At 43.0% G+C, this 211,311-nt stretch overlaps 2 protein-coding genes across 7 annotated transcripts; one reads left to right on the top strand and one right to left on the bottom strand.

The window, feature by feature from the left end:
• Positions 1–30,272: 30,272 nt before the first annotated feature.
• On the bottom strand, positions 30,273–154,496 carry SRPK2 (SRSF protein kinase 2). 6 transcript variants are annotated; one of them, XM_069977758.1, is made up of 17 exons: positions 153,823–154,092; positions 153,664–153,724; positions 64,104–64,249; positions 55,419–55,527; positions 54,819–54,906; positions 53,501–53,588; positions 50,153–50,259; positions 49,351–49,516; positions 49,154–49,179; positions 48,159–48,387; positions 46,284–46,772; positions 42,226–42,326; positions 42,017–42,124; positions 40,711–40,780; positions 35,595–35,687; positions 35,153–35,245; positions 30,273–32,417 (listed from the first exon to the last, which is right to left on the bottom strand). In XM_069977758.1, the coding sequence occupies exons 1-17, from the start codon at positions 153,908–153,910 to the stop codon at positions 32,233–32,235; spliced, it is 2,247 nt and encodes a 748-aa protein (XP_069833859.1). In that variant the 5' UTR covers positions 153,911–154,092; the 3' UTR covers positions 30,273–32,232. The 6 variants fall into 6 exon arrangements, with proteins under 6 accessions (XP_069833859.1, XP_069833841.1, XP_069833832.1 ...); XM_069977740.1 differs by lacking the exons at positions 35,153–35,245; positions 153,823–154,092 and adding an exon at positions 154,336–154,496; XM_069977731.1 differs by lacking the exon at positions 35,153–35,245 and having other exon boundaries at positions 46,284–46,769; positions 153,823–154,091.
• PUS7 (pseudouridine synthase 7) lies at positions 153,671–206,786 on the top strand. Its single transcript, XM_069977771.1, has 16 exons — positions 153,671–153,749; positions 163,732–164,170; positions 167,563–167,647; positions 167,721–167,822; positions 170,335–170,479; positions 176,727–176,838; positions 177,742–177,819; positions 183,076–183,204; positions 186,698–186,823; positions 186,902–186,963; positions 192,034–192,194; positions 194,805–194,931; positions 199,698–199,799; positions 202,884–203,013; positions 203,918–204,009; positions 204,595–206,786. The coding sequence occupies exons 2-16, from the start codon at positions 163,803–163,805 to the stop codon at positions 204,729–204,731; spliced, it is 1,956 nt and encodes a 651-aa protein (XP_069833872.1). The 5' UTR covers positions 153,671–153,749; positions 163,732–163,802; the 3' UTR covers positions 204,732–206,786.
• Positions 206,787–211,311: the final 4,525 nt, after the last annotated feature.

Below are 211,311 nucleotides of genomic sequence, written 5' to 3'. Positions count from 1 at the left end.
CATTTTCATCAACTTTACTGTAATGTATAATGGGTGTTTTTTTTGTTTTGTTTTTTTTTCTCCCAAAAGTGGTAACTTTTTGCAGAGTGACACAGGGAGGGTAGAGTGGAAGGTCCAAAGGGAGAACAGAGATCTGTAGACTGGAATCTGGGAGCTTTTTAGAAATTAAATTATTTTTATATAGCGCCAACTGCTTCTGCAAATAATCTTATTGAATACTTAGTTCTTTACAAAGTTGAATGTGCTGACAGCACAATCACACAAAAATAATCAATAAAATCCAGGCCTTCATTGGTTCATAAATTTGATTTCTAAGTCACACACACATTTTAAAGTGGGAAAACACTACAGGCTGATCGCTTCTCAGTACCTATGCTTTCTGGCTGATGGTGTTGCTTTCACACTCATGGTGGCATGAGATCAACTTCTGTGGGTTGTAAAGTCCCTCAGGTAGTGCAGATCATCCAGGATGGCACATCAATGCGAGCTGTGGCAAGAAGGTTTGCTGTGTCTGTCAGCGTAGTGTCCAGAGCCTGTAGGAGGGTAACAACCCAGCAGCAGGATTGCTACCTCCACCTTTGTGCAAGGAGGAACAGGAGAAGCACTGCTAGTGTCCTGCCAAACGACCTCAAGCAGGCCACAAATGTGCATGTGTCTGCACAAATGGTTAGAAGCCGACTCTGAGGATGGTAGGAGGGGTCGATGTCCACAGATGGGGGTTGTGCTCACAGCCCAACACAATGCAGGACGCTTTCCATTTTCCAGAGAACAGTATTGGCAAATTCTCCACTGGCATGCTGTGCTCTTCACAGATGAAATCAGGTTCACACTGTGCACATGTGTCTGGAGACACCGTGGAAAGAGATCTGCTTCCTGCAACATCCTTCAGCATGACCGGTTTGGCAGTGGGTCAGTAATGGTGTAGGGTGGCATTTGTTGGGAGGGCTGCACAGCCCCTCCATGTGCTTACCAGAGGTAGCCTGCCTGACATTAAGTACTGAGATGAGATCCTCAGACCCCTTGTTAGATCATATGCTGGTGCGGGGTGGCCCTGGGTTCCTCCTAAAGCAGGACAATGCTAGACCTCATGTGGCTGGAGTGTGTCAGCAGTTTCTGCAAGATGAAGGCATTGAGAAGCTATGGACTGGCCCATCCATTCCCCAGACATGAACTGAATACATCTAGGCCATCATGTCTTGCCCCATCCACCGTCACGTTGCACCACAGACTGTCCAGGAGATGACAGATGCTTTAGTCCAGGTCTGGGAGGAGATCCCTCAGGAGACTATCCGCCACCTCATCAGGATCATGCCCAGGTGTTGTAGGGCGGTCATACAGACACGTAGAGGCCACACACAATATTGAGCCTCATTTTTACTAGTTTTAAGGATGTTACATCAAAGTTGGATTATAATATATATTTTGAATTCATCACCGGAATAGAGTTTGCAGTGCCGTTCTACACACTACCTGCTGCAGTGTCCCACTCTATATTAGACTATGTAAGTCTATGGTGCTGGATTTTTCACAGAAAACGTGAGCTTCCTAATCCGTCTCTAAAGGTTTCACTGTATGCGACAAGGGAGTCTCACACTGGTGGTGTACTTTGTCATATAAAATGTGTTTTTTTTGTTGTTGTTTTTTTTTACTATGACTGACTAAAGTACACCACCAGTGTATTTTTCTGAAATGACTATTGTGCAGCACTGTGCACTCATTTCTGTAATGTACATCTATTTTAAGTTTTGCACAAGAATAAAGTTCTGAGTGTCACTCTTCCCTGCCTCATACGGTATAACCTTTGGAGACACATTGGGAAGCCCCTGTTTCCTGTGAAAGCTCCAGCACCATAGACTCACTGCAGCAGGGAGTGTGTAGAATGGCAGGCCGAACTCTATTCCGGTGCCGAATTCAGAATAGATATGCATTACAGAAATGAGTGCACGGTTCTGCACAATAGTCACTTGTCATTATAAAGACATATCAACAGTTTTTATAAGACAGGATCTTAGTGCCTAGACCCTGACAAATCAGCAGAACTAGCTGGGAGAAGTCCATGCTAGCGCTCTGTGTAACATGACTCACACAATGTAAGTGATTGGTCAGGGTTAGAATAAGTTTCTTACATATCAAAAGTTTTTAAAAATGACATGTACTGTACTCTTTAAGTACCAGGACTGTCCAGAGCCTGCCACTTGACAGATAGAGTTGCAAGAAAGATGGTATCTCTGCTTACAACAAAATCCATGCAAGGATTAAAAAAAAAGTGTGCATATGTGTGTGTGTGTGTGTATATATAATTAAAATTATTATTATAATAATGTGCACACTTACCAATAGGTGGAGTATTTCACTACTAGGAATAGCAGAACAAATGGGTTAGAGATTAGTGAGATAAACAAAGGATTATACTTATCTAAGACACTTATGGCATTTCTATAGCCATCCCCACTGTAATACATTCTCTTTAAGGGTACCTTCACACATACCGTATCACTTCTTATTTCTCGGACAAAACTCGTATGAAAGTAGCTGTGTTTTTTGTGGTGTTAAACTCGCCTATGAAAATCAAAACTCACATGTAAAAATCGCACCAAACACTCAGTGAGAATACACATTGACTTTATAGCAATCAGTATCACTGTGGATTTATGTGCGAGAAATTCACAGTGATAAATACACAGCGATGCAGTACATGTGAAGGCACCCTAAGCGAGACAGGATTCTGATGCAAGTTTGGACAAACACACAGTTCAGGGGCTGGGCTTGCAGGTGTGCACAGATGCTGCCATATTCATGAAAACTTTAAAATCACAGCTGACGTGTGTAGGAATTTTATTTTTGTTCAATATGTTTTAGATGTAAAACCCCCCTAATCTAAACTGTTGACACTTAGGTCGAGACAATTGTTACCTTTCATATATACGTCTTTGCTTCCAAAACATAGAAAATAGTACAGTAAATTGAAGAGGAATCTCTGAGCTCTTTAAGTGCAGCTCTCTCCCCCCACCCATACCTGACACTGCTAGGGACTCAGCTTCCAGGTATTAAACGAGGCTGAAGTTGGTTTCTTATTCGGCCAGTTTCTTATTCGGGGCTGAAGTTGGTTTCTTATTCGGCAGTTTCTTATTCAGAGGATTTTTCTTTTTCCTGTTTTAGCTATTATTCTTACAGAAAATGTATAATATTCATACCCTACCGTAAGTGAGGGGCCCTGAGAGGACTGGTGATAAAAATGGCCAAAAGGACCCCACGGTTGGCATAAAAATGGGCATGAAAGTAAAACCACAAAATTATTATTTAAAAATAAAATTGACTTTGGGCCACTGATCTCACACTGATAATACACAGAGAGGGATGCCCCGCATCACACCCAAGAGAGTCCAGCCTGGCCCAAAGTGGTTCTGGCATCAAAGTGGGCAGATTGGCATTTTTTCCTAATTTGAATAAGTAACAGCTGTTTTCAAAGGGTTAAATGAGTTTGGGCCACGGATCTCACATTGATATTACACAGAGAGGGATGCCCCGCATCAAATCCAACAGAGTCCAGCCTGGCCCAAAGTGGTTCTGGGTATAAAAACTGGCATCAAAGTGGGCACATAGCCATTTTTCATGATTTGAATAAGTAACAGCTGTTTTCAAAGGGTTAAATGAGTTTGGGCCACTGATCTCACACTGATAATACACAGAGAGGGATCCCCCGCATCACATCCAAGAGAGTCCAGCCTGGCCCAAAGTGGTTCTGGGTATAAAAACTGGCATCAAAGTGGGCAGATGGGCATTTTTGTCCTAGTTTGAATAAGTAACAGCTGTTTTCAAAGGGTTAAATGACTTTGGGCCACTGATCTCACACTGATAATACACAGAGAGGGATGCCCCGCATCACATCCAAAAGAGTCCAGCCTGGCCCAAAGTGGTTCTGGGTATTTTGTGAATAAATGTTTAGCGCCGCACTACCCCTTTAAGCAAACAGGGCTAAAGTACTCAGGAGGCATTTGTCAGCATAACAGGATCCCAGAATTAGCTGTCTCATCTCGTCTTATTAAACATTTCTCGGCTAACCCTGAATACATTTCTATAATAACAATACCTGCAGCAATGTTTTCTGCTGACAGGTCTGCTTTAGGCTATATTAGGCCTCATTCACACATCCATAGTTCAGCCAGTGAATACGGACCTGTAATGGTGGACCGCACTATGAATGTGCAGTAACAGTGCTACGCAGTTTACGGAGCACTATGTAGAAGACAATGATTCGTGCCGCAAATGCAAGTCCGCACTATAATCTATCCTTTATTTTTTTGTAGCGCGGGACGTGGACCTGAACACTTGTACAGATGTGTGAACAGGGCCATTGAAATATATTTGTCCTATGTGTTGCCTGCAATGTCAGGGTCCCCTTGTAGCCATATAGGACCCCTTTGTAGCCAGTAAGACCGCCCTTGTAGCCAGCAGAACCTGATTACGGGAGCATTGATGTCCCTGTACCCAGTGGGATTAGCAGATGCATGCTGCAATACTAATGATCGCACTGCGCACGTGTAGGAAGGCCGTTCTGGGTACGAGAGATGGCTTTGCCCCCAAGTGCTGACGTCACCATACCCAAGAAGATGAAAGGAAGTAGGACTTCACTGTAAGAAAGGTTGCATCATGTGACTGGACCAGCAATCTCCAAGTAAAGCCAACAAGGAATATATAAGTTCTTTAGTTAAGGGTTAATTTTGGTTCTTTTTCTTTTCAATTTTTCCAGGAATACCCCTTTAGGCTATGTTTAAACAAAGTAAAAATAAGGGCAAATAATGACCATTATTAAAGGGGAACTGTCAGCCAGTTAGATTAATCTAAACTGCTGATAGCTCCCTATTGCACTAAAAACACCATGGATAAAGGTATGTGTTTTACCTTAATCCTCATTACCGTTTCAGTAAAGTTTGGCATTTGCTCCAAAGTCTGGTAAGGACCCACAGGGCATCCCTCTCTCTGTATATTATCAGTGTGAGATCAGTGGCCCAAACTCATTTAACCCTTTGAAAACACCTGTTACTTATTCAAATTAGGAAAAAAATGCCAATCTGCCCACTTTGATGCCAGTTTTTATACCCAGAACCACCTTGGGCCAGGCTGGACTCTCTTGGATGTGATGCGGGGGATGCCTCTCTGTATATTATCAGTGTGAGATCAGTGGCCCAAACTCATTTAACCCTTTGAAAACACCTGTTACTTATTCAAATTAGGAAAAAAATGGCTATGTGCCCACTTTGATGCCAGTTTTTATACCCAGAACCACTTTGGGCCAGGCTGGACTCTTTTGGATGTGATGCGGGGCATCCCTCTCTGTGTATTATCAGTGTGAGATCAGTGGCCCAAACTCATTTAACCCTTTGAAAATAGCTGTTACTTATTCAAATTAGGAAAAAATGCCAATCTGCCCAATTTGATGCCAGTTTTTATACCAAGAACCACTTTGGGCCAGGCTGGACTCTCTTGGATGTGATGCGGGGCGTCCCTCTCTGTGTAATATCAATGTGAGATCCGTGGCCCAAACTCATTTAACCCTTTGAAAACAGCTGTTACTTCTTCAAATCATGAAAAATGGCTATGTGCCCACTTTGATGCCAGTTTTTATACCCAGAACCACTTTGGGCCAGGCTGGACTCTCTTGGGTATGATGCGGGGCATCCCTCTCTGTGTATTATCAGTGTGAGATCAGTGGCCCAAACTCATTTAACCCTATGAAAATAGCTGTTACTTATTCAAATCATGAAAAATGCCTATATGCCCACTTTGATGCCGGTTTTTATACCCAGAACCACTTTGGGCCAGGCTGGACTCTTTTGGGTATGATGCGGGGCATGCCTATCTGTGTATTATCAGTGTGAGATCAGTGGCCCAAAGTCAATTTTATTTTTAAATAATAATTTTGTGGTTTTACTTTCATGCCCATTTTTATGCCAACCGTGGGGTCTTTTTTGCCATATTTATCACCAGTCCTCTCAGGGCCCCTCACTTACGGTAGGGTATGAATATTATACATTTTCTGTAAGAATAATAGCTAAAACAGGAAAAAGAAAAATCCTCTGAATAAGAAACTGCCGAATAAGAAACCAACTTCAGCCCCGAATAAGAAACTGGCCGAATAAGAAACCAACTTCAGCCTCGTAGGTATTAATCAGGTAGGAAGGAGGGAGAGATGAAACATTTAGCTTGCACCTTTTATGAGCTTCAAAAAGCTTTTTCCAAAAAGTAAAAGCATTTACCTAAACACCCATGACAACACCCCTGGAAAGAACCTCCCACTCAGGACAAGAAACATTAAAGATAAAAAGTCTGACATCTGCACACCTCAGTTCAGATTTTCTGCCCTGCTGATGTGAGGCATGGGAAGTGCTCCTGGCTTCCAGGAGAAAAGGGTACATTTCACCTCTCTGCTGTCAGCTGCAGGGGTCCCATCTGCTCTGCCTTGTGGGGCTCCCAGGTAGCATAGTTCTGCTTTTGGGGAGCAGCCAGTAGTCTGCTGGGGGTCCCCAAGATGTCTTCCTGTTACCCTGCTGTTGTCCACCTTTGTGTTCGCTCTCTAAACTGTCTGTTGCATGGAGCGGTGGACAGAGAAACATCCACGTGAGCTCTCCGCTGCTTCTGCTTGGTCTCAAATAACGACTTCCGGCCTGATGGTGTCAGGTTCAGCACGCAGTCTTGACACAGCCTATTTGGAGAGGAGGACCCAGGGCAGCAGCACCTGGAGTCTTTTTCTGTTCAGAGGCAACAAGGTTTCCCACCAGACGGCTTATCCGCCTACCGGTGGTAAATCCCTGCACCCAGCATGTCTGGCTGTCCAAGGGAGAAAGAACAGCAAGAATAGAGAAGTTCCAGAGCGTCAAGCCTGCCTGGTACCCGAAGGGCAGCGAATCTTGTAAGCATCTTTGTCTTTTACTAATAGGTTTGCTGTTTTCATAGGGGTCTCTATCCAGCTTCCAAATCTGAAAGTCCCCTTCAAATTAGACCAAAAGGAATGTGCAGAGTGCAAAGCTATGCTAGATGACGCATATCCAAGAGCTTTATGCTCCCAGTGTATTGACAACTTGGTGACCAAGGAATCTATTGCTTTGGCTAATAGTATCTAGCAGATAGTAAGTGAAGTAAAACTCTCCTTAAAACTTAACCTGCCACAATCTAGCCTCAGAAGACCCCAGGACCAATTCTGAGGCAGTATTAAAGGGAACCAACCAGAACGATTGTGCTGATATGGTGGGAAAGACATGGCATTAGTCATCTGGACAGGGATGATTGACAGGCAGAAAAACCACTAACTGGTCTCTTTGCCTGTCAATCATCCCCACACTACATACTAACAGAGAGCCATGACTAGTCTTGGGTTGCTCCCCACCCAGGTGACTTGTTGCCACCCCTTTCCAATCACCACATGGGGGAATAAAACATCTCCAATAGCTAGCACCGCAGCTGATAGCTTCGGAGAGCTGCACAGCAGAGCTATGCTGTGTAGCAGGAAACCATATACTTTCAATGGTGCTGGTTGGTTCCCATTAAGTGCTAGTGAGTCGAGGGACCTAGAGGTGGGTAAACTATATGCACCATCTTCTGACGAGTCAGTGGGTATTTCCTGTAGAACCCTATTCCTAGCAGAGAATACAGAAAAGCTCATAAAAGAATCTGTCAGCATGCAGGCCCTACCACTAGTGCTGACAGTATGCTGTTCTTGGTAGTCCCCTAGTGAGCATGTTACTTCTTCTTTATTTGTCCGTGGAGGGGAGCTGTGTTCTAGGGGTAAAATCACCTGTTTAGAGACCAGGAACAGTTTCTTTGATTCGATTCCACTAATTTAAAAATTATACCATAATGAGAAAAAAATAAAAAATAGCTAAATATTATTTCAAAGTGCAAAGAATTCCCAATCAGGTCCTAATTTGTTTAGTTTTGTATTACAATGGTGGAAAAAAATAAAAACAAAATATATATATATATATATATATATATATATATATATATATATATATATTCTCATCATTGTATAAAAAAAAAGAGGGAAGTATCCAGCTCTTTTAAATGAATTTATTTTACAATAAAGAATTGTTGATTTTATGAGAGCTGGAGACTTCCCTCTTTTCTGCAATACATACGTATACTGCCCCAAGGTCCGGGGTAATCTCTTGGTCTTTTGAGCTCCACTCAGGCAATCAGCCCAAGGAGATTCAAATATTCAAATTTATTAAGGCGTGCTGACCCGTTATTGGACTTTCTTCTATAAAAAAAAAAACAGAATTAAAACTAAATTAGGACTAGAGATGAGCAAATTTACAGTAATAAGGAAGCAAAACTGGGAGAAGTATCCCAGTTTTCCCAGCACCTGGGGAGGAGCGGCAGTCAGTTAAATGGAAGCAGGCTGATTAGCAGATTACAGAAATAAGGAAGTGCTTCACTTTAGAGATTACAGTAATTTACAGTAATAACAATTAGGACTCAACTATATCTGATTGCACATCAGTCCTCCGGAGTAAGGGCCCTATTCCACAGTAACGATAATCGGCCCCATTTGGCCCGATTCGGCTGATTATTGTTCAGTGAAATAGAGAGAACGATCAGCCGATGACACGATCATCGGCTGATCGTTCATTTAGGGCCAGACGTAAAATCATCGTTACGCCACCGCGCATCGCTACGGTTAAATAGCAGTGTGCGGCGGGCGACCGACGATTTCACAAGCAGCAGTATCATACATTACCTGTCAGGGCTGCTTCTCCGCGCGGTCTTCCTCCCCGGGTCCCGCTGACGGAGCGCGCAGCCAATCACAGGACGGGACTGCTCAATGTGTGGCCTGTCAGCTGACCGACCATTCTGAAGATAGAGAGTGCGGGACCCGGGGATGAAGACAGCGCGGAGAAGCAGCCCTGCAGGTTATGTATGATGCTGCAAGGGCATTGGTAACGATGTCCTTGCAGCCCTCGCTCAAAGATCATCGGGCCATGGAATAGGCCCAGTAAATGAGCGGCGATCTAGCAGATCGCCGCTCGTTTACATCGTTGATCGGGCCCTCCTCGGCCCATGGAATAGGACCCTAAGCAGGAGGCCCGGCATCATTGATTATTAATGAAGAAGAGGGAGGAGGAAGCAGTGGTGAAATGTGCTAGAGTGAGGCAAAAACACTGAGGTACAACAACTCCTCATTGATAATCCACTCCACAGACAAATTACCGAAAGGCAGCATGCTCACAAGAGGCCGGGCAACATTGATTACTAGTGAAGAGGAGGGAGGAGGAAGTGGTGAGATGTGCAAGAGTGAGGCACAAACAACTCCTCTTTGACACTTCATACAGTAGGGTTGTGCAAAATCCACTGCACGGACAAATTAACAAAAGCTACTATGCTCACTAGGGGACTGTCAGCACCTTAGGTAGGGCCTGGGTGCTGACAGATTCCCTTTAAGAATCCACTCTAGATCCTCTTTTACTAGCGGGAACAAAGAGATTTGTAGTCATAGAAACACAGAAACATAGAAGATTGTCGGCAGAAAAAGACCACTGGGTCCATCTAGTCTGCCCTTTTAGTATTTTCTTTCTTATTATCTTAGGATAGATGTATGTTTATCCCAGGCGTGTTTAAATTCTGTTATTGTAGATTTACCAACCACCTCTGCTGGAAGTTTGTTCCAGGTATCTACTACTCTTTCAGTAAAATAATATTTTCTCACGTTGCTTCTGATTTTTCCCCAACTAATCTCTCACTGTGTCCTCTTGTTCTTGAGCTCAGTTTTTTACTAAAAACACTCCCCTCTTGAACCTTATTTAGTCCCTTAACATACTTAAAGGTTTCAATCATGTCCCCCCTTTCTCTTCTTTCCTCCAGACTATACAGATTCAAATCCTTAAGTCTTTCCTGATATGGTTTATGTCTGACACCTTCCACCATTTTTGTAGCCAGTCTTTGGACCCGTTCTATTTTATGTCCTTTTTTAGGTGAGGTCTCCAGAACTGGACACAGTATTCCAGATGTGGCCTCACCAGAGCTCTATACAGCGGGATCACAATCTCCCTCTTCCTACTAGTTATACCTCTAGCTATACAGCCCAGCATACCATTTGCTTTCCCCACCGCCTGGTTGCACTGGTGACTCATTTTAAGGCTGTCAGATGTGCCGGGGCAGAGTACCCCGTGGACGAAGTCCCGCTCCCATTGCCGAGATATTGCCGTCATAAGCCCAGCGCATGCTCATAGAGAATGAATGGAGCCGTTATTCTCTATGATCGTCGGACTCATTTCTGATGAGCGCGCGCTGGGCTTCCGACGGCGATATCTCGGCAACGGGAGCGGGTCCAGGAGCGGGACTTCGTGCACGGGATAAGTATAAGGATCTCCACTGGGGGGTCAGCAGGGCTCTGCCCCGGCGCGGGGGTTGACAGGTTCCCTTTAAGTTAAATAAACAGTCAATCTCCACGTCATTGTGTTTGCATGCAGATATAGTTTTTCCTGTCTCTTGAGGGGACACTGCACACATACATAAGGGCAGGTTCTTCTGTTTAACACTAATATGTAGAATATGCTGGCTCATCCTCCTTGCTCAGGGTAAAGTGGGGCTAACACCCGTATAAGGACGACCACAAACCCGTACTACCCCTTGGTACTGTCCCTAGTTAGGTCAGACCCTTTTTTTTTATATGTCCACCTCCGATGTCTGTTTCAACCAATTTGTTGGTATCCACAGGGAGCGTGGGAATAATTTGCAGGTTATTTTTTGTTGTCAATATCTTGGTATTCAAGAAAACTGCTACTACAGTCGTAGTCAATCAGCTGTATACACTCACAATGGTGTGCGTTGAGCAGTGGAGTGTAGGGCAATGACTCCTCGCTCGTAGATGCTGTGCAGGGATTGAAATAATCACGCACGACTCACCATTGTCTCGGATATGTGATGTCACTTCCGTTTCAATCCAGTTCCTTTCTGCAGCATCCTGCATTGCTAGGGAATGGTGCACATGCGTTCCACCTCTAGCTATTCCTGTATACATTAAACGCAGTTATGTATTCATGGTGTACAATACGCCACCAAAAAAGCCATTATACAGAGTTTAAATGCGGAAACAATTTTTCTATATATACACTAGACCTAGATTCCTCTGATTCAAAATACCATGACAATTATGATATACACTCACCGGCCACTTTATTAGGTACACCATGCTAGTAACGGGTTGGACCCCCTTTTGCCTTCAGAACTGCCTCAATTCTTTGTGGCATAGATTCAACAAGGTGCTGGAAGCATTCCTCAGAGATTTTGGTCCATATTGACATGATGGCATCACACAGTTGCCGCAGATTTGTCGGCTGCACATCCATGATGCGAATCTCCCGTTCCACCACATCCCAAAGATGCTCTATTGGATTGAGATCTGGTGACTGTGGAGGCCATTTGAGTACAGTGAACTCATTGTTATGTTCAAGCAGAAATCGAGACTCATCAGACCAGGCAACGTTTTTCCAATCTTCTACTGTCCAATTTCGATAAGCTTGTGCAAATTGTAGCCTCAGTTTCCTGTTCTTAGCTGAAAGGAGTGGCACCCGGTGTGGTCTTCTGCTGCTGTAGCCCATCTGCCTCAAAGTTCGGCGTACTGTGCGTTCAGAGATGCTCTTCTGCCTACCTTGGTTGTAACGGTTGGCTATTTGAGTCACTGTTGCCTTTCTATCAGCTCGAACCAGTCTGCCCATTCTCCTCTGACCTCTGGCATCAACAAGGCATTTCCGCCCACAGAACTGCCGCTCACTGGATGTTTTTTCTTTTTCGGACCATTTTCTGTAAACCCGAGATGGTTGTGCGTGAAAATCCCAGTAGATCAGCAGTTTCTGAAATACTCAGACCAGCCCTTCTGGCACCAACAACCATGCCACGTTCAAAGGCCCTCAAATCACCTTTTTTCCCCATACTGATGCTCGGTTTGAACTGCAGGAGATTGTCTTGACCATATCTACATGCCTAAATGCACTGAGTTGCCGCCATGTGATTGGCTGATTAGAAATTAAGTGGTAACGTGCAGTTGGACAGGTGTACCTAATAAAGTGGCCGGTGAGTGTATAACTTCTTAACAGATACCAATAATCATTTTTGTCTATGACCAGTATGCCAATAAATAAAGCAGGTTAGTGTTAGTGTTTATGTGAAACAGAATAAGGATGGCACAATAAAATTAAAATGGTATTTCCAAAAACCATGTGAAATTTAACTGATCGTTCATGCCATTAGGTGTCGGTAAATCCATTATGATCCTTTTCCGAGTATAGCTTTATCCCAATTGCCTTTCCTAATGGGGGGGGGGGGGTCTGATGACCTCTATCCGGATGAATTTTAGGACCAATACATCCCCAACCATGATGACGATTCACATGCCTGGGGATGGGTTTGTCTTTTCCTAGTATCACATCCCTAATGGTCTCCCATATCCTCCTACACTCTCTAATTGTTTTGCCCACATACTCAAAACCGCATGCGCAAATAGCCCTATGCACAACACGTCTTATGTAATCTCTAAGATAGTATGTCTTTCCTGTGTTAGTACTTACAAAATTCTTGCCAGACTGTATAAACCTGCATGCCATACACCTGCTGCACCTTAAGCAGTCGATTACTGGTCTTTCCAGCCATGTACCTGTATGTTTTACAAAGGGTGAAAAGTGGCTCTTAACCAGTCAATCTCTGAGACTGCATCCCCCTCCTAAATGGAAACTGAGGTCTGGGGGCCCACCCATTCTCTCAACTCTGGATCTAATAATATGACTCCCCACACAAAATTTACACAAAATTTCCCCTACATGAACAGTGTCAAATGTCCCTATCAGTCGAGTTATGCCATTGTCCTTACCCATTTCTTTTGGTATTAGGAGGTCCATTCTATCTTTAAATCTGGCAGATTGGTGCGGTTCCCTAAGGACCTTATCTGGGTACCCCCTATTTAAAAATCTGTTCCTCAAGTCATCTCCCTGTCTTTTAAATTCCATATCTGTAGAGCAATTTCTCTTCATACACTGGTATTGGCTCTTCGGTATTTAGGCTCTAAGGGTCCTATTACATGGGCCAATAAAGGCCCGATCAATATTGTACATAAGCACCAATACATGTTCCCAGTCTTCTCCGGCGCTCTGCATTTATGTGATTTCATCGGCTGATTGTTGTCTCTATTACACAGAGTGATAATAGTCTAAATTGGGACAATTATCGCTCCGTGTAATAGGGCCCTTAGTGGTCTGGGGTGATGGCTCTGTCACAATAACAATGAATTGGTAGATGTGGCTTTTCGATACACAGATGTTTCTAGTCCCCTTTTCTGGTTGCGCACAATTAGTGTATCCAGGAATGCTATGTGGGTCTTGTGGATCTCATATGTATATTTTAATACTAGAGACTTCCTACAAATAATAATGAGACTTCCTACAAATTCCACTAAACCAGACTCTGGCCCATGAATGAATATATTGTCAATGAAACATGACCAGAGCCCATTCTGTTTAGTAAAGTGGGCATTTTCCCTGCTAAACATTCTAGTCCCCTCCCACTAGCCTAGGAAGAGATTAGCTATCGTGCGTGCACAAGGGCTACCCATGGCCACTCCCTTGATCTGGTGGAAGGTACGACAATCAAAGAGGAAAAAGTTCCTCATGAGGATAAACCTCAGGAGTTTGATGATGAAGGCATTGTGTGCATAAAACTAAAAAGCCCTACTCCTGGAGGGAAAAAAAAAAATCCACAGAGGTTATACCAAGATCATGGTCTAAGGAAGTATATAGGGCCTCCACATCTATGCTCGCTTAGAAAAGCATGATGACGATGACGTCAGAGCTGGGGGGCGGTCTGGGTCTTCTTCCTCCTTGGCGTCTTCATTGAAAGTGAATGGGAGAGAAAAGGCTGCTGGAGCACATGCGCACCAGCAGCCTTTTCATTGGCTGGAGTGCATCACATGGCTTCCAGCTTGCTCAGCCCTGATTGGCTGAGCTTGCTGGAAGCCATGTGATGCGCTCCAGCCAATGAAAAGGCTGGCGGTGCGCAAGCGCACAGGCAGCCTTTTCTCTCCCATGGACCCGGAAGTAAGAGACATCGCTGGACGGCGGACGCAGGTGACGGTGAGGCGTACGGCGGGCGAATGGAGTGGCGATCGTCACCAGAGGGATGGTGAGTATGGTGTCTGTGTGTGTCTGTTTTTTTTTTGGTGGGGGGGGTCCCGCCGGAGTTGTCCTTTAACTCCTTAAACGCAGGAGTCCCCTGTCACTTACCAATCGGGACCCCCGCAGTGTTACTGCGGGGGTCCCGATCGTTAAAACAGACTGCCCGAGGTCTCTCACTTGCCTCCGTGCGGTCCGATCAGCGCTCTGGTCACTAAGCCTGCAGGCTCAATGAGCAGAGCGCCGATAACACTGATCAATGCTATGCCTATGGCATAGCAATGATCAGTGTAAAAATCAAAGTACTGTATGTCCCCCAAAGGGACTTCAAATGTGTAAAAAAAAAAGTTAAAAACACCAATACACTACCCCAAAGCCCCTCCCCCAATAAAAGTTGAAATCACCCCCCCTTTCCCATTATATAAATGAAACATATAAAAATAAACATATAATATACCGTAGAGTGCTATTAAAATATAACAAGCGTCATTGCGAATGGTGAACGGCGTAGACGAAAAGAGGGAAAAATGTGAGCGGATTACCAATTTTATGTTAATTATATATAATATATATAATATATATATATATATATATATATATATATATATATATCTCCCCACTAGGAGGCACCCCTTTGCAATGGGCTTCCTTCTCTGGAGAGAGGGATATCTGGCTATTCCCGTGTTTTGAGACTCGTAACTGAGGCTCCACAGACCTCTTTTTGCATATTCAAATTTTGTATGGAACAATCAATGGAGACTCGTAAATGAGTACTCCATTGGAATTTTTCACTGTTCTCCCTGAGTTCAGTGATTGTTGTGTTTTGTTGGTCTATTTAACATTGCCCCAGTAGCCAGAATCCTACTCCACACTGACGAGGGGCAAATACCCCGAAACTGCAGTCTGTGGATGGATGCCTAGCCTTGGTAACCCTTGTCTTATGTCGTTATACTCGCCACAGAGTTAGACTTTGACTCATAGGGGCCACCCTGGTGTTTCCCTATTTGGGTCCCAAGGCTCGTAACAGAGTGAGGACCTGAGGGACTACGTATCAGGGTGGTTTGGTGCTCTCCCCACTAGGAGGCACCCCTTGGCAATGGGCTTCCTTCTCTGGAGAGAGGGATATCTGGCTATTCCCGTGTTTTGAGACTCGTAACTGAGGCTCCACGGACCTCTTTTTGCATATTCAAATTTTGTATGGAACAATCAATGGAGACTCGTAAATGAGTACTCCATTGGAATTTTACACTGTTCTCCCTGAGTTCAGTGATTGTTGTGTTTTGTTTATATATATATATATATATATATATATATATATATATATATATATATATATATATATAATCAATAAAAAGTGATCAAAACGTCCGGTCTTCACAAGTTTGGTATTAATAAAAACTAGAGATCATGGCAGAAAAAAAATGACACCCCATACAGCCCCGTAGGTGTAAAAATAAAACAGTTATAAGCGCCACAATAGGCCTATTTTATTAATAATTAATTGCCAAAAAAAGGATTTCATAAAAAAAAAAAAAAAAAAAAAAATTATATATATATATATATATATATATATATATATATATATATATATATATATATATATAGAAAAGAGTAAAGTCCTGCGGCACTCCTGATAAATAAAGGAGATTGGTGCCAGCTGTCTCACCCTGATCCTCGGGTGTACATTCAGATAAACGATAAACAACTGCCGCACTCGGAAGTGTGAATCAAATTGTGAAAAACGTGTTTATTCCAAAAAGCATCTGTGGTTACAAGCGCGACGTTTCAGTCCTTCCCATTTGGACTTTTTTCAAGCTAGTGAACATGTCTTACTATCAGGTGTTATATACAGCTCATACAAATCAGTGATTAAATACATCATTGTCAAAAATCTGTGAAAAAAATATATAAATGCAAATATATACAAAGTACGTAAATCAACATAAAGTGTGTATACAAGTAAGGAACCAATTAAGGTTCATAAACAATGTGTAAAGGGGTGTACAAGTGTACATAAATATTACAGAATCTTAATTGTAAGGTGATTGACAAATTTGGAGCAGATGAGTACACTCACCAGATACTATGACTACGGCATCTCACTGTCATGACTAAACGTGCTCATATGTGGAACGCACGCTAAGGTGGAACGCATATACTGCGCGTGTGTATAGAGGCACATTGACTAGTCATCAATACGTCATACGTGACGTCTGTAGGGAGGGGGGAATCCGTATCCCAGCAACCCATGTATACAAACATAAACAACCTGGTTACGGTAATGCATGCGGCAGTTGTCCGGATCAGACGTCGGCCAGTGGGCATCGCATCAGTCTCTCCAAGGACAGACAAGTTGCAATGTTGGCCGACACCCCATCGCCCCGGGGAAACTCCAGATGCGATCGGGATTGGCTTAACCCCTCTGGTGACCTCATCGTCAGACTCCACGCCATCATGTGCTACGCCGATTTCCAGGATATGGCAAGGCAATTAAATGTATTCTCTAGTCAATAGTGTGCCAAAAGGTGATACAAAGTTCTGCTAGGATGCCACACGTCTTTTCTGGTGGTGTCTTCATCATTCTGCTCCAACTGATGCTTGAGATAAATATATACTATAAAGAAAAAGAAAAAGAGATTTGTTAAGAATTATGGATATGAATAAGTACAATTATCAACATGTTCATAGGATATAGAGGCTGTGGAAAGAACAGTCATTTTGGCCCTGAGTGGACACATCCTATCTCCACTAAACTCTGCAATATCGTGGAAGTATTTTGTAGTCTACATTGAGACCATTAGGTTTTAAGGAATTTAATCGGTAGATCCATTGTAGCTCACGTTTTTTTAGTGAAGAGTGACGATCTCCACCTCTGGGAAGTGGTGGTATCTGGTCCACGAACATCACTCTAAGGTCACTTTCTCTATGTCCAGCCTCGTGAAAATGTTTAGAGACTGGAAGGTCCATTTTGTGTATGCAGATCGTGTACCTGTGTTGATTAAGTCGTGTTTTGGCATCATAGGTAGTCTCGCCTACATAAATCAATTTACACGGACAGATTAGTACATATATGATCCATTCAGAATTACAGTTTAAAAATCTGGAAATTTTCCAGCTAGTACCTGTTTTTGGATGAATGAACCGTTGTCCCTTTATTACATATCTGCAATTTACACAGTTTGCACAAGGGAAGCATCCAGTGGTTTTGGGGCCCAGAAATGTAGTTCTCACTGGTCTCGGTATAGATGTTTCTGTTTTGACGACATAGTCCCTAATGCTTCTAGCCTTTCTATATGACATCAGTGGCCTTAAGGAAAAGCTAGCAATGTTTGGGAAACTACGTGCTAGAATATGCCAGTGGTTGTTGACTATTTTGGCTATGTCCTTACTCATGGAGTTATGTGTGGAGACAAATGGAATTCTCTCATTGGTGTTTCTGTTGCTTCTAGGAATCAGTAAGCTGTCCCGATCTATTTCAGCAACTGTGTAAAGATGTTGTTTCACTAATGCTGTTGGATAACCCCGTTGTTGAAAATTACATGACATCTTCTCCATCGCATTGGAATTGGAAAAGGGTATTTTTATCAGTGGTTTTTACATAGAGGTCAGTGGTGAGAGCATTTCCTTGTATTTGTACTAACGTATCCAGGAATGTGACCTGTGTAGAAGAATACGACATTGTAAATTTGATGTTGATGTCCATTTGGTTTAAAAAGTCCACAAAATCATGTAGTTCATCAACAGTACCTCCCCATATGAGGAAGACGTCATCTATGAATCTCCACCAGCCAAGAAGATTCCTGGCATGGTGGGATCCATAGACGAACGTCTCCTCTAGGCTCTCAACAAATAAATTTGCATAAGTTGGTGCCACATTACTACCCATCGCGGTCCCCTGTAATTGTAGATAGTATTGTTTGTTGAAAATAAAAAAATTACATGTGAGTACCATTTCCAGTAATTCCAACAGAAAAGACTGACAGGTGGGTGACCATGTGGATTTCTCTAGAGTATGTAAAATGGCATTTATTCCTTATCATGGGGGATGGAAGTATAGAGGCTGGTTATGTCTAGAGAGGCAATGATGGCAGCACTAGGGATATAAATGTTCTTGATTTTGTCTCAAGGGGGTGTTGTCTCAAGTTCTCAATGTCTGTTTTGACTAATGAGATATATGTTTCAACAGGGTGGATTGTGTTGGTGGGTGTAAAATCACTCTTAGGATACAATTGCAAGTCATTGGCTGTTAGCTCATATGTATTAGTGACACTCTGGACATTAGCAACCTTGACAATAGTGTCACCCCATACCTTCAATTTAATTCTCCTAAAGAACTGGTAAAGATCCAATTCTAAGGAGAACCAATTGGTGGTAACATCAGGACAAAAGGTTAAACCTTTGTTTAATACTTTCATTTGTATATCATCTTATCTTGGCTGGTGGAGATTCATAGATGACGTCTTCCTCATATGGGGAGGTACTGTTGATGAACTACATGATTTTGTGGACTTTTTAAACCAAATGGACATCAACATCAAATTTACAATGTCGTATTCTTCTAAACAGGTCACATTCCTGGATACGTTAGTACAAATACAAGGAAATGCTCTCACCACTGACCTCTATGTAAAAACCACTGATAAAAATACCCTTTTCCAATTCCAGTCTAACCACCCTCCAAATATGATCCGTAACTTACCCAAAAGCCAACTATTACGGGTTAAACGTATAGTGGACAATCCAATTAAGCGGGAGGAGGCGATGGAGAAGATGTCATGTAATTTTCAACAACGGGGTTATCCAACAGCATTAGTGAAACAACATCTTTACACAGTTGCTGAAATAGATCGGGACAGCTTACTGATTCCTAGAAGCAACAGAAACACCAATGAGAGAATTCCATTTGTCTCCACACATAACTCCATGAGTAAGGACATAGCCAAAATAGTCAACAACCACTGGCATATTCTAGCACGTAGTTTCCCAAACATTGCTAGCTTTTCCTTAAGGCCACTGATGTCATATAGAAAGGCTAGAAGCATTAGGGACTATGTCGTCAAAACAGAAACATCTATACCGAGACCAGTGAGAACTACATTTCTGGGCCCCAAAACCACTGGATGCTTCCCTTGTGCAAACTGTGTAAATTGCAGATATGTAATAAAGGGACAACGGTTCATTCATCCAAAAACAGGTACTAGCTGGAAAATTTCCAGATTTTTAAACTGTAATTCTGAATGGATCATATATGTACTAATCTGTCCGTGTAAATTGATTTATGTAGGCGAGACTACCTATGATGCCAAAACACGACTTAATCAACACAGGTACACGATCTGCATACACAAAATGGACCTTCCAGTCTCTAAACATTTTCACGAGGCTGGACATAGAGAAAGTGACCTTAGAGTGATGTTCGTGGACCAGATACCACCACTTCCCAGAGGTGGAGATCGTCACTCTTCACTAAAAAAACGTGAGCTACAATGGATCTACCGATTAAATTCCTTAAAACCTAATGGTCTCAATGTAGACTACAAAATACTTCCACGATATTGCAGAGTTTAGTGGAGATAGGATGTATCCACTCAGGGCCAATATGACTGTTCTTTCCACAGCCTCTATATCCTATGAACATGTTGATAATTGTACTTATTCATATCCATAATTCTTAACAAATCTCTTTTTCTTCTTCTTTATAGTATATATTTATCTCAAGCATCAGTTGGAGCAGAATGATGAAGACACCACCAGAAAAGACGTGTGGCATCCTAGCAGAACTTTGTATCACCTTTTGGCACACTATTGACTAGTGAATACATTTAATTGCCTTGCCATATCCTGGAAATCGGCGTAGCACATGATGGCGTGGAGTCTGATGATGAGGTCACCAGAGGGGTTAAGCCAATCCCGATCGCATCTGGAGTTTCCCCGGGGCGATGGGGTGTCGGCCGACATTGCAACTTGTCTGTCCTTGGAGAGACTGATGCGATGCCCACTGGACGACGTCTGATCCGGACAACTGCCGCATGCATTACCGTAACCAGGTTGTTTATGTTTGTATACATGGGTTGCTGGGATACGGATTCCCCCCTCCCTACAGACGTCACGTATGACGTATTGATGACTAGTCAATGTGCCTCTATACACACGCGCAGTATATGCGTTCCACCTTAGCGTGCGTTCCACATATGAGCACGTTTAGTCATGACAGTGAGATGCCGTAGTCATAGTATCTGGTGAGTGTACTCATCTGCTCCAAATTTGTCAATCACCTTACAATTAAGATTCTGTAATATTTATGTACACTTGTACACCCCTTTACACATTGTTTATGAACCTTAATTGGTTCCTTACTTGTATACACACTTTATGTTGATTTACGTACTTTGTATATATTTGCATTTATATATTTTTTTCACAGATTTTTGACAATGATGTATTTAATCACTGATTTGTATGAGCTGTATATAACACCTGATAGTAAGACATGTTCACTAGCTTGAAAAAAGTCCAAATGGGAAGGACTGAAACGTCGCGCTTGTAACCACAGATGCTTTTTGGAATAAACACGTTTTTCACAATTTGATTCACACTTCCAAGTGCTGCAGTCGTGTATATAGATATATATATATATATATATAAAACATTAGAAAATCTGTGTAAACCTGCATATGGTTGTGTTCGGACTGACCTATAGAATAATGGTATCATGTCGCTTTTACCATATAGTGCATTACGTAGACACAGGAACCCCCCAAATGTTACCATATTGCATTCTTTTTTTTACGATTTCACCAATTTATATCTTCATAAATAATAATTTGGGGGGTCCATCATACGTGTTATGGTAGAATGAAAAACGCCATTACAAAGTACAACTATTCCTGTAAAAAACAAGCCCTTACATGGCCCTGTAGATCGAAAACTGAAAGTGCTAGAGCTCTTAGAAGGGGAGGAGGAAAAAACGAAAGCGCAAAGATCAAAATTTGCGCAGTCCACTGGGTCATTTAGGGCCTGGTCCTCAAAGGGTTAAGGACACGGTCAATATAAACCCCCAAATTTTGTGTCAGGTTATTAATACCTGACACAATTGGTCTTCCTTTGAGGGGGGAATGTGCCCTTATGTACTTTCGGCAAGGCATAAAATATAGCTGTCACTGGATGCTTTTAGACCAGAAAATCTGCCTCAGGTTCTGTCAGCATTTCCTAGTTCTCTTGGTCGAGCAACGGACATAGGCACATCTTGTATTGTTTAGCATCCAGGACAGCCACATTACCTCCCTTATCCAAAGGTTTTATCACCAGGGAGGGACCTCCATTTCTGCTTTTAATAGATTAGCTGAGTAGGGGGATAATTTTTCAAGATCTTTTATAACCAAATGAACAAATACATCCAAACAGGAGATATTCCCAACCAGGGACATTTTTGTCCATCTCTATTCTTGAAAATTTGTGAAAGGGCCTTCTCCTAATGTACTTTCCCCCTCCTCCATTAGACTCACTATTATGTTTGCCCCCTGTAGAATGTCCCTCAAAACTCCTAAATCCAGGCATCGCCTTTTTTCCTGGAGAACATGGTATTCATGCCACCGCAACTTACGAACAAAAAGATGCACATCCTTACTCCAATTATAGCAATTGCTGTTGATAGGCACAAAGCCTAAGCCCTTACTCAGGACACACATTTCATCATGTGTTAAAGCTCTCTTGGATAGATTAATTACCTGAAGATCAGAGGTTTTTTTAGATACGATTTTTCAGGAGGTCTAAAAAAGGCAATTTGTCTAAAAAAGGCAATTGAGCCAAAATGGTCTCTGAATCCACAGATTTTCAACATGGTGGAAAGAAGATTTGGTTCTCCATCTCTGAACGTATTTGCAACAAAGAATACCAAAAAGGTACAGAGGTTCTGCTCACTCAATATAGAACACTCAGAATCACCCACTTGCTGTAGATGCATGCTCTCTGCATGGGGGGAAGGAAAGGGGTTACACCTTTGCCCTCTTTTTCCTCATCCCCAAGGTAAACAAGAACATGAGGGAAGACAAAGCTTTACTTCTACTAATAGCCCCTTCTGGCCAAGAAGATCGTGGTTCACTACTCTGAACTCTGAGTCAGGCAGACATGGGTATTTCCAGAGGTGAATGACCTATTGTCACAAGGGCCAGTCCTGTATCCCAAGGCACTACACTTAACTATCTGGAAGCTAAAAGCCTTATCCTTAAAAAAAAGAGGACTTACTGGTCATGTAATTAACACCTTACTCGCCAGCAGAAAAGAAACAACTTTCTCTAATTACTTCAGAGTATGGAACACTTTTCTGAGATCCTCTCAGGGAAGACAGGACTCCTTAGCAATTCCAAATATTCCTCTCATTTTAAGCTTTCTGCATGCGGGGCTGGGTAAGGGCCTAAAACCAAGTACACTCAGGGTGCAAGTCTTTGCACTAAGGGGGAGATTTATCAAACTTGGTGTAAAGTGAAACTGGCTCAGTTGCCCCTAGCAACCAATCAGATTCCACCTTTCATTTCTCAGACTCTTTGGAAAATGAAAAGTGGAATCTGATTGGTTGCTAGGGGAAACTGAGCCAGTGTCACTTTGCATTATGTTTCATAAATCTCCCCCTAAGGAGATTGATAAATCTCCCCCCCCCCCCTTTTCTTCTGAACTAAAAAAAAACTTGCTAGTCAAAGATTCCTTATGATTGCTTCCTGGCTCAATCTCCTTAAGGGAATAACAGTTCCTTCATGGGATTTGAAATTGGTCCTTGAAGCCCTCACAAGCTCCCTGTTTGAGCCTTTGCATATCATAACCTTTAAAATGCTCTCTCTCAAACTTACCTTCCTATTAGCGGTAGAAGCAGTTATAAGCTAGAAGAGTTCGTGAAATCCAAGCTTTGTCAGCATTCCCACCATATACCCAGGTCTTAGACGATAGGGTTATTACGAAAACCCTACCAAATGAGGTCTCAGAATTTTATAAAAAATAAAAAACCAACAAGATTACCCTTAACCCCTTAGGGACCAAGCCTATTTGAGCCTTAATGACCAGGCTCATTTTTCAAAATCTGACCTGTCTCTTTTTATGCGCTTATAGCTCAGTGATGCTTTAACATATGCTAGCGATTCTAAGATTGTTTTTTTGTAACATATGGTACTTTATATTAGTGGTAAAATTTGGTCACTATCTTTTGTGTTTTTTGTAAAAAAAATAAAAATATCAGAAAAATTTGCACTTTACAAACTTTGAAATTCTCTGCTTTTAAGAAAAGAAAGTTGTATCACATAAATTAGTTACTAGATCACATAACCAATATGTCCTCTTTATTCTGGCATAATTTCGTAAACATATTTTACTTTTCTTGGGTGTTACGGGGCTTAGAAATGTATCAGCAAATTACCAATTTTTCATGAAATTTCCAAAACTAATTTTTTTAGGGACCAGTTCTTTTTTGAAGTGTGTTTAGGAGGCTTGTATACTTGAAACCCCCATAAATGACCCCATTTTGGAAACTACACACCCTAAGGAATTAATCTAGCATAATGAGCATTTTAACCCTACAGGGGCTGGAGGAAAGTATTCACAATTAGGCCACAGAAAAATGGAAAATAGAAATTTTCAAATATGTTCGCTCAGATTAAAGTATCTCATTTTCACAAGCAACAGGAGAGAAAAATGGTACAATGGTACCCCATATGTGGGCATAAACCACTGTGTGGGCACACAGCGGGGCTCAGAAGGGAAGGAGCGCAAATTAGCATTTTCAGTGCAGATTTTGCTGTACAAGTTTTCAGGCGCCAGGTGCATTTGCAGTGCCCCTGTAGTGCCAGGGAAGTGAAACACCCCCCAAAAGTCAGCCCATTTTGGAAAGATAACCCCTCAAAGAATACATCTTGGGGTGTGGTGAGCATTTTGACCCCACAGGTATTAGAGGAAAGTATTTAAAATTAGACAGTAAAAATGAAAAACTAGAATTTTTCCAATAATATGTATTTTTAGTTTGAAATTTCTCAATTTCACAAGGAACAGGAGAGAAAAGGCACCCCAAAATCTGAGACCGAGACTCGCTGAGGATCCCGGCCATGTGTACTCAATGGCAGACAAAGTCGCAGCAGGGATGTACATCCCTGCTGCGATTTTGTCCGCAGCTCGCCCCATTAACTCCCCGGCCGCCGGAGACTATACATCACCTGATCCCGGCTACAGGGCTCCCGACGTCTTCACTGCCCGTACAGCCAATCAGTGCTGCGGTGGGGGAAGCCCACTGATTGGCTGAGCGGGACGTCATCCCTGATGCGACTTTGTCTGCCATTGAGTACACAGGCAAGTGTGTTTGTACCCTAAGGAATTACTCACTGTGAACACTAAGGTTATTCCGGGGGGGACAGGGGGGGGGCATGTATTCATCTCCTCTCACTGTGGATTAACGGTGAGAGGACATGAAAGCATGCAATGCCCGTTACCGGTGTCCGCAGTTATACTGGTAATAACGGCGATCGGCGGTGCGGGGACTGGCCGGGACTGAGCCCACACTCTCCCCCAACTTCTCAGCGACCTCCGGTAGCTGAGAGGAGGGGGCTGCGAGCATTACCGGCGCTGCTGCACTATTCTGCGCCATCGCCATAAAGAGGTGATGGCAGCAGAATAGAGCCCATTAGTGATCGCCGTAAAAATTCATATCGGCGGTCACTAATAACATAATACATGTATTCTTTGGGTCACTACGGTTACGGCGATACCACATTTGTGTAGGTTTTTTTTAACTATTACCACTTTGGCGCAATAGAAACTATCTTCCTAGCAAAAACCCACAAAAACTGTCGCCACATTGCAAGATCCATAGCGTTCTTATCTTTTGCGCGACAGAGCTGGTTTTGGGCTTATTTTATGAGGGAAGATCTGTAGTTTCTATCGATACCAACTTTTATATGTATATGACATTTTGATCTCTTTTATGACGTATTTTCTAAAGCAGATTGATAAAATACAGCTATTCTGGTACTGTTTTTTTTATTTATTTTTTTACAGCGTGTGTCGTGCGATATAATTATTGATATCGTTTTATAGATTGGGTCGTTACTGACGTAGCGATACCAAATATGTATAGGATTTGTGTTTTTGATCACTTTTATGTAATGTTTTATAGTGTATGGGGAATGTAATGCATTTTTATTATGGGGGAGGGTGGGGCTGGAGGGATCGTGTTTGGTGCACTTTTTTTTTACACTAGTGTACATTACTGTATTACAGATTTTGGGGTACGTTTTCTCTCCTGATCCTCGTCAAATTGAGAAATTTCAAACTAAACCAACATATTGTTGGAAAAATTCGAGTTTTTCATTTTTACTGGCCAATTTTGAATACTTTCCTCTAATACCTGTGGGGTCAAAATGCTCACCACACCCCAAAATGAATTCTTTGAGGGGTGCACTTTCCAAAATGGAGTGACTTATTGGGAGATTTTACTCTGCGGACACTACAGGGGCACTGCAAACACACCTGGCGCTCGGAAACTTCTTCAGCAAAATCTGCATTGAAAAAGCTAATTGGCGCTCCTTTCCTTCTGAGCGCTCCTGTGTGCCCATACAGTGGTTTACGCCCACATATGAGGTACCTTTTCACTCAGGAGAACCTGCGTTACAAATTTTGGGGTACTTTTTTCCTCTTGTTCCTCGTGAAAATGAGAAATTTCAAACTAAACGAACATATTATTGGAAGAATTCGAGTTTTTCATTTTTACGGTCTTCTTTTGAATACTTTCCTGTAATACCTATGGGGTGAAATTGGTCACCACACACCAAGATGAATTCTTTGAGGGGTGCACTTTCCAAAATGGGGTGACTTATGGGGGGTTTTCTCTCTGCTGACACTACAGGGGCACTGCAAACGCACCTGGCGCTCAGAAACTTCTTCAGCAAAATCTGCATTGGAAAAGCTAATTGGCGCTCCCTTCCTTCTAAGCCCGGCTGTGTGCCCATACAGTGGTTTACGCCCACATATGGGGTACCGTTGTACTCAAGAGAACCTGCGTTACAAATTTTGGGGTGCTTTTTCTCTCATGTTCCTTTTGAAAATGAGAAACTTTAATCTAAACGTATATATTATTGGAAAATTTTAATTTTCCATTTTTTTACTGCCTAATTGTGAATACTTTCCTCCAGCCCCTGTAGGGTTAAAATGCTCATTATACCCCTAGATTAATTATTTAAGGTGTGTAGTTTCCAAAATGGGGTCACTTATGGGGGTTTTCAGGATACCAGACTTCTAAATCCATTTAAAAAAAAAAGAACTGGTCCCTAAAAAAATCAGTTTTGGAAACTTTCACGAAAATGTGATAATTTGCTGATAAATTTCTAAGCCCCATAACACCCTAAAAAAGTAAAATATGTTTACCAAATTATGCCAGAATAAAGAAAACATATTGGTGATGTGACTAATTTATGTGCTACAACGTTCTTTTTTTAGAAGCAGAGAATTTCAAAGTTCATAAAATGCTACTTTTTTTTAATTTTTCATGATATTTTGAGGTTTTTCACAAAAAACACACAAAGTAGTGACCAAATTTTGCCACTAACATAAAATGCCATATGTGACGAAAAAACAATCTCAGAATCGCTAGCATACGTTAAAGCATCACTGAGCTATAAGAGCATAAAGTGAGACAGGTCAGATTTTGAAAAATTAGCCTGGTCATTAAGGCCCAAACTAGCTGCAGCACGAAGGGGTTAATATACCTCCTTGCCCATTATAAAAAAAATATAATAATAAAAAAAAAATCTATCTATCTATATATATAAACACATTATATATCGCAGTGTGCGGAATTGTCCGATCTACTAAAATATTACATTATCGCTCCTGCACGGTGAGCCGCATAAATAGGAAAACAAACCAAGGATTGCTGAATTTTTTTTTTTTTAATTTATAAATCTTTATTTTTAAATTCTATATCAGAAAAAAAAATTAATAAAAAGCAATCAAAATGTTTCTGTTACATCAACATGATATTAATAAAAACTGGAGATCATGGCGCAAAAAATGACACCAACCCTGTAGGTGGAAAAATAAAAGCGCTATGGCTCTTAGAAGGCGAGGAGGAACATTGCATTAATTTGACTCGGACTTCCATGCATCAATGGGCTCGGTCTTGAAGGAGATAAAATTGCTTGTACTATTGATATTTATTGATTTCTGTAAAATGACATTTAAATGACAGTTACTCTTTAAATCAAATTAATATTTGGTGTGACCACCCTTTTTGCATCAGTTCTTCTAGGTACACTTGCAGAGTCAGAGATTTTAAAGGATTATAATCAGGTGTATGATTAACCAACTATACCAAACAGGTTAGATTGATCATCATCATTTTCATAAGTAAGTTCAAACACAGTCATTAACTGAAACAGACTAAAAGATTAAAAGATTTAAAACTGGGTATTAACCAAACTCAAGGTTGATATATTTATAAGTATATATAATTTCAAAACAGACTTTTATGATGTAATGTTAAAAGGAAGTGGCCATGTTTTTGTAGCTCAAAGAAACTGGCAATGTCAAGGACTGGGGATTCAATGACTAAACTATGCATAAAAATATAAAAAAAACTGAGGTACAGAAAATGACAGCAGGTGCTCTGTACTGAGGAGACAAATTTGGAATATTTGGTTGTAACAGATAGCTTGTTTTCTGATGGGCTAGAGAGAGGTATAATAATCAGTGTCTGTAGGCAACAGTGAAACATGGTGGAGCAGAATTTTAACAAATGCATAGAGATGAGCGAACCGGGTTCGAGTCGATCTGAACCCGAACGTTTGGCATTTGATTAGCGGTGGCTGCTGAACTTGGATAAAGCTCTAAGGGTGTCTGGAAAACATGGATGCAGCCAATGACTATATCCATGTTTTCCACATGGCCTTAGGGCTTTATCCAACTTCAGCAGCCACCGCTAATCAAATGCCGAAAGTTCGGGTTCGGATCGACTCGAGCATGCTCGAGGTTCGCTCATCTCTACAAATGAAGTTGGGAATTTGGTGAGCACTAATGGTGTCCTTATTGTTGAGAAATACAGGCAGATACTTATTCATCATGCCAAAGTTGTGGCTACCAAGCCCACGCTAGGAATTTGAGCTGGTTCTCCCTGATTTGTGGGAATCGGCGATTAAGATAGCAGGGAAGAAGTGGGATTCCTAGATTAGTTCCTTCTTTATCAAATTGTAAGCGTATCATTATGATGCACTTAAAAAGAAAATTACCAGTAGCCACTGGTGTTCATGAGCTATAGTTTTCTGGCATCAAATCATGGCAATTGCTCTAGGCCTTAGATACCCTAATCATGCGGATTCCATTATTATCTAGGTGCTAGGTTTGGCTAGCTGAGGCCAGATCAACACCTAGTGATTTATGCATAAAGAGCATTTTACAATATCTAACATTACATAAAGCCATCTTGTTCCATCTAAATAAACCCAAGTTAAAATCTATGTAAAACCTGAGCAAAAAACGCCACCCCTAATCTAAACCATTTTTTGTACCAGATTTTAATGTAACCTTTATTGAAAGGATTGTAAATAAAATGACAGAAAAGGCTACATGCTCAAATAAAACATTAATCTACCTCAGGGGTGGAAAACTTCTGGCCTGCAAAGTCCTCCAGTCTGGCCCCCGGCCCACAAGCTACTGCCAAAGTATGCCTGCTCACTTCTTTAGCACGATCCTTAGCAATCAGTGTGGGCAGTGTGGAGAGGGGTGGGCACACTGCTGTTGTCAGGTACCGCTAGGCCGCTGCGGCGCTATGCACACTTCCGCCTCAACACACACACCAGCAAGCAGGCACCAAACCAACAGCAACAGGTTGAGTTCATAATATGCAATTATTGATTAGCAATAGACTAATTCTGCCTGACCAGAGAATGGAGTCTACGGCAGAGGCGGAGATGTGAGCTGCGGAATGTTTGGGTATGTGCCCAGGTTCCTACCCTACCCTAAGAGTGTTGAGTGGACCTGTCAAATTGTTTGTTGGAGTGGACCTGTCAAACTGTTTGGGTTTGGCAACATAGTTTAAACCAAAACACTTGCCATTTGAACCCCCCCCCGGCTGCAGAAGTTGGATGCGGTATCCAATCTTTGCAGCTGCAGAGAATCAAACGCTGAGCCTTTAGGTTCAGAGAGTGTTGCTGAACCCAATTTGACATTTCCGCTCAAAACTATCTTTTTCACTAGAGATAAGCGAATCTCAAGCACACTCAAACCCAAAAGCTCAGCATTTGATTACCAGTAGCAAAAGAAGTTGAATGCAGCCGGAGGGTGCAGAGTGCTCAGGTTTGGACAAGCCAACAGCTGTATCTATGCTTACTAGACTAGACAAACCAGAGCGCGTTCGAGATCCCTCACACTGGTATAGAACACCTGCAAAACAGAAGGGCACTTTCCTATTTGGTGGCCCTGTAAACTTATTTTTTTTTGTTTTGGACTGCCTCTCACAATTTATACACCCAAAATTCAGGAGACTGCATTCTCTGGACTCCTCTATGGGGCTGCTGAACATTTCCAGCGACTAAACATGAAAATGATGAGCAGCCACATAAAGAATAAAGAGAGCGCTGGCTGTGCACCTTTTATTCCTGACAATTTCAACAACAACAACAACAACAACAAAAGTCTCAAACTACACCTGGTGCCCTAAAGGTTATTTTTGTAATGTTATATATTTTCTAATGTACTTTCTGTTATACTTCCTCACAGTTTTTAAGATTTATGCTTGCTGTAATCCAATAGGTACCTTAATTCTTTACTTTCAGTGGTGAAAAGTCTGTCCACAGACATTGATTTCTAGACACATCGCTAATACAGATATTGAAACTATGATCAGTCATGTACTGGTGTATCCATTACAAGACTAGTACAGATTCTATCCACTGAAAGCAACAACTATGCTTTCTGTTCCATTGGCTGTAAGCAGAAATCCTAAAAATGTACATAATTTACATTTGTATAATAAAAAATTTATTACATTCTTTCCAGTGATAACTTATATGTCATGGCATATAACTGCACAATAGAGGACTTTAGGTATTGTGCAGTTAAAATCCATAATAAGACCAGAAGACCACAACATATGAAAAAAACATACATTTTATTGGACAACTGCAAGCACCTTAATTCACAATTGGTTACTGTTACAACACGGGGTATTTTCACATCTAATTATTGCAAAGGCTTGTGATTAAACCGCAATGGATAAGTTGAGAAAAGAAAAAGTGGCACCATAATTTGTAAAACCAGAAATAAATTTACATTCAATCCACAGACTTCTAAAAGAGGTTAAACAGATCTCTGCTTACATTCTAAAATCTGCATCACCTATTACATTTTATTTCTACTCTGTATTATAAAGGGAGCACTTGAACAATCTGAATATTGAAAGGGAAAGTCATTGCTAGTAGTTTATTTATCCAAAATACAAGTAACCAGTGCATTTCTTTTAAAAAAATAATGCTGAATTATATGTACAACTAAGCAATTGTGGAATGGGCTATTTAATGCTCCGAATATTACACCAAATGATAGCTACTAAGCCCACTGCACTACATACTGAAGCATAAGGTTGGTTTTAAAATCTTTAAGTTATTTTGCATATGTGCAAAAATATAATAAAGGTAAACTTGGACATCATACACATCATGACCCCAGTGGCAATTTCAATAGCGAACGTAAATTACAACATTACTATGCTCTTACAAGAATACTAACTAGTTTTAGTTTAACACAAAAAGTTGAGAATTTATTTCTTACCTAAGATCCCTGTTAAACAAGATTTAATTTTGAAATTCTTCAAACTTCCCTCAACTTGAACACCACTTTTTTTTTTACTTACTTACTTTAAGTGGTATTATTAGATAAAAGAATTTATAATTTTCACACGTCTCCTCAACAAAAAGACATGCAATAAGTTTCCTACATATTCATCTGGAATAAGATTTTACTTCTCCCCTTTACAGACAAAAGGGTAACACAGTAGCACTCTTGTTGGAGGAGCATCATTTCATAGAAGTTTATCTTCTCAGTATACTCCTGTGCTCCGTGCCAAGGAGACAGATGGGGGCATGTTCATGGGGTATACAATGCAAATGGTCTGTCTGTCATAGACTAATGTATTTTGCAAAGAGGAGGTAGCTGAAAGTATACAGATATGGGCTTGGCCTCACCTGCACAGATGAAATGTTGCTGCAGCAATTTTAAAACCTACAAAACATTATGAGTGTTCTAATGTGCATACATTGATTTAATTACAAAGAAGTCAACTTCCCCTTAAGTGCCACTTGGGGTAATTGTTTAAAAAAAAGTGGAGCAGCTTCATTTAACAAAACTCAGGAGATGCTTATACACCTTCTAGAAAACAAAAAAAAAATTCATTACATGCACAATGCTAAAATTATGTTGGGAGAGTAATCTGCTTTGGAACTGTAATCCCCTTACCTGTAAGTAACCCTTCATTGCTAGATGGTGCTAGATAATATACTGTAGCCCTCTAGCACAATATAAGGGTGTTAATGAAAATAAACATTTACAAAGTGAATGTACATACACTATAGTACAAGTATGATAACTACTCAGTTAAGGTACAAAGTTTACAGGGTCCTTGTATTAGACCTGTTTTTTCTTTTCAAAAGCTTGGATTTACCCAACATCTGCTAAAACTTATCTTCATAAATAGTTACAAAATCTGGCAGACACATGAAAAAAATGTACTTCTTGTTCAAAAACTGGACATCCGAAGCCACGTAACATGAAAAACAAGACCAGATTTCATTTTTTTTCCTTAAATTTTTTTCCCAAGTCCCCATCCCCTGAAAAAGTGGGTCAGTAAAGCTTACAGCTGAAGACATAGAGGCTAATTTTTCCAATGACCACAGTGCACACCAAGCAAAGGAAAACAAAAACAGAAACAAAGTACAGTACTTCAAAAAGAAAGTCTGAGGCTAAAGCCAGATCACTCATAATCCTTTTATCGATACTGAGAAAGTCAGTGATTAGTTCCAAAGGAGCAGAGCAACTCTGAAGACCAAAACATATTCTAAGAACTTAACCAGGGATGTCTCAGACACTCGCCAGCAGATGCACGTTTTTCTGGGACCATTTCCAGCATAGGAGTGAGAAAATCTGTAAACTGTGCAGCATCTTCATGAGGCCACCCGTACTTCTCCACTAGAACGTCAAAAAGACTCCACGGCTTCAATTTAGTGATGTGTCGAAGCTCTCCTAAATGGTTTAAAGCACATTTTTAGTAAACGGATACAGATTTAGGCTGGGTTCACACTACGTATATTTCAGTCAGTATTGTGGTCCTCATATTGCAACCAAAACCAGGAGTGGATTAAAAACACTGAAAGGATCTGTTCACACAATGTTGAAATTGAGTGGATGGCCGCCATTTAATGGCAAATATTTGCTGTTATTTTAAAACATTGGCTGTTATATTAAAATAATGGCAGTTATTTACTGTTATATGGCGGCCATCCACTCTGTGTTTTTAATCCACTCCTGGTTTTGGTTGCAATATGAGGACCACAATACTGACTGAAATATGCGTAGTGTGAAGCCAGCCTCAGGCTGTGTTCACACACGTATGGCCATTTTTTAATGTAATTTCTATTAGTTCTTTTCTGCAATTTATTTTCACAACATTGTGGCAAAATAGTTACTACTTTACTGTAAATTGCACAAAAGGCATTAAAAACTATGTACCTTTTAAATGTCTGTATATGATACTAGCATAGTTCTCCGTGAGTAATGTAAACTTGATATCCTCAGTTTCTACCAGGTTGTTTTAAAATCCAAAAGTAGATGGCATAAAAACTAAACTAGGCCACAAAAAAATTTTTTGAGTCCAAAATGACATCCATTATTTTGAGGATTGGCTGGCCGTCAGTGCAATAACAGCTGCTGGTACATTATTCACGTTTGGGTTAACCAATTGCCCTTTGGGTGTGTCTTTAATTGAAAACTCTATTGCATTTAACAGTAAAAAAAGGAGAAAGGACTGTGAAAACGAAAAACTGTGTGAACAACTAAAAAATAATGTCTGCTGTTTGTAAAAGACGTCCGAAAATTTTTGTCATGATCATTATTTTGACATCCAAGCAGAAAACGTCTGTCATTTTATACACAGTGTGCATTGGACGCCCGTCATCCCATTGACTTCAATGTATTGCATTGAAATCAGTTAAATTGCGGCAATAACTGCCGTCTTTTTATATAGAAAAAACAAACGCATTTTGACGTTGTGTGTACATAGCCTTATAAAGGAATTTATTAAATTGAACATGCAATCTGAGCTGCAGGATTCATGTTAGGGCATGTTCACACTACGGAATCCGTGGAATTTCATGTCTATTGTTTGGGCGGATGGTGAACTTTGCATGAGACATCCTACTGAATCAATGGGACTGGCAGAACTTCAAGCGGAGTCCCTGGTGCGAACTCCATAGTGTGAACATACCCAAACAAAGCAGAATGATATATAGTTTTGTGGGAAAAGATTCAGTAGAACTTTATTCATTTTATTTCCTGGCCATTGTGCGCTGAGTAGTCCAGTGGGTGCCCTCATCCACTGATTGAATCTTCTCTGTAATAGTATCCATACAAAGACATCTGTCAATCAGCAGGTAAGTCCACCCACTAGACTTCCTTAGCCCCCTAAAATTCAGAGAAGAATTAATATGAAAGAGTGGATGATTTCTACACAAAGTTTCCCATAAAACTATCAATGTCCTAAGCAACTGCTCTATGACAGTCCAGCCAAAGGCTATTTTACCCTTCCAGCATAAGCCTGGTGAGGGTAAGCGGCTGCCCTGCTACCCCCAAGCTTGAGGTTCCATATTCACAATTCCAGTACCCGCTAATCCTGGTGTGACTAGCCAATTCACACTGGGGTTTTTTCGATGGAAAAAGGGGTCACTTTCATAATATAAATAAGACGCACTAAAACAAAAAATTGTTGTCACAAATAAAACCATCAGGGTCTAATAATGTTCCTTACTATTCTAGATCTATATTGTCTTTATATTGTTACAATATCTTGGTCGTTTGGTAGACATCTCTGGCAATGTATACAGTGGGAAATTATATACGGTTATGGTACTATATTATAGAATAACTCGCCAGTAATTCTATTTTAATAGAAATAAAAAAAGGTCTTATTTTAGAGGAATTTTTTTTTATTCTGATTATACTCACCGCGTTACTTCGGAAAGGATTTTTACAGTCCACACATTACTCCCTGAGTGAATAGGCATTGTTGTGGCCACTGGAGCCAGCAGTGTATAAGGGGAGGAGGAAGCAAGACAGCTGAGAGGGTAAAATCTCTCTTGCTTAAGTGTTGCTTTAAAGGGGTTGTGAAGGGACTATTTTTTATGTTTAAAAAATGACCAGGCTGGGCTTAAAAAGGGTTGTGCGGAAAAAAAATCATACTTATCCATGCTGCCAGGGCTGCGGGGGGACATGTCAGTAACATATACTTACTTGTCTGTCTATGCTGCAGATGCAGGTTTCTGGGCCGCCCGGTCTACATTACAGTTAGAAATTTTATAACATCCGATGAAGCCCCACTCCCATAGGAAATGGCAGTTCAGTCAAATGGCCATTGCTGCTGTGTGTGTGTGTGTGTGTGTGTGTGTTGGTGGGGGTGGTGGGTGCTCCATTGGATGGTATTAAAATGCTGACAGCTGCAAAGATTAGACGGCCCAGGAACTGCTAGCAGAGGAGGACAGGTAAGTATACATTTACTGACATGACCCCCACAGCTCTGGCAGCATGGCTATGTATGACAACCGCCTTATGCAAAAAGATAAATCAGGTACAATCTTACAAATAATGTGCTGTTATAATATGTAATGTTTACTAAAATGCAAGTCAAATTGGACAATATGTAGATTACTATATGATTTAGGATAGATTAAAATACATACTGCTCTGTGGTGTAAAAACACAGTTACCTTTTTTGTTGAAAAAATCCTTGGAATATTTTCCCAACATAGCAAATTTTCGAGGGATTTTTCCCAGCAGTTCAGTGATCAATGCTATGTGATCTGTGTTTGAAGAACATTGCCAGCAAAACAGAAACATACAACTTATCAGTACACTTCATACATTTATGAGTCAGGCCCGGCACAGACAGAATCAACTTGCATGCTGTCATATCACAGGTTCTGTGGAATCTGGATATGATGTGGCTGCAGCATCAGAGAAGCCTCCAATATATCTGCTGCAATAACATTTATTCCCCGAGTACTTAATGACAACCAAATTATGAATGCAAGTCTGTAGTTGTCAGACATAATGAACCAACTAAATGTAGCTTCTGTTACATCCAAAGAACAGCAGCAAGGATTTCACTCTGTCTGCATCACAGTGCCTTCTGTAGGGAAGAGGTACTACCTCTGCGATTGAAGAATTCCCGAGAATATTTTCCAGACAGAGCAAAGTGTCTTGGGATATTGCCTAGAAGCTCAATGATGTGTGCTATATGGTCTATGAAGGAGAGAAAAAGAGGAGTGAAGGAGTGAGAAAAAAAGAACAGAATGAAATAAGAAAAATAAAGGGAGGGGAAACAGAATTAATTACAAAAGAAAAAAAACCTCAAAACCAATTATGTGGCAAACCCATGCAAATCAGCAACACCATTAGTAGTATATGTGACTAGTGTTCATGTTGCAGAATAAATCAACCAAGCAATAAAGCATGGGAATGAATAAGTTCACAGACAGAAAATAGAAAAGCCTTGCTATGCCAGTTAGGAAATTAGTCCTTTAGTATGTTTTTTTTTAACCACTAGCCTGAATGCATTGTCTAGAAATAGCATAAAGAGAATAAAATTAGTACAATAAGCTGAACCTTCTATATGTTTAATTATAAAATGGTCAGAGCTAGTCTATATCTACTGTCTCAAAAAAAGAACATCCTGCACTATAATGATCCAGCTTACGCTTTATGGGAATGTACAACCAATTCTAACTTCTCATAACATTATTATTTTTACCAAACTCTAGTGAAGAGAATGGCGAAAAACGTCTGTCAACTTGCAATGGCAATGTTTTTCTTAACTCACAAAAAATTCCACTAGAAACATAAAATATGTATAAAACACACACATCCTACAGAGTGTCATGCAAAAGTCTTTGTGACTGTCTGGAGAGAAGCAAACAAGTGTGGCCTGTGTCAGAAAGAGTCTTGATGATATCAGAGCTCTGTGGAAGCCATACCATCCTTAATTGAGTTAGGCTACGTTCACACGTAGCAAAAGTGGCGGAATTCTCCGCCACAGAATGCCACCAGCCTCCCTGTCATAATGACAGTCTATGGGAGGCTTACGTGCCTCCTCTCTCTGAGCTGAAGAGCGGACATGTTCATTCTTCAGCGCGGAGAAAGGAGCCGCGCCAGCCTCCTATAGACTGTCATTATGACAGGGAGGCTGGCGGCATTGGCAATTCCGCCACTTTTGCCATGTGTGAACGTAGTGTTATCTAGGATTTGAAAAAACATTGCTACTTTCTTCCAAAACAGCATTACACTTGTTCTTAGGTTGTGTGTGGTACAAATGGGCTCCACTCACTTCAAAGGAGCCGGGCTGTAAAACCACACCCAAACTGAGGACAAGAGTGGCTCTAAGCTAGAATGTGCAAGAGTTGAATGATCCTCATAAGGGAATGGCACTCTTTACCCTCACCTCTCTCAGCTGTACTCCAGGAGACACTTTTGTAAGGATAGATTGCATTTTCTCAATAAGCCATGGGTTGGCACTTGCTATCATCCTTATCATACTGAATACTCTTGTGGTATTAATATTCTTATCCACAAAAATAGTCCCTTTCAGTACTTTCATAGGGGGCAGGTTTAAAACCCTACATTGTAAGCTGTAGTCTACAGAATGCATTTTCACTGAATTATACATTCACCCTTCGGATTTGGCTAAATTGCTTCTCAGAGGGGTCTATGTATAACTAGCACAATAATGTTTTTGATTGCGCACTTTTTTCGTTCTGCGCAAAAATCTGTTGGAATAAGTCCTATGAACTTAATGAACTAGGTCTCCATTCTTTATGGTGCATACTTCACTCTGATATACAACAATTTTGTGCTCCCATAGTGCACTTTCCTGTATTTGACACTGGGGTCAGATCTGTTTAATACCCTACCTAGGGGCTTATTATGATGGCAATAATTGCTGCGGGTCCTAGACTGTGGACTCCTAACCTTACCTGTGTGATAAGTTTTTACAGAATAATGTCTTAGCTGCCATGATAAAAACCTATCTAGGGATAGTGGGCTTCCAGAGGGGGGACATTAAAGAGAGGATAGCACTTTATGGTGATGACGCCCTGTTATTTCTAGTGAATGCCCCTGCCACACTTCCCATAGTCATGCCACATATTACTAGGTTTCTGGCCTTATCAATAATTGGTCTAAATTTACACGGACAGCTTGGTCGATACTCTTGCTTTCTGTGGTTTGGAGGGTTAATTTGCCTAAGGTAAAATGAATTTCGCAACTTCTCTAGCACTGGCAAGCACCCATCTATAAATGAATTTTTCGTGAACTAGCATGAAGGGACAGACATGCCTGTGTCAGATTAGAAACTTTGCAGAGAGGAAAGTATGATGGTGGCTTTGTGGCTTTGAACCCCTGTGTATATCATTTATCCTTGCAATTACAACACCTCTGTCGCTAGGATGGTGATAAGAATAAGCGGCCTACTATACTTCTCTATGGGATTCCCTATGGCTCCCTAAACTATTTTGCCTTGAGGTATTCTGTGGTTGGCAGTCTGCAGGTGTATGTAGAGTGTCTCATCCTCTACTGAAGGGTAACTTTATGACTTTCTATTAGCTAACGGACAGATTTTCTCTTCGACGGATACCTCCAAATGCACACATTTTGGTCAGATCCAGGGCTGGAGGTCATTACTATAGATAAAAACAAGGTTGTTACTAGTATTGCTTCCACCAGGAGCTCTGCAGGGTGATATCCACACATGAATCCTGTGTAACGTTCCCTCACCTGGCAAGAAGCATTGGGAGCAGACGATAGGACCTATTGAGAAAGATCATTGCCAATATTTTGGGTATGGTCCCGCAACTCTTTTTATGTCAAAACACATGGTGTGTCATATTTTTAGTCACAGAACTACAAAATTTTTGTGTGATACTGGTAGCAGATCTGACTCAAATTGCACTTGATACCACCTCCCCAATGCAGATCTCATCTGTATGATGTGGTCCTGCACTCATTTAAAATACTTCTTGTTCCAGGCCATATGTATTTTTTCTGATGTGCATGATGCAAGAAAGGATCTCTCCCAGCTCTTCAGCAGTGTCTCCTAGCATATGTGGATGATCTGACACTCAATGACCCACACAAACTAGTATAGGTATGATCTTTAACTGTATGATATGTTGTATATATTTGACACTCACAGATGCTTAATTGAATTCTATTGCTTTGCAAGTGTATCCCAATTCTAGTAATGAGGCTGGGGGGATGGCTTCTGTGTTGTATATTAATGCAAAAAAATCTTTAATAAAAAATGATTTAATAAAAAGTGTGGCACTGTTTTTGGAAGAAAGTAGCCATGTTTTTGTGAATCTTAGATAACTCCTTTAAAAGAGTTATACAGAATTATATAAATATAGTTGCTTTCCTTCAGTGCCTCTCTTGCCCTCAATATGTGCATGGTATTGCAGCTCAATTCCATTGAAGTGAATGGAACCCAGTTGTAATACCACACACACCTGAGGACAAGTGTGGCACTGGTTACATTAGAAAGAAACTATGATTTTCTAACTTTAGATAACCCCTTCAGGGTTCATGTGCTCCAGGTCTTCACTTTTCTGCATTACCAACTAATAAAAAAACTTTTATAATAGTATAACATTAAGTGCACATGTGGTGCATTTGCTCCAGAGACTTTTTACAGCAAATCTGCAGAAAGAAGCAGAGAGATCTGCAGAGAAAACTCCACTCCAGATTTTGGGCCATATTTGTCAATGCGGATTGTTCCTGTGGAATCTTATAAGGAAAAAATAAAAAATGTCAATGCGGTGAATAAATATCAGAGTTTTCTGAGCAGTTGCTCAACTGCACAAAACTACTATGTACTGAATACAGACAAAAATGGTTAATACTTTTAAAACACCAATATTATTGGCTGATATACATATGTATCTATGAAAATTTGTGAGTTAAGGCAACATTTCAGGTGGACTGACAGACCTACCCTATAGAACAGACTGTTTACTCTTTAGGCTGTGTACAGACTTTTTGCAACAGTATTTTTGCAATTTAAAACGCTACCTTTTAAAAATAAAAAATCAGCTTTTGCTGTAAAACATGTTTTTTGGACGTCTTTCCTGCTGATTTTTGGTCTGTAGCAGAATCCTGTCTTTCATTTTGGGCATATAAAAGCTAGACAAGTAAGCCATTTCCTGTTGTAGTCTGACTAATACTACTGCAGCTCAAGCAAAACCTTTCAAACCAATGCATGTCTTACACAAAGATTTAATGTCGTCTGAGTGACACTATGAAACAACATGAGCTTGCTGAACAATTTCCATCCACTTCACTCTTGATTGTGAGAAGAAATAAACACATTGAAACAATTACATGGAAACATCTGACAGGTCTGACAGCACCAAGTGTCCAATGAAATACAGCTTGATTACTTAAATAGACTATACTATAAGACACTGTGTTATAGTAAGAACGCCCTTTGTTGCCCATAGCAACCAAGAGAAGCTTACTAGAAGACAGCTTGATAAATCCCCCTGTGGGAATAATGATAAAGCTTTGCACAGTAGTGTAAAGTGTGCGGTCTTGGTTCAGTATAGTTATACTACATATGCTGCTATTTTCCTACACACGTTGAATCATAGCTGCATAATAGAAATGTTTCACAAAAGACATTTACAATAGTGAAACTTTTTTTTTGACTAATAACAGCAATAGTGGACTTTTTGTATAAACAATCAATCTTTTTATGAACTTGGTGCAAATAATAACAATCAATCAAAAAGGAGTTCAGAAACAGTGGAGCTTTTCCACCACAAATTCCGCACAAGATGCAGCCTGCTGCAATTCTGGAACATAACAGGCATGCTGGGGATCTGACAATCCGCATCATGACCTGAATTCCAGGCAGATTTCTGCCGCTAACCGAGGTTAGGATTTTCACAATCCCATTCACGTTTATTCTGCTTTCGTTTGTCACCAATTTTTGAAATTGCCACAAAAAATCTGCAGAAATGGATTATTAGGCTACTGAATTTTTATTTTTTTTACTTAATGAAAATAACCATTCCTTGAATGGTATAGTATTTTCCTCGCCCCTATTCATTTACATTTGTGGTAAAATATTTATGATGTGCTTAGAAATTACTAGGACTGAGGCAATGTGATTTTCATGTTTTGCAGAAAGAGTATTTCATATTTGAAATGAGGATTATTTCCATCACCAAAGTAGACAGACAGCAGCTCCTCCCAATGAGAGCAGTGTACGCACCTTCATCTCTAGAGTAGTCTTCTCCGGAATGTGGTTCAAATAAATAGTCTCCAGTTGCTAGTTCAAAAGCCTGGAGAAAAAAAACAAACAAGTCATAGAAAGAAAGACAAAGATAAATGTATAAAGCTGATGTTTTTTAATGGTACAATTCTAGATCTTGTGCTAGTGTATAATAATGTTTCTATACATATGTGTCGCACAATAGATGCCAGCAGTCCCTAACAGACTAGTCTCGCAAGTGTTATAAATAGAGATTTCTGCCCAGTTGTAGGCTTATTCAGACAAGGAGAGGCCATTGCTAGTGTGAGAATGCTAGAGTAGAGACCATGTCTCTGAGGACACCTTAATGTGGTGACATGGTACCCTCAATTTGATCAAATAGTTTGCTAAGATCCTCATTTTTAAATATCTATAGAGTAGGTTTTTATCGTGTGTATGCCAGGGGGTGTATATACGGTAAGCACTTGCACCTGTAGGTTGCTATTGCACTTTGTTTTTGTTTTTTTAATTGACTGCAGCAGTGTCCCAACCCAGTCACTGTTTGGCTGAGCAGGCAATCCATCAATAGGCTACATCACCTACAGTTGGAGGAGTTGCAGGACAGCTGGAAATCGGCAAGTCAGCGCTGTAGGGGCACAGGGATGGGTAAGTATGCTTTCTTTATTATGTTACCGCACCCCTCTGCTTGAGATTTTTAACTTTGGTGGGACTTCTCCTTTAAGTTACATTATCAGTTTGATCAGATCTTTTAGCCACACACATGTGCCACAGATCCAAAATGGACATTTCACTGGTAAAACTCCTGTAATACTGAAGTGCAAGCACTAAATGGCTGTCTAGTAGCAACTCCCAAAATAGAAGTCATGTGTTGCTATTTACTTGTGCCAAGACTCACTGCCCTTTTGGACACAAGGTGGTTGTGGGGGGTACTATTAAGTGTACTGTCCAGGACCATGAAGAAGCTCCAGTCCTCTACGTATAAACTGATTAACAGCTTCCAACTGGTCTTTCTGGCTTTTATATGTAAGGAATTGCTTTATTTGCACTAGTTATATAGTTAATTACTTTAATATTTTTTCTTATTGCGGGATGATATTTTGGAGCTTTAGATTTCGATTTGAAAAACCACTGTAAAATGCCTTTCCCATTGGCAGCAATACATTCAACATTTAGTAAGTATGAATGTCTTCTTATGCCAAAAGAAATCAATGAAAAGTTGGCCAAAGCCATAAAGTAGCACTTGTCCACAGCTATCTCACAGCCCTTAGCTATCTCCACAAACTTTCACATAAACATGCACTCTTACCATACAAGCTGTACTCCAGATATCAGCAGGAGTGCTATAACCTGCTCCTATGAGAACTTCTATTGAGCGATACTGTCTAGTTTGTATATCTTCAGTGAAGTGTTTGTGCTGCACAAAAAAACAAAACAAAAAAAAAACACCCATTTTTTGTAAGCAGTAATACATTTAAACATATACTCTTTGTAGGTAACAATGGCTACTGTACATACCACCCAACAAGCATTTCCAAGATCTGCTATTTTAACCCTAATGTTGTCAGCATTTCTAGGATCTAGTGGGTTCACCAGTAGATCTGCAGCACGCATTTTATCTGCAACATAAAAGAAATTACAAATTACAAATGCATACTTAAAAATGATCCTGTAATATCATGATTAATATGGGTTAAAAGTGCAGCCACATGTAGAGGACTATGACAGGAAATAGCAAAAAATTACTAGACAGACAATTATTAATGAAAGTGCACCAATGTTGAGCTAAAAAGTATAACACAAAGTTTGTTATCTTGTGTTTTTGTAAACAGTAAAATGGGCAATTTTGGGCAAAAAAAATTATGTGTGCATAGCCTGAAAGTGATGGAAAAGTCCTTGTCACATATACTGTACATATAGGCCTCCATTCAGTGGATGAAGGTCAAATGAGTATTCCTTTAGACTTTATAGGGGTATTATGTTATGGCTGGTGTACCTTTTCTTCTTGTACTGTATAGGAAAGGACACACTACATAGGCATTGTAGTGTGAGAACAGCCAGCGTGCAAACCGCCCTCCAAAGGGGAGACAAAAAAGGGGGTTAGAGGAAACAAACTGTTCCAAGTACCAAGTGGTGTGTTGGAACACGTTCCACAATTGCTGTTGAATTCAATTGGGCATAATTTGAATAAAGGAATCCCAAAGGAGGAAAAAGTTTTTAACTTTAGATTTTTTTTATACAGGGAAACAGGTAAAAAAAAAAAAAAACACTAAAGAAAAAAAAAAAGAATTTATTTTATAGAGTTCACCATGCAGAAAAATAATATGATGAGTTTACAATTCATGCCTGGTATGTCATGGCGGCATTATCATTCACTTACTCTGTGCCTGGGTCCATTCTGTGTATTCATGTGCACAGCAACCTCTAGTGACGATCATGTTAACCTCACTAGAGGATGCGATCATGTGACCATCACTAGAGGCTGCGATCATGTGACCATCACTAGAGGCTGCTGTACACGTGAATACACAGACTGGACCCAGGCAAAGTGAGAACAACACATCATTTTGGTGTTTTGCTCCTCTTAGGGGGTTAAAGGGTGATGCTGTGCACAGCATCACAATTTAACCCCTGCCTGGCTGGCAAACTGAGTCGGCTCAGAAGTACAGATAGGGCTCCCTCCAGAGCAGCAGTTTTCTGCTTCTGGCCAGGAAACCCTGTTTAGAGGAGCAGGAAATCTTGTCATAATGAAGGGATTCCCTGTTCTAAGTGGTACCCAAACACCTCTGGTAACTGTCGGCTGAACAATCGTTCAGCTGACAGTTATCTCCTCCAGTTTTATTCGGATACTGAGCAAAGTTTGAGTACCGAAAAAAACTTTGGGGGAAATTGTGGTTGGAGAAACAAAAATGGAGGTACCACTGTACTTGGACTGTAACACCTCTAATAGGAAAGCAAAAAGTCAGTTTGACACTAATTCTGCAGTGAGTGAGACTGGTTCACTGGGCTTCAGGGTGCCTAGCAATAAGGCACTTGAAGAAAGAAAGTGCCCAGTAAGATGGTATGGACCTACATAATAGATGTGGCACATATCACCAGAATGAGTGTTGGAATAAAAAGTTACCTAGGGGGTAGAAACATGCTCATGTTGAGCTTGGATCCCCTGGAGTGGCACTGGGCATAGCATGTGTTAAATAATGTGGAGCAGGATTGGTGAAGGAAGTCGGAAAGGTGAAAGAGTTAAAAGATATAAACAGAGGATAGGAAAAGTGGTAATGAGAGAACAGTCACCTAGAAATTAGCATTCTGGGTGCGGGTCTGAGGTGGAGGCTTGAAAAATCAGTCTTAAAAGTTTACCTGCCATTATTTTTCACATATCACAGAGACGTGACAAAAGTTTTGATCGGTCCGAGTGCTCAGACCTGTGCTGATCAGGAGTTAGAGCAGCTGCAGGGTGTCCTCTCCCCGCTCAAAAGAGTCCGAATCTTTTTTAAAATTCAGAACGGAGGGTGGATGGGCTGCAATGCATCTTCACACTCTATCTCCCGATTTGTACAGTTCTGAGCACTCAAACCCAGACCTATCAAAATTTTTTTATTATGACAGGTACACTTTAACCCCTTCATGTCAGCAATTCATAGATATACATTCCTGCTGCACATACCAAGTACAGCAGGAACGTATATGCACGTTTCTGACACTGAAGGGGTTTGATGTGTGCAGGACCGCTGCAGTGAGAGTGGCCCCACACACATCAGTGTCAAGGGAGCTGAGGGTAATGACCCCTTAAACGCTGCGATCTATAGCGATCGCAGCGTTTAAGGTACTCAGTGACAGAACAAGATTCTGTCACTGAGTGATCGGGACTCCCGCAGCCATGCTACGGGGGTACCGATAGCATGTAATAATGGGCAGGAGTAATCCTCTTACCTCCATCCTGTCAGTTTGGCGATGAGTGCATAGAGTCTGCTCTCAGGCAGGCTCTATGCATAAATTGCCGATAACACTGATCTATGCAATGCTATGGCATATGGCATTAGATTGCATGTTTTACTGTGGAAAAAAGTGTAAAAAAAAAAATAAATAAATAAACAAACATTATATATCGTAGATTGTGGAATTGTCAGATCTATTAAGATATTACATTATTGTTCCCGCTTGGTGAACGGTGTAAACAAAAAAAAAAAAAAAAAACACACCAGGATTGCTGATTTTTTAAAATTATATATCAGGAAAAAAAAGAAAAAACAATTAAAATTACGCCATAACATTAAGCCAATATGATATTAATAAAAACTAGAGATCATGGTGCAAAAAATGATACCCCAACCAGAAGTGTAGGTAGAGAAATAAAAGCGCTATGACTCTTAGAAGGCAGGGAGGAACATTGCATTAATTTGACTTTTGTGCATCAAAGGGCTCTGTCTTGAAGGGGTAAATGATAGATGGAAAATTGTTTAACAATATTGGGGAGTAGGGTGGTATGTGGGGTTTCAGTAAAAGCTATAGAATATTGGGTGGCGAACAAGAGTAATGCCCCATTGAGTAATAAGTTTGTTATTGTGAAATTAATATGGGCCTTGTTTGCAAAATGCTATTGTAAAGGTAATATTTATTCTATAAATGTAATTTAATGGAATGAAATGTACTTCCAAATGTTTATTTTAAATGTGAAGAAAATCAAAGATTTATAAAAATAAATAAATAAATAAATAAATAAATAAAAACTAGGCTTCAGTAGATGTCTAAATATCGTACTACAAGAGCAGCAAGCTAATAAAAACAACTATCTTCATGAAATCTCTTCCAAGGAAGCAGAACAAACATTACTGACCTCATTGAATGTACACGACAACCTCAGCTGGCAGTTTATAGTATGTTAAGCATTTACTTTCACAGTCTTCTCTCTTGCAACAAGACAGGGGGAGTTTCACTAGTGTAATTTATAGTTCAGGGAAAATCCGTCAATGAATTAACAAAAATAAATGTTTTGTTTCTGCTTCAGAAGAAGAGTAGTGAAATGTGTAATTTTCAAATACAATCTAACACGTTCACTTGTTAAAACCCCATGCATAAAATATTTAACAAAGAATACAAGTGATAAGGCAAGATACTTGCAGAATGGAAAAGTATTGCTTAAATATATATAGATACGGTATTACTCATTTTATCACTTGATAAATCACTCCCAAATTCCGCTTGTGTGTCTCGCAAACTTCTGGCAATCACATCTACTGTAAGGCCTATAGGCTGCATTATAATTCTGACTCTTGCAGCAGGAGCAGTGGCGAAGGGCCAGAGCACATGCTACTATGTGCTTCTGTCCCTTCGTTTTAAAAATCGGTTGGAGGTTTCAGCACCTGGACTGATAAACTCCTGACATGTGGCTATAACATGTCAGAAGTTTGTTGTAATTACAGGTACACTAGATACAATCAGGTAGGCCAGCTGCCTTCAAAAAATGTGGATGGTCTGTGTTAAAAATGGGAGATTAACACAGGTCTAACACTGTCTAACAATTACAAGATCACTGTAGACAGTTTTGGTAGAAGACACTGCAAGGTGATGAAACTTACTTTTTGGCATATCTCCAGTACTTGATGCGGAAACTGTCCTGCTTCTGTCTTGACATGGGCTACTCCCATCCCTCTCTATTACAGTGGAATCCTCAGAAGCCACCAAACCAGATTCTATGGGATCAGCAAACATTGCAGCTGAAAAATCGGAGAACTGTAACTCCGTATTTTTATGTTGTCCATTTGGCAATTCACTGTTAAACTGTTCATAAGAGCTACTGTATGTATAATCACTTTCAGCGTTTGACTCATCTAGGTTAAAGTCATCTGGATTTGGGCAGTCTTCCTCTTCCTCATCGTCATCATCTAATGGCTGTTCCAGTGAGAATGGACCATTTTCCAAATGACCATTTGTTTTTGGGGACTCTATCCATGTTGGATCAGTGTTAACCAGTTCTGGCTCAACATCATCTTCATCATCTTTTTCTACAATTTCTTTTTCAGTATCTTCTTTTTCATCCTGATCTTCTTCTGAAGAAACATTACCTGCTAAAAATGTAAAAATAAATTATTTTAGGAGAAACTTCCTAAACGCCAGTTATATTAATTTACTTTATAATGAAAGCCATGACAATAAGGCAGAATTGTCCTACTTAAGCCAAAACCAAACAAGAAAACCACAGTGACCCCAGCTTCTTAGATATCAACATGAAGGGAATCTGTGTAGGTAGGTTATGCTGTTCTGTTATGGTAGGTTATCATGTTATGCTGTAGGGCAGCATAACATGAAGAATGAATGAATTGGGGTCTGTTTCAAAATTGCAGGGGCCTTAAGGCCGTATTCCACGGGCCGACAGACAGGAGCAAACAAGTGATATTAGTCTTGTTTGCTCGTCGTTCCCCACTCGCTGCTGCCGCTATTCCACGCGGAAGCAAGCGGGTGAGTCGGGGGGGGGGGGGGGGACACCGAGGGGAGCTGCGGGGGGCTGCCCGGGGGAGCTCAAAACATTCGGACAGCCCATAGGATACAGCAGCGTCTGCTGCCGATGATCCTATTCCACGGAGCGACGGCAGCAGATCGTTTCTGTATCAGTCGTTTGTCTTTCAACATGTTTGAAAGACAAACGACACAACGGTCTGCCAACATGAACGATGGCGGCTGATCATTGCCTTCTATTCCACGGCCAATAATCGTTCCGTGGAACAGGGCCTTTAGTTACGCCCTATCCTGAGTTAGCCACTTTACAGCAAAATTGTTAAGTGTACTTACTGAAAACAACTCCCTGTATGCTCTATAGAGCTTGGTTGGCTGATATCAGCGCCAGAAGGCACACATTTACTAATACTGTACACTAAACAATTTTACTATAAAGTGTTCATGACATATATATATATATATATATATATATATATATATATATATATATATATATATATATATATATATTGCAAAATGGTGTCAATAAAAAGTCCCCGCAAAAAACTGTTACACCGCTTGGACAATGGAAAAAGGGAAACAATTACTTGGGCATTGAGGTCAAGAATGTATGCCAAGGTAAGTTAATAAAATAATAAAGTATCAAAAATAAAAATAGTGACTATATCTCCCCCCTCCCCCAACTTCTTCCACCCAAGAGAGCATGGGAGTAAAAAAGGTGTTTGTTAGTGAAAAACATTTTTTCCCTGCTGCCCAAATGACTATGATGTTGTTAGGTTGGATTTACATCTGTGTTGGTCCCAGTGGGTCCATTGTAAGATGGACAAAAATGGCGCACGAAAGACACTATTAACTGTAGAGTGTCCTGCAGCAACACAGGTGTGAACCCGGCCTTATACATTTTACACAGGCTCCCAGACAGGTGCTTATTGGATTTTTTTGTATTTTTTTATACTGCACAGGGAGTGTGAAATAATAACCAAACAAACCGTGCACACCAAAATCATTGACCGGCTCCTCATCAGTAGCATCCTCCAGACAAACACTTTTTAACTTGGCTTCTGGCTGGCTGTCAACATCCTGTTCATTTTCATTTACTTCAGTCTTTTTCCTTTCTGCTTCCCGCTCAAGCTCTTCAATTTCTTGAAGGCGTTTTTCAAGTAGTTCTGCTTGACGTTTTTGCTTTTTTTTAAGTTTTTTCTTTTTATTTTTGGAAATCTTACCAACCTGTGAAAGTAAAACAAAGTTCATCTAATAATAATTTTACTAATAATATGGAATGGAATAAAAAAAAAAAACCTACAAAATACTTTGAACTTATTAAAAGATCATTGACTAATTTTCTTTTAAAATTCCTTTTTAATATGGCTGACTGTCAAAAATTAGCAATATAAACAAATGTCACCAGCCCAATTACCTGGGTCGATGGACAACCTAAACAAGCACTGATCTTGTAGATAGGCATGTGTTTACGGAGTCTAAGGGCCCTATTACACCAACAGATTATCTGACAGATTTTTCTGAGCCAAAGCCTGGAATGGAGTATACACAGAGAACATGTAATAAAGGAAAGACTGAGATTTCACCTCTTTTCAAATCCATTCCAGGCTTTGGCTTAAAAAAATCTGTCAGATAATCTGTTGGTGTAATAAAGCCCTAATACAGGGTTCGACCATCACTTTGGTAGGGCCAAACAAGCGATAGGCGAATCCTCTAATACACAGGTAGATGTGCAGCTGATGAAAGTTAGTTTTTTTTAGCAGGTCAGAACAAAGCGATAGGCTGACAAACTAGTTCTTTTTCATTTGTCGGTAGATTGCTGGCCCTATTACACAGGGCAATATTGCGCTTTTTGGCTAATTTTAGTTCTGTGTAACGGGGCTCTTACTATACAATTTAATGCTAAGTGAAGGCAGAAAAAGTAAGAAATAAATATCGCCAACTACCATATATACATCCATTTATTATAAAAATTACATAACCAAATACTTACTGGCTTCTGTTGTGGAGCAGTACTCACTAGAAGAGAAAAGAAACAAGGATAACATTAGGGAGGTATTATAGAGTTGGTAACTCTTTCGTAACATGACATTTCCATTGTACTTGCCACAACCTAACATTAATGCCATAACTTAAAATTTATTATTTCTTAAATTTACTGAAGTTTGACATATTTCTACAAGCTTTTACCTGCTGAGCCAGATGGAGGAGGTGCACCTGCTTTCTGCCATTCTGTGGCTTCAGCTGCCATTCTACGGACATAAGCATCATCAACACACATCAGGATGTTTTCTGGTTTTATATCAGTGTGGATAATTTTACATTTGCTATGTAGATAGTCCAAGCCCTGAAGGACCTACAAAACAAAAGCAATTACCAGTTTATTTAGAAAGATTCTATATTCCGTGTATTCAGCACTGGTAAATAGACAATTTGTTAATCCCTATATGTTCAGGTCAAGTAATACTCTTTATGACAACCAAACACAATGATTACATATTAGTAATGTGTGTCCAGGTAAAAAAGCTGTAATATGCACCAATAATAAAGCGCATGTAGCTTCTACTTTTCTTACTCTCCCTTCCCTTTCCCCTTCAATTGATGACTGTTTAATGTGTCAACTCGAAAATCTTTAAAAAAAAAAAAAAAAAACACATTTCAAACATTTATTCAAAGCAACTTTATTACTGAAGCAGACAGATAGGAGGAGTAAGATATAGATAGGTTGAGCTGTATGTGTCAGACCAGAGAACAACTTTTCAAGGGTTCTGTTACAATACATCTATGCACAATTGGACAGCTATTCAAACAAATAGATGTCACATGAAACTACATTTCTTTTAGAATAAAACTACCTATATATGGAGTTTGGCTATATGGAAAATAGCAATAGTACAGATAAATAATAGTTTACTAGCATTCGATAGTAGCTATAGGATCTTCAAAAGTTTTGCAGAGGAAAAGAAAAAAAGTACAAAAAACTATAATCTACCTGACGTATAATACTTTTCACACAGCGAATAGGAAGACCCTGATAGTTTGATTTGATGATCCATTTTAACAAGTGATGACCCAGAACTTCAAACACCATACAGACATCTTAGAATATATTAAGGTTTTATACTAGGATGTAAATAAAATACGCCCGCAATATATATAGTCTCAATAACTCTTTTATTTGTCTCTCCCAGAAATGTTGAGTAAAATTCTGCTGCACAATGAGAAAAAGAATTTTTCCCAATTCAAAAAGAACAACAGTTAACATGGGAGTGATGAAGGCCTATGTCTGCTATGTTAACCCATTGCCATCCAGTGACCGCATTTGCAGAGGTGCCAATTGGTCTGACATGGTGGGAACTTGTCAGATAACCACCTAAATGCCACAAATGATTGTCGCATTTAGGGGGTTAAACAATGACAACAGGATTACCGATGTAGGTCATTAGTGGCAGACACCTGCCATGTATTGAGTGGACTCAGTTATTTATTTATTTATTTTTTTTAGGGTGCCTTCACACAGGACGACTTGTAGCGGAAATCTCACTGCGAGTTTTGCAGCTAGATCTGCTACGAGGTAAGGTCCTGGCAGGTCCCTGTGAATACATACTCGCAACGGTCTGAAAGACCGCCGCGAGTATGTAATTCACCCACCCCTTTGATTCCTTAACCGGCGGCCCGCTGTCTGTATGCATTACCGGTCTCCTTGCTGCACAGGGTCCCGGCTTCCTGCTTTGCCCTCAGCCAATCAGTGTGTTTGCCCAGCCACAGCCACTGATTGGCTGGGCTGGAGAGCAGGAAGCCTGGACCCCGTGCAGCAAGGAGACAGGTAATGTATACAGATAGCGGGAGCCGATTAAGGGGTTAAGGGGGCGGGTGAATTACCTATTCACATTGGTCTTTCAGACCACTGCAAGTATGTATTCACAGGGACCTGCCAGGATCTTACCTAGTAGCGGATCTAGCTGCAAAACTTAAAGCGAGATTATCGCTGTGAGTCGTCCTGTGTGAAGGCACCCTTAAACAAAATCTAAAAAAAAAAAAGATAGTTTTTCAGGTAAGACTTCAGAAGAGAAGGATTTAGGGGTAAAGATTTCTGAAGGCTTCAAAATGAGTCACCAGCACAGCCAGGCAGTAGGAAGAGCTAATCAAATGCTGAGCTGAATAGATAGAGGTATAACCAGTAGAAAGAGGGAGATTGTAAATGAGCTCACAGTGGGAATGCAAAAAGATACAGATGAAAAAGAAAGGGAACAAAGTAATGCCACAAAAATGGTGGGCAGTGAGTAAATAATTAGGAAAGTAATCAGGAATAAGTAAATCAGAAAAGACTTAAAATGGGTACTCCAGAGAATTTTCTTTTTAATCAACTGGTTAAAGGGAGTCGATTAGGGTACCTTTACACAGACAGATTTATCTGCCAGATTTTTGAAGCCAAAGCCAGGAGTGAATTTGAGAATAGGAGAAATCTCAGTCTTTCCTTTATGACCATAAATCTGTCTGTGTAAAGGCACCATAAGCTGCAATTCACATTCCAAACTGCTGATAATGCTAGACAGCTGTTAGGATAAAGAATATCTGTATCTGTCTGCGCTTCAATGAATGTAGAAAAATGCTTTTATTCTATAGTATAAAATAAAAAATCAGAGGCATTCCTAAGCTCCTGATCTGCGGTAACACCTCCTTCCAGACTGCAGCTTTTCAGAAACTTAGAAAGACTCTTTGAACGTAAGAATAAAAGCATTTTTCTATGTTCTGGAAGAACAGCTGGATATATGAAACGTACCTCCTTGACCTAACAGCTTTGTCTCCTTTACCTAAAAGCTATCAAACAGCATCAGTAGTTTGGAACTTAAATTAAAGCTGACCGATTCGCTTTAATGGTGCGTTCACACCTACAGGATCTACAGCTGATTTTCTGCAGCAGATTTCATTTAAATAACTGAACACAGCATCAAATCTGCTGCAGATCTGCTGCAGATCCTGTAGGTGTGAACGCACCCTAAAGAAATATATTTGTAAATTACATCTATTTAAAAAAAACCTCAATACTTCCAGTACTGATCAGCTGCTGTACGCTTTGGAGGAAGTGATGTATTCTTTCCAGTACAAATTGTGTTCTCTGTTGCCACATCTGTTCGTGTCAGGAACTGTCCAGACCAGTAGATGTTAACTATGGACATTTGTCACTGCTCTGGACAGTTCCTGACACAGAAATTGCAGCAGGGGCCACTGTGTCAGACTGCAAAGAATACACCTTTGGAAATCATACAAGTACTTAAAGACTTTTTAAATAGAAATCACTTACAACTTTTAAACACCAGTTTATTTAAACATGTTCTTTATCTCAGGAGTAACCCTTTAAGGAACTAGATCAAAACCTTTCAATATATTAAAAGGGCTAAATAAGGTTCAGGGAGGAAAGTCTTTTTAATAAGAAAAAAATGAACACAAGAACAAGGGGGCAACATCTGTGGTTAGCTTGCGGAAAGATCAGGAGCAACATGAGAAAATACTATTTTTCTGAAAGAATAGTAGATGCTCGGTACAAACTTCCAGCAGAGGTAGTTGACAAATCCACAGTAACCGCATTAGGGTGCGTTCACACCTACAGGATCTGCAGCAGAATGAAATCTGCTGCAGAAAATCAGCTGCAGATCCTGTAGGTGTGAACGCACCCTTAAAGTGAATCTGTACTGCATGAAGCCATCCCTAAACCGCTGTTACCATGTTTCACAGGTAATCACGCCATGTCCAGTTCGAAGGTTTGCTTTTATCCCAGGGCCGGTATTTTGGAGAGAAAATAATTTCATTTCTGCGGCGAGTCAATGTGGCGTGGCCTAGAGTATTCCTGTTCTAGGTCTGCAGCCCCTCTCTCCGCCTCCATCCTGCCTCGGGGCATGCTGAATATGAAGAGAGGAAGGGGGAGAGGAGTATAGATGCTCTAGGCTACATTGACTCCTGCCTCACCACAGAAATAAAACGAGTTTTTCTCCAAAATACCAACCCTGGGAGAAAGGTCAACCTCCAAACGAACATGGCGTGAGGACATGTAAAATGTGGTACTGGCAGTTTTGGGGGTGGCTACACGCCTGTAAAGATTCGCTAAAAATCATGCCTGGGAAAGACATATATTGAAGCTAGGGCAGACTAGATGGACTGAGTAGTGTTTTCTTGCTGACAATCTTTAATTTTTCTACATTTCTCACAAAACTAAGTTTCAAATGTAAAATGTGCATATACGGTGAAACTAAAGTTATTTGCTTGAACAGGGGTATAATCTTTTGTGCTTTTTCTGATCAGGAATATTTTAATAGCAGATCATGTGTTCTGCAAAGGATACGTATTCCGTTCATTCCAGAAATTTTGAAGTCATCAATTAACTGGACCACCATGTCTTTATTTGGATCTCCAGGGTCACTTTCACGCACCTGCAAGAAAAAAAACCTGTTACTTAAAACTGATAAACATTTTAGTTAAACTGCCAGCATAAGTACATTATACTGAAGCTCATCGATTTCAACGGGTGTTTTGTAATGCTCCCTTGTCCCTGGAATGTTGCTCCAGGGAAAACAAACATTCAGTATCTGGTTTCAAGGCAATATTAGCTGATTGCAGATTAGCAGAGGAGTCGAAAAGAAACTGCTTCCACTTCTGTGCTTATTTTCTTCAAGGGAACATTCCCACAAGATCTGCAGTAGATTTGATGCTGCAGATATCAGTGTAACTAAAATCTATAGATTGAAATCTGCTGCAGATCCTGTACATGTGAATATACCCCAATGGTCCACTTACACATACAGCATCTGCAGCAGATCTAAAGTGTTTCATCACTTAGGTACATTGATATCTCCAGCTTCAAACCTGCGACATCAAATCTGCAGCAGAATTCAAACTTGTAAGAGAAGCAGCATGCCGGCACTACACCCTGTGTATGTTTATGTGGGCTGCAATCAATTGGAAATCCTAGGAGGAAAGGCAGGTGGTGCCCAAGCCACATACACAGAACAGTCAATCATGAAGCAAGTAGAAAAACAGTGGCACTCACCCATGTATGTATCACATTGCAGTTCTGTGGACCACGCTTCCAAATACACACAATGCGGGTGTAAAACAGCTGTCACCATGCACCCAGCTGGCGTCTGGCTGATGATGTCCACACTCTATGTGATACGGTTTCACGACAATAAAGAAGTCCATGAAAAGCATACACTGATGAGTTCCACTGTTTTTCTACTTGCTGCACAAATCTGCAGCAAATCCTGTAAGTGTGAATGCACTCGAAAAGCCATATTCACAGCCAGACCTGTGCTGTAAGCGAGAGCCAATCTGCTATATTGGAACTTGCTTACCAAGCCAATTAGACGACTCACCATTCACACAGATGGGTCTGCACAAACATTGCTAGGGATGTCTGTGCAGCTCTTTGCTTTAATCAGCTGACAGCCACGCATCACTTATTACACAGAGATACGAGTGGCAACAGAAGATTTTTTAGCCTGTTGAAAGACTGTGATCAGCTGATGAGCAAGTGTTTGCTAATCGCTGGCTCTATTATTGGGGAGATATCTGCCTGATTTGGCAGATTATCTCTCCCTGTAAAAGGGCCTTAACACATCTTTTAAATGCACAGTTTCAGCAGTAAAAGGATTGGAACTTACACATCTGAGCAACTTTATTTCATCCAAAGCCGTCTCTGTATAGTGTTGAGCACTTTTTACTACTTTCATTGCAACAAATCTCTTCCCCCTAGAAAAAAAATGTATCATTTACTTCTGTGCCAATGATATTAAATACTGCATTATTCGCTATCATTAACTAGTCCTATGTAAGTGTATGGCCATCTACAGGACTTCATGTTGGCACATTTACTGAGGTACGCTCAGTACAGCTTCATACATAATAAGTGTGCTTGACTGTTATTTCTGTTCTTTCTTTCTATGAAAAAAGCAGGAGTTTAGCTGAAAGGAACCAAGTAGTCATATGCTAAAGAATGGCCAGTAAAGGGATAGTCAAGTGTGTAAAAATAGTGGCCTAATAGGAATATGAAGTGTACATTATTGAAGCAGCCATGTTTTTAGGAAATAGATGCAAAGACATTTCGAGATAACAGTTCGAGAAGAACAATGCAGATGTGGGTCTCGCATGAGTAAATATATTAGTATAATTTTTTTTTAAATATAAGTACATTAGAGGTTTTTTTTAGAAACATGTCAAAGCTAATAATATAGGATTTAGGATTATAAAACAGAAAGTCTTACTGCATGTCCCAGCAGAGCCACACCGTTGAGAAATGGCCCCATCCTAGCTTTCGGATAACGTGGTAACGTCCATTAAACAGATCTCCTATTTTCACAGGATGGTAGCCACCTGTAAGAGAAAGGTAATAATGTGACTTCATACATAGACAATCAGTTTTAACATGTGGGGGGAGTTTCTCTAATCTAATAATACCCTTGCTCTTTTGATTTCATCTATCCTTATCTCAGTTCCTGCAGAGATACATTCTTGGAAGTTGTCTAACCTAAAAGTCCCATGAAGCTGCACATTGAATATGCACATTGGTTACCTCCCCATAACAATGGCAGAACTTTCCTTTTTGTTTGTTGACCATTCCTTCTTCCTACAAACTTTTTAATCTCTTGGTGTCACCAGTTTGGCCCTCTCCTGGATCTCCTCTTACCTCTAAATCGCACTTTTAGTGTCTCCCACTCCCACACCACCTCCTCTCCTCACTGTTGGTGTCCCCCAAGGCTCTGCTATTGGGCCTGATCTCTTTTCAATACATACTTGTGGCCTAGGACACAATCACAGAATCCTACAGATTCAAGTACCACCTCTATGTCGATGACACTTAGATCTACCTCTCAGGTCTGGATATGAACCTCTCTGCTATTCAGGATTCCAGAAAGTCTATCGACAATATCTTTCTTCCTATACTTCCTATTTTTTAAACTCAACATGGAAACAAAAGAGAACCTTCCTCAATCTCGCCCCACCCCTCCATCTAATGTCTCAATCACAATCAATGGCTGCATTCTCTTCTCCCCCAATTTCGCTGCCTTGGGGTCACCTATGATTCTACCCTCTCTTTCAAACCACACATTCAGACCCTGACCACCTCAATCTCAAAAAATTTCCTCACTCTGTTCTTTTCTCACCCCTGACTCTACAAAACTGCTGGTATATGCTGTCATTGTTTCCCACTTGGACTACTGCAACATCCTCCTCTCTTGCCTTCTAACATCCTTGCTTCCCTCCAGTCTATTCTTAACTCTGCTGCCCGGCTAATCCACCTTTCCCCTAGTTCTGCTTATCCTTTCTGCCAATCCCTTCACTGGCTCTCCATTGCCCAACAAATTCATTTTAAAATTGTTGACCACGACATACAAGTCCATCCACAACCTGTCCCCTCCATATATCTCTAACCTGATATCCCGCTACCGTCCCTCATGCAACCTTAGATCCTCCAACAACCGCCGTTTGTGCTTCCCCCTTGGTTGTACATCTAGCTCTCATCCACCATCAAGACCTTCAAAAGTAACCCAAAAACCCATCTCTTTAAACTAGGCTACAGCCTACAATAAGTCTGCATCACACTTTGACTGGCTGCCCTTTACCTTCTGTCTCCCTTCATTGTAAGCCCTCGCAGGCAGGGTCCTCCGTCACCATGTACCAGTACCACTTGTATAGAGCTCTGGAATTAAGGCCTTCTTTTAAAATAAATAATAATAATTCTGTTGTCATTTCCAGTGTGCCAGGTATTTGGTAGCACCAACACATCTCTCAGCACTTTATAACTGTGAGGGTATATACATAGACAACTCAGACATTACAGAGATATATTAGGACCTCCGTCTCCACAGTGCCCTTATATGGCCCTATCTTCTAATACATATCAGCAGAGCAGGCCAGCCAAGCCATATTGGTACACTGGGGGTTGTAGTCCCACCTCCAGTACACCAAACATCAAAGCAGCATAGGGATTCAACTCCAAACAGCATGTAAATGCCACTGAGGATGAAGGTAAGATGCATACCTTCATCCATAGTGTCCTGTGCGGATTAGGGAGAAATGAGCAGGTTAGATTTTTCTAACCTGCTGTAAGGCACCATTCATTCATTACATTTTTTGCCTGAAAAAAAAGACTTCTGTAGTGCACATCTGTGTAATCCGCTTTTTTGCAGATCCACAATTACATTTGTAAAGTGCTAGTTAATTAAAGTGAAATAGTTAAAAAAAGTTGTTGTTTTTATGGCATTATTAGTGCATTTTGAAGATAAAAACACACTTCTTTTTATTGCCAATTGCAGCATTTTTGCAATCAGATAAATGGCAATACAGTTAACACATTAAAACACATTTTTTAAAATGTTACAATAAAATGTTAACATTAAAAAAAGACATGATATTGCACAGTCTAGAATTAGACAACACACATGAATTCTCTGTGTGCCCTCAGATCTCTTACTTCGCTGTTTTGATATTGATCTAACTTGCTTTCCACATGAGATATAAAAGATTGTACAGATTTTACATTACCTACAGCAAAAAAGAAAAAAAAATAGTGTTTACTAACCATACTTTGGCCATATGTCCCTCCTGCTGCCCAACCTCCCTATACACAGAAACGTTCAGCAGAGCGTTCCTTTATTCTCTATGAGTAGGAGAGGTGTAAGCCACAGAGAGAGTGCTCTTTCTGCAGTTTATCTCTTCCTGTAGAAAGGGGTCGGTGTTGATTGTCCATCACATCTGACCCCTATCACCACAACATCATCTGTAGGTGGAGTATAACGATGTTGGATTGTAAGGTGGGAGGCCAGCGGACTGGGACCTAGTGTACGCCATTGGTAACACAATTTTGTGCATTTGTACTTACATACATGGCACAATTAACTCTGTTCAGGGTACTGTGACATACCGTCTTAGCACTAGCACTTTATTTTCACTGTATGCATTTATGCTGAATGAGTTCATTATAATGTTTACATAGTGGATGCACAAGCACTTTACACTATAAGGATGCCATTTCCCAGTAGTAGGGTCTCCAACCTCCCAGGCCATGTTTGAATGTGTTTTCTCTGTGATGGATTAAAACAAAGCTTTGTTATATTTTCATTTGTTAAGTGATTTATATTTATTGTGGGGGCACGTATTACTATATACAGTGGTGCATAATTCGTTCCGGGACCATGCTTCTAATCCAAATCCACTGTTAAACCAAAGTAAATTTTCCCATAAGAAATCATGGAAATGCAGACAATTGGTTCCACACCGCAAAAATAATGATTTATTATTCTGAATAACATGTAGAACAGATAAAACATTCAGAAACAGCAGAATATGTGATATTATAGGTTACTGTACAGTAATGGAGAGGATGGGAAATGAGCAGGACATATATGGGCTCAGTATAGCAGCACACTGTCTGGGGAGAGAGGGATTACAGCTATGGAGAGATTACCTCCACAGTCCTGTTCCCTGATGTGAGCCCCAGCCTGAAGTGGATCTGCTATGATTTGGAAGGTGAGGGAGACTTCTTGGGTCAGAGTACAGTGCTGTAGACCATGCTATGCAGACCATGCCCCTCCCCCACTCGCCCTCCCACCCAGTACAGGGAGCTCTTAAACCAAGTCATAATTTTGAAAAGCTGCGAGCTCTTAAACCAAAACGCTCTTAGTGTATGTTCACACGTACCAGATCCGCAGCGGATTTTCTGCTTTGGATCCGCAGCAGATTTCATTCAAATAACTGAACACAGCATCAAATCTGCACCATCAAATCTGCTGTGGATCTGCTGCGGATCCTGTACGTGTGAACGCACCCTGAGGGTGCGTTCACACGTACAGGACCTGCAGAAGATTTGATGGTGCAGATTTTAATCTGCAGCAGATCCGCGGATCTGCAACTTCAAATCTGCACCATCAAATCTGCTGCAGATCCTGCACATGTGAACGCACCCTAAAACTAAGTTACTCTTATGCTGGGTTTACACGGAGCGATAATTCGTCCGATAGTATGATTAACGATTTTGAAGTAACAATTTTTTTTATAACGATCAGCGTTTAAATGGAACAATATATCGTACGATAATTACGATAATATATCGATAATATATCGATAATACGATAATATATCGTACGAAGAAAAATCTTTTGCAATCTTTCTGCGGTCGCTTAAGCCTATCTCGCACATAGGTAAAATCGATGAACGACTGTTTACACGGAATGATCTGCAAATTTTTTGCGAACGACCAACGACGATTTGAGAACATGTTCAAAGATCAAAATGAACGTTTTCTCGCTCATCGCTTGATCGTTCGCTGCGTTTACACGTACGATCATTCGTATTCGATCGTTATCGTGCAAACTCGCACAATAATCGTTGCGTGTAAACGCAGCATTAAGGGTGCCTTCACACGTACAGGATCGGCAGCAGATTTGATGCCGCAGATTTGAATCTGCAGCAGATCCGCAGTAGATCTGTAGCAGATTTGATGGCCCACAGTTACTTTGCATTGAATCTGTAACTTCAAATTTGCGCCATCAAATCTGCTGCAGATCCTGTACGTGTGAATGCACCCTTAAACCAAGGTACCACTGTAGGTTCCTTTTTTTTCTGAGCATAGGGGTATATGGTGCCATTTCTTTGGTATTGATATAGGTGTTTGATTTAGATTTTATAGGTGTTTTCATCATCTGTGGGTGGTCTTTTTAGAGAGTCTCATACACCTTAGATTGATGACTGACACGAGCGGCAGGTACAGCCAACTAAATGTGGTATTACACTGGATGATTTCTTTGGCTGCACTAAAACAGCTAAACGATGATATCGGGACTATTTGGGCTCCTTTGAAGTGAAAACTGCATACAAAAAAAAAACACGTCCTTTCACAACAAAAAAAAGTGATTGGTCGCGCTACATTGCTTTCTATAAGTGTCTGTTTCAAGCATTTCTGCATGTGATTTTGCAGCATAATTCCCCCAACAACCACAAAATGCCTGGAGTCTGGAGCATCCTCAGTCAGGTGTAGTGTGCACTCTTTAGAGGACGGCAATTGTACAGGAGTTTGACAAGTTGAAAGGTTATAGATTTGTGAGGGACCTCCTACATGGTTGTACCTTGTTTGTGAACAGGAGGTCTGTAAAAAAGGGACTACCTCTTGAAGTACCTGCATAACCTGGAACCTGGTGATGAGGTGGAGTACACCCCTATGCAAGAGCCACGTAGACAGTCTTCCTGTGTCCCCACGGTGTTGGAGGAGTGTGACAAGAATTATTTTTGCACTAATGTCAAGGCCTGGTTGACACACCTGAGGGCCTGAACCTGACACCAAGAGATGGAAGCCACCTCAAAGGAGCAGATAACATACCTGCAGCAGCTGGTTCCACCTCACTGGCTTTTACAAACCAGGGTGTCCCTCAAGTGACCAACACCATGACTGGTTAAATCATTTTATTGAAAAGATTTTTCTGGGTTTTTTAAGAATCTACAGACAAAAATTGTACAAGCAGTGTATGATCTATACAGAGATCAATCAGAGAAAAAACAACAGGTAAGTAAGGGTAGTACTAAACTGGCAAGCATTCACAGTGCCATCCAACTATAGTCCAGTCGTGAGAAAGAATGTACAGTCTGTATTCGGCACACCCGCTAAACTCCCTACTATACCGAAGAACACAGTCATACATGGTCATGCATGGAAGTAACCAATACAAAATAAGGTTTAGGAAACATAAATAAATCTGCATGTCTTACTTTCCATCAGAAGTACCCTCATATTTCTGTGACCAACACCATCTCAACTTTTCCCACAGTGGCAGTCATTCCCCCGGAACCCACCTCTACATACAAAGGAGCCAAACTGTGTGTGCCACCAGGAGTAAGAGGATGCCCAAAAGTCTCAGGGGCCAGAGGCAGAGTCTATATCTTGACCCAGGATCAGCAGCTTGCAAAGTAGGGACAGTTAGGGAGCCTCTGTTATACACCCTTTGTGCCACGTTGGCTACATGATATAAAGTTTAAGTGCCTGGTCATTACACCATGTATGTGGCAGGAGCATTGTTATAAAAGATGATGTTTGGTGACTATTTTATATGAAGACTGCTTGCTATGTGCTAGACCAGTGCTTCTCAAACTGAAATGGGCCTCACCAGTGAGGCACCCCCTAGTTGCTGTTGAGGCACAGCTGGGGAGAGAGTTTTCAGTGACTATGAAGTTACTATAAGTTGCACAGTCTTTTCCCTGGCTACAACAATCTCAGGTTTAGGAACACTATTGACTCATGTTGTTACTATTTTGATGCTATACAGCATATAGGAGACAAATGAAGGGTAGCCTGAGTAGGGCTGGGCGATATTGGCCTAAATCAATATCGCGGTTTATCGCACATGTAGTTGCGGTAACGATAATTGGACGATAAATATGACACGCCCCTTTGCAAGCCACACCCACTTAAGGTAAAAAAAAAAATGGAACTCACTGAGCAGCAACTCAAGGCAGTGAATTTAGTCTATTATCATTATTATTATTATTTGTCCTTATTAGGGGGTCTCAGCAGAGTTATACAGCTACATACACACAGGAGGGGGACAGATCTCTATATATACACACACACACAGGAGGGGGGCAGGTCTCTGTATATACACACAGGAGGGGACAGGTCCCTATATATATATATATATATATATATATATATATATATATATATATATATATATATACACACACACACACACACACACACACAGGAGGAAGAGGGACAGGCTGCTATATATACACACACACAGAGGGGGACAGGTCGCTATATATACACACAGGAGAAAGGGGGAAAGGTTGCTATATACACACTATGTACACACAGGATGGGACAGGTCCCCCTTCCTCCTGTGTGTACATAGTGTATATATATATATATATATATATATATATATATATATATATGTATATATATAGGGACCTGTCCTCCTTCCTCTTGTGTGTATAGGGACCTGTCCCCCTTCCTCCTGTGTATATAGAGCGACCTGTCCCCCTTCCTCCTGTGTGTATAGGGACCTGTCCCCCTTCCTCCTGTGTGTATAGGGACCTGTCCCCCTTCCTCCTGTGTGTATAGGGACCTGTCCCCCTTCCCCCTGTGTGTATAGGGACCTGTCCCCTTCCCCCTGTGTGTATAGGGACCTGTCCCCCTTCCTCCTGTGTGTATAGGGACCTGTCCCCCTTCCTCCTGTGTGTATAGGGACCTGCCCCCCTTCCTCCTGTGTGTATAGGGACCTGTCCCCCTTCCCCCTGTGTGTATAGGGACCTGTCCCCCTTCCTCCTGTGTGTATAGGGACCTGTCCCCCTTCCTCCTGTGTGTATAGGGACCTGCCCCCCTTCCTCCTGTGTGTATAGGGACCTGTCCCCCTTCCCCCTGTGTGTATAGGGACCTGTCCCCCTTCCTCCTGTGTGTATAGGGACCTGTCCCCCTTCCTCCTGTGTGACAGCTCTGCTATTCCAGATACAGCCAGAGCCTGTGTGAACATGGGGAAACCACTTTCTCCTTTAGCCTCTGCCTGTCAGTGATAAGATCTGGAGCAGCAGAGAGGAGTAAGCGGCTCCTCCGTGCAGTAGCTGCCGCTAGTCAGACACTGTCTCTTCCTCTGGCCAGTACACAACGGGAGGAGCTACAATGGCTGCAGAGTGTTATCTCCTGGAGAGCGGTGCCGGCTAGTTACGGGGGAGGGCTGTGTGGGGCAGAAGCAGACAGTAATAGGTTACCTCCTGAAGGCTGCTGCTGTTACACGGAGGGGGATATCTGTGGCAGCGTGACAGTGACTGGAGCCTGGGAACCGCTCTGGCTCCAGGTCACTGCTCTGCGCGGCAATTGCCCTGTTTGAATTGACGGCCCGGCAGTGACTGGAGGGGGAGGGGCAGAGTGGTCACCGCAGCAGAAGCAGTCCGGTCTGTGCTGCGCGCGCTGCCCGGGTAGGGGAGAGCAGGACACCCCGAGGCTGCGGGGCTCAGTGTCTGCCTCTTGGGGGGTCCTGAGAGAGATCAGCCAGATCCCTGGGCTGTAGTGTCGGAGCTCAGTGATCCCCCTCCTGTCTGGGGCCTGGGATAAGACTCCTCTCTTCCGCTGCAGCCACGTCCTGCCTGGCTCTGGCATCCCTGCATCTCTGCACATAAAGCACCCAAAACTGTGGAATAACGCAGATACCGTCCTGGCAAAGTTGAGGTTGGTTAACCGACGCCAGAGACGGTATCGGTATTTTCACGGTATACCGCCCAGCCCTAAGCCTGAGCAATAGTTTATATTTTTGCATGGACTTCAGTCTCAGATGGAAGTGGTACTTTGAACTATAATGGACACAGATTACAAGTGCCTCATCAATGACTTTAAGAGTGTTTTTTTTACCATTGAATAGAAGTCCATTCTACTTTTTAAGTTATGTTTTTCTTTATTGTGACATTTAGGCCTATTGCATTATATTTGTAAATATTCACCTATGCTGCTGTAATACTGAATATGAGATATATGTGCTGTATTTGAGAGAAATTTGCACTTATTGACCCATCTTAAGTGACCCATTTCTGGCCAGAGGCCATTTTGAAGGAACTCTACCGTTGCACCTGATGTTCCTGTAAAGTCACAGTTGAACGATAATACCTAATCTCCCCATAAGCTAAATTTTACTGCACCTCACCAACACCAAGGGCATCATTGTACACCTGTGGTCAACCTCTGTCCGCAGTTCTCCTGGGTGACTCAACTGTTAAGTGGCCTGTTCTAAAACCATGTCTGGCAGCAGAATAAGTGTCAATGTCAATTGTCAATGACAGTTATTCTGCTGCCAGACACTGTTTTAGAACAGGCCATCTTAGTATACCTGACAAGTGACAATCTGCCATTAGTAGCTATCCATCAAGCCATGCCAGAGAACTCATAGGTAGCCTTCTAGAATTCTCACCTTTGCAGTAATCAGCGGGGTCTTCTTGTTCCTCATCGTCGGAGCCCAAAATCTCTTCTTCTGGCTCAGGTGGTGCTGGCTCCGGTAGTGGAGGAGGTGGTGGGGGTGGTGGAGGAGCTGATGGAACTTTCTGTTGAGCCTCCGGCCTAAAAGGAGAAGCATAGAACAATTCCTTTAATACTGCACACTAAATCCAAACGTCTAGGGTGCCAAAGAAGAACAATAACCAAAATCTTCCACACAGTAAATCAGTAAATCAAAAGTGGTAACAGAAACTGCAGACATACTGGTAAAACAATAAAAATATCTATCTATCTTTTATTTTCATAAAATAGTGCCCAAACACACATAGCTACAGAATCTGCATAGCTGAATACAATATTGGTCGCTCAGTTATTAACACACTAAACCATATGTCACATAATAAAACTGGCACACCATTTTAATAAAACAGAAATATATTTTATTAATGTAAATGCATATTATACACTACAATACCGGTCCCTTCCCATATTAAGAGCACATAAAAAATAAACTCATAAAAGTGACTGTTTGTGGTAAAAAGTCCCAGAACCTTCCAACATAAATATTAGTGTTAAAGGAGACCTGTCACCCCCCCGTGCCGGGTTGACAGGCTCCCGACCCCCCGTTACAGCCCCCTATACTCACCTGATCCAGCTTCCTGATCCGGTCGGGTCACGGAGATATGAGCGCCTGAAGCCCGGCGCGCGCGCGCTCACAGGGGAGTCCGACGCTCATAGAGAATGAATGGGGAGTCCGATGCTCCGTCATTCTCTATGGGCATCGGACTCTCCTGTGAGCACGCGCGCCGGGCTTCGGGCGCTCATATCTCCGTGACCCGACCGGATCAGGAAGCGGGACCCGGCGGGATCAGGTGAGTATAGGGGGCTGTAACGGGGGTTGGGAGCCTGTCACCCCAGCACGGGGGGTGACAGGTCCTCTTTAAGATCAATTTTTGAAAGGACATATGTAACTATGAACTAAGACCACAATAAACCTTAAGGGTACAAACCCACTTGACGTATTTGCTGCGTGAATCAGTCTTAAAAATAAGCAGGCAAAACGCAGGTTGGCTTTATACAATTGTTCTGCGTTAAAATACGCAATTGCGTATTTTTGAAGCGTGAAGCTTGTTGTTAGCAAAGCATCAGTTGTTAACAACCTGTGCGAAAAACGCATGTAGCTTCACGCTTCAAAAATACGCAACTGCGTATTTTAACGCAGAACAATTGTATAAAGCCGTATAAAGCCAACCTGCGTTTTGCCTGCTTATTTTAAAGACTGATTCACGCAGCAAATATGTCAGGTGGGGTTGTACCCTAAGAAAAAAGGCAAATGATATAAACCTAACAGCCTATTAAAGTGCTAAGTGCTAAATATGAAACAACACAATGTCAGAGTAAAGAGAAGTTTGCAATACAAAGATAAAGTGCAAAAAGGAGGATTGGGCAAAAAAATCTAATAGAATATCACCTAATAATAATAGTCAGGAGTAGGTCAGTGTCTGGATCCGCCAAGCCCCGCACATTCCATATTGTACCATGACTTCAAATGAAAAGGGACGGGTGTTGTTGCTTATATGTGTTTTTCTTTTTTAATGGAGTCTGGGGTCTGTATTCAATGAGGTCATATGCAGTTAGGCTACATTCACACATTTCGTAGTCTTGTCCGTAATAGCGGATCTGCAATTACAGACAAATTTAGGGCCCATTGATTTCAATCATGCTGTTCACACTGTCTGCTCATTTACAGATCAGCAAAAAACTACTGACAAGCTCTAGTATGGACCACAATTGTCAAAGATTGTCCCATAGAAGTCTTTGGTTGTGTCCATAATTTTTGCGGATCTGTAATTTTTATGAATGAAATGTACATAACGTCCGCAATTCCGTTAAAGATACGTATGAGTAATCATTTTAAACAATTGCCACTTATTTAACCATCAATTCCCCCCTTCTTGTTTAGCTGATCCACAAAATATAAGGGTTACGTATGCAACATGGATAAATTATGAACAATTTTTTTGCAGATTGCGAACAAAGATTGCAGACATCATGTACGGTTCTGAAAAACTACTGGATGTGTAAATGTAGCCTTACTGGCATTCAAACACATAAGGGCTGACAGGGATTTGGGAATGGGTTATGTATATGGTGGGTGACTGCCCTTTTGTCAGGATTCCTGCATTTACAGTTTCTGCTGTCTAGTTGTGGACCAGGGATTAAAGGGTTTATCTGGCATTAGGAATTTTTTTTTACATACTGCTGCCCTGCAGGAGAACATAAACATGTTATGCTTACCTCTCCATGCTCTCCTGGTGTCCTGTTGTGGCATCTCTGGTATCCCCCGCTGACTGCAGCCACCGCCATTTCCGAGACAAATTAGTCCTGAGAGTGACAGCCTGCTTAGCCAATCAGTAACGAAGACGGGACAACACCACAGCCAGTGATTGGTTGAATGGGAGTTCATCTCAGAAGTGGCTGTGACTGCAGTCAGCGGGTGACACCAAAGATGCAGCAATAAGACATCGGGGGAGCATGGAGAGGTAAGTATAAGATGTCTATTATGTTCTCCAGCAAGGCAGCTTTATAGAAAAAGGGAAACTGACAAAAGAGTAGTCAAGGTAAGGTATATAATCTGCATTTTAGCCAAGAACAGTCACAAAAGAACGGTGAAGCCTGAGGTGAGTAAAACCACCAGACACTAGATACTTGGCTTTAAAATATGATTATTAACCCCATCACTTTTCTATACCACATTACTCCCTCCACTGATAAAAGCCACCATAGACCACTGGGAAACAAGACTGCTTGGCTAAACTGGTTTGTTATGCAGGAGTCCAGAAAATTCCACCGATATAAGTAATGTAGTGAATTAAATGTAAGTGTTAACTTCACAGTAGGGACCTTTGGAACCCCATATACTGGCAAGGTGTTTTTTTGGTTTGTTTGTAAAAAGGATAGGCACTATCAATATATGCTATTCTAATTTCTTACATTTACATTACCATTTATAAACTCAGACAACACTGAATTTATTTTATCTTTATTTACAATTTGTAAAGGATTTTAGCGATATCTATTACTTTATACGAACGGCTATTTCAGACTGAGACGAAGCTGATTACTTCTAATACCTGTTCCTGCAAGGCTGTTGTTATAGCAACACATTTTCTTTCCTGCAGCAAGGAAGCCTGCAACGAATACATTAACGTATGTAGGGATGCATGCTTGTATGTATGTGCGTAACACACTAGTTTCTCGAAGTGATCACAAGCAACAAATAATAAGGTTGCTTCTGATAAAGTAAGATAGATATAAACCCCTGGGTTTGCCTGAGCAAGCATAGACAATAATTTACGATAGAGTCACCTGACATAGAAGCTATGTCCAGAGTTACCCAAGAACACACAATGGATTTAGTTTTTTGGTGGCTACTGACTAGGTGTGAATGCTTGGATAAAAAACCTCAGCTGACAATTGTAATCTATGGTAGGAATTTATCATGCACATGTATTTTTGCGACGTTGTACATATTGGCTTGCACTGCTTTTTTTTAGCTGAATTAAAAAAAAAAGTTGTACTCGCTGGTTAAATCTTGTACAGGTATGTGATGTGGTGGATATGTGCTGGCCCGTTTGATGAGAGCCTTGAGGTATTTTAGCTGTTGTCCAATTTTCTGCAGTTTTAAAAGAAAGAAAAAACATGAAGATGATGAATCCAAAATAACTTGCTATGTTTCTGAAATCATAACCTACATGTGAATTAGCTTCCTTGTAGTCTGCAGACTTTTCACTTCATGGCGAAGGGTATGTTCACACTACGGAAACGGCAAGGAATTTCAAGCAGAATGTGATTTCTTAAGCACAATCCGCCAAAAGAATTGACATGTCAATCCTTTGGGCAGAGCGTAGATCCTGCTTGCAATTCCTCTGTAGAGTGAACATACCCTAAATCCAGTCAGAAGCCTGACTGTGTGAACAAGGCCCAGCAGTGAAAGTGTTAATCATCCAATAGAATATGATGTCTGCTTTTATGTAGGTCATATAATAAACCCCTATAGTATTCTAAGAATAATAGACTAACATTTTCTTATATTTAAAAAGAGACACTTAAAGGCACATAGCTTGTGCGATCCTGATAGTCACATGTATTTGTAAAAGGTTTCTAAGATGAATACATTAGTTTATCCAATGTCTCCAATTATTCTCCACATTGAGTAGATCCTGTTATGTAGAGGAGGGGTCACAGACTATAAAGTATAAGCAAAAGGTAAATTTAGAACCTACATCATTTCAATGATTTATTGGTGCATGTTATCAGGGCAAGCAGCTAAAAATAAAGGTAAGGATGGAAAAATTCTACTGCACTGTTAAATATTTTATGGCTTGTGCAGGATGGTCATGCTGAATTATCGGATTGTATTTTACATTAGGTGACAAATATAGAATTTGACGATGTCAGCTGACAATGAATCTTGGCTGTAAAAGTAGCAGGTTGTCTAAATACATGACAGTATGTAAAACCACAGTGATTATTGTGTCCAGATGACGGATGTACATGTTTGTATGGGAATGGGCCATATACCTTACAAGGAGCACACAAATGAGAAGACACAATCTTTAGCAGTGTCCTTAGATGGTTACATGGTAGCATTGATATTAAAAGGAATATTACCAGCTCATCTAACATAGTTAAAGGGGTACTCCACTTAAGAAAATTTTAACCCTGCTCAATCCCCACCTATAAACTAAGCTTGTTTTTAATAGGTTTCTATTACATGAATTGGCCTCTTCATCTGCAGCGCATCCTGACTCACACCCTGAAGCTGCAGAAAATCCTAACTTGCTGGTCCACTCTATCTCCACTCCTTTATCCTCTCCCTCCCTTCTGAGACCAAAGTAACATGATCTGTCTCTTCTGTTGCCAGGCAAGCTGCAACACCTCATCTCTAACCCCACCCATCACACCAATCAGTGAGCCCCTGGCCAAGGGGTGGGTGAAACGAAACAGTGACAGCCTCCTGAGAATAAGGGAAAGGAAACACAGCTGTTTCATTTCTCTCTCTCTCTTTTTAATTAAATTATGCAGATAGCCATTTTGTTAACCCCTAGACGACCCAGGGTGAACCGCCGCGGTCCCGGGTGGCGCTTGTAGCATGGTCCGATCACCGTGCCCGCTAATTAGGTATTCAGATGCAGCTGTCAAAATTAACAGCTGCATCTGAACACTTACTGCAGCCATTCCCTGGTGGCGGAGGGGCGATCCCTGCTTCTGACCTGGGCCAGGGTCTGTGCCGTAATGGCGCTTATCCCGACTAAGCACTCTATTGCTTTTGGCTGCAGCAGCAGCATTCGAGTGCCTATCTCATTGATCTATGCAGTATTACTATACTGCATAGATACTAGAAGTCCTCCAGGGTGGCTTCTAGAATAAGTGTAAAAAAAAAAAAGTGTTATTAATAAAAATAAAAAAAACACCTCTCCTAATAAGTTTGAATCACCACCCTTTTCCAATGTTATAAATAAATAAATAAATAAACATGTTTTATATTGCCCAAAATATTAATTTATTTTATTCCTGATCTTGCAAGGTAAACGGCGTAAATGCAAAAAAATCCCAAAGTTCAAAATTGCACATTTCTGGTTGCATCAAATCCAGAAAAATTGTAATAAAAAGCGATCAAAAAGTCGCATATGCGCAATCAAGACATCCATAGAAAGTACAGATCATGGCGCATAAAATGACACCTCAATCAGCCCCATAGACCAAAGGATAAAAGCGCTATAAGCATGGTAATAGAGTGATTTTAAGGAACATACATTTATTAACAAATGACGCGGCCGCATCATCAGCTGCTCAGCCGCGATTGGCTGAGCATAAATGTGCTCAGCCAATCGCGGCTGAGCAAAGTTATGAAGTGGCAGAGGGGGGGCGGCGGCAGCGATTCGTAATCTTACTTTGAAGAAGTCCCGCGCTGTATGTAAATTTCCGGCAAGTAGTCATGGTGGGCGGATTTAGTCATGGTGGGCAGAATCAGTCACAGGTCCTGGGGTCTGTAATGGCTGTAATCACGCCCAGAGGGGCGTGATTGAGAGGTCTGCCTTCCATCCACGTGACCCGGCGGCTTGCGTTTCACGTTGGCGGCGCGCTGACGTCAATGCTCGGACTCTGGAAGACGGCGGCCATTACAGCCATTACAGACGCCCAGGACCTGTGGCTGATTCTGCCCACCATGACTAAATCCGCTTCCCGTGACTACTTGCCAGAAATTTACATACAGCGGGACTTCTTTTTTTTTTTTAAATACATTTTTTAAACATAGCTATTGAATAAAAGTAACAATTGACAGTTATGTCGAGTTGGTTTGGCAGTCAAAACCTGTCCATAGCAGCCCTGTCCATAGCTGCTATGGACAGGGCTACGGAAGGGAATCAGCAGGCTACTAGGCCATTGGTGGGACTACAGATCTGTGAATGTGACCTTAATCAAACACCAAAGTGACATACAACACTAATTGGTCCCAGATTCCCACTCTCTGCAACTATCTATAGACTTCAATGGGCAGCATTTAACTTATTCCCACAGGAAAACTATTTTTAGCAGTTTTCAGAATGAACAAAGGGTTTAGGATAGAGGGAAAGAGCCTTATCAGAGGAGAAAGAGGCATTTATTTTCCAATAACATACATTACAAAGTTTCATATATTCCCCTGTACTATTTCTGCAAGGTTTGTTGAATGGTTAGTGATCATATAAAAGAGTTATTCCAAGATCAAGCTGTGTATAGGGGAAAGCTAACTGACCTCTGGAGGTCTAACTGATGGGACACCCAACAATCTTGAGAATGGAAGGCATTTGTCTGTCAAGTAAACTGTGAATGGTCAGCATCAGCTTCATTCTGAACAAACTGTATTTGAATTTAGTGCTAAGCAATGTTCTGAATCCCACAGAGAAGGAATGAAGTTAAAGAAAAAATGTTTTATTATAGAATTGTATTTCAACCCAAAAGTAATACTAATTACCAATATACACTTTTTACGGGAAATGCTTATATAGTGCTTTTTTCCCTGCACTTACTACTGCATCAAGGCTTTACTTCCTGGATAAAATGGTGTCACGACCCCGACTCCCAGAGCTGTGCGGGCTGTGGCTGCTGGAGAGGATGATGGCAGAGAGATGCTCAGTGTCCCTCCAGTGCCCTGTGTCCCTCAGTGTCCCCCTGCCATCATCCTCTCCAGCAGCCACAGCCCGCACAGCTCTGGGAGTCGGGTCGTGACATCAACATTTTATCCAGGAAGTGAAGCCTTGATGCAGTAGTAAGTGCAGGGAAAAAAGCACTGTATAAGCATTTCCCGTAATAAGTGTACAGTATATTGGGGATTTGTATAACTTTTGGGGGGCAATACAAAAAAAATTTTCACCAGACTTCTCCTTTAAAGGGGCACTCCTGGCAAAATGTATTTTTTAATATTTTATTACATATGGAAAGTTAGACAAATCACTAATATACACGGTTTATGGCAAATGCACATAAAGTGCTATTTCCCTCAATTTAGTAGGTCAGGCAGGCTCAATTTCTCTATAAAAAACGTGATGTCACTTCTAAAGTGTATGTTTTCTGGCAGGGTCCAGCAGGGGCGCATGTAGAAGTATAGACTAAGAATAGATGTCTATGTAGAAGTGCAGTGCTCTCCCCCTCCGTTCCCGTGCTGGCAATGTCCCCCCTACCTCCCCTCTGCATGTCTCCCTCCCGGCCACGCCGCCCAGTCCCGTGCAGGGGGGTGAGCGCTCCTTATCTGCCGCTCAACCTGCTGCACCTCCTTTCAAGAAGCTGCCCGTGCTCTCCCATCCTCTATGAGCCCCTGTGGCTCCATACCCTGCTGCCCGCTCCTGTGCTGGAGCGCTCATCCCGCCACCTGGTCCCGTTGGGGTAAGCGCTCCTGCGTCTCCTCCCGTCATCTGTGTGCCCCTGCGATCCCCGCAGCGACTCAGCGGTCACCCCGCTGCTTGGTCCTGTTTGGGGTGAGCGCTCCTGCACCCCCTCCTCCCCTCTGTTCTCCTCCCGTCATTCTGCCCCGCTGTGCCTCCGCGCTCATCCCGCCGCTCAATCCTGTGCAGGAGCGCTCACCTTGACTCAGAGGATGGGAGAGCACAGGCAGCTTCTTGGAAGGAGGTGCAGCGGGTTGAGCGGCAGATAAGGGGCACTAACCCCCCTGCACGGGACCAGGCTGCATGGCCAGTAGGGAGACAGGCAGATAGATAGGAGGGGGGACATTGCCAGCACGGGAAGGGAGGGAAGGGCGGAGGGAGAGAGCACTGCACTTCTACATAGACGTCTATTCTTCGTCTATACTTCTACATGCTCCCCCTGCTGGACCCTGCATAAACATACACTTGAGACGTGACATCACATTTTTTTTCAGAGAAATTGGGCCTGTCTGATCTACTAAATTGAGGGAAATAGCACTTTAATGTGCATTTCCCATAAATAGTGTATATTAGTGATTTGTCCAACTTTCCATATGTAATAAAAAAAATTTAAATATATTTTGAAGTACCCCTTAAACCCCTTCCCCCAATATGACGTCCAGGGACGTTATGAAAAGCAGTGCCATTCTGCATCATGATGTCCCTGGACGTCATGCTTTCCCTGCCTCCCCATGCTGTCCCTATCTGAGATCGGGCAGCGGGAGGAGGCTGTGTAACACAGCCTCCTCCTGCTGCCACTGCCCGGAGGGGAGCCGCGCTCCCCCGGGGCAGTTAACCCCATAGACGACACGTTCGGTGCGACCGCATCATCTATGGGGAGATTTGCTGGCTCCTGCTGATCAGATGGCGGGAGGAGGCTGCAGGACGTTGCCTCCTCTTGCCGTCACCGCTGTAATGCTCCCCCCAGCCCCCCTTCCTTCCCCCTGTAATGTCCGGGCTCCCCCTGGCCCGATCCAGCTTACCCTGGCCCGATCCAGCTCCCCTCCGTGTTCCCCTGTTCTCCTCTCCCTCCCCTTGTCCCCCTCCCCTCCGGATTCGTCTCCCTCCCCATGCTTGTGCTCCCCTCGTACTCCCCTCTGCACTCCCTCCGTGCTCCGATCCGGTCCCACTCCTTGTCCCCCCCCTTGTCCCCCCCCCCCACCCCGGATACAGCTCCCCCCCGATGCTGAACAATCAGGTCCCTGCACTGATCGTTTGAATCAGCTGCAGGGACCTGATCGTTTGAATGCGTGTCAGTGTGCAACACTGACACTCATTCACTATATAATGCATTACAGCACGGATTATGTGCTGTAATGCATTATATATGTACCTGCAAAAGTAAAAAAACACACACAAATACATAAATAAATAAGGAATTAAAATAAATCAAATAATTAAATAAATACATAAATAAATATACACATTCCCCATCCCCCTTTATAAATGATCCCCTATAAATAAGATACACATATTTGGTATCGCCGCGTCCGCAATGACCCCATCTATTAACCTGTTACATTAATTATACCGTCAGATTAACGCCATTCAAAAAATAAATAAAAAACTAACCAAAATGCCAATTTTATCCCTCCCCCTAAAAAATATAGAAAAAAAAGGTCACATGTACCCCAAAAGTGTACCACTAAAAATGTCAGCTTATGCCGCAGAGAAAAAAACTTCACATGCTCTTACAAAATGGATATCACTGTAATCGTACCGACCTGACGAATAAAGATAACTTGTCATATGTGACGTACAGTAAATGGCGTACAAAAAAATGGTGAAAAACAGCTCCTAAATTGTGTTTTTTATTCGTACCACCCCATAAAAAAATTAAATAAATATTGATCAGGGTGTCACATGTCCCCCAGAATGGTACCAATGGAAACATCAACTTGTCTTACACAAATATTTTGGCGCCCCAAGGCCTCTGTGACATGGTATAACGGCTAAAAAAAAAACCTGAAATAAAAAAAGGGCCCGACAGGTGACCCACTGCTGCCACATATGGGGGATTTCTAGAAACACTGGAATAAGGGAAATAAACGGTGAATTCCATTTCTCAATTAGTATTTGCTTTGTTAGAGGAAAAAAATGGTTAGAGGATTAAAATGTAATATCTGCCAAAATAATGGAAATTTAAAATTTCCCCTCCAACTTGCCTAAATTTAGGGTTAATAAACTTATGAGAAGTTACTTTGAATACTTTGAGGGGTGCAGTTTTTACAATGGAGGTTATTATGGGGTTAACATACAGGCCCCACAAATCCACTTCAGAATTGAACTGGTCCCTAATAAAATCAGAATTGAAATTTTCACCAAAATTTGAAAAAAATCGCTGCAAATTGTCAAAGTCCTCTAACATCTTAAGAAGTAAAAGGAAGTTTACCAAATGACGTCACCATAAAGTAGACATGTTGTAGATGTTGCAGTAATAATAAGTTTAAGTGGCATGACCATCTTTCTTAGGAAAATTTTGAATATAAAGAAACGTAAATTTTTGTAATGTTTGCCCAAATGTGTTTTTTACAAAAAACTACTGAGTACATCAACCAAAGCATACCACAAACATTAAGAGGAATATGTCACGAAAAAACAATCTCACAATATCTGCGATAATTAAAAGCATCGCAGAGTTATAACTACATAAAGAGGGACAGGTCAGATTTGCAAAATAGGCCCCGGGCATTAAGGTCAAAACAGGCTGCGGAGGGGTTAAGCATGAGTGCTGCCACTGCATTCACTTGTGGAACAACGGACCTCAGTTCTTTAAATTGATAGGGTTCCAAGTGGTTCGAATGCCACTAAATCAACTAGTTGTTCCTTATAGGAAGATATGGCACAATCTTTAGATAACCTTTTTTCAAGTATGTATTCCAAAATAAGTAAACACGAGTAAAACCGTTGAGGAGCAATTGTGATCAAGAGATGAAATTCAATAGGATGACAATATAAATTACAGACAATAACCCCCCCTCCCCCTAATGATATAAAAATGGTACATGAAATTGGAGAATACATGGCTAACAAACACATAAAAACTAGATATTGATGTCAAATGCTCAAAAACTAAAGTACATAATTTATTTAGTAAAATATTATAATGCAACAGCGTGCACTAACTGATAAAACCATTTAAATAAATTGGACAGAGCAAGAAAGGATAAACTGAACACCATAAAGCTTCAATGACATCCAGAGTTTAGTAGCTATGACAACAGGCTGAGCCAATCACACAGATCAACTATATGTCACAGCTTGAATCCTTTAGCTGCAACAGAATAGGACCTGTGCTAGAACAAATGAACTGCTCAAAGAATTCTAGGGTAACCAGTCTGCAAGGCTTTCCGAATGGAAAAGATTTTTTATTTTTTTTTTAAATACCATTTAAAAATAACATTTGATCACTATAAGAAACAATTCCTTAACACAGAAGTATGCTAAAAAAATAATCATATACCAACAAATATTTCTAAAAAAGAATGCAATGGAAGTGTGTAGACCTGCATAAACACATGCTACCTACATTCTTACAAACAGGCGGTTCAAAATGAATGAAAGCTCACGTTAGTATGTGTCTTCATCGGAAAAGACCAACATTCTGTGATGTCTGTACAAATCTGAAAAAGCACAAGTAAATGACAAGGACTGCTGTGTAAGCTTGAGTGCATCAGTTGTCCCTATGGGCAAAGAGGAGTAGGATGTAACAAACCATATTAGGCAGCACATCCGGAAAGTGCTGGGATCAGAAACGCTTAGATTTCATTGGTAAGATTCGACACATACAGGCATGTCTTAACAGTCACAATACTTGTTCTGCTGACATTCTTTACAGCGTGTACTATGGAAATCAAAGGCAAAAATGTACATAGTAAGCAGCGTCCTAGAATGTGGCACTAGGAGATTTTTTAACTGTCATAAGCAGCATTTAAACATTAAGTTTTATTTAAATTAGCGTTCAACGTATTATTTTCAATGTATACACATTATATGCAGTAAGGGTCTATTGATTCTTATATACATATTAAAAGGGAACCTGTCATCACTATCATGCTGCCTGAAATACAAGTCATTACAGCAGTCCCTGGTGGCTTTTGTCTGCCCTGCTGGCATTGTCTGATAGATCTCTCGCTTTACCAGAACACAGAGATCTATCAAACAAGTCTGATGGGATGGGGAGAAGCCTCGCAACTTGTCAGGCACCATAAAAGTTCCCTTTAAGTGCAAAATAAAGTCTATCGACCCCTATTTTGATTTTCAGCATATAAATATCAGATGCATAAGTTGGTGTCTAGTTACTCCAAATCAGGGGCGTAACTAGAAATGGCTGGGCCCCATAGCAAACTTTTGATTGGGCCCCCCCGACTGACCACTAAACGGTCAAGTGAAGTCATAACTACATAACTGCTAGCTCTGGTCAGGAGTGCTTGCAGTTAAAGGGACATTTGCAAAACCCAGGAGACCAGCAGGGCCACCCGGTGCTGCAAATGACGGCGGCTCAGGGGGCCCAGAGTAGCAGAAATATATGAAAATCAATCCTGAAAAAAAAGGACATGTCCTAGTACGGACCCGGTGCGGACCCTGATTTTTTTTACGGATCCTCTCATTAAAATCAATTGTTTACGGATTGTAACATGTTGGCATCCGTATTTCAGCAAAAAAATATGGATAAAGTGTAAAATTTTTAGTGGGTTGTTTCAGAACCAGAAAAAAATTACTGAACCATGAATTTGTATTCGGCACAGACACCCTTCTAATGAACACGTCATTATGAAAAAATAAAAAACTTTTGACATGTGAGAGACATGCCAAAAGTTTTAAAAGTTTTAATCGGTCCGAGTCTGAGTGTTCAGCCCCATACTGACCGGGAGAACGAGCCTAGAGAGGACCATGCTTCAGTGCACCCACTCCCACTGTGTGTCAGAAAAAAAAAAATCTGGTTCCAACTCCTCACGTGACATGGAGTCAGGAGAGGACTGTGCTTAATGCAGTCTTCTCCTGGCTCGTTCTCACAATTGGTACGGGGCTGAATACTCAGACCGATCAAAAGTTTTGACATGTCGATTTTTTTTTTTATAATAATGGGTACACTTTCAGGCATTATAAAGGGGAAAAAAAATGCAAAAACAATAGGATTACTCGCTATCACCAAGTCACTGCTATTCATTCCTTCTTAAAAAAAGAAACTTACTGACTGGGGCTGGTCACCTCTGCAGCCAAAGATGGCCTAAGCAGGCATATCCTGCATATGAAGATGGGGACAAGGAAATGGGGATCAGTAGGCCCTAGTGAGTGTCCAAACAGTGGAGGATAGACAAGTCCCCATTATCTGGATATCTGGACAACTCCTTTAACAAGCACTGCTGCTTCTTCACTATAAGGTTTGTAGGGGGCCTTAGAATTGCTTCATATAGTGGAAAACACAATTTAAAGGGAAATTAATATAACCTGCTGTTACTTTGCCACAGGGCAGAAGACGTTGAGGAAGAAGGTAGTAATCCTCAGCGCAATAATACTACAATCTTTCATTTTATCAATATGTTAATTAGGTGTATCTGTGTAACAGGTGTGTAACAGGTATCTAACAGTGTGGAAAGTGAATTGAATTTGAATTAAAGGGGTTATCCAGTGCTATAAAAACATGGCCACTTTCTTTCAGAGACAACACGACTCTTGTCTCCAGTTCAGGTGCGGTTTTCAATTAAGCTCCATTCACTTCAATGGAACTGAGCAGCAAAACCCCGCCCAAGCTGGAGACAAGAGTTTTTGTAGCTCTGGATAACCCTTTTAAGGGTACAAACCCACTTGACGTATTTGCTGCGTGAATCAGTCTTAAAAATAAGCAGGCAAAACGCAGGTTAGCTTTATACAATTGTTCTGCGTTAAAATACGCAATTGCGTATTTTTGAAGCGTGAAGCTTGTTGTTAGCAAAGCATCAGTTGTTAACAACCTGTGCGAAAAACGCATGTAGCTTCACGCTTCAAAAATACGCAATTGCGTATTTTAAGGCAGAACAATTGTATAAAGCCAACCTGCGTTTTGCCTGCTTATTTTTAAGACTGATTCCCGCAGCAAATACGTCAAGTGGATTTGTACCCTAAAACACCAGGTTGTACCATAACCAATATGGAATTGTAATATGTAGATATAGGAGTTTCTTTTTCTTTTCTTTTTTTTTTTTACAACTGCATTTCCATCAGGCTGGGAAAACTTCTAAAATCATCCAAATTGGGAACAAAATTGTGAATCTAGGTGGAAAAGGACCCTTTTTTCCACTGGGGGGAAAAAAAAAAAAGATAGCCTTATGGTGCGTTTACACGTAACGATTATCGTACAAATTTGCGCGATAACGATCGAATTCGAACGATAATCAAACGTGTAAATGCAGCGAACGATCATACGACGAACGATACATCGCGCATTTTGATCTTTCAACAGGTTATCAAATCGTTGTTCGTAAAAAATTCGCAAGTCGTTCCGTGTGAACAGTCGTTCGCCGATTTAACCAATGTGTGAGATAGGTTTAAGCGTTCGCAAAACGATCGCACAACGAATTTTCCGTACGATATATCGTACCGTCTAAACGCTGCTCGTTATGAGAAAAAAAAACGTTACTCCGACATCGTTTATCGTACGATCGGCCAATTATCGTTACGTGTAAACGCAGCATTAGTATCCAAGGTTACATAAATTTAAGTAAATTAAAGATTTTTCTAAAGCATACCTGAAGTTTTAGGGTGCGTTCACACCTACAGGATCTGCAGCAGATTTGATGCTGTGTTCAGTTATTTAAATGAAATCTGCTGCAGAAAATCAGCTGCAGATCCTGTAGGAGCTTTTTAGAATAAGCTGTAGTCTGTATATAAGGATTAGCAATATCAATAAATATATATTATATATATAGCATTATTCTCATAGAGCTGGTGGGTGTAGCCTAACATCTATAGCACTGGTATCAAACCAGCAGATCTCTAGCTGTTGCAATACTATATTTCCCATCATGGCTGAACAGGGAAAGCTTTGTATTTAAATGTCCAAGTTTGACACCCCTCATCTACAGTGTCTGCCCACACAGAGGAGGAGATCATGCACTTGTGTCTGTGTACATCCTAAAAAGAAGCGCAGCATAGAGGCCATGATAAAGCTGTAGTCAGCAGTCTAAACTATGTATAAAGCCCTGGGATGATATATCTTCCAGAGCTGTCTCTTAGCAGTCTCTCTGCCTGTGTACTATCTTACCAAAAGACTTGGCACTCTGGATTTTGCTTCATACTAGTAGTGCTTTATTCTGTAACAAAATGAACACAGTGCACGTGTTAAGGCTCCATTTGAGCCTCAGCTTCCATGCACTCAAAGTGCACTCAGCCGATGCAATGCCTGATTCAATAAGAGGTATGCACCTCATCAGAAAAACACTAAGGGAGAGATTTATCAAAGGGTGTAAAATTTAGACTGGTGCAAACTGCCCACAGCAACCAATCACAGCTCAGCTTTAGGCAGGGCTGAAAGGAAAGCTGAGCTGTGATTGGTTGCTGTGGGCAGTTTGCACCAGTCTAAACTTTACACCCTTTGATAAATCTCCCCCTAAATGTACGAAGACTTTAGGTTTTAGTAAATTCCCCCAAAAAGTTCTGTTTTGTTTTCACATTTTACAGTTGTGATATGTTGCATATTCCAGAATATTATAAAAGTTAGCTGCCATGACATGCAGGTAGTTTCAGAACACGAGAGCCACAGGATGCTGAGATACTGGTTTACACTTGTGGCCTGTGAATGTGTTTTCTATAGCCCAGGTACCACGGTTAGGTTTCATTTAACATAATGCAACACTATAGACCAAGATTTGTTCATGACACCACCCCTTTAAGTCACAGAGAAGTGAGAGCCATTAACAGAAGCAGCAGATTAGGAGCACACAATACAAATGCTACAAGAGCACAGAGTGCTCCAGAGTCACCATTATATGAGGTCACCATTTGGCACAGTTACGGAGGACAAGTAGCTGGCTGTGTTAATGTTTTGCCAGGGCTATGAAGTACATATTTACAGGACAAAACCATTAGCTGTCAGATTAATAATAATAATAATAATAATAATAATAATAAACAAATACAATAAAAAATTTAAGAAGTTAAAAGGTGAACATAAATTAAAGCCCAACACACGTAAATCACTAATATAGTGTTATCAATAACAATACTGGCTTCAGCATGTTTTTGCTCAATCTAACCCTGACAGGAAGTGGAAAATTAAAAAACCATCCTGTAATGTCACAAAAAAACTCTGAAATTGAGGGTGCTTTATAAATAATTATTATTATTATATTTATTTATAAAGCACCCTCAATTCCAGAGTTTTTTGTGACATTACAGGATGATAGGTTGTCTCTGCAGAGAGGGAGGAGCTGAAGACAATGCCACATTCTGTAGTTTTTTAATTTTCCACTTCCTGTCAGGGTTAGATTGAGCAAAAACATGCTGAAGCCAGTACTGTTATTGATAACACACTATATTAGTGATTTACGCGTGTTGGGGTTTAATTTATGTACACCTTTTACCTTCTTAAATTTTTTATTGTATTTGTTTATTATTATTATTACAATAATAATAATAATAATAATAATAATAATACTTTGTTAAATCTGGTCTCCGAGCTCTATCCTCACGTCACCACCTTTGACCACACCTTACTGCCTACATCAATTACTGTGCTCATAGCAATGAGTTGTGCTCATAGCATGCTGACCAATGCCACAAAAGCATAAGAATAGACAGGGAATACAGAGGCTTCTGCAGACTTGCTAAGTGGAAAAAGAGAGCCTGCCATTCAGAGCAATGAATTAAAGGGGTTATCCAGCACTACAAAAACATGGCCACTTTCCCCCTACTGTTGTCTCCAGTTTGTGTGGGGTTTTGAAATTCAGTTCCATTGAAGTAAATGGAGCTTAATTGCCAACCACACCTGAACTGGAGACAACAGTAGGGGGAAAAGTGGCCATGTTTTTGTAGCGCTGAACCCCTTTAAAGCTGCTACGGGCAGGGAACTGGCAGGAGTGCTGTGGGAGGGGAGTGAGCAAGAAGAGTTTGCTGTGATTAGCAGCTGAGGGAAAGCAAGGCATTCCAGGAATTGTAGCACTGCTCAGCTGGGAAGCACAAGTAATTATCTGACATGGGAAGAAGCACACACACACATAAATTGACATTTGGTAATTTCAGAATTTCGGTAGACAGATAAACAATCCTATATGCCATAATCCAATAATCCTATGCTATACAGTATTTCTCTATTTTTTTTTTAATCTGAGATAAGAATAGGCTTTCAACCCTTTTTTGCTAAATCTTTAAATGCTTTAATGCAATCCCACATACCAGGTACATCAAGAGAATGACATTGGCTCAGAGTCCTCTGTTGCAGGACCCAGCTGTCATATGTTGCTGGGCTCTCTTTACAGCTGTGGCTCCCTCTGTCCTCCATCAGTACCCTACAAAGGGATTGTGGGGTACCAATGGGAGCTATGGCAATTGGAGGCCTCAGAACAGCCTCAGACCCCCTGGCTATGTAAGCAGTGTCTGATCAGCATTACCTGTCAGTGAAACACTGATTGGTATAATACACTGCACATGGCCTCACGGCTCAAATGTATGATCGTTCCCCCTGCTGGCTGTTACTTTACTGAAAAAGTAGTAGCCGCTTGGAACAAACTTCCAGCAGATGTGGTAGGTAAATCTACAACAACAGAATTTAAAAAAGCCTGGGATAAACATACATCTATCCTAAGATAATAAGAAAGGAAATGCTAAAAAGGCAGACTCTATGGACCAAGTGGTCTTTTTCTGCCGACAATCTTCTATGTTTCTATGCATACTGTCCGTATTTACAGACCTTGCACGGAATGTGTGAATGCTCCCTTAGATACGTCGATGGAGAATAAAGTTATTGTCACTTAAAGTTACTTAAGTCGGATTTGAAAAATAGGGTCCTGGTGTTAAAAAGGCACTGTTGCGATTGTAATTGCAAACGGTTTTGCAAGACATACACTTTATTTTTTTTTAAGTTTTCTATGTTTAAATCAACGTTGTACATGTGGTCAAACTGTGGCCCATGCTCCCACCATGCTCAAATTTGGTCTTTTCTCTGCACACACACACACACACACACACACACAAAAAGAAGAGACCAAACACAGGAAGTTCCAGTCCATGCAGTACTGAAAGCAATTAATATTGCCAGTGCCTCTTTAAAGCGACTCTGTACCCACAATCTGTCCCCCCCAAACCACTTGTACCTTCGGATAGCTGCTTTTAATCCAAGATCTGTCCTGGGGTCCGTTCGGCAGGGGATGCAGTTATTGTCATAAAAATAACTTTTAATCCAGCAGTGCTGTGTCTAACGGCCGGGGCTTACATTTGTATATGCATTAGGTTGGCACAACCTCTCTGTCCTTCTTCCCCACCCTCCTCAACATTTACTGCTGTTTGAGCTTTGCACAGGTGTATTAACGATCCAGCCCATGTTCTTTATACTAACAGGTGGGGAATAGGGAGCAATCTGCCTGGAGCATTCCTAATCATGAGGAGGGTGGGGAGGAGGGACAGAGAGGTTGTGCAAGCCTTAGGGCCCTTTTACACGGAAAGATTATCTGACAGATTATCTGCCAAAGATTTGAAGCCAAAGCCAGGAATGGACTATCAACAGAGATCAGGTAATAAAGGAAAGCCTGAGATTTCTCCTCTTTTCAAATCCATTCCTGGTTTTGGCTTCAAATCTTTGGGAAATAATCTGTCAGATAATCTTTCCGTGTAAAAGGGCCCTTTACAAATGTAAGCCCCGGCCGTTAGACACAGCGCTGCTGGATTAAAAGTTATTTTTATGACAATAACTACATCCCCTGCTGAACGGACCCCAGGACAGATCTTGGATTAAAAGCAGCTATCCGAAGGTACAAGTGGTTTGGAGGGGTCAGATTGTGGGTACCGAGTCGCTTTTAAGGGAATCCGTCAGCTCCTGGGCACTATCTAAGGTGCTGACAGTGTGCTTTAGCTGGCAGTCCCCCAGTAAGCATGGTGCCTTTTTGGTAATTTTCTGTGCAATCTCCTACTGTCACAGAACTGTTGTTTGTGCCACACTTGTCATGCATCCTCCTCCCTCTTCATGATTAATCAATGCTGCCCGGCCTCCTGCTCGCTCAGCTGTCAGGGCCCTTTTACACAGAAAGATTATCTGTCAGATTATCTGCCAAAGATTTGAAGCCAAAGCCAGGAATGGAATTGAAAAGAGGAGGAATCTCAGTCTTTCCTTTATGACCTGATCTCTGTTTATAGTCTGTTCCTGGTTTTGGCTTCAAATCTTTGGCAGATAATCTGTCAGATAATCTTTCTGTGTAAAAGGGCCCTCAGATTGCAGATCAGTCCTCTGTAGGCAGGTTATGTTTGAAAGAATCTCTCCTCCCTAATGTGTTGGAGCTGTGGTCTAGGGGTAACTTACCTGTCTAGAGACCTGCCAGCAGTTCATTCTCTGGTTCGAATCCCCTGATGTCTTTTTTTTCTCATTATTGTATCATTTTAAGGGTTCAAACCCACTTGCCGGATCTGCAGCGAGTCTCCTTGCTGCGTTTTGCAGCGAGACTCGCTGCAGATCCCAGCCCTATACTTTCATGAGCAGAGAAACTCGCAGCAGGGATGTACATCCCTGCTGCGATTTTGTCTGCAGCCCTCCCCATTAACCCCCTAGCCGCCGGACATTATACATTACCGGGTCCCCGTTCCTGCTTGCTTCGGGGCTCCTGATGTCTTCACGGCCCGCCCGGCCAATCAGTGCGCTGCGGCGGGGCAGCGCACTGATTGGCCGGGCAGAACGTGCCGGGAGCCGCCGAAGCAAGCAGGAGCGGGGACCTGGTAATGTATATCCTGCCCGCCCCCCTGCAGCCCGATCGCCGCCAGCCCCATGATCGCCCCCTGCACCCCCCGGCCGCATGATCGCCCCCCGCACCCCCCGGCCGTACGATAGCCCCCACGCAGCCCCCGGCCGCATGATCGCCCCCCCCGCAGCCCCCGTCCGCCCCAATCGCCCCCAGCCGCATGATCGCCCCCCGCACCCCCTGGCCGCAAGATCGCCCCCCGCAGCCCACGTCAGGGGATTCGAACCAGAGAATGAACTGCTGTCAGGTCTCTAGACAGGTGAGTTACCCCTAGACCACAGCTCCAACACATTATAGAGGAAAGATTCTTTCAAACATAACCTGCCTACAGAGGACTCACCTGCAATCTAACAGCTGAGCGAGCAGGAGGCCGGGCAGCATTGATTATTCATGAAGAGGGAGGAGGGAGGAGGATGCATGACAAGTGTGGCACGAACAACTGCTCTGTGACAGTAGGAGACATAACATTGTACATAATCCACTGCACGGAAAATTACCCAAAAGGCACCATGATCACTGGTGGACTGCCAGCTACAGCACACTGTCAGCACCTTAGATAGTGCCCGGGAGCTGACGGATTCGCTTAAGGCAAAAGCTGAGCAACAGCAAGGGGTTAAGAAGGGGAAGATGAAAGGGCACTAGATTTATTATTGTTGTGTACAAAATATTGGTGCAAAGTCAAACAAAGAGGTAGCTAAATACAAAAGCTTACACGCTCTAACACACACAGCTAACCATATCACATAAGCCATACAGTGTCTGCCATGGAATCAAAAGCAGTGAACTTTCTAGTTATGTGGTATAGTTCTGTCCTAACTTTGGGGCAGAATTACAAAATCCCCCCAAGTGTTTCTTAAAAGTAAGGGATAAAAAGTAAGATTATCCACACACTATAGCTATATGTATGTACGCAACGACTAATAATGATCACACACACAGAGCAAGTCAAGGATGCCCTTTAACTTAAAAACAAAAGGGGAAAATTACATTTGAAAAAAAATAAAATAAAATTATATATATATATATATATATATATATATATATATATATATATACACACACACACACACACACACACACACACATATACACACTACCGTTCAAAAGTTTGGGGTCACCCAAACAATTTTGTGTTTTCCATCAAAAGTCACACTTATTCACCACCATACGTTGTTCAAGACATTGACAACGTTAGAAATAATGATTTGTATATGAAATAACATTGTTTTTACATCAAACTTTGCTTTCGTCAAAGAATCCACCTTTTGCAGCAATTACAGCATTGCACACCTTTGGCATTCTAGCTATTAATCTGTTGAGGTATGTGTGTCATCTAAATACCCCAATACCCCAAGCAAGTAATATGTGAGAGGGACTAGCTTTTAGGTTTTGTAGCAAAGGAGCCCAGCAGCATCCAGTCTTGAAAATCTTTATTATGCTTACAAGCAGAGGTACAACGTTTCGACTTAAAATGAGTCTTTGTGCATACAACAACATGCAGAAACTATTATTATTATTTATAAAGTGCCCTTAATTCCAGAGCACTATATAAGAGATAGGGGGTAACAAACAGGAACAATACAAGATCAAAAACACATTACATGAGGGCAAATGGCAAACTGGTACATGGAGGAAGAGGACCCTGCCCGCGAGGGCTTACAAGTAGGGATGGTCCGAACAGAGTTCGGTTCGGGTTCGTACGAACCCGAACCCTCGGTAATGATTCCCGCTGTCTGCCCGCTCCGTGGAGCGGGCGGACCACCTGGAAAACTGGGATACAGCCATAGCCATAGGCTGTATCCCAGTTTTCCAGGCGTTACTCCCACTGTATCAGCCCGCTCCACGGAGCGGGCAGACAGCAGGAATCTGCTGCAGAGCGTTCGGGTTCATAAGAACCCGAACCTCGGCAGGTTCGGACCATCCCTACTTACAATCTATAAAAGGTACTGGGAGAGAGACAGGAGGTAAAGTGCAGCCAGTCAAGCGTGATTCAGAGTTATTGTAGGTTGTAGCCTAGTTTAAAGAGATGGGTTTTCAGGTTCCTTTTGAAAGACTTTATGGTGGATGAGAGCCGGATGTGTCGGGGTAGCGAGTTCCAGAGTATGTGGGTGGCTCGGGCAAAGTCTTGGAGGCGGTTGTGTGAGGTACAAACAAGAGGGGAAGCAAAAGGAGGTCACTGGAGGATCGAAGGTTGCTTGAGGGACGGTAGCGGGATATCAGGTCAGAGATGTATGGGGGGGTTAGTTGCGAATGGCCTTGTACGTTATGGTCAACAATTTAAAGTGAATACGTTAGGCAGTGGGGAGCCAGTGAAGGGATTGGCAGAGGGGAGAGGGTGAGGCGAAACGTGGGGAAAGGTGGATTAGTCGTGCAGCAGAGTTAAGGATAGACTGAAGAGGCGCAAGGGAGTTAGATGGAAGGCCAGAGAGGAGGATATTACAGTAGTCCAAGCAGAAAATAATGAGAGCATGTACCAGCAGTTTTGTGAAGTCAGGGGTGAGAAAAGAGCAGATTCTGGAAATGTTTCTGAGGTAAAGGCGGCAGGAGGTGGTCAGGGCCTGAATATGTGGTTTAAAAGACAGGGCAGAGTCAAAGGTGACCCCAAGGCAGCGGAACAGAGCGCAGCCATTGATTGACAGATTAGACGGCGGGGTGGAGCGAGATGGGGAAAAGATGATTAGTTTTGTTTTCTTTATGTTGAGCTTTAGAAAACGGGAGGAGAAGAATGAAGATATAGCTGATAGACACTCTGGAATCCTGGATAACAAAGGAGGTGACATCCGGACCAGAGAGAGGTAGATCTGAGTGTCATCAGCGTAGAGGTGGTACCTGAAGCTGTGGGATTCTATTATATGTCACAGGCCAGAGGTATAGATGGAGAAGAGGAGAGGCCCGATTACAGAGCCTTGGGGAACACCAACAGTGAGGGAATGAGGAGAGGAGGTGGTGTGGAAAACATTAAAAGTGCGGTTGGAGAGGTAAGAGGAGATCTAGGAGAGGGCTGAGCAAGTGATGCCAAAGGATGAAAGAATTTGTAATAGGAGAGAATGGTCAACTGTGTCGAAGGCAGAAGATAGGTCAAGGAGAAGGAGCACAGAGTATTGGTGTGAGGCTTTGGCAGTTAGCAGGTCATTGGCCACTTTGGTTAAGGCAGTTTCTGTGGAGTCGTGGGGGCGAAAGCCAGATTACAGGGAGAAACAGGGATCTATTGGTGCTGTTGGACCTTTTCCATTTGCTTGATATCTTTTAGGTTTTGTCAGAAGCATGGCTTTCATCTTGAACCAAAGGAAAGTATTTCCAATGGGTAGGTGGTCATGTATCATATCTAAGATGTACAGAATTGTCTTCTACATTGATTTCTGCACTCAGATTTGGAATATATTTTGTGGGTCAAATGTTATGAACACACAACATTGCAGCAACCAGAAACATTCCCTGTGATGCAGTTATTTTATTGTTCTGTCCCTGGTGCTGAACACAGAGCTATATGTGCTGGATCCAATTCTTATGAACTTTTTAAATGGCCAGATATACCCCATAAGCAAGCACAGATCTGCTATATCAGGGTTCACTAACAGAGCCTATCACACTGCTGGAGAATCGTGCAGCAAGGCCTGCATGGACATTATTAGCTTTTTTCGTGCAGCCCTTGCTTTGGAGTAAAATAATAAAGATATACGTACCTGATCATGTTCCAGATGTCGTACAGTCTTGTCTTTCCTCTGAGATTCCTCTGAGCTGCAGTTCTAACTTATGGTCCGGTCTCTGAAGTAACAGGCCATTCAGCCAACCACTGGCCACGTTGCTGTCCTGTCTCGGACAGTGATTGGCCAAGCAGCCTGTCACTTCAGCCTGTCACCTGGTAATCCCACATACAATGCTGGAGGACACAGGGGGAGCCTGGGCAGGTAAGCATTGATTTATTTATTTTTTTATCAGCTGATGATTAGAGATGAGCAGAACTTTTGGACTTTTGGTCCGAAAGCCGCTCACTCCAGTGCGATGCCTGCGATCCCGGGTGCATAGTTGCACTCCCGGGAATCTGCGGGCAGGATCTTCCAGGGAATTCATGATACATTCCCTGGAAACCCAGGGAATGTATCCTCAATTCCCTGGAAGATCCTGCCCGCAGATTCCCGGGAGCGCAACTATGCACCCGGGATCGCAGGCATTGTAATAGAGCGAAGATGCCGTGGGACCAAAAGTCCGATGGTTCGCTCATCTCTACTGATGATCGGCTCTTTCGCTAATCAATGTCTTTATTACAAAGTGCGATATTGACCTGATTCAGCCAATAATCTATTTTCTGTTCCAGCATGACAGTGGTCCAGCGCACAAAGCAAGGGCCATAAAGACATGGTTGGGTGAGTTAGGTGTAAAAGACCTTAGACTGGAGATTGTGAGCCAGGCCCTCTCATCAAACGCCGGTGTCTGAGCTCAGAAATGGATGAATGTGCAGAAATTCCCACAGACATAATCCAAAATATTGGAGATTGTCTTCTTATAACTGCAAAGGGAGTATATATTAATGCCTATGGATTTAAATGGGATGTCCTAAAACTCCTGTAGGTGTAATGTGTAGGTGTCCCCTCTACTGTCATTTAACTGGTTTCATTTCTTGTTGATTTCACTCAAAATAACTTACAAGCCATTATTTTCTGTGTGGGACTTTTTTGTCACAGTGGCAAAATTCTGTAGCAGATATTTACACTGCATTGAAAGCTGATTGCCATTGGATTACATGCAGGTACTGGTACCAAAAAAATTTAGTTATAACATACCCTATAAGGCTGCTCTTACACTGTGCAGTTTTGCTGCAGTTTTTGTGGCACCTTTAAAGCCAAAACCAGATGTGGATTATCACTTCCCTTTTTGAATCCATTCTATGCAAGGAGTGCGAATATAAGTAGCATCTGTTCTTAATATTATCTAATTTATTGATCCACACCTGATTTTGGCTTCAAAAAGGTACAGTAAAATAAAACTGCCCTGTGTAAGTGCAGCTAACAGATCAGTAACTTTTATAGAAATCTATGGTTCTACACTGTATACCTGAACACCCTCAATTTGATAAAGAGGTTTTCCTCCACAGATTTAAATAAAAACTGTAAGAAAATATGACATTCTATATCAAAATATGCGTCTGGCTGGCACAATTATAAATATCCCCTCTGTTTTTCTTCTTGCTACATGATTGACTGTATTATTAACAAAAACAAGTTTAGAAAATGATGCCAATACGGATCTTTTGTTCAACTGTGCACCACAACATCCTTTTAGTTGCTTCTTTGTTTCCTGTTTTTGTAACTAAGCCTGTATAGTACTCTTAGTTGTAAATTGTAATCATTTAAACTGGCTTTAGCACTTCTTATTTATTGCTTATCCCTAGGATAGGCTATCAATATCGTATTGATGACGCTCTATCACCCGGTCATCTGAGTGAAAGGGTTGCTCCACATGTGCAAAACTGTAGCCTCATTATTTCCTATCAGGCACAGTGCTGTATATTGGGCACCGGATTTACCAAATTGCTTATTGCTCGTTCCATGTATTTCATCAAATCAATGGAGTCCAGCAGTTGGTACTGGTGTCCACTCTCTGACGGACAGGGCCGGACTGGGACTGAAAATCAGCCCTGGCACTCCAGCCCACATACCATATCACACTGTGTCCGCAGGTTCTGTTGTGTGGTATTGCAGCTCAGTTCCATTGGCTTGAATGGAGCCAAGTTGTAATACTATAGACAGCTTGAGGGCAAGGGTGGCGCTGTTTTTGAAAGATAGCAACTACTATTTTCCTCTTTTCCCAGACTATTTCTGCCTATAAATAAAGGCCCTATAGGTAATAAACTTTTAGTCATTATAAGGTGTCGTCAGCTTATGTTCTCCCCTATAGTAGGCTCCCCTGTGCAGCAGTCCTTTTATAGCATGGGTCTCCCCTGCAACCGCCAAATAATATAGCCATACCTCCCAACATTTTGGACGGCCAAAGAGGGACACTTGTGGTTCATCCTAACGAAATTTTACAGACATTTCTTTTTCATTCAAGGATGCCGTTACACATACAGGATCTGCTGCAGATTGATGCATTTAGTTACATTGATATCTGCAAATCTGCAGCAGATCCTGTATGTGTGACTGCAGCCTTAGGTCCCATTCACACATCAGTAATGCTGTCTGTAATTACAGTCCTGCACCTGCGGACAGGATTACAAATGTGTTTCAGTTCCTGTCCGCATTTGCAGGGATCCCCTGTTATATAGGTGACACAGACGCACAATGGCTTAATTCATGATTCATCCCAATATAACAATTTTTAGGATCCAGCTTACACCACATGATAGAATAATATGCACATTTGGGTAAAGAGGGACATGTAAGGGGCAAAGAGGGACAGAGGGACTGTCCCTCCAAAAGAGGGACCTGGAAGGTATGCTATACGTGCCATTTGCAAATATAGTTGCCATTTGCCGTCCCACATAATATATGCTCCCCACAGGCAACCCACATAGTGTATCCCCACCTAGCATAGCTTCCCTTGTAGTCCCCAAGGCATAGTATAGGCAGTGGAATCCTGGGCCCCTCCGGCACATACACTACCTACCCCACTCGCGCCCCCACCTCCCTGGAACACCCAAGGGCCGCGGCTGCCGATGCTCCTAAAGGCCACTCTGCCCCTTTAAAAGCAGGGGGCACCGCTACCATTAGTTGTTCTAACAAGTCCACTGAGCTTCCGGGACAGGCCGCATGATGCACGCTGGCCCCGGAAGCTCACAGCTCCAGCCCCGTGTGCCTGCACCTCTCTAGTCTCCAGCTCGGTGACATACATGTAACAGCTGACCGCACAGGTCCGCGGGAGAGGTGCAGGCACGCAGGGCTGGAGCGGTGAGCTTCCGGGGGCCGGCGTGCATCATGCGGCCTGTCCCGGAAGCTCAGTGGACTTGTTAGAACAACTAAAGGTAGCGGAGCCCCCTGCTTTTAAAGGGACAGAGCGGCCTTTAAGAGCCCTGGCAGCCGCGGCCCTTGGGTGTTCCGAGGAGGTGGGGGCGCGAGTGGGGCCGGTAGTGTATGTGCTGGATGGGTCCAGGCTTCCACTGGCAGGGTGGCAGGCGGCCCTCCGACTGATAATCTTGGCGGCCCAGCGGGCATTTGCCCGGTCCGCCAGATTATCAGTCCGATCATGCTGACGGATCTGGCACAGCTGTCAAGGTTTGCATTATGATGAAAACCATGATGGCCAAGTGGACAGAACCCAGAAAACACTTTTAATTTAAAATACTTTAAATTGCTGCTCAGTAAAGCTGTCCATTTTTAAACATGGAGACTACAACCAACAACATCCCATGGAAAAACAAAGCACTCTGGAATAAACAGAATTCTGCAATTTTTCAATTTGTCTCTTGAATACATTACTTTACAGGAAGTATAAATAATTAATGCTATTAAATAAACTTCAGTATTTAGGTACTACACTGCAGTTGAGATCCCAGGAGACAAGATGGTTGGAATTATATAATCAGTTTACTTATAATATAAATTACTTGCCTAATACATAGAAATGTACAAGATTATGACCATTATTAGTCTGTTTCAAAGAAGCAATGAGCTTTACTGTTCTACTTTTAGAAGTTTGATGATAGATTACTATTTTTGACAAATGCACGTATTAGAGGTAAGGCTCTGTTCACACACGCTTCTGATATCCACTGCACGTATCTAGCCTCAAAATATACCTGTGACATATTCTACTGTAAAGCTGTAAAACTGCATACAGTGGCAACTGGCCACAATGTAAAAAAAAACAAAAAACACAAATATGCTGTCATGGTAAAACGATCATTGATCTCAGGGAGACCACACTGCTGACTGACGACACTGCTGGCTGCCGGTAAAAGCGCTCAACACAGTGAAATCCTAGGTGCATTGCCCCCTGGGAAATACAAATATGCAAAAGAAGAGTCAGTGGAGCCTCATTTCAGAGTCTCAAAACACAGGTCTAGCCAGATATCCCTCTTGTAAGGGTCCAGCCAAGGGGTGGCACCTGTGAGGAGACCACCAAAACCACCAAATTGAGTGGCCATTTCAGTTAATATCCAACTCAATTTACGAATCTAAGGACATGACAGGACAGGAAAATACCAAAGCCAGGTATCCATCCACAGACAGCTGCTTTGGGGTGTTGCCTCTCATCAGTGTGGAGCAGGATTCTGGCTAGTCCTTTGTTTCAAGACTCTTAACCCCTTAAGGTCAAAGCCAATTTTCGTTTTTGCGCTTTTGCTTTTTCCACTTTATGTTTAAAAGGCCATAGCGCTTGCAGTTTTCCACCTAGAGACCCATTTGAGCCCTTATTTTTTGCGACACCAATTGTACTTTGCAATGATATTTCCCCATAAAATATGCTGCAAACCCGGAAAAAAACATTTGCGCTGTCAAATTGAAAATAAAAGGAATTTGTTTTTATTTCAGGGAGTTTCGTGCTTACGCCGTTTGCCCCATGGTAAAACTGACTTGTTATCTATGTTCCTCACATCAGTACGATTACAACGATTTGTAATTTATATAACTTTTATTTTATTTGTCTTCTTTTAAAAAAATAAAACCTTTTAAAAAACGAATTGTGTTTAAAACTGCTCTATTCCCATCCTTATAACGCTAAGGTGAGGTGTAATTTTTTGTGCCATGATCTGTACTTTCTGTCGGTACCTTGTTTGCGACTTTTCCATTACTTTTTTCTGGATTTGACGCGACCAAAAATGCGCAATTTTGCACTTTGCAATGTATTACGGAGCCGTGATAAGCGTCAGTGCAACACTGAGGCCCAGACCAGGCAGAAGAACGTATCTCCGACCCACTAGACACCAGGGACGTGCTGAGCACAGTATTTAAATGCAGCTGTCAGGTTTGACAGATGCATTTAATTGCTTAATTAGCCGACAAGGCAACGGTACGCGCGTCGGCTAATAGAGGCAGAATTCCGAGCGGAGTCAGAATTTCTGCCTCTTTTCCTCTACAGCATCTATTTACTAATTTAATTATATTTTAAACTATCCTTACAGCACTGCTGCTTCAATCCTCCATAGCTGCAGGCAAGTAAACAAAGTCTGGCATGAAGGACTAGATTGGCTGCACTGGAAGCAGAGGAGGATTAAAGGGGTTAAATGGTTGGTGTCATTTATCAAACTGGTCTAAAGTAGAATTGTCTTAGTTGCCCCAGCAACCAATCAGATTCCATCTTTCATATTTCAAAGGATCTGTGAGGAGAAAAAAGTGGAATCTGATTGGTTGCTAGGGGCAACTAAGACAATTCTACTTTACCCCTAAGTCTACAGTGATGCAATATGTAAAAAGAAAAATATTTCCAATTTACAAGCATTTCTTAAAATGTATCCTTTGAAATATATAGACGCACTAATCCCCTATGTGCTGTTTTGTCTCATTATCTGTTGCCCTTGGTCACGGCTCGCCAGGCATCCACTTTCTTGTGTCACATTGGTTTTCACTTGACATGAAAGCAAGGGGGATTGTGGGAAAGGGTCTGCACTGTTGCATGGCAGCAGCAGGGTCACAGTTCAGAGAGGAAACTACACAGAGAAGAAAACTGGTACAGTGATTAAAGTAACTACTAAAGCACATTTGTTCTCCTGTGCATATATATGTATGTGGTACACATCTGATCTTACTTCTCTGCTTCATGATGACACCAGCCTTTTATAGCCGTGCTTGTTTTTTTAAACACATATCCTAGGAAGTGGGCAAATTTTTCAATAACACTAACCCCCCCCCCCCTCAACAAACGTGCAGTGGAGTTCCCTGAGTTAATACAAAAAGTCTACAGCCGACTTGGTGGGTAAAAACCCAATAATAGAAATACTTAGGCCTCCTTTACACGGCTATGTGGGTCGGGAGCGCAGTGTCAGAGGAGCTCCAGCAATCACAGACTGTGCACTTGTGAAGGGGTCTCAAATCAATGGGCTCAAATCAAATGGTCATGTGCACTGGCCTTTAGACTAGAATGGGTCCGATACTATCCACAACCAGCAACTGCAGATAGTATATAGATTGTATATTCCAGCTGCACAAAGGTCTTACCTTGCTGAGTCCAGCACTGGTGCTCTGGTCCCTCCTCGTTTACTCAGTTTCACTTCCCCTGATAAGGCTCTGAGGAAACCGCAGCCTAAGAGATGGCGCTGGACTTGGCAAGGAGTGTATAGTATATTTTATTATTCACATACCTGGCAAGCTGTAGTTTTTATTTTGTTAAATTGGTGGTGGTCCATACAAGCATTTTTTTTGAAAATTTCCTTAAAGGGGTTGGCCACTTTATAGTAAAATTGCTCTGTGTACAGTATTAGTAACTGTACTCAGTGTATATACTGACAGCAGCTCCCTGTGTACCTCATAGAGCCTATTTCAGACCCCGTCCTCCAGGCGTTTCTGTCCATAAAATAGCTGACATGGACAAGTGAAGCGCTCAGAGTAGTTGTCTACCATTTGTCAATTTCCTATTATTCCTATTGGAGCAAAAATTTCCTGTAAGTCTCCATACATCTTTACGTTGCCCTACTCAAGGATAAATATTACGCATTGGCAAAAGATCAGCACACTTAAATGACTAAAAATATGCAAATAAGTATAGGCTGAATGTTTTTGCATTGTAAGGATGCTACTAGTATAGAGTATATGCCACCAAGTTCTGAGAAGACTTCAAATTATGTCACAAATGTAGTAAATATATAGCATTTATAACATATAACAGATCACTTTACAGCACCTTGAAAATCCCAGAAATATTTTCCCTAGTCTGCACTCCCAGCAAGACACATCAGCATTAGCAGGTCCAATACAACAACAACAACAGGAAAACAGGGGAGCGAAATGCTTCAGCTTCCATGGTCTTTTTCAGATGCAGGTCTTTCTTGCTTTTTCTTCTTGATAATATCCAATATAGGTATGTACTGGTCATTTTATGTTAGCCTAATACAGTTGTTAACCTAATACAGTAGCTGCAGCCCATCCACTGTCACCAGACACCTCAAATAGACACAATGCCCACAGTGCAGTTACAATATGCTTCTGGTGGCCCAGAAGGGTTATAGCATCCACATAATGCTCACAACAGGAGTCACTGTATTGCTAAATCAGCCCCAAGGCAGGTTTAACGCCCGAAAACGGACCACCAATGTTACACTATATTACTGTGCTCCCACACCACATCCCTACCAGTTACTGTCACCCTCACAGAAGGACCTGCCACACTACTCCTGTACACCCTCTATTGGTGGGAAGGATCTACCTTAGCTTCCTACCCTTCACTGATATCTGCATTAGCTGTGGTATTCCCCCTTTTGTGGGCAGGAGTGGACAGCAACCACTTTTACAGCAAAAGCCAGAAAGTGGATACTGTTACCTGCTTCTATTAATTCATTATCAGGTATAGGCACCCCAGCTGCTGGGTGATACAGTGAAGATGAAATGAAGCTATAGATGCATTTTTCAGTTGCCATGACTACCGGGTTTTGACCATGTCTAATGACATATTCTGACGTGACAACGCACTGCCTCATCCTACACATTTGCCAACCATTTTGTTCTTCAATGACTAAAACTAAATTTAGTTAGTAGGGTGCAAATTAGTTTAGATATAGCAATGACCACACCATTAAGTTTTTTTAGCTCAGTTGACAAACGTGAAATCTGTGTATACAAATCATAAAATGCACCCCCCTCACCACCACCACCACCATACATACAAACAAACACTTAGAGCAAAATTATGATATTCTTGAAACTTGCATTCAATTTAGAAGTTTAACAGGGTTCTTTATCTGCTTAACAAGGCAATAAAAACATACGAAGAGAAACTTGTGCACCATTTTCAGTCCCCTGAATGCTGCAGGACCATAAACAATGGATGCTTTCACTGTGGTTGCTATGACTACGTCAAGGGACAAGCATATATCTGCACTAGAAATGTTTAGTGAATATAAAATCTAAAGATCTAAACTTGACAAAGCAGTGAATTAACCAGCGAAGTAATTAATCTCTATTTTATCTCGAAAAAAATTCTGTAAATAAAATTAAATAAAAATAAAGTATGCCTCTGGACGTAGCCATGACAACTACAGAGAAATCATGCTTTGTGTTATAATATAACTTTCATTCAGAAAAGTTGGAAAATCATAAAAGGAGATTTATGAAATGCTCTTAAAGAAAGGCCTGTCTCAACTATCACAGTGCAGTTTTCATTTAGTGTTGTTGAAATCGAAAAGCGGTGTTGTAATAGGTTGCTATGAGCAACAAAGTTTGTTTTATTTTTGACAGTTTATATATTTATTATACATAGGTCTGGATTTATAATCTAAGGTGGTATTATATCATGAATTTAAAGGGGTAGTTTACCCCAAAAATTTTTCTTTCAAATCAACTACTGCCATGAAGTGCCAGAGATTTGTAATTTACTTCTATTAAAAACTCTCAAGCCTTCCAGTACTTATCAGCTGCTGTATGCCCAACATGAAGTTGTATTATTTCCAGTCTGGAGAGCAGGAGAGGTTTTCTATGGGGATTTGCTCCTGCTTTGGACAGTTCCTGACATGGACAGAGGAGGCAACAGAGAGCACTGTGTCAGACAGGAAAGAAAACACCACTTCCTGATAGACACACAGCAGCTGATAAGTACTGGAAGACTTAAGATTTTTTAATAGAAGTGAATTACAAATCTCTGGCACTTCATGGCACCAGTTGATTTGAAAGAAATTTTTTTTGGGTGGACTACCCCTTTAAGTAATGAAACATTTATAATTTTCAGAAATATATACTAATATTTATCATATTATTTATATGCTGTTTTGCCTAGAGTGTCAGTATCTGTAGTTAATACTAATACTTTTAGGGTCCACATTTCATGATAGAAGAGCAGTATTATTAACAGAATTGGCACATTGATGGCATTTTGAGTATTTTAGGAAGGTATTCATCTGATCATTTTGAGGAAAGTCACAGCAGAAGAATACTTATCATGTGCAGAGGTAACAAAATGCTTGTGGTGTATGTGGTAAACCTTCAGACTTGTCAAACTGCATCCATGCTTGCGTATCTGTGACTAACCCAACCTGGCTAGCAATTCCAATGCAATGTGTCTAGGACACTCCCTTTTATACAAAAATACCTGCATTTTATACATGCATTCTTCAGTTCAGCACCTGAGACAGACAGAGGGTACAAAACACTGATGTGCAGCCAAGACAGTCCACGATCACACAATGAATACCAATTATCACATACAATTCCCAATATCTATACTAGAACAATGCTGATTTATCCCCTGATAAGCACTAGCTGTCTGCTCAGCGAAGATCAATACTATGTATTCAATGAAATGCCAGTAGGGCACCAAATAAGTGCCAGTTTTCAGCACCCCCGACAATGCAAATTCCCCAGGCCAAGAGTGTATGTGTACCTTTCTGAAGAGGACGACTTCTCGGAGTTAACTGACATCAGCAGCTCAATCTTCTACTTGATTTCTGGAAAAATCTGAAAATATTCCCCACCAGGATTGTCTGCTGTGTCTTGACTTGCCAAAGGAAGCACAAAGATATGAGAAATCAGGAGCTGAAGAGTAATCCGTTCTGAAGGCAGAAGGCTACTGAACTGGTGTCACCACAGAAAGAAAAAGAAAAAAAAAAGAAAAGAAAAAGAAAAACAACAAAATGGAAAAGCAATTTACTGGTGCTTTTCAGAAAAAGAAAGCTCCAGAGGCATCAGGCCTGGCTGAACTATACACATGACTGTTTATGAAAGCAGGAAGTACCATTCCTTTCCAGCACAGGGGTGTTCCTAAGCAGAGAATGAAAGGGCTGCATTAGGCAGCAGCTCCCTGATAACTGAATGGCTGGCAATGTGCTTAGGAGCAGCGGAGATGTCATCTCTCCCTCCACAGTGCGCTTTTTATTCCTTCCATGCAAAATGTTCTTAGGAAGATTGAAGAATCAGTCCAATCGGACAATAAAATGTATCCCAGAAAGCAAATCTCCTTGATGGAGGTTAACAGAAGCCGACTCCTCCGTGGGCTGGTTTATCTTGAATTGCAAATAGGAACCTTTTACATGTAGATGTCATAACATTCATGCATTTGGTGCTTCTCAGTGCTTACATTTCCTCTGGCCACCCCTCACACAATCACATATTGCTCTGAGCCAAGGAACAGCAACACCCATCAGCAGAGCTTACATGTTGTTATATACCAGTGGACAGAAAGGAAAAATGCCCAGCCTGTAATGGAGCACATTCACAGGGGCACAGGATTGCTGCTATTACCAGACCTCTGCCAGTGGTGGGGGAGGGCACATCATGCACCAGATAGGACTCTCATTTTCACCCTAAAGAACCCAATGTTATCACAAAGAAGCAGCACAGCTTCCATTTTTTTTCTTAACACAGACAGTGCAGCCTGCAGAATAACACATCCTTCACAATGTGAGATACCCTAGCTTAAGGCTAATGACAGTGACTAATTCACAGCAGACAGACAGAAGAGCTATTCAAAGCCATTGCCTAGGTTATAGCAGGCCATGCACATAACATTATAAGAATTGCTGTGTGAAAGCGCTTCTTCAAATAATGAGAAAATACAGGTGAATGATTTATAAATATAGGCAAAAGAACCCCCCCTCCCAAATAATAATTAATTGGACTAGAAGTGATCCGATCTACTATGGGGGTTTTTTCATAACAATTTGTATTTTCAACACTTCAAGGGGTACTCCAGCTGTACCAAATGACTGGATACAGATCAAAAGGGTTCAAAGGTTGAAACACTGATAATGGTTAGAATAAAGGAATCAGGGTGATGTATATTGCAGTACAGCTCTTACAGAACGTTTTTACCAAGCAGAATAACTAGGCCTGGAGGTCACTGTGAAAATGCTAAAGACTCTAAGGCCTAGATTTGTCAACATCTGTAAAGTAGAAACATGTATAAACTACCCACAGCAACCAACCACAGCTTAGTTTTCCATTTATTAGAGCCGAAAGCTGTGATTGGTTGCTATGAGCAATTCACACCAGTTTTTATTTGATAAAGATAGGCCTTTGTTTTGAACCTTGTGACTGGATCTCTACCAATCTGCAGGTGATGGTATATATTAAAGACATGCTGTCTCCCCCCTAGTTTGTATGTGTGTTGTAGATGTGCGGCCAAGCGCATTTTTAGTTAATTAGTAATTATTAGTGATGAGCGAGTACTAAAATGCTTGGGTGCTCATTACTCGAGACGAATATCTACTGATACCAGAGTGCTCGCTTCGAGTAACGAACCCCATTGAAGTCAATGGGAAACTCGAGCATTTTTGCAGGGGACCCAAGTTCGGTAGAGGAAAGGTCGTGTGAAAACCTGTCAACCTCAGAAAATTATGGAAACACCACGGAAATGGACAGGAAACAGCAGGAGCAGCATGTATGCATGCCTCTGAGGCTGCCTAATGGCACCATTATGCCTAATTCTGGGCAACAGCTGTGGGATACAATCTGTTGGTGGCTGCACCTATACACTCAGTGACACCCCCTTTACACTGTGGAAGCAGTAGTGAACTTAGATATGCCTTGTGTAAGAAATACAGAAATCAGAAAATATAGTAGAGGTCCCAATAAAATAGTACTGAGCACTTCTTAAGGGTCTGTATGCAACACCTAATGTCCCCTTTCTGCCAGCAGCCGATCACCACAGTACAATTTAAAAACGATTTGAAGCCCTTACAAGGGCTGTTAGGTTGTTTTGCAAGTATTTCCTGCCTACTGGAAGGCTAATTCCCTCCCTAACGCTCTCCCTGACCAGCAGCAGCTCTGTCCATAATCTCTTCTAGCATGCATGTGAGCCGAGCCTCGGCGGCCGAGATTTTTACATAGCAGAGGTCATCTGATCTGGCCAACCAATCGCTGCTATCGACATGTATAGGCCCCACGTGATCGCAGGATGTACCAAAGAGTCTCCTGCATGTTTATTGGCTGAGAAAAAGCACTGAAACTTACAGGGAACGGATGATGATTTTCTCGAGTATAGCGAGATGCTCGTCCGAGTAACGAGTACCATCGAGTACCCTACTACTCGAACGAGTACCAAGCTCGGACGAGCATGTTCGCTTATCACTAGTAATTATCTAATTTTATTTTTTCTAAATATGGCTAACTTTTTTTTATCGGTGTTTGCATTCTGCAATAATTTTTCTCTATGGGCTCGTGTCGGCTCCTTTTAAGGAAGTTGGCACGAGCCCAGAACTTCCCAGCATGCAGAGCGGCGGGTTAAGATCCATTGATCCTTTGCCTGCTGCTCCATCTATACACTCATACTAACCAGTGTGAGATCGCGTGTATTACTAGCTGTCCCTATCTCCCTGTCTAAGGGCCCTATTCCACGGGCCAAGCAGGGCCTGATCAACGATGTAAACGAGCGCCGATCTGCTAGATCGCCGCCCGTTTACTGGGTCTATTCCACGGCCCGATGATCTTTGAGCGAGGGCTGCAGGGACATCGTTACCGATGACTTTGCAGCCCTTGCAGCATATATTACCTGTCAGGTCTTCTCCTCCACTCTGTCTTCCTCCCCGAGTCCTGCACGCTCTGGCTCCAGAATGGCCTGTCAGCTGACAGGTCACTCAGCCAATCACGGGCCGCGGCGGTCCCGGCCTGTCATTGGCTGAGCGGTCCGCCAGCTGACAGGCCATTTTGAAGCTAGAGCACGCGGGACCCGGGGAGGAAGACAGAGCGGAGGAGAAGCCCTGCAGGTAATGTATGCTGCGCTTCTCAAACCGTTGGTCACCCGCCGCGCATCGCTACGGTGGAATAGCGGTGCGCGGCGGGCGATCGACGATGGTGAAACGATGACTTTATGTCTGGCCATAAATGAACGATCAGCCGATGACACGATCATCGGCTTATCGTTCTCTCTATTGGAATAGGGCCCTAAGTCTATTTATATAGATACAGACTGCCTTTGCAGCCTGTTTCTAACACCTTACCTAATCCTCCGTCCCTGGGATGTGCCGTCGTGTGCTGCCATCTTGGTGACATCATTGTGTACCAGCACTGGAACACATCGCTGAAATACAGTGACATCACAAAGATGGTGGCGTCCAACGGTACAGCCCGGGGGCGGAGGATTAGGTAAAGTGTTAGATACAGACTGCAAAGGCAGGGAGGTTAGATTAATAGTACAGAAACTTAAGTTTAGGTGATAGGTTCTCTTCTTTGTTATCATTCGAACGTGTCCTGTGTACATAAAAAGATGTCTGGCTGATATCGATGGATTTTAGCGCCACACAAAAAATGCGATCAGCCATCAAGTGGGCATTTTCCTGCTCTTTGGATGACAAATCAGGCAGATATCTCACTGTGTAACAGAGACAGCAATCGGACAACAAGCGTGCAAACGCTCACTTGCCGGCTGATTGCAGTCTTTCAGCATGTCAAAAAATCATCAGCCGCCACCCGCACATCTCTCTTTGTAATTGGTAATGCAGTCAATGGCTGAGTAATGCAAGGTCTGTACAGACATTGCTGGCCACATGATTACCGAGCCAAGTAAGAGACTCGGTAGGCAAGCTCTGATCCGGCAGATCAGCACTTGCTTGAATCGTGTTGGGCCGTCTAATACAACCTTAAACCCGGACAACCCTTTAGAACTAGTCATTAAATGACAACTGATAACGTACAAGCTGAGAAGCATACATAGCAGAAAGACGACAACATTGACTGAAAGGCTACATGAAAATGGAAATAATTAATTATTACTGAAATAAATTTCCATACAGGTAGACATAAGCATCTATTCAGCTTGTGCTCATAAAGCATATTAGGGCCCAGGGTAGGAAACAGATAATTACTCTAAGAATCTTTATCTTATATTTATCTTACAAAGTCATCACATTTTCATAAACAGCATAAACCTGCCAATATCAAAGACATTTGCTGGAGGTTGAGTGTATTGGTTAATAAAAGCAGGAACAGTACACTGCTGGGATGACTTGGTGGTGACTCATAAACATGCTACCTACATACACACCTACATGCCTGAACGTCTCGAAAAGCAACCTTTATAACCATCATGCTGAAGAGAAGAGATTAAATGTCTAATTGTTTATACATTACAATTCTCTGAATGCTAAAACGGAAAGCTATAAGAGGGTACAACATGATTCTACTGAAATAGCTATGTCTTCTCAACAGTTACTATGAAAAAGCAGACAGAGAAGACAGGATTTAATAACAGCAACACATCATACACCAATATAAAGCCCAAGTCCATTGGAGTAACATGCTCAAAATAGATTAAATCCCCCCACTACCACCTAGGCGGTCAAAAGATCACCCTATCTTTTTAATCCAATGATTTTAAAAACATAACCATTATTTGGTACAAATACAGGTTTTGTCAGTGGACAGGAAAGATATGGTGATCTTTTGGCCACCTAGGTCAGAGGTGTCAAACTCAAATACATATTGGGCCAAATGGAAAGATTAAAGGACAACTCCGGCGGGACCCCCCCCCCCCCCCAAAAAAAAACAAAAAAAAAACACAGACACCATACTCACCATCCCTCCGGTGACGATCGCCACTCCATTCGCCCGCCGTCCGCCTCACCGTCACCTGCCTCCGCCGTCCAGCGATGTCTCTTGCTTCCGGGTCCATGAGAGAGAAAAGGCTGCCAGTGCGCTTGCGCACCGGCAGCCTTTTCATTGGCTGGAGTGCATCACATGGCTTCCAGCAAGCTCAGCCAATCAGGGCTGAGCAAGCTGGAAGCCATGTGATGCGCTCCAGCCAATGAAAAGGCTGCTGGTGCGCATATGCACCAGCAGCCTTTTCTCTCCCATTCACTCTCAATGAAGACGCCGAAGAGGAAGAAGACCCGGACCGCCCCCCAGCTCTGACGTCACCCGACACCAGAGAAGAGGAACGTGACGACCGTAATAGGTAATGTATACATTCTTTCACTTCCGGGGTGGGGGGTCGAAAAGTGGGGGAAGGGGGCCAGACCGGGTATTTAACCACATTACAAAGTTATATAACTTTGTAATGTGTGTTAAATAAGCCAAAAAAATTTTCCGCCGGAGTTGTCCTTTAACAAAGCTATTGCATGACAAGTATAGGATAGAGGCAACTCCCTCATATGTCTGCAATTAAAAGTGTTTTCCGGTGCTTAAGAACTTTTTATATTATGCTGTAGTTATACGGAAAATAATAAAGAGCCTATTCACGCTCCCGTGGAGTCCTTCTGCGCCATCTCCAGGTCTCCTGCTGACCGCTGCCACTGCCACATCCAAGAAGAACTGGCCGTGGCGCTGTCCAGTCTCAGTCATTGAGTGGTTCAGTGGGCTGACACTGCAGAGACAAGTTAAAGCGACTCTGGACCCACAATCTGTCCCCCCCAAACCGCTTGTACCTTCATATAGCTGCTTTTAATCCAAGATTTATCCTGGGGTCCCTTTGGCAGGTGATGCAGTAATTGTCCTAAAAAACTACTTTTAAACTAGCAGCCCCATGCCCAACGACCGGGGCTTAGATTGTATATGCATTAGGCTAGCACAACCTCTCTGTTCCTCCTCCACGCCCTCTACGCTCCAGGCAGATTGTCTCCTATTCATCAGCTGTGTGAATACTGAACATGGGCTGGATCGTTAAGGCACCTGTGCAAGGAGAAAATGTTCCAGTGGCATTCCTAATTATGAAGAGGGTTGGGAGGGGTGGTGCAAAGTTAGGGCACAGATACTCCAGTATCTGTAGTCATCTGGGCGGTGAGCCGCGGCAAGTAGTCACTGTCCCCTGGGCGTTCCGGAGCGGTAATCACACCCCTCTGGGCATGATTAGCCTGCTTAATTGTGGCGACGTCACCGAGAGGCGTGCTGTCCCTAACGTCAGCATGCCTACGTTCTCGCTGTGCCGCACTTGCGCAGTACAGCGGGTCCACTCCGCACCATACTGCGCAGGTGCAGAAAGCCTCAAACTCATTGCTGGAGATCCGGCAAGGAGTTTGAGGCTATTTTGCACCTGCACAGTACGGTGCAGTCCGGACCCGCTGTACTGCGCATGAGCGGCAAGGTAATGACGTAGGCGTGCTGACGTTAGGGACAGCATGCCTCTCGGTGACGTCGCCACAATTATGCAGGCTAATCACGCCCAGATTACCACTCCGGAACGCCCAGGGGACAGTGACTACTTGCTGCGGCTCACCGCCCAGATGACTACTTGGGGCAATTTACATACAAGGCACCAAGTTTATAGAGTAAGTTTTCTGGTTGTACATTCCAGGGGGGTGTAAAAGCGTGTTTGGGAAGTGTGCTGCTACAGTACATTTCGATAGCGTGAGAGGTGTTTTTTAGGTGATTGGTTCCCTTTAAAGCATTACTGTCATTTGCTTTAACTTTTGACATGTCATCAGACAAGTCAAAAATTATTGATTGCAGTGATTCTCACTGCTGGGACTCACTGCTGTCCTAAGATACAGCCAGGGGGATTGAACGGCGTTGTGCTTCACTCTCCTGCCAGGAAAAGATCCGACTCTTCATAGAACATAATAAAGTGAAACAGGCAGACGTGCACTGCCACGCTCCCTTCCTAGCTGTATCAGAGACCCACTACAATCAATAACCATTTATTAATGGAAATCAATATGGTTTGTTTGTAGTGACCACATATATAAAGAGTTTACAGCTCTCCATGGTGCTGACCACCGTCACAGCATGTAGTCTGCTGCCAGGGGCGTAGCTAATGTCCCTTGGGCCCTGGTGCAAGAGTTCAACTTGGGCCCCCCCCCCCCTTCCTTGACCAAGCTATGCGATAGATAGATAGATAGATAGATAGATAGATAGAGATAGATAAAGACTGATATTACCAATAATACCAGTATATAGGATGGAAATATAATCACCATACATATTACCGCCATGCTGTTACTGACCAAATCCTGTATACTGAGACCAATATTACCAAGGCGCAAATATTACCGCCACACCACAACCACTACCATCACCACCATATTGTTACTGACCAAATCCAGTATACTGAGAACAATACTGACTAATACCACCACATACTACCACCACTGCTGCTACTGACTAACACCACCACATACTGACCAATACCACCGCTGGTACTGAATAACATCCACTGTACACAGATCACTATCACCTCATCCAGAAGAGGCAGACCCAGCTCTACACAGGTTCTGTACACCATATACATTACAGTGCAGTTACATCAGGTGACTCACAGGGGACGTCTTCTTTGATCGGAGTTCTTCCCTTTTCATCATCTTCTCCATCTGGGCCATTATGAGAACTTCTTCGAGCCACGAATCCACAGAATCTGCCAGACAGAGATATTAGGCTCCTCACTCTGTCACCATCCTCATCTCTATACAAACTGCACATCTGTATTGGCCCGTTTACACCCTCAGTTAGTGGGTAGGCTGACTCTGTTACCCCCCCCCCCCCTTATAGTGTATGCCCCCCTCTGTGTAGAGATGGCCCCTTGTTCAGTCTTCCATATATATATGGCCCCTTGTTCAGTCTTCCATATATATGGCCCCATGTGCATCTCCTTGACAGCCCCTCTCAGTGTAGTCCCCCCTTTTAGATGGTCCCCTCTCTGTTGTCCCCCTTATCTTTTCCCCCATATAGATGCCTTCCTTATGTTTCCCCCCCTTGTAGATGCCCCCACTGTGTTGTCTTCCTATACTTTCCCCCTCATGTATATGCCCCCACTGTGTTGTCTTCTTATACATTCCCCCCTATGTTACCCCCCATGTATATGCCCCCACTGTGTTGTCTTCTTATACATACCCCCCTATGTTGTCTTCTTATACATCCCCCCATGTATATGCCCCCACTGTGTTGTCTTCTTATACATACCCCCCATGTATATGCCCCCACTGTGTTGTCTTCTTATACATCCCCCCATGTATATGCCCCCACTGTGTTGTCTTCTTATAAATACCCCCCCTATGTTACCCCCCATGTATATGCCCCCACTGTGTTGTCTTCTTATACATACCCGCCCTATGTTACCCCCATTTATATGCCCCCACTGTGTTGTCTTCTTATACATTCCCCCCATGTATATGCCCCCACTGTGTTGTCTTCTTATACATTCCCCCCATGTATATGCCCCCACTGTGTTGTCTTCTTATAAATACCCGCCCTATGTTACCCCCATTTATATGCCCCCACTGTGTTGTCTTCTTATAAATACCCCCCCCTATGTTACCCCCCATGTATATGCCCCCACTGTGTTGTCTTCTTATAAATACCCCCCTATGTTACCCCCCATGTATATGCCCCCACTGTGTTGTCTTCTTATACATACCCGCCCTATGTTACCCCCATTTATATGCCCCCACTGTGTTGTCTTCTTATACATTCCCCCCATGCAGGGCTCCAGATGGCGACCAAAATGGTCGCCAATGCGACTAATATTTTGCAAATGGCGCCCAAATTTATTAATCTGGGCGCCATTTGCGACTGGCCCCGGCGGCGGCGCGCTGTCTCTTTAAGTCCGGTCCCCGGCTGATGCGCGGCTGATGCGCGGCTGCCGGGGGTGTCCCGTCCTATCCCCGGCAACGCGGCGCATCAGTGAGCTGCCTGGGGCCCTGACTTCCGGCACAGGAAGCGCGCGTCAGAGACGCTTCCTGTGTCAGAAGTCACAGCCCCGGCGTACAGAGAGCTCACTGATGCGCCGCGCTGCCGGGGATAGGACGGGACACCCCCGGCAGCCGCGCATCAGCCGGGGACAGCGTCCGAAGAAGAAGAGGATCGCCGGGGGAGCGGGTTGTCAGGTGAGTTTGTGTGTTTGTTTTTTTTAAATACTGCTTAGCATAGAGGAGGAGGGGGGGGAGGGGGGGCACCTATAATGAGGGGAAGAGAAGGGGGGGGGCATCTATAATGGGGGGAAGAGAAGGGGGGGCATCTATAATGGGGGGAGAAGAGGGGCCATGTTCAAGGGGGGGAGAGGGGGCTATCTATAAGGGGAGGGGGTATCTATAAGGGGGGGAGAAGAGGGGGCATCTATAATGGGGAGGAGGAGGGGGCATCTATAATGGGGGTAGAGGGGGTCATCTATAAGGGGAGGGGGTATCTATAAGGGGGGGAGAAGAGGGGGCATCTATAATGGGGGGGGAGAGGGGGCATCTATAATGGGGGGGGGAGAGGGGGCATCTATAATGGGGGGGAGAGGGGGCATCTATAATGGGGGGAGAGGGGGCATCTATAATGGGGGGGAGAAGGGGGCATCTATAATGGGGGGGGGGGGGGGGGTCATCTATAAGGGGAGGGGGCCATCTATAAGTGTAGGGCAAACTGGCTGCAGACACTGGGAGATAGATATATGCACAATTATTATTATCAGGGCCCCTCAGGTGTCTGTATTGTAGGGGGTCACTTGCATTAGTCACTAGGTGAGAGATATATCTATCTATATACTCATCTTGTGGGGGGGTCACTATGGCTGCAGTCATAAGTCTAGCTCAGTATGTATAGACTGTTGCAAGCTTTTAAAGGGAACCTGTCACCCCCGGTGCCGGGGTGACAGGCTCCCAACCCCCCGTTAGAGCCCCCTATACTCACCTCATCGCGCCGGATCCCGCTTCTGAAGATGGTCGGGTCACGGAGATCTCAGCCGCTGCAGCCCGGCGCGCACACTGAGAGATGAGTCCAACGCTCATAGAGAATGACGGAGCGCTGTACTCTCCTGTCATTCTCTGAGCGTTGGACTCATCTCTCAGCGCACGCCGGGCTGCAGTGGCTGAGATCTCCGTGACCCGACCATCTTCAGAAGCGGGATCCGGCGCGATGAGGTGAGTATAGGGGGCTCTAACGGGGGGTTGGGAGCCTGTCACCCTGGCACGGGGGTCAACAGGTTCCCTTTAAGTTCAAGTTCAGAAGAGTAAGCCTCATTAAAAGGCTAGCCAAGTGAAGCTGAAGTACTGAGTCAGACTGTATATGGTTGTCAGACTGTATATGGTTGTCAGACTGTATATGGTTGTCAGGTTGCAAGTTTCCATGTTGAACATTTTCAAACTAAGAAAAGAGAGAATCTAAAGGAGGAGGATGCTGCCGTGGCCTCTGCACACAGTAAGTCCCATTTAACATAACATTAATTTTACATGGTTTAAAATGTTGGCGACCAAATATTCTATTTGGCGCCTAAATTTTTCAGGTTAGGAGCCAATGGCTCCTAGGTAAATTTTTTAGTCTGGAGCCCTGCCCCCATGTATATGCCCCCACTGTGTTGTCTTCTTATACATCCCCCCCTATGTTACCCCCCCATGTATATGCCCCCACTATGTTGCCCCCCATGCATATGCCCCCACTGTGTTGTCTTCGTATACATCCCCCCCATGCTACCCCCCATGTAGATGCTCCCACCATGTTGCCCCCATGTATATGCCCCCACTGTATATGCCCCCTTGTCAAGTAGATAAAAACAAAAGGGGGGGGGGGGGACAACAACTCACCTTTAACCTCGTTCCCCCGTCGCAGCTCCCTTCTCATCTGCGGTGTTGGACGGCCCCCGGCTGACGCTGGCTCCCTCCTTTCATCCCCTGTGCCCGCCGCTCCGCACTCCTGAACTCCCAGCCGATGTTCCACTACCTGGCGGTGTCCCCGGGATTCCCCTGCAGTACATGCACCAGGAAGGTCAGTGTGCGCGGGGGCTTTTACTTCCGGGTCAGGGAGCGCTCGCTGACCCGGAAGTAACAGCCCCGGCGTACACAGCTCCCTGATGCGTGTGCTGCAGGGGAATCCCGGGGACACCGCCAGGTAGTGAAGCATCGGCCGGGAGTTCAGGAGTGCGGAGCGGCGGGCACAGGGGATGAAAGGAGGGAGCCAGCGTCAGCCGGGGGCCCGACCTGGAGAGCGGAGCGGCGGGCGCAGAGGATACAGGGAGAGGGGCTGCGGGCCCCTCTGCGACCACGGTTGCTACGCCACTGTCTGCTGCAGATTAGCACTGTTTCACTAAAAAGTATGCACCACTGCAGATTTATCACATACTTTGACCTCCCCATTTTGGTCAGTAAGAAAAATCTGCAATAAATTTACAAGGATCTGCAAAATAAACTCACATGACATGGATTTCAAATATGCAACGCGGGTTCATTTCTAGACAGTTCGTGCTTTTTTCTTTACACAGAGTGTGGACATCTTTTTCAAATCGTATCCACTTTGCGGCTAATATTAATGCTGTGGATTCCCACATGGAAATTCTGTGCAGAAAATACAAAAAAGAATCTGACACATGTGGCCATACCCTAAAACTGAAGGCAATAATAAAATGGAGACCAGTCCTCTCCTAAGGAACAGAACAAAACAGTTCATCGCAAGGATATATCCGTGGGTACATTTGCTCCTACAATGATGTAAGCAGCAGTCATTTCTGTGAGTCACTGGTTAAGAAGAGCACAAGCAAGACAAGCACAAACATGAATGATGAAAGGGTGATAATAAGGAAGAAGAGGGGGAAGACATAAAAAAGATGCATTAGATATTACACGAATATGACTGAAAAGTTGTAGCAAACACACTGCTCTGAGAGAGAGAGAGAGAGAGAGAGAGAGAGAGAGAGAGAGAGAGAGAGAGAAGAAATATATATTAATATACACACACACATAATTAAACAACCCAGCTATAATAAAAAATCCTCTCTAAAACGCAGTGGGAAGAGCACCTCACTGCCCTGGCATTGATAGATAGAGAAATCTCTACCTGTTTGCTTCTAAAAAGAGATCTATCAATTAACGCCAGCAAAGCAGCCCCAATGACCCAGGCATAGGCAAGAAAGTATGTTCTTAATGCTTTCACTTATATCTATCTGGCTGTGTCAGCAACTTGGTAAGTGCCCTGGGGATGACAGATTTAGGGGTTGGCCACTTTATAGTAAAATGACTCAGGGTACGAAGACAGGACTGACTGTCCTGATCGGTAAGCTGAATGTTGATCCCATTTACAGGGTTACAGAGCATGGAGAAGCATGTGACCATGCTCCTCCCTCTGTGGCCTTCACTGAGCCTGTATATGCCTGCTTGGCAAATACTTGGTAAATACTTATGTGTCAGAAAAAGACAAGATTATTTTAAGTGACTTTTGTGCCCCCATTAGCCATGGGGGGAATAAACAGCAAATTTTACATTCAAGGTCTTTACTCTTGTGAGTATTTTTACTCGGTTACTGAAAGAAACAAGAATGCTACAATACGAGGTACTTCTCATCAAAGGTGCTACAATACGAGGTACTTCTCATACGTTATACACATCTTTTTATATATATATATATATATATATATATATATATATATATATATATATATACATACACACACACACACACTACAGTTCAAAAGTTTGGGGTCACACTGAAATGTCCTTATTTTTGAAGGCAAAGCATTGTACTTTTCAATGAAAATAACTTTAAACTAGTCCTAACTTTAAACAAATACACTCTATACATTGCTAATGTGGTAAATGACTATTCTAGCTGCAAATGTCTGGTTTTTGGTGCAATATCTACATAGGTGTATAGAGGCCCATTCCCAGCAACTATCACTCCAGTGTTCTAATGGTACAATGTGTTTGCTCATTGGCTCAGAAGGCTAACTGATGATTAGAAAACCCTTGTGCAATCATGTTCACACATCTGAAAACAGTCTAGCTCGTTACAGAAGCTACAAAACTGACCTTCCTTTGAGCAGATTGTGTTTCTGGAGCATCACATTTGTGGGATCAATTAAACACTCAAAAAAAAAAAGAGAGAACTTTCATCTGAAACTCGACAGTCTATTCTTGTTCTTAGAAATGAAGGCTATTCCATGCAAGAAATTGCTAAGAAATTGAAGATTTCCTACAACGGTGTGTACTACTTCCTTCAAAGGACAGCACAAACAGGCTCTAACCAGAGTAGAAAAAGAAGTAGGAGGCCGCGTTGCACAACTAAGCAAGAAGATAAGCACATTAGAGTCTCTAGTTTGAGAAACAGACGCCTTACAGGTCCCCAACTGGCATCTTCATTAAATAGTACCCGCAAAACACCAGTGTCAACATCTACAGTGAAGAGGCGGCTGCGGGATTTTGGGCTTCAGGGTAGAGTGGCAAAGAAAAAGCCATACCTGAGACTGGCCAATAAAAGAAAAAGATTAAGATGGGCAAAAGAACACAGACATTGGACAGAGGAAGACTGGAAAAAAGTGTTGTGGACGGATGAATCCAAGTTTGAGGTGTTTGGATCACAAAGAACAACGTTTGTGAGAGGCAGAACAAATGAAAAGATGTTGGAAGAATGCCTGACGTCATCTGTTAAGCATGGTGGAGGTAATGTGATGGTCTGGGGTTGCTTTGGTGCTGGTAAGGTGGGAGATTTTTACAGGGTAAAAGGGATTTTGAATAAGGAAGGCTATCACTCAATTTTGCAACGCCATGCCATACCCAGTGGACAGCGCTTGATTGGAGCCAATTTCATCCTACAACAGGACAATGACCCTAAACACACCTTCAAATTGTGCAAGAACTATTTACAGCAGAAGCAGGCAGCTGGTATTCTATCGGTAATGGAGTGGCCAGCGCAGTCACCAGATCTGAACCCCATTGAGCTGTTGTGGGAGCAGCTTGACCGTATGGTACGCCAGAAGTGCCTATCCAACCAATTCAACTTGTGGGAGATGCTTCTACAAGTGTGGGGTGCAATTTCTCCAGCTTACCTCAACAGATTAATAGCTAGAATGCCAAAGGTGTGCAATGCTGTAATTGCTGCAAAAGGAGGATTCTTTGACGAAAGCAAAGTTTGATGTAAAAACAATGTTATTTCAAATACAAATCATTATTTCTAACCTTGTCAATTGTCATTTCACAACGTATGGTGGTGAAGAAGTGTGACTTTTCATGGAAAACACAAAATTGTTTGGGTGACCCCAAACTTTTGAACGGTAGTGTATATATATATATATATATATATATATATATATATATATATATATATATATATATATTGCAGAGTTGAAGCAGACATAGTGGGGTCCGATGTGATGTGGATGGACTATTCTAATTTCAATGATCACGTGCAGTGTTGGTTATTTATTCCAAGGAGTGTCCATATTGTGCAAAATTTATAATAATTTATACTGCAGTAAATCATCTTGAAGCTGGCATAGATTTCTGTGGCTAATGCAGATAAATCCAGCAATGTAGATGCATGGCGAGGGGGTAATTGACTGTCTGAACTCCTACTTAAAGGGGTTATCCAGCGCTACAAAAACATGGTTACTTTCCCCCTACTGTTGTCTCCAGTTTGGGTGGGGTTTTGAAACTCAGTTCCTTTGAAGTAGATGGAGCTTAATTGCAAACTGCACCTGAACTGGAGACAACAGTAGGGGGGAAATGGCCATGTTTTTGTAGCACTGGATAACCCCTTTGACATTCATTAGCAGACAGGATGAATTTCAACAAGCCAGCAGACTTATATTTATTTCTAAATCAGTTGCCCCAAACATGCAAAAAAAAGAAAAAAAGAATTCTGGCAACACAACACTCTTTAAAAGGGAACCAATCAGCCCAATTGGGCCGATTTGGTTCCCTGCATTACTGTATAAAGCTGCTATGCAGCTCACGGCCCGTACAGACAGGCAGTAACGGGCCTCTCTGCCTATCAATCATCCCCTACAACCATGGAAGTTTTTGAATCACTTGCTTGTAACTTTATGTCTGCTTTTGTGTTTACCTTGTAAGGCTAGTTTCACGCATACAGGAGCCGCTGCAATCTGCTGCGATTCTGTGTCCTGTCATTTTCTATAGATTTAAATACTCGCTACGAGTATGTAAAGCCCCATCCCCTTAACCCAGCCCTGCCCTAATACTTTACCTGTCGGCGCTCTGGCCTGCTTCTGTGGCTTCTGGCTCCCTGATCTACTGCTCAGCCAACCAGTGGGTACGGCAGGACAGTGCACTGATTGGCTGAGCGGGACACCAGGGAGCCGGGAGTCTGAGAAGCAGTGTGAATGTGTACGTGTGAAGGCACCTTTAGTGCCTATGGCGTCAGTTTAGTGGGCAGCTTTAAACAATCAGAATCTCATGGTGTTCCTGAAGTATCCAAACATAACTAACTAGACAAACAATGGAATTCTATATTTAATATGTTTAAAGTGAATCTGTCAGCTGCAATTCACGTTTCAAACTGCTGACACTGTTAGATAGCCACTAGGACAAGGAGATAAATGGTAGATATATAAAGCTTCATATAAATGGTTCATAAATTAAGCTGTGCTTCCGTAACATACAAAAAAGGCTTTATTGCTCTGGTGCAAAAAGGCTTTCCCAAGGCTTTCTGAATTGCAGTAAGCTGGACTGCTTCCTCTCTCTTCCCCCACTCTCATCCCTGTACTTGCTTGATTGACAGTCAGCTGGAAGGCCCTAGGAGGGTCAGGTATGGGAGGGTGTAAGGAGGTGTTACAGCCCCTCAGCAGTTGAGAAGCTTGGGAAAGCTTCTTTGACTCTTTGCACAGCAAAATAAAATAATTTTGGGGATTGTTGTCACATGACGTGCATAACCAGAACTTGCAGCTCCTTTATGTTTGCTTTGGACCTTTTAGCAGCCTCCTTGGCTCCTCTACTGGTCATGAAGTTTTGAAGAAGTACAGCTCAATAATAATTTTACCCACTTCTTGATGACAAAAAAAGTTAACTTGGAATTTAAATTAGTCCCTGGGGCTCACAATGTAAGGGTATATGCACACTATGGAAATCACACGGATTCTGTTGCTCACCCTCACCCGCGCTCCAGCTTGAAGTTCCGCCGGTCCCAAAGACTCCATTCTATGTGAAGGCAGATTCCGCTGTCCACCCAAAGAATTGTCATGTCAATTCTTTGGACGGACAACGGAATCCGCCTGACCATAGAATGGAGTCTATGAAACAGACGGACAGCCAAGTGGGAGCGCACAGGAACAAGCGGCAGAATCTGTGACATTCCTCGAACCCGCTGATAATTCCCTTTAAACCTCACATAAATAGAGCAATGGTGGCCCATTAATTTAGTTTCCCTAAAACATGATGAGCACAATATTCAATCATACATCATACGCAGAGCTTATTCCACAAAACCACTGAAGCAATGCCCCGTTCAATCATTCAATTGGGCGAATTATCGCTCCGTGTAAAGGCAGCATAAGTTGGATTCATTATAGATCATACAGCTAAATCCAGGTCTTACACAGCATTAGTGCAACTAGCAAAGAATAGGCAACATTAACATATTTACTCCTTCCTGCCTCACCCAAGCAAATGCTGCTACAGGATTTAGCCTGCATTCTTTGCTGGGCGGGGTAACAAAAACCACACATAACCTAAGGGTAAAAATTACTGTACACCACATTTTCAATAAACCACAAAAGCTTATGACACAACTATTTCACTTTAACCCCTTTTAATCATATACAAAACTGTTCTAAAATGACACACAGTATTATTTAAATAGGGTTTCTATGAGCTATCATGATTAAAGCAAAAAGTAAATACATGAAAGTGATTGGATATGTAAAGACCACTGTACAAATACCATACCATTAAACAGGTTTTCCCATAACAAAAGGTGATGATACATTGCTAGGATTTGGTTACATCAAAATAAAAAGTGTGAAAAAAATTGCACATAGGCAAGCAGGGTACCGTTATAAATAATAGACCATGGCATAAAAATGACCCTCACAAAGCTTCTTAGACCAAAAAATAAAAATGTTATAAAGAGCGGAATAGAGCAATTTGAAGACCTTTTTCTCTCTAAAAAAAAAAAAAAAAAAAAAAAAATTTAAAATACATCAAATACAATAAAAGTTATACACGTTACACATCACTTTAAATTGTACCAACTTGAGGAACATGGATAACGTGCCAGTTTTACCATAGAGCAAACCTTGTAAACACAAAACCCCTCAAAATAAAAAGAATTTTTTGAATTTTACTGCACAAATAATTTTTTTCCGGTTAAGGCAGTCATTGCAAAGTATAATTGGTGTAGCAAAAAATAAGGGCTCATGTGGGCTGTAGGTGAAAACAAAATTGAGGCGATCTGCTTTTTCAACATGAAGAAGACAAAATAAAAGAGCAAAAAATAAAATTGGCTCGGTCCTTAAGGGGTTAATGGATCTGCACTGGCATGTTGGTGGCTCTGTCTTTTTGAACCAGTCACAGTGAGACAGAGGAGCCCCACAGGAACTATCTGTTTAGCCAGTCAGTGACTGCAGCTGGGCCATGTGGGCATTTCTGAGTGGGGCGGTGTCATCACAGGATCGGAAGCCCCATGGGGTACCATGACACTTTTTTCAAAAAAGTTAACAACACAGGCACACAATCACACTGGCTAAGGACAGAGTAGGGCTGGGCGATTAATCGAATTAATTCGATTAATTCGCCCAGAATTTGAGAATCGAATTGACTTTTTTGGAAAATCGAAAATCGATTTTCCCAAAAAATCATTGTATTTGGGCGCGCGGGCGGGCTGCTCGCATCCTCCAGCTACTGAAACAGCGTGAGGAGCGAGAGCGCCCAGCAGCGTCCTATGTCCCCGCCTCTGACCCGCCCCCATAGCCGGACGTGTACGCGCGCTTCCTCCCGGCCGCACATGGAGGTCCCCGGAGGAGGCTGCAGATACTGAAGCATCGGGTGATCGCTGCGGGTGCTGGAGCTGTACAGCAGCGACACTATCACCCGATGCTTCAGTATCTGCAGCCTCCTCCGGGGACCTCCATGTGCGGCCGGGAGGACGCGCGCGTATATGTCTGGCTATGGGGGCGAGTCCGCTGCGGGGAGTAGTGCGGGCGGGAGGAGAGCGCAAGTGCCGGTGGTGTGCGCCCGCGCAGAGCGGGTACACCAGGTATGTTCCCTCCTGCCTCGGTCTGCTCCATGCCCCTGCCGATCTGCCCTATTCTCCCCCGATCTGCCCCATGCTCCCCCCAGTGTGCCCCATGCATGTCCCCTAGTCTGCCCCTTGCTCCCCCCAGTGTGCCCCATACTTGCCCCCCCAGTGTACCCCATGCTCTCCAGCCCAGTGTACCCCATGCCCTTCCCCCCCAGTCTGCCCCATGCTCTTAGCTATGTCCCTGACCCTCATCTTTACCTGTACTACTACTACACCCCTCATCTTTACCTGTACTACTACTACACTCCTCATCTGTACCTGTACTACTACTACACCCCTCATCTGTACCTGTACTACTACTACACCCCTCATCTGTACCTGTACTACTACTACACCCCTCATCTGTACCTGTACTACTACTACACCAGGCTCATCTATACCTGTACTATTACACCAGGCTCATCTATACCTGTACTATTACACCAGGCTCATCTATACCTGTACTACTACTACACCAGGCTCATCTATACCTGTACTACTACTACACCAGGCTCATCTATACCTGTACTACTACTACACCCCTCATCTTTACCTGTACTACTACTACACTCCTCATCTGTACCTGTACTACTACTACACCCCTCATCTTTACCTGTACTACTACTACACTCCTCATCTGTACCTGTACTACTACTACTACACCAGGCTCATCTATACCTGTACTACTACACCCCTCATCTGTACCTGTACTACTACTACACCCCTAATCTGTACCTGTACTACTACTACACCCCTCATCTTTACCTGTACTACTACTACACCCCTCATCTTTACCTGTACTACTACTACACTCCTCATCTTTACCTGTACTACTACTACTGCACCCCTCATCTGTACCTGTACTACTACTACTACACCCCTCATCTGTACCTGTACTACTACTACACCCCTCATCTTTACCTGCACTACTACTACACTCCTCATCTGTACCTGTACTACTACTACACCCCTCATCTTTACCTGTACTACTACTACACTCCTCATCTGTACCTGTACTACTACTACACTCCTCATCTGTACCTGTACTACTACACCAGGCTCATCTATACCTGTACTACTACACCCCTCATCTGTACCTGTACTACTACTACACCCCTAATCTGTACCTGTACTACTACTACACCCCTCATCTGTACCTGTACTACTACTACACCCCTCATCTTTACCTGTACTACTACTACACTCCTCATCTTTACCTGTACTACTACTACTACACTCCTCATCTGTACCTGTACTACTACTACACCCCTCATCTGTACCTGTACTACTACTACACCCCTCATCTTTACCTGCACTACTACTACTGCACCCCTCATCTGTTCCTGTACTACTACTACACCCCTCATCTGTACCACTATTACACCCCTCACCTTTACCTGTACTGCTAATCCCCTCATCTGTACTACTACTAATACACTAGTACATAGGGCACATATTTGGGAAAACTACTTATATGGGGCACACAATGGGCTTGTCTACTACATAGGGGCACGGGAGGAGCACTGTTACACTGGGAAGCAATATGGTTGTTGTCTCAAACGTCTATAAAATAGTTTCTGATGCTGCAGGGAGAAAAATGTCCTGTTTGTTTAGCAAAAAGAGAAAAAAATCGAGATTTAAATCGAGAATCGTCCAAAATTAAAAAAAAAAAAAAAAAAAAAAAAAAAAATTTCGAGATTTTATTTTTTGGCCATATCGCCCAGCCCTAGGACAGAGGGTTTTTATAAATGTTCACTACCAAGATGTCCAGTGTGCCCACATGCTAAAAAACAAGATACATTTAATTCTTGTGTAACAGGTCGTACTTTTAAAATAAAAAACTTCATGAATTGTGAAACCACACACACAGTTTACTTAGCTAACTGTACGGCATGCAACAAACAATAGGTTGGTTCCACCATCAGAAAACTCAAAACCCGTATAGGGGAACACTTAAGTGACATTCGGGACACATCACACTTAGTTTTTGGAAAAAAGTCCATGTCGGGACTTTCCAGACACTTCAAAGAAATACATGGGGGAAATGTTAATAGCCTTGTTATTTGTGTCATTGAAAAGGTTTACAAACCCCAAAGGGGGGGGGGGGGGGGGGGGGACTGGACGCACCTCCTGAGAAAAAGGGAGGGCGTTCTGGATTCTCAATCTGGCTACGAGATATCCCCTAGGAATGAACCTGAAAACTGACTTATTTTTCATATATTAGTTTGTATCAAGTGAGTCTATATCGGGTTTCCTCACTCACCTGTGATGTGAATCATGTGGTTTGTCAATGGGCACTGACCCAGGATTGTGGGCGTGTCCTATTGGGGGAGGTACATTTCACAATATAAAGCTACAAGCTGTATACCTTACCTTTGCCATGATTAAGGAGGTCATCCTCCGCGACGCGTCGGCGCTTTTTAACAGTGTGGAATTTTTAATGTATCTCCAATAAAGCTTACAAGTTTTTAGGAGCTGTGGACTTTTGAAATTTATGCTAAAACTCTGCCTCGGGACACGGCCCGCATCTACTTTCACGTGCTCCAAATACAGGCGAACTGCAATAATTTGCCAAAGACCGACCCAAGGGAGAGCTGAATAAATTTTCCTTGTACTGGATGAGTAAAAAGGACTTGTTTAATATGATCCCACCACCCCCTGTCCTCCCTGGATATTTCACTATTGCCCAGTACACCCCTTTAATTTCTGCCTCTCCCTAACACACACACACAGGATGATGCAGCCAAAGAACGCAAACCTTGCTACAGCGATAGAGCACACACACAGTCTGCTGCAGCTATAGCGCACACACACAGCCTTCTGCAGCCATAGCGCGCGCACGCATGCACGCTTACACACACACCCTGCTGCAGCCACAGCATAGCTGAAGAAAAACACACAATCTTCTTTGAGAGAGAAAACACTACAATGAGGACAGAGGTTACTGCCACAAAACTTATGGCTTCTTTTCCTGCTTTTCCTCTATATTACACTGGATATTGTCATATTACGCTGCAGCTCATAAATAATCATCGAGCATCCAGGAAGAGGACAGCAAAGATCTTCCCCCACATAATGGCCTCTTTCAGCTTATAAAGCTCCTTGATTGAGCGAGACTTGACTTGAAGGGACATCTCTTTGCTTAAGAGGTGTGAGAGCTATTTTGCATATCCTTTCTTCCCAGAATTCTCAGTGAAGCAGCAATGGTCTATAAGTCTCCACACGTCTTTATGACGGGCTCTCCTTAAAGAGAGTCATTACCCCTTTGACACAAATAGAGACCACCAACTTTTCCCCCGACCATCCGTATCTACTAGGGTCGGTGCTGTATTACTGATATATGAAGGAAACTAAATGTATGTGAGAAAGGGTTTTTCTGGTTGTTATAAATAAAGAGCTTAGATTGATAGATTGAACATAATATATTAATGAGAAACATTTATAAAATCCATATGAAAACTCAATTATAAAATTTTGAAAGACTTTTTTTTTTTTTTTTTTTTTTTTTTTTTAAAGCTGGAGTAAAAATTTTCCCGACCCCCAATCCAGCCAAAACTAGCTCTGACTCCGACTCCAGAGCCCTAGTGGTACCAGTCACTTTGAGAAGAATACAGCATACTGCACTTTTTCTTCCTGTCAAATCTGACCACACTACCAGTGTCTTGACATTAGTGTGAATAGATCTTTTTTAAATGGCTTTATAATTTTGACCACTTCATGCGGAACACCTCTCTGGAACTTTATACTGTGACTTGAAGTAGGGCTGGGCGATAATGGCCTAAATCAATATCGCGGTTTATCATACATGTCATCGCGGTAACGATAAATTGACCGATAATTATGACACGCCCCTTTTAAAAGCCACACTCCTTTGAAAACCCTATTTTACGATGGTAATACAAAAAAACATAAATTTATTCCATATAACAATGTGCAGCAAACTTCACAAGTAATACACAACGTTTTGGTGTCTCCTACGCCATTTTCAAGTGGCACTTGAAAATGGAATAGGGGATGCCAAAATGTCATATATTACTTGTGAAGTTTGCTGCACATTGTTATATGGAATAAATTCACGTTTTCACGTTTGTATTACCATCGGAGTGCTGCAGGGCACACCGTGCAACTTCCAGAGAAGCTAGAAGTGAGTAAGCCGCCCGGCAGCAACAGCGATGAGCACACAGCACGCCTGTGCGAAGCCTGTCACATCTCCAGTTTCCCTCTTCAGCCCCCCGCAGCAGGATCTTCCATACCTTGCCTTGCATATGCTGGGATCGGGAGGTGAATCGGAGGATCAGCTGTCCAGCTCTCACCTCTCCACCGGGCACCCCTCTCTCTCCCTGCACCAGAATGCTTGGCGCCCCGTGCTCAGCGTGGTTGTAGCAGGTAGAACTATTGTTAAAAGTGTCCTGGACCAAGCATCATCTCTCCCCCCCCCACCCCCCGCCAAAAGCAGAATAGTTGGCCGGGCAGCATAAGAGCAGGGACGCGAGGGATTAACTGAGGGGAGCAGAGCATGCGGCCGCCGCTTAAGTGGGGCGGGGGGTAAATACCGCAGATTCCTGGCACAGTTGAGGTCGGCTAACCGACGCCAGTGACGGTATCGGTATTTTTATGGTATAACGCCCAGCCCTAACTTGAAGCATGGCACTTGAGTTAATGTACACTGCCCATGAAGCTTGGCATTGCTGTGCAGCACTTTCTGATGCAGTGTTGATACAACGAATTGTCCACTTCGCCAATCATTGGCTGCAGCATTGTCTCATCTCAGCCAGTGATTAGATCAGCAGTCAATTCCTTGTTCTGACACTACTACCAGTAAGTGCTGCACAGCAAGAACCAGCTCTGTCACAGCAGCTGCAGGGGAGTGGGAAAAGGGTATAGGCTATTCTGTTTTTTTTCTTTCTTTTTACACCAGTCTGAGAATAATTATTTATAACAAAAATAATGAGCAACATTCTAAATATTAACATTCACATTTCCTACCATGTAGCTACTACTTTGCTAATGATTCAATGTGAATTTTATTTTATTTTTTTCCTTAGAACAGCTATAAAAGGCTGGAATCACACATAGCAGTATTTTTGGAAAACTGTCACTGAATTTTTTTGTGCCAAAGCCAGAAGTGGATTCAAATAAGATGGAAAAAATAAAAGGCAGGGCTTGTACTTCTTTCCTGTTGAATCCACTTCTGGTTTTGCAGGGCTCCAGATGGCGACCAAAATGGTCGCCAATGCGACTGACATTTTGCAAATGGCGCCCAGATTTATTAATCTGGGCGCCATTTGCGACTGGCCCCGGCGGCGGCGCACTGTCTCTTTAAGGACAGTGACCGCCTTCCGCGCGCTGCACCGAAGCGTGTCTCCGCACACTGGGGACACGCTTCTCCAGTGACGTCATCTAGCACGTCCGTCATTCATTGGACGGACAGCCGCAGAGGCGCCACACTCATCCAGCGCCTCTCTCCCGCCTCTCCTCACCCGGCGGGTCCTCAAGTTCACCACAGCGGCACCATACTTAGATTATTGGTGACTGGGTGAGTATAACCGGAGGGGCGGCAGGGGTGGCGGCCGGCCAGTAATGTGTGTGGGGGGGGGGACCGCGGCCTGGGTAGTGTGTCTATAGTGATGGCGGCCAGGTGCGGTAGTTAGTGCGTGGGGGTGGGGGGGTATAGACTGCACAGTACCACTTCCCTCAGTGTCTGTATGTATATACCCTGCACAGTACCACTTCCCTCAGTGTCTGTATGTATATACCCTGCACAGTACCACTTCCCTCAGTGTCTGTATGTATATACACTGCACAGTACCACTTCCCTCAGTGTCTGTATGTATATACACTGCACAGTACCACTTCCCTCAGTGTCTGTATGTATACACTGCACAGTACCACTTCCCTCAGTGTCTATGTATACACTGCACAGTACCACTTCCCACAGTGTCTGTATGTGTAATTATAGACTGCACAGTGCCACTTCCCTCAGTGTCTGTATATATATATACACTGCACAGTACCACTTCCCTCAGTGTCTGTATGTATATACACTGCACAGTACCACTTCCCTCAGTGTCTGTGTATATATATACACTGCACAGTACCACTTCCCTCAGTGTCTGTATGTATATACACTGCACAGTACCACTTCCCTCAGTGTCTGTATGTATAGACTGCACAGTACCACTTCCCTCAGTGTCTGTATATATATAGACTGCACAGTACCACTTCCCTCAGTGTCTGTATATATATAGACTGCACAGTACCACTTCCCTCAGTGTCTGTATATATATATATATAGACTGCACAGTACCACTTCCCTCAGTGTCTGTATATATATATATATATATATATATATAGACTGCACAGTACCACTTCCCTCTGTCTGTATATATATATAGACTGCACAGTACCACTTCCCTCTGTCTGTATATATAGACTGCACAGTACCACTTCCCTCAGTGTGTGTGTGTGTATGTATACACTGCACAGTACCACTTCCCATATACATTGCCACAGGGGCTATATGTCATCGGCTGCCGGGGGCTATATATATATATATATATATATATATATATATATATATATATATATATATATATATATATATATATATATAGTAGATCATTGCCGGTAAGATGGCAGCTGGCTGAGGGAACACACCGGCAGCAGGGGGGTATATGGTTGTCAAGTTGCAAGTTTCCATGTTGAACGTTTTCAAACTAAGAAAAGAAAGGATCTAAAGGAGGAGGATGCTGCCGTGGCCTCTGCACACAGTAAGTCCCATTTAACATAACATTAATTATACATGTTTTAAAATGTTGGCGACCAAATATTCTATTTGGCGCCTAAATTTTTCAGGTTAGGAGCCAATGGCTCCTAGGTAAATTTTTTAGTCTGGAGCCCTGTTTTGGCACAAAAACTGGTTATAAAAAAAACTGCCATGTGTGATTCCAGCCCTAGACAACATCTAAGTTGTCTTACTTTGCAGTGATGCTCTGTAAAATATCATTGTAGATGATGTCACCTTCTATTGCTTGTTCTTGTGAAAATGACATCACATACATTCATCATAAGGTGTTCCCTCTGCAAAGTAACACCTCCACCAATCAGGTGCCATACCTTACAGGGAAAGTAGCAGTAGGTTAGAGGACTCTAAGGGTGCGTTTACACAGACAGATTTATCTGACAGATTTTGGAAGCCAAAGCCAGAAATGGATTTGAAAAGAGGATATATCCCAGTCTTTCCTTTATGACCTGATCCCTGTTTATAGTCTGTTCCTGGTTTGGGCTTCAAAGATCTGTCAGATAAATCTGTCTGTGTAAACGCACCATAACCTGCTATTATAATCAGCCTCAATAAATAAAAGGGCTGGATGGTCATTAAAAACTTCCTACTATTTAACTGATGCACAGACACAGATAAATCTGTCAAAATTTCTGATACGTTAAAGGGGTTATCCAGCGCTACAAAAACATGGCCACTTTTTCCCCCTACTGTTGTCTCCAGTTCAGGTGCATTTTGCAATTAAGCTCCATTTACTTCAATGGAACTGAGTTTTAAAACCCCACCCAAACTGGACACAACAGTAGGGGGAAAGGGCCCATGTTTTTGTAGCGCAGGATAACCCCTTTAAGGCTCTCTTACACAGTGATTATAAGCTAAACGGGACAATATTGCCCTGTGGTACTGACTTAGATGTACCAAAACAGTCTATGTGCAAACTGAGATGACAGTCTTCAAGTGTGCCATCTTTATCAGTGTGAAAACACATTTTTGCCCCAAAGTCTTCATGAAAGGTCACTATATTGAGATGAGAGCACAAAGTAGTCACAGACACTGATTTTATTGGGGTGTCTTCAATATGTTTTCAATATGCTATAATCCTATGGCCCATGTGTGTCATATAGCATTTATGTTCGAGTCATAGTGACACACTACACTCATGTTATTATAGATGGTGGCTCCTTGAAAAACAAATAATACTTAGTAAAATAAATAATTAAAATTAAACTATGTTTATAAACATTCTTTTATTGAAATAATAACAAATGTGTCACACTGCCTTGTGGTTTTATGCAACGTGATGTGAATATTCCATTGGGTTGTTCCCAGCTGGTTATAGACACAATTAAATACAGTGCTTGACAGTCAATACAAATCATGGTGTAGCAATAAGAGAGCAGAAAGAAATAAGGGTTATTTGGCACATCTAACCCCAGGCTTCTCCGTACAATGTGAGTAATGGCGGCTGGAGTTGATTTCTATTTTAATCTAATCCAGATAGGTTACTAGGGCATTTGAGTACAGCCAGGAAGGTCAATATCTGTAACTGGAGGTCAACAAGTGTTCAAAAGTGGCATGGCCAGCCAATATGTACTCTCAAGAGGATACATACTTCAAAACATGGGTGATGTAACACAAATGAATGTGGTGACCAGATGATCACCATGGATAGAGATCACTTTATTGGATAAAGTGTTATCTGACTTAAAGGGATATTCTGGAGAATTTTGTTTTCCTTTAAATCACACGTGTTATTAGTGATACAGTTTATGTTACTAGATTTTTTTAAGCACTATAATAGGAGGTTTATATTTGGTGCTTACACTTTATTGCATGATTAATTGGCTTGTGTCTATTTAGGTGTATGTATATACATGCATTGAAGATTGTTGGCATTTGCACTTTAGTAGGAGGAAATATGCTGCGTTTACACGGAACGATTATCGTTCGAATTTGCATGATAACGATCAAATTCAAACGATATTCGTACGTGTAAACGCAGCGAACTATCAAACGACGAGCGAGAAATCGTTCATTTTGATCTTTGAACATGTTCTTAAATCGTCATTCGCAAAAAATTCGCAGATCGATCCGTGTAAAAAGTCGCTTGACGATTTTACCTATGTGCGAGATAGCGTAAGCGGTAGCGATAGCTTAAGCGACCGCAAAACGAATTTTCCGTATGATATATCGTTCCGTCTAAACGCTGATCGTTATTAAAAAAAATAATCATTACTTCGAAATCGTTAATCATACGATCGGGCGAATTATCGTTCTGTGTAAACGCAGCAATAGGAACTAGCATCAACTCTTAACAATTATTAATAATTGTTATTAATTATAATTAATTAACAACAAGTATTAATTATTGTGGACCCTACAACATTAAGGTAACTCTCCATTGTGGAAGTCAGCACTTTAGCTTTGTATAGAGGAAGAATTAATGTTAAATAAAATTTACATTTTTTTTTCATAATTTGTGCGTTTTCTGTTGTGCCTTGGATTATGAGCATAATTTGTAAACAGTGCTTGTAATCCAAATCATTCTTAAAGTGACTGTACCACCAGGCCCACGCTGAAGCACTGGAGGCGGGCCGACCCACCCTTAGTTGGAGGAAACCCCAGCCCCTCTATGATAGGGTTTCATTGATTCTCATGGGGTCACGTCATGGAGGGGCTGGGGTTTCTTCCCACTGGGGCTGAATCGGCTGAGTCGGCCAGTGCTTCAGCCTGGGCCTGGTGGTACAGTCACTTTAAAGCAAAGCAAATTTTCCCATAAGAAATTATCGAAATGCAAAGAATTGGTTCCACAGCCCATAAATAATGTTTTTCTATTCTGAATAACATGTAACACAAATGAAGCAAACATTTAGAAACAGCTGAACATGTCACTACTGTACACTATAGCAATCAGCATGTGGAGTATAATGTACAGTAAGTGCATAAACCTGAAAATACAGCAGCAGTTTGTAGTTAGAGGATAGAGCTGCAGATCCCCATAATGCAGTAGTGTAGTACAACAGGCTAGAATAGAGAAGCAGGGCTGCTGTCAGAGGTCTGTGTGGTCACATGACAGCAACGGAGACAGGGTGTGTTCATCATGGAAAATCCCAGGAAGTGAGAACAACAGAGCTGTACAGGAGGACAGTGACAGAAACCTCTCTATACAGCAGTGTGTATAGCTGAGTGTAAATGCAGGCACATTATAGCAGCAGTGTGTATAGCTGAGTGTAAACGCAGGCACATTATAGCAGCAGTGTGTATAGCTGAGTGTAAACGCAGGCACATTATAGCAGCAGTGTGTATAGCTGAGTGTAAACGCAGGCACATTATAGCAGCAGCGTGTATAGCTGAGTGCAGGCACAATAAAGCAGGAATGGAGAAGATGGTAAACACAAGGGCTGACAGAGACTGCAGGGAGCATGAAGGAATGAGCAGGGCATACACTGGCACATAACTGCAGCACTCTCGGTCTGGGGAGAGAGGGGTAATAGCTACGAAGTGATTACACAGTCCTGTCCCCTGTTGCAAGCCCCAGCCTTAAGTGGATCTGCTATGATTTGAAAGGGGAGAGAGACTTCCTGAGTCAGAGTACAGGGCTGTAGACCCAGTTATGCAGACCTTGCCCCTCCCACACTCCCCCTCCTGCCCAGTACAGGGAGCTTTTACACCAAAGCAATGCTAAACACTTTCAATCCAAGTTACTCTTAAACCAAGGTACCACTGTACTTAGGGGCCTATTCCACGGAGCGATAATCGGAATAGCGGTGCGCGGCGGGCCACGGACGATTTGAAGATAACATAATTTACCTCACCAGGCTGCAGGTCTTCAGCTTCTCCCAGTCCGGTGCGGCAGCATCAGCTTCGGAGTGGCCTGTCTGAGCTGACAGACCGCTTAGCCAATCACTATCCGGGACCACCGCGGCCAGCTGGGTGGTCTGTCAGTTCAGACAGGCTGCTGCTAAGCTGCTGCAGCGCTGGACCAGGAGAAGGAGAAGACCGGCAGCCTGGTAAGGTAAAGTATGAAACAAAGGCTGCAAGGACATCGGTAACAATGTCCCTGCAGCCCTCGCTAAACGATTGTCTGGCCGTGGAATAGGCCCAGTAAACGAGAGCAGATCTAGCAGATCAGTGCTCGTTTACATCGTTGATTGGGCCCTGGTCGGCCCGTGGAACACCACCCTTACCCTACTTGCTCCTCTGATATCGCAGTGTTGATGATGGTCCCCATGGGCTACCCTTCCTTGTGTTGTTGTCGGCACAAGAACCTTCTGGTTCAGCCAGTCAGTGGCTGAGATGGGACACCGGCTGCTGCAACTACTTGGCAGAGCGGAAGGGTGACAGTGCAACAAAGACATAAGAATGTGGCAGGGGGACGAGTAGGATGTCTTCTTGTTTTTTCTGAAAATAGTCAGAATATAATCACAGTTACTAGTTTCCTCTTTGTTTTGTTACTTGATATTTCAGTTACAGACTGATACACGCATACTTATTTTTTGCAAACTGTGACTTCTTCTGTCTCTCTCCTACATGGATTTTGGTGTGAGAAAAAAACAAGACAATGTAATAAAAATAGTCATAACAAAAAAAAAAAAACCTGTCCATTTAAAATAATGTTTCCTTTCATCAAATCCTAATAAATAAACAAAAGTAAACACTGAAGAGTGTGGATATACATAGCCAACGTTCAAATGACATGCTTCAAAACAATGAAAAGAATATAAATGTGCTGTGCCCCCCCTGGTGGAGAAGCCTGGAATAAAAAAAGATTTCAACTCTTCCTGGCCACAGGTCTGGGAAAAACAACGGTCATGAAAAGGAAGAGGAAAGTAGGAGTGAAAGCGTAACTGTCATTTCAGGGTCATTTTTTTTTTAAAACATTAAATATCAACAGTTCAAGCGATTTTAGGAAACTCTGTAATAGGTTTTATGTACTAAAAGAGTTTCCTTCTGTAGTGAAAAAGCAATCTACCAGCCTCCCCCCTCACATCAAATGAAGCAGGATTTCTGTCTCCATTATGTGGCTATGGAGAGGGGAGGGGCTGTTAGGAGTGAATGAGCACGGAGCAGTCCTGCACAACACAACACCCAGCAATCTCTCAGTAAGTTCCTAGATAAGCACTGACCTTTCTGACCCCTAAATCCTACGGTTTAGGTGCCCAGAGAGTCTACAAACAGCTGACCTTCATGTCACCTCTTCCTGCTCCCTCATCTCCCTTGGCCCCTCCCCCTCTATAAAGGATAGAATGGAGAGAGCAGAACCCGTCTTTGATTTCCCTTGAAGTCCCTTTGGGGGACTTTTACATCCAGTACTTTGATTTTTACACTGATCATTCCTATGCCATAGGCATAGCACTGATCAGTGTTATCGGCGATCCGCTCATTGAGCCTGCCTGTGCAGGCTTAGTGCAGCAGATCGCCGATCGGACCGCAGGGAGGCAGGTGGATCCACCCCCCCACCATTTCCCACGTGACGCTTGACGTCAGAAAGGCGGTCCCAGTGTAGGCGGTAACCACGCGTCATGTGGGAAATGGTGGGGGGGTGGATAGAATAAGCAATATCATATTCTTCTATTTTCATTGGTTGACTATAGAAGTGATAATACTTATTCTATCCACCCCCCCACCATTTCCCACGTGACGCGTGGTTACCGCCTACACTGGGACCGCCTTTCTGACGTCAAGCGTCACGTGGGAAATGGTGGGGGGGTGGATAGAATAAGCAATATCATATTCTTCTATTTTCATTGGTTGACTATAGAAGCGATAATGCTTATTCTATCCACCCCCCACCATTTCCCACGTGACGCTTGACGTCAGAAAGGCGGTCCCAGTGTAGGCGGTAACCACGCGTCACGTGGGAAATGGTGGGGGGTGGATAGAATAAGCAATATCATATTCTTCTATTTTCATTGGTTGACTATAGAAGTGATAATGCTTATTCTATCCACCCCCCACCATTTCCCACGTGACGCTTGACGTCAGAAAGGCGGTCCCAGTGTAGGCGGTAACCACGCGTCACGTGGGAAATGGTGGGGGGGTGGATAGAATAAGCAATATCATATTCTTCTATTTTCATTGGTTGACTATAGAAGTGATAATGCTTATTCTATCCACCCCCCCACCATTTCCCACGTGACGCGTGGTTACCGCCTACACTGAGACCGCCTTTCTGACGTCAAGCGTCACGTGCAGCCGGCCCCCACCTGCTATGAAGCGTGCTCCGGAGCGGAGCCGGAGAAACTCCCAGGGCGTACAGTTACGCCCTAGGTCGTCTGGGGACAGACTTCCATGGCGTAACTATACGCCCTGGGTCGTCTAAGGGTTAAAGTGACACTGTACCCACAATATGTCCCCCCCAAACCACTTGAGCCTTCAGATAGCTGCTTTTAATCCAAGACCTGTCCTGGGGTCCGTTCAGCAGGGGATGCAGTTATTCTCCATAAAACAACTTTTAATCCTCGGCGCTGTGTCTAATGGAGCTTACATTTGTATATGCATTAGGCTGGCACCACCTCTCCGTCCTTCCTCCCCACCCTCCTCATCATTAGGAATGATCCAGGAACATTTACTGCTGTTTGAGCTTTGCACAGGTGTCTTAACGATCCAGCCTATGTTAATTATGCACGTAGGTGGGGAATAGGAGGCAGCCTAATGCATATACAAATGTAAGCCCCGGCCGTTAGACAAAGCGCTGCAGGATTAAAAAAATTTTTATGACAATAACTGCATCCCCTGCCGAACGGACCCCAGGACAGATCTTGGATTGAAAGCAGCTATCCGAAGGTACAAGTGGTTTGGGGGGGAAGGTCAGATTGTGGGTACAGAGTTGTTTAACTAATGGCAGTGGTATATAAATATGTTCACAAAATTTTTCAGTTTTTAAAATTTTTGTAATATTTGATTTAGAAATTAGAGATTCTCCTTACGCATATGACAGGTGACAATGCTTGCCAAACCTGAATACTAAGTAATTTCCCAATTACCCGCAGTCTTACAAAACATACTGAAATGTAAATTCATGACCAACAGCAATATGTGTCCTCTTCTTTACCTTTATAGTATACATGAAAAACATTGGAAGAACATCTGTCACAGGAACCCATGGTTGTAGCTTCACTTACAAAATATCTCCTTGATCAACCAGTAGGAGAGCTGAAAGATTCCACACTGCATACAATAAGGGCTTATACCCAGGTCCTGTATTTTACAGATGCTATGGACAGGGAAGCCCTGTAATGGAGGGTTCCCCAATCAATATCATGCCAGGAGTGGGGAAACGGTTTGAAACTCCGCAGCACTGTAGTGACAGATCTGCACTCGGTCTAGGCATAATTAGCCCTTAAAGTTAGTCAGCACTAAATACATTATAAGATGTATAGAAAGTGTTTGTGGATGTACCTATATGAAATCAGTCATCAGTAATAGAACTACAATTAAGTGGCTAGGCAGAGATTTTGAAAATCACTTGGCAGAGATATTTAATAACAATACGTCAATTTTAAAGCCATTATGCTGTCATTTGCGTCTGGGGGTTTTGCGTCAACTTCATTAATGTGATGCATGCGCTATGGAACTGTACAAAGCAGTAGCAAATCTCCATTGAAAAACTTTCCTGCTTTGGACAGTTCCTGTCAGACAGTGGTGGTAACAGAGAGCACTGTGTCAGACTGGAAAAAATACACCACTTCCTGCAAGACATACAGCAGCTGCTAAGTACCAGAAAAGGTGAGATTTTTAAATAGAAATAAATTACAAATTTATATAATTTACGTAAATTTGACTGAGGTGATTTTTTTTCTGCATTGTGCTTGTTTACTTTAGAAAAAGTTCTTTACATGTTACTCTTCCCAACTAAACTGACAATTCCCAGATCCATAGCCAAATGACAACAAATTTCACCCAAAGTAGGGAAAAAGAAACTAGAACCAATAAAAAAAAGCAAAAAAGCAAAATCCAGAACAGGCGCAGGGAGAGGGGTGGTAACATAATAAAGACGCTATATTAACTGTACAGGTGTTCCTGCAGTGCTGCCTTATTGCTCAGGACCCCCTGTCAGGCTCCAGTTTCTCCTAGCTTTTTGTTTTGTCACAACCAGTGGGGTCCTACCCCAGTCACTGATGTTGCAGGAGCCCGGCGGTGTCTGTAGATGGTGAGGCAACTCTGCAGGGCACTTGTAAGGGTATCTAAAGCTTCTTTATCATGTCTCTCTCCCGTACAGCACTGGATTTTTCATTTTTGATAGGAGTTCTCCTTTAAGATTCATATGGGGCAATGGTAACTAACCCATAATAGGGGCCTTAGATACAGCCCTTTAAATAGTAGGAGACTTATCAAGTAGGTAATCGTTCTTTAGAATAATTTCCCCCAATCTTGGAAAAACCCATTTGATACATTATGCACGAGGCTTCCCACTGAAAGAGATAGCAGGCGGTATTCGGCACAGAGTCGGCGGGCAGGGGTTCGGAGTGGAATTTTGACGCCGATTCCATTGTGTGAGTGGGCCCTTACTGAATGCTTTATGGATATTTATGTAACATATCATTGACAATAGCCTTTAACTTGGAGGAGAGATAAAAATTAATTCTTTTATAGTGTCTTCGTCAACTTTGCAGAAGTCAGTTTGATGTAGTGATGCTGCCACCTACTGGGCAAATAAAGTATGCCTCTACTACAATAGAGATATAATTATTAAAGCTTGGTACATTTGGTAAGAAGACAGGAGAAGTCCCGTAAAATTTTTATTAACATATTGTATTGCCCCCCAAAACTTATACAAATCACCAATATACACTTATAAGCATTTTCTGTAATACAGTGCTTTTTTCCCCTGCACTTAGGGTCCATTTACACTGAAAGATTATCTGATAGATTATCTGCCAAAGATTTGAAGCCAAAGCCAGAAACAGACTATAAACAGAGATCAGGTCATAAAGGAAAGCCTGAGATTTATCCTCTTTTCAAATCCATTCCTGGTTTTGGCTTCAAATCCTTGGCAGATAATCTGTCAGATAATCTTTCTGTGTAAATGGACCCTCACTTCCTGGATAAAATGGTGATGTCACGACCTGACTCACAGAGCTGCCATCATCTGCCATCATCCTCTCCAGCAGCCACAGCCCGCACAGCTCTGGGAGTCGGGTTGTGGCATAACCATTTTATCCAGGAAGTGAAGCCTTGATGCAGTAGTAAGTGCAGGGAAAACAAAGCACTATGTGCATTTCCCATAATAAGTGTATATTGGTGATTTGCATAACTTTAGGGGGGCAATATAATACTTTAATAAGAATTTTTGCCGGACTTCTCCTTTAATGGTATACTGTATGATGCATGGAGTCCGTTGATTTCAATTGGTGACAATATAGTTGCTTGGAAATTAAATAGGAAATACCAGCAGATTAGACAAATACTTGTACTTGAACTGGCTGAAGCAGCCGTCAGTGACCAGGGAGCAGGAGAAACAGGTGGTAGCGCTGGCAGGTAAAGCATTATCTTGTTCAAAGCCCGGCAGCTAAGAAGCTAAAGCAAAGTTTTTAATAAAAGTATTGTATTGCCCCCCAAAAGTTATACAAAACACCAATATACACTTATTACGGGAAATGCTTAATAAGTGTTTTTTTCCCTGCACTTACTACTGCATCAAGGCTTCACTTCCTGGATAAAATGATGATGTCACGACCCTACTCCCAGAGCTGTGCGGGCTGTGGCTGCTGGAGAGGATGATGGCAGAGAGATGCTCAGTGTCCCTCCAGTGCCCTGTGTCCCTCAGTGTCCCCCTGCCATCATCCTCGCCAGCAGCCACAGTCCGCACAGCTTTGGGAGTTGGGTCGTGACATCACCATCACTTTATGTGCATTTCCCATAATAAGTGTATAATGGTGATTTGTATAACTTTTGGGGGGCAATAAAATACTTTAATAAAAATTTTTCCCACACTTTTCGTTTAAGTAGGCAGTGGCTACATCCTAGCAGCGGAATGAAAATCTGCTGTTAGAATGTAGAGCAATAGGCCATAACAGAAAGTTGCAGCTGATTGGTATGTGTGGTTGCACCCTTATGGTGCGTTCACACCTACAGGATCTGCAGCTGATTTTCTGCAGCAGATTTTATTTAGGGTATATTCACACGAACGGGCTCGCAGCGAGATTCTCGCTGCGAGCCCGGCAGGTCCTGGCAGTTTCCATACACTACATACTTGCTGCGGTCTAAATGACCGCAGCGAGTATGTAATTCTGCCGCCCTTAACCCCTTCTGCTCCCGCCCGGCTCCCCCGCTGTAAGCATACTTTACCTGTCCTTGCTGCACGGGTCCGGAGTCCTGCTCTCCCGTCCGCCCAATTAGTGTGTTGCCCAGCCGCAGCCACTGATTGGCCGGACGGGAGAGCAGGACGCCAGACCCGTGCAGCAAGGACAGGTAAAGTATGCTTACAGCGGGGGAGCCGGCCGGGAGCAGAAGGGGTTAAGGGCGGTATAATTACATACTCGCTGCGGTCATTTAGACCGCAGCAAGTATGTAGTGTATGGGAACTGCCAGGACCTGCCGGGCTCGCTGCGAGAATCTCGCTGCAAGCCCGTTCGTGTGAATATACCCTTGAATAAATGAACACAGCATCAAATCTGCTGCAGATCTGCTGCTGATCCTGTAGGTGTGAACGCACCCTTAAGCAGTAACACAATGAAAAACAACTGGACGGCAATTAAGTGATTAATTACCACAATGAAAAAATGCAGTACTGCAATGAAAGGATTAACTACTGCAATTAAATGATGCAGTAGTACAATGAAAAAGCATGTGTGAACACAGCCTAAGTGACTAAACAGAAATCAGACAGAAATCATTCTAAGAGCAATAAAAAAAAAAAGTGTAAGCTCAACAACCAAAGCCTACTTGCACCTGTTCGGGTAATTTAAGACACAATACATGGGCATAGGGCCCTTTTACACGGAAAGATTATCTGACAGATTATCTGCCAAAAATTTGAAGCCAAAGCCAGGAATGGACTATAAACAGAGCAGGTAATAAAGGAAAGCCTGAGATTTCTCCTCTTTTCAAATCCATTCCTGGTTTTGGCTTCAAATCTTTAGCAGATAATCTGTCAGATAATCTTTCTGTGTAAAAGGGCCCTTAGAAACCAATTAACTTGGTTATGGACATGCCACTAGTTCTTCTGGAAATGCCGCCTTCCTCATATGAGCCTACACCACATAAAGGAAACATCTCTTACCCCTGTACATACACAACTGAGTGTAATTCAACATAAAAAAGCAAGAGTCACTTAGGTCTAGGAGCCAGTAATAGACTGTAGGGCCAGGTCAGTACAACATGCATGAGGAGTCTTAGCCTTTTTTGGGTCAGTTCACACGCACAGACTCACTGCGTAAATTTTGCTGCGAGTCTGTCAGGTCCTGGCAGTTCACTGTCACTACATACTCGCAGGTGTCTGAACGACCACTGCGTGTATGTCATTCTGCCGGCCCCTTAACCCCTTCTGCTACCGCCCGGCTCCCGCTCCAGCTCTGTATACATTACCTCTCCTTGCTGCACAAGGTCCCGGCATACTGCTCTCCCAATTGCCCAGCTGCAGCCACTGATTGGCAGGCCGGGAGAGCAGTACGCCGGAACCCCGGGGCAGCGAGGAGAGTTAATGTATACAGTGCAGGAGCGGAGTGGGAGCCGAGCGGCAGCAGAAGGGGTTAAGGGGTCGGCAGAATTACATACACGTTGCGAGTCTGTACTTGTGAACTGACCCTTAAAGGGAACCTGTCAGCTGCAATTCATGTTCCAAAATGCTAATACTTTTAGATAGCTGATAGGTCAAAAAGGCACATGGTAACTTTAATATATCAGTCTGTGCTTCCAGAACTTAGAAATATGCTTTTATTTTTATAGTACAACGTGTCTTTTCTGAGCTCCTCAAGAACAGCAAGCTGTCACACCTTCATGGAAAGGAGTACTCCAGCTTGCAGCTATTCAGGAGCTTGGAAAGCCTCTTTGACTCCTTGTACCAGAGAATAAAAGAGGATTTGTACTTCCAGAATGTAGAAAAAGGACTAGACAGGTATATACAAGGTACCATGTGTCTCCTTGATCTAACAGCGATCTAACAGTGCCAGCAGTGTGGAACGTGGAACATACTGTATCACAGTGGATTTCACACTGCAAGTTCCTGTTTAATGCTCTGTCCTGTCATTTCCTATGAATTTACATTATGGCAGAGAATTTTCATTCCGCTGTGATATGAAGCCCCAGCCCACTTATCTCACCACTGCATGGCTAATACATTACCTGGCCAGCTTGCTTCTCAGGCTCCCTGTCATCCCGCTCAGCCCATCAGAGCACTGCCCCACCGCAGCCACTGATTGGGTGAGCAGGACAGCAGTGACCCGGGAGCTGGAGAGGAAGCCAGGAGTGTGGACAGGTAATGTATTCCCTTGTTAGCTTGGCAGCTGTTGAGTAGGCCTGGCTAAAGCCCCTATTACACACAGCAATGTGGAGAGCAAGCGAACAACGACCAGTTAGGTCATTGCTCGCTTGTTCCTCATTCCCCAGCCCAAGCTATTACACGCGCCGTCAGCGAGCGAGAAGGAGCGGGTAAGAGCCGGGGGGGGGGGGGGGGGGGGGGGGGGGGGGATGCCCGGGTGATCTTCAGATCATCCAGGGAGCCCTTAAGAGACAGTGGCGGTCTGCTGCTGCCACTCCTATTGCACGAAGCGACAGCATCAGATCACTAACAGGCTGATCGTTTGTGTTTCAGCCTGCTGAAAGACAACAATCAGCCGACATCGTGCATGTTGGCTGATCGTTGTCTTTTATTACACAAAACGATTATCGGCTGTGGCGGTCGGTATTGGCCGAATATGGCCAATAATTGCTTGTGTAATAGGGCCTTTGTGTAACTGAGGCTCCACGGACCCCTTTTTTGCATATTCAGATTTTGTATGGGACAATCAATGGAGACTCGTAAATGAGTACTCCATTGGAATTTTTCACTGTTCTCCCTGAGTTCGGTGATTGTGTTGTTTTGTTGGTCTATTTAACATTGCCCCAGTAGCCAGAATCCTGCTCCACACTGACGAGGGGCAAATACCCCGAAACTGCAGTCTGTGGATGGATGCCTAGCCTTGGTAACCCTTGTCTTATGTCGTTATACTCGCCACAGAGTTAGACTTTGACTCACAGGGGCCACCCTGGTGTTTCCCTATTTAGGTCCCAAAGCTCACAACAGAGTGAGGACCTGAGGGACTACGTATCAGGGTGGTTTGGTGCTCTCCCCATTAGGAGGCACCCCTTGGCAATGGGCTTCCTTCTCTGGAGGGAGGGATATCTGGCTATTCCCGTGTTTTGAGACTCGCAACTGAGGCTCCACGGACCCCTTTTTTGCATATTCAGATTTTGTATGGGACAATCAATGGAGACTCGTAAATGAGTACTCCATTGGAATTTTTCACTGTTCTCCCTGAGTTCAGTGATTGTGTTGTTTTGTTGTAATAGGGCCTTGACAGTACAGAGTAGGGGATTTTCTGCTGTGATATGGTACATGTGAAACTTGCCTAAATCCAAACCAAAGGGAAAGACTATTGGTCACAATCATCACTCATGCACACGTGACTAGGATGTAAAAGTAAATGGTTGATCAGCTTTCCACATGGGTAAGCACCTTTTGTATTTGGCAGAAAAGAAATAGTTAAAGAGATAAGTGCACCCCAACGTCACACATTTTCACAAAACATCTGGCTGCCACCACTCATTACTATGGCCAATGGGATGTCCTTTTGAAACAGAACCTATAACAATACTATCAAGGAAACCTTTTACCAGTTGTTTCAAATGTAAACACTGAGAGCCAGGGTTAATAAAGCTTGTCTTACAAGTCTTATTTTGTCTCTATCCCCTTAAAAGTGGTTAAAAAAATAAATAAAATTTCATGTCCTACAGTAGCAATGCTCCACTTGCCCCTTAGTAGTTTCTGCAGTGACCAAAACAGTGACTCTATCCTGTAGTAACAGAGACAACAGGGTCTACCTCAATAAGGACATAAGTCAAAGAGCCCCCACCTTTTCTCCGAAGCCACAGCAGGCCTTCCTTGTTACCCAGTGGTCACAGCAGGATCTCTGCCTAGTTGTTCTTTCAGGGCCTTCCATATTCACCTACATACATCTCTCTATGATCAGCTTCTGCAGTGATCCATGTAGAAATGAATAAATAAATTTAAAAAAAAAGCGCACAAACCAGTCTTCATGTGTCTATCGTGACATTATGCTAAACCATGTGAGCCAAAAAACGTCAATAAAGCTATAGTATAACAAAAAAAATACATAAACTGGTGGGCCCACCAACCAAAATTACTTCAAGGTAAAAGAAGGAAATGAACTCATTCATCAAGCCCCAAAACTTCCCAAAAAATACTTACAGAGGAACAGCAGGCCTCTTTTTTATGATAACATTAGAAAACTAATAGGCAAAAATATTATTTAAAACAGGTTATCCAGCCTCCAGCATGACTCTTGTCTCAGGTTTGGGTGTGGTTTACAGATCACTTCCATTGAAGTAAATGGAGCTGAATTGCAATACCACAAACTACCTGGGGACAGAGAATGGCAAGGGAAAACAGCTACTGGCTTCCAATTTGCAAACCAACATCTGGTTGATCCCCAAGCTGCCTGCTATTATGATCTATAGATAGATGAGTCAGACAGAACCTTTTCATTTGCACAAGAATAAAACACAATGCCAGACTTTTTGCAGTTCATACAAATCTGACAGGATGAAAAACTTCAACCAGATGTACAAGAGAAAAAAAGAACAAAAAAGGTAATTCAAGAACACTATTCAGAAGCTGCTCATATAGCTGGATCATCAGGAAGAGTTTTTGTTCTCTGTAACACAATTAGTGCCTGCTAAGGCCTGATTCACACGTTCCATGCATGGACTGTATTTACGGACAAAGTGCTATGGACTCAAATACAAAGAAGGGGTCGGCACCAACCCTGATGGTGTGTAAGGCTCCGTGCAGGAGAGGACGGGGTGCTTGCCACAAACAGAAAACACGTGCTATGGACTGTACTTCTAGACTTCAGGCATCGTTCCTTATAATGCTTTAAAGAGTCACTGTCGTATTTTTTTTTTTTGCAGAAATCAATAGTCCAGGCGATTTGAAGAAACTTTGTAATTGGGTTTATTAGCCAAATCTGCCATTATCTGCATGTAAAAAGCCTTTTCCCAGGTCCCCCCCTCCTTCCTCTTTTTCATCCACTCTGAAAAATCTAAAAATTGTGACTTGTTGCAGGAGTCGTACCCTGTCTGCTCTAGGGAGAGGGGAGGGGGGAGGAGGAAGGAGGGAGTTAGCCGGCAGCAGAAAGCAGATAACAGAGGATTACAGGCACGGAGCTGGGTGACAGCTGTAATCCGAGCTCAGACAGGTCACTGGTGATGGTCAGAACAGATAATGGGTGAGGGATTTGTAGATTAACTCTTTGTTGTCCTGTTTTGATCTTTTCTTTAGCTCTCTCCATAGGAGAACAATGAAGACAGGGGGGAGAGCTTCAAACTGCTTTTTCATGATAAAAATGCATTTTTCGGATAATAAACCCAAATACAAAGTTTCTTAAAATCGCCTGGACTATTGATTTCTGCAAAAAAAAATTTCACGACAGTGACACTTTAAGCTTTGAAATAGTCAAATCTGTACTGAAAAATAAAACTTCCCTTGCGTCCCATTGGCATCACAACGATAGGGGTATTTTCGCCCCTGCGAGCCCCTGGGACGAAGGAATATTTAATGAACATATAAACTTTAATAAATTTTTCCCAATAAACCCCTCCCACAGGAAGTATAAGTAGGTTCTCCTCCCCACAATCCTCAGTCTTTTTTACTTCGTCTCCTCTTAGCCCCAGGGGACCTTGCTCCCTCCCTCTTTTCTGAGACTTGTTTCCTAGGGATTTTTTTCCCCTGGAGACTGGTCTATCCCCCGAGTTGGGACTCCGGCTCCTGGGGATAGATGTAGGTCATTACCTTTTCTCTTTGTTTTCTTCTTTTCTCTTTCTAACTTTGAAGCGTCCTCGTGCGGGCGCCATCTTGGTGACGCGATTCGCGTCATCATTAGGGGCGGCGCTTCTATGACGCGATTCGCGTCGTCTTGCGGGCGGCGCTCTGCGATGACGCGATTTGCGTCATCGCCTCGCCGGATTGCGATTGGTCGGCTGCATCACGTGGCCGACGTCTTGACGTCATACCCGGAAGTACGCAGGGGTGCCGAATGCCGGGACCCAGGACCCATATTTAAAGGACCACAGACGAGGTAAGACCAGGTCTGACTTCTCTGAGGTCCACATACCTGATTCCTAAGTGACTGCTGGGCTTCTAGTTGTGTACAGCTGTGTTTGGGTGGCTTTATCATCCACATTACAAGTAAGTGCTTTGCTGCCATCTAGTGGTTTAATTGTATTATTGCAGTCTCTCATTCAGGCTAGGCCTGTTACATTCAGACTGCTTATCGACATATATATATGTATATGTTACAGATGTCTGCTATGGAAACCAGCCCATCCGGGAAAAGAGCGGCTAAACGCAAACACTTTATCTGTGCAGAGTGTGAAACTCCACTTCCAGATGGCTATGAATATCGTAGGATGTTTTTTCTTCTAGCAACATTAAGGTTCCATTATTTATGTCAGAGTTTTTACTATATGGTGTATATATTACAGTACGTTGTGATTCCTGCCGTCCTAAGAATACTGGGGAACCAGATACTCAGGATGTGGTGATATGGGTAAAAGATTATGTGGAGAAATCTCTGGCTACCAAAGTGTGTCAACATGCCGGACATAAAAAGAGAACTAAACGTAGTATTTCTCCCTCCGTTTCCCATCGTGTGAGTATCTGTAGAATAGGGCCTCCTGGCTCTATATTCTCTATGCTAAAATATAGTTCTTTTTTTAACCCTAGGGGTCTGATTACAAAGTTATTGATGAGGTGGGATCCTCTTCTGATTCTGACTCATCTTCTACTTCCGACGATGATAATGAAGTGTTTAAAGGCTATTTTCCTGTGGATAGCATTAATAAGTTACGCAAAGCTGTCCAAGCCGAGATTCATCCGGAAGAAGTAGAAGATGGTCCCTCTGCTAAAAAGCCTAGGGCTTTTTCAGTGGGAGAAACATCTATGTCTATGCTTCAGATGGAATGGAAGAAACCGGAAAAAGCTCCGGTATTAAGCAAAAAATTTAAAACCTTGTATGTCCTCAAGGAGGAACAATCCAAGGATTGGGCTGAGCCGCCAAAAGTAGATACAGCCATAGGGAAAATATCCAAGAATACTGTTCTTCCTGCTGAGGATGGGTCTAATTTAAAAGACCCCATGGATAGAAGAATAGAGGTTGCATTTAAAAGATCTTATGCGGCAGCAGCAGCCCAAGGGGCAGTTGCCATATCTTCCTTTGAGGTCGCTAGGAGTCTTAGAAGATGGCTGGCGAAAGCTCAGGAAAACCTTGAATCAGGAATGGACAGGGACAAGGTCCTACGTTCTTTCAAGAAAATTAACATGGGCATTGATTTTCTTTGTGACGCAGCATCCCAAGAGACTAGACTTGCTTCCAAATCTATGGCTTTGTCGACAGCAGGTCGTCGTGCCCTATGGCTAAAACCTTGGGCTGGGGATGCTAATTCTAAATTCCAGCTGTGCAATATGGAATTTCAGCCGGGTAGACTATTCGGCTCAGAATTAGACAAGCTAATGGAGGAAGTTTCTGACAAAAAAGGGAAGTCGCTGCCTTTAACTTCTGCCAGTGGGTCCTATACAAGGAATCGTGGATCCTTTCGTAGAGGAAGATCTCCTCAACGAGGTAAAGCCAGGTACCACTTTAAAGGGAGAGGCAAATATTATAACAAGAGAGGGTCTGGAAAACAGCAAAAAGATACGAATAAAAAACCAGACTTTTGACGCCAGAAGTACTCCAGTAGGAGGACGTCTTACCGATTTTCTCCCTGCCTGGATAAGATTAATAAAGGACCCATGGGTCATAAGCATTATCCAAAATGGGTACGCACTTCCTTTTTCGACGCTTCCTCCCCCAAAATTTCTTCTCTCCCGTCTACTAGGTTCAGCAAGACAAACTATCCTAGAAGAAGAAGTCCTCCACCTCCTAAAGATCAAGGCTCTAGAAGAGGTTCCTCCCGAGGAAGTCGGATTAGGGATCTACTCTCCGATATTTCTCGTACCCAAGCCATCAGGAAAGTGGAGGACTATTATAGATCTGCGATACTTAAACAAGTATATGGTAAAGAAAAAATTCCGGATGGAAAATATAAAGTCCGTAAAGAACATCCTCCAGGAGGAAGACTTTATGGTCTCAATAGATCTGCAGGACGCCTATTTTCATATTCCCATTCTACCGGCGCACAGAAGGTATTTGAGGATTGCGGTCCACCTACAAGGAAGGGTAAGTCACCTTCAATTCAAAGTTCTTCCGTTCGGAATAACATCAGCCCCCTTTGTGTTCACAAAGGTGGTATCGTCTATGATGGTCCTATTCAGACTACAGGGAATAAAGATCATTCCCTATCTAGACGATTGGTTGATTATGGCCCAGACTCAGATTCTTCTGAGCTCTCAACTGAACTATGTCTTGGACATCCTTCAGCAGTTGGGTTGGATAATCAATCCAGAGAAATCAGATCTGACACCATCCAAGAGAAAGATTTTTTTGGGCTTCATCATAGACTCATCACAAATGAAGTTGTTCCTCTCTCCACCCAGAGTGATGCGTATACAGAGAGGCGCTCAATTCCTGATCCCTCCACGTCAAGTATCGATTCGGACTCTGATGAGATATTTAGGTCTTCTCTCTTCGGCCGCAGACGCTGTTCCATGGGCACTATGGCACATGCGATATCTCCAGAGGGAAGTACTGACAGTCTGGAATCGACAAATAGAACATCTAGACACTCCTCACATACTGTCCACAAGAACCCGCCAATCTTTAACCTGGTGGAGACAGGTCAAGCATGGAGCGGATATACTAGAACCTCAATGGATAACGATTACCACAGACGCGTCAGGCTCAGGGTGGGGAGCGCATCTGGACGAGATGACCGTATCAGGCACTTGGAACAACCAAGAGGCGGCTCTCCCATCCAATGCACGGGAACTGAGGGCTATATTTCTAGCCCTTCTTCATTTTTCGCAGAAACTAATACGGATGGCGGTCAGAATTCGTACGGACAACATTGCCTGTGTTGCATACATAAACAAGCAGGGAGGCACCAGGTCTCCCCTACTTCTCAAAGAGGTAGAACAAATATTCAATTGGGCGGAACCCAGAATAACGAAACTGACCGCACTACACATAAGAGGTATCCACAACACATTGGCGGACCGTCTAAGCCGAGGTATGACGATACCAGGGGAGTGGTCGCTTTCAAGGAAAGTGTTTATCCAGCTAACCCAAAGATGGGGATACCCTCAGATAGATCTTATGGCAACGAAAAGCAATGCCAAACTGAGGAATTTTTGTTCCCTATACTCGGCGGACAACCCGACGGTGGTGGATGCGATGTCTATCCAGTGGAAGTTTCAACTGGCATACATCTTTCCTCCGATCTCCATGATTCCCAGGGTTCTAATGAAGATCAGGCAGGACCAAACGTCAGTAATCATGATCACGCCCTTTTGGCCCAAAAGATCATGGTTTGCCCTACTCATGATGATGAGCAGGGGAGAATTTTGGAGGCTACCAACAGTACCAGATCTAATATCACAGGATCACCATCTTTGCCGGGACCTGCCCAGCCTCAGCCTAACAGCCTGGAGGCTGAAGGGTCTTTATTAAGACCTGAAGGGTTCTCGGACAGAGTCCTACAGACCTTATCTCATGCCCGCAGCCATGCAACTAACCTATCATATGCCCGAATATGGAGAATTTTCCAATCCTGGTGCAATTCTAGAGGCTTAGATGGAGATAGACCCTCTACTCCCCAACTCCTGGAATTTTTCCAGGAAGGTTTTGACAAGGGTCTATCCCCAAGTTCCATAAAAGTTCAGATTGCAGCCTTATCTGCCCATCTGAAGTGCCGACTGTTCCAGAGATCGGAAGTAAAGAGCTTTGTTAAAGCTATTATGAGATTAAGGCCAAGATTAAATAAACAGATTGACTCCTGGGATCTTTCTTTGGTCCTACAACAGTTGTGTCTTCCACCATTTGAGCCACTAGAGTCAGTGGATTTAAAATTCCTCACTCTGAAGTGTGTTCTTCTTCTGGCGGTGACTTCAGCTAAGCGTGTGAGCGAGCTTCAAGCTCTAGGATCAACACCTCCATACATTATATTTTCAGAAGACAAAGTCACACTGAGATTTTTGCCAGGGTTTATCCCAAAAGTGGCTTCATTTAGGAACATTAATGAGCCCATTATTCTTCCGACATACTCACCTGCAGATCCAACACAGGAGAGAGATTTTTCTCTGTTAGATGTGCCTAGAGCCCTAAAAATATATTTGAACAGGATGGATCCTTTCAGAAGGGAAGAAAACCTGCTGATACTTTTCTCGGGGAAGAACAAGGGGAAGAAGGCCTCTAAACCATCTATTTCCAGGTGGATCTGTGAAGCTATTGAATCATGCTACTCTACAGTCGGTAAATCTCCACCATCTTTCACTAACGCACACTCGACTAGAGCTGTAGCTTCTACCTGGGCAGAAAGATCTTCGGTCTCCTTGGAAGACATCTGCCAGGCTGCTTCGTGGTCGTCTACCTCTACATTTGTCAAACATTATAGGCTGGATGCTAGACTTTTTGCCAGAACAGCGTTTGCCAGATCAGTACTTGATGCTGCTGTTCCGGATGTCCCGCCCTAGGGGATGATACTTGCTAGTTCCCCTATCGTTGTGATGCCAATGGGACGCAAGGGAAGCAAAAATTATGATGTTAATTTGTTTTCCCTAAGACCCATTGGCATCACAAGACTCCCTACCCTTGATTTCTACTTGTTGATTGACTGAGGATTGTGGGGAGGAGAACCTACTTATACTTCCTGTGGGAGGGGTTTATTGGGAAAAATTTATTAAAGTTTATATGTTCATTAAATATTCCTTCGTCCCAGGGGCTCGCAGGGGCGAAAATACCCCTATCGTTGTGATGCCAATGGGTCTTAGGGAAAACAAATTAACATCATAATTTTTGCTTCCCCTGCCTATTTAACATTATTTATTGGTATTGACAGTGCCCATTTAACTTTGTTGAGGTTAGAAAATTTAGATCCGTCGCCAGCATAAGGAGAGATGGAAAAAGTATATGTAGTAAAATAAATATAGAAGAAATTCTAGTGACATATGCTTCTATAAATAAGGCTTATGAATCAGGCATGTTTATTACTGTAGCACAAGTGTTTGTTAGCAGGCCACCCCTTTCTATATGTTATTGTAAAACAGGTAGTGGCTTGGATAAAGTCTTTATGAATCTAAAAGTGTGTCACTATCAAGCCACACCTCATAACACACCTTTTCAATATAAAATGCATCTAGTGTAGTCCATATCCTAGAGAAATGTCTCCACTGTATAACAAGTAGACTAAACGGGGAAACATACAATGACATTACCATAACTAGCATGCAACTTCAATAATTCTGTTAGGGAAAAGATTGCATGACTTTTGCCCTAGCCACATGGTTTTCAGCACCATTAACCTACTAAAGATGCAGTGGGGTCTGGTTGATTTTCTTTTGTCCCCCCCCCCCCATTAACTTAGATTTTTGCAGGATGGCCTATAGATTTCAGTGGTACTATTTTGGGGTAGACATGATTTTTTGATTAACACTTATTACTATTTGTAGGGGGGAGTGGGATGAATAAAGAACTATTATCCATCCTTATGCTGTGTTTACATGAAACGATAATTGGCCCGATCGAACGATTAACGATGTCGGAGTAACGATATTTTTTTTCATAATGATCAGCGTTTAGACCGTACGATATATCGTACAGAAAATTAGTTTTGCGATCGCTTAAGCCTATCCCACACATTATTTAAATCGGCGAACGACTGTTCACACGGAACAATCTGCGATTTTTTGCGAACGATCAACGACAATTTGAGAACATGTTCAAAGATCAAAATGAACAATTTCTCGCTCGTCCTTTGATCGTTCGCTGCGTTTACACGTACGATCATACGAATTCGATCGTTATCGCGCAAATTCGCATGATAATCGTTACGTGTAAACGCAGGATTACATGGTTTCTTAAAGCGCAACATCTGTGATCCCATAAAGAAATAAACTGCACAAAAAGCATGTAGGTGCACTCACTTATCCCCCACCGATTGTTTGACACCTTTGCCACCTGTCTACACTGCTCCTAGTGCTAGATTCATCTCAGATTCCTTACATCCGCCCGGGAACTACATGTCCCATTAGGCATTGCACCTTAAAAACAACTTTTATTCTGCCTTGTAATGCTAATACTGTACACCTATCTTTCCCTTTAACAGCCCATTCACATGCACAGAAGCTGCAGCAGATTTGATGGTGCAGATATCAATATAATGGAACACAGCATATAATCTGCATCATTAAATCTGCTGGAGAACCTGCACGTAAGAATGGACACTGTATAGTAATATGCACATGCACCTAATGATTTCTGTACTGGTGGATTTTTCTGGCTAACACAGCACTATACTATGTATATGTTGTACTGATAGACAAACATTTAGTTGCTCTCCTCCCCCTGGCAGTACCCCTGGAGTTACCCATTACATTTCCTTCACTGTTTTACTAATGGAGCAGGTTGGTGAATTAATGGCGATGATCTGTAATTTAATCTTATTTGGATATCTATTTTCCTGCAATGACACATGTTGAAGACTCTGTAAATCTAGAGTCACACATGGTTTAGGCTGTGTTAGTCTCCATACATGAAAATTCTATCACGTTTGACAGCAAAAACAGTGCGTCATGGATTATCAAGTTAAAACACCTTAGGGAAAGTCAATGGAAGTCAATGGTATCTGTTGCATGCCGAATCTGACTATTGCACTGCAACTTCCGTTATAAAAGAATACCACAATGCACATGTGACTAGAGCTTTTTCGTTGATTTTTTACAATAATTCCAAACAGGGAACACATAGTTCACCATGCATTGCTGCAGTTTTATCAAGATTTTCTGTGAACATATTTCAACTTGTAGGGCTCATGAAGTTAAATGTGTTTGCAAATAGTTATTTAGTAAACCTGCCTCCTTCTAATACACTACTCTTTTCCTCCCATTGTTGACAGCTCACAGCCAAGGTAACAGACCACTACTCTGCTCTAAAAACAGTGTTCTGACTGGTGTGTGTATATATAGCAATAATGTACATGCAAGGAGATATATACTGTAAAATAGCTACATATACACACCAGCCAGACCACTGTTTTTAGAGCAGGATGGTGGTTGGTAATCTAGACAATGCGCTGTCAACAATTTGAGAAGAGGGGCAGCATATCAGGAGAAGTAGGCAGGTTTACTAAATGAATGTACAGTAATACCTCGGTTTTCGAACACTTTGGAACTCAAACTGCTTGGTATTCGAACGGAAATTTACCCAGAAGTAGTGTTTGGAATTCGAACTTTGCTCGGTTTTCAAACGTTTTTGCGAGCGTGGATGGTGGGTTGTACCTGGCGAGTTAAGCAGTGGTGAGGCTTCACATACAGTACAGTGCTGTATAAGATTGCTGGAGTGCATATACAGTGCAGTAGTAGTACAGGCAGTGCACCACCATCTCCCATACATTACAGTGCTTGGATGGGGGGGATGCTATACAGTAAAGGATGGGTGAGGAGTTGGTGACTACTGTACTATAATTGCTGGTTCTGATGAACATTTCTTATGTTTAATGTCCTGTATAGTACTGTACTGTAGTCATTATACTGAGCACTTATCACTGTAATAAATGAGTATTATTGGTGGCTGCTGGAACCAATTAATCACATTTACATTATTTCCTATGGGAAGACACTGCTCGGTTTTCAAACTGCTTGGTTCTCAAACTGCCTTCCGGAACCAATTAAGTTCGAGAACCGAGGTACCACTGTATTTGCAAAAATATTTAACTTCATGAGTGCTATAAGGTTAACTATGTTACTTGTAATGGGAATACTCCTTTAAAGAAAACGTACCATTAGGAGTAGTAAAATTATTGCTTTCACTACCTTGTCGGCGCCGACAGCAAGATCCCGGTGGCCTAGTCCTTTTTTCAAAACGCAGTGCGGTTCCTGCAATTGGCACCAGTTTCTTCTTGTGCACTGGACCGCTCTATGCACTGGAGGCAGGCCCGGCACCCCCAGTGTAATGATATGCTCTCGCCTCAGTGAGACGGTCTTGCTTGATCCTAATGGAGGGGATATCGTTACACTGGGGGTGCTGGGCCCACCTCCAGTGCATAGAGCCGTGCCGATGCACAATAAGAAACCATTGCTGATTGCATTGCCAACAGGGAACGGTCTGGGTTTTGAAAAAAGGACAACGCCACCGGGATCTCTGCATCAGTAAGGTAGTGGGGAAAAAATGTCACTACTCCTATTGGTATGTTTGCTTTAAAGGAAGTATCCTTAAGTTCCATAAGTTGTTCCTTTCAAAAACAGCACCAAGACTGTCCATAGGGTTTGTGTGGTATTACAATTCAATTCACTTCAATGGAATTGAGCTGCAAAACAAAAAGGTGAACAATAGTACCACGGTTTTTAGCAGAAAACAGCTATGCTTTTCTAATCTTGGATAACTAATTGAAGAATCACTGTCATAATAAATAACTTTTGACATGTCAACAGACATATAAAAAGTTACGGATTGCAGAGGGACTCTTAAAAGACTCTTTAAGGGTCCATTTACACAAACAGGATCTACAGCAGATTTAACTCTGCAGATATCAATGTAACTAAATGATGGCATACAGCATGAAGTGTATAGTAATGTATGCACATTCACCTAATTATATCTGCACTGATGGACACACATACCTAGTTGCTCTCCTTACAGCCAGCTCCCCGTGTAGTGGTCCTCCAGCCAAGAAAAAATAGGTTTCAGCTGGATTGGAAAAGGCTAGGGTCTCATTTACGAACACGACACTATAGCTGTGAAGACTTGCAGGATTGGATAGCAAGGGACCACACTGACAGCAGCCAGAGGAGAAAAGAGACTGACCACAGATCACAGCGCTAGGTGAACATATGAAAGCAGAAGAGAATAAGAGGATGTTTTTAGGCTAGAAACATAGCAAATGACTTGAAATGGCTATTAACAGAATGTCAGGATGTTTGGAATGAAAATGATTCATCAAACAACCCAGTTAGTCTAGAATAGAGTTAATAAGCTACAACCTTTATTAGCAGACAATGACAACTAGATAACACCTTGATCATTCTAGCCGTAATGAAAGGATAAGTATTATGGATAATAAAACAAGTTTATATAGTTGCCCATTAAACTAAACAGGGTGGCTTAGAAAGCAAGCTAAATGATGCTGCGTATAGACCTTCCTATCATCACGGAAAACAGCAGGTGGAGCTTTAGCCTATAAATTGGTCATATAACAAACTGAAACACACATCCGGTCACACACAACATATGGAAAACTTTCTATACACCTGCTTCCATTGCTCTATGTGGCAGCCAGAAAATCACAGTTTCCAATCCACAATGTGGAACATCACTTTGCCAGAACATTCTGTAGGAAAGCACCACAGAGAAACCGAGCAGAGGAAACCATAACACAGCTTGTGCAATAAGCCGCATAACAAACCTGTTTACTTCTATGCTTACCCATATGGTCCACTTTGTGAGGGTAGCAGTACTTTGTGTAAATGTTGTACATTGTACAGGTTGAACATTTTGTAACCTCAGGCCATTTTAAGTTGAGGGACCACTGTAGTTTTAAAACATTTAACATAAATTGGGACCAGAGTAAAAGATGAAGAAACTGTACTCTAATAAATATGAAGAAATATTACCTCTAAATTAACCCCTGCTTCAGTTTCCCTCTGGAAGTGTTGGGATGGCATCCTGTACCTTGGTGTGCATGTAAAGCTGCAGCCAGTCACTGGACAGCAGTCCCTTCCTACATATTCAGCATGTGATTTCAGAGTGGTGCTACAGCCAATGTATGGGACATCACAGCACTTCCCTTAGGGAACACCAGAGCAGTGTCTTTTTTATTTTCTTTACCTCCAATCCAGCTTTGAAAATTTATTTTTTTAACTACCAAGAAAAAAAATATATATATAAGTGAAACTAAACAAAAATAATCTGGCTATATAGTTACAGAGCATCTCTACGTAAATTCCACCAACTAGAGATTAAACTCTCAAGCTAGCTGCCAGGATTCAAGGAGGGAACTGATGCCACTGACAAGCAATGGATGTGGAGCCTCACATGTCGTGCCACATACGCAGACTATACAAGCTGGAGTCTTTGGAGATGTGGATTGTCATGTATACAGAGAAGGGAGGAAGTCAGCCACATGTAACAATACTGTTGATGACATTCTTATTGCTTTCCATAGTAAGCCTCAATGCCAGCTGGATTTCTTGAATATGCATGTCTTTGCAGACCTCTTTATTACATATTCATTAACCATGAAAAAACAGGTACAGTATACTGATGAGCATACTCGGCTGTCAATGCTTTGTATCAGTTATAATAGCACATATAGCTATCTTAAAAAGAGAAAAATGTGACAATATTTGCACACAACTATCCATACATTAAAATCCATTCTGGAGGGTAAAGATTGTAATGCAGTACATAGAAACCTCTAGGAAATCATAGTTGTAGTAAGGGCACCCTATGTAGTTGCCGTGTGGAAGAACACTGGGTAGAAGGGGTAATATGGTGTTCTGCTGTTGAAACTTGTGTCAGTTATTTATTCTGAATAACATGTAAAACAAATGAAGCAAACATTCAGAAACAGCTGAATGTATCATTTTATAAGTTACTGTACAGTATAGTATCAGCATGTGGTGTATAATGTATAGTAAGTGCATAAACCTGAAAAACAGCAGCAGTTTGTAGATACAGGATGGAGCTGCAGATCCCCATAATGCAGTAGCGTAGTACAACTGGCTAGACTAGAGAAGCAGGGCTGCTGTCAGAGGTCTGTGTGGTCACAAGACTGCAGTGGGGATGGGGGGGGTGTTCAGCATGGACCAATCAGGAAGTGAGAATCACAGAGCTGTGCAGGAGGACAGTGACAGAAACTTCTCTATACACCAGTGTGAATGGAGGAGTGAAAGTGCCGGAACATTATAGCAGGAATTGAGAGGATGGAAAACACAAGGGCTGACAGAGACTGCAGGGAGCATGAAGGAATGAGCAGGGCAGATGTGGGCACATACATGCAGCACTCTCTGTCCGGGGAGAGAGGGGTTACAGCTATGAAGAGATTACCTCCACAGTCCTGTCCCCTGATGCAAGCCCCAGCCTGAAGTGGATCTGCTATTATTTGGACGGTAATAGAGACTTCCTGGGTCAGAGTACAGTGCTGTAGACCCCGCTATGCAGACCATGCCCCTTCCCGACTCACCCTCTCACCCAGTACAGGGAGCTCTTAAACCAAAGCAATGCTCTTAAACCAAGTCACAATTTTGAAAAACGGTGAGCTCTTGTTGCAAAACACTCTCAATCCAAGTTAAACCCAAGATACCACTGTATATGTATATATATTACACAATAGTCCCACCAGACAGTATATTCCTATTTTCTGTGTATCGCAACACACCTTTTATTCAATGGTGGCTTGTCATGCTAGAAAATAGGGCTGGGGCTACACAGAGATTTTGGCCACAACAGGGGTCACGTGACCAAAGATCACCACATTGCATTGCATGTGGATTGCACTGCGTGGCTGCTAAGGCGAGGTCCACATCTACATTGAATGTGTAGTCCCAGCTTAGAAATAATTTAGTTATAGACAACTCCAAAGCCAGAACTATAAGTATAGTCACAACCACTTCTGTAAATGGCACAGTACACAGTCTGAGCATAGTGTTTGCATTACATTGTGAACAGATTGCAGCATTTACAGCAGAGAGGGGGTGATATAAGGTACACTACTATAGGCTAAATGTAGTAATACATGCCAACCTATCAAATACATGAATGACCACTTGATATGTGACTAGTCTACCAGAGTAGGATCTGCTATTACCTAGTGGCGATAATACAGGGGGTCCTCTAGCAATATGATTAGATGCCATAGGCAACTGCCATACCGTTTACTATAAATTATAAGCATGGAAGCCTTCCACATTACAGTGATCTGTATCCATCCCCATTTGCATATATCACATAATTACTGTTATAAGTGTAATACCACTTTGTTTACTGTAAGCAATATGGCTAAATTCATACATATTGGATTTACTGCAGATTATTTGGGTGGCTTTGCACACAGAAGATCTGCAGCAAGCTACAGTTCTAGGGCAGAGGATTAGATTTCATCCCTACTCGGCAGCCATTTTCTGCTTTAAAATGGAACTGTGGAGTGTAGTGTGTCAATTTCTACTGTATTACATGCACAGATGTGTTGCAGGAATTTCCCACGATATGTCGTGTCCACACATGGCTGCTGTAGTGATGCCATGGTCATCACTGGCGGCTGTAAACAGAAGCCTGCAGGGAACCACTACATCCAGAAGGGACGTAGAATGAAGGAATCTGCATTTGAAGCTGCAATGTTTGGTAAGGCCCATTCTACTTGAAATGACAGCTCAAAATGTCTGTTTCCAACCCATGTAAATGTATCTTTACAGCATGTTAGAGAAGGTTATACAAATGCCTAGCAAAGACCAAAGCAAACCCAATCTATTCCAAAAGTACTGAAAGAGGTGTATGCTAACAAGAAGATTGGGTTGTGAAGAACATCAAGGAAACAAGTCTCTGACCATTAAGGAAAGGGGGGAAAAAAGTGTCAATAAGTGATTGGGCTGTCATACCCTTCTATGTCCTAGTTACATCTGTATCTAGAATAACTGGGTAACAGGTGTAGAAGTTGTCAGGGAACCTAGGGAGATGCCAGGAGAGCAGTAACACAGAGGCCATACTCATCAGGCTCCCAGTGTCACACTGACAGCAGGTTCCTGATGGCAATGCCCTCTATACTAGCTATGAATAGGTCAATGATATGGTAACTGAGCCTGGCGGACACTTTTCCTGCTTCCTTCTATCTGTAACATCCCTGCACAGCATGCAGATGTACAAGGGACCAGGGACTGTATACAACATCCCTGCCCAGCATGCAGATGTACAAGGGACCAGGGACTGTATACAACATCCCTGCCCAGCATGCAGACGTACAAGGGACCAGGGACTGTATACAACATCCCTGCCCAGCATGCAGACCTACAAGGGACCAGGGACTGTATACAACATCCCTGCCCAGCATGCAGGTGTACAAGGGACCAGGGACTGTATACAACATCCCTGCACAGCATGCAGGTGTACAAGGGACCAGGGACTGTATACAACATCCCTGCCCAGCATGCAGATGTACAAGGGACCAGGGACTGTATACAACATCCCTGCCCAGCATGCAGATGTACAAGGGACCAGGGACTGTATACAACATCCCTGCCCAGCCTGCAGATGTACAAGGGACCAGGGACTGTATAGAACATCCCTGCACAGCATGCAGACCTACAAGGGACCAGGGACTGTATACAACATCCCTGCACAGCATGCAGGTGTACAAGGGACCAGGGACTGTATACAACATCCCTGCACAGCATGCAGGTGTACAAGGGACCAGGGACTGTATACAACATCCCTGAACAGCATGCAGATGTACAAGGGACCAGGGACTGTATACAACATCCCTGAACAGCATGCAGATGTACAAGGGACCAGGGACTGTATACAACATCCCTGAACAGCATGCAGATGTACAAGGGACCAGGGACTGTATACAACATCCCTGAACAGCATGCAGATGTACAAGGGACCAGGGACTGTATACAACATCCCTGAACAGCATGCAGATGTACAAGGGACCAGGGACTGTATACAACATCCCTGAACAGCATGCAGATGTACAAGGGACCAGGGACTGTATACAACATCCCTGCACAGCATGCAGACCTATAAGGGACCAGGGACTGTATACAACATCCCTGCACAGCATGCAGATGTACAAGGGACCAGGGACTGTATACAACATACCTGCACAGCATGCAGGTGTACAAGGGACCAGGGACTGTATACAACAATCCTGCACAGCATGCAGATGTACAAGGGACCAGGGACTGTATACAACATCCCTGCACAGCATGCAGGTGTACAAGGGACCAGGGACTGTATACAACATCCCTGCACAGCATGCAGACCTATAAGGGACCAGGGACTGTATACAACATCCCTGCACAGCATGCAGATGTACAAGGGACCAAGGACTGTATACAACATCCCTGCACAGCATGCAGATGTACAAGAGACCAGGCACTGTATACAGAGGTCTGTGCGGACAGAGCCTGGTGTTCATTCTGCAGTTATACACACAGTAACCTAATGCACAACCGTCCCCAGCAGTATATACAAGGTGTCTGTATACATAGACGCCAGTGCACTGCCTGTTTATACAGAAACAGCTCTTATACACACCCTGCTAATACAATACAATGGAGAGTTTCCAGGGCTCACTTCAGCAGTACAATACCACAGAGCCGGAGCAGAAATCGCACAAGTGTACACAAAGCCAGACGGCGGCAGCACCCCTGAAGTTGCGGCCACCGGCACAGTGGAGGGATGCTGGCGGCCACCGGCACAGTGGAGGGATGCTGGCGGCCACCGGCACAGTGGAGGGACGCTGGCGGCCACCGCCACAGTGGAGGGATGCTGGCGGCCACCGGCACAGTGGAGGGATGCTGGCGGCCACTGGCACACGGTGACAGCCCATCCCTCAGCGCCGGCCCCGTCTGACAGCTACTCACTTTTTCCGAGCCTTCTCCTTCTTTCCCTTCGGCCTCCTCTTCCGGGCCTGCATGGCCAGCACTGAGGAAGAAACAGAGAACACACGGTAAGGAGGACAGAGGTGTCCGGCTGTGACAATGGCGCCGCCGGTAGGGCAGTAAGCCGGCGCAGTGTCTCACCCTTCCCCGAGCTCATGTCCCCCTTGTGCGCGCTGATGCCGGTGCCGGCCGGGGCTCTGGACACGCAGGCGCAGCTCTCCGCTTCCATGGGCCGTATAAGATCGCGCCGTACAACGCGCTGCTTCTATACACTGCGTCACCCGCTCCCTCCTCTGACTCCTCTCCTAGGCAACCGCTGCCTTCTCCGAGTACAACTGCGCCGGCGGCCTAGAGGGCGCTCTTGCCTCGCCTCTCGCTTGTTTGTGGCTGGGAGGACTGGAGGTCAGGTGGCGGGTGAGGAGGCTGCTATCCCACGTGTAGTCAGGGGACGGATGCGCCCACTTGTCGCCCGCTTGCAGTATCATCTGGTTGGCAGAAAGGTCCCGTACGTCCCCCGCCTCCAGCATCTGCCGGTACGGCTCTATAGAGGCCCGGTGACAGGTCAGTACCGTGTAGGAGATCAGCGGCCCGGATGGTGCTGGCCTAGCGGACGGCGTCCTGCTCGGTGCGGCGGCATAAGCTGCCATATCCTACCAATTGCGGTGTCGCCGTGCGGTAGACGTGATACATTGTCCTGCTGTCGGTTTCCTGCGTTTGGCATACGGTTATAGGGAGCAGAGTCCCGGGATTCTGTCCTACATGGCCGGTGAGAGACCTTTAGCTCTGCTGGGATTTCACTTTCCTCAGATTTATGTCTCCAGAAGACAATGGTGGCCGCTGGATCCAGCTATACACTGGGGAACATACTCAGGAGAACATGGCAGCCAGCTATGGCCCTCATAGGGAACCTTGGGCAGAGGCGTGTAATATGGTGCCGGGGGCACTGCTATTATGGAGGAGTCACTCTATGACTGTTACTGTGGGTGCCCAGGGGGCAGCACATTACTCCTCCCTGCAGCGCCTCGCGCCAATACTTCTGGCAGCGCCTCACACCAATACTTCTGGCGGCGCCCCACGCCAGTACTTCTGGCGGCGCCCCACGCCAGTACTGAGGCCGTTCCTCATATTACATAAAAGGGGCAGAGGAGTGCAATATTAAAGGTACCGGGCCTCAGATTTATCAGTGTGTGTAAACCACCGATAGTAACCAATCAGGCTCAGCTTTTTGTTGTAGTAAAATGACAGCTGAGCTCTGATTGGTTGTTATGGGTGATTTACACCTGTTTCTGTTTTGCTAATTTGATAAATTTGTAGGTGCTTCCACATAATGTTTCCTATACAGGAATGCCCTAAGGGCCCATTTACACAGAGAGATTATCTGCCAAACCCAGGAATGGATTTGAAAATCTCAGGGTTTCCTTTATGACCTGATCTCTGTTTATAGTCTGTTTCTGGCTTTGGCTTCAAATCTTTGGCAGATAATCTTTCTGTGTAAATAGATCCTTACTGATAGATTCCTTTTAAGGGTGCCTTCACATGTACCGGATCCACAGCGGATTTCACGCTGCGAGTTTGCAGCGACATCCACTGCGGATCCTGGTATAGTCAAGGTCTATGGGGTCACATGCTGCAGACATGTGACCTGGCCCCTTTAACCCCGGCAGCATACATTACCTGCTCGGCGCCACGGCTATGTGTGAAGCTCACGGCTCCCCATCAGCGAATCAGTGCACGGCAGCACTGATTGGCTGATGAGGGGAGCCTCACACACAGCTGCACATCCAAGCAGGTAATGTATGCTGCGGGGGTTAAAGGGGCCAGGTCACATGTCCACAGCATGTGACTCCATAGACCTTCACTATACCAGAATCTGCTGCAGATCCGGTACGTGTGAAGCTACCCTATAGGAAAAGTCTGGCTTTGGTCATTTTTTCCAGTGCAGCAGTCCACTGTCCCCCGAGACCTTGTCACGGCCGCTGAGTGGGGCAGACACGTTATTGCCCAGGCCCCCACCCAAACTAAGAAGCGGCTGGGGGACCGAGAACCGGAGTGGAAGACTGTGGACCCTTGCGCTGGTGCCAGGGAGGTAGGTGCATGTTGTTATGTTCAGCCACCTCCTCCCCAGCTCGTTTGAAAAAAAAATGGATGGCCTACGTCAGACTTCCCCTTTAAGACAGATGAGCCTATTAACTAAGCACAATTCTATCCAACTGCAGTGAGCCAGATATGTGCAAGAGAGTTAGAGGGGGTGGCAGTAGGTGACTAGGGTCTCTCTCCAATCTATAGCACCTCAGCTCAGGGACCAGAAGATAGCTGATATCAACTGGAGTCAAATCAACTGGATTTTTAAAATCTTCAGCCTTCCATTACTTATTAATTGTCCTACAGCAGTCGTGTCAAACTCTGGCCTGCGGGCCAAATCTGGTCCCTGGTGCCATTATTTTTGGCCCACCAGGCAATTTAGAGTTTGAATTACATCTGGCCCTCCATGGCTACTATATAAAAGACTATGGGGAAGGGCTGGCTACTATATAAGAGACTATGGGGGAGGGTTGGCTACTATATGAGACTACTGGGGAGGGCTGGTTACTATATAAGAGACTATGGGGGAGGGCTGGCTACTATATGAGACTATTGAGGAGGGCTGGTTACTATATAAGACTATTGAGGAGGGCTGGTTACTATATAAGAGACTATGGGGGAGGGTTGGCTACTATATAAGAGACTATGGCGGAGGGCTGGCTACTATATAAGAGACTATGGCGGAGGGCTGGCTACTATATAAGAGACTATGGCGGAGGGCTGGCTACTGTATTGAACACTTTGGGGGCTGACTACTATTTGGGAGCGCTGGCTACTATATGAGACTATTGGGGAGGGCTGGCTACTATATGGGACACTTGAGGGTCTGACTACTATTTGGGCACTATTGGGAGGGCTGGCTAATATGTGGGACAGTTTGGGTTGTGTTGGCTACTACATGGGGCAATATTGGGGGGGGGAGGGACTATTACATGGGTTGTGGTTTAATCATATCATAGCAATTTATCATGTCCTTTATCATAGTGCACACCGCTGGGAGACGCACACCACTGACAGGAACAACACACGCTGCTCTGACAGTGCCAGCACTGCCGCATTCAATAATTATCAAGGTTGGCCCGTGACTTTGACCAATTTTTTAATTTTGGCCCACTTTGTATTTGAGTTTGACACTCCTGTCCTACAGGAAGTGATGTGTTTTCAGTCCTACACAGTGCTCTCTGCTGCCACCTCTGTCTGTGTCAGGAACTGTCCAGATCAGTAGCAGATCTATAGAAAACTTCTACTGCTTTGTACAATTCCTGTCATGGACAGAGGAGGCAGCAGAGAGCATTGTGTCAGACTGGAAGAAAACACCACATCCTGCAATTCATAGAACAGCTGATAGGTACTGGAGGACTTCAGATTTCTAAATAGAAGTAAATTACAAATCTGTATAACTTTTTGGTACCAGTTGATTTAAAGATTTTTTATTGCCATAGTTCCCTTTTAAATAACTCACATACAACCAATAGGCAGGTACCATCCTAGGCCCAGCTGCCTAGACTGTGATCTGGTACACTGAACATCTACCCTCTCCAATTTCATTGGTACAAAAGCTGCCAACATTTATTAACAGTGTAATATGTATGGTCCAAGGAGATCGGTCATGGTCTAAAATAGGCATAAAATAACAGTTTTGCTTAGATTTACTCTGGACATTTATGTCTGATAGATGCAAATCCTACCTTTCAAGATCAAGGGCACCCCAGTCAGCCTGGTTATGGCTGGACCAAGGGAAGGGAACGTGGGAACGTGATCAAAACTATTAAATGTTAGAAGAAGGAGATAACAAAAAGACAGGAAAAACATTAACTTCACATGGCACTCCTGCCCTATGATCTGATCATACAAAGCTGTAATCGGACATAATAAAGTGACTTTTTATTTAATATACAGGAAAATGCTTTTTGAAGGATCTCTATTGCTTTCTTCATCGGGTCTTGAGGTTTAGGAGGCAAATGCTGAACACAAAAACAAGGGGCAAGATCTAAGGGTCCATTTACACAGATTTTCTGACAGATTATCTGCCAAAGATTTGAAGCCAAAGCCAGAAACAGACTACAAACAGAGATCAGGTCATAAAGGAAGACCTGAGATTTCTCATCTTTTCAAATCCACTCCTGGCTTTGGCTTCAAATCTTCGGCAGATAATCTGTCAGATAATCCTTCTGTGAAAATGGACCCTAAGGTTAGTTTGGGGGGGGGGGGGAGATCAGAAGCAATATAAAGTAAATAGGAGCTGAGCTGAGGCTGCAGAACACCAACACAGCCACTACACAGGGAACAGAGCCAACTATTTATGTCTCTGTTCTAACTGTAACACAGGCACCAAATAACTGATTGATAAGGGAGCCGAGTGTTGCCACTCTGCCGATCAACTACAGATAGCTATCGATTTGTTTTATCCTCGGAAGCATCTTAAACTTTTACTTTTTACTTGGCCATGCTGTGGGGGACATGTCGGTAATGTATACTTACCTGTCCTGCTCTGACGCAGCTGCTGGCTCCCAGGCAACCCGCTCTGCGCCGCTTTCAGTGTTTTCATAACAACCATTGATGTCCTATTCCCATAGGAAATGGCTGGTCAGCATAGACTCTGTGACTTTTTCCCAGTGATGACCCCCCCCCCCAATCTATTATACATTTATGACATAGCCTGAGGCTATCCAAAGTATTTTCAGATGGACAATTATTTATCTGTCCTTGGTGTGGCATGCTACTCCCTCCCACTACTCTCTTCTGTCATAAGTGCAAGAAAAAGAGAACACAGCTGTTCTGTTCTCTGCATCATAAGCACTGGGCCAGTGCTGCTACATTGTTGTAGGTAGTGTAAACTACTGTGGTTGGGAACCTTCTGCCCTCCAGTTGGTGCATAACTACAGTTTTTATGGCTTGGACAGCCAAAGCTAAAGCTTTTTTTTTTCTGCAGCTGGAGGGCTGAAGGTTCCCTATCCCTGGCTTAGGGCCCTATTACACCAACAGATTATCTGACACATTTTTTTAAACCAAAGCCAGGAATAGATTTGAAAAGAAGAGAAATCTCAGTCTTTCCATTGTTACCTGTTCTCTGTTTATAGTCTGTTCCTGGCTTTGGCTCAAAAAAATGTCAGATAATCTGTTGGTGTAATAGGGCCCTTAGGCATTTAGGAGAGGAGAAATAATAGCTGGGAACAGTCCTGACAGATTTCATTGAGAACAAAGCCATTTTTCAAACAATGAAATCTTTGAAAATTGACTGCGTGTGGCAGCGAAAACATTGCTGAAGTAATGCGAGGGAATAAATGTGACACTTGATAAACACACCAGAGTGCTATGGTGGTCTTCTCCCCCATATATATTTATATCTAGTATATTAATCTGCGATGTGCCTGATTTATTTTCTCATGACAGTCTAAGGGCACCCATTCAGATGGTCTTACATCTTCAGATTAAAGGGGAACTCCAGATTGAGGTTAAAAAAATGAAACCTCTGCAGAAGCATATAGCATTACTTACCTATCTATCCCAGTTTTAAAACTACCAAAAAATAGTTTGGGTTTTTTTTGTTCTGTATTGTGTTTCTGTCCTTCCTGGTTGAGCTGTTCCCATAATGCAGTAGTGGTTCCAGAATGCCATGCTTTCCCTCGGCTGATGGTCACAGTCCCCCACCCATCACAATCAGTAAAATCAATGCGCACCTGCTTTTGGCCGGTCAGAAATGGTGGATCACTCAGTGGAGTGGGGGATCCAGCCAAGCCTCCTGGGACATCACGCCCTGCCCCCTGTCTGCATCATCAGCCTGATCTCAGCAAACACACACAATGTGAGACAGAGACATGGATTATTTGTCTCCAAAGGGGGGATAGCAGAAGGAGCAGGAGACAATGTGAATTGGCACAGGGGCCATTTTTTTTTTCACTTCCTGGATTTCTATCAGCTACCAGTGTGACAGAACCGCACAGATACAGTAATACATTGTATAGACACATCTATATAACTTTTAATGTAATTTTTTTTCTTATCCGGAGTTCCTCTCCGCTTTCTCCTCTCCTGTCCCAGAAGTATGGGCAGTCAGTGTTCACGGTGTACGCAAGCAAAGGGGATTGAGGAAAAGTGTCTGCACTGTTGCATGGCATCACAGTTCAGACTTCAGTGAGGAAACCGGAAAGTAATCAGAAGGTAGAAAGAACAATAAAAAAAGAAAACCGTTAAAAAAAACACACATAGCGGATTTCACGATGCGGGTTTCCAGCAAAATCCGCTGCGGATCCATGTAGTGTGAAGGTTACATATGCGCAGCAAAATTTTCATTCCCCTGCGGATATGTAACCCGGCCCCTTTAACCTCCGCAGCCCCGACCCGAAGCATACATCACTTGCTCCAGGCTCCTGCTTGCTTCGGGGCTTCCCAGCATCTCCTGGCTGTCAGCCAATCAGTCTGCTGCCCTGTCGCAGCGTACTGATTGGCTGACTGCCGGGAGATGCCAGCAGACTCCGAAGCTCCCGAGCCTGGAGCAGGTGATGTATGCTCCAGGGCTGCCCCCGGCCCGCAGCATACATTACCTGCTCGGTGCCGCGGCTCTGTGTGAAGCTCCCGGCTCCCCATCAGCCAATCGGTGCACGGCAGCACTGATTGGCTGATGGGGAGCGAGTGAAGGTGCGAGCTTCACACAGAGCCGCGGTGTCGAGCAGGTAATGTATGCCCTGGGACAAGGCTGCGGGCGGCCGGGGGTTTAAGGGGCTGGGTCACATACACTCACTGGCCACTTTATTAGGTACACCTGTCCAACTGCACGTTACCACTTAATTTCTAATCAGCCAATCACATGGTGGCAACTCAGTGCATTTAGGCATGTAGACATGGTCAAGACAATTTCCTGCAGTTTAAACCGAGCATCAGTATGGGGAAGAAAGGTGATTTGAGTGCCTTTGAACGTGGCATGGTTGTTGGTGCCAGAAGGGCTGGTCTGAGTATTTCAGAAACTGCTGATCTACTGGGATTTTCACGCACAACCATCTCTGGGGTTTACAGAGAATGGTCCGAAAAAGAAAAAACATCCAGTGAGTGGCGGTTCTGTGGGCGGAAATGCCTTGTTGATGCCAGAGGTCAGAGGAGAATGGGCAGACTGGTTCGAGCTGATAGAAAGGCAACAGTGACTCAAATAGCCAACCGTTACAACCAAGGTAGGCAGAAGAGCATCTCTGAACCCACAGTACGTCGAACTTTGAGGCAGATGGGCTACAGCAGCAGAAGACCACACCGGGTGCCACTCCTTTCAGCTAAGAACAGGAAACTGAGGCTACAATTTGCACAAGCTCATCGAAATTGGACAGTAGAAGATTGGAAAAACGTTGCCTGGTCTGATGAGTCTCAATTTCTGCTGCAACATTCGGATGGTAGGGTCAGAATTTGGCGTCAACAACATGAAAGCATGGATCCATCCTGCCTTGTATCAACGGTTCAGGCTGGTGGTGGTGGTGTCATGATGTGGGGAATATTTTCTTGGCACTCTTTGGGCCTCTTGGTACCAATTGAGCATCGTTGCAACCCCACAGCCTACCTGAGTATTGTTGCTGACCATGTCCATCCCTTTATGACCACAATGTACCCAACATCTGATGGCTACTTTCAGCAGGATAATGCGCCATGTCATAAAGCTAGAATCATCTCAGACTGTTTTCTTGAACATGACAATGAGTTCACTGTACTCAAATGGCCTCCACAGTCACCAGATCTCAATCCAATAGAGCATCTTTGGGATGTTGTGGAACGGGAGATTCGCATCATGGATGTGCAGCCGACAAATATGCAGCAACTGTGTGATGCCATCATGTCAATATGGACCAAGATCTCTGAGGAATGCTTCCAGCACCTTGTTGAGTCTATGCCACGAAGAATTGAGGCAGTTCTGAAGGCAAAAGGGGGTCCAACCCATTACTATCATGGTGTACCTAATAAAGTGGCCAGTGAGTGTATATTTCATTCCGCTGCGGGTATGTGACCCCCCCCATAGAACTTCACATTACCCAGATCCGCAGCAGATTTCGCTGCAAACTCGTAGCGGGAAATCCGCTGCGGATCCGGCACGTGTGAAGGCACCCTTAGGCTGGGTTCACACTACGTATATTTGAGGCTGTATATTTGAGGCTGTATAGCAACCAAAACCAGGAGTGGATTGAAAACACAGAAAGGCTCTGTTCACATAATGTTGTAATTGAGTGGATGGCCGCCAATATTTGCTGTTATTTTAAAACAACGGCTGTTATATTGAAATAATGGACGTTATTTACTGTTATATGGCGGCCATCCACTCAGTTTCAACATTGTGTGAACAGAGCCTTTCTGGGTTTTCAATCCACTCCTGGTTTTGGTTGCTATGAGGACCTGACATGAGGACCAAATACAGCCTGAAATATACATAGTGTGAACCCAGCCTTAAAGTGTACCTGTCATGAAAAAAGCTTTTGATATGTCAGGAAGACACTCAAACCATGACAGATCAGAGGACTGAGCGAGTAGTCTGCGATCCTTTCCCTGTCCCGTGTCTTTTTGAGGCTCTATAGACTTGCATCATGTGGCCATCTCACATTAGGCAGAGCTGGTCACAACTACACTAGTCACGGCTCTCTGCAGGTATGATTGAAGGGCAGATTGACCCATTAGTGGCTTTTGACTAGTTGCCGGCCCTATGGAGTCCTCCTAGATGACTAGTGGCTGTCCCTCTCCCAGCCTTAAGGCCCTATTCCACGGGTCGTTTAGAGGAGCAATATCGTTCGTATTCGGCCGATAACGGCCGCTACGAACGATATTCGTCTCGTGGAATAGAGTGCAACGATCAGCCGACATCGTTCATGTCGGCTGATCGTTGCAGTCGCTTGTTTTTCAACATGTTGAAAAACAAGCGACTGATATAGCAGCGATCTGCTGCCGTCGCTCCGTTGAATAGGACCGTCGGCAGCAGATGCTGCTATATCCTATGGGCTGCCCGGACGATCAGCGATCCCCCGGGCAGCCCCCCCAGTAGCTCCCCGCCGCCCCTCCCGCACTCACCCACTCGCTGACGCCACGTTGAATAGCGGCGGCAGCGAGCGGGGAACGAGGAGCAAACGAGCGCTAATAGCGCTCGTTTGCTCCTACAAACGACTCGTGGAATAGGGGCATTACACAGTGTAATAAAACATCTTTTTCCCCATGTAAAGCTTTGTCTCCAGATGCAGCTAGTATGCTCCGCAAGCTGCACAGGAGATCTATACTGGGCTGCTGGGAACCATATTGGCAGAATTGTGCTCATTGGTTCCCTTTAAGCTGGGTTCACACACTGTATACTTCAGGCAGTATTTGGTCCTCAAGTCAGGTCCTCATAGCAACCAAAACCAGGAGTGGATTGAAAACACAGAAAGGCTCTGTTCACACAATGTTGAAATTGAGTGGATGGCCGTCATATAACGGTAAATAACTGCCATTATTTCAATATAACAGCCGTTGTTTTAAAATAACAGCAAAAATTTGCCATTAAATGGCGGCCATCCACTCAATTACAACATTATGTGAACATAGCCAAACACAGAGAGGCTCTGTTCACATAATGCTGTAATTGAGTGGATGGCCGCCATATAATGGCAAATATTTTCTGTTATTTTAAAACAACGGCTGTTGTATTGAAATAATGGAAGTTTATTACCGTTATATGGCAGCCATCCACTCAATTACAACATTATGTGAACAGAGCCTTTCTGTGTTTTCAATCCACTCCTGGTTTTGGTTGCTATGAGGACCTGACATGAGGACCAAATACAGCCTCAAATATACATAGTGTGAACCCAGCCTTAAGGTGGAAAAGGTTTGTTACAGAATGTGGTTGTTTCTGCAGTGTGTACATTGATTTCTGAAGTGTTATTTAAATTTAGGGTAAAATGTGATGTGAACCCATCCTTCATTTTATTGTAAATTGGATGCTCACAATTATCCTTTTTTTTTTTTTTTAAGGTTTATTTATTGAAGACCATATCTTCTATCAACCATATTTTTTTAGAAATTTCCACAGTGCCTTGAAAGCCATGGAGTCTGTTGAAATGACAACCATTTCACTAAAACGTCAACTTGCATCAGAAGACCTTACCAAGGACGAGGCCAAGAAGCAGAAACTTTCAGAAAATGATTTCACTAATGAATCTTTGACAAATCTTCAGGAAACTGTTCAAACCAAAAAAGCCATAGTAACAGAGACAATCACCGAAGCTCCACTCAGTAAGGATGAGGAGGATAATGAGGTTGAAGGGGAAGATGAACTTCTTGAGGGGGAGCCTGAGGATGGGGACCCTGAAAGCTTTGCCGATATGATGAAACATGGGTTGACTGAACTGGATGTTGGTATCACCAAGTTTGTGAGCGCTCATGAAGGCTTCTCTGGAATCTTGAAGGAAAGGTAATCTTACCATATGAATTAGCTTTGACTAAGGGTCCTATTCCATGGGCCGAGCAGGGCCCGATCAACGATGTAAACGAGTGCCGATCCTATTCCACGGCCCGCCAATCGTTAGCGAGGGCTGCAGGGACATAATTACCGATGTCCTTGCAGCCCTTGTTTCATACATTACCTGTCCTGGCTGCAGGTCTTCTCCTCCTTCTCCCGGTCCTGCGCGGCAACATCAGCTTTGGAGCGGCCTGACTAAACGGACAGAATGCTCAGCCAATCACTGGCCGTGGTGGTCCTGGCCAGTGATTGGCTGAGCGCTCTGTCAGCTCAGACAGGCCGCTCCAAAGCTGCTGTGGCGCGGGACCGGGAACAGGAGAAGACCTGCTGCCTGGACACGCAATGTATGATGTTTGTGAAATGTTTGTGTCCCCTGCGCCGCTATTCCACGTAGTGATGCGCGGGTGGCGACCGATGATTTTAGGTTTGAACCTAAATGAACGATCAGCTGATGACACGTACCCTGCCACATCACTGAGCTAGATGGGTTTTGTATTTATCCATGTAGGGGAATTGGTCCAGTAGAACAAAGTACAGGAGGAGCAATTGTGCTGTGAGGTCTTCCATGCGCTTAATACTGTTCCTCGGGTTGTACTTAAGAAATGTATGCCCTATCCAGAGGATAAGGGATAAATGGCAGATGGTCAAGTCAGTAACCACACACTGTTTGTTTGATCACCAAAGGTTTTTCAGGCTGTGTAAAGTTGCTGTCTGTCGCTGTTCCTCAGTCCTTGTATGGTGTATACTTTGTGCAGAGACCGTGCAGTAATGCAAAGTCTGCAGCTAGCAGAGAAGATAAGTCTCACACACATTTGCTTCCTGCGCTTACTAGGGAATGTTCCTTTCTAGCAGCATCCCTTGTGTGCTTAGATTTGTATACCTACAGTCCAATATTACACAGTACCAGACGGCAACATTTGGTAATTAGCATACTGAACTGACATAGCTTTGTCAAATTAGGATGTGGTGACATAAAGTACTGGAAGGCACATTCTAGTACCTAGGGCAGGGCGGTATACCGTGAAAATACCGATACCGTCTCTGGCGTCGGTTAACCGACCTCAACTTTGCCAGAACGGTATCTGCGGTATTTTCACTTTCCCCGTCTGAGCCCTGAGCTGCACAGGTTGGAGGATGTCTCGTGTGCCGTGTGTGCAGGGACGCACAGACAGCACATAGGAGACTGACACTGTGTGTCTGAGCGCCCCTGCCTGGCGCGTCAGAGCGGCCCGATCAACTCATCCCGCCCCAGCGCCCACAGACTCGGCACAACACAGCGGAGCCGCCACCCGCCCGTCCCAGCGTCCCCCAACCTCCTGGCGTGTCAGAGCGCCCCACGTCACCCGCCCGGCACGGCACACCGCTCCTGCTCATTTCAGCCAGTTCCCGCGGCCGGCACATGCCTCTCTCAGCGGCCCGGCACGTCCCAGCGCCCCCCGCCCACCGGCCCGGCGTGTAAGAGCATCACGGCCAGTCTCCTATGTGCTGTCTGTGCGTCCCTGCACACACAGCACACAAGACATCCTCCAACCTGTTCAGCAACCCATGAGAAAAAGAGCAACGTTTCTGACCACATCCGTGGTCTTTTCTCAAGCCAACTGTTAATTGGCTTGAGAAAAGACCACGGTTGTGGTCAGAAAGGTTGCTGTTTTCGACATGAATGAAAAAAGGTGTAGATTTAATCACAATCCATTTGGAATGCTGCTACTTTTTTAATATAGATAGAGGAGATAGATAGATACCATAGATAGATATATCTATCATCTCTCTCCTATCTATCCATCTATTTGTACCTAGCTATCTATCTATTTCTATCTATCTATTTCTATCTATTTATTTCTATCTATCTATCTGTATCTGTCTCCCTCTATCTGTCTCCCTCTATCTGTCTCCCTCTATCTGTCTCCCTCTATCTGTCTCCCTCTATCTGTCTCCCTCTATCTGTCTCCCTCTATCTGTCTCCCTCTATCTGTCTCCCTCTATCTGTCTCCCTCTATCTGTCTCCCTCTATCTGTCTCCCTCTATCTGTCTCCCTCTATCTGTCTCCCTCTATCTGTCTCCCTCTATCTGTCTCCCTCTATCTGTCTCCCTCAATAGATAGAAATAGATAGATAGGAGATATCTTCACGGCGTGTCAGCACAGTGCCATCTACAGCCCCCTATAATGTGCCACTCAGTGTCCCCATAACTGTGCCTTTGTACTGTCACCTATACATAACATACTGTATACCCATCATATATACTGTATGTCCCTATACTGTCACCTGTATATACTATATACACATCACTGTATATACTCCCTATAGTACTATAGTCCCTATACTACTGTATATACTCCCTATAGTACATAGCTATATACTTGTCCTGTGGTGTGTCCATAGCTGTATACCTGTATATACATGTCCTGTGGTGTGTACATAGTTTGGGTTGCTGCTCATTGAGTTACTGTACTTTTTAAAAACTTTATTGAAACAAAATATCCCCAGTTTGGTATGGCCAAGTGGGTGTGGCTTGTAAAAAGAGGTGTGGCGTACAAAGGGGTGTGTCATAGTTATTGTCCAATTATCGTTACCGCAGCTACATATGCGATAAACCGCGATATTGATTTAGGCCAATATCGCCCAGCCCTACTAGTATCTGTACATCAGATACATTATATGAGCTGGTACCTGACATCATTGGATACCACCTACCAATCAGTTTACTCATGAAGACATTGGGAACACAATTGGATGAGGACCAAGAAAATGATCCTTGGCTGATCGTGTCTTTTGAGCCTGCTTTAAAATGTATCATGGGCCGCATGTCTTCCTGTGTAAATGGAGGCCAATAACTGGAAGGGATAAAGGGAAACTTTAGCACAGATATGTATATATTATATCTATATGGTATGTAAACTTACCATCAGCGCTGCTTGTTATTTGCTTCTCCAGGTTCTGTCCGCCAGCTGTATCCTCAGGCCCCGCCGCCTCCAGAATGATTACCAGCTAGAGGAGATGGGGCCTAAAGATACAGGATGGGAAAGGCAATCGAGCAGAATGCCAGATCACAAGCAGTTTGGATGGTAAGTGTACACTGCTTGTGATCTGGAAACTGACAGCATAGATAGATATAGATATGTATATATCTCTATCTGTGCTGTCAGTTTTCAGGGCTACACAAATGATACAGATATTTAGATCTAGAAGGACCTTATGATGTAAAAAAAGACTTGTTCTGTTCACTGTTGGCATTTGGGGAATAAGTGGAGGTACTGGGGCAAAGTAAGATTAGCAGTGTTATTTTGAAGAAATTAATGGGTTTTTCCTCCCCCAATTTCAATCTAATACCTTTTTCTGTTTCAGATATTCTGATTTTGTTGTACATGAAATAGGAAAAGATGGAAAGATCATTTACCTGAATAACTTGTCAGTTCCAGCTGATAGTGAGGTAATCTCAGTTCTATCATGGTTCCTCAGTTCTTCACTCCTACTTAGATTATTAATTTACTATCTCTTTATAGGATCCATCCGAAGATATTTATTCCATCTTATCAGAGGATGAAAAGAAGCGTTTGGAAGACCTTCAGCTGTTTAAAAATAAGGAATCCAATGTAGCTATAGAGGTACTCTACTGTATCTACAATTCACATGCCAAACTGCCGACGCTGTTAGTTAGACACATGGCACCTTTCATATTTTCAGCTGTGCTTCTATAACATAGAAAATGCTTTTTCTCTTTTTGCAAAGAGTCGAAGAGGCTTTTTGTAGCCCCTAAAGTGCGTCTGCTGAGGGCTGTAACATGTCTTTCCCTCACATTTCTATCCATGTTTGATTGTCAGTCAGATGTAAGCTAAGCCCAGACTAATAAGCAGAGCTATGGCTGTGTCAGGCAGGGCTGTGGAGTCAGTAAGCCTCAGCTCTGACTCCTGTAATTTATCAGGCATGGTCTCCCAACTTGACTATAAATAACTAACTCCCCTGGTGTTTGATTGGTCATCACACTGGTGTAAAGTAGATCAGGCTCAGCAGCTTCAGTGTAATGTTCTACATGATCCTGGGTCGACTTCTGAAGGAATAAGGCAAAGATATTAAGCAGATTCTCCTCTGTGTGTTCAGTGGATACGTTCGGTATTTGATTAGCTGGGGTTGCTGAACTTGGATAAAGCTCTAAGGTTGTCTGGAAAACATGGATACAACCAATGACTATATCCATGTTTTCCACATAGCCTTAGGGCTTTATCCAAGTTCAGCAGCCACCGCTAATCAAATGCCGAAAGTTCGGGTTCGGATCGACTCGAGCATGCTCGAGGTTCGCTCATCTCTAGTCTCCAGCCATCATGTGCTGAAGAGCTCACTACTAACTAAATATTCACCATACACAAAGGAAAACTGCTAACAATGCCAGAGACTACTGATATAGAGGCCAGACATGGGCCCAGATTTATCAAACCAGCATACAATTATGTCAGTCTAATAAAAATCCTTGCCCCTGCCTTATGTGGATTTACAAATATACCAAGCATGAATGAGTGTTAACTTTGTAAAGTGTTATAAACTAAGCAAAGACTAAGGATCCTATTACATGGGCCGACGAAGGCCCCCATCAATATTGTAAACAAGTGCCGATCTGCTGCTGAGCCTATTACACAGCCCGATAATCGTTTAGAAAGGGCTGCACGGACATGGTTAGTGATGTCTGTGCAGCCCCTGCCCAAACCATTAATACTCTACCTGTCCGCGTCCCTGGTGCTGTCCTTAGCTCTGTATGCATCCTGGCACTACGCACTGCAGCTTCAGAGCGGCCTGTCTGAGCTGACAGCCTGCTTAGCCAATCACTGGCCGCGGAGGTCCCGTCCAGTGATTAGCTAAGTGACCTTTCAGCTCAGGCCTGTCTGAAGCTTCAGCGCACAGGGTCAGGATGCATACAGAGTGCAGGAGAACATCGGGAATGTGGACAGGTAAAGTGTTAACTGTTTGGGCAATTGTTGGCTGTGCATTGGTATTACACGTAGTGTGCAATGATTTTAGGTCTAAAGAAAAAATTAGCCGATGAACGTTTTATCAGCAGATCGTTCTCTCTATTGCACGGAGTAATAATCAGCCGAACCGGGCTTAGCAGGAGTTCTTCAGCTGTATTTCTCCCCCCCCCCCCCCCCATTCCACACACACACACACACACACACACACACACACACACACACACACACTACTGAATCTTTTCAAGTGTAGACCAATGGGTGACAGGTAGCAGAAGTGCTACAGTAAATCCTTTTGCTCACAGTTATATAGACCTGATCATTACCAGCACAGGCCATTGAGTTCAGGAATTAAGGCTTTATTCCAGGATAGGCTTTATTAATTGATTGGCATAAAGTTACACTTTTTTTTTTTTTGAAAAGGGGCAGGGCCAACATGTTTTTAACAGATTCATCCATTATAAAAAAAAAAAAAGGTTGGAATAAACTGTAATGCACATCTACACCTCAGTACAGGTGCAGATTTGATTTTTAGTTCTTAGGGTAGTCCAAGATACAAGATTTTGGGCGCTTAAAGGGGTTGTGTCATTAAGAAAACTAGATCTAAACTGAGGCATTGTGTTTCAATAAACATATTTCGAATGTACTAGCATTTCTGAAAATGTTCTGTTTGAGAGGTGCAGACTTTTTAATCCCCCATGCCTGCATTCTTTTGTTAACTTGTTTCCCCTTGCTTAATTCCCGCTAAGGTGGTCCAGTCATGTTTAGTTTGACTGCAATTTCTAGGAAGTACTGGCATTTTGTCTCCATTTGGCCTGCAAAGTGGACCTGTAAGCAGGTTTATAAACGTAGGCCATTGCTTTATAGGGATTCATGCTTTTAAAGGTCTTCTAAGCCCACAGGGTGTGCCTTTGGGCTAGCAAACAATCTTATTTACTTGTTTGTAATGCCGTTCTGATGAAGGATTTTACAAGGGGCCTGAGAGGCATTGCCAACAAGTGCATGTTATGTACTTTTCTGGACCTTTTGTAGCACTGCTAAATGATAGATTAAAAGCATGGTATTTGGGTACTGAAGGAGTCAGTTATCATAACAAAGGTTTATACACCAAAAACCTGCTGACGGGTCACTTTAATAATGTGACTAATTTTATTTCTAGGTCATTGATGATAGCAAAGAGAAGAGGACAATCATTCATCAAGCTGTAAAAGGCTTATTCCCTGGACTGGAAACCAAAACTGAGGATAGAGATGGAAAGAAATACATTATAGCCTACCATGCAGCTGGCAAAAAAGCTTTATCAAGTAAGATCTTATCTTATCTCTAGATATGCCAGTCGTTCCTTTCTTCTCTACATCTGCCACATATACTCAACTTTATTATTCCTATACTGTTTGTAAAATGCCAAGCGGTATGCCAGTGTTGGGTTATGGAGTCTTATATTTGTCATGCAGTCAGGCTGCAGCTTTATGCAGATATGTTATAAGAGTACATGCTTATACCCTCTGTTTACTCTCTAAATGAAGTTATTTCAGCATCCAGATATGTTAGTGCCTGTGTACAGGTACTGCTAGCAGTTGGTACTCACACCGCAGTTGGATGCTCACACCGCACCCTTTGCTGGGATGGGGGCAACAACTTTTTCTCACCAGAACAGCCATAGTGAGATTGAGGAGTTTGGAACAGTACCTGAACGTACCTGCTGCCACAAGACAACAAACTGCACATAGTCCTCGCTTCTAGCAATAGGTGAAGACCAATGTATAGTGCACTAAACATCACCAAGGCTGTGGATAGGCACAAAACACCTGGCTTATATAACCTACTCACGTTAGACAGCATTGTACAGTCTTCTTCTTATCTCCTTTCTTTGATTCTGGGCGCTGTAACCACAAAGTCAATCTGTTAGGGAACTTGGTACCCAGTGTGGAGGATAGCTCTTAATTCTGGAGAAAGTTGAGAGGATTGTTTTGGGCTGAATTGAGAATTAAAAGAAGTGACCTTTCTGATAGCCCCTGCTCTCAGGCACTAAAACTGTGTTATTCCAGCCCTAAAATCTAAAGACATTAAGGCCGGTTTCACAGGTACAGGATTGTAGCGCGTTTCACTGCGAGTTCTGCAGCAAAATCCTCTGCAATCCTGTGTCCTGTCATTTTCTATAGGTTTACATTTTCGCAGCGGATTTTTCATTCCACAGTGAGTATATAAAGCCCTGGCCATGCTCCTGCTTGCTGCTCAGGCTTCTGCCTCCCTGGTATCCCGCTAAGCCACTGATTGGCTGAGCAGGATGTCAGGGAGCCGGAGAGGCAGGCTGGAGTTTGGGCAGGTAATGTATTAGCCTGGCAGTGGCGGGTTAAGGGGGATGGGGCTTTCCATATTTGCTGCAGAAAGAAAAATCCACTGCGAGTAAGTAAACCCATACAAAATGACAGTACAGGGAATCGCAGGAGAACTCGCAGTGTGAAATCTGTCGTGGTCTGTTTCATGTGATGGCACGCTAAAGGGGTTTTCCAGAGAAATAGCCAACTGTGTATGCTGCCTTCCCTTCAGTAAAGCAATAAACAAGCCCATACTTACCACACTTTACTCCTTCGCCACTCTGGCTGTGCTATCCTACAGTCCCAGTTGTGTTCCTGTTCTGCTGGGTTCTGATGACAGATTAGCAGTGAGACCCCCACTGATGATGATGATTTTTTTATTTGTATAGCGCACACAGATTCCGCAGCGCTTCACATATCTGTATGTTTTTGGGTGTGGGAGGAAACCCACGCAAACACGGAGAGAACATACAAACTCTTTGCAGCTGTTGCCCTTGGTGGGATTTGAACCCAGGACTCCAGTGCTGCAAGGCTACAGTGCTAACCACTGAACCACCGAGCTGCCCCAATGATCACAACTTTTGCCATGTCCCAACCTTTTTTTTTTAATGACTGACTGATATACTTTAAGCATAATTAAATTAGAACATGCTCACCTGCACCCATTGTGACAAAACCCCTCCCCTCTGTTACAATCAATGGAGCCGTGTCACAGAGGATATGGGGTTCCATCACACTGGGTGCTTCAGGCTGGGGCTGCGGTTCAAAAAAGGACCGCGGCACTGCCATCCCGACGCCTTTCTGTTCATATAAAAAAATCTAAAGAGTCCCCTCCAAAACACCCGCTAAACTAAAGTTATCAGTAGACTATACATATCAGTAGAGTATACAACACTGATTCTATATCTTCAATTTTATCTTCTTGCGTTCCTTTGCTATAAGCCGATAAATGAAGAAGTCTAAGCAGTCCGCTCCATTATATTCTGTAGCTAAGTAGTCCCCTCCATTATATTCTTGAGCTAGGTAATCCTCTCTATGCATTAACATGCCCAGTTTGTAGGCTTACAGAGGGGGAATACAAAGCAGTAGAAAGCTACACATTACAGATGTGGAATCAGCAGCCCTTATCCTACTTACAGATGACTTTAGTTTAGGGTTTTGAGGAGAGTGGGTTGGAGGTGACAGTCCCTTTAAAGCAATGCACCTGATCGTACATTCGCTTTAAGGTTTGGAGATGCAAACAAGATTATATAAGGCTGCATTCAGAAGATCGTCTCGTGTATTATGTTCAAAAATGTTTGTAGAAATATATTTCCACGTATTTAGACCATTAGTTTATTGCACACCCACATGAGATGGTGCAACTGTGATTTGTCAAAAATGTTTGTGCTTGCTTATCCTGACAACACACACACAATATAAATGTAGCATAGCCGTAACAACCGTACAAAAAATAATCTGTTCCCTTTTTGGGTAAAAGTAGGGGTAAGTGATCTAACAAACCCTACAGTGAGGACGACTGTCCTGTCAACGCTTCCAAGTCCTCTTCGTGATTAAAGTGACATTGTCACCTCCTTTTTGCATTCTGACATCTCTACACAGGTGTAAAGGGTAAATTTAGTGGTTTTCATACCTTATTTTATATCATACGTCATGGTGTTTGTTCAAGTAAAAAGTCATCTTTTATCAACTGCAGATTGTGTTTAGTGGGCCATTGGAACAGGCTGGCCGAAAAGTCAAGACCCCACCCCCTTTACGTCAGCCAACCAATGGGGCCAACGGTGCCGTTGTGGGCGGGGCTAAGTGGCGCTAATGCCGTGAGGACACTCCCACTTAATACAATCTGCAGTTGATAAAAGACACTTTTTACTTGAACAAGCACCATGATGTATGATATAAAATAAGGTATGAAAAACACAAAATTTACCCTTTACACCTGTGTAGAGATGTCAGAATGCACAAAGGGGGTGACAGTGTCACTTTAAGTTACTTTCCCTCTTGATTCTGAGATTGCTGAGATGCAGTATTATGCTACTCCTTTTAACTAGTGGAAAAGGGTTTTTTTGTTTTTTTTTTACTGTTTTACACAAAGGGACATTTAATTACAAAAAATATTCCTTTGAGAACATCTTATTTTCCCTTGTAAACTAAACCATATTAAGGTGTGTGGAGGATGGGGAGCTAATGGGGAGGATGTATGAAATAGCAAGGTAGTATTGCTGCTCTCAGTAAATAATAAGATGATAGGGGCATAATGGGGTATAGGTTGCTGCTGCTGAGGTACAGTCTACAGAATGTGGTCAGTGAGGTCTATTGTGTGGCACTACTTTTTTTTAGAAAAGAAGGTAGATGGCACTCACCCTTACGTTGTAAAGATAATCCAGTTTTATTGGTGCAAGAAGGTAGAGCGTTCATTAAAGCGGCACAGAGCTGCAAAACCATTGTTATCTGTCTCCTTTCCCTGCTACCTTCTCGCACTAATAAAGCCGGATGATCTTTACCACTCAAAGATGAGTGCTGTCTACCACCTGCTCCTATTGCATGGATAGTCGGGTAGTGCCAGCCACTGTTTTCTCTCTTCTATTAGGACTATTTTATTTAGTACTGCACTTTGTATGGGTGATTGTAGGGGCCCTATTACACAGAGCAATATTGCTCCATGTAATAAAGACAAGGATCAGCCGATGAAGCGATAATTTCTTTAGGCCCTGACCCAAAATTGCTGGGTGCGCATAACTACATGTAATAGCGATGCGCGGCTGACAATTGAACAAGCAGTTAATACATTACCTATCCGCGCTTCTGGTCTTCTCCTACCTTCTGCTCTCTTCCTGGCACCACACAATGCAGCTTCTTTGAGCTGACAGGCCACTCAGCCAATCGCTGACCACTGTGATTCAGGCAAGTGATTGGCTGAGTGGCCTGTCAGTTCAGAGACCGTGCTGAAGCTGCAGCCGCGGGACCAGGAAGCATGCAAAGCGCAGGAGAAGAGAGCGTGGACAGGTAATCGGGCAATGTAATAGGCCCCAGTAAACAAGCAGCATTCTAGCAATTGGCACTCAATTGCTATATTGATTGGGTCTTCATCAGCCCATGTAATGGTACCCTAGAGGTGAGTGTCTCTGTGAAGATTGTCTGAGATATGGTGACAGATGTCCCAGGGGATTGTTCATTGCATTTACCTATACACCAACATTGGGATGTTTAAATCTAAAACATAGATATGTTTGATTTTCTCTATAGCAATCAATCACAAATTTGAGAGATTATAGCTGAGCTGTGATCGGTTTCTCTGGACAAATCTGACACATTTTTGTCTTGGACAAATTGATAAATCTTGTTATAGTATATTTATAAAGATGGACTGTGTTTTAATGTACAGTTTCATAACTTATTGGACCAAAAGACACAAAATATTTATTTTAAATTAAAATTTACTAGGGTCTGAATCTCCTCCATTTTATTAGTTATTTCATATTTAGTAGGTTAGCAAAAAGTGTGGGCCAGATGGAACGAAGTATGTCTATGAGATCTTACTACTCAGCATTTGTTGTAGTCACAAAGTTAGTTACTGAGGGTACATTCACAGGTTCTGATTTGCAACTGATTTTAAAACATCAATTTGTTTTGGTGCAGAAAAACTGTACAGAAGATTTGCAGAATGTGAATGTACCCTAAACCAGGCACTTTGTGTGTGCACCAGACAGCTCCCAGATGCCTTATGTTTAAATGGCACCTTTTCTTTAATCTCGGTGCTTGGTGCATTTAAATCCATTTTTATTTTTAAATTTTTTTTAAATTTTTTTTTTTATATACAGGCCTCTGCATCTTAGTAAGAGTTTATGTGTTTTGATAATATACAAGTGTTCTTTTCTCTGACATTATATGAGCTTGTCTAGTAGTACAGCTTTTACACTGTCTTGCCTAGTACCTAAACTTGCAGTCAGCAAGACCCTAAAAATGTATGATGTGACTCTCTGCATGCCTTAAGCATGAGGTGTTCTGCATGCAAGCAAGTAGTGGTGCATTTTCTAAACTTCCATCAGTGTCTTTCATTGATAAATACAGTTGCCATCATTCCTTGGATATTGTAGAAGTCTTGCATTTTTGATATGCATGCCTTCTATTTTATCGGTTTTGTACTGACAATTTCTTTTCTCTCTAATTTTAATGTAATTACAGGTCACTTGATAAAGAGACAGGTTTATATTATTGTGTCCTAAAATTACGTTGAAAAGTAATTACTTTGGACAAGTGACTTAGGCTTGTTTACGTTTTGCCTTTGATCATCCAGAAAGAATACTATGTAAATTTTTTCCCCATTTTATAATGTCTGTACTTGATAACTATGAAAGTTTGGACCCTTATGACAGTAAAAACAGACACTCCTAGGAATAACTTTTTTTTAATAAAATGCATGGCACCCTCACCAAAATATATATCCTGTTGAAACTTTTAGTTATTTTTGCGATGTGCAAGCACTTTTTGCATTCATTTTCCCAGCCCACTTGTCACCTTATGAAAGATTTCCTATTGTGAAGGCAGCATGCAACTTTATATGACTAGAAGAAATGTGCAGAAATGTAGTTTAACTAGATTTAACAGTTTGTTTTTTTGTCTTAGTCTAAAAACTTATTCTGCTTAAAAATACATTTCTGTAAAATACAGATGATGCTGTGTGTTATGATATAGCATTAAACCACAGGATATCTTCTGGGTAGAATTCCAGATAATTCTGGGAAGGGTTCATCTCACAGCCTGTTCCTGCTTCTAAGACCATTGCGACCTGCCACGCATTTGCTGGATGCCATTGTACCCAAAAAAGTGGAATGACCATGCAGCCATAGTTATTTTTGCATGTCCACCCCCAAAAAACGTTTATAAGAAGTAGAATTTAAACATTACTTTCTTGTGCTCTTTATGCTATACACTTGGACAGAGGTCAGAACACCTTCAGGTAAGCAAAGCTGGCATTTCATGCTCCTGAAAAACAATCGAAATGCCAACACACACTTTAAACTGGTGATACAAGGCAGTGCCTTTTCTTTGTCAACAAATTGTGCAAGTTATCTATATTGTTTTGTGTACTTTATTGACCCAAATGATTTTTTTTATTTTTTATTGTACTTTCCTGTATACTGGGTATTACTAAAGGTCAATATACATTTCTGACATAACAGCTTTTTTTCCCTTTAAATCTATCATACAAATATTTTTCTTTCTCTATTTTAAGATCCACGTAAACATTCTTGGCCAAAATCCAGAGGGAGCTTTTGCCATTTTGTGCTGTACAAAGAAAACAAGGACACAATGGATGCTATTAATGTGCTTTCCAAATTTTTAAGGTCTGTACCCCCTCCCCCTTTCTACAATAAATAGAGCTCACTTTCCAAAAGTTAGACTTACTGACACTATTTTTAAATGAGAAGTCCCATAAAAATAAAAACAGGCAGGTGGGTACGGGAAAATTAGAGGAGAAGTCCAGCTGTTTTTAAGTCCATCAGCCGGGTTGTGAGGTGTCAGTGTCAGAGAGCCTGCTGGGGGTTCCAAGGCCAGTCCTGCCACTCATCGCAGGCAGGGGAGAGGTAAGTTCAAGCTCCTGAACAAAGTCCCCCCCTGCCCCTGCCGGCTTCCAGATTTTAAAAGCGGACAGACATCTCCTTTTATTAACAATGTATACTTACCCGTCCTCTGTGCCCCAGTAGCGACACTCCTGGGTCCCGCTGACAGCCACTGGCTGTCATTCTCTACTGCACTCCACATACGTCAAGTATTCGGCTTTTCAATCTGCAATGTCTCTGGCTGAGCTATTGCCCACTAACCCAGTCAGTGATTGGCTGAGTGGGCAATCGCTCAGCCGGGTACGTGACAATGCAGCTGGAAGAGCTGCAAGAGGCCATCAGCTGCACCCAGCAGCGGCACTATGGGGCATGAGGATAAGTACGTTTACTTTGTTCATTATGTTACTGCACCCCTCTGCCTTTCATCTTAATTTTTTTTTTTTTAACCTCATGGGACTTCTCCTTTTAATTACTAAAAGTTACACCTCAATGCAAGGGCTATACAATCGTTTTGAGAATTTCATGAATTTTTCCTTGTGAACATGTTTGGTATAGTGCATGTAAATGAGCCTCAACATTTACATTTCTTTAAGAAATTTGATAAAAATTTGAAAGTTTATTGCAACATTACCTGTACCCATAGAGAATAATTGAACACTTATATGCTGTTATTTCATTTTGAGACAGGGTTAAACCCAATATATTTTCTTACATGGGGACCAAGGACAAGAGGGCTATCACTGTTCAAACAATTGCAGTTCTCAAGTAAGTACTGTTTATTAACAGTTAAGTGGAACTCCTCCCGGGACTGATTTTCCATGACTTACGCATGCTATAATGCTCCTCTGTAAACAAGGTGTGGGGGATGGGGATTTATGTTAGACCGGTGTACAAGTACATCGGTCGTCATAAGTTCCCCCTGTTGTAATGTGGATGAAAACGACAACTATAAATGACAAACCAATTAACGTAAACTTAAGAAATATTAACTGATATATATTTTATTTATCTTGACAACAGAAGTTGACTTAAAGGGAACCTGTCACCCCCCGTGTCGGGGTGACAGGCTCCCGACCCCCCGTTAGAGCCCCCTATACTCACCTAATCCCGCCGGGTCCCGCTTCTGGAGGTGGTTGGGTGATGAAGATCTCAACCGCTGCAGCCCGGCGCGCGTGCGCTGAGAGATGAGTCCAACGCTCATAGAGAATGACGGAGCGCTGGACTCTCCTGTCATTCTCTATGGGTGTTGGACTCATCTCTCAGCGCGCGCGTCGGGCTGCAGCGGCTGAGAGCTTCATCACCCGACCACCTCCAGAAGCGGGACCCGGCGGGATTAGGTGAGTATAGGGGGCTCTAACGGGGGTCGGGAGCCTGTCACCCCGGCACGGGGGGGGTGACAGGTTCCCTTTGAAGGGGTTCTGTCATTAAAAACAACTGGGTCTAAACTGAGGCTTTATGTGACAATAAACCTATTTAAATGTACCAGCATTTCTGAATCTTTACTATTTTTGAGAGAGAGAGACTTTGTAATCTCCCTGGTGGGCCAGGCATGCTCAGTTTAACCACAGTCTCTAGAAAGTACTAGCTATTTGTCTCCACTTATCCTGCAGGCAAGGGGGATTGTGGGAAAGTGTCTGCACTATTGCAAGGTAACAGCAGGGTCAGAGTTCAGAGAGGCAGGGGCGTAGCTAATGTCTCCTGGGCCCTGGTGCGAGAGGTCAACTTGGGGCCCCCCCCCTTTCACGACCAAGTGATGCTACTGGTAGGTGTATGTGTGTGTGTGTGTGTGTGTGTGTGTGTGTGTATATATATATATATATATATATATATATATATATATATATATATATATATATATATACACTCCAAGACAGATATTACCAATAACACCAGCATATAGGAAGTGAAAATATTACCATATATATTACCGCCATACTGTTACTGTATACTGAGAGCAATATTGCCAATAATACAAGTATACAAGGGGCAAATATTAACGCCACACCACAACCACTACCATCACCACCACATTGTTACTGACCAAAACCAGTATACTGAGACCAATAAAACACAGTACCGGATAACAAGTAACAAATATTACCACCACATACCGACTAACACCGCCACATACCGACTAACACCACCTCTGCTACTGAATAAGATCCACTGTACACAGATCACTATCACCTCATACAGTCATATAGAGGTGGAAGCAGCTCCACACAGGTTGTATACACCATATTAATTACAGCGCAGATATATCAGGTGACTCACAGGGGACGTCTTCTCTGATCGGAGTTCTTTCCTTTTCATCTTCTCCATCCGTCCTGGGCCGTTATGAGAACTTCTCCGAGCCACGAATCCACAGAATCTGCCAGACAGACATATTAGTTTCCTCACACTGACACCATCCTCATCTCTATACACACTGCACATCTGTACTGTCCCCTTTACACCCTCATTTGGTGGGTAGCACTGACTCTATGTGACCCCCTTATAGTATATATAGATGGCCCCCACTGCATGTTGCACCCCCCTTCCCCTTATAGATGACCCCCTCTACCCCCCCATTATAGATGCCCCCCTCCCCTTATAGATGACCCCCTCTACCCCATTATAGATGCCCCCTCTCTCCCCCCCCATTATAGATGCCCCCCTCCCCTTATAGATGGCCCCCACTCCCCCCCCCTTGAAGATGGCCCCCTCTTCTCCCCCCCTTATAGATACCCCCTCCCCTTATAGATGGCCCCCTCTCCCCCCCTTGAAGATGGCCCCCTCTTCTCCCCCCCTTATAGATGCCCCCCCTTTCCTCTATGCTAAGCAGTATTTTTAAAAAAACAAACACACAAACTCACCTGAAAACCCGCTCCCCCGGCGATCCTCTTCTTCTTCAGGCGCTGTCCCCGGCTGATGCGCGGCTGCCGGGGGTGTCCCGTTCTATCCCCAGCAGCGCGCGCATCAGTGAGCTCCCTGTACGCCGGGGCTGTGACTTCTGACACAGGAAGCGTCTCTGACGCCCGGACGAGCCCGCTCTTGTGACCGCAAGCAAATCAATGCTTGCGGTCACAAGAGTAATTTAAGGGGGGAGCAGTGCAGTGGCAAGGGGGGGCCCTCGCGGGCCCCCCCTCGTAGCGGGCCGGGTCGCAGTGGCGACCGCTGCGACCCTGGTAGCTACGCCACTGCAGAGAGGAAACCAGGAAGGGATTACAGTAATGTAAGTTATTGTACTAAAAAACACTTGGGTTTTCTTCTGTGACCTGGCAGGTTTGCAGCTTTTCTATATGTTTTAAATCTCCCCATGGTGTGTTTTGGAAATGTTCTTATATCCAAAGGTTTTTTAGGAGTAATGGAATCGTTACCTTCTCAGCGTCACGGCTGCATGTGAGGTTCCTGGCTCCTGTCTGCCCTGCTGCAGTCACTGATTACCTGAGCGGGACCGACGTGAGCTGGTAGCCTCACATGCAGCCGCAGCGTTGAGCAGGTAACGTATGCTGCGGGGGATTTAGGGGCCGGGTTACGTACTCGCAGTGGAATGAAAATTTTGTTGCGGGTATGTAACCCCATTGAAAATCACACTACCAGGATCTGCAGTGGATTTTGCTGCAAACTCGCAGCGTGAAATCCGGTAGAGTAGCTTCACATGTACCAGAATCGCAGCGGATTCTACACTGCAAGTTCTGCAGTGAAATCCACTGCGATTCCCAGTGCTTGGTTTGTATGGGTTTACATACTTGCAGCGGATTTTTAATTCCGCTGCGAGTATGTAAACCCTGTCCACCTTTTCCCACCGCTGACCTGCAGATCAGCAGGTTTGTGAAAACGAATCTGCTGATATCCCCATGCAGCTACATCCCTGGTCACGCTGCTGTGCTTCTTGTCTGTCGGGCCCCGCTGTTTTTATTCAGTTTGATTTAAGATCAGATATACAAATGAGCTCATTAGAAGTACTGGGATATTTCTCGGCACCACAGAGGTGAGAACCCCCACAATCTCATACTTGTCCCCTCTCCTGTGGATATAGGACAAGAAAATTTTAAATCAGCAAATGCCTTTAAAGTGAAACAATCTGCAGTTTTGGGCAAACCTTCTGATATCTCCCTGCAGCTGTGCACCTCATGTTTCCAGCACCAGTCTCTTACTACTTGGTCTTGCCGTTTTCGTGAACTTTATTCAGAAATTAATATGTAAATGAGCTTATTAGGAGTTCGTATACTGGTTTGGTACCCGGTATTAGGCCGTTACTCGGTTAGAGAGGTATCCTGTTGTTTAGTACCAGACAAGCATAGGATTTGTTTGCTTGTTTTATGATTTAAGGCCCTATTACACCAACAGATCTGACGACAGATTATCTGCCAAAGATTTGAAGCCAAACCCAGGAGTGGATTTTAAAAGAGGAGAAATCCAGTCTTTCCTTTTATGACCTGTTCTCTGTTTATAGTCTATTCCTGGGTTTGGCTTCAAATCTCTGGCAGATAATCTGTCGTCAGATCTGTTGGTGTAATAGGGCCCTTGGTATTTGTCTCCCTCACACAGTCCTAGATGCGCCACACCCCAATTAGTGCTGCTGGACCTGTCATCCATATAATAAAACCAAAACATAAGCAAGCTAGTAGATTCCACCTAGGTCAGGCATGTCCAAACTTTTTTCGAAGAGTGCCAAATTTGATGAAGTGAACATGTGCGAGGGCCGACCATTTTACATGCTACATGCTATATACTTTATAACACAGGCAGATAATAGCAAGCTGGATACCTGGGGGGCCGTAAAAGTTCGGAACGCGGGCCGCAAATGGCCCTCCGGCCGGACTTTGGTCATGCCTGATCTAGGTGGTCCACTTGCGTCCACCGGCGCTACTCACTAAAAATATATATATATAATGAAATGCTCTCCAAAAGGAGTACAAGTGTCACATATGGAGTCCACTCCTGGGCTGAAAAACAAGAGCCCTCCCTGACGAAGGAAAACAAACCATTTTCTGAAACTAGTCAGAGGTTTTTTGGTCTACTATGGCCTCCTTACTTTTTCTCTGTGACGTCACTAAGATCTACCGGCGGAAGTTTTTGTGGTGCACGCTGCCGGCCGGAGCGTGCCCACACTCCATCCACTACACTGCCTGTTCCTGGACTCAAGTTCTGAAGGATTATTACGTTTGCCACTGCATCCAATACCCCGGACTGTATACACTGGATCTGCATCCTGTTTCCTCCTGCCGCGGACCGTCTGTGCTGGACCTGCTCTCTTACTGTTTGCTCCAATATCCCAGGCAGGATCAGTTTTTTGGGATCTTATGCTGGAGAGGGTGAACTGAGACTTGTAGTGCCTGCATTAGACGGATTGGCAAGGTTTCAGAGTTAGCCATTGTTGTTTTTCAGCCCAGGAGTGGACTCCATATGTGACACTTGTACTCCTTTTGGACAGCATTTCATTATATATATTTATAGTGAGTAGCGCCGGTGGACCACCTAGGTGGAATCTACTAGCTTGCTTGTGTTTTTGTTTTATGATTTATTATGTACAGCAAAGCAAACTGCCAATAAAACTGAGGTCCGTGGCATGAAACACTTATTGTTTGATGTGTGTGCCTGTTAAAGTGTGCCCGTCTACCCAGGAGACGACAAACCCGCTACCTAATCCTTTACAGAAATTAAAAGGGTTGTCTGGAAAAAAATTTTTTCAAAAAAGCTAGCATTGCATTGACTTCTGTTGGTGTTGTATGTTCTATCTAAACTTTCATTATTTCTAGCTCTTATGTTCTCAGGCTAAGTCACATGACCACTCTGCTTGCGACTTGTTTACTTGCTGTGATGTCATGTGCAATATACTTTTCCTTTCACTGAACATGATCATGGTGGAGTAAGGTGACATCACAAGCAGAGTGGTCATGTGACTGTGAACACAAGAGAAGCTAGAAATAAATTTTCTCGTTGACAATGTGTTTTTTTTTCCCCCTAATATTTATTTAACTATCACATGAAAATAAATTGTGCACATGATGATTTTTTATTTATTTATTTTTTTAGAATCTCTGCACAAAGACTGTCTCATTTAAACAAATGTTTAATGAACTTTAAACTGGGAAACTTTACATATCAAAAGAATCCTTTAAAACTGGGTGAACTTCAAGGAAATCATTTCACCGTTGTTTTAAGGTTAGATATCACATACATTTTTATGTGTTTTTTGTTTTTCTATTGACTTTGGACTGCTAAATTTAACACCCTGGCGATCTCTGGTTTACGTAGCGATAATTTGTTTTATTTGTCTTAGGAATAGAAGGGTTTAGGGGTAGTGATTTCTGAGGGCCTTAAAATGAGTCACCAGTGCAACCAGGCGGTGGGGAAAGCAAATCGTATACTGGGCTGTATAGCTAGAGGTATAACCAGTAGGAAGAGGGAGATTGTGATCCCACTGTATAGAGCTCTAGTGGGACCACATCTGGAATACTGTGTTCAGTTCTGGAGACCTCGCCTACAAAAAAATATATAGATAAAGTAGACCGGTTGTAAAGATGGGCTACAAAAATGGATGGTCTAAAGCATAAGACCTATCAGGATAGGCTTAAAGTGACTCTGTACCCACAATCTGACCCCCCCCCCCCCCCAAACCACTTGTACCTTCGGATTGCTGCTTTTAATCCAAGATCTGTCCTGGGGTCCATTTGGCAGCTGATGCAGTTATTGTCCTAAAAAACTACTTTTAAACTTGCTGCCCTTTGCCCAACGGCTGTGGCCTAGATTGTGTATGCATTAGGCTGGCACACCCTCTCTGTCCCTCCTCCCTGCCCTCCTCATCATTAGGAATGCTCCAGGCAGATTTTCTACTATTCATCACCTGTATCAGCACAGCACATGGGCTGGATTGTTAAGGCACCTGTGTAGTTTTCACTGCAGAGGAATAAGAAAAATGGGGAGGAGGGACGGGTGGAGTGGTGCAAAGTTAGGGCACAGATACTCCATTCTACGGCCATTGGGCACAGGGCTGCAAGTTTAAAAGTTGTTTTTTAGGACAATAACTGAATCACCTGCCGAACGGACCCCAGGACAGATCTTGGATTAAAAGCAGCTATCTGAAGGTACAAGTGGTTTGGGGAGGTCAGATTGTGGGTACATACGCTTTAAGGATCTGAATTTGTATTGTTTGGAAGAAAGAAAGGAAAGGGGAATATTATTAAAATCTTTAAACATGTTAAAATGCTTAAAGGAGGGAAGTGTTTTTAATAAGAAACTGAACACAAGGACAAGGGGGGCACAATCTGAGGTTAATTGGTGGAACATAATAGCCTATAGCCTTTACACCAACATCACAGAAAGGAGAAAAAAGAAGCGCTTAAAGCTAGGAAAAAAAAACAAGAGGTAAAGAGACCAGAAAAGATTTTTATTTTTCGGAAAAAGAAAATATTTAAAGAAAACACATTATCACTGTTGCCTTACTTCACCAGTACCCCTGGGAACTCCCGACCATGTGTTTCACACTTACACTGAGGAATCACCAAAGTGTGAAACATGTATTGGGCAGTCCCAGGGATACTGGTGAAGTAAGGCAACAGCGATAATGTGTTTTCCTTAAAGTGACTGTACCCACAATCTGTCCCCCCCCCCCCCCCCCCCAAACCACCTCTACCTTCGGATAGCGGCTTTTAATACAAGATCTGTCCTGGGGTCCGTTCGGCAGGTGATGCAGTTATTCTCCTAAAAACAACTTTTAATCCTACAGCGCTGTGTCTAACGGCCGGGGCTTACATTTGTATATGCATTAGGCTGGCACCACCTTTCCGTCCTTCCTCCCCACCCTCCTCATCATTAGGAATGATCCAGGAACATTTACTGCTGTTTTAGCTTTGCACAGGTGTCTTAACGATTCAGCCCATGTTCATTATGCACACAGGTGGGGAATAGGAAGCAATCTGCCTGGAGCATTCCTAAAAATGAGGAGGGCGGGGAGGAAGGACGGAGAAGTGGTGCCAGCCTAATGCATATACAAATGTAAGCCCCGGCCGTTAGACACAGCGCTGTAGGATTAAAAGTAAATTTTTAGCACAATAACTGCATCACCTGCCGAATGGACCCCAGGACAGATCTTGGATTAAAAGCAGCTATCTGAAGGTACAAGTGGTTTGGGGGGGGGGTCAGATTGTGGGTACAGAGTCGCTTTAAAGGGGTTGCCCAGCGGAATTTTATTTTTTTTTTTAAATCAACTAGTGTCAAAAAGTTTATATAGATTTGTAATTTACTTCTATTTAAAAATCTCGAGTCTTCCCATAGTTATAAACTGTTGTATGTCCTGCAGGAATTGGTTTTTTTTTTTTTAATTTACATTCAGAAACAGTGCTCTCTGCTGACATCTCTGGCCGAGTCAGGAACTGTCCAGAGCAGCAGCAGATTCCCATGGAAAACCTCTCCTGCTCTGGACAGTTCCTGACTCGGCCAGAGATGTCAGCAGAGAGCTCTGTTTCTGAATGTAAATAAAAAAAAACACTTCCTGCAGGACATACAACCGTTTATAACTATGGGAAGACTCGAGATTTTTAAATAGAAGTAAATTACAAATCTATATAAACTTTCTGACACTAGTTGATTTAAAAGAATTTTTTTTTCGCTGGGCACCCCCTTTAAAGCGATTCTGTACCCACAATCTGACCCCCCCCCCCCCCAAACCACTTGTACCTTCAGATAGCTGCTTTTAATCCAAGATCTGTCCTGGGGTCCATTCGGCAGGTGATGCAGTTATTGTGCTAAAAATTAGCTTTTAATCCGGCAGTGCTGTTTCTAACGGCCGGGGCTTACATTTGTATATGCATTAGGCTGGCACACCCTCTCTGTCCCTCCTCCCCGCCCTCCTCATGTTTAGGAATGCTCCAGGCAGATTGCTTCCTATTCCCCTTCTGTGTGCCTAATGAACATGGGCTGGATCGTTAATACACCTGTGCAAAGCTTAAACAGCAGTAAATGTTCCTGGATCATTCCTAATGATGAGGAGGGTGGGGAGGAAGGACGGAGAGGTGGTGCCAGCCTAATGCATATACAAATGTAAGCCCCAGCAGTAGACACATCGCTGTAGGATTAAAAGTTGTTTTTAGGACAATAACTGCATCCCCTGCCGAACGGACCCCAGGACAGATCTTGAAATAAAAGCAGCTATCCGAAGGTGGTTTGGGGGGGGGTCAGATTGTGGGTACAGAGTCGCTTTAAAACCCAACATGGTGATACATTTTGAGGGTACTGTTATTTTTTGGGTGTGTAGATACTAATATAGATGCAACCTAAAAATGATTTTAAAATAGTTTTTGGATGAAAGTGATAGTGGCACTGGTTGAGGGCCGGACCCCATGTGTGCACTTCTTATTTCTTCTCGGTACTCTAAGACATGACTTACAAAATACACAAAAACAAACTTAAGTGTTCACATCATAGGTGCAGAACAGTAAAGATTATGCTGTTGCTGATCCCATTGACTATTTTAGGGTCTCTCAATTTTACGGCAAGGTGTCGGGCGATTTATAGCACTGCAACCAATATTTAGTTAGGGATTTTTGATGGAATCCGTGAAAGAGGCTTCCAACATAACCTTTCACACTAATGTAAAAGATGCTGTAAAATGGGGAGAATAAATGGTTAATTAACCTTATGTTTATTCTTTTGGCAGAAATATTACCGGAACAGGTGAACAAGTTGAGCAAGCCATGACCTCGCTCAGGGATATTGGGTTTATAAATTATTATGGCATGCAAAGGTTTGGAACAACTGCTGTTCCTACTTACCAGGTGGGAAGGTAAGTTGTAGAACTTGCTACCTACACTTTATGCTTTAGAAATTCCACTGCTGACAGGTATTTATTTATTTTTTTAAGAGCTATTCTTCAGAGTAACTGGAATGAAATGATCGATTTAATCTTGAAGCCAAGGCCTGGGGGTATGGAAATACTTTCTTACAATTTTTCTTTTTAATCTTTTGAAAGTTGCACAGGTACTATTACAACCAGTAGAAAGCTGTTATGGTTATGTAAAACTGAATACATTTTCAGAAGGGAATGAACCTATCTGTTAATTCTATTTAGGATTGTATTCTTGAATAAACCTGAGCTACTAATGTCTGTCTACTTAAAATCCTATAAGCAATTGGATGCTAAGATAGGAAGCCCTAATGTTTGTCTTTATCTGCATTTTTATTCAGTGTCGTCATGTACATGCAACTTGTTGTTATACTGCTTTTTAAAGAGTCACTGTCGTGAAATGTTTTTTTTGCAGAAATCAATAGTCCAGGCGATTTAAAAAAAAACTTTGTTATTGGGTTTATTAAGCAAATATGCATTTAAAAAGACTTTTCCCAGGTCCCCCTCCTCCCCTCCTTTCTGTCATCCACTGCTCAGAATCAGGAAATCTCAATCAGACGCATCCTGTCTGTGCTATGGAGGAGAGAGGAGGAGAAATGTTGGCAGCAGAGAACAAAGGATTACAGTGGGGGGGGGGAGCTATTCAGAGGTCAATGGTGAAATCAGAGGAGAGAGGACAGAGGGTAATGTAGCTTTTAATTAACTCTTTGTTGTCCTGTTTAGGTGTCTCATTTCCCTCTCTCCATAGGAGAACAATGAAGATGGGGAGAACTTTAAACTGCTTTTTCATGATAAAAATTCATTTTTCGGCTTATAAACCCAATTACAAAGTCTCTTAAAATCGCCTGGACTATTGATTTCTCTAAAAAAAAAAAAATAATAATAATTCACGACAGTGACTCTTAAAACTTTATAGAGAGGTCTATGGAAACAATATCACTGCACCAAATATAAATTTGAAAGTCTACTTACACAAAGTAACATCTGACCATTGTTTTAGAACAGAAAAGGAGGTGGATTATGCTGGCCTAGTCTTTTTCTAGAGCTGAAAATATAGTTTCATGAGATTTTAAAATCTTATGTATTCATATATTTTACTATATATGCCTGTCGTCCTATAACCTCAGACAAGATCTGCGCACTGTAGTATCTTAACGTCTGCATACCAAAACCATGCTGGGTGTCAAATGCTGATCAAACTTTTCTTGGAAGAAAACTTATTGGGGGAGACTTATGAAAGGGTGTAAATATACACCTGGTGTAAACTGTCCACAGCAACCAATCACAGCTCAGCTTCTATTCTACCGGAGCTGAAAGCTAAGCTGTGATTGGTTGCTGTGGGCAGTTTACACCAGGTGTATATTTACACCCTTTCCTAATGCTGCGTTTACACTGAGTGATAATTCGCCCGATTGTACGATTAACGATTTCGAAGTAACTTTTTTTTATAACTATCAGCGTTTAAGCGACCAACAACGATTTGAGAACATGTTCAAAGATCAAAATGAATTATTTCTCTCGTCGCTTGATCGTTCGCTGCGTTTACAGGTACGATTATCGTTTGAATTCGATCGTTGTTGTTGTGCAAATTCGCACGATAATTGTTCATGTAAACGCAGCATAAATGTCCGCCATTGTGTTGGTTAAACATTTAACAGTTTGCACATGATTATACTTCAAAGTAGAATAATTTAGCCCCTGGCCGGACTCTTAGCAGCAGGCGGGAACATAAACTACACCAACTCGCCTCTCTCTCCCTGTGCCTCTCCATCGCTGGATTGCTGCTTCAGGATCTCCAGTAGAGCCAGCGTCACAACCCGGCTGATGGACTGTCCGCTTAGTCAATGACTGGAGTGGGACACCGGGCTGTCCAACAGCCGGGGGAGGGGGTTCCTGGGGCCGGTCACGCTGCTCATTGCGGGCACTGGAAGAGCAAAGGTTGCTTGTTGTTTTCTCCCCTGTCACCTGTGAGATTTTTGACAGGGCCGGAGCTTCTCTATTAAGCTTTTAGAATCATTTTAAATTTATTATAATATAACTACTACAATTTCAAATGAATCAGAGAAAAATTGTTGCAAAGGTGTATATGTTTTGAGATATTGCTTAGCCGCTTCCTCCCTATTTAAAGGCGTTATGTTTAACCCCTTAAGGACTGGGCTAATTTTCGTTTTTGCGTTTTCGTTTTTTCCTCTTTGTGTATATAAGGCCATAGCAGTTGCATTTTTGCACCTACGGACCCGCATGAGCCCTTTTTTTCTTTTGCGTTACTAATTGTACTTTGTAATGACGAGCTGAATTTTTGCACAAAATATGCTGCGAAACCAGAAAAAAACTCTATGCGCAGTAAAATTGAAAAAAAAAACGCAATTCTTTTTCTTTGTGGGGGGGGGCTTCGTTTTTACGCCGTATGTCCTATGGAAAAACTGACATGTTATATATGTTCCTCAAGTCGGTACAATTAAAACGATATGTAACATGTATAACTTTTATATTAATTGATGGCTCAGAAAAAATTAAACCTTTTACAGAAAATAAATGTTCCTTAAACACCAAAAAAGAGAAACAGGGGTATGCGATGTAAAGGAGCACTCCAGAGAACCCATTGTTATCTCCGTGTATGAATGATAATAGGGTTTGTATTTCCCACACATATATTGGGACTGTAACATCATGGGTCTCGTTTGCGCATGCGCTAAGGGATTTAGCTATAAAGTAGATATATCAAACTTTGTATTGAGCCTGGTGATTGCCAATTCCCCGGGCCAGTTTGATATTGTTTATTATTTGTATTATATTCAATGATGTCCTTAGTGCTCATAATAAACAGTTATTGCCGTTTTATTGGTTGAGAGATATGACTGTCTGATGACGTCTGCCCACTTGATGCGGCTTCCGGCTGCGCTCTGTGCCAATACATTCTTGCGCAGGCGCAGTGTGAGTACCGGGATGCCCATATGATGTGGCTTCTGGCGGCGCTTTGCGCTCATACATTCCTGCGCAGGCGCGGCATGAACTTCGGGACCCCGCAGGCGCCATTTTGCCATGGTTACACATACCCTGAAAGATGTATCACTATAGACAGGTGAGTGTTTTGATGGACTATTAGCCACAGGTGCCTCCTGACATTAGTATATGTATAAATAGGATCCCTACACAGCATATCCTTCTCCCTGACGAAGTTCCGGTGGAACGTAACGCGTAGGGGCATTATGGGCAGCCACGGATCGCTCCTCTCCCTCTCCATTTGGTGATGTTTTTTGGATGGTTTTCATCTCTTTTTGTTTGACACTCATTATTGTACATCATATTTTCTCTCTCTAATCACCATTCATTTGACACGCACACAGCTACACACACTTATTTATATATTGTTTGTGTTAATTCTTTCTATCACTAGGTTGTATATGCATTGTGTTTGACCTATGAGGGTTAGTTGAGCTATATTGTAGGACCGTGGTTTTACCCTGGGGGTACCTTATACCGTGTGGGTCCTACCATGTGTGTTTTTTCCTTTGGGAATTTTAATTGGTTTTAATGTGTAGGGATTTTTTGTTCCTCTGCCAACCTTTGTGTCAGCACATGTTAACTTTCTAGGTATTTCTAATAAATATTTTTGTATTATTTCCTTCTATGGAGTGCTCCTTTATATCGCATACCCCTGTTTCTCTTTTTTGGTGTTGTGTATCTTTATAGGTACGTGAGGTAGCACCCGTGTACCTATTACATTTGGGTAGTGCATGCCCCAATTTTGGTTACAAATGTTCCTTAAAATCGCTCTATTCCCATACTTATAGCGCTTTTATCCTTTGGTCTATGGGGCTGTGTGAGGTGTCATTTTTTTGCATGATCTGTACTTTCTATTGGTACCTTGTTTGCGCATATGCGACTTTTTGATGGCTTTTTATTACAATTTTTCTGGATTTGATGCGACCAAAATTCTGCCGTTTACCATGAGGGATCATGAATTAAATAAATGTATATTTCGGGCAATTACGCACGCAGAGATACCAAACTGTTTGTTTAGTTGTTTATTTTTATTTATAAAATGGAGAAGGGTGATGATTTGGAGTTTTATTAAGGGAGGGGGTTATTTATTAATAAAAACACTTTGTTTTGTTTTCACATACAGTAATTAGAAGCCCCGTTGAGATCGATGCTGTGTATATAACAGAGCACCGATCCATCAGATGAGTGCTCTATTATAATGGTCAGCTATCTTTTTGACACTTGCCAGTACAGGAGAGGGAGCTTTTACATACTGCTTCACTCCTGCTTTATCACCACTGCAGTTTGGTTTGACATACACGTGGTGCCCTGCTTTCGCTGCTGTCAGTGTGAGCCAGTGTCAAAAAGACAAATTTGGTCCACTCTCCTAATACCCCCATTGACATTAGGCAGGAGCACGTTGCTATGGCTGAAATTGCGAACACACAAAAAAATGTGACCGCTCACCACTAATGGCAAGATACAGACCCAATACAGATATGAAAATCACTAAAAGCAGCCCCCCCCCATTAAAAATAATGAGGCTCTCTGTATACTATTTGCAAATAGTGTAAACCAACCCACCACGATAAGGTGGCCCCTCATGCCAGGATGGACCTACACTGTACTTTGGCTTCTCCATGGCATATAATAAGCCTATACTCTGGGCATGCAGGATCCAACTAAATCTAGCAAAAATAATAACCACCTGGATGGGATGGTGGGAGTGCACAACCAAGTAAAGGCAACTATTCCCCCATCTGGAATACAGGCAAGAAGACACAGTGTCACTGTCGTTATAACTTTCAAAATCTAAATCAACAGTAGCTGTAATTATAAAGCAAGTTTGCAATATACATTCATATAATATATATATTGTTTTTTTTATTTTTTACTTGGCATGCTGTAAAATAAAGCTTTACTTTACTTCAGATCCAGTCTCCTGAACGCAACTTTTTGGTCTTGTGCTGGTTAACAAAAAGACCAAACACAGGACGTCTCAGTCATCTGCACTCACAGAGAAGGCTGTTATTTGAGCCATGGAACTCTATACTGGCTGGGACTTTCTGCGTTTCATTTTTTTAAGTTTTAAAGACCATGACACTTGAAGTCTTACAACACTGTACAGTTTGACATTACTCTTATTATGAACTGTGTATTTACAGCTGAAAAGGGATATCTGGTTCAGTGCCGCGAAGAGTGGGCAAAAACAAAGGACCCAGATGCTGCGCTGCGAAAACTCCCCGTTAAGCGGTGTGTAGAAGGTCAGCTGCTTCGTGGACTCTCAAAGTATGGCTTAAAAAACATTGTGACTGCGTTTGGCATAGTGAGTATTCATAAATAGATATCAGTTGTTATATAAACTATTTACAAGTTTTTAGATTACTTTAGTTTTGGATCCTAGGGCACAAGGAATTGCTCATTTGCTGGATAATTGGCCTGTATAAGGATGCCTTTACACAGAGCAATTTATCTGACAGATTTTTGAAACCAAAGCCAGGAACAGACTAAACAGAGAACAGATCATAATGCAAAGATTTTTCCTCTTTTCAAAATCACTCCTGGCTTTGGCTTCAACAATCTGTCAGATAAATCTCTGTGTAAAGGCACCCTAACAGGACCCGCGATCGGCTGATGAGCAAGCAGTTTTAATCCCAAAGCTGTTGCAGAACATTTGATTTCACTGCAGATTATTGAACAGTCAGCGAGGTTGCCGCTTCAGTCAAATTTATTCCCTGTCTTTTATGCATTATTCATCATACTGAGCTGACAGATGCCCATTAACCAGAGCCCAACAGTTATAGTGGATTAGTCTTTAACCCGTTAAGGACCAGGCCAACTGTCACTTTTGCGTTTTCGTTTTTTCCGTCTCTCCTTCATTTTTTTGTGCCATGATATACAGATTTTTATTAGGGTATATTCACACGGACGGGCTCGCAGCGAGATTCTCGCTGCGAGCCCGGCAGGTCCTGGCAGTTCCCATACACTACATACTTGCTGCGGTCTAAACGACCGCAGCGAGTATGTAATTATACCGCCCTTAACCCCTTCTGCTCCCCCGCTGTGTATATACTTTACCTGTCCTCGCTGCACGGGTCCGGCGTCCTGCTCTCCCGCCCGGCCAATCAGTGGCTGCGGCTGGGCAACACACTGATTGGCCGGACAGGAGAGCAGGACGCCGGACCCGTGCAGCGAGGACCGGTAAAGTATATACACAGCGGGGGAGCAGAAGGGGTTAAGGGCGGTATAATTACATACTCGCTGCGGTCGTTTAGACCGCAGCAAGTATGTAGTCTATGGGAACTGCCAGGACCTGCCGGGCTCGCAGCGAGAATCTCGCTGCGAGCCCGCCCGTGTGAATATACCCTTAGTAACATTTTTTTCTAGATCAAACGTATTGATCGCTTTTTATTTTTTTTATACATAAATTGTCATTAAAATAAGCAATCTCTGCTTTTTAACGTGGTTCAAGGAAGAAAAAGAGCGCTGCACCTCACACCTATGGCTGACACTAGTGCCTCTCGGCTGCATAAAAAAACATCGGAATTTTGTGTATAAATTGATCAAGCCACACTGCCCCATGTACCGCGTGCAGGTATCTGATACACATGGGTCCCTACACTGTGCCGGTCAGTGACCACCACCCCCGCAGGCGTGCATGGGCAGGGAAGGGGGGCCATGGAATGGCCCTGCAACCCCCATGCCACAGGACCAGACCCAAAATGCCCCCCCAAAAAACTCCCAGCCAGCACCGCTGGCAGAGGAAGCTGCCCCCAAACAGCACAAGTCTGGATAAGGTATTGCGCTCACCATTACTACTGCAGATAGAATGGGACAAACAGGAGAGATAAAAGCACATGCACTCAGATGTCTCCTGCTAATTGCGGTCATGTGGGTCTTCCAGGAGGAGTGCAAAAACACTGAGAAAAGAGAGAAACAAAATATGGTTCAAGGAAGAAAAAGAGCGCTGCACCTCACACCTATGGTTGACACTAGTTCCTCTCGGGTTTATAAAAAACATCAGAATTTTGCGTACGAATTGATCAAGCCACACTGCCCCATGTACCGCGTGCAGGTATCCCATTCTACCTGCAGAGGAATGGAGAGGTAAGATCTTGTTCACACTTGTGTTGCTTGGCGTTACTTTTTCCACCGGTGGCGCCTGCGGGGTCCGGGGGGGCCTTTTAGGGTCTGGTCCTGTGACAATGGGGTTGCAGGGCAATTCCGTAGCCCCCCTTCTCTAGTTGCGCACGTTCTGCGGGTATTGTAGTCTCTGACCGGCACAGTGATGTTTTTTTGGTTAGGGACTCGTGTATCAGAAGACCTGCACGTGGTACATGAGGCAATATGGTTTGGCCAAATTATATACATACTACTAATGTTGGTTTTAAATGTAACTGAATAAGCTTTCGTGTCAGCCATGGGTGCGATGTGCAGCCATTTCTGTCTTTTTGGCTTCTGCTTTTTTTAACCGCTTTTTGTTCACATTGTTCCCCCGTGCAGGAATAATAATGTTTTTTATTTTAATAGTTTAGATGACTACGCACGCTACGGCGTATTATATGTTAATTAACTTTAATATTCTTATGTGTTTTATGTATAAAATGGGGAGGGGGGTGTTTTTCACCTTTATTTAGGGGAGGGGCTTTGGGACATTTTTTTTTTTCCGCCGGCCCGCCATTGAGGGTAAGAACCTGGCTGCAGATAGCAGCCAGTTCTCACCAGATATGGAGCGAGCTCAGCTTTTGAGCCCGCTCCATAGCCCTGGACCCTGGCAGCGCATACATTTATGTCCTCCTGCACCAAGGCCCAGGCAGCGGGGGCGTAAATGTACACCCATGATCGTTAAGGGGTTAGTATGGTTATTTTTAACTGTTGTTTGCTGTAAAATTTGATATGGGCAATAAATGACTTGGATTTAACCATTTTCATTTAGATTCCTAGGAATAACCGACTAATGTATATACACAGTTATCAGAGTTATGTATGGAATAACATGGTAAGCAAGAGAATTGAGGAGTATGGACTCAAAGTTGTTCCTGGAGACCTTGTGCTTAAAGGAGGTATTTCATGGATTTATGTTTTAGATTGTGTGTGTCATCTTAAATTAATTTGTTTGTATTGTGACAGTGCCACCTATTAAGGGGTTTGGATATATTTAGCAGTGAGTAAAGAGTCCGTTCACATATGATAAAAAAAAGTGCCTCATAGCTTGCTATGGTTGTTGTAACCCCTGTGCACCGTTAAAAGCACCTACACTGGGCATGTGATCATCAAAACTGGACTGTAGAGTAATAGAAGATGGTGGTCTGATCTGATCCCATTGTTTTATTTATCTAGTTTTGTATCATGTTGGTCGCCAGGTGTTCCCCTTACCCGGGGAAGAGTTGGCTTAAGAAACATCATGAGAACAAAGCAAGCTAGTGCTTTGCAGGCAAACTGTGGATCTTGCCATACATACTTTTGACATGTTGCAAAGTGAATTCTTCAGGACATGGTGGCTGGTGACTAGCTGTATCCACTGTACAAACACAAAGAGGAGAATTTGCTTTATATCTTTGCTTATTCCCTCAGAAGTCGCCCCAGGATCATGTAGGACATTAGCAAGAAGCTGCTGAGCCAGTTCTACTTAACACCAGTTTAATAAATAACTTCTTTGGTGTCTGACTGGGCCATGGGAAGGAGTCTTAAGTCTGTGCCTGATAAAATTCAGAAGACTGAGTTGGAGTCTTATTATTATTATTTATTTATTTATAAAGTGCCCTTAGTTCCAGAGCGCTATACAGGCGACAAGGGTAACAAACAGGAACATTACAAGATCAAAACACATTACATAAAGGCAAATAGCACACTGGTTCATGGGGAAGAGAACCGTGCCCGCGAGGGCTTACAATCTATAAGGTAATGGGAGAGAAACAGGAGGTAAAGTGCAGTCAGTCAAGTGTGATGCAGAATTATTATAGGTTATAGCCAACTTTGAAAAGATGGGTTTTCAGGTTACGTTTGAAGGACTTGATGGTGGATGAGAGCCGGATGTGTCAGGGTAGCGAGTTCCAGTGTATGGGGGAGGCTCGGGCAAAGTCTTGGAGGCGGCTGTTCGAGGTACGAACATGGGGGGGGGAAGAAGGTCACTGGAGGATCGAAGGTTTCGTGAGGGACGGTAGCGGGATATCAGGTCAGATGTACGGAGGGGACAGGTTGTGGATGGCCTTGTAAGTTATGGTCAACAATTTAAAGTGAATACATTGGGTAATGGGGAGCCAGTGAAGGGATTGGCAGAGGGGAGAGGCAGAGGTAAAGCGAGGGGAAAAGTCGGTTAGTCGGGCAGCAGAGTTAAGGATAGACTGGAGGGGAGCAAGGGAGTTAGATGGAAGGCCAGAGAGGAGGATGTTACAGTAGTCCAAGCGGGAAATAATTAGACCATGTACCAGCAGTTTGGTGGAGTCAGGGGTGAGAAAAGAGCGAATTCTGGTAATGTTTTTGAGGTGAAAGCGGCAGGAGGTGGTCAGGGCCTGAATATGTAATTTAAAGGACAGGGCAGAATCAAAGGTGACCCCAAGGCAGCGGACTTGGGGGACAGGGGACAGAGAGCAGCCATTGATCGTGATTGACAGATTAGACGGCAGGGTGGAGCGGGATGGGGGAAAAATGATTAGTTTTGTTCTGTCCATGTTGAGTTTTAGAAAGCAGGAAGAGAAGAAGGAGGATATGGCCGATAGACACTCTGGAATCCTAGATAGCAAAGAGGTGACATCCGGACCAGAGAGGCAGATCTGAGTGTCATCAGCTTAGAGGTGGGACCTGAAGCCGTAGGATTCTATGATATGTCCCAGGCCAGAGGTATAGATGGAGAAGAGGCCCGAGCACAGCGCCTTGGGGAACACCAACAGTGAGCGGGCGAGGAGAGGAGGTGGTGTGAGAATGGGAGACACTAAAAGTGCGGTTGGAGAGGTAAGAAGAGATCCAGGAGAGGGATAGTCTAGTGACACCAAGGGATGAGAGAATTTGTAAGAGGACAGAATGGTCGACTGTGTCGAAGGCAGAAGATAGGTCAAGGAGAAGGAGAACAGAGTATTGGCGTGAGGTTTTGGCAGTTAGCAGGTCATTGGCCACTTTGGTTAAGGTAGTTTCTGTGGAGTAGTGGGGGGCGGAAGCCAGATTGCAGGGAGTCAAAAAAGCGAGTTGGATGAAAAGTGGGAGGCTAATTCCTGGTAGACATGTTGTTCCAGGAGTTTTGAGGCAAGAGGGATAAGTGAGATGGGGCGGTAGCTAGATAAGGAGGTAGGGTCAAGGGATGGCTTTTTAAGGATGGGTGTGATGGTTGCATGTTTATATGGAGATGGGAAGATGCTAGAAGTTAGTGATAGATTAAAGAGATGGGTTAGTGCTGGGACAAGTGCTCAGGAGAGGTTGGGTATAAGGTGGGATGGGGTTGGGTCAAGTGCGCAGGTGGTGAGATGTGATGTGGAGAGTAGTTTGTAGAGGTGTTCTTCCGTGATGGTGGAGAGGCGAGTTAGTGGGGAAGAGCACTGGACAGGCATGAGGGGACTGTAAGGTGAAGCTTAGGGCCCTATTCCACAGGAACGATAATTGGCCGATTCGGCCGATTATCGCTCGGTGGAATAGAGAGAACGATTTGCCGATCGTGTCATCGGCTGATCGTTCATTTAGGGCCAGACCTAAAATCATCGTTCCCCCACCGCGCATCGCTGCAGTGGCATAGCGGTGCGCGGTGGGCAACCAACTATTTGAGGAGTGCAGCATACATTACCTGCAGGTCTTCTCCTCCGCTCTATCTTCCTCCCCGGGTCCCGCGTGCTCTGGCTTCAGAATGGCCTGTCAGCTGACAGGTCACTCAGCCAATCACAGGCCGGGACCGCCCCGGCCTGTAATTGGCTGAGCGCTTCGTCAGCTGACAGGCCATTCTGAAGCTAGAGCGCGCGGAACCCGGGGAGGAAGACAGAGCGGAGGAGAAGATCTGACAGGTAATATGGGCTGCAAGGTCATCGGTAACTATGTCCCTGCAGCCCTCGCTCAACGATCATCGGGCCGTGGAATAGACCCAGTAAACGAGCGGCGATCTAGCAGATCGGCGCTCGTTTACATCGTTGATTGGGCCCTGCTCGGCCCGTGGAATAGGGCCCTTACTCTGATGTCATCGATTTTCTGCTTGAAGAATGTGGTAAAGTTCTCGGCAGAGATAAGAGATGTGGGGGGCGGAGAAGAGAGAGTTGAAGGTGTTAAACAGTTGCCTAGGATTGTGAGATAAGGAGGATATGAGGGAAGTAAAGTAGTCCTGTTTAGCAGAGGTGAGGGCAGATTTGAGGTCATGGATTGCTCGACTGTATATCTGGAAGTCTTCCTTGGAGTGAGACTTCTTCCAGCGCCGCTCGGCAGCTCTGGACACTGGCTGAGGTAATTGTGCAGTTGTAGGAGGATGCGGCTGTGTTAGTGTCGATCAGAGAGTGGAGAGTGTTCATAGGTGGAGAGTGGCACGAGGGAGTCAGAGAGTGTTTGAATGTTGAGGTTTCTAAGGTTCCTGCGAGGGTGGGCAAGGTTCTGGACTGGGGGGGCAGATGAGGATGTCAGGAGGTTGTGGTCAGAGATGTTGAGAGGTGTGCTGGTGAGGTCAGATATAGGGCAGAGGTGGGAAAAGATGAGGTCCAGTGTGTGACCCTTTTTGTAAGTGGCCATAGAGGACCACTGTGTGAAGCCAAAAGAGGTGGCTAGGGATAGGAGTTTAGAGGCGGCTTTGTGCTAGGGGCATGTGTGCAGATGTACCACATGGTGATTTTTATTTAATAAATGGGATGTGATTTTTTTCATTACAATTGAGCCTGCTGGATCATTCATTTTGGAGACTATCAGGACGGATGCGTCTGGCGTTAGAGGGGCGGCGTGATGTAGAGAAAGGTGGACGAAAGGAGGGTAGATGCAGGGTAGAAGAGATGGGGGGGCCATGGTTTGGTGAAATGTCGCCGGCAGTGAGAAGCAACAGAGACAGTAGGTGAGGCGGCGCGGACATTGAGAGCATTTAGACGTAAAGGTTTTAGTGTATGGAAAGAGGATAACAGAAGGGGTGAGATCAGTGGGTAAAAGAGCAGGAGAGATAAAAAGATTCATACTTGGTGTGGGAAGTGGAGGGTTAAAGCAGAGTTATCTCTGGCTTACTGACTCCACAGCCCTTCCACAAACACTAACAGAGCTAGAGAGCTGCACAGATGCAGCTGCTTACCAGTATGCAAGAGAGAGAGAGGGGATCAGTATTTCCCCTCCTCTGTTTAGGCTATGCTCCCACACAGTATTTTTGCTTAGTATTTTGGTAAGTTTGCAATCAGAACCATGAGTGGATTGAAAACACAGAAAGGCTATGTTCATACACTGTTGAAATTAAGTGGATGGTCGTCATTTAACGGCAAATAGTGGTTGTTATTTTAAAACAAAGCCGGTTGTTCTAAAACTGCAAAATGGCAGCCATCTACTAAATATCAACAGTGTGCAAACATAGCCTTTCTCTGTTTTCAATCCACTCCTGTTTTTGGTGGCAGAATCCTGACCAAAATGCTAAGTAAAAATACTGTGTGGGAACATAGCCTTAAACAGGATCCATATAATGGTCAGAATTTTCCTCGTGACCATTTTTCTGGCAACTGCTTACAACAGCTTTTTCTGAAACGTTGATTTTATTTCTTGAATGTATTGTTACAGCCAAATACGAAAATGGGACCTCCAATCTGTTACAAGTAAAATTTGTGTATTTTAATGTTTTTTTTTTTTGTTTTGTTTTTTTTATCTTCCCGCCACTCAATCTTTATTTTTGCACTTGCAGCATCTGCAATTGTAATTGATGAAAGTAACCTTCACAATTACACCATTCATGATGTAGTGATGCCACTGCCAGGTTTCGATGTCATATATCCTAAGCACAGACGTGAGTAAGACGAGCTTTAACTTCTTAATTGTACTAATATGTATCTCCAGGATCCAGGGCTCTATCCCGAGCCCACATCAGCTCTGAGAGGAACACATCACAGTTGATTGTACCAGCATTTACAGTTCAAGTGTGCCCTTCATTATGCAGCCTCACTTGATCGTGCAGTAGTTCCTTCTGCTGTAATGGCCTTCTATGTAAAACAATGAAGACTTAAGTCCCCTAGAACAGAAGCTGCTTATACAGAGCCGTTCTGTTCTGGAACTACAACCACCCCACCCTTCCTCTAGGATGTACAATACTGTATGTGGTGTATAGACAGGGGTTACTTTCATGAGACAACTCCTTTACACTGTCATAAGGTAGAAGATATCTAGCCTATGGAGGACCTCACCACTCAGTGTCACAGATGCTTTTTCCGGACCTGGTTTTACTGGAAACAGTTTGTAGATAGTGATGACTTCAAGGCTCTGATATGGCAACTAACTAATTTTTCACGTACCTATGGAAAGAGGAGGGAACGAGGGGTATGAGTGAGTAGGAAGTGCTGCCAAGCAAACATATTGTACACAGAGATTCTGGCCAGAGACAGTGCTGGATTTACAGGTTAGACTGTTCAGGAGTCATGTGGGCAGAAAAATGGACCCTGCATCTCACTGAAGCAAAACTTCAAAAATGCCCACATGACTCCTGAACAGTCTAACCTGTAAATTCAGCGCTGTCCCTGGCCAGAATCTCTGTGTACAATATGTTTGCTTGGCAGCACTTCCTGCTCACTCATACCCCTTGTTCCCTCCTCTTTGCAGAGGCTTGCGAAAAAATTAGTTAGTTGCCAAATCAGAGCCTTGAAGTCATCACTATCTACAAACTGTTTCCAGTAAAACCAGGTCCGGAAAAAGTGGTGAGGTCCTCCATAGGCTAGATATCCTCTACCTTATGACAGTTTAAAGTAGTTGTCTCATGAAGGTAACTCCTGTCTATACAGGGGTGGAATTCCGCATCGGAATCCTGCCTGCTTCAGCGTCAGACAGCGTCTCTTTAGGAGGGCTTGCGCGCGTCTGCTCTACGCCTAATGTCAATATTTTGAGCAGACGTGCGCGAGCCCTCCCATAGAGATGCCATCTGACACTGAAGCAGGCAGGATTCTGAATTTCCACCCCATTTGCTCAGTGTGAACATACCCTATGGTTGCATTCACACGTTCCGTGTTCCTTATGGAACACGGACGTGGAATACCTTTAACGGACTCTCCCCCGCCCGGGCAGCATCTGTAATTAGATGCTGTGATCTGTACAGTTCCCCCGCTCTCGGCATCTAATTACAGATGCTGCCCAGGCGGGGAAGAGTCCGTTACAGGCATTCCACGTGGGGATACAGCCTTAGGCTGGGTTCACACTACGTATATTTGAGGCTGTATTTTTGAGGCTGTATAGCAACCAAAACAAGGAGTGGATTGAAAACACAGAAAGGCTATGTTCACATAATGTTGTAATTGAGTGGATGGCCGTCATATAATGGTAAATATGTGCTTTTATTTTAAAACAACGGCTGTTATATTGAAATAATGGAAGTTATTTACCGTTATATGGCGGCCATCCACTCAATTACAACATTATGTGAACAGATCCTTTCTGTGTTTTTAATCCACTCCTGGTTTTGGTTGCTATGAGGACCAAATACAGCCTCAAATATACATAGTGTGAACCCAGCCTTAGGCTGCAGGGGGGAGTACAGTGATGTGCTGATCACAAATAAGCATTACAAGAAGGCTAATTCTGTCTGGCAGATAAAAATAGCTTTTAAAAATCAGGCTGCTTGTCGATTCATAAAATCTGAGGAGTTTGACATCTTTCCTTGAGCAGTAATTCTATGGCTGATAGCAGAGCCCTGTGATCATAGATCCACCCCCTACTCCCTGTGTCCTATTTTGGTTTCCCTCTTAGGCTGCATTCACACGTTCCGGGAAGTTGTCCATGCTCACGGATCCGTGCGCACGAACAATTGTACAGTCCATTGCTTTCTATTGGGCTATTCAGATGTTCGTGATTTCACGGATCCGTGATCCGTTCCGTTAAAAAATAGGACATGTCATTACTCGGAACGGATGCACGGAAAGGATTCCCCATAGAAATCAATGAGATCTGTGTTTTTCACGGATGTGAAATCCATGTTCATCCGTGAGAAACACGGATGTGATGTAATCAATGTAATTTAAAATGCTTTAACACAGATCCGTGAAAAAAACGGACACGGATGCAAAACGGATGAAAAACGGACTGTTTTGCACGGATGACTGAGGTAGCTGCCGGAACACATTCACGGACCGGGAAAAACACTGAACGTGTGAATGCGGCCTTACTGACTGAACCTACGAAGACTCCGTAGAGACACTAAAGTGTAAAAATAGCAGTATTTTTTAATTTGCACTTTGGAAAATGTAAATGTATACTATTGAATAAGCATAGGTTGTATAAAAAGTCAATGACCATTTAAAGTGTTATTCCAGTCATAGTAAATCTTTTTAAAGGGTTCCGGATTTTTAAAATAACAATATTGCCTGCCCTGATCCCCTACCCTGCTTATGATGCTTCATTTAAGGAGTAAAACCCCACTCAGCAGTAACACACCTCAGCAAAAGATGGGCTGAGAAAGCATTTCCTGCTCAAACCAAATGTCATAGGAGGCAGGAAAAAGCCGAGAGCAGCAGGAGTGAGGACAGGTTAATGCACCGCCACCTACTTTTACAGTGACTGGACAAGGCTCTGTCCACACTAGTCTTTTGTGGCTTCTATTTATAAGAAAAGCCACAATGCCCTACCAGAATTTATTATATTACAGATCTAGAGATATTAGATACTGAGACCTCATTTTTGTATAACTGGGTCCTTCAGTTTCCATAATTTCCACAGGAAACATTTGCCGAATAAAACCCCAGACTGTAGTGTGAACAGAGCCAAAAGTAGGATTCCAAGCATCAAAAAAGTGTCCCATTAGGAAGTAACATGAGCAGCAGCATATTCAGAATAATACAGATTTTGTCATCTATTTGTGACTGTTTTTTTATTTTAATTTTGTTTTCTAAAGTTGCTGAAGATTATGAAGAAATGCTTGCTGCTGACAAACTCGATATAAAAAACATGAGACACAGAGTAAAAGATTACTCCTTAGCTGGAGCATACAGAAAAATATTAATACGACCTCAAGATGTTAGCTGGTATGTATTGCTCATCTGTTATTTTCTAAAGGGGTTGACCTGCGTTATCTAAATAATAACTGTGTAATGAAAAGGCAGGTTTGAGACCCTATGGAGGAGGAGTCCTGGCAGATTATCTTGGGTAACATTAAACACTCATTGATCAATACCTTCTATAGAGTTATTTTGAGAAAAATTCTGTAAAGAGTATATTTCTCTAAGTGTAAGTCTAAGTGCCCAAAAGTCATGTGGCAAAAGCGGACTACTTTCACATGGTTTGGGCGTGTGGAAAAGTCCAATAATTGGGGTGGGAAGTAAATAATTTATAAAGAGGGGAAATTAGGGATAGTCCTGGGTGATAGTGATATCCAGAAGCTACTGGGGCATTTCCCAATGATGGAGGAGAGGGTTCCCTCTGCAACAAGCTATATGCCTTGGGTAAGGTATTGGTATCAAGTAAATGGGTGGGGACAAACCCTCTAGTCCTGGCAGAATGGAAATTCATTGTGGGGAAAATAAAATCTATATAAAATGTATAGCCAGACAGAGGTCTGAGAGGGCTTTGGTGAAATATGGAGACTCTGGGCCAAATGGCAGTAGTATTATACAGCTTTAATATACTTTGTTTTAATGAATGCAATACTTAAATATATAAATAAATAATAATTGAGGTGGATTGGTGCACTGGGGGCGGTGACTTTGCTGCAAGAGCTGGTAGCACCAAACTGCCTAATTTACATGTAAAGAAAAGGAAAGTTTTATCATTAATAGCGCAGCGGACCTTCGACATAAAGGGCACACACTTATGCCCTGCCCTATTAGAATCTAGTCGCAGGTTAGATCCATGTAACCTGCTACTAGAATATCTTTGAACCAAGTTATAAATATGAATTCTTGTTTATATAAAACCTATCCTATTTTTTAGGGAAGTAGTGTCATACGATGATCCGAAGATCCCTCTTGTTAGAACTGATGTAGAGAAGCTTGAAGGAAAACCAATGCCAGTCTTTAACACAGGTATGCACGTATTAGGCTAGGTTCACACTGCGTTTTCAGCATCCGTTTAACGCATCCGTTTTTTGCAAAAAACGCATGAAAAACGGATTGCAAAAAACGGATTCATTTGTGTGCATCCGTTTTTCCATTGACTTCCATTATTAAAAAAAAACGGATCCGTTTTTTTTGGCGGACCAAAACGGACCAAAAAACGTTGCTGACCCTATTTTTCTGGACGTTAAAAAAAACGGATCCGTTAAACGGATGCTGAAAACGCAGTGTGAACCTAGCCTTATTGTGAGAACACATAACACTTCCTATGAGCTGTTAATTTACAGAACCTTTTGGATATTTGAGTTCCCCTATACTGCCTACAACTAGAATCTGAATTCTCTCAGTAGGAAAAAAACAATATGAAAGGCAACTCTTCTGCCATCTAACGATAACACTTTGTAGTTCCCACCTGAATCCTGCCTGCTGTGTTCTTTCTGCTATATTACACACTTCCAACAACCTTCTAGATGTCAAACAGGATAGACTTGGGTTACATATCTGAGTGTGCAATAAAATTCTTTATTGACTAAACATGTTTTTTGCTCTTTGCAGAAGGAAAATACAGAGCATTAAAGATGGAGTTCTCCCTTCCTCCATCTACATATGCAACAATGGCTATCAGAGAAGTCCTTAAAATGGATACCAGTATCAAGAACCAAACACAACTGAACACTGTGTGGTTGCGCTGAACATGTTCTGTAACCTCCCAGGGTTACTCATGATTGAAAGAGACTACATGGAGATTTATAATAAGGCCCGTGGCAATCAATCGTAGAGCAGCTCTTGTTTCTTATACTGTTGAAAAAAGTGAAAGTTGTGCATAGCAGCCCATCATAGCACAAGGACAGGAATTTATTTTAGTTTTCATACTTTCCCATTGCTTATACCAAACATTTTTGTGTGGTTTTTCATGCAAATCTCAAGTCTATTGTTCAACTACACCATTGTTTTTGTTCTCAAGCTATTCATTCTTTCAATGTAGAGATGTCTATGCTCAAGTGTGCTAAAGAAGAACCTAAGCATTTTCAGTATAAGGGAAGCATTCAAGCATGATTAACTGAGATTTGCCATTACTGGATTCAGTAAATGCATAATGCTAAATTGGTTAGTCACTGGGTATGGTTCTGGCTTTGTCTGCAATCACTGTATTTCTCTGTGCTGCTTCTAAATTAAGTTTTAAAAAATGATGGAGTGGAAACAATGAATTAAGGTGGTAGAGTAAACTTATTCAAAGCTTTTGTGTGTGTTCTAACACACTTCAGTTGCTGTATAGCCTAAGAAAGTAATGTTTTGTAGCCAGTTTCTGTGGAGTACATGGGAACAGGCTTGTGTAATGGCATGTAAAGTTTCTCCTTTAAGAGTATACAAGTATAGAGGAAACATATCATTATATACTTAATAATGCACAAATACATTTTGGTAGATCTCTTAACGTCATTAATCTGAACATTATATTTTTTTTCTGTTGTGATTATCCCATCAGTCAATCCAGGGTATTATTTTCCTTATACAGTACCTACCACTTTGTGCACAGATCCCCGTTGAAAATTTCTGCGACTCTGCACTTTGTCCTAAAGCAAGTGTAGTACGGACCTGCTATAAGCTCCATAGGCTGCATAGAGCTGCCTGAGTTTTGAACAGGGATCCTGCCACAGGCACGAAGAGTTAGGTACCTTTTTAAGGAACTTTAAGAGATTAATGGAATAAACTAAAGTCTATTAGAAGTTCTCCCTATAACTCATAAATCATACAAAAATTAAAGCAACATTTGGGAAATAGACCACTGTAGTCACTAGCCATCTTTGTTCCATTAAAGTCAATAGATCTAATGTTGGTTTGTCAGTGAAAGAACCAGGGCAGGAGATCTTTAGAACATTATGTGAAATTGTTCTTTAGATGTTAGTTTTTAGCTGTAGATAGAGTTTAGCAAATCTACAGTAAGATTTACCTAATCCGAATCTTATCAATGATGTGTTCAGTCTTTAAAAAGTAATTCTGCTTTTCCCTGGTATGGAAGTCTGGTGTGTCTTTTCCAGAAATTCTGAGTACTTGGAAAGTGGAGCTACTTTAAGATCAATAGAATTGACAGCCGCTTCATAAGGGTGCCTTTACACAGAGATTTATCTGACAGATTATTGAAGCCAAAGGACCAGTTCACATGGAGTTAAACTGGTGGAATTCCGCGGCGAAGACTCTTGCTGGCCTGTGTCATACAGGCAGTCTATGGGAGGACTCATGCGCGTCCTCTCTCCACTTGGAAAAATTGACATGTCCATTGACTACCTGCATGACATGAAGGCTGGCGGGATTCCGCGGCGGAACTCTCTGCCACAGAATTCTGCCAGTTTTACTCCATGTGAACTGGCCCAAAGCCGGGAACAGGTCATAAAGGAAAAAAGAGATTCTCTCTCTTGGCAAATCCATTCCCAGCTTCAATCATCTGTCAAATAAATCTCACTGTAGATTCACTCGCCTCTATCTGTAATAGCTGACAAAACTCAGGGACCTTCAGTCCCTTTAAAAATGTACAGGTTTTTTTTTTTTTACATTGTAAAACCTGCTTTATTTTTATTATGTGGAAACATTGAACTTTTATGTTTTATAATCTTATAGGGCATAAAATAAGGGCATATACTAAAAAAAATAATCAATAAAGCCATGAGAAACTGTTTTGTTAACTTTATGCTTCTGTGTTTCTAGCGATCTTACAAAGTCATTTTATTAATAAATTGAGTGAATAAAAACTTGTTTGTGTTCTGTTTTGTGGTAGAATGGTGTACAAAACATTTTATACATTATTACTGACAAAATGTTTGACTTGCAATGCTAGAGCCCCCACATAGCAGCGAAATAGGGAGAAGCGGCCATGGATAGATGGCAGCCCATGTCCCCAGCACTTTTTTTTCTATAAACAATAATAGAGACAGTTAAGTTTTAAAAGTGAAGTCCCATGAAATTAACCCTTTAAGGATGGAGCCAATTTTCCTTTTTGCTCTTTCATTTTCTACTCCTTGTGTTTAAAAAGCCATAGCCCTTGCATTATTTCACCTACAGACCCACATGAGCCCTTACTTTTTGTTACACTAATTGTACTTTGCATTGACCGACTTTATTTTCCATAAAATATGCTGCACATATTTTACAGAAAAAAAATTTTGTGCCGTGAAATTGTTGTTTATGTTCTTCAAGTCAGTACGATTACAACAATATGTAACTTGTACAATTTTTATTTTATTTGATGGCTTTTATAAATTAAAACCTTAAAAAAAAAAAAATCTTCAAATTGCTCTATTCTCATCCTTATAACCCTTTTATTTTTTGGTCTATAGGGCTGTGTGAGGTGTCATTTTTTGAGCCATGGTCTTTACTTTCTATCAGTATCTTGATTGCTTATATGGGACTTTTTGATTGCTTTTTATTACAATTTTTCTGGATTTGATATGACAAAATCAGCAATTTTGCACTTTGGCAGGTTTTTGCACTCCCATAGAAATTACTGCAGTGTACTTACACTACACTGATCAATGAGATCAGTGATAGATTGCTTAGGGCTGCTGGAGCCAGAAGCAATCTATTACCGAGCCGGGATCAGCCTCAGTCAGACGCTGAGGCCCAGCTGGGTAGGCAGAAGGGGGGGGGAGGCGCGATCTCCCCCACTAGACACCAGGGATGGGGCTGTAACGCTGGTTAGATGCAGCTGTCAGATTTAACAGCTGCATCTAACTAGCTAGTTAGCTGGCCACGGCGGCTAATGCTTGCGGTCCCTGGCTGTACATGACAGCCGGGTACTGCGGGACGCAGAGAGGGGCCGCGCCGTGAGCCCTCTCTGCATCTCCTTAACGGCGGCATAACGAGTATACTCATCATGTGTCGATAAGGAGTTAAAGAAAGGCAGGGGTGTGTGGGAACATAATGAGGTACACTTACCTATCCCGGTGCCTCTGTAGCGTTGCTTCAGAGTCTTGCTGAGGACTGCCAGCTATCAATTCCGTCTGGCAACTGGGTACGTCACATACCTGGCCCCTACAGCTGTAACTGATCTATGGCTATGCTTCATATGCTAAAAGTTGCTATGCACTGTATTTTGACAACTTTCCATCAGAGCCAGCAGTATTTCAGAAATTTGTGTCACAGTAGCCCCAGTGTGGGATCAGGCTAGCCTTTGTTCCCCACATACGTATTAAAATAATCAAATGAAAGTAAAATAGCAAAACAAATGGATGATGTGTTTTGGGGAATACAACTCCTTTTCTTAGATCCAGTATTAAAAATAGGGTGGGAGCAACCCACTATTGTAATAGCACTATATCACTTGGGGTGATATGCACAAAGTCCAAGGGGCTCAAAGATGAGTCAGACCTCTTTGGAGACATTTTGGCCCTTACTTATACTGAATAACACAAGGTGGTTCCCTCCATATATATATTTTTTTCTCATTTCCATTTATCTCTTGAAAGCATGTTACCACCATCACTGGTTGTTCTTGGACGTTTGGTGGATATTGACCACTGCATACTGGGAACAACTGACAGGACCTACTGTTTTAAATATAATCTGACTCTAGTCTAGTTGGCCCATGTCCGTCAAATACTTATTCTTGACAACTTTTCCTGCTTTTTAACTGCAAGAGAGCTAAAGCTTTGGCTGTCCAGGTATGATTGTAATTGTTGTTGTGCAACAGCTCAAGGGCTTGAGTTTAACACCCCTCAGGGATCATTTGTTGCCAATATATCCCACCACTGGACAGGTGCCATTGTAATAAGATAACTAAAGGGGTTATCCATTTAGAGCAAAGTGTTTATTGTTTAAGCTTTTAGAAAACAATAAAGAAGCCATGCTTGCCTCTCAGCACTCCCTTGGTGTCTCCACATGTCTTCAGTGTCCCCCACTGAACAATCCCATCTCCACTTCTTAGATGGACTTGTCTCTGTGGTAAAGTGCTCAGCAAATCACTAGCCTCTGCGCTGTCCTTTCTCAGTCAGTGATAACTCAGCTGTGACAGCTCACTTAGGCAAAGTCCATCTCTGAAGTGGAGGCAGGATCTTTCAGCAGGGGACACCGGAGACTTGTAGGAGGACACCTGGGGAGCACAGAAAGGTAAGAGTGGCTTCTTTATTGTTTTCTATATACTTGAAATAATATATAAAAACTTTTCCCTTGCAGGATAAACCCTTTTAATGTGACTGAATTCACTGGTAAGGACTAACTATCACTTTGACGTGTGAGAAACTTTGTAATGTGTGTTATTTAAAGGGGATCCCCTGATTGATTCACCATTTCTGACTGGCCAGAAGCAGGTGTTGCGCTGATTTCTCTAATTGTGCAGTGAAATTAGGGCTGTGTTCACACATGTTGGAGTGTCATTGCAGTACTGCAGCATATTCACAAAAATGATGCAGTAACACAAGTAAATTATGCTAAACAGAAGAGAGGATCAGAGCGTTATTGTGGGGCTCAACTTCAAAGATAAAAGATGCTTGATCATAATATGTGTGTGGAAATGAAAAAAAAAAGTTCTTTACTTTATTCCAATATCAGCGGTAGAGAATACAGTGTGCTGTGTGGTGTTACAGGTAGACAATACAGTTCTGTGTGGTGTTACAGGTAGAGAATACAGTGTGCTGTGTGGTGTTACAGGTAGAGAATACAGCATGCTGTGTGGTGTTACAGGTAGAGAATACAGTGTGCTGTGTGGTGTTACAGGTAGAGAATACAGCGTGCTGTGTGGTGTTACAGGTAAATACAGTGTGGTGTTACAGGTAGAGAATACAGTGTGCTGTGTGGTGTTACAGGTAGAGAATACAGTGTGCTGTGCGGTGTTACAGGTAGAGAATACAGCGTGCTGTGTGGTGTTACAGGTAGAGAATACAGTGTGCAGTGCGGTGTTACAGGTAGAGAATACAGTGTGCTGTGTGGTGTTACAGGTAAATACAGTGTGGTGTTACAGGTAGAGAATACAGTGTGCTCTGTGGTGTTACAGGTAAATACAGTGTGGTGTTACAGGTAGAGAATACAGCGTGGTGTTACAGGTAGAGAATACAGTGTGCTGTGTAGTGTTACAGGTAGAGAATACAGCATGCTGTGTGGTGTTACAGATAGAAAATACAGCGTGCTGTGTGGTGTTACAGGTAGTGAATACAGCGTGCTGTGTGGCGTTACAGGTAGAGAATACAGTGTGGTGTTACAGGTAGAGAATACAGTGTTCTGTGTGGTGTTACAGGTAGAGAATACAGCGTGCTGTGTGGTGTTACAGGTAGAGAATACAGCGTGCTGTGTGGTGTTACAGGTAGAAAATACAGCGTGCTGTGTGATGTTACAGGTAGAGAATACAGTGTGCTGTGTGGTGTTACAGGTAGAGAATACAGCGTGCTGTGTGGTGTTACAGGTAGAGAATACAGCGTGCTGTGTGGTGTTACAGGTAGAGAATACAGCGTGTTGTGTTCCAGGTAGAGAATAAAGCGTGCTGTGTGGTGTTACAGGTAGAGAATACAGCGTGCTGTGTGGTGTTACAGGTAGAGAATACAGCGTGCTGTGTGGTGTTACAGGTAGAGAATACAGCGTGCTGTGTGGTGTTACAGGTAGAGAATACAGCGTGTTGTGTTCCAGGTAGAGAATAAAGCGTGCTGTGTGGTGTTACAGGTAGAGAATACAGCGTGCTGTGCGGGTGGGACCACAATGAAATGATAAAGTACTGCAAATAATTCAGTAACACAATGAAACTGCAATGTGTGAACACAGCCTAGATGTTCTGCAATAGATTTGGGCGGGGAATAGGCAGGGTGGTGACAGGTGATGAACAGCTGAGGGAAAGCATTGCATGCTGGAACCTGTAGTACTGTGTACAACTGATAAACCAGGAAGTGCAGAAACACAAAACAGAACAACCCCCCCCCCCCCCCCCCCCCAAAAAAAAAAAAAGAAAAAAAAAAAAGGATTTTTGGTAGTTTCAAAAATGGAATAGATAGGTAAGTAATGCTTTATGCTTCTGCAGAAGTTTTCACTTCTGGGGTGGGGGCCATTCATGATGGAATCCGCCCGTGCATAGAATGTTGTCTATGACACGGGCGGAGACGCACGCCCCGGCACAGTCCAAGATGAGATGCGAGCTGCGGAATGTGCGACAGGTTTTCCATCACCATTCTGTAGTCTGCACCTACCCTGGCTGTAGCAAAACTACAACTCCCATCATTCCCAGACAACCTCTGCCTGTCTGCCCATGGTTGTAGTTTTTCAACAGCTAAAAAGCCACGGGCTAAGGGACTGCCTATA

This window comes from Dendropsophus ebraccatus, chromosome 1 (assembly GCF_027789765.1).
Source record: "Dendropsophus ebraccatus isolate aDenEbr1 chromosome 1, aDenEbr1.pat, whole genome shotgun sequence".
In the NCBI taxonomy this organism is placed as follows: Eukaryota; Metazoa; Chordata; class Amphibia; order Anura; family Hylidae; genus Dendropsophus; species Dendropsophus ebraccatus.
Note: the sequence above shows the minus strand (reverse complement) of the source record. Positions and strands in the feature narration are given on the sequence as shown.

Excerpts from the sequence above, each read along its gene's own strand:
- SRPK2 (XM_069977758.1), bottom strand. The coding sequence starts at position 153,910 with ATGGAAGCGGAGAGCTGCGCCTGCGTGTCCAGAGCCCCGGCCGGCACC. Across the intron at positions 55,528-64,103 it reads CCCCGCTGATTACTGCAAAG|GTGGCTACCATCCTGTGAAA; the intron begins GTGAGAATTCTA and ends TTTCTCTTACAG. Across the intron at positions 40,781-42,016 it reads TCTGGAGTACAGCTTGTATG|GCTTTTGAACTAGCAACTGG; the intron begins GTAAGAGTGCAT and ends TTTTTTCTCCAG.
- PUS7 (XM_069977771.1), top strand. The coding sequence starts at position 163,803 with ATGGAGTCTGTTGAAATGACAACCATTTCACTAAAACGTCAACTTGCA. Across the intron at positions 170,480-176,726 it reads TGGCAAAAAAGCTTTATCAA|ATCCACGTAAACATTCTTGG; the intron begins GTAAGATCTTAT and ends CTCTATTTTAAG. Across the intron at positions 177,820-183,075 it reads CAAACAATTGCAGTTCTCAA|AATCTCTGCACAAAGACTGT; the intron begins GTAAGTACTGTT and ends TTATTTTTTTAG.